General features: G+C 38.3%; 2 protein-coding genes across 3 annotated transcripts; one reads left to right on the top strand and one right to left on the bottom strand.

Annotated features, from left to right (window-relative positions):
- Nucleotides 1–24,100: 24,100 nt before the first annotated feature.
- LOC146001693 (sodium channel protein Nach-like) lies at nucleotides 24,101–155,762 on the bottom strand. Its single transcript, XM_083139347.1, has 10 exons — nucleotides 155,617–155,762; nucleotides 134,808–135,005; nucleotides 89,866–90,016; nucleotides 88,053–88,183; nucleotides 77,045–77,138; nucleotides 70,002–70,290; nucleotides 45,740–45,793; nucleotides 26,444–26,558; nucleotides 25,022–25,128; nucleotides 24,101–24,427 (listed from the first exon to the last, which is right to left on the bottom strand). Exons 1-10 carry the CDS (start codon nucleotides 155,718–155,720, stop codon nucleotides 24,153–24,155), a joined length of 1,518 nt encoding a protein of 505 aa, XP_082995473.1. The 5' UTR covers nucleotides 155,721–155,762; the 3' UTR covers nucleotides 24,101–24,152.
- Nucleotides 155,763–171,443: 15,681 nt separating this feature from the next.
- On the top strand, nucleotides 171,444–201,899 carry LOC146001694 (1-acyl-sn-glycerol-3-phosphate acyltransferase alpha-like). 2 transcript variants are annotated; one of them, XM_083139349.1, is made up of 6 exons: nucleotides 171,444–171,576; nucleotides 185,254–185,475; nucleotides 188,868–189,004; nucleotides 195,239–195,420; nucleotides 199,463–199,634; nucleotides 201,739–201,899. In XM_083139349.1, the coding sequence occupies exons 2-6, from the start codon at nucleotides 185,288–185,290 to the stop codon at nucleotides 201,870–201,872; spliced, it is 813 nt and encodes a 270-aa protein (XP_082995475.1). In that variant the 5' UTR covers nucleotides 171,444–171,576; nucleotides 185,254–185,287; the 3' UTR covers nucleotides 201,873–201,899. The 2 variants fall into 2 exon arrangements, with proteins under 2 accessions (XP_082995475.1, XP_082995474.1); XM_083139348.1 differs by lacking the exon at nucleotides 171,444–171,576 and adding an exon at nucleotides 176,992–177,047.
- The last annotated feature ends 8,488 nt before the right edge of the window (nucleotides 201,900–210,387 follow it).

The following is a 210,387-nucleotide window of genomic DNA, read 5'->3' as shown; positions in this document are numbered from 1 at the left end:
TAACCACTTTCCGACATGTCTCAGAGCTTATTTTATTCCACTCGGCTTGCACAGGAGTTTTCAACTCTTGTTTGTACTTGACGCCTGCTTTATGGACTCGCCTCTTCAAAATTGCCCATAAATGCTCAATGGGATTCAATCTGGACTTTGAGCTGGTGTTTGTAGTAGTTTGGGCACATTCCATATTAGCCAATTCATGTTAACTCAAGCCTTATGCTTACTGTCATCGTCTTGTTGGAATCTGTAGATAGGCTGCATGTCCATTTTTTGGGCACTCTGCTTTACATTGTTCTTCAATATGTCCAAATAGACATATGCATCCATGATACCATCAATAAACTGAATGGTACCAACACCTTTGGACGACACACAGCCCCAAATCATTAATGGCCCACCACCGTGTTTAACTGTTGGATCTGTGTTAATGTGATCATTGTCTTTATTTGATTTTCTCCAGACCCTATTTATCCCATCTCACCCGTATATATTAATCTTGAACTCGTCTGACCATATGACACTATCCCAAAATTCCTGGTCCTTGGGTATGTGCTCTTTCGCGAATGAAAATCTATTCTTGCGATTCACCTTATTTACATACGTCCTCTTTCGTGGTATTCTGCCATGATATCCATGCTTCCACAAGACACGTCGGACAGTTTGATCGGACATCGTCTTGCCAGCAACATTTTCTACTAACGGTCGTAACTGAGGAACACTTAGTTGGGGGTTTTCTCGCACTCTTTTTAAAATAAAGCGTTCATCACGTTTATTCAACCGTCTCTCTTTTGGTTTTCTCGGCACATTCTGTGTTGAACCTTCCTCTCTAAATTTATTTACTATGTATTGAATTGTGGAGTGTGATTTATTGACTGTTTGTCCAATTTTTCTTAACGAATAACCTCTAAGGGCCAAACTTATAATAACATCCTTCAGATCGGAACTAAGTTCCTTCACCTTGCCCATTTCGTACACACTGATAGATAGACGATAGGCCTACAACAATACCTACGCCAGCATTCCGACGGGGAGCGCGCCTACATGTTCAAACTTGTTACGAAGTTGCAAACTGTACGAAATCACCCGAATAGCGGTGGTGCTTTATGCGAGGAAGATTGAAACTCTTGCCTGTACGAATAACAATGTTGCATGAAACAGCGTGTTTTTCTCTTTTCACACAAATTATATGCTCTGTTTATACACTTTGAACATGTATTTTTATTGACATTTGTTGGTGAAACCTTCATTAACATTAATTTCCAGGTACATATGAAAATGATTATATTTACTAGTAGATATGACATTTTTCCTCGGATATTCTGTGTGTACGAATAACAATGTTACATACTGTATATAGGGTGCTTGGTAATTCGACCTATTCCAGGAAAGGGGTAATACTAGAGCACAATTGTAACAAATTTGATCCTATGCACCGGGGGTTGGAAATGAATGGGTTTCGAGTTATTGCAGTTTGTAAATTTTCGTGAAATATTCCGACTTGCGACCAAAAAACTACTAATTGTGAAAAAACTACTGCTCCCTGAGCACTTAATCGACATGTTGCTAACAGCTGACGAATGAGTGACTACTGGGAAAAAAGTCATGCCCAAAATTCCCATACCCACAGAAAGAAACAGTCATTGGAGCACACATCATGAAGAAATTTGGAAATTATCGTTTAAATCGAAGAGGATTACTAAAAAAATGGTAACACACTTAGCGTAAAAATTACGGAAAAAACTTCCTCGTTCCATAAGCTCTACAAAAAGATACAAATGTTGTAAACTGGAACGTCCAGTTCAACCTCACGGAGCACAATATCCGATGAGTTGTCTACGTTCAGCTTCAACCATCTCAATACTGATGCGCTCAGTCATCATTCCACACTGGTTACTTCTACACAACACATTTTGGAGCAGCAATTCAGTTCGGATAGCTTCATAATAAATCTCCAAATCAATAAGTGTATTCAGGCCCCTTGCACCGGCGGCAAAGAGCCGAACAAGGTAAATTTCAGAATCCATTTGTCTGTGCATGAACGAAGTCGCCACCAGTCGGCGCGACCATCGATGCCAAATCCTAATTTTCTCATTAAAAATTTAGTTTAAGTCTCTATTAATCAATAATAATCAATTGAACGTGATTTTGTATTTTATTAAATGCTTTTTCCTTTTTAAACATGTATAAGAAAAATCGTACTTTTAAAGTCACTACTTCTACATGACGAAACCTGTGACGTAACATCGTTCCATATGATCTGTGATGGACGTGCACTAACTAACTATAAGGATAGAACAACAAGAAAATAAATAAAACAACATAGCTTATTGTGCAGATTTTTATTGTACAAACTGTCAGAAGAGGAACCCAGAGCTGTCTTTTTTTGGTGTTCCGTCAGTTCCTGAGAGATTATTTATTTATGTATTCTGCTCTCTCTTTATATAAAAATTATTTCCATAAAGTTAGACATGCCTCCTAGCATGTCTTCGTATTCTGTATTTTGCTTCGTTTAAGTAAAAGGGCATATGTTAAATAAATCATCTCAAAGGGAAAAGGTTCGATTTTGTAACTTAATGCTATTTATAAGTTACACAGAAGGATAGGAAGCCAACGAGAATATTGAGAATGATTATTGAAGTTTGTTTGAAGTTCAGAAAACTCATTTGTGTATGTTATAATACAGAAAGTTGCAAGTTATCGCGCTCCTAATCGCTATTGCATGAAGTTTATTTCATTTAGCATACAAAACTTTGTCAACATGTACAGGAGATGAAAAAAAGCGTGTAAATATTGTTACGTTCCCCGGATTATTCTCAATGGATCAACTTACGTTTATTCCTCAACGGCGAGTCTGAGACTTATCAGCCTACTTTGAAGCCCTCAGGTAGTGGGAAATCAAATAAGGATATGTTAACGTAAACCTTGCTAACTCTCGCACACCAAAAACACATTTAGATGTCAGTTAATGTTAATATATTACACTTGCACTCGCAATTAAACTCCTTATTAGAAACAAAATTGTATTAAGATCATAATACTTCTTCACTACACAAATTAACACATTCACATTTCCAAATTCTTCTTCTTCTTCTTTTTTTGTCCCTGTCAGCATTATCTTGTCGACTTTGGACATCGTTATTGTTTTTTTTTTATTTCTTTTAATGTTTTCTTCTAAAGTTGGCAGTTAGTCTCACAAATTAATCGGAATCACAAATATATAACAATTATTATAAATAATTCACTTTTTTTGTCCATTTTGCTGTTTCTTAAAAATCACTTTATATTTCAAGTCTACATTTTCGAGAATATGCATACAGCATCCATATTAATGAAGGGGATAAATCTGTTAAAATGGATGATAGTGATATTGGAAATGGAATTTTTAAACGTTGAAAACCTTTGTAGAGTATGATTTGTTGATCTGAATAGATTGGACATTCTAGAATTAAATGTTGAGCATCAGGATTATTATTGCCACATTTACAATTTTCTTGAGTTTTAATTTTTATTTTTGCTAAATGTGCTGGTGTACGTACGTGTCCTGTTCTTAATCTATTAATAAAAACTATGACTTGCCGTGGGAGTGTGTATGAATTGAACCAAGGGACTTTAGATTTAAATTCTGCAATCCATCTATATGTGTTGCCCACAAACTTAAATTGATCTTTGCACCATTCATTCCATTGTTCCATAAGTTTGATTTTTACTCGTGGTAATAAATCAGTATACATTAACCTATTGAAACTTATGAGTTGTAAATCTCTGGCCTGTTTAGCGTATATGTCCACTCTATCATTTCCTACATTAATATCATGTGCTTTGACATAACTGAATTGTATGTCAATGTTTCTTTTGAAAGCAAGTTGAATTTGTTGAATAATTAAAATAATAAGATATGATTGGTGACATAATTTGGGATAGGATGTAGATAATGCTTGAAGAACACTCAGCGAATCTGTAAGGAGAAGAATTTTTTTAAAGTCTTCCGCTATTCCATATTGTAAGGCTTTGTATAGGGCGTAACTTTCCGCAGTAAAAATATATGAATCTATAGGTAATCTAAATTGTTGATAAATGTTTTTCTCTGGGATGTAATAGGCACATCCTACACTATTGTTATTCTTAGAACCATCGGTGTAAATCATTACATGCATTGGCCATTTTTCTCTGTACAATGCATGTAAACCTAGATCTCTGAAGTGGATTGAACATTGAGTATATAATGGAATATCTAGTTGATAGATCAAAGGATGTAAGAGAGTGAAAGTATTAGATCGAAGTTCTGGAAATAAGTAATGACAGTATACAAGGAAATATGAGGTGGTATGAGGATTTATTACATCGGCTTCAGCCCATTGTTTTTGTATTTCAAACAATTTATTAAATGGATGAGGATGATTTTCCCATGATTTAAGGAGGAATTTTATTGTTAATTGAATCCGCCTGTGACTCAAAGAAGTCTCTTTACTCTCCATATAAACACTTACATTGGGGCTTGATTGCATAAGACCTAGACAAATTCTCAATGCTTTTCTTTGTAATATATCTATTTTGTCGAGTAGATTGGATTTTGCTCCCCCGTAGCTGAAAGCTGCATAGTCGAAAAATGAGCGAAAGCAATTTCTATAAAAGAGAAGTAAAATTTTTGGGTGGCCTCCCCATTTTGTTGTTGTCATGCTACGAATTATGTTTAAAAACTTTTGACCTTTGTTTAATAAATATAAAATGTGTATATTCCATGTAAAACGTCTATCAAAATGTACACCTAAATATTTGTGAGAATCTGTCACTGGGATGTCAGAAATTTGTAAAATATTATTGGGATAACTATCTGTGCGTTTGTTATTAAAGCAAATGATTTTGGATTTATTTTCACTAAGGGTTAATCCTGCATTATGAAACCATTCTCTAATGGTGTTAATTAATCTCTGTGTTTTAATTATACCTTGGGTTGCATCATCTGTATTACAGTAAAAACAGAAATCATCTGCGTATTGTACTAACTGGAACGGATAAAGAGGTAAGGAGTGAATTTCATTTGTGTAAATATTAAATAATAAAGGACTTAAAGGTGCACCTTGAGGAATTCCTATGCTAGTGAAACGAGGGTCACTAATTGTTTCTGAGAACCATCCATATATCTTTCTATTGGAATATAGGTTCCATATGATTAACGATAATTGAGGATGAATGAAAAGATTTTCTAATTTGTTACAAAGCATATGTAAATTGATAGAATCATATGCTTTTTCCACATCTATAAAAAGACTATAACAGTGTGAACGACTAATTTTGCTATTTTGAATTGCAGTGCTTAGGATAGCTATTGCATCTTGACTGCCATAATTGATTCTAAAGCCAAGTTGAGTAGGATAAAAGAAACGTTGACGTTCTAGTGTCCAGGTAATTCTGAGGTATATCGTTCGTTCGAATATTTTTTCCAAAACTGAAATTAACATTATGGGTCTGTAAGATGTAGCACAATGTGGTGATTTATTTGCTTTTAAAACTGGGAGAACTATATAATCTTTCCACTCCCTCGGTACTATACCGGTACGGAATATGTTATTGTAAAAAGATACAAGAATATCTAAACCTGCTTTAGGTAGATATTTTATGGCTTGGTATGGTATTCCATCTAAACCTGGTGCAGTGGGTTTAATATTATTAATTATGTTTTTTAATTCCTCTGTAGAAATGGGAGGGAATTCAAGTGAAAAGTTAGAAATATTTTCCTCTATTTTTTTATATGGAAGGTGTACTGATGGTGGAGCCAAAAGCATTAAAAATTGGTCTTGCCAACTATTATCTATAGGTTTTCTACGAGGTGGGCATGGTTTACGTAAGGAATTAAATTTATGCCACACATTTCGGGATGATTCCTGCATGTCTATTGAATTGCAATATTTAATCCACGCTTCACGTTTTGCTTGTAGAAATATTTTTTTTCTTTGTGCTATTGATTTTTTCCATAATATTCGATTTTCAAGGGTAGGATATGAAGCAAAATGCTTCTCACTCCTTTTTCGGTTGGCTTTTGCTGTCTCACATTCCGAAGTCCACCAATGAATTTTTGGAAAAATTAGTCGTGAAAAATTTACTCTTTTTCGTGAACTGAGAATGTCTAAAACTTCTGTGATATATTGGAGTAGTGTATAGTATGAAACCGATTGAGAGGAATTTATTTGTTCTTTAAGTATATAAGAATCTATTAAAATTGTATATGATTCCCATGATATATTATTAATTTTCCAGCGATTTATGGGAAATATGATATGTTGAATTGGTTGTGAGGATATAAAATGTGAATGAATATAAATGGGATAATGATCACTACCATACATTTCTTCCGCTGTGGTCCACTGAAATTTTGGTAATAATGATTCTGATATTATAGTGAGGTCTATTGATGAGGGATTATTTCCGTTGCGTGGGACGTGGGTGGGCGATCCATCATTCGAACAATAAATGAGTTGTTTTCTATCCAGTCGGCAATGCTGGACCCAAGTCTGTCTGATGATTGTGAGCCCCAAATGTTATGATGACCATTAAAATCTCCAACAATGATGTATGGGCTAGGGGTATTTTTTGTCAATGCTTCTAAATCTGACGGTTTTATATTCTGAGAATTGTAATTTGATGGGATATAAATATTGATTATTGTTATTTTTTTCCCCTCTATGAAGATTTGGATAGATAGCACGTGCTTCTACTTTATAATCGCGGAAGAGTTTATGGTGTTTGGATATCTGAATTTCCTGATATGATATTGATTCGTGGACATATATGCTAATACCTCGTTCATTTTCAGAATAGGGTGGGCCTAAACAATTATAATGAACAATTTTGTATGTTTCGTACTGTCTACCCTTAGTTTCCTGTAAGCAAAGAATTAAAGGATGACATTCCGTTATTAATTTCATTAAGTCCAATTTTCGTGTAGAAAAGCTAATAATATTCCATTGAATGAGAAACATCTTCTGCTATGTGTATCCTACTTGTTCTGTTTGAAAGTAAGGTTTTGTAACACATTTAATAGATTTATGGATAGTTCATTGATATGTTGTAAAAGCTGTTTTTGTTGATGTAACTCTTTGAGTTCAACTAGAGTTGACCATAGGAGTGGTATTGTTTTGAGAAGTGAGGTGTAGACTTCGTGAATATTATCGATAGATGGGGGAGGTTGATCAATGTTTTTTGTCGACCATTCAGAACGCCGACTGTTCGTAGAATTAGCAGAAGGGAAGATATTTTTCCCTATAGATGAGGAAGGAGTAATATCAGACTCCGTTGAGGAGCTTTCTGCTTTTGATGTTATGTGATCTGGATTATTGGGAACCATATGTCTCGCCTTGTTATGATATTTTCTTTTGTGCTTTGTAGGTTCATTGTTTTTTTTGTGTGCAATATTAGGTATCTCAACTATGTCTGGATGTGGAATTACTTTTGGGTCCACTGTGTCGTGTTCCAAAGAAAATTGTTGTCTTCCTATATTATTGAAAATGGGCTCCACAGTTGTAATGGTTTTTGTGTTAGTAGATGATTGTTCTTGTGAGCTTTTATTTTTTAAGTCAGTGGGTGGTGATCTGGAATATTGTTGAATAGGTGGAAACTCTTTAAAATTAATTGTGGGCTTCAAAATTTCCTCTATGCTAGGTTGTGGAATATAAGTCCCTTCTATCATTTGTTTAGCTTCACGGTATGATAAATTATTTAGAGCCATACGTTCCTGGATTTGACGCTCTTTGTGCTACATTGGGCAATTTTTATCAAGGGCTGAATGGGACCCCTGGCAATTCGAACACTTGGCAGGGAGATTACATGAATCTCCGTGTTTAATTGCTCCACAGGTAGCGCATTTAGACTGTGAACGACATTGGTTGGCCGTGTGAGCTAATCTGAAACAGTTTCTACATTGAATGACTGTTTTCTGTCGGGGTGTTACTTCATATATGCTGCTATTTATGGCTACTTTTTCTGGGAGATGTCTACCTTGGAATGTCAAACACACTAGTTTAGTATTTCGTAGCTGAAACGATCCATCACTTTTCCAAATCTTTTTCTTCATTCGTTTTGCACTAATGATAGGAATGTATGATTGACTGCCATCCACTACGTCTTCCTCACTGACGTCGAATTCTATACCATATATTAAACCTTCTCGTTGAATTAAGGATTGGGGTATGCGAGCCTTAATAGAAAGATGAGATTGAAATTCTTCGTTTTTAACAAAGTTATTCGCCTCCCGAGCAGTGTTGAAATATACTCTTACCCTATTACGACCACCTTGGTCTATATATTAAACTGGAATTTCTGCTTTTCGAAATTTGTTACCTAGGCTCCCGCCCGCAATTTCCAAAATCACTTACATTATCCAGCAACATTCATAATAATATATCTCACCTCACAACCCACAATCAAATGTTTTAAGGTTAGTCCATAACCATAACAGACTACCCAATTGAACAAAACAAATTACGTCATAATAGACAATTAACATATTAAACATATCAAACACTTAAAATGATACAATAAGTGGGTGCGTATCATGGCATCCTCCCACAAACAAAAAGAAAATTAACAAAATGAAAATGGAGTAAATTTTCTTTTTAGTTCTTAATTACAGTCATTCTTCCACCTTCGCAACAATTCTTCCCTTCTGGAATCAGAGCAGCTAATCTTCTTTAGGTTATCATAGTTCTCTCGTCCAACCACTTCCTTAGTCCAGGGATCCATCAGAGTTGCAACGTTGTTTTTCGTTTCAGATACTAGAAACGGTCCCACAAAATACTCGAAAAATTTAGCTATAACATTATTTTTGGCGGAGCTGAGTTTACGATTCCGCTTGAGAACGAGGTCACCAGAATGCAGGGAATAAGCATTGCCCTTATTTTTGAACTTATGCTTATACTTTTTCCTCCTGTTACTCTCCTGGGCTCTAAACAGTTTGGTTTCCCAAGCAATTGATTCATTTTGCTCGTTAAGGGGCCACTCTAGTTGTTTTAACAAATTAGCTGGAACTGGTTTTTTGTAAAATAATTCCACAGGCGCGTATCCTGTTTCCTCTGATACCGAAAAGTTCAGCATCCAACACACTTTATTTACGTATTTGTGCCAGTCTCCGTGCCTTTTGCTGCAGAATGTTCTAAGTAATCTAACAATTTCTTGATTGTATCGCTCTACCAAGTTACTGGCAGGGTGGTAAGGAGATGTAAGCAATGGCGATATGGAATGGCCTTCTAAAAACTTCTTCCATCTATCCGAAGTGAACTGACTTCCTCGATCTGTCACGATGTAGTTTGGTTTCAGAAAATGTGTTAGGTATCCCAGCTCCAATTTATTGATAACTTCTTCTGTGCTGGCAGTCCGCAGTGGGTAGGCAATCAGGAACCTACTGCTGACATCCACCATGGCGAGCAGATAAAGATATCGACTGGATCTAGGTAACCTTCCGATTAGGTCCACGGACAGAACTTCGTGCGGAACCGTTTGAGTGGTTGTTAGTTTCTCCTTCACGATACCCAATCTGTCGGGCTTATTCTTCGAACAAACTAAACATTCCCTTACATATTCAGATACATTTCTTTTCATATTTCCCCAGAAGTATCTGGACTTTATTTTATTATAGGTTTTAGTGAATCCAAAATGTCCAGTTCCGTCGTGCTCGGAAGCATGCAAAACTTCTTGAATAAGAGATTCTGGGACTACAATTTGATGAAATTGCTGGGAGTTTTTGTTCCTTCGGAACAATAAATCCTGATGCTCCAGATATTTTTCCTTATCCTTAGTACTTTCCCTTAGATTCTTCCGTACTTTTTGACAACAGGAGTCATTATTCTGCCTTTCCCTCCACTTGTCCAGTTCAACTTCATTCAAGTTATTAGGCATTATATGCCAGACATTAAACACTAGGGTGGATTCATCAAGGAGCTTCTCCTCAGGAGCGCTAGGAGGATAACGGCTTAGAATATCAGCGAGTTGATTTTGTTTGCCTTGGATGTAAAGGATTCGATAATCGAACTGCTGCAGTTATAAGGCCCACCTAGTAATTCTGGCATTCCAATTTCTGCTGTTTTCCAGCCACACAAGATTCTTATGGTCTGTATAAATGAGGAACTTTGTGCCATATAAATACACCTTGAAGTGTTCAATACCAAACATAACAGCAAGACACACTAATTCTTGAACAGTATAATTCTTTTCCGAAGTTTTTAATTTTCTACTGGCGTACTGCACGATAGCAATTTCTTCTAATTTGGCAGCGACAGACAGAACTCCTTGGAAGAGTATGGCTCCCAGACCTATGAGAGAAGCATCACACATAATGCAGAAAGGTTTTGAGAAATCTGGCTGGGTCAAAGCAGGAATTTGTATCAGGCTCCCTTTTCAACTTTCGGAAGCTTAACTCATGTTCATTGTTCCACTCCCAATTTTTGTTTTTACTCAGTAGTTCCTCTAACTTAGCAGTCTTTTGAGCAAGATCTCGCACAAATCTCCGCCTCCAATTTACGAGACCCAAAAATTGTTGTAAATGCTTTTTGTTCTTTGGCCTTGGAAACTTCGTAATGGCTACATCCTTCCGCGGATCTATTCGTATATATTGTCCAGAAACAAGATGTCCTAAATATTTAAATTCTACCTTTACCAAGGAACATTTCTTCAATTTTACAGTAAAGCCTTCCTCTTGCAACTTCCGCAAAACAAAATCAACATGTTCAAAATGGGATTGAATGGAATCATCAAAGATTACGATGTCATCAATATATACAGTGAGAAAGTCTTCTGTATCTGGACCGAATAAATTATGCGTTGCATGCATGAAAACAGCAACTGCATTGGCTAAACCAAAAGGCATACGGGAAAAACACCACGACCTACCATTGTAGTTGAAAGCAGTGTAGATTTGATGCTCGGTCTGAATGGGAATCTGTAAATATCCTGACGCTAAATCTAAACAAGTGAAATATTTTTTCCTCTAAATTTTTGTAACGTTTCTTGCAACAGAGGTACTGTGCTCCTGGGGGAAATGATAAGTCTATTTAACTTCCGAAAATTAATGCAGGGCCTGACGGACCCATCTGGCTTGTCTACAACCAACATATGATTTAAATAAGGTGAGTTACACGGACGTATCACTCCCCAGGCTTTCCATTTGGTCAATTCCTCTTCCAACTTCGCCCTCTTCGCCATAGGTATCGGATAAGGATGCATATAGACAGGTTCGCCAGATCCTAACACAATTTTACATTCGTAATGTTTTGAAAGTCCAAGCCTATCCGAGAAAATATGACGATAACTCAAGAGTAATTCGAACAACCTTTCCTTCTCTTCTTGCCTTAAGATTTCGGGTTCATAGGCCTTCATTCTTAAAGCCTCCTCAGAAGCTATGCAATAATCGTCCACTGTATTTTTCTCACAATGTATACTATTGACCACTTTAAGTCCTTTCTCCGTCAAATCAGATTCTGAAGTGCTCTTTGGAATAAGGTCCTCTTAAACAACTTGTCCATTTATAGTAAGATATAATTTATCACATCCCGCATCTAAATTAGCTTTATATATTTTTTTTTTAAATATGGGTATCCGAAAAGTAACTCAGCCTCTAAATTCCTGATGACATAGACTAAATCTTCAAAGGTAACTCCAGCTATTTGAAAGTGAATCCTTCAACAACCCACAACTCAGGATCTCTCAATTCCGGCAAAGTCTCTCAACTTAACTCCTGGACACTTTTGAAGTCTCAAACCTGGGATCTTTTCTCTTAATTTTAGCCACATTCGATAACTCATAACGGTACACTCGCTGCCGGTGTCTAAAATACAGTTAATTTTAATCCCCAAAACGTCAGCCATAATTTCAGGTTTCTTATTATAATAATAATCAAATTCTTCCAAAGCTGTCAATCGAACAAAGTGCCAGTCACTAGGAGCAGCATCAATTTCTAAAAACAAAACCTCTAAAATTTCTTCTGTAAATAACCTATTCTCGCTCCCATAAACTCCACTATCTTCATGGGTTACCGTTGTGAATGAGAGAGCTTCATTCACAACGGACGAGGGTTTAAACTCATTTTACTACTTGAAGGAACGTCCCATGGGGATGCTCTCGCCTTAAGCTCACTGGGCGTTGCTTCTTGAACAACATCAGTCTTAATTCCAAATTCCTTGGTAACAGTATTACTTCTATCAACAGTCCATCCTCTTTGATAAAACGGGTTCTTTCTTCGATTCCAAAATGTTCTCCCTCCTCTCTGAGCGTTTCTGTACTGTAGTTTCCTATTAAAGTGGTCTTTAGTAGAACTATCATTAGGTTCAGGCATTCCCTGAGAGCGGGACTGGTCTCTCGAATACTTCAATTGCTGGACCCTAGCTTGTTGTGGTCTCCTGTTCTCTAACCTGGGATTGTCTGCTCTCCAGCCTTCCAGTTGCTCCGAGGCTTCATATCTCCCCAAGAAATTAGTGAGCTGGTCGAAGTTTTGTGGATCACGTGTAAGTACCAACTGACGCACTCGCTGTGGTAGTTGACTAATAACCAAATTCAGCGCCTCTGTTTGGTCAACGTTATCAACAAGATTACAATACGAGCCATATGTGTCCCAGCAATATTCTTCAAGTGAGAGGTCACAGCTCCTCGAATACCTTTTGTTTCTCAGCGTCTGCATTTCCCTTTGCTTGGCATCAGCAGAGGCATATTGTTTTCTAAAGGCAGCACAAAAATGTTCAAAAGTCTTCCACTTCTTCTCATTTGCAACAAACCACGCCTTAGCCTTTCTTACCATAAGAGAGGGCAATAACTTCAATCTAAAAATCATAGGGACATTCATTAGATCCAGGTATGTTATTAGCTCTTTTAAATACCTCTCAGCAGAGACAGTATTAATCTCTCCAGTAAACTTTGAAAGAGCGTTAACATCAGACATGCGAAAATATTTGTAGGAACTATTCTTATAGGTATTGTCACGAGATATCTCATCCTGTCCCCATCTCTCAGACTTTCCATTATTATGTCTCTTCCTGGGCTTTGTAATTTTCTTAGTTTCAGTTTCCTCAGAACTAGAGGAAACTGTAGAGCAAGAACTTGACGAGTAACGATTCCTTTTCCTCATCTTCCCTTGGAATCACCTCTCGTTGTTGAACCGTTCATTCGCGGTTGAAATACAGCTTCACCATTTTGAGAAGGTTCTAGAATCCGACAGCCTGCCATTAACATCTGTAGTTGATCGACCTGCCTATCTACAGATGCGACTTTCTCCGTAACTTCTTCAAGTTTCTTTTCTTGCCTTCTCTGATTTAGCTCTAAATTATCAAGTAATTCTGAAGAATCCTGTGTTGCTTCTGGCCTTGCAATTATTTCAACACTCTCTATTCGTCCCCTCAATTTCTCAATTTCATTTTCCATTTCCTTTTCTTTAGCTTCTCTAGATGTTTTCTCCTGTGTCAAGTCTAAGTTCCACTTTTCATAATCCTCCTTTTGTTTTTCTTCCAGCTTTAGTATTAATTCAGCTACTTGCTGCCTCTCAGACGCAATTTCCTTCCTCAGAGTCTCCTTAATTTCTCTACATTCCTTTCGCCCCTCTTCTATTCTAAATAATAATTCCTCCTTATCTTGGCTGAGCAGCTTCATCAATTCTCCTCTTTCTTCATTCCTTTTTCTTTCTTGTTCATTTCTTATCCTTTCCTGTTCCTCTTTATCTTCTCTTCTGATTCTTTCCTGTTCCTCTTTATCTTCATTTCTTTTTCTTTCTTGTTTATTTCTTATCCTTTCCTGTTCCTCTTTATCTTCTTTTCTTATCCTTTCCTGTTCCTCTTTATCTTCTCTTCTTATCCTTTCCTGTTCCTCTTTATCTTCTCTTCTGATTCTTTCTTGTTAATTTCTTATCCTTTCCTGTTCCTCTTTATCTTCTTTTCTTCCCATTTCCATTTTCTCCATCAGGGTTTGAAACACTGTTCAAAACAAGGACTTCCTTTGTTACCCTTCTCTTTACAAATAAGACATTTCAATTCTTCCCCTTTATACTGCGATTTTGGCAAAGGATAACCAGCACAACGTAAGTGGAAGCTTCTTTTACAATCGTTGCACTCGACCTCTTCATCATTAGCTTTCCCTTTATCGGAACAGCAACTTAAAGTATCCATTTTTAACTTACGACGATCACTTCTTAAATTACGCTTCTGCATACCCTACTCAAACACATTTATCGAGTCCGCGTTGCGGCGCCAAAAAGTTTACACCTGTTACGTTCCCCGGATTATTCTCAATGGATCAACTTACGTTTATTCCTCAACGGCGAGCCTGAGACTTATCAGCCTACTTTGAAGCCCTCAGGTAGTGGGAAATCAAATAAGGATATGTTAACGTAAACCTTGCTAACTCTCGCACACCAAAAATATATTTAGATGTCAGTTAATGTTAATATATTACACTTGCACTCGCAATTAAACTCCTTATTAGAAACAAAATTGTATTAAGATCATAATACTTCTTCATTACACAAATTAACACATTCACATTTCCAAAATCACTTACATTATCCAGCAACATTCATAATAATATATCTCACCTCACAACCCACAATCAAATGTTTTAAGGTTAGTCCATAACCATAACAGACTACCCAATTGAACAAAACAAATTACGTCATAATAGACAATTAACATATTAAACATATCAAACACTTAAAATGATACAATAAGTGGGTGCGCATCAATATTAAAGCGATGAAACCTAAGTTAACTGTTCCGATCGTTCTATGACTTTTTTAAAAAAATTATCCTAGCAGGAAGACTAACTATCGTAGAGTTTTAGCAATCATTGTCACACGAAATTGGAACTTTCCTTAAAGTAATTAGCACTCTTTTGATTTTTAAAAAATAAGTTATTTATGTTTAAAAAACAACTTAAAAATTACCTTATGCAATCATAATGTATGTTCTGTAGACAAGTGGCTGTAAGTATCGTAGACTATTGGTAATTAATGTAGAAGTAAATCGGGACCTTAGTAGAATGAATTTAGGAACCTGGCCTGCCTAACCTAACTTCGAAAGCATCTTAAGTAATCACTAAAACTTCGCAGTATGTGTTAACAGAAGTAAATCGAAATCGAACCATGTTAAAATTGCATTCGTAGCATAATGAAATTGCAATAAAACAAAAGGGACTTGGGCCAACCCTGACATACTTAAAACTTACAGATTGGTACACATAAGGATGAAAGTGTGATGAAACTAAAGTTCTGCAAATAAAACAAGGTAGTCAGAAAACTTTACCAATATGTACTTATAGACATGAGAATCCAATTAATGTTGGAATATTGGAATTTCACAATCAGTACCTTTCTCCCTGATTGAGGTATGAAGTAGCCGTGAAAGTAAATTCACACCTTTCCTGGAATCTTCTTCAGAAATATGTTGTGTCGTAACTTTTTTCTTGATAGCACTCCCGGGAGTAGATTCCATGATCCATTCAATGACAAAAATTGCATTGTTAGCCAGTTGTTAGGTTAGGCAGTAAGGTTCAGTGACTTTCTAAAAAATAATGTGGTAAAACTTTGCTTCATATGTTAGAATGTTTAGTGCAATATCTATAATATTTTTTGTATTTGTATTGCCACACACTGTATGGTGCCATAAGAATTAGTTACGATGAGAAATAATGTGAAAATTGAGTAAAAATCAATCAATTGAATGGTGACAAGCTCATAAGATTTTCCGCAATAGTTGAAGGAGCTATCATAGAATGGACCCTTATACATTTGACACTACTTTATTCAACAAATACAGATAGTGATCTAATGCATATTCATTTTCAGTAACTTTTCTTTGTGATGACATGCTTTGACCTTAGCTCACAAACAGTGGCGTGCCCAGGATTATCGAAAGGGAGGGGTTACGTATACTTTTTCTTGGTAGTCAGCCCTCATTTTGTCATATTTTCCTACCTTTGACGTTCTTTTTTAGGAATATTGGGCCAAAGGGGGGGGTTATAACCCCCATCAACCCCCCCTTGTGCACGCCACTGCTCACAAACAACTCTTGAATCATGGAATTTATCTTCTTTGAGTGACATAAAATGCAGAATGCTTTGTCTTGCATAGTTATATGTTTCTAAAATAATTTTTCATCTTTTATTTTTCTCGTAGAGCTGAGATATGGTTGGAGAAAATATGGCGAAAGGACCTGAGGCACAAAACATACAAAAGTTACAGAGTTTGTGGAGACAATTTTTCAGAGAAAATGTTTATGAATTTTAATAGAAATAAGGTAGTGCATGATGCATACCCAGATATAGAACCAAGTAAGTATATTGCACTTCTTATGGAATAACATTGTCATCAGTTATGTCTCATGCATAAGAAATTTTATTTTCCCTTTTCTGCATTAAAAAAATATATGCTTTAGAGATAAATTTTGCTTAAAGTAGATAACACCTAACAACACAATACATTGCTTGAGGATGTTAAAAAAATGTATTTAATGTTTCACTAAATATTCCAAGCAGGGTGGATAAAAAAGATAGGATTTTCAGCTAAACAGTCCTGTAAAATATTTGAACAGTTTGATTAAAGGAAATAAAATGCACACATTTTTCTGCTTGAGACTGTACATATGTGAACCTACTATGCAAATGTTTGTTGAGTGTGTTAATGATGCTTTAATCATTTCAGTAACTTTTATTCCAGTGAAAGTCTGTAGAACCTCAAAGAGATAATCATACCTTATGTAAAAGATATTAATTACTAGTGATTCAATAAATATATATATATACCTGAATAACAATGTGTTTGTTTATTTTCCCTTACATTTGTTATTAGCAATAGAATATAATCTTTTACATTTTCACAGTATGAGTACTAAATCATTACTTACTCTAAAACTGTTCTCTTCTTCTGGAGTATTTCAACATGTAAATTCATTCTTGGTGAAGTACAACATGTCACCACAGTGAGTGTCCGACCAAGAAACCTATCAGTATGACTATCAATGGTTTGTCTAATGGAATTTCATTAACAATATTATGATAATATTCAATACAGTGGAAATTAATTGATGTAGGGTTTTAAGGATTTCTTATAGTATTTTACTCTATATTCCATATGTTTTATGCTAACAATATGGTTTATATATGTAATTGGAAGTAAGATACTTGAAATAAATTTTGGGGCTTGTAAGCATATATGACCATATTGGGCCATTCAATGTATGTGAGAAAGAATCCTCTTATCTAATATCCGTACTTGAGTTTGAACTGTTCTTTTAGGTCTACTTTATGCACAGAAAGGCTAATTGGGTTGAACCTACAGTTTAAAGTGGTATCCGACACACTATGGGTCTCCACCGGGTATCGAACCCATACCTGAGTTAAAAATGGGTGTGAAGAGCCCCTTGAGAAAGGTTGAAAGTGAAATGTTATAAAGACTTGCAAAGGACATACACAAAACTACGAATTTCCTCAGAGACAGTATAAGAGACCCGCTCTTCCCATAAAGGTAATGACATTTGTTAAAGTGCTGTCTTTATCTTCCAACCTGGTCAATAATTGGTAAGATCAAAAGTTTGAGGAACGTATAATCTACACATTAGGTAGGAATAAGCCAATCACTTAACATTTAGACATGACACATTGGATGGTCTAGCCCTTGCAGCAAATCATCATGAGTGAGACACCTATGTTCAATACGAAGCCAAGTTAAATTTACTTTTTGATGGAAGGGATGGTATGAGAAACATCATGCACCAATGATCGACCTGATAGTGTGAAGATTGAAAGAATGATTATTTATTAATTCTTTATGTTCACTTTCTTTTAGTGAAACATGTGTGACATTATTTAGAAGCTGACAATGAGTAGCAGGGATTTTGTCAATATGTCATCCACTATGGGTGAAACGTTGCTGTTCATTGGTTCATCTCCAAGTGACATGTGTCACATGTCACTTTGGTATGAAATCTCTCTACTGTTGGTTTCTTTGTCATCAACTGGAAATTTGCACATTTCTTTTGATTTTCAGTTAACTTTAAAATTCATGTGCAATATTTATTCTGAATGCATGGATTGCATCATCTTCAGTACTGTGTTAAGTATATGGATATATAAAATACATGTCTGTGCAGGATAAGATCTTTCAGTGGTGTATTTATAATTCCATTGTGTGTGTGTTTAGGAGTGGGGTCTGGGAGTGTGCTTATCTAGCTTGATACTACTTACTCCATGACTGCTTTGTTTTGTATTCTAAGACATTCATATTTCGAGTCCACATTTTTGTTACTATGAAATATGTAATGCCATATGATGAAATTGTAGTCAATATGTAGAGTGGTTCCAGTAAGTAACTTCAGGGCCTCCCCGATGGCGCAGTGGTAGCGTCGTCGCCTTGTAATCAAGGGGTTCCGGGTTCGATACCCGGTGGAGGCACAAGTGGTTCGGATCCCACTTTAAACTGTAGGTCTAGTCCCAATTAGCCTTACTGTGCATAAAGTGGACTTAAAACAACAAATCAACCAACCAACCAGTAAGTAACTTCGAACAAAACTCGCTACTTTCGCCATCAACTCAACAGTTTGGGTTCAATCGCCTAAACACGGTACTCCGAATTACATCCCAGGAGTTGTTATTCGTCGTATTGGGTATAGCATCCTCTACGAAATCATGCTAGAAGATGGAATCAAACGAGTGGTACATCCCAGGTGGTTGAAGAGACATGTTTCACGTGACACTGCAGATGGCGACGACTTCAACGTTACAATACCAAATAGAAATTCAGCCAACCCCGGTGGAACAGTACCAAAACCTACCCCAGGCAGAGCCGGATACCCAGGACCGGGTCCTAACATACTCACTCATCTCCGAGAAGCAGGCACGTATCCAGGAATTCCTTTCGGGGGGGCTCAACACCATTTTTTTAAGGGGTATAGTAAGAACCTCACAATTGTATGTTCAAGACCAGTGGTGGCAATTGGGTTCCAAAAAGGGGGGGTGCGAAGGGGGGTGCAAGGAAAGTTTACTTTCTCTTGGCAGACAAGGCTTAACATTAAGAGGCCATAATGTTGAGGCAAGAAAATAAAAAATGGGGAGCAACTATCCCTTAAATCGTCGCCACTCTAAGGCTGTCATTTTAATCAGAACGTGAAATCGGAACATTTTTACCACTCGACTCCTCTGTTTCCATGCATTAACATTATGTGCCGGAACCATCTCGGTATGTGTGTTTGTCCATTTCTTCTCATCTGGCATAAAAACATCTATGGTGTCTTTGAGAGTTTTTACGAAGCTGTTACACATGCACGGGATGGACAATCCACTCGACAACGCGAGATTCAAACTGTGGGTTGCGAACTGGACGCAGACAGTTCTCGAGTATTTCTCTCTGATTCGAGCCTGAACACCACTAACTTGTCTTTTCCTCCCATGTTTGCAGCTTGTATAAAAGCCAAAACCCACCAAATTGTTTAGATTCAGGCCTTAGCACTCACAAGTGTTCAAAAATGCCTGTCACAGCTTCCGCTGTCTTGTCATATAATATATCGGCACGAAACAAAGGAAGTCTACTCGAATACAGGTGGATCACGAAACAATTAATGCACAGTGAAAACACTTCCGTTCCCAACACATCTAATGTTTCGTTTCTCAGTATGATCACATGCTTACTCATTTATCTCCAGTGACGTGCCCAAGGGAGGGTTGGTGAGGTCACAACCCCATTTGACCCAGTATTCCTTTTTTTTTTTTTAAAAAAAAAAAAAAAAGAGGAACGTCAAAGACAGGAAAAAATGGGAAAATCAGGACTGACCACCAAAAATAGTATGCCTAACCCCTCTCCCTTCCGAAAATCCTGGGCACGCCTCTCTTTATCTCGGACACATTTTTTTAAAATCAACTCACCAGAAGTTTTTATCATTCCGTATTGGAGATTGAAGTAAGATGCGTTCTTCCTGCAGGTTTGGATATGATCCTTTAGGCTGCTGTCGTCTGCCTGCCTTCACGCCTAACCTTAACAAGGCCCTAATTTTCCATTCTTGTGACTTGGATTTTCAAGACTTAGGAAGGTTTCAGACTGAAGGGACACGCAATACATGTCAATTGGAATGGGCCAATCAAGAGCAACGTTTCACACCGTAGCGACACAAAAGGCCGTATAAACCTAATTTCGACTTGTGAAATCCTCAGGCGACACGGTGTGAAATCTCCCTTATTAGGCCACTGTCATTGTCACCTCGAAGTAGTAGCTCTTGTTGACCACAGAATAAAATTCTCATCAACCGGTGGGAATGCACCTCAGTTTTCTTCTCTCTCTCCTATATTTTCTGTGCTTGTTCACTATACAGGCAACACCTTACGATTTGATATACACAGGACATGTACTGTACTATGTAGACATTTTAACGAAAAATCGGTTGAAGTCAAGGATGGCTAGGTGGCTCAGTTGGTAGAGCCCTGATTTGGGTCCTGGTAGAGCCTGCAATTTCCGCCTAAAATGTCTACATATGCAACATCTTCCTTTCTCTTCTCGACATTCATAAAATTTTCTGTCTCTTTATGGTAGTTAAGTGTTTGAATGTGTTTCGAACCCAGTAGGCTTAAACAAAAGTTGATTTTTTTTACCATGAAATTCTCGGACTGCATATACGAAATTTAGTTCTGGAAAAACTAAATCATCACTCAAAACTTTGATTTTCAGTTGATCTATGCAGTTTTTTCTGTTTTAATAAAACACTCAAATATATGGTACTGCTGAAATATTCACTTTAGAGAGAGAGAGGCCTTGATCTCTTCGGCCCTCGAACCGAGCTAGCACTACTCTGAGGCCCCGGAAGTTCTGCTGTCGTCAATGTCTTCATTTTCGAATCACTATATATCTCATAAAGCTACCAGAGGACGCTGACTGATATGATCACCAATCGACTGTATGAATTGTCTTACCTCTGAAATCTCATTAACCGATTCTTTGTGCAGATCAACCGAAAAATTGAATCCGCGTATTTATATCCTCGTTATATTCTAGAACGTTCCACAGATAAAACGATTCGTTAATATTGCCAGTAGTTGACTCCTTCTCTCATTCAAGAACGTACCCTCTCCAGCCTTCCAGAGATTAGAAATTACAACGAATCGCCCTACGTGTGGCGCTACCTTTGTTGTGCAGCTTCCAAATGCTGACAAGTCTCTACATAGTCCTCAAGTGCGCTGCGACAACACCGAAAGCGTAAGAAAAGTTTACGTGCAATATTATCAACAACAGGGTTATAGAACATTCTCCGTCTTGCCTCGATAATTTTCTATCTCCTTAAATCATCGTCACATTATTCAAAAAGCCAAAAACCTAATTTTATCTAGTGTAAAATATAAAATTTCCTGGGGGGGGGGGCTCGAGTAACCTCAACCCCACCTTGGATACGTGCTATTAACAATAACAGGGTTATATAACATTCTCCATCTTGTCTCGATAATTATTTCTCCCAAATTATCATCACATTATTCAAGAAGCCAAAATCCTAATTTTATCTAGTGTAAACAGAAAAAATTCCAGAAGGGGGCTCGAGCCTCCTGATTTCCACCTTGGATACGTGCTATTGACAATAATAAGGTTATGGAACGCTCTCCGTCTTGTCTCGATAATTATTTCTCTCAGATTTATAAATTTATTATCTTTACATTATTCAAGACGCCAAAAATCTAATTTTATCTAGTGTAAATTGAAAAAAAATCCTGAGAGGGGCCTCGAGCCACTTCATCCCCACCTTGGATACGTGCTATTAACAATAACAGGGGTGTAAACATGCTCCGTCTTGCCTCGATAATTATTTCTCTCCTTACATTATTTTCACATTAATCAAGAAGCCAAAAACCTAATTTTATCTAATGTAAACTGAAAAATTTCCTGGGGAGAGGGTCGAGCCCCCTGTGCTCCATCTTGGATACGTGCTATTATAAATAACATGGTTACGGAACATTCTCCGTCTTGCCTCGATAATTATTTATGTCCTTAAATTATTGTCACATTATTTTATTTCACACCACAAGAAACCAAAAACCTCATTTTATCTAGTGTAAACCTAAAACTTTCGGGGGGGCTCGAGCCCCCTAAGCCCCCCCTCTGCATACGTGCCTGCCGAGAAGGTCTACCAGGATTTGCCACCCACCAGATCGATACGGTTATCAGCATACCTGTTGTTGTTTTTTTTTTGTTTTTTTTAATGGGACACCTGGAGGGATGACACGGTCCAGGTATTAAGCGTATGGCTACAAGGCTTGTTCTTCACGGCCAGGAAAAGAGAAATCATAAGAAGATATATTCTGTGTGAATTCTTGCTGTGTCATGATTCAATGTACAGTACTTGAATGTTTCGGACATAACGTCCAGTTTCTATTAAATATGTTAATTGTTCACCGTCTGGTTTTTATCTTGTGCAACTTATATTAATCTACATTACCATGTCCTTCACTCCGAACCTATCATAGTGTGCATACATTTCTTGGAATAGCCTGTGAGTAGTAACATTAACTACCAAAAAAACCAACACAATTTTTCTTTCAATTTCTTCCGCCCGCCACTGACAAATACAGATCTATATACCACAGTATATAAGACATTGAATACAGTGGCGTACGCAAGGGGGGTTATGGGGTTTAACTCCCCCCCTTTAAGCTTGTGAAATTTTATGAAAAATGCTGTGGAAATAAATTAAAGGGCCAATTTTTCAGTCAAAGATCTGGAACAATAATATTACTATTACTACTACTACTACTACTACTAATAATAATAATAATTTGAATTATTATTTCCATGGAGCATGGAGAAAAGCACAGCATTCCAAACACACGCGTCTTTCAGAGTGATGCCTTGAAAATAAACACGAGTTTATGAGGTTAGGTTAGGGTAACTATATTTAAAAGAGAAAAAAGTTGTTTTGTATCTCAGTTGCAACAATATTCAATACACTGTCGTACGCAGGATTTTTTTTTTCGGGAGGGGCTGGAATAGTAAATGTGGGTAGCACATGGCTTCGTTTTGGAAGACAGGATGCATAATAAAATATTTCGTATTTTTGGAGCATTTCAGTCTATTAAAATTGTATTCAAAGACAAAAATGGTAATCGGGATTCACTTTAAAAGAGGTTTCGCATTTACACATTTTGATCTTTTAAAGTTCTTAAAGGATTTTTATTTGAAAATTCTGATTTTCTTAAAATTTCGGTAGGGGCTGGAACACCATCGGCCATCCCTCTACGTACGCCAGTGTTCAACGAACATGTATTTTTTTTTGTGTGTGAACAATGAGAATTAACTAAATAAAGTTATTGGTACGTTGTAAGAGGATAATGGATAGACAAAGGCTAGGCGGACAAGAACAGTCACCAGTCCGCCTTCCCATTGTTTACCGCAGCATGTTTGAATGTCTCCCTTTTAAAATGTCTCACCTTGTTGACTAGACAATTATTCAAACGACAATAAGCTTAACTATTGTAAAATGTTTTGTTGGCAAGAACAGAGAGACAATCCAGATGTGAATTATCGGGGACATTTATGAGGAGAAGAAGCCGGAAATATTCCAACCAATTCCGGGAATCGAACCCGGATCTCCCGCGTGGTTGTCAGACGCTCTACCAACCAGACTACCGCAGCTCCTTGGATGAGTTCCATACTTTGATTATTTTAATATATTTTCTTGTTTTTATGGATTTTCTTCACACTTAAAATGTCTCACCTCGTTGACCAGACAATTATTTCGTAACAAAGAAACAAAAAAATGCTCCCAGAATTTGATAAAAATCGAATGACTAGAAAGTGATATTGTTCTATTGCTTTCGTAAATACTATATTTATGTAGATCTCTAGTACTTAATAGTAGTAGTGGTATTAGTAGTATTATTAGTAGTAATTCAGCTAATTAATTAATTATAAGTATTATTAATTAATTGTGATTATTATTATTTAATTAAAGTATAATAAAACAATGGTAATGTGAATTTGGAAAAAGTTTTAGAAATAACACCCCCCCCCCCTTGATGAAATCCTGCGTACGCTACTGATTGAATACATTGTCATTTCACTGTTTTCTTGAAAGAGGATAAAACAGCAATAGTTAAGCTCTCCTAACGCTAAGAACAAAGTCAGATTTACAACAGGAGTGAAAATTCACTTAGAAAGTTATTACTTATTAGTATCTTTGAATTCCATTATCAATCATTCGAATCCTTCTACTACTCCGCCTCCTACTACCATAAATTTCTCTTCGTACTCCGAAGTGATCTGCAGAGTTGTCCTTTCCTTCGACTTTGGTTTTCCTTTTCACCAGTGTTGGCTTCACCTCTTTGCTAGTGTTCTGTGTGTCGCTTCCAATGAAGAAAGGTCTTACTATCAAATAATAGATCAGCTCGACAATGCTTAAGAGACTCCCTCCAAGGAAAAGTCCTACGATGCCTCCCATTGACACTGCAAAAAGAAATATATAACCTAAAATTCTTCTATTAAAACATTGCATGCCCGAGAATTATTCTACTTTGAATTTGCTGTTCTCGTGGGCGAGGGAGGGCGGCGTCATGGATGTCACCAGACACTTTTGTAGGTCAGGATCATGCCATTGTCAAAACTTCAATAATAGAAGTAATAACAATAATATTGATTCGGAATTCGCATCAATACTGTCTTTGAATCGTTCATTGCAATACATTTAGCGAATGTAGATTCGACTATGAACTCATGATTTCCGATCGATAATAGACGTCTGTGATTTCATTCAATACAATATATTTTTTTCTTTAAGATTACTAAAGATGGAATTTAAAGCGGATGAGATCGTGCAGACTATTCAACGAATAAGATTGGATGGCGTCACGTGTTACATCCATTTTAAGAGTTCCATGCCGTTAATATACTCTTCGAAAGTCTGAATTTGAAATAGTGTTAAGAACTGTGCAATTGTGCAAGGTCCTCAAATCTACATTACACAAAAAAGTCCTAAACACACACACAAAAAAAGTTCTCGACAGACCCATAGCTGTTCAACTTTGACCATTAGTTACTTACCAACAAGGTCCATCTTTCCTCGCACAACATTCCTCCTGAACTTCTCGACTGGCAAAGATTCCATTTTCACTGCAGCAGTTATAATCTCATCGTTCTTGTGTCTCCAACTGCAAAAATAATAATATTAGCCATTCTCTCAAAAGTATAGAATCTTTCGCTTAAAAATAATCAACATCTGTATTGAATAACAATTGAATGAAATAAGTTTTCTCCTCAAGAACACTCTAACACAAAACGAGAAACATACGCATCAGATAACTCATCAAAATTCTAATTATCTCCTATTGCTCTAAACCTCTCAACCTCTGGACCCCTCCCCGAAAGACTTATCAAATACTAAATTAAATAATGAAAAATATATTCGTTTAGCCTTTGTTGTATAATTTCCTCTGAACTTATTGGAAAACAAGGATTATATTGGAATCATACGGCTTTAAAGAACAAGAAGGATGTATTTAGGGGGTCCGTATCCCCTCCCCCCTCCTCTCCTCTCCACCCAAAACATTTTTCAGTACGAAAATTAAATAATGTAAATATACTCGTTTAGCATTTGTTGTATAATTTCCTCTGAACTTTTTAGAAGGCAAGGATTATATTGGGATCATACAACTTTGAATCACGTTACAAAGAATACTTATGTACACTACTTCGCAAAATAATACGCATATAATATTTATAAGAAATTTACTTTTCTCCAACTACATATAACATCATTTTTGTTATTCGATAAATATTCAATTATTCTATTTGACAGTAAATTCATTGCCAGGGCACTTGTTTTTATGTAAATTATTCCGATCTTAACTGCAGGTAAGCTACGCAATGAATATGCGCTGTTATATATCTATTCTTACAGTCTTTTCACCTATTCGTGTAATAATAATATAATATTAATTTATGTATTGTAATTAGTATTAATTTGATTTAATATAATTATCTTAATTTAAAAATTATTATTATTATTACTATTATTATTATTCCTGACACACTTGGTTCGGACACCGCCCCCCCCCCCCCGAAACGTATTTCTAGATACGTGCCTGACCTCTTGGTATACAGTGGGATGCACAAATATTACTCGGCAAATTACTTTCATTAATTTTTCTCTTTCATCCTACATATCTTTAAGGAATAGAATTTTAAGTATGCTGATGGAGAGGCTTTGAGCAGTTTGTTTGGCATTTTGTTTCAATTCTTGAATCTCTCATTACAAGGGGTCCCGGGCTCGATACCTGGTGGGGGCACATTTTGGTTCGGATCCCAGTCCCGATTAGCCTTACTGTGCATAAAGTGGACTTAGGACACCAAATCAATTGAATCTCTCATTGGGCAAAAGAGAGCGCATGAACATGGTGATGGACAATTTGCTTGGTAATACTTATGCATCACACAGTACACATAATTAACACCATATTCACTTACTCTAGTGTGGTAGAGTAGACAATTGTGAAGGAACTCTCCTCACAACTAGCCATACAGTCACAGACTAACTTATTAACTTCAGGACACCAGTCAGTTCTCAGAGTCTCCAACAGTCCTATAGAAAGAAAGAATGTTTTCAGTTATACTTTATTTTTCATTTCAAACAAGGATGATTAAATATTTCTAGTAAAAGAAATTCTTGTGCTATCAAATAATACTTTGCAGCTCAGAGAAAAGAGTGTGTGTTTGAGTGTGTGTGTGTGTGTAAGGGTTGTTTATAAGTGTGGAAAGCCTCTTCTAAAACAAAGATAAGGGTAACAAGAATCAGATATTCCTACACATGATATAAAGTACGAAGTATGATTTTTGATCTTTAAGTCCACTTTATACAGAGTTAGGCTAATCGAGACAGAACATACAGTTTAATGTGGGCCTCGTTAGTCTGCAAAATGCAGTCCAGGGTGTAGTGTACTACATGGAAGGGTGGTTACCGAAATTTCGGTGTTGACCCAGCATCGTGAGGAATAGGCGTGCGCAGATTTTTTCAACGGAGGGACAAGCAAGGTATTTTTCTATGGGGTATATTACCCCGGATAATAGTGTTGCCCCCTCAAAAAACAACAATTGAACTTGAAATTATTGCATTATTGTAAATTACAATGACTGAAATCACATTATACGTGCGAAACATATACTTTTAGCTTGACATTCGATTTCTAAGGGGGACGTGTGGCCATTCTTGCTCCCCCTTCCAGACGTCCATGTCCCTATATTATTATACTTTCACCTAGAAATTTAGTGTAGAGGAATCTTATCACTGTTATTAAACGATATTATACTCTTAAAGAAAATGAAGTATTTTCAAGGCGATTAAAGTTCAAAGCAACTACGGTGAAGGGGGTGCAGTGGCGCAAACACAGTGGGGGCAATGAGCATTCCACATCCCCAACCTTGTACGGAAATCAATTCTAGGGAGGCAAACATTGAGGTAACAGAAAGGAAGACTAGTAGAATCTAAGAGTAGCAGGACAAAGGGATATTCAAGATGGAATTAGTTTTCACGTCTTTCTTGCATTATTTCTTCCAGACGACCACTCGATATCAAATTTTATGCAAATAAAAATACATTTCGTAAAATTTTCTTGTTCGCTTCGCTCTCAGTTTCTCCTTATACAGCCTTCTCAAGTTCAGAGCTGTAGATAAGGGGCAGCGGGAGTTGGCTCTGGGTGCCGAACGATCTAAATTAAGAAAATTGTAATAGAGAATGCCATATCACCCCGTGAAAGTATTTGTGCCATATTAGATCAATATTGCTTTCAGTTTGCAAAAATTTGGACCTAAAAATGTTCTTGCTCGCTTCGCTCGCAGCTTTCTTGTTTTCTGTAATGCATTGTAAATTGCCGGAGAGAGAAGTTATAACTACTAAGTACTTCAGACCAGGCCCGTAGCCAGGCAGGGGCCAGAGGGGGCTCAACCCCCCTGGCATCATCGTCAGCCCCCCCTGGCATCATCGTCAGCTTCCCCTGGCATCGTCGTCAGTCCCCCTTGCATTGTCGTTAGCACCCTGTCATTAGGTAAAACTTGTATAATTTGTTTTAGTGACAAGTGAAAATGTAGACAGCGGATAATATGTGGTCATAACTTGATGAAAGGACAAATTCACAGAACGAAGATCAGCTATCACATTCCTTCATCTTGATTATAAACTGAAGTCTAAGTAGCGGAAAGTACAGGGTGTCTACAAATGATTGATAGCGGTTTCATGATGTTACTGTACATGTGTTATTAAATGTATCACGAAGTAACTTTGCAGTTTTGTAGAGAAACTGAACAAGTTTTGTGACACAAGTTATGGGAGTTTTCTGTTCACCGTGGCCCCGTTGAGTATATTCGTGACTTTCTGGAACTCAATGCTTTTTGTGCAGTCTCAAAATTTAAAGTTTACGGCCGCTTCTTCTTCAGCGAACAACCATTACAGAATACGAGTATCTTGACATGTTAGAAAATTGGCTCATGCCACAGTTGGAGACAGACATGGAGAACTTTATCCACCAGTTGGATGGTGCTTCGCCCCAGTTCCATCACGATGTCCACAAAATCTTAACGACCAGAGTATCAAACCGATGGGTCGGTCGTTGTGGAAATGATGATGAACAACTGCTGTCATTTCCTCACGGTGACTTTTTTGTGTGGGGTTAGGTGAAGGATCTAGTGTTTGTGTCTCCATTACCGAGTGATCTAGTAGATCTGGGGGCTCGTATCATCAGTGCTTTTGATCAAATTGATACATGCTTCATCGCGTTTGGGATGAACTTGATTATAAAGTTTACGTCTGCAGAATCACAAAGAGGGAGCATATCGAACACTTGTAATGTGTCACAAAACTTGATGAGTTTCTCTACAAAACTGTAAAGTTACTTCACAATGTGTTCAATAATACACGTACAGTAACATCGTGAAACTGCTTCAATCATTTGTAGACACCCTGTATTTAGTAGGTTGTATAGAGTTTAGAAGTTCTTGTTTTTTGGTTTTGAGTTGGTGTTTTAAGTCCACTTTATGCACAGTAAGGCTAATCGGGACTGGACCTACGGTTTAAAGTGCGATCCGAACCACTGTGGCATGTGCCTCCACCGGGTATCGAACCCGGGACCCCTTGACTACAAGGCGACGACGCTACCACTGCGCCATCGGGGAGGCCCTAGAAGTTCTTGTATAGTAGGGCCGTAGATAGGCTGAGCTCCCCCTTGACATTAGGTAAAACTATTTTGTATAATTTGTTTGCAGTGAAAAGTGAAAATGTAGACAGCAGATATTATTTTGCTCACAACTTGGTGAAGGATAAATTCACAGAACATAAACTTCATTTTGTTTATGAGCTGAAGTCGAAGTAGCGGCAAGTATTTAGAAGATTCTCTAGACTATAGAATGTTCTTTCACAGATGAGCTTCTTTATCCGTACAATTTGCTGCCCCTGTTGTGGTCTCCCGTTTAGAAAGAAATCTGTGACTTTGACGTCATCATCCACATTCCTTCCATATCTGCATCAAAGGTCAACAGTTTCTAAGTTTTGGGAACGAAGGGAAGTTTTATTCCTTCAGCTGGGGGTGGAATGTACGGTAGGCACTATGATTGAATATTGTGCATTTTTTTGTATGATATAAATATCTATACCATCAAAAGTAGTGTGTAGTGTGTAAAAAGAGATGATGTCAATAGCAATTAACACTTCAAAAGATGTATTAGAAGATACCTATAGAAAAATGTACTTTTCAGTGACGTGCGGTGACGTCGACACTTGGGTTAGCAATGAGTGGCGTGCCCAACAGGTCATAACGCCCCCCCCCCCTTTAGGGCCCAGTATTCCTAAAAGAAGAACGTGAAATACAGGAAAAATTGCAAAGTTAGGAATGACTACAAAAAATTGTATACATAACTTCCACCCACTTTCGAAAATCAAAAACGATTTGATTTGACTACTGAGCCAGAGATGCCGGGTTTGAATCTCGGCTTGGCAATGGGTGATCTTTGTGTGTCCCTTGTCCTTCATCAATTTTATCATATCGTCTTCGCGATTATCCGAAAATGGCGGAAAGCGAAGTAAAATAAACCAAATCAAACAATCAATCAATGAATTATTTTATTAGATTCGCTTTTTTATACATTTGGTTAATCGCGAAGATGATACGACAAAATTAATGAACGGACAAACACAAAGAACACCCATGTCCAGGTAGGGGTTCGAACCAGGAACTCCTGGTGTTGTAGCGCGCTGTGGTAACCACTCCCCCACGGTTGGTTGATTTGACGTTTTAAGTCCACTTTATACACAGAAAGGCTAATCGTGACTAGACCTATAGTTTAATGTGGGATCCGAACCACTATATACCTCTATCGGGTACAGATCCGGGACCACTTCCACTCCCCACGGAGGTCGGCCGACAACAAACATGTGAGGAAGGCGCTAACCATTCGGATACGTGGGTATCGGTAAAGCAAACTGCATTTCTCCTGAGTAGTAATTTTCAATTGAATTTTTGAAATATCATCTTTATATATGATTAACGTTTTTTCAAAAATTTTGCATTGCTTGATTTCCATAATTTCCCCATCTCACGATCTCGTTACTGAAGGATCCGGGCTCGAGTCCTGGCCTTTGCAACCACTCTTCACCCGTTTAATTTAATCAACGTTCATCGTCATGGCAGAAATTAGGTAAAGCGATGGAAGAGAGAAGAAAATACAAATAATTTCCACCAGTGCATCTGCAGGGCACTGTGAAATCAGTAGCCTAGAATTCTCTGTTTATGATTGTCCCTCACGACTTTCCATCTCTTAGCTACTTATCAGCGGCGTATACTCTGGGTCACCTAGGTAATCAGAGATGACCCGACTATAATTTTTTAAAAAAGTTGTTTTTTATTCTTCGCAATATTCTTCGGAACCAATCTTTGATTCGCATATTTCTTTACTTCCAGCGCGCGAATGTTTTTCAAACGTTTGCCGTTGAATGTCCGAGAGGCTTTCAGCCACTTTCTCCAGCTGGTGGAATCTGGTGACGTCAGGGTGAGATTCCACCGGCTCCCTTTAAATCCCTTGACGGGAGGGGAAGGAAACACTGCTTCTCAGGCGCGGTTATTCCGTGGCAAGGGTAAGCTCCTTCTGGAGAGAGTCCATCGGTTGCACTCTCCACCCCAGAGCCTTTGACGTTCCCTCGGCTGGCACCCTCTTCTGCCATTCTTCCACGGTGGCCTTTGTATCGTAGGAGCTGTGTTGTTTACGACAGGGAAATTTCTCAGGAAACAGAATTCTGGGTTCGCAAATTACGTACTGAAAAGGAAAGTAGAAAAAAAATACATCTGAAAGTGCGCGAGAAACAGGGAAATGTGAATATTTGCGAACCAATTCTATGTTAATTCTCATTTTACATTTGCTTCTGTCTTCCTCTGCTATTTCAACATTTCTTTCATAGGAAAAAAAAAAGCTTTAATATTGAAGATGACGGTAATTAAATAAATTAAAATTTTAACTAGAAATTCAAGAAATTACACCGACCTCTGTGGCGGAGTGGTTGCCACAGCTCCCTACGACGTCAGAGCTCCAAGGTTCGAATACCGGGCTGGGCATGGGTGCTCTTTGTAAATGTCCCTTCATCAATTTCATATCATCACTCGTAGTGATTAGCCAAAAGTGGCAGAAAAACGACGTCAAATAACAATTTAATAAATCGATTAATGAAGTAATTAAACTATTTATATGCTTACTTTTATTCATTTTTGTATTTTAAAATGCGTGATTACTTTCTTTGTAGCCTTCAAAACCAGTGAGAGTATTTCTTTCACAGAAATGAATAAGTTTTAAAAGGGAAAGCTATCAGAAATAAATTATATATATACGTACACATATATTAGGTAATTTAAGTTGCTTCTCCCCCCCGCTCTCTAGATTAATAATGATAAAAGATGTTTGAATGTGAAATATATAAACAAAAAACGCAATGATTCCAACATACAGAACCTCGCGCATCGCAGGGAATATGGAGTCTGTGTCAAGCAGTAAGGAACCACAATAGAACGATTGGCGCAGGGAATTGAATGCGTGTTGTAGCGATTCGAGAATTTAATATTTGTTTAGCTGTTAGTGGTTTAGTATTCGTGCTAGTGCTGTGTTTAAAGTTAAAGGCAATATTATATTAATATTTTCGTGTGAAAATATTTGGAACGGGATCTTTTCCGGAGAAATTGCAAATAGTTAATGTAGGTAGGTCAGTAGAATCTCTTGTACCACAGGTCTTGAACTCAAACTTCCGTGTATAAAAACAAAAATCAGAAATGCACGAGTAACTGGGTACTGGGGTAACTTGAATTTTACACTTCAATTAATATTGAGGGTTTTTATTTCACTACCGAATTCCTTTCATATTCTTTGTTACAGGTTTTTTCTTATAGAGTTATTATATTATCTTGTTTTATTGTTTGAAATTCTAAACGTAGATTAACTGCAAGTGCAATCACAACAATTATTCGACAATGGTCGCAACAATAAGGTAACATTTTTCACACATACATTCGTAAATCCTGTATGAATGTTGAGGTAAATTTGCAGGAGACTTCAGGAGTGGGTGGATGAATCAAGTGTCTGAGATTACCCACTAGTTAAAACCAGCATACGCCACTGCTACTTATTCCGATTAAATCTATACAGCTAGAAAAAGCGATGGGTAACAAAACACAACTTTAAACAAACCATTTTTCTACTTTCTTCAATGATATTCATTTGGCTTTTTGAGTTCTGGGATACCTTTTTCATTTCTAATTTGCTCATTATTCACTGCAGGTAGAGTATAACACATAAGAACAAGAATGCACGCTCGTCACGAATCCCGGCCTGAATTGTTCTTTGCGAGGTCCCTTCATCAGTTTCATCATATCATCATTCATCCTCATTTTCGCGATAACCAAATGTGGCAGAAAAGCGAAGTAAAATAAACCAAACCAACAACAAGAATTAGAACGCGCGTTCTCTTGCCAAAATAAGTACATCCGTATTTGTGATTCTTTAGCTTATCGATTTTTTTTTTTGGAGGCCAAGAGATTAGTATATTTAAATAAAACACTACTAAAACGAGAGCAAGAGAGAGCGTGAGCAAATATTTGTTATTTAATCATTATATATTCCATATTTTTAAAAAAACATAAAATTTTGTCTGCACATAAGACGTTCCAATTGCATAAATGATAAAAGTACGTCCCATATTATACATACATATCGTACAACGTGTAAAAAGTAGTGTAAATACAGAGGACAGAAGTACTGCAGAAAAATTTCTCCTTAGTTCTTTAGAGGATTTACAAAGGAAGCGAAGGGAATCCAATCCCCTATCTGTCCTATAGGAGATAGACTGGAGGACCTGAAAGCACAGGCTTTCAACCATTGCAGCGGTAGCGAGGGGGCAAGGGAGGTAGAGGCAGAAATCTTCCCTCTCCCTTCGAAAACCCGTTTCTACCTGGAACTGTGAGGCGGAGAAAGAGCGAGCTAGGCCAGCTTCGCCCTGCTGAACGCACCAAGGGAAGAGAAGCGCGTGAAAAAAAGTGTTGCATATGAACTGTGGCTTCAACAAAACAATAAATATTGTGATTTGAAAATAATTAGAGATTTGAGATTGATTGATCTATCTCTGCTAGACTAGCTACTCCTCAGTGCACGTCACTGGTACTTTTTGTGTGATAGAACACACTCACACACACACACACACACACACACACACAAATAATTTACTTTCATTTAACACGGCTAGACTTTTGAAAAATTGACTTGGTTTACAAAGCCCCCCCCCCGATAACCCGTGAGCCCCCCCTGGAGATCAATTCTAGCTTCGGGCCTGCTTCAGACTCTTGCTGCCAAACAGTTTTGTCTTAAATGCATGAACATAATTAATTGGAGGAAACGAAGCGCGACATATTTCACAGACAATTTATTTATTCGTTATGGTGCCTGTATGTTGCTGTATTATATATATATATATATATATATATATATATATATATATATATATATATATATATATACACACACACACACACCGCGTGAGGCACCTCAAAGTACCACCTGAAATAGCGAAGAAACCAGAAACAGTAGCGATGTGAGGTTTGCGGGAAACAATAATATCAAATGGGGCTCGTAAATCGGAGGTATGGGTTGGGTAGAAAAATATCGACAAATGGGGCATCTGGAGCAAAGTCATATTTTTTTAAAATGGAACGATATACAATAACATGCATAATATAAAAGAGCACACGCAGAGAAACACAACGCCGTTGGTCTCATGCATCTACTGCACATAGGAACGAAGATATGGCCATGTGAAAATATGTAAACAAACTAACAAGTGGCCCACTTGACCGTCAGTACCACGGCATGTACAAGTATGAGATGTCGGAAGCCATTGGACAAGATGAAGACAGAACGTGTTAAAGGAAGAAAAAATACAGTAGACATCGTCAGCACCATGTATTTGACAGTGTTACATGACTATGACAGTATGTCGAAGAACTACTGCGTAAGAAGCGAAAACCTGTCAAAGTGTGTGTTCAAATTGGTGGCCGTCAGCTGCGATACAGGCAACGAGGCGCCCACGCAAAGATCGTTGCACAGAATGTAGCATCTCGTAGGAAATGTCCCTACAGGCCGCAGTAATGCGGTGTTGCATATCCTCTGGAGTTGTTGGCACATCCCGGTTGACAATGTCCTTCAGCTTTCCCCACAGGAAAAAGTCTAACGGTGACAAATCTGGGGAACGAGCCGGCCATTTGATAGGCCCTCCACGTTCAATCCAACGATTTGGAAATGTATTTTCCACACATGCTGTAGCGCGTCTTGTACTGTGAGCTGGGCACCCGTCATGTTGGTACCACATTTCCCTCCTTGTCTGAAGTGGTATGTCCTCCAATAGTACAGGCAGTTCATGTTGTAAAAACTGTATGTATCGGTCAGCATTCAGCGTCTCTTGTATAAAAAAAGGGCCAATGAGATGTTCACCCACTATACACACTCCATGGGCGCTGGCGTTCCACTTGGCGAAGCCAATGTGGATTTGTCACCGACCAATAGTGCATGTTCCTTAGGTTGACATTTCCATGATTGGTAAAAGTTGCCTCCTCAGTGAAGAGGATACGTGACAAATCGGGTGTGTCGTGTCGTAACATCCATGTGCAAAACCGAACACGGTCCACAAAATCATTCCCGTGAAGTTCCTGATGGAGGGAGATATGATATGGGTGAAACTTGTGTGTGTGCAGAATGCGCAATACACTTTGCTGACTCATCCCAGCATCCCTGGCAATTTCACGGGAGCTAACGTGCGGATTCACAGCAACAGCGGCGAGAACATTTGTTGCACCTGCCTCACCTGTAGTTGGCTTGTTCCGCACACGTGCTCGTGGTGTTGCACTTCCGGTGTCTCTTAATTTAATAAATAACTTACCAAACAGACGTCGAGATGGCTGTCGTCTGTCCGGATATCTCTCTGTGTACACACGGTAGGCTTCTGAGGCATTCTTTCGGCATTCCCCATAAATCAGGATCATGTCCGCTTTTTCTATGTTTGTGAACACCATAATCTTCGCTCTTACCACTACGACTGCTTGCTATGAACTAACACGATCTCGTGGACCTGCTATCAAAACTTGCTCTGCGTAAAGGCAGTTCTGTCAGGCACCTGAGAAGTCTTACATGCCGTGGTACTGACGGTCAAGTGGGCCACTTGTTAGTTTGTTTACATATTTTCACATGGCCATATCTTCGTTCCTATGTGCAGTAGATGCACGAGACCAACGGCGTTGTGTTTCTCTGCGTGTGCTCTTTTATATTATGCATGTTATTGTATATCGTTCCATTTAAAAAATATATGACTTTGCTCCAGATGCCCCATTTGTCGATATTTTTCGACCCACCCCATACCTCCGATTTACGAGCCCCATATGATATAATTGTTTCCCGCAAACCTCACATCGCTACTGAAGAATCAATCTTTGAAGCAAATCTAAAACTATTGATCCAATTCTGTGCAGTATCGACGCATAATATATTCTGAAAAATAAAATATTCAGCAGTTATTTTCACTAGTAAAAATGCCCAGTGCAAGAGTTCCAACTATAGGGTGTTTGAAAAAGAACACCCTAGTTTTAAGTATAAATTTAATAGGGAAAGTAATGAAAACTTACATCAATGAGTACATATCATGAAAGAGGATTCCTTCAAGTTTTGTTCAATGTTAGTACACCTCAACGTGGGATCCATTTGTTGCCCTGCACACGTCGAGACGATATTCCACTTCTCGCCACGTATTCACCAACATTTCAGGTGTAACTGTCCCAACCGCAGCGACGATTCTTTCCCGTAAATGATTGATGTCTCTGATCCTAGCACTGTACAGACGGGATCGAATGAAATGTACTTCCCTTTTCCTACCAACTCAGAAGCGAGTTGGAAACTCTTCATTGCTCCTGTATAGATAAGAAAGTGGGGTAGGGCAGTAGCAGACAAGGCCATCACGCAAACTTGTTTCCGACAAGCTTTCTGTTGGAGTTTTGGCAGTTTGTGGAAGGATTTTGTGTTCCTAACCCCCCCGCTTCTCTCTCTGTCCCTCCCCTTGTGTTTGTGTGTGTATGCGTGAGTGCGCGCGCGCGCCAACACCTGTTTCACTTTAAGTTTGACGTATTTTATTGCATTGACTAATTGCTGTTGTGACTGGGTATGAACCAGGTTATCAATGGAGACATAATGAAGGATCGAAAATACAAAAATTCATGGCATGAGTAGTTAGTAGTAGTGAAGGTAAGGTAAAGTTCGTCGTCCGTATAGAACCGTGCCATGAAGGCACATTTAGGGGATGCGGCAGTAGGACGCCGCATATTCTCGAGTTCGGCCATTTTGGAAGTCAATGATCAGCATCACGCTCCATCCGTTTTTACTCCCCAGGGATGTAATAGAAACGAGAAAATAAAAATGTTTTACATTTCGCGTATGTGACAGTATTCTTTGGATATTGTCTTGGAAGTGTGTTAACATCCTAACCCGCAATTTTGTTTAAGGATAAAACTGGCTGAAGGCCGTGAGTGTTCCTGAGAAGTAATGAGCATATCACATGTTTCGCTCGCGTTTTTCGAAAAATAAATTTAAAAATAATAATAATAATAAAAATATACAAATCAATTCTACGAATGCTTACGTCATTGTGACCATTGAGTGCATTTTGCACACTAACAAGGATCTGGCGTCTAGACATAAGGTCAGCATAATGGTCTGTGGGGTTTTGGGCTGCGTCCTATCCATCTACGTTTGTAGTTGTCCTTTCACAACTTGCATCTTAACACACTTTTCATTACCCAAAAGTGGAAGAAAAGCGAAATAAAATAAATAAATAAATCGGTTATTGTGTCCCTGCGTTTTTCAATTTATCACCATGACCGAAAATTGTTTCACTGATGTAATGCATCACCATAATCATGTGAATTATTTTCCGTCATCATTGTGTGCTTAATCATTCCTTAAAGCATAGAATCTAACGCTGTTGTCCTTAGTGTAAACAATCTTACCTGTGTGGAAGTTTGAGGTAGGCAAAAGAATGGTTAAGAATAAATCTCAATTGATTGTTCGAAATTTAAAATATAATAACTAAGGAGGTGACGCATATTAACTGTTCTTAGTTCGCTGTCAAAGAACGATTTTTCTTATACATTGAAAAGGATTCCGGTCTCCGTGGTAGAGTGGTTAGCACAGCTTACTTAATGACCGGCCTTGGCATTGTGTTCATTCGGTGTTCATTGTGAGTGTCGCTTCATTAATTTCATCATTTCATCGACCATCCTCATCGTCGCGTTTAGCCAAAAGTGGCACCAGAAGCGAATTAAAATAAAGCAAATCAATCAATCAATAGAACATAGGGTCTCCGGTTTCATAGAGCAGCATGCAAAGCACTCAGTCATGGAGGCCCTCAAAATTGAAATAACAATTGCAACAGAAAACCTGATATTAGAGTATTTTAAGAGTTTAGGCATATTAAATATTCACGTCAACCAACAACAATTTCACCTGCCCTAACAATTGATTGATTGATTTGCTTTTATTTCACTTCGCTTTTTGTGTCACTTTTGGCTAATTTGCGAAGATGGAGAAGAGTGATGATATAATGAAATTGATGAATGGACACTCAGAAACATCCATGCCCAGGCCGGGATTCAAACCCGGGACACCTGGTCTTGTGCATGGAACCGGTGGACATCCACCGTCATGAGGAAATTGGGGAGCTGCAATCGAGTAGCGTGACGCGGTCACGGAAACCTACAACGACTGAAGACTTGTCTTGCTGACCACACGTCACCCCATAATTCCCACCTCGGCAGGTGGAAGTGAGGCCGCCAGTCGGTGGGTAGGACCTGGCCCTCACGGACTATTGCCAGTGTTGCCACAATCTGTAAGCACAATTTCCCTTTCCAAGGGGTAAAATTTCCCTTTTTCGCCCATTTTTTCCCTTCACCTACAGAATTATTATTATTATTATTAATAATAATAATTAAATATTATCGTTGACCCATGTTCGTATGTATGTATAAAATGTTAATCAATTTAACTTGTAAATGCTTCGATGCCAGGGGTACCGGGTTCGAATCCCGGCCTGGGCATGGCTGCTTGTGAGTGTCCATTCATAAATTTCATCATATCAATACTCATCCCCATCTTTGCAATCAGCCAAAAGTGGCAGAAAAGCGAAGTAAAATAAACCAAATCAATAAACAATAACTTGTAAATGTTTTTTGGAAGATTTAGATTTTATTTCTAAACCAAGCTATTTTTTTTTTGTTTTGTTTTGTTTTGAGATGAAAGCTAAAACTATGTTATAGTTGGCAACTGAAGATTTTCATCAGTAAAAAGCAAAACAAACAAACAGAGATTTGGATTTAAGGAAGAAGAAAATTAAAAATATTCTACACAAAATGTTGTTCTAGTAAGGTGCACATATGAAGAGTTTGTGTGGAAAATCACATTTTTGCCTCCCCATAAAAATGTTAAGTTCGGCGCATCGATATACGCGTTTTATTAAAAAAGATATCTAGTACATACCTGATCAAATGTTCTATTCTGGTAAATTTCACATATTAGGTGGAAACTTCTAAAACACAGCAAGTTTTTTATTAAAATTTAATCCATTGTTGGTCACTTCTTGCCACTCTGCTCGGAATTTTTTAACTTGTTTCCGCGGTGTTTTTTCATCTTCCGATAATTCTCCACGACGTTTTCTAATATATTCTGGAGTTGCAGATCGTTCCCTTTGGTTCCCTTGTTCTCCCGTCGTCCAAGACGGGCACAGCCTTCCACCAAACACTCGCACACGACGAATAACCCACCCAGTGTCCATTTGAAGTAAAGATAGGTTTGCGACAAAGATTACTTTATGGTTTGCACGTGTAGTGTTTCAGGAAAAAATTCAGAGAACCGGGGAAAGCTTAAATAAACAATACCCTCGGACTCCCACTCCCATCCACCTTTCCTCTCAGAACAAAGTATACGACAAAATAAAAAAAATAATAAGTTCTCATTTTCAAAACTGGAATCTTTTAGAATGTTTAATATAATTAATGTTTAGTCTTTCTTAAAATTTCCCTGAAAATTCGCTATTTTTAATCGAATTTCCCTTTTCCCTTAAAATTAGCTCCAAATTTCCCTTCAAAAAGGGAAATTTCCCTTCATGTGGCAACACTGACTATTGCGCCACGGGTTATTATTATTACCATCTTCAAATAAAGCTTTATCGTTGTATATTACCGTATTTCATCGCATAATCGTCGCACCCTGTTTTTCAATCCAGAGTGAGAGAGAGAGAGAGAGAGAGAGAGAGAGAGAGAGAGAGGGGGGGGGGGGGTAGGAACACAAAATCCTTCCACAAACTGCCAAGACTCCAACAGAAAGCTTGCTGGAAACAAGTTTGAGTGATGGCCTTGTCTGCTACTGCCCTCCTGCCCTCCCCCACTTTCTTATCTATACAGAAGCAATGAAGAGTTTCCAACTCCCTTCTGAGTTGGTAGGAAAAGGGAAGTACATTTCATTTGATCCCGTCTGTACACAACATTTTTTATGTGGCCCCAAAAGAAAAAGTCCAGTGGGGTTAAGTCTGGGCTTCGTGGTGGCCAAGGTATTGGGCCAGCCCTGCCTATCCACCTTCCTGGAAAGCGAGTGTTAAGAACCGCACGCACCTGTTTAGTGTAATGAGGTGGGGCGCCATCTTGTTGGAAAAACACAAGCCCCTTTTCCGCCTCAATATCGTCCATTTGGGGAAAGACGTACTCTGTCAACATGTCATGGTAAACGTCCCCGTTTATTGTTTTTTCTACAAAAATGAAAGGACCAACCACACGATCTTCCATCAAACCGCACCAGACTTAAGTTTGGGAGAGTCCCGTTGATGCTGAATAACTTCATGTGGATGCTCTGCCCCCCCCCCCCCCCAAATTCTACAATTATGACGATTCACTGTTCCACTGACATGAAATGTAGCCTCGTCAGAAAAGAGAATGTTTGGTAAAAAATTGTCATCATCATCAATTCTGTGTAGAAAGTCAACAGCAAACTCATACCTTTGGATTTTATCAGTAGGTTTCACTTCATGTAACAGTTGCAATTTGTAGGCGCGCAACTTTAGTCATTTACGAACAACATCATATACTGTACCTTTAGGCACTCCTAATTGTAGACTTCTTCGGGCTCCAAACACACGAAACACGGATCTGTTCAACAACATCTTCGGAAGTTCTCGGTCTACCTGGTGATTTACTTTTTAAAACACTACCGGTTTCCTTGAAAGACTTTAGCCAATGACGGATAGTTTTTGCTGTAGGTGGTTCACCACCATACTGACGTCTAAAATTACGTTGCACTGTTATAACTGACTCAGTTTTCACAAACCAAATAATACACTGCGCTTTCTGTTGCGGAGTACACATTGTTGCTGAGTTGCTCTGCACTACACGAACGCCGGAACTGAACTGAGGGAACAAAGGAAAAAACACAGCACTGGTGCCGTCTCAAGGTCAAGCAGACCTACCAACTGAAAGGGTGCCAAACTTGGAGAGTTGATGAATCAAACACCACAAACTAGAATACTGTATGCCACTTTGTACAGATTCTAGGACACATTAAAACTAGGGAGTTCTTTTTCAAACACGCTGTATATTCATTGCTTTTATGTCAATGTATTTGTCTCGTAGTTGAAGTGATTTGAAATAAAAAAAAAGTCTTGTTCCTTGTGAGTGGCACCTTCTATGTGGACGGCATTTCGGCATCCTCCACATTTTTAGCCCTAAGTTCTCAACAAAAAAAAGTAAGATATTTAATCATGCCAGAGAAAATGGCATCATTAACATACTTTCTATTCAAGGGTGGTTTGTTTATTTGATGCCTACTTTATTAAGTTAGTGCCGCTTTTCTGATGCACGATAAGCTACAATATTTCGCTGCTCCCTACTGTTATAATTTGAACAGTTTAGAGTTATAGCACACTGAGTCAGAAAGGAACTCAAAATAAAGACCCTTCAGCAGCTGCTTGGAATGGTTGAAATATTTAAAATTGCCTTTTACGAACTTTATAAGCTTTGTGTTATTGAAATGTGCATACACCCATCAATGGCTGCTTACGGCAAATCAAGTGTTGCCTTCGTAATCGAAATGATAATGAGAGGTTGAATGCTATATCTATTCTGTCCTTTGAGAAAGAGCTTGCAAAATCTTTGGATTTAAACAGAGTAGTAGCTGCTCATAAAAACAGACGTACCATATCGTAGTTTCTTGCTGTGGTTACTTTCTATTTGAACAAGAAGTACTCACATTCTTTATATAGAAATAGTGTTACGTGTAGTATTTATACATATATCTAGCGAGTTGATAATGAGTGTATTTTTTATGGTGTATTTTGTTTACTGTTCATGTGAATAGTAGCTATGTGATACTATTTCTCTCGATAATGGCTTAGGAAAAGAAAACAATACAATCATTGCATTTTATTTGACATAAAAGATTCGTGCCTGTGGGACAAAATGCAACATAACACCTCAGTGATTTATTTTTGGATCTGACTGTAAAGTATGCCACTGGTAAAATTATACCGTAGTAAAGTATTATGTAATTACCTTTTAGCCGATATTAGTTAGCCTCCAGAGAACTTGACTCCGAAATCTGTAGCCCCCCCGCTTATTTTCGGCTGGCGCCGTCACTGGTGGGAAGGGGGGCGAACTTTTATTTCTTGGCCATTTAGACTTATTAAAAGTTTAATGTTTTATTTTAAACGTCATGTTCAGTGCTGATGGCTTAGTTTTAGACCTCAGAGAAAGGTAACACCGTTCATTCTTACGTTCACGCTTGATGATTTATTTTTAGTTTGGGAGGTTAGTTTTAGGTGGCAAGGTCGAGGCATGATCGATATTTTAGACTTCTCGGGGTTGGGGGTAGTGGGGGGTGGACGCCTTCAGTCTTAGGTTCTTCTCTCAAATCTGAAACATCTAAGAGGGGCCATTGATATGAAAAGACATGTAAAGCTCAGACTGATTTAATTGAAACGCAACGCCAAGTACCTATCTGCTACGATAATTACAGATCAAAATATCTAATTTTAAAGCTGTTGGCGTAGCGTGGCGACTTGCCCTATATTTGACACCTCGGCCCTCTCCAACCATGCACTATATTTGAAAGCCTTCGTTGCAAAAATTTAGCCTAGAAATACTCTAAAATTACTGATAGTTTCATTTCTTAATCTTAATCTCTGAATAGCAGTCTGGGATTGAAAATATCAGTAAAAGGTGAAACAATCGTTTTGTTACGCCATTTTAGAATCAGAAGTGTTTTATATGTTGAAATATGAAAAATATAGCGCTTACCAAATAAAATATGCCATATTGTCCCAATCTCATCGACTGCCTTTGCGATCAGCCAAAAATGGTAGAAAAGTGAAGTAAAATAAACTCAATCTATAATAAAATTATTTCCTTTTAACTCTTTCATTCATGTAATTCTTCTTTAGTATGCGACGTTTTTGTTAAAATTATACTAACATTTATAAAATGATGAAATGGTAAATGAGAACACGGCCACGGGCAAATTTCTTTTTAACACACCGATCAGAAAGCTTCAGGAACATGGATTTTCTCAATACGTTTGCATACTTCGCACCCTTTTAAAAGTAGTTCGTTTTCAGTTATGTTACTAATCATTAAAGGAATGCCTCAATACCATCATGCTTCACTGCATGCGAAGATCGAGTACCAGGCAGGGTTGGAAATTTGCGGTAATTATCGTAAGACATAAAATTTCAGTTTTCATGTATTAAGCGCCGTTTAATGGAATTATAAGTAATAAAATATTCCGTAATAGAGGTCTCTGGGCCTTCTCTTATCTCTTATGAGGCTTCACCACTGTGGATATTCATATATTCATGAGGGGATGAGATTGTAAAAACTGGTTGTTAGATTTGAAAACCTGCCCCCCCTCCAAAATAAGTTCCGACGTCCCTGACTAATCTGTGAGACAAAATGGGGGTTTTCTTTCCCTACTGAACTTTCATCAAGGCTTTTGCCCCCCTCCCCTAACCAGAGGGTCTGCGCACGCCTATGTCGTGAGGACAATTTGGGAGCTATTTGGGAGCTCGGGTTTGGAAAGTTAGAAAGCAGCGGCGACTCCATGCACTGACCACGCGTCACCCAATGAAAAACCACTTGGCTGGCCCTGGTCCTTAGAGGAATGTTGTGCTACGAAGTTTTACATGACCACCGTATTCGTATTTCTAAAAATGAAGTTGAGTGCAAGATGGCGGACTTCACACACGGACTTCGTAACACATTCTAAGAAGTTTTCCTCCTTCCTTATATCATGCATAGGGGCATTCCTTATCCGTATTTGTTTTAGAGGGGTGTTTCCATACTTATGGACCATCCTATGTACACGTGTGTGTGTGTGTCTAAAAGGAATTCTTAATGTACCTCCTGTGGTTTCCTGTTCTTCTTGACAACGTTTCCGAACTGCTGACAAGTATGCTTTTCTCAAGTCTTCGATTTATATCAGAGATCTATTTTAGAATTGATAAACCGTAATAATATAATCACTCATATACAGGTGCGCTCACTTTAAACCGGGTATACTAAAAGGGGATACTTCTACCACCACCTGAAGGCACAAAAGGTACGTAAGAATCCTTTCATGTGTATAGTACAATGTGGCTACGTGAATAACCAGCAAAAACTTTACACTTACGCACACATACGCGCGCGCGCGCGCGGTAAGTATAACGGTAAACTATTCGCAAATACAGTACAGTGACATTTCACTCAACAATATTGATGATAAGAAAATTGTTATAAATTAATTCGGAAGTTTTAATACCTAGTCTAGCCATAAATACTGTTACACACTATTTTGTGAATAAATTTAATATGGTTTCAGATTTTTAAATGTTCTTTTAGTATGTTACACTTACATATATTACACACAAATAGCACCAATCAGTTTTCAAAATGCCCACTTTTTGCAATCACACAGGCTCGAAGTTTCCCTGGCCAGGCATCTATTGCACCACGGATGGTCTTGATGTGAAAGTCCGCCCCTGCTGCTATCAAGGAGCACTTTTAACTTTCAATTATAGGGTGTCTCTTCTTGCAGTCAATCTCCTCTAGCTCTGGGCACAGTTTGTAGTTCAAGGAACTGAGATCATGGCTATCAGATGGCCAATCAAAAGTGGAGATGAAATCGAGTACACTGGTCTCCAGTCACCGTCGCGTCATCCTTGCCTTATGAGCTGGTGCAAAATATTTCTTGAACATCCAGGATTGATTGTGAAACATTGTTTGGTTCAACAATGTCACGAGAGGGTCCAGGACACTTTTCACATACACTTTCGCACGGCTTTTAAAACCTTTTCTCAAAAATGAGGCCTGGTGGAACTCTCATAGCTCACCCCCCACCAAACCATGACTGAGGAGGGCTGGTGGCATCTCTGATTTTTGGGAAGTCTCTCACAAACTTCTCGAGAGTTTGAAGCATACACCCTTTCATTTTGGCGGATAAAACTTTATTCAGTAGTGAACAATTTCTTATCAGTGAAGAGAATCCTCCAATATCCATTGGCAACGTACCGCTGCAGGAGCCGTCTCGATTTCAGTACCTTCTGCTTCAACAGCCACCACTGCTTCAACAGCCGCCGCTGTGTGAAGTCGACCAACTCTTGGGCGATCTTTTATGCTACCAGTCTCAGTGAATCTCTGGATTCTCTGATACACAAACCCTTTTGCTGGTCTTCTGGATTTTTAGGGGCTGGAAAATCTCAGTGAGTGACTTCCCAACCATATACAGAGCAATTACGGCTACTCTGTTTTCATATTCGCTCCACTCCATGCTAAGCACAAGAAGATACACGCTTGCTCTTTCACAGCTGAATACACAATGGTCAGGAGTGAACTTCAGCACAAGCATGGTTCATGAGCCTCACTACCAAATGTACAGTCCAAACCGAAAGTTTGTAACAGTATGTATGGCCAGACTAGGTATATAACAAAAGTTCTATATTTGCATAGGCACAAAAGTCTACATTCAATAAAATACAGTTGAAATGTATCTAACATTATTGACAGAACAAGTTACACTCGCAACTGTTCGTATTTTGTTCGGTAATATTCTGGTTAATGAACAGATTTTTTTTTTTTAAGAAATATGTTCTTACAATGAAATGAAAGTTTTTTTATGCAGCAGTTTATTTCATACCTCTCTTTTGCGATAAGCATTCCAGTCCATTCATGTCACAGTGAGTTCTGGGATCTGCAACACGAAATAATATAATTATTATTATTGCAAAGTAAACATTTAAAATTAGGGACATCTACGCTTAAGCTCGAACTTCCGGGACTAGGGGAGCAACACACATTTTGTTCCCGTCATAAATTTGTCAAGAGAGGCGAAATACTCTCCAATTCCTATCGAAATATCTGAGCGTCAGCTACCCAGTGGCGTACCAAGGAAGGAGGCTGGAGGTAGTTACACCCTTGCCCTTTGGTCCTGATTTTCTTAAAGAAAAATACAACATTGTTCGTTCTTTCAGGCATAACCCGCACATTAAACAGGGTGCTTCATAAATACTTGAGGGGTTACAAAAATGTATTGCAAGTAAAGTATTGAATATCCGTTAATGAAACCAGTCCAGAACGATCGAGAAACTCAAACAGTTTATTTCCCCCCACACCTACAAATGTTCAATGTGTGCACCACGGGTGACACGTCACACACAGACACGATAGTCTACTTCTTGCCACACTCGCATCAACATTGGCCTGTCGATAGTGTCTCTGGCTGCGATGATACGCTCCCTTAGGGCTATGAGACGAATACCCTGTCTTTCATGAAACCCCACAAAAAGAAGTCACACAGTGTAAGGTCCGGTGATATTGGGGGCCCAAACATTGCACAAAACACTATGATGTGGCTGATTTGAGTGTTGCCTAGCGACAGGGATGTGAACTCTCAGCTTAACAAAACATACACGCACAAACTGTTCGCGTTTCTCGATCGTTCTGGACTGGAGTAGAATAAGTTGATTGTTTCTACGGACGACCTCGTTTGATACCATAGCCTATTTGGACTAAAATTAAGCCATATTTTCATATCTTTTGGTGGATTTAGCTAATTCATAGGTGTAGCAAATTATCTAATCATGCTACGAAGTCTAAATCCTCGTACTATGATGATTAACATTCTTGAATGTCTGGCTTGGGTATATTCTACCCCCAGGATCGTGTGACACTCTGTTGATTGGTTAAGAGTGTTCTTGGGGTTATGTTCCAAGCAGGTGGCTAGTCTTGTTGGAGAATAGTGCCAAGGTAGTTTCTTAGATATAAGAAAAACTACTGACTACTTGATTACTAGTTATTTTTGAGACACCCTGCTTTACTTATAAATTTTATATGTACTTTGACTATTTAGTAGTAAGAAAAGTGGATATTATTTTAATGTATCCTGTAGTATTGTTAGAATTGAGATAAAAGTTCAGATCAGACAGTAGTATGTGGTCTAGTAAATAAAAAGATTTTTTAGCAACTAAAATTGCTCTGTGACTCTCTCATTCTTTACATCATAAACAAAAGTTTTCTCTGCAATAAGAATAACACTACATAAAGTGTTGTCAGGCAGAGGTTCATAGAATTCACATACAATTTTGATATTTGTTCTATCATTGACTAACACTTGTTTTCTTTTTGATGTGTTGATGACGAACATAGGTCGGTGTACCTTGAATTCGCTGGGAGTATACGTAGTATACATCTATGTTTCCCTCAGTCACTCTTTTGTAATCAGTATATGCTTCATATAAATTGAGATAGTCATCTTGTGCTATGTCCAGATTATAATTTTCACGTGGGAAAATGTAATTATGTCCATTTTTTAGATAAATATTTTTAATCTTGCAATTATCAAATTTGCTAGAATCTTATTCTTGACTGTTCTCTCTCCCAGTCTGGAACAGTACAATTACAAAATCTGGCATATCATACTGTATACCACTGAATTGATTAGTGGCATCAAATTCGTAATGTCCACCATTTGCTGGTTTTTGGACACACTGGTAAGTGTAAAATCCAATAGGAACTTGTGGATTTTTCAGAATATTTGCTTTGTATTTGAGAACATAATTAGTTTCGTATTCCATTACTGGTATCCTCAGCTCCATGGTCTTGATAATACACTTGGCTGCTTCAGGTAGGGTGTTGGGAAGTGTTGTACCATCTGCATTCAAGGTACTGTAACGCATAAGAGCATCATTATAATTGGCTGCCCTGCGAAAAGTGACCCTCAAACCACCTTTCCATATGATGTCCTTGTAGTCTGAGTAGAAACCTGGCAGCAGACGCATGGGGAACAGTACTGTGTGGCTTTTTCTCAGGATTTTGGTTCCTGATTCAAATCCCCTTGCCTGGTAATAGGTTGCATCTAGTTTGGAAAATGTCAGTGTTCCTATGACAGTAGAAGTTATACCTGGATAGTCTACTCTATCCATCACAGTACCATGGTTTCTGATGAGAACAAGTGTGGCACAAAATTATCTACTAGTTTTATATTTGCACCAGAGGGAAATGTCTCACCATTCTCATTTTTCACTACTTCAAATTTGATATACAAATCAGCCCTGTGAGGGTGTACAAAACTGTCCCCGATTTCCAAATCTATCTCAATCTCACGGTTTGGTTCATTGAGATTAGCAAAAGTACGACGATTGGAAGGGAAAGACTGCAATTCATAACATTCAATATTCTCCATGTTGATGGTTATTTTATATATTAATTTCTATGATTGCTGTTGTAGAAGCACTTGCAAAATCTACTACTTCTCTTTTTTCGTTGGTTACTACTAACTCTATGTGGTCTATACGATTGTGGGATACTGGAAAATAAATTGGTGAGGAGGGGGTGTAGATAATTGGCTCCATAAACTCAGAATTTGGTTTAAAAGTTGCTATGATTCCAGTTTGTTTGTGACTGCTTATGTTGCCATCAGAATTAGTAATCATTCCTTCTGCTACATTACAATGAATATTCAAAGTCTCTATGGCCAAGAATTTAGGAATATTGTCACCTATGTGTTTGATGGCAGGCTCAAGTTTTGTGTTATTCTCAAAACCCAGTAGGTTACCAAGTGTGCCCAGATCAACTGTTTCAGTTGCAGAAACTAATTCCACTCTCTGTGTAACAGAGTTTTGTGATAGTAACATACCTCTAGGCAGATGAGCTTGTAATGCTGATAGATTATACTGACCAGGAGTAATAATATTTTTTTTCATTTCCTACTGCAACCCTATTATTGTGTTTTGTGATATTGTGAATAAGATACACACTGTAGAAAGCACGAAGAGCTATAGATTTAGGATAGATAATATCATTTTTTAAGCTGAGTTTCAATACTGAAGTCTCACTGGTAAGATGAACAGGTAAGATGATGCTTTAGACGCCACAATGCTTTCTGAAAATCTTCAATTGATGGTTTATTTATTTGAGATAAGAAGGCCAGCATTGAAACACATAGGTGGCCACAATTTACATCCTGAAAATCCTGGATACGCTCGTCACTATAATAGAGATTGAGTATTGAGATAACTAACTAAATCTGATGGTGGAATACCACCAAAAGAATAAAAAACAAAAGCAATATTAGCTTGTTTGTAATAACAGATCCAGTGAGTCCCTTGAATTTTGAAACTATCCAAATTGACTACTCCGCACTCTTTTTTATATGGTCCCTTAATAGGTAGAGAATCTGACATGAAAACACCTCTGAAGTGTTTGATTCCCAGTAATTCAATTAAAATTTCAATATCAAAGTTGGAGAACATGAAAACACCTCTGAAGTGTTTGATTCCCAGTAATTCAATTAAATTTTCAATATCAAAGTCGGAGAGTGTTACTATTTTTTTATATTTTCTCAAAGCATTAATACACTTGCCTTTCTTCTCCATTCGCAGATTATGACGTTTTTGCTCTTCTAGTTCAGCTTTGTTCTTCTTTGCGTCAATAACTGTTTTTGCTATAGTAGCACTACCCCCTGCTAGACTTTCCACAGCACCTAGAGCTGCGAAAATATCTGCAATACTGAATATGAAACCACCAGTGTGATTTCTTTTCTGGAACTGTGTAATCTTTTCAACTGAGGTGTACTAAGAGTTAATTTAATTCCATGACCCTTACTCAAACAAGATTTTTTCTTCTCCTGTTGTTTCTTTTTGGTGAGGAGACTGTCTAAGGATCCTAGAGATTTTAGATCTGAATATGATACTTGGAAGACAATACCTTTAGGTTTCATAATGATAGGTATATATATATACCGCGTGAGGCACCTAAAAGAACCACCTGAAATAGCGAAGAAACCAGAAACAGTAGCGATGTGAGGTTTGCGGGAAACAATAATATCAAATGGGGCTCGTAAATCGGAGGTACGGGGTGGGTCGAAAAATATCGACAAATGGGGCATCTGGAGCAAAGTCATATTTTTTTAAATGGAACGATATACAATAACATGCATAATATAAAAGAGCACACGCAGAGAAACACAACGCCGTTGGTCTCGTGCATCTACTGCACATAGGAACGAAGATATGGCCATGTGAAAATATGTAAACAAACTAACAAGTGGCCCACTTGACCGTCAGTACCACGGCATGTAAGACTTCTCAGGTGCCTGACAGAACTGCCTTTACGCAGAGCAAGTTTTGATAGCAGGTCCACGAGATCGTGTTAGTTCATAGCAAGCAGTCTTAGTGGTAAGAGCGAAGATTATGGTGTTCACAAACATAGAAAAAGCGGACATGATCCTGATTTATGGGGAATGCCGAAAGAATGCCTCAGAAGCCTACCGTGTGTACACAGAGAGATATCCGGACAGACGACAGCCATCTCGACGTCTGTTTGGTAAGTATATTTATTAAATTAAGAGACACCGGAAGTGTAACACCACGAGCACGTGTGTGGAACAAGCCAACTTCAGGTGAGGGAGGCAGGTGCAACAAATATTCTCGCCGCTGTTGCTGTGAATTCGCACGTTAGCTCCCGTGAAATTGCCAGGGATGCTGGGATGAGTCAGCGAAGTGTATTGCGCATTCTGCACACACACAAGTTTTACCCATATCATATCTCCCTCCATCAGGAACTTCACGGGAATGATTTTGTGGACCGTGTTTGGTTTTGCACATGGATGTTACGACACGACACACCCGATTTGTCACGTATCCTCTTCACTGACGAGGCAACTTTTACCAATCATGGAAATGTCAACCTAAGGAACATGCACTATTGGTCGGTGACAAATCCACATTGGCTTCGCCAAGTGGAACGCCAGCGCCCATGGAGTGTGTATAGTGGGTGAACATCTCATTGGCCCTTTTTTTATACAAGGGACACTGAATGCTGACCGATACATACAGTTTTTACAACATGAACTGCCTGTACTATTGGAGGACATACCACTTCAGACAAGGAGGGAAATGTGGTACCAACATGACGGGTGCCCAGCTCACAGTGCAAGACGCGCTACAGCATGTGTGGAAAATACATTTCCAAATCCTTGGATTGGACGTGGAGGGCCTGTCAAATGGCCGGCTCGTTCCCCAGATTTGTCACCGTTAGACTTTTTCCTGTGGGGAAAGCTGAAGGACATTGTCCACCGGGATGTGACAACAACTCCAGAGGATATGAAACACCGCATTACTGCGGCCTGTAGGGACATTCCTTACGAGATGCTACATTCTGTGCAACGATCTTTGCGTGGGCGCCTCGTTGCCTGTATCGCAGCTGACGGCCACCACTTTGAACACACACTTTGACAGGTTTTCGCTTCTTACGCAGTGGTTCTTCGACATACTGTCATGGTCATTTTCATTATGCTGTAACACTGTCAAATACATGGTGCTGACGATGTCTACTGTATTTTTTCTTCCTTTAACACGTTCTGTCTTCATCTTGTCCAATGGCTTCCGACATCTCATACTTGTACATGCCGTGGTACTGACGGTCAAGTGGGCCACTTGTTTGTTTGTTTACATATTTTAACATGGCCATATCTTCGTTCCTATGTGCAGTAGATGCATGAGACTAACGGCGTTGTGTTTGCTCCAGATGCCCCATTTGTCGATATTTTTCGACCCACCCCATACCTCCGATTTACGAGCCCCATTTGATATTATTGTTTCCCGCAAACCTCACATCGCTACTATTTCTAGTTTCTTCGCTATTTCAGGTGGTACTTTTAGGTGTTCACGCGGTATATATTGTAACGGTATATTTTGTGCTTTTAAGCTGATTCTCAGCAACATACACAATATACACTACCATACATTTTTGAATCCTTGTCCCGAGGTTCAAAACTTGCAGTACCTGAAGTTCTGTGGATGCTAGTTTAGGCAATAGACACGTACCTCTTCGAATTACAACTTAACGCCCATTTCCTTTTAGATATATATAGGGATATTCATATTATATTTACAGAAGTTAATTCTTGGCAGTTATTCACAACATTACATTCCGGTGTACCCTGTCCCCCCTTCCCGAAGAGAGTGTGTAGACTCGCGTAGGCACTGGCTCCACGAGTAAAAAAAAAATATATCCCTCAGTACCAAAAAAGGTGGCTGAAGGTATGTGTGTTGTGTACCCGGTTTCCCACATGAAATAAACTATTGGAATAATGTGAAAACAGGAAGTGTGTGTACTAAAAGAAAGAGAGAAAGTTAAAGTATCCGCCTATTCATATTATCAAGAAAAGTCCTCGTTTCGCCCCATAGAGAAGAGACACATCTTTACCTCGCCGTATCGCACCAAAACATCTGAGGCCGACTGCTGCCTTCCCTTCCTTTTATAGGCCCCGCTAATGACCTAAACCGTTACTGGAAATTTACCGCTCCCCAACGGCCAAGAACTCAAACGTACAGGACATAGACATAGGCATACACAATTTATAACATAAAAAAGGATCCAGTAATGATCGTATCATTACAATATATATATATAGGATTATAGTCCCCACCCTAATTTTTGTTTTGTATTCATTACAATGGTTGTACCTAATGCCGCTATTTTTTCACCTAATGAAGAATCTTTGCTGATTAGTCTTCCAAATGCTGCTTGCTTCAATTTTTGATCAGCCTCATGACGAGCACTAAGATTAGTATGTGTATTGTAGGCAATGTCATGGTCTTTACAAGCTGTAACCAAAGGATTAATTCCTCTGTATCCTTTCTCCAGTCGTTGTTCTAGTTTAGTCCCTGGACCACAGTATTGGTAACCAGGTAAGTGCATTTCGAAAGGAAGTTTGTTAATAATGTCAGTAACTAAACCCTGACCCTTCCAGAATTTAGGAGGGAGAGTATTAATAATTTTAATGAAGTATCCTATGCGTGTACTGTCATTTACAATAAAATAGGCTAGTTTAGCACTAATCATATCTACAATACCTATTTCTTCATTATGGAAATTATTGTTGCCAGCATTTTCTTCTCCTGCTATGACCAACATTCTATCTATGAGTTTTCTCACATCATACACCCACACAAACTCTTTGGTTATAGTATTGTTATTTAATGCCACTACCAGTTTGGAGTTGGTTCCATATAGGTTTAATCAGATTCTTGTATTTATCCCCACTGCTAGATTTAACTCTTGTTCTGACTAGCATCATTGTTTTGGTAAGAGCATCAGACAGTATCAAAATTTCTGAGTAACTCTGGTAATCTTCATCTGTATAATCTTTTGGGTGTTTCTTAGTGATGAGCTCCCACAGTCCCACAGTGCCAGGATATCTGGACCAGCTATTTGCCCTACCCAAATTGATTTTCACATCATCCCTTGAAATGTGACTCTAGGTTTTCCAATTTTCCAGACTACTCCCTCGTTAGGCTCCATGGTTGGATACAATCCAAACATTTCATCTTTGTCAAATTTCGTAGTACTCAGGTAACCTCTTGCCAAGGGACCTAACTCATTTTTTTATGATTCTCCTATGGCCTTAGTAGGTGGTTGTTGGAATACTAGAGGAGTATGAATACTGGATAGTGGAGTAGGAGGAAAATCTGCATAATTTCTATCAGCAAGAGGCACTAGCTCATTCATGAGATTCTTATTTTGTTCTGTAACACCCTTAATTTCTCTACCAAGACCACTGATAGCATCAATAATTGGTTGATCCTGACGTTTGTATTGTTCATAGTATCCTGTAATTTCGTATTTCCAGCCTTTAAATTTTTTGGCCAGATAGTCACGTAAATTCAAATTGTCTTCAATTTTATGTTTTGTCATTTTTGTTTAGGGGTTATTTATAACGTCACAACGTATCTTATAATGACTCAACATTTATAAAATTGTTAATTTTGTTTCTATATTTTCCATTGTTTGTTTTTGGGTCATATCAATTGTAGCAAATCTAAAATCATCTTTGTTCCAAAAGAAAGAGCAAAATTTTGAAAATTGAGTGTAGTTTAAATCTCCTCCTACATAGTCAATATACAGGGTGACTGGTAATTAGATGTATTCCCTGAAAGGGGTTAAAGTAGAGACAATTTGCAATAAATTTGACCATATGATACCCCGTCCGAAAATTAGTAGTTTTCGAGATAATCGAGTTTCTATTGTTTTTTCTAAAAATGACAATTTTCCACATAAAAAGATGAATTGAGAAAAAACTGATAATTGTAGGGAACTTATTTAAGCGTTTTCTTATAGCTATCAAACAAGTGGTTCGTTTAGAAAAAAGTTTTTTCCAAATAACAATCACATGTAAGTACCGGGTGGGTCTAAACTTACAAGTGATGATAAAAAAATGCACTCTTAGTTTACTTGGCAACGTATTAATAACAAAAATGGTATGACACGAACCGTACAAATTACTTAAATTACTTCCTTGAGTCATCAGCTATCCAACAAGGTACAAATGTTGCTAACATTTACATTTGTGTACAAGAAATAATACTTCATTCATCTTCATGTGTATGGAATCAATGAACAATACAATTAAAGAACATTACACGTCTTGCTCAAAGTGGGCACCTCCGTTACGAATGCAGGCACGCAGGTTTTTACGGCTAATTTGGTCTCTTAACTCGTGATGTGATGGTGGCTTTGACGTGTTGACCAGCTGTTAAGATCCTCTCCCTGAGCTCTTCTTGCAAGTTTACCGGTGCCTTGTCATGTGGCTCCAAATGTAAAAGTCGCAAGGCGTCAAATCGGGGGATCGAGCCGGCCAGGGAATCGGTCCGCCTCGGCCAATCCATTTCTTTGGGTACTTTTCATCCAGCCACTGTCGCACGCCCAGACAGAAGTATGGATGGGCGTAATCAACAATCATTTCATCGAGCCATTTTTCCTGCCCCAAATCTTAAATGGCATCACTTATGAACATTTTTTGCGGAACGGGATGGCAATGTTGTTGGAGGATGTGCCTCTAGCTACAAGACGTGACATGATTTATCAGCATGATGACTGCCCAGCTCGATCCCCCGATCGATTTGACGCCTTGCGACTTTTACATTTGGAGCCACATGACAAGGCACCGGTAAACTCGCAAGAAGAGCTCAGGGAGAGGATCTTAACAGCTGGTCAACACGTCAAGGCCACCATCACATCACGAGTTAAGAGACCAAATTACCCGTAAAAACTTACGTGCCTGCATTCGTAACGGAGGTGCCCACTTTGAGCAAGACGTGTAATGTTCTTTAATTGTATTGTTCATTGATTCCATACACATGAAGATGAATGAAGTATTATTTCTTGTACACAAATGTAAATGTTAGCAACATTTGTACCTTGTTGGATAGCTGATGACTCAAGGAAGTAATTTAAGTAATTTGTACGGTTCGTGTCATACCATTTTTGTTATTAATACGTTGCCAAGTAAACTAAGAGTGCATTTTTTTATCATCACTTGTAAGTTTAGACCCACCCGGTACTTACATGTGATTGTTATTTGGAAAAAACTTTTTTCTAAACGAACCACTTGTTTGTTAGCTATAGAAAACGCTTAAATAAGTTCCCTACAATTATCAGTTTTTTCTCAATTCATCTTTTTATGTGGAAAATTGTCATTTCTAGAAAAAACAATAGAAACTCGATTATCTCGAAAACTACTAATTTTCGGACGGGGTATCATATGGTCAAATTTATTGCAAATTGTCTCTACTTTAACCCCTTTCAGGGAATACATCTAATTACCAGTCACCCTGTATACATGTTTCAGATTAGTGTGGTCCTGACGAAACAGAGAAACTAGATTTGTATTATCACGAAGTAACTGTTTCGGAATCTTAGAATAAGTCTGAGCAAGATAAAAACAGTCTATTCCCCTGTGACGACCCTGAGTAAAAAAATTACGAATTTCATTTTGATTTTCTAAAATTACATTATCAAAGACTACAACTGAGTTTTCATAACAATTGTCAAGTGGTTTTATTTCTGATTTAAAAGTAGCTATGCCCAGTCCCTCATACAGTTTCATAAGCTGCTGGTATTTGGGTTGCTCCAAAATTTTTGAAAATATATACAGGTGTCTGTTCTTCCAGTCTAACCAATTGGGAGCAAGCAGAAAATTATCTACAAGTAGTGTAGTTTTTCCAGAACCAGATGGATCTACAGTGAGGCATCTGAGATTGTCTGGGAGCAGCTCACCATTTTTCTTTCTATTTTCTAGTAAATCAGGCAAACGTCTTACCACATTCCATGTTGTTGTAATAGAATTACTTGGTCTGTGGTAATCCAACATTTTTCTGGAAGTCCCAGCCATTTCACTAATAACCTTTTGTTTTTTCTACGTAATACTTTCTCAATAAGATATGGACGGGTTAAAGTTACAGTGGTGTAAGTCAGTTTCTTAAAAAGAAAAATAAGTCTGACTCACAGCACTTTGCTGATCAACACAATAGTTGTTTCCTTTATCACTAGACTTATACTGTCATCTCTTGACAGTTGAAAGCATCTCTGATTTACTTCACGTTTACTGTTAGCAGATTGACTTATAAAGATCTGGTTTCTGTGTCTAAGTCATTTTTTTACAAAAGTGACTTACACCACTGTAAGTTTAACCCGTCCATATGTATGTGCGTATTTAGTTTTTCTAAGTTCCTCTTCATAAAATTTTCCTTTCAATATTTCATTGCAATTGTCTTTTATTATATACGTATACCTGTTCCCTGGTAAGACTTCAACCACAGTGAACAACTCTGTACTCAAATTTTTAGTAAAACCCTTTTCAAAATAGTGTTTCAATTTACAAACTCTTACTTGATCTCCTATTTTGTACTTAGGTTTCTTGGTTGTATGTTGATATTTGGGACAGTAAACAGTGGAAATTAATTGTACCTCATCAGATTTAGTTAACTCAGCAGGCTTCATACAAGATCAGATAAAATTGTTTCCACATATGATTTTTTTAGTGTTCTGTTGAATCTTTCAATTATACTAGCTTTCAAATCACTGTATGTGTAATAATGCTGAATATTATGCTGGTTCATTAATTTGGTAAACATAGAATTGTAAAATTCTTTTCCCCTGTCTGTCTGTAAATAATGGGGTATTCTGCCTTGCTCGAAAATAGACTTAAAGGCCTCAGTAACACAAGCTCCTGTTTTAGATTTCAGAGTAACAGCCCAAGCATATTTACTGAAAGTATCTATTACAGTAAGCAAGTACTTAAAACCATGATTTAGTTTATGTAGATTTTTCAAATTTCCTGTGCTCATTTCAACCAGATCTGCTTCCCATAGATCAGTACCACAGATAGTCGTTTATAGTTACGACAAGCTGGTCTGCGTAGTTCATTGACTATATCTTGTCTAGACATTGAGTCTTGTAAGAGAAGATTACTTAAAAGTGATTATCCTCAGGATACAATTGTTTGACTAAAAATAATAATTGGTCACCAGTTTCAACATAAAAAACAGACAATTGTTTATCTTCATGTATTTTATAGTTATTTGTTATTGGTATTTGAAGTGCTCTGAACACACCATCTTTTCTTTGTATGGTGAAGAGTGCCACCTCAAATTGTTTTCCGTTTCTCAAATATCCAAACTTTATAAATTGAATAGTACCATTGAGGAAAAATTCATGAGTTTGTGTATAGGCATATAATTTGTAAATATTACCAGCCTTAACATCTGTCCAGTGCCCTTGTGTATTTGGAATACTGTGAAGTCTGACAATCTCAACAGAGAATAACTGACCAGATTGTACTTCATCCAATCTGCTCAGCAGTGGTTCCAAGTGTTCCCCTATAGTACGACCAACCTCATCATGGCCAGGTTTGATTCTTATATCCACATAGAGTTGTTTATATTGCTCTTTCAAATCATGGAGCTAGGTGGTAAAACTTCATAAGGCTGATTCTTGATTTGCTTCTATGGTCCCAATTTGAAGCTTGATGTTTGAGATAATCTGCTGTAAGCTCTCCACAAGCTTCAATTTAGAGCTCTGGCTAGAGAGATCATATACTTGGCTTCTAATTTCCATAAACAATGAGCGAAGTTCACTGACAATTTGGTTCGTGGGCAAAGTGGTAATAGTTTCTTGAATTTGTGCAATTTCCACCTGAATATTTTTGATATCCTCAGATTTACTGCTCTTTTCACAACTCTGAGTTCCTGAGAAGTAGGTAAGCTAGCTACAGTATTCTGGAGTGTCGTCAGAGCTTCTTTCACAGCATCTAATTCAGTGGCATTAGCTACAGTGCTTAAGGCATCTTGGAGTTGTGTTATGTCATTTTGTGTAGGTGTTGATTGCTGAAGTGTTTCTAATTTTTTTTGTATGTCATCTATCAAATGATGGAAATGGGATAATTCAGATTCAGTGTTCAGATTTTCCAGCTTAGTAATTTGTTGTTAGACTATACTCAGAGTTTCAGTAATGCCAGGTAATTTTGATTCCAGTAATTCCTGGAATTTTTCATAGTTGCCAAAGTATCCTCAATGTGGGCTATGGTACTTTGAATTTACCCAAAATCCTCGTAAGTCTCAAGCTGGAGCTTGATGCTAGTTACATTACGAGCAATGGCATTAAGTTCACTGGAGGAGGGTAGATTATTTATAAAGTCTTCCAATATTTGAAGTCTGGCTTGGACTTCAGTTATAGCAGTGTGCAGCTCATCTGTTTGTAGTTCAATTTTTATATTTTCTAATGTAGGAATCTCAAAGGATTGAAACAGCTCACGCAAATCAGCAATTATACTATCATAATCTTCTTGAGTTTTGATACTCTGGATGATTATTTGTAGTTCTGTAGGAATACTGTTTGTTTGATCATTTAATTGTTGTTTCAGTTGTTCAGCATTGGTAGTCTGGGCTTGTGAAAATCTCTCAAGCTCATTTTTTAATTTGCCTACACTCTCCTCTAAGTTTACAAGATTGTCCATGAGACCAAATTAGTATATTTTTTGCAGTAAGGATTTGAGTTCAGCATCAATTTTGAAAATAGGATCCAGACACTGAGACTAGAGGCTAGCTATCTCAGATTGCCGACTAGAGTTAAGAGTTTCCTGTAATGTTCGTAGATCAGTATGTAATTTTTTGACTCTAATATCAAGCACAAGAATCTCATCACTGTGTTCATTGTGTTTTGTATGACGAAAAAGATCATTAGGCATTTTGGTAATGGTTATTTATTATAGGATAAGTGATTTTCAACTCCAAAAATAAAGGTATAAGTTTGTCGTAATCTCCCAGCAACGCTATATACAGAAACTCATTTGCAGATATATCATATGTGGTGATAGTATTCATCTTATCATATTTAATACGATAGATATTACTCCCAGTAAATATTTTTATCTTACCTTGTTCTAAGGATTTATAGTGAATTGTAGTTTCCCACCAATGCGGAGTTTATAATAATTTATATTGTTATTAAAAATATAAAATATTTTACCAGTATCATCATTGTATTCTGTTAGGATACTGTACAAGTGAATAATTAGTAGTCCATTTAGTTTAGACAAGATATTAGTGAGATTTGGTGAGGCTATCTGAACAGGCACTTCCATAGCTTGTTTTCTAAACCCAAACAGATTCATGGTTATTTTATTGGCAAATATTACATTGGTTGCTATCTCTCATGTGATAGTGACCCCATGGTAATGTGTGTATCTCACATGAGAGAATCTGTCTCTTGTCATCCTCTGAATCCAGGGCAATTTTCTTATTTTGTTTGTGTTTAATATATGTTCAACACTTTGGATTCTCTTCTCCTCCCTCAGTTTGGGAGACTTAGTTTTGAGACAGTTGTAATAATCATCAAAGGGGAGTTTATTCTCTATTATAGTTCTACCTACTCCCTTGGCTTTTTTGATAGTGTCTCTCTCTAATCTAATTGCATACATCTTTGCTCGTAATCCAATAAACTCTTTAAAAATGTCATTAGTTTTTTCATCTTCTAGTTTGCCAGGTATTTTTTTATTGTTGGAAGGAATATCAAAACTAGGAGGGTATGAAGATGTATCAAAATAATCAAACAACGTAGGGTGTTTCATGTCTTCATACAGATTAGGTGTTTTGATATGATATATAAAAACTATCTGTATCCATATACAGAAGACAGATCATCTTTATAAAAAGGTTTCATTGTATCATAGTGAAGCTGCAGCATGTGTAGCTTGAACATATCCAGAACTGTAGCTCCCACGTAGATAGGTTTGTTAAATTTGATCCATGGCTTCTCCATTTCAAAGAGTGACAAATCTTCATGATATATTGTTTTCAATTTAAGTTTTGGATCTGTGACCAACTTATTACACTTTTCTGTATCAGAGACTAGTCTTACATCTACATGCTTCCCAATATTCTTCATGATCTTACCAGAGACAGCATTATTCATCAATTTTAAAAAATCCTTATCTAAACCTGAAGTAGCTTCTGTTCTGTATCTTGTGTTAGTTTCAATATAAGGCCTCAACCACTCTGAATGCTTGAATCTAAGAACTCTTCGAATTTGCACTACATGAACCTTTCTCTCCATTAAATATTTGAGATTCTTATAGTGAATAATATATCTTTTTTGATTCAAGGGTCATCAGAAGCTTGTTGTTTTGATTCAGATGGACACTTAAACTCAGAAGCTAGTGACAAATCAGAAAATAGATTATGCACCTCATAAGGAAAATCAAGATCCACCTCAGCAAAGAAACCATACTTACTATCATCAAAATTTTGTATGTCTATTGATGTAGGATCTATCCACTCAAAATCACCATAGGGGAGTTCTGCATCATTGAATAACCATACAAATTATTTATATCAACATAGATATGTAGCTAGAAGGCTCATTTGGATTATATACTTTTGTCATATGTGCATTGTTGGCTCTTGCATACCTTTGTGTGCATTGTACCATGCCCCCACGTATAGCTTTCTCTATAAAAAGAAACATGTCCACGTCTGAAATCAGCTCCAGTTCAAGTTTTGTTTTGAGCAACATAGCTGACCAAGCTAACCCTGGGAGACTGTAAACATGTGCAGGGTGCAATTCATAGATATCCATAGACAATTTTCTAAAAGCTTGGAATACATCAGCAAGAATTGTAACATCCAACTTTAGATAAGCATCATGGTAATCTCCCAGTGTTCTACACCGTAATTTATTCCACATCAGTTGTGCATGATAGTAATCTTTATCAGTAATATTATTTTCTCTGAGTTGGCTGTAGAACTCCCTTTGTGGAGGAACAGATTCATCATTAAACTTATTATAGTCAGTTACATATTCATATGGATAGACCAATTTCTGTCTAATATGTTCTATGCCTAAGCCAGGAAAAATATTAGTTGTAATTTGGAATTTGTCATTAGTTTGCTGGCAAGAGCATCCAGGCCAGCAGAGAGAAATTGCATGGAGTCCAAAAATCACATCTTAATAGTACTGTTCTCAGAAATCATGACTGTTTTGCTAAGACTAATGTATCTCCCTTGATTTTCTACTAGATCATATATGTGCTCTGTATCATAACTTAGATGCCTAATTAAATAGTGGATATCATAACCACTGCCATTATGAAAGAATATGGGAATAAATTTCTCTTTGTATTTTGAGATTACAGCTGTTGCACAAAATCCCCAAATTTTCTCCCGTGAAATGACATTGGTGATAAATTATCATGTGTAAAATATGAATTACACTGTGGGCAGATATCAGCTGTATAATATAATTGTTCTTCAGCAGCAGATAATGGTATTCTTGGTTTTGACACAGACAATACTTTACCAATAATCCTTACTTCTTCTTTCATTTTTTGGAAAAAAATGTTTGACAGCATTAGGTCCTCTGTATACATAAGGCTCATTAGGTTTTAATGAATTACGCCATAACTACAGACCTCATGGTGCTAATAAGTAGGGCTCGGATTTTTAGGTAAATAAATATATTTTCTGCGAGTAGATATGACCTCGTAAGTGAGTTACAAATTCCGATCATAGTAACTGGATGGCGCCTATATATCAAATTTTATTTCACATAAAAAAACATATTTTCCAATTTTTTTTATGTAAATACATATTTCTTAATATTCGCTCATAAATGCATAAAATGAATGTTTTGTCCCAAAAATTTCACATAAAATTTCGTATCTACTTAAATTTTCTTATCTTTTTAAGATTTACCAGAAAAAAATCAAAAGGTTTTTTTTTATATAGTCGCTGTATTTATTTTCTCATCTTAGAGAGGGAAAATTTTCTGCAAGACCTGGCAACAGTATCCAGTCTGGATGTAACGAATTGTCCATACTGAGAGGTAAAACGTAAGCTCAACGTTCAGTAGTGGACAGATTGTTCCACAGTATTTGCTTGGCGTGGTATTGCGTGGGAGAAGCACTAGTGTGTTTCGTTCGAAAGGTGCGAGTTTTCTGTAAGTGTGTGCGTGTTTGAAAATGCCGAAAGTGAAATCTGCACCAAGTTATCGTTTGCAGCAATATGTTGCAGAATTCAAGAATACATTTACCACTGATGGAAAGCTACTCTTTTGTCAGCCCTGTGGAAAAGCCATAACAGCAGAACAACGATCTCAGGTAACCCAACATGTGAATGGCAGTAAACATATTGCTGCAGCTGTGCGTGTGAAAAGCAAACAATCCCTTATTAGTGACCCCATCCCAAGTTCGTCCCAAGAACCATCCAAGTTTTCTCGTTATTGTGCGGATTTGTGTATGGCTTTTGTTTCTGCTGACATACCGCTTTATAAGGTGAATCATCCTCAGCTGCGAAATTTCTTAGGCAAATACACAAACATCGACACCCCAGATGAGTCTACTTTAAGGAAATGTTACCTCCCAAAGAACTACGAAGAAACGATGCAGAAAATTCGTGATATCTGTGAGAATGAAAAAATCTGGGTCAGCATAGATGAAAGTACGGACTCAAGTGGTAGGAAAGTGGGAAATGTAGTTGTTGGGTTATTGAAAAATGATGTAACAATTTCAAGTAAATCTTTTCTTTTAACGTGCGAAAAACTGTGTGCCACAAATGATGTTATAATTGCTAGATTGTTCAATGAAGCCATGCAGATATTGTGGCCAAGTGGGGTGAAGTTCGACAATGTTTTACTTTTGCTCACAGATGCTGCAGCATATATGAAGAAAGCAGCAGAAGGTCTTACAGTCAGTTATCCTAAAATGACTCATGTTACGTGCATTGTTTATGGATTGCATAGGGTATGTGAAGAAATTAGAAATGTATATCCTAATGTAGATAAATTGGTTTCGAATGGAAAAAAGGTGTTTGTGAAATCGCCAAGAAGAATTGAAATCTTCAAAAAGGAAAATCCCCAAACACCGTTGCCACCCACACCTGTAGTTACGCGGTGGGGAACATGGCTTAATGCTGTTGCATACTATGCAGAAAATTTTGAAGAATTTTCATGTGTTGTTAATGGACTGAATAAAGATGATGCTTCTTCAATTGAAATTCTTCAAGGTATGTTGAGTGACTCTACATTAAGAAATGACCTGGCTTATATTTCTGCAAATTTGAGTTTCCTATGTAATACGATCAAAAAACTAGAAGCAACGGACATTCCTTTGTCAGAAGCAGTTAAAGAAGTTCGTGAAGTGGAGAGCAAGCTCAACAAACTTAATGGACCAAAGGCACAATTGCTTCGCAGAAAACTCCAAGATGTCATGGCAAAAAATTCCGGCTTTAAAATGATGTGTAACATTTCGAATGTATTGGACGGTGAACAGGAAGACAATATTGGATATTTAAGTGTGAGTGAAATATCATGCCTTAAGTATGCGAGGTTGACTTCATGTGATGTAGAACGAACATTTTCGCAGTATAAGACACTGTTTCGAGACAGTCCTTTGTAATGGGCAATTTGAAGATTACAGTTGTGGTGTATTGTAATTCACCATTTTTCAACAAAACATGCTAATTTCATCTGGTGAGTAGAGCTGTTTTAAGCAGAAATTTTCAACATTTTTAGCACATAAAAATGCATATTTTCCATGTTTAAGTACGTAAAGTGTAAATATTTTCCATATTTTGAGCACATAAAAAAAAATATTTTTCTGATTTTTAGCACCTAAAAATCCGAGCCCTACTAATAAGGTGTAGTAGAAGAGATTTCAGGATCAGGGTCTGAATAGTTGAATGGTTTGAGAAATGCCTCAAAATCTGCTATTATTATAGCTGGATGCTCCAACAGGGCCTTGTGTTGTTTACATTTCTCAACCTCTTTTGGTTTGGGCATAATCATACGCACAGGCTTGTTCTCACCACAGTATTGTTAGTGCTCTTCAAGTTTCTTGTTAGCAATTTCTGGATTATTAAATTTGACATACTTCTGTTGAGACAAATCTTGATTTCCCTGGGATATTTAGTTATTTGGCTTCTAATCAGACGAGAGAGATTGCGAATAAGATAGTAATGGAAATTCTTGTCATCTGAAATAAGTAACAAATTGATGACATCAGCATCATCATCATTGAGAGTACTTATTCTAAGAGGATATACAAAATTATTCTTTGTATAAGCATACACATTGATTGCCAAGGATTCTTCTACATAGTTTTCAAATTTTGTTATATCAAATATAGCAACAGGATATTGGATACCTGACATAGCATGCTGTATATAATGATGAACTAGCTCTGGATTGTCTTTCCCAGGAACTGGGTAAAGTTGTGCCAAGACACACCACAGAAAACACTTGTTATCTTTATTTTTATATTGACCACTGCTTTCTTATTTTGAATATTCACTGGAAGAGGGACACAAGTAGAAGCAGAGAGAGGTGAAATTTGACTTATTTTCAGTTTCAGTTTGTGTGGACTCCCACATAATTTCCAACTAGATCCTTTAGCCTCAAATTCCTCATGTTTTCTGAGTAATGTGTCCATAAGCTGGGCATAGATTTGTTCCAAATTATCTATATCACTCAAATATAGAGTCTGAGTCTTTGAACAATGGTGATGTATATGACATATTTCATCAGGTTTCTCATATTCACAGGATAGGATAATATAGAACTTAATAGATTTATTTTTAAGTTTATTTTTCAGGAGTTCTATTATTGAAGATTTTATGTTCTTCAAGAAATTGTTGATATGACAATGTGGCTCTGATTCAAAAGGGTAATCATTAAGACGACCACCAAAAGCTGTTGCCCTAGGTGTGGACGAAAATCTACTTTGTTTTGGTTCAGGACCATCAGTTGGAGATATATCTGCTTCTCTTTTTCTAGGATTAGTCTGGCTAGTTGATGGTTGAGATTCACAACTCTTCATATGTCTGTTTAGATTAGGTATGCTAATAACATTTCCACAATAGGGACAGGGTTGGGTTGGTAATGTAGGATCTTTTGGTTGACCAGTACATATTGCCAAGTGTTTTGACAAATTTGTTTTAGATATGAATTTACCACAAAATGTAGCATTCAGTTTTACAAGTAGGATTTACCATTGTTTTTTATTTGGTATTTATATATATATATTTTTCTGGATATATCACAACTCTAGAGAGTGTCAATATTTCAATCTTATTGGGAGATAATATATTTAGCACAAACACTTTAGGAAAATTGAATAGAAACTAGTTCTTCGCTTAAGTATATCAAAAATAGTAAAATATTTTGGGTATTGGTTATTATATATAGATTTTGCTAGAGAAACTAGTCTATGCTTAAGTATATCAAAATTAGTAAAATATTTTGGGTATTGGTTATTATATATAGATTTTGCTAGAGAAACTAGTCTATGCTTAAGTATGTCAAAAATAGTAAAATATTTTGGGTATTGGTTATTATATATAGATTTTGCTAGAGGCACTAGTCTATGCTTAAGTATATCGAAAATAGTAAAATATTTTGGGTATTGGTTATTATATATAGATTTAGCTGGAGAAACTAGTCTATGTTTAAGTATATCAAAAATAGTAAAATATTTTGGGTATTGGTATTTATATATATATATATATAAATATACCATACAGACCAATCTTGGTAATACTGGCATAACCGGAAGGTGGCAAAACCGGAAGTATGTAAAACCGGAAGTAGGTAAAACTGGAAATGGGCATGGTCAGAAAATTCATGATCTCACAAAATCTACAAGTGTAGAGGAGAGGAGAAGGAAGAAGTATAGTAATATATATACACACACCCAACTAATCAACAGAGTCACGTGACCCTGAGAATAGAATATTCCCAAGCCAGACATTCAAGAATGTTAATCATCATAGTACGAGGATTTAGAATTCGTAGCATGATTAGACGATTTGCTACACCTATGAATTAGCTAAATCCACCAGAAGATATGAAAATATAGCTTAATTTTAGTCCAAATAGGCTATTGTATCAAACGAGGTTGTCCGTAGAAACAATCAACTTATTCTACTGACTGGTTTCATTAACGTAAATTCAATACTTTACTTGCAATAAATTTTTGTAACCCCTCAAGAACTTACGAAATACCCGGTAGAGTTCCTGGATACACTGATACAACTGCCGTTGTAAGGCCGGCTTTAGACAGAAGCATTTCCTTTAAAATTTTTGCTACCATAAATTTTTAATTTAATTGTTGTAAGCTGTGATGGATATTATTATTGTCATTATTATTTCTACCATTCTAGTGGTATCAATAGCCTGATACCACCCCCTTCACACACAAATTTCTGGCGACACCTGTCGGCGCATCATAGTACAGTGGGATCCATGAGTATTACCGTGCAAATTGTCCATCACCATGTTCGTGCACTTTATTTGACACAAAAAGAGCTTTAAGAATTACAAGAAAACTCAAAACTTGTGCACCAGCATACATATAAATCCATCGCTTAAAAACACATAGGATGGAAGAAAAAAATATGAAAATAGTCATGGACAATTGAGTACTAAAAGTGGTAAACGTTGTAAGTGCCAAAATCGAAATTGTTGGGAAATCGCATCGTTCAGCACATCAGCCCGTAAGAACGTTCACACTAGTGACTCTTTACACGCCCTTTGAACTCCTTAGAGGGCTACCGGCCACTTTTCACGTTTACCACATTATAAAGCATGGCACATTGCACAGTTTTACGTGGAAAACGGTGTTTGAATTATTGTTGCACTTGCAGCGTTTACCAATTTTAGTCTTCAATTTGTACGGTAATACTCTTATCCCACTGCACATACCGTTAGTTTAATGTGTGCTAGTATTAGCCACCAGAGTAAAATTCTTCTCGCTTATTACAGCTCTCACCACTCCCAAAACAAAAATACTCGTACAGTGCATCCATTTCCTTGCGAGGCCGAGAGATCGGGAGAAGTTGGCGGGCAGTCCTAGCGGCGATGCCGACATTTTCGACCAGGAACGTCTCGTTTATTTTTATAAACATATCTTTAGCACGCAGATATTTCTATTAACATTGCAAAACGAGCACTAACCTGTGTTATAAGAGTTGTTCAAAGTGACGTCCACCTACATTCACACATTCCTAGCATCGTTTGATGAAATTTTGATTCACACGCAAAAGTTCTTCCTCTGCCCCAATTTCGTTGAGTTTTTGCTTAGTGGTTCTAAAATTTAACGATCCAGTTTCTCGTAATTTGAGGACAAGACGTCTAACCGTCTCTACCTGCAGGTGTAACGCCAGGGAATTTCTCTGCAAAATGTCAACAGACGTCTCGACACGAGTCTGTTTTCACGTAAGTGTGATACATAAAAACTCTTTGTTCTAACGTGAACTTTGCGGCTGGCATGTACAGTAAGAAATTAACACGCTCTTGGTTGGTTCAAGGTCTGTTCCTCACTCCATTCGCAGCTCTGTGCAGGGCACCTGTAGTCGCGAAGGAAAGAACAACTCAAGCTCGGAGCTTTCAGATTGAAAACAATGCTCACTAAAACCATTGACTTTTAGCGGTTTAGTATGCAACGTAATCTTGATACAGTGTTGCACATTCGAAACCTCCAAACGATTCCGAAGCAAAACGGTTTCGAGGGTAAACTTAAGCGGGACGTTACTGGTCGAAAATGTCGGCATCTCCGCTAGCGCCACCCGCCACACTTCTTCTGATCTCTCGGCCTCGCAAGGAAATGGACGCACGGTATATCTACATACGCCTCTGGAGCACTTTAGTAAGGCTTTATTGTCCGAAAGGTCCAAAATGCAGGCTTGAAGTACTGTCTTGTCGGAAATGAAACAGGATGCAAGACGCGATAAAACAGTCTTGTTTTCTAGACTTCTGCACTATTCGTTGTTCACTTATTTCAAATCGTGGAAGTCGAAAGTCAGCCAGATGTTTTGTACAGTGCTCAAAAAAAAGTTTTGCATATTCAGGGTTTGTGATCATTTTATTGTACTAGATACATGGAATCATATTCAAGAGTACAGGGGAGACATACAAACAGAAAGAAAACAGTGCAGTCATGCAGAAGAAACAAAATCACACCAGAAACACAAAATTGAAAATGTGGTATGCAAAACACAAAAGAAAGCCAGTGCAATATCGTGTACCTACGGCTCGCAGGCATGCTTGGGATCAACAAATGTAAGTTCAGTACTGTGTATAGCCACCTCGAACCCGAAAGCATGCTTGAACACAACGGGGTATGATAAGGATAAGAGCATTCAACTTTTCCTGAGGAAGACTGTCCCCCTCTTGAATGGCAGCCTCCTGCAATGGCACCTTGTTCACAGGAGGATTTTCGTGGCTGACAATTGCTTGCTTCAGGTGTTCCCATGCATGTTCCACACAGTTCATGTCTGGAGAATACGCTCTCCACACCATGCATTGAATGCCATGCATATCAAGGAACTCTTGAATCACTCTGGCTTGATGTTGTCGAGCGTTATCATCCACCAGTTTGAAGCCATCCCCCACAGTTGTAGAGAAACCTGCTACCACGGGTTCGAGAATAGCGTTTCTGTACACCAGACCAGTCACGTGACCCTGGAGAGGAATTAGGGGCGTACGTCGACCAAACATGATTCCACCCAAAAACATGATGGAGCCCCCCTGCTGTTCGTGACGTTCCTGGATGAAGGGCACGTTCAATCTCTCATCTGATTGTTTCCAAACCCTTATGCTTTTGCTTAACGGGTGCAAAGTGATGGTGACCTCGTCTGTAAAGAGCGTGTGCTCCCACTGTTCCTTACTCCATTCGCTGTGCATTGTTGCTCACCTTACACGGTCTCTCTTATGGTGTGGTTTCAGAGGAACCTTGGGTATGGGTCTTCTTGACGTCAATCCTTCCTCATGAAGTCGATTCCGCACTGTCTGATTGGAAACATTCGCTCCTGAGGCCCTCCGCAGATCCTCGCACAAACTGGTAGCAGTTGCAGTGGGTCTACGATGGGCCGAAATCACCATGTACCAATCTTTCCTGCGTGTTGTTTTTTTTCGTCCTTGGTCGATCAGCAACTGATTGTGTCTCCCTGAACTTTTTCCACACTCGAGAGACATCACTTTGGCTCACTCCAACATGGACAGCTACGTCCACTTGGCGATATCCCTCTTGCAGCAGCGTTACAATTCTAATGCGGTCCGTAGGAGAAATGGTTCCTCTAGGCATGTTGCCCTTCGTTTTCCACCCGCTCTCTGTGCAGTTTCCAACTCACAAGTGCGGATAAGACATGGACAATGCCTCCCATCGGGCTGCTTTCAAATCTGCTCAGGGATCATGTGGAAACTACTGCCCTCTATCTGCTGAATACCAAACTCACTTGGGGCATTATGTCAGTTTCTATCTCGGGCATTGCTCACATAATAAAAATTGTATACCTTTTGGGGATATCGCAACTCAAACCCCATGCAATCATAATATGCAAAACTTTTTTTGAGCACTGTAGTTCTTCTAATGTGTGAAAAAATATAAGAACCTGTTTAAAATCTATGTGATTTCTATGGTGAAAAGCAAGTTTTTAAAACGCGGGGAAAACAATGTGTTCTTAGTTTTATCTACTGATCGTATTTGGCGCTGCAGTCGAAGTGCAATTCGAAAGATTTCCGCTTCCTCGAGACTGAACAGCGAGACACCATTCGCAAAGTCTAATGCTTACCAACGTTCGGGCCGAGGTGATGCGTGCAGTTGCATAGCTCTAACTGACGATTGATGCGGCATTCGGTCACGCATGCGGAGTAGCTATATGCAGGAAATAGCTTCAAGTTGTTCTCATTGGAAAACCTGCAGCCTCTCTTGGCGATAGGCACGGCAGGAACGTCGTGGTCGTTCTGGATTTCATTCACCCTGAATCTCAGCTCGTGGTACCTTCCCCAAGATTCCAGGTCAAAGGTATCGGCGCCACGATGGTTGAGGGTGGGTATCTCCAATGGGGAATGAAGGAAAACCTAGAAAGAAATGCAGTCAACTATCGATTCTACGACATTACACGATTCTTAGAAAAGGGTCGTTATTGGACTTTATACCTATTTTGATCCACCCCCATCAGTCACGCATCTAGAAACATATTTCGGGGGGGGGGGATCTGAACCAAGTGCCTCAGCTATAATAAATAATTTTAATAATAATGATATATAAAAATATTTATTTAAGTGATGAGCACAGCAGCATGACTACCAAGTACAATCACTATGTCAAGATAGGAAATACAAAATTAATAATAATATTGATTGATTTGGTTTATTTTACTCCGCTTTTCTGCCAAATTTTGGCTAATCGTGAAGATAAGGATGGGTGATAATATGAGGAAACTGATGAAGGAACACTCACAAAGAACGTCCATGCCCAGGCCGGGATTCAAATCCGGGAGCCCTGGCATCGTAGCACATTGTGCTAACGACTCCACCACGGAGCTAACCACTCCAACAACAAAGTAAACTGATAACATATAATATAAATGTTTACATCAATACTTTAATATAATCTGTAGGTCTATTGATGATATGTAAATTAATTAATATTTTATTTATTAGTATTATTACATGAAAAGGTAAGAAGACGGTATAAGAATAGAGATATAACAGCACCAGTGGCGTCTCGTCCCTTGGGGCTTCCGGGGCTTAGCCCCTAAAGAAAAACGGACGTATTGACGTAATTCTCAATCACCATAACGCATAACTATCACACAGTCTTTTAAAAGGCGATTTTTACCCACGTTAATTCATCGTCTGCTGCGATGGATACGACAGCGCTCCTAGCGGCATTGACGTCAATTTCGGTCTGCGGGGCACGTCGCAAAGGAAGGCGTGGCCTACACCCACCTAAGCTACAGTGAAGGTCACATGCTAGCAGAGAGGGAAGGGGATACTGCAATGGCTTTGAGTGCTGATTCGGGGCTAGCTCCGTTGCGTCGCGTTCGATCTAGCGCGTTGTTCTGTAGTGTTTTGGTGGCTTTCATTCGCTATGTTTGAGTGAGTTTGGCAGGGTTGATGTTCGAACACAAATTGATGAAGGACATAGGCTGTCAATTACAAGACACAATGAATTTGTCCGGAAAAATAGGCATATATCAAATAGAATTATCGATTGCTTAAAATTCTGTGGTCGACATGAACTTGCTTTACGAGGACATAATGAAAGAGAACAATCTTTAAACAGAGGCATCTTCCCACATTTATTATCCCTTCATAGAAGAGGGAAAACTAAAGAGGGAACTTCGTGTTCTTTATTGTAGTGAAGAGTTGAAAAACATAAACTCTATCAGTAGATTGCATTCATTTTTTATTTAAAATTATTTAGAGGGTACCTTTTCAGAAGTTTTAATAACTCCAGTGGCAACAGCTGAATCTGAACGATGTTTCAGCACATTGAAGCGTATTAAAACCTGCTTAAGAAATGCAATGGGACGAGACAGACCAAATGCCTTGGCACTTGCTTACAATAGAGAAAGAATACATTTCAAACATAGAGGGCTTCAACGAAAAAGTAATAACAAAATTTGCTGAGCAGAAGAACAGGAGTCAACGTTCGTAGAAAGGTATGTTTCACAACAATACCTGTTTCTTTTGTAATCATGAATCATGTGGATTCTCATTATATTTTAAATTCTTTAAAAAAATAAGTCTAGTTTTCTAGTTTAGAAGAAGATAAATACCAGTTTTTTTTGTAATTCTTGTAATTTGTCATTACATTTTAAATTATTTCAAAAAAGTAAGTCCAGTAGTCTATAAGAAAAAAATACCTATTTTTTGTAATTCATGTGAATTGTCATTATATTTCAAATTCTTTAAAAAATAAGCCCCGGCCAAATTTGAGGCCACGAGACGCCACTGGACAGCACGTAGTCATTTCCTAGCTTACATGTAATTAAGAGCGCCAAATTTGTATAAAAATAACTGTCCTAGCAAGGAAATTAATGTCAACGAAGATAATGAATTGAATATTTATTGAATAAAAAAAGAATATTAGATCCAGTTGATGAAAAGTAAAGTTCCTGATTAATATTGTATTCATATTATTATAATTAGTAGTGTGCATAAATATTATTTGGTACTGTCATTCGAAATAAATAAACCTCGATTGATTGATTGATTTGCTTTATTTTACTTCGCTTCTTGTGCCACTTTTGGATAAGTTGCTAATGAGTCATGATATGATGAAATTGATGAATGGATACTCACAAACATCCATGCCCAGGCCAGGATTCGAACCCGAGACCCCTGGCGTCGTAGCGCGATGTACTTTGTATATCTTCCTAAATCCCTTGACCTGAATACATTTAACAAGGATAAATGAAAGGGAGGTAACATTTTGTGACGTAATGTCAGGGATATTACAGTAAATACTTCCATTTACTGTAGATGTACGTACCATGCGCATTCTCCCCTACCCCATTAAAATGCTCTTCATGGACTATTGCGGCCCGAGTGTCTAAATTCGATCTTTATATTTTCAAGAAATTCAAATTGGTCGTTGCCTATTGTCAACAGTTTGGTAATGAACCACCATCATTATAATATTGAGACAACTATTCCTCGCATTTGTTTAACACTTACTGGATCATAAAAAATATGAACACTTAGAAAGCATTACATAGAGTAGCTGTACTTTCAATACCCTTGAACATAAACTGACTTGGTTGATATTAAAGCTACAATGATTTGATATGAGGAGTTTATACAGAGTGTTTCAAAGTCGCGCAACCCAAACTTTGATATCACGAAAACCGTAAGAGATATTTACATCGGGTTTGCAGCATTATAAAGCCTCATCCTTTGAGATATGTTTAATGCTTAACATTATCAATTTATTCCATACAGAAAATTAAATAAATTAATAACTGGCGGAAGCCAGAGTTAAATTTTTCCAGAAGTGCACTTTTGAGTGAGAAAACTATATCGGAGAGTCACAATTAGACGTCTGATGACTGACCCCATGTCAATCTGTCATTTGCGATCAATAATGACCATGTGCAGCATTTGATTGATTTCTGACTGGCGATTTTATGGGTTGAGTGAAAAGTGCCATATTTGGGACATATCTCCGTAGCTGGCAACACTAGCAGTTTGAAAATTTGTCAACAAACGCAAGCAATATGTTCTTAAATATTGGCCCTACATTTGCATAAAAAATCAAAATCATAATTTTGCACCGAAATTTGACTTTTAAGTGTAAATTTCTACGCACCTGGCAACCCTGCCATTCTAACACAGCTTGTTACGAAATGGTAAGGGCGAGTCATAAGTGCGGCTACTACACGTCCGGATTTCGTCGAAGCTTTTTTGTGTTTGTGTCTACTTTTTATTATTATTATTTTTACAATTTGGACATTAAGTGTTCCGATTAAATCACTAAACTAATCATGTAGGCTATCACTGGGTAAATAAATTTGTTACCATTTATCCAAACAAAAACAGTTACAAATATTTGATAAACATTGTTAATTTGCTGAAAACATCCGGGAATTGATCTTCAACTGTAAATAACAACTCTTAACAATTTGTGGGGTCATTTGTTGGTGTTGATATTGTTGATTGTTGTCAAGTCGGAAAAGAGAAACAGTCTGACAACAATAGCAAACGTGTCACTTTTACAGGAGATGCTCAAAGCGCGTGCTCTTCTCATGGATACATGCTCACACTCTTCTAAGCATGTTGGTTGGAACTCGGTGAAGTGTTTCCTCCTTAATGTTCAAAACTGCAGTTCCAATGTTGGTCTTTAATTATTGGAGGTTGCAGTGGCGGCCGGCGGCAACTATGATGGGTAATGCCAACGTGATCAAGAAATCGAAAAAAAAACCACCGCAATGCCCCCCCCCCCACCCGCCCCCTCCTTGAGGTTGCTCCAGTGGCCAAGATGTTTATCCTCGTTTGGTAACGTGGAAAACAACGTGTGTTTAAATAATAACGTACTAATCCGATTCATCTTCACTCACTAATCTATCTTTATACACTACAGGACACTTCCCTAAAAATACAACAATTACAAGAGGTAAGGAAAAACAAATCCTTTTCCTCCTCCATGCACACGTATTCTAACTGGATGTCGAAAATATCTTTGTTATGAAAAGAAATTGTCTAAATGCCAAAGGAAACTCGCATCATCATAGGATTTTTTACTTTTATATTTTTAAAAAAGTCTGGATGGCCCTCTTGGTGCATCTATTATCAAAAATGTTCATTTAACTTTGGAAAAATACTAGGTTCGTTTCTCCAAAAGTTGGCAGAAATTACTTCCCCAACGAGCCTTACAAATCAGTCGTATTTAGCGACTTTTCGCTGAAGGTGGCAACTGTGTCAACACTGAGAAAATTCCCTCGCCGCACCAGGCGAAGACGGGCACGGTTTCTTATGGCTAACCCCGCCCTCTGCCACTTTGTTCTCGGCTCATGGTGGAAATGTTCCTCGCTGAGGCTTCTTCAATCCTCTGCACGTGTGTCAACTTGGTTAGGTCCATGGGTTAGGCCAGCTCTTCGGTGGCACGGACTGTTGCCTCGCGAGGGTACGAACGAAACAGCTGGCGATGCAGTGAGGAGGTTGGGGTGGTCGTCACGTCACCTTGATCGATTGCAAGATTCGAATCTCCTTGTCTGTAAACTATCAATGTATTTATTTGACAATGCTTGGCGAGGTATGCGTTTCTTCTGAGGGTAGTGCCATGGCACGGCGGCTCTACCCTTTGAGCCGCCGCTGGGAGGGTGGTTGGATGTGTCCTGTAAAATACTCCTTTGAGGTAACCCCAAAGATAGAAATCTAGAGAGGATAAATTTGGTGATCTGGGGGCCACAAATTTTTGGAAATAATCCTTTCATGAAATAACTCGCGCAAAATGCAATAGTTTCGTTGGAGGTATGGCAAGTAGCGCCATCTTGCTGAAACCATTAATCGCGTTCATCCTCTTCAAGCAGGGAAATAAACTGAGTGATGATATCTCGGTACACAATACCATCCACTGTTCACTGAAATAAAATGGGACACAATACGTCGTCGGGATACGGCGCACCATTCTCCAAGTTTTTGTGGATGGAGCGGTACCTCGTGGAACGCATGAGGATTTTCAGAAGACCATTTTCTGCTGTTTTGGCTGTTGACATAACCATTCAAATGGAACCAAGCTTCAACAGTGAAAAGCAAGGAATTAATAATGATGCCATTTTTTCGATCAGATATCAAGACAACCTGCAGTATTTCAAGCGTGTATCCTTATCAAGGTGTCGCAGTTCTTGAACAGCGCGAACGCGATATGGTAGCATTCTTCACGGCCTTATGAGCACTGGAACGTGACAAGTCCGCTAAGACGCAAGTTTCCTCAGGTTTTTGGTTTGAGATTGTTCCAGGCGCGTACGCACATCGGTTAAAAACGATGGCGACCATTTCTTGTTTTGTCCCATACACTTCCGGTTTCTCGAAATCGACGCACTAGTTGTAAAACAGTTGCTTTGTGAGGTACAGCAGAAGCAGGGTATTTATCTTGAAAGACTTCTTGCACATGAGTGTAAGAATGAGTAGTAAAATACTCTTCAACAATGCACATGCGCTTCTCCAATGAATACGTCATGCTGAATCAACCCAGAATCAACCGGCACTGTAGTGGCGAAGCGTGAACGAAGAAAATTCAGGGTAGCCAGGGGCAGACTAGGATTCTCTCAAGAGTCCAATTTCGCTACAAAATCATGATTTATGATTTTTCACGTAAATGTATGGACAATACTTAGGCACATATTGCGTGGGTCTGAGGACAAAATTTCAACCTGCTAGTGTTGCCAGTTACGGATATATTTTCGAAAAATGGCACTTTTCCACTCAATCCATAAAATCACCAGTCAGAAATCAATCAAATGCTGCACATGATTATTATTGATCGCAAATGATAGATTGACATGGGATCAGTCATCAGACGTCTAATTATGACTCTCCGATAATTTCTTATATAGTTCTCACTCAAAAGTGAAATTCTGGAAAAAATTCAATTGCCAGTTTTTAATTTATTTAATTTTCTGTATGGAATAAATTGATAATGTTAAGCATTAAAAAATATCTCAAAGGATGATACTTTATAATGCAGCAAACCCGATGTAAATATATCTTACGGTTTACGTGATATAAATTTTCAAATTTGGGTTGCGCGCCTTTTGAAACACTCTGTAGTTGCGGCAGGCATGGTCATATAGGGAACGGATTTTTATAGCTGTTATCATACCGATCGTTTGAGATATGTATTTTTGGACATGAAATCAAGTAAAATGAACACACTTCGTTGCACTTTTCGTGAGATTAGCACCCTTTTAGACCCTCTTTGATGCTTCAGCACCTTTTCCCTTCCTTTCCTGTTAAAAAAAATGAACAGAAAAATAAATGAATTTCACTCTTCTTGAGCAGCTACATAAAATCCTATAGTCTCATTTTGTAGAGCAGAACGAGGGCTATAAAATGGTATAATATAATCATTGCAGCCCCAATAGTATCCCAAGATAATGTAGAATAACCCGCGGGAGAAAAAACAAACTTCAACAAAACCTATTCGGCAGAACCACAGTTCTCTCTGCGGTCCGCGCGCATTTTATATAGATGGCGCAGAAAGAGAGCATTGCATAAAGGCATTTTATCAGCACCTTTTTGAAAACATTTTCAGAACCCATTTTTTTCCCTTTCCCGACCATAATTTTCCACCTTAAAATCCTTTCCCTCACTAGTCATAACTTACTGATACGAAGTCGTCCAACACCACCTCAAGATTTCCAGCCCCAGTCGTCACGTTTGAAATAAACTTGGCTTTGGATTCCACTCCAGTTTGTAACCTAAAGAGAAAAAATAATAGATGTGACTGAATAGCTTCTTTTGGTCAGTGTTCCCAAATAGGGGTGTCGTTTACACACTAACACACACATAGAGAAGCCGCTCGAGGTTAACGGGAACTTTATATGCATCAATTTACGCAGTGATTATGCTGAGAGAGGCACTGTGGTTATGTGTTGTAGGGAGCGGAAGTTGATGACCTAAAAAATATAGGTATATGACCTATAGAATGTCCTAAAAATGGAAAAAATGATCATTAAATTTGTTAGTTTCAGGTTAAAAATTGAAATGAAAAGGAAATTAAACAAAATTCAATCTTGCCTTTAAAAAAAAGGTAGGGTAGATCGGGGCAAGTTGAGACGGAGGCAAGTTGATACATTGCCATTTACGAGGTAACGCGCAAGCGCTGGGTAAAGTCCATTAAACAGAAGACGCCATTCAGCAGTCCCTATTGTCTGAGCGCATGCATGGCTAACGAACAATTTTGCGCGCGAAGTTATCCGACCAAGTGTATTTTTCAGGGTGTAGAGTAACTTTTTTGGATGTTGTTTGAAGTCTCCTGGTGGGCTTACATGAACTGTGAATTATTTTGTCTTGGTGGATGTGTGTTGTGCCAATAAGGGGTAAGAAAACTCCATTATTGTTGTTTGTTTTTCTGTTGTCTGTAGTACGTTATAGTTCGTTAATCGAAATGGCGCCGGTTGGAGAAAGTAGATACGGCTGAATTTGGGCGTGTTGATACGGTGTATCAACTTACCCCAGCTGCTTCTAACTATTTTTTTGTTTGTTTGTTTACAGAAAATGGTCCGGGATTACGTCAAAAAGACCAGTCGAGGAGAAATACCAGTTGAAACATTTAAGAAATCTTACGCCGATGTCAAGAATGGTACCTTGTCACTAAGAGAAGCCGCAAAGACATATGGAATCGAAAAAAATTACTCTTATGAGATATAAAAAGAAAAAAGAAGTAAACCAAAGTGAGGATACCAAAATGCGAATGGGTTACTCCAAACATCGTCAGGTCTTCAGTGAAGGTTTAGAACTGCAACTAAAGGAATACATTGTCCACTGTTCAAGTATCTACTATGGTTTGACGCCTAAAAACATCAGAGTTTTCGCATATGAATTAGCAGTAGCTAACAAGGTGAAAATTTCTGACACTTGGATAAATAATAAAATTGCCTCGAAAGAATGGTTTACTGCATACATGAAAAGGCATCCTAGACTGTCTCCTGAGAGCCTGAAGGCACAAGTCTAAGCCGTGGTACTAGCTTTAACCGACACAACGTAGGCATATTTTTCAATAACTTAAAAGCTGTTCTGGAGAAGTACAAATTTGAGAGCAAAGATATTTGGAACACCGATGATACAGGTATTCACACTGTTCAACGCCCTGGGAAAATCGTTGCAGAAAAGGGTGCACGTCAAATAGCCAAGGCAACGTCAGCAGAAAGGGGCACAATTGTAACACTTGCTTCTGCCGCAAATGCGATTGGAAACTCCGTTCCCCCAATGTTCATATTTCCAAGGGTCTATTTTAAAGATCACTTTATTGAGAGCGGACCCCGTGGTTGTATTGGCACTTTATATCTCACAGGATGGATGACAGCGTTTTCATTTTTGCTATTTATGAAACACTTTCAGAGCCACGTGAAGGCAAGTAAAGATCACCCATGTCTATTGATACTGGACAATCATGATTCTCATTTGTCGATTGAAGTGTTGAATTTCTGCAAGGACAACGGGATCATTATGTTGTAATTTCCGCCTCATACTTCCCACAAACTCCAACCCCTGGACAGATCGGTTTATGGACCTTTTAAGAAGTTTTATTTTGCAGCAATTGACAGTTGGATGACCAGCAATCCAGGGAAGACCTTTACTATATACGACATACCAGGAGTCGTTAGTAGTTCACTACCCAATGCTCTGACACCAAAAAATATTATATCAGGCTTTCAAGCAACGGGAATCATGCCATTCAATCCACATATTTTTACTGAAGAAGATTATTTATCATGTTCCGTAACTCATCGACCAATGACCGAAGAAACCAACGTCTTGGGATTAGAAGCCACCCCTTCCACCAGCAGTGACAATCAAGAATTGAATGGTGTGTCAGTAAGCCCAGAAGAGTTACGTCCGTACCCTAAGGCTGGAGAACGAAAAGCAAATCGAAAAGGGAAACAACGAATGATATCGTCAATTCTTACAGACACATCAGTGAAGAACAGATTAGAAAATGAAGCTCGAACAAGAGTTAACAATAAATTATTGAGATCAGAAAGAGTTAAAAAAGATTGTGCCATTCTTTGAAAAAAGGTAAAAGGGAGTTAGCAAATAATAGTAGTAAGACAATAAATAATGGACCGACCGAGAGAGAAACTCAAGGTCAAAAGAAGAAATACCAAACAGGAAATATTTGAAGAATAATAATTCAGAGTCAGAAGATGAAGACAGCTTGTGTCTAATGTGCCTGGAACCATTTTCAGCTTCTAAGCCTGGTGAAAAATGGATACAATGCATTTCCTGCAGTAGATGGGCTCACTTGAAATTCGGATACAATAGTTCTATGTACACCTGTGTTCACTGTAAATCAGATATGTGCATAACAGAAAGTGATAGTGACTGACTGCATGTAGGCTATCCATCATGATATAATATTTTGTTCATGTTTGTATGCTTTTCCTGAATACTAAACTTTTATTCAAAATTACTTTCTTGTATTTTGTCTTATTTAATCAAACTATGTCACATCGTTATGAATCTACTTCAAATTATTATTAACTTGCCCCATACCAGTATCAACAGTATCAACGACGGGGCAAGTTGAGACGTTGCGTCCTGCGTTACTAATTAGGTTCTCGTCAGCTTACAAATTATATCTGTGAAATTTTTATGTGCTTTTTATAAAGGTAAAGAGTTAATCTATCGAGTACTAACATGTTTTATTTTTTTGCTAGCAACATAAAAAAGGAAAAATCAAACTCTCAAATTGTACTAACTTGCCCCGCTCTCCCCTACCAAATGATACCACATGCACATTCAATTATAGTTAAGCTATCGAGTACTAACATGTTTTATTTTTTTGCTAGCAACATAAAAAAGGAAAAATCAAACTCTCAAATTGTATCAACTTGCCCCGCTCTCCCCTACCAAATGATACCACATGCACATTCAATAATAATAGTATGCAACGAAGATTTCCAATGCAAACAACCGAATAATCTTAAAACAATTTAATGAATACACTGAATGATTTGGTGTAAAATGCATTAATTTCTCAGTTTGAATGAATTGGTGTAATATTATTAATTTCCCATTTTGCACCAGACGGACACTTGGTGGTTTCTCCCGACACAACAAAGACTGTCACCATTTCAGCATTTCTTTTACTCGTAAATTGCAATCCTGCGAGATATGTATAGGCCTATGTTCTCCTTGGTGAAAATACTTAACAATATTACCAAAATGAAAGAAGTGACAAAATGTGATGAAACAATACACCGAATATTGCAAAAAATGACGGGAAAATGTCGAAAATCGGAGAAATTGATCTAAAACCTGAAAATTGGCGAAAAATGAAAAAAAAATGCACTTTAAAATTACCTTTTTTGGGGTTCTAGACGAAGTGTAATATTGTGAATATTTAATGGGCATCGTGTCCGAGATGTCAGATAAAAGATGACATTTCATCAACTTCCGCTCCCTCTTGTGTGTTTCCTAATCTAGGGCGATAACCCTAGCACAATAGCAATTTTTCAATAGCAAGTTATGCTAACACCAAAGAGTTAGGCAACCCACATAACGTATTGCGGTGAAGCCAGTGTTTCAGGATATAGGTGTCCCATTTTTTGCCGGTGACTGTACATAATAAATGTATAACTTTTTTTTTACCATGTCTCCGGAGGTTGATTTCCGGTTACCCCTTGTATCAATGGCGGCGATTACGGGGGCCGCGTGGGGGGCAGTGGCCTCCACGTTTTGCCACTTTTGCCCCCGCACTATGCTAAACCTTATGTATCAAGGGAAAGTAAACTGCTCTGCTCCCCCCTAGTTTTGGAAGCCAATCGCCGCCACTGCTTTATATTATATATAGTAATATTAATTAAATATATGAATGATACCATGGTATGAAATGGTAAGATTACTGTACGTTCCAAATAATATTAATTTACTCCTAGATTTTTCGCATAAAAATAAATGTCACTTTAACAAATGAGAATGTAATAGTACACGTCAGGCAATAATAAATAATTTACTGATTAAGAATTTTTAGACTGTTAACAATAAATTTATAAGAAACCCGTCTAAGAAACTTACTATCGGAATAAAAATTATAGATACTCGAGTCTGGACTCCAATTAAAAATTAACCAGTAGACCTACATCAAAACGGGTTACATCAAAATTTTGCTTATTCAATTCTGCGTTAATCTATGCTAGCCATTTTTTGTTCGAGTATGCCTTCACAAAAAGGGCCGTTTTCTTTTTTTAGTTTTGCAAAGAATCACTATGTTTGAAATTCTGCAAGTCAAAAACGGGTTGTACAGTCACGGACACTGCCGGCTAATAACGCTTCCATTGAAAGTCAATGTATTCATTACAAGCCGGCAGTGTCCGTGACTGTACGATCGTTATGAAATTTTAGTACAAATACAATATTGGTCTTGTTTTGAAGGTCTTTGCATCTGTTTTTAAAATGCATTACCATTGTCAATTCACATTCCAAAACCGATTTTATGCAGATTTTTATTCAGCAGGGTAAAGCTGTTCGTGCAACTTGGCTTCTTGTTCTTCTTCTTCTTCTTCATGCCCCTCACCGCTTGTATGGCAGCAGTCATGGGCAACGGTCTGAAAACGTTGATGGCTTGAAAATTCGCGCACTAGTATGAACATCACAATATTTTGTTACACTTCACTTCACTGACACTATAACACTGCAATGGTGAGGGATGATATCAAAAGCGAAGGTCACACTGTCGAGCGAAACCATTGAGGATCCACATAGTAGAGGGGGAAGGTGATGAAAGTAAAGAGGGTAAGGAGAGAGGAAAAGGAACCTTTTGTCGACGGAGTCTGTGAAAGAGTGTTTGACGTTGTGTATTCCATAGCGGACTTCGAAAAAATAAATGGGTGGGGGTTTGTTGATGTTCTCCGCAGGTACAATTGGGAGAGGGAGTTTGGTGAATTCTTGCCAGATGATCGTTTGTCGTCACTTGTCCCGTTCTAGCGTAGGATGCAAGTGATCACTTCACGAGGTATTTTAAGGTGATGAAACCAGGGTCGTATAGGGAGTTTATCGATGAACCATTTATAAGTAGTGGTTTTTGCCACTACGGCATGAACCCAATTTTCCCACTGGGAATGATTTTTTTTTTTTGATCCGAGGTAAAAGATCAGTATATGCAAGTCGGATAGGACTTTGCAATTGTTCCATTAACAGCAGATCTTTTATTTTACCTTTAAAATATAATGGGTTGTTTACACTAGTGATATTTGCAGGCAATGCATTCCATGCTTTGGGAGCCGAAAAGGAGAAAGATGATTTGTAGGCCGTGGTAGAGTGATGGGGTAAATCGAAGTTGTTCCGCTTACGGGTAACATACTGATGGATTTCCCTACGGGAATGCATCTTCTCAAACAGGTACTGCGGTTTACCTTCTGTCAGTATGCGACGTATAAAACAGAGATAGTGCAACTTCCTTCTGTTTGCCATGGTAAGAACCTGATTATTATTTAAGAATGGAAGAATATGATCGGATCTTTTTGCTTGAAAAATGTATCGGAAGCAGGCATTTTGCACCATTTGTATTTTTTTACTGAGCTTTTGCGAGAGTTGAGGGCCGTAAACATTATCACAATAGTCGAACAATGGGTAGATTAATGCTTGGATGAGTCTTAGCTTGCATTCCGCAGGGAGGAAGTCACGGAAACGATTCGGATTCCTAAGTGTTCCATAAATAAGAAAAGTCGAGGGCGAAAGCGATCGAGGGTTAAAGTTTCGGTCAGTTGTCTTTGAATGACGAATACGGTATTGAAGGGGTGAGGGTGTCGTTCCCATGTTTTCAATATGTATTTCATGGTAGAATATTGACATCTGATTGAGAGAGGCGGTTCAGTACTCTCTCCATAAACGCTAACATTGGGACTAGATGCCATTAAGCCGAGACAAAGACGGAGTGCCTGACGTTGTAAGATATCCATTTTTTGTAGCCATCGATCAGACATCCCGCCCGATTCGGGAGCCGAATAATCAAAAAGTGAACGAAAACAATTCTTATAAAACAATAACATAATGAAGGGGTGACCACCCCATTTGGTATTGGCAAGCCCTTTCAAAATGTTTAACAATTTTTTTCCCCTCTTGTGAACAAATATGTAAGATGTGGTTGCCGAGTTAATTTACGGTCAAAATGAATTCCTAAGTATTTAAAAAAAAAGTAAAAAAAAGTAAAGTGTTCCCCTGTGCATAGCACCACGCCATGATGGCGTATAGGGGGTGCGGGGGTAACGCCCCACACTTTCTTGATCCGGTCGTGAGTGGGGGTGATGTGATCAGCATCACGCCCCTGACCGCCTTTACCCCCCAGGGTTTCCCCCATGTTATTCGACGCTGGGTAGGCGCCGGGGCCGCTTCCACCGTTAGAAAAGTTCCCGGATTTGAACCGGCCGGGGATCGAACCCGGGACCTTGAGCATGGTAGTCAGACGCGTTACCGACTGAGCCACCGCGGCCACTTTTACTTTTCCTAAGTATTTACAGGTTTGAACCACCGGAATTTGATGTAAATGAGTTAAATTGTTTGGATAACGAGTAAGCATATACGGATTGAAAATAATGATCTGAGATTTCTCCGGGGAAAATGATAAACCGCGTAGCGATAATTGATCTCGTAATTGAAGGATAAAGTTGCGTAAGTTTAAGATGCCTCGAGTGGCATCTGATGTACAATTATAGAAACAAAAATCGTCTGCATATTGAATGATATGATGATTAGAATTTAGTGTTTGATGTAAGTATTGTGTATATATATTAAAAAGAAGTGGACTGAGTGGGGAACCTTGTGGGACAACACTCCGGATTAATCGCGATCCCGTGACATTATGGGGAAACCAAAAAAACAGTATTCGTTCTTGATATAAATGCCACATTAATTGTGCTACCACCGGATGAATATGAAGAGTATCAAGAATGCGGTATAATATTGGTATTTGAACCGAATCATAGGCGGGAGCAACGTCTATAAATAAACTAAAGCAAGTGGCAATACTTGGCTATTCTGAAGTACCACTGTAAGGGTACAGATAGCATCTTGACTGCCAAGCCCGGTGCGGAAACCCATTTGGCATGGAGGAAAAAAATTACGTTTTTCTAAATTCCAAGATATTCGGTGTTGTAATGTTCTTTCAAAAAGTTTAGCCATAACTGGCATGAGAACAATAGGGCGGTAAGATGTAGCATGTATAGCTGATTTATTCGGTTTTAATATCGGGATAACAACATGTTGCGTCCAACCTCTCGGGATTTTACCCCTACGATAAACAGAGTTAAATATCGCAGTGAGAATATTGAGTCCTTGTTCTGGTAAATGTTTGAGGATGTCATAAGTGATACCATCATATCCTGGAGCAGTAGATGGGATGTTTTCGAGAATATGTTGAAGTTCCGGTATTGTAATAGCAGGGAAATCTGCTGTAAATGTGATGTTTGGCTGGTCTATAAAGGGGGGAGGTAAGGTGACTGTAGGAGGTGTGAGGAGATCCATAAATTCAACTTCGTGGAACTTGGCAATACGGATGAATGTGAATTGACATTGGTAATGCATTTTAAAAACAGATGCAAAGAGCTTCAATACAAGAGCAATATTGTATTTGTAGGCCTACCCAATACAAAGAAAAGGTTGTTTGGCAAAATAAAAAATAACGGGTTTTTGAGAAATTTTGAAAACCTGAAAATTAATAATTGTGTTTTAATTTTTTTCTGCCTGCACCCTACTAAAATTTCATAATGATCATACAATCCTTTTTTACTTACAGAATTTCAAAAATAGCGATCGTTTGCAAAATTTTAAAAAAGGTCCTCTTCTTTTGTTCTCACGACAAGAAATAATAAAAGGTATACTCGTAAAAAAATGACTAGCATAGACTAACGCAGAATTGGATAAGCTAAATTTTGATGTATTTATACATCGTTCTTATGTAGGTATACTGGTTAATTTTTAATTGTAGTCCAAACTCAAGTACCTATAATTTTTAATCCGATAGTACTATAGGTTTCAATTGAAGACTAAAATTGGTAAACGCTGTAAGTGCCACAATAATTCAAACACCGTTTTCCACGTTAAACTGTGCATGGGTGCCCATTCCTTCCAAGGCCAATGGCGTAATCCCCCCAAAATCATGTCATGCGTTCCCCCCAATTATATTATTTGCGCACTCAAACCATATAGTAAACCCCACAAAGTAAAGCTCAGGACGATAATATAATACGGTTCGTTTTTCAAAGAACCTCCCATCCCCGTTTTCATGTGGTACTAGTAAATATATTTTTTTCTGTGGCGTGAAGTTAAAAATGCGGATTAGATATATTTTTGTTCCAAATGATGCACCTGCTTTAAATTAAGCAGTATACCAACATTAAGCATTAAGTGATGTTATTAATTAATATCGAGAATATCGCTTATGTCTTGTAATGCGCCTATAGTATAAAAGTTCACATTCACCTCATCAAAGCGCCAAAGAAACACGCATTCTTGCAACACAATATTGCTCGCGCGTTGTTTTCCAAGACCATGACAATGTTGAAGATGACAATTTTAACTATGTTTGCCTAACTAACCTTGCCGTGCATGCTTCGTGAGGCTATTTATGAATGGTTCGTGGAGCTATTTATGAATGGTTCGTGGGGTTTTCAAACCTGAAAAAAATACAAAATAAGTAACACAAAAGTAGGTACTTTTCGATGAAGAAGATTGCAACACTGCATAACCGCTGATCATGGACAACGCTAGTCAACATTTCCCCGCCATATTGCGTGTAACGCAAGCGAAAATGAACAAACAAGAATTACTCGATATGTCGAAAATTGAGATTATTTGCGTCAAAAAAATCGAAATGGCATATTCAAGAATCCTTACGAATGCAGAATACGTAAGTACCAATGTGAAAAAGAAGAAAGGAATTTCAGACGTTTGGCGGATACTGAAATGTTAATCATGTTTATATCCATCTCTTTGCAGGCTTTCAAGAATATTGGTTTAATGGGGTACTTTCTTAGGATTCCGAGATAATTAATTAGTCTTTTCCAGCTTCTATTTTGGCACGTTCGGAGTCTAAACGTCGATAATACAGTCCTCAAAATTTAATGTTCGAACTCTCTGCACTACAGAAATTCCTTGACAACCTAAGATTTAACACTTTATCAAAAGCTTCCTATCTCCCCCTCTAAATTGAATACTCAATCCTACCCCAATATATCCAAGCCAATTTTAGACTTAGTGTTGATATTGAAGAGTGGATATTACCTCCTTCCAAAAATTAATTCTCAGTCTCCACACAAGCATTTCGCAACAGTCTAAGACAATAGTAATACCCAAGAATTGGATACCCCCTCAATTTAATGCTCTATCCCCTTTTTAACTAAATACCCGCCATAATCTAAGACCTAGAGTTGGATACTGTCCCCCCCCCCCAACGTTTAATTCAGAACCCCCCCCCGAATCCATGTGTAAAATGAGGCCTAATATTTTGGAGGTGGATATTTCTCCCCCCCCCTTCCATAACATCCTTAAACACTTTATTTTCTTCATCTAATGGATTAAATTTGGTGCATTTAAGGTGTAAAATTTTTACATATGTTTTGGAAAATATATAAAAGTTGAATTTTATATTATTTGAAAGGAAAATATTCCCCCAAAAAAATTCGATGGCGCAATCTGCGTCGTAATCCCCCCTTGTGGGCACCCCTGAAACTGTGAAATGTGCCATGCTTTATAATGTTGTAAACGTCAAATGTGGCTGGTAGCCAGGCGCGTCGCGTGATAATGTTCACATGAGCACGTGAGCACTCATGTATATGTCTTAAATTACGTACATATTACACACACACACACACACACACACACACACACACATACATACATATATTTATTCGAAAAAATACTGTTTGATGTGCGAGTATATACACACAATTTACTCTGACTTCTATCACGTCTGATTACTTTTTTAGATAGTTGGTAACACTGACTCCTACAGTGTTCCATGGAGGACGTTGAACACAGTTGCTGTGCGTGTTGTATAGAGCTGACAGCTAAGGGGCTGTTGGCCACAATACCCCGAAGATGTTCACTTCGCTGTGCGAACACTCAAGCGACAATACTTATTTTATTCGGCACCAGAGTGCCGCATATACAAGGCATGTCTAGGGGGACTCAAAAAAGTCTGCGCTACATAGTTGCAAACTTTAGCGACAATTCGCTAAACCTGGCGGATTTTAAGAGGGACAGGGACACTTTCCCCTAAGTCCTTCTTGTATTACTTCAAATATAGCATGATTTTGGGGGAAAATTGTTGAAAATAAATTGAACTGTTATTCTCACTTTTTCAATTGAATATAAAGTTAACAAGGGAGATGAGTAAATCTGCATTCAGTACAAAAACATTATTGTGAACACTCGTATGCGAACCACACGCGACGCCACTGCTGGTAGCCCTCTAAGTAGTTCAAAAGGCGTGTAAAGAGGTCACTAATGTGCACGTTCTTACGGGCTGATGTTCGGAACGATGCGATTTCCCAACACTTTCGCTTTTGGCACTTACAACGTTTACCACTTTCAGTCCTCAATTTTTTCCCACGCGGCTGTCTAATTTGCGGTGTCGTATCTGTTAAAAATAAGAGACGGAAGATTATACTTACTGCACCATCTTTGAATTCATTGACAAGCAGTTGCCATATTCCGTATTCAGAGGCAGGAAATTTTCGCAACAGTTGAAGGGTTTACTGTTCCAGGAGCAGCTTTTGAAAAGTCGTTGGCAAGGAAACTTTATCTACAAAAGAGGGACAACGATATAACATCATTTCTAGACCAGACTGGGTGCGGAATCATTGAAGACTAATAGAGAAGATCTTAATTTACACACACACATGTAGACACACAATATACAGGGTGATTCTCTCGCTGCAAGATGCTGGAAATGCGAATATTTTTATGTACAAATAAATTATTGTATGGTGTACTCATTGCATTACAAATAAAAGTAAAGAAGAAATACTAAGCAGATGTAAATTTTCAGATTTTGGATTATCATAACAGTTTTTCGAAACTAGAGAAAATTTCGAAAACGGCTTATTTTGCGTCGGCCAAGGGTACAGTGAAAATCAAACAACCGCCGACGGATTCATTTCAGAATAAACAGTCTACCTCAAAACCTTATCGGTATCATATTGTGTTCTTGTTTGTTATAACTAGAGCCCGGAAGTTTGGCAAAATGCCTCTTTTTATCTACTGTATATATTGATAATTTTTTTATGGATATACGTTTCTTATGTTGTTTCGAATGTTTTGGAAGCCTTTTCATTTTGCCTATTATGCCTATTTGGGACCCCACTGCCTATTTTTAATTATAATGCCTTTTTTTGCCTTTTTCAATGAAATATGACAATTTTTTTTAAAAAATATGAATATAAATTATTTTTCTCCCAAAAAATGTTGTTGGCATTTATTTTTCTTCCGTTTATTATGTGAATAATTTTCGCCTTATTTAAGTAATATTGAACTCACGCATGTTTCAACATTGCTGAAGGAGAAAAGTGTGAGAAAAAAGTATTTCATGCTGAGTCAGGATATTGCCTTTCGGTTAACATTTCTTGTGCATGATTGACTGCTGCAGTGGAAAGGTTGATTTCGAACACAAAGAAGATATTTCTGAAATCTCCCTTTCAAACCCGAAAATTTCAGGAAGTTGCGATTGAGCTTAGTTTACCTCCACAACCAGTCTTGACGAGATGGGCAGCTATATATTATGCTAACAATCTTCAAAAAATCAGTGAGGTGATCGATGCTCTTCCAGAAAATGAAGCGGCTTCAATTCGTAAAAGACAATTTTCTATTATGAAAAACATTCTCTCTGACAGACGACTAGCAATGAATGTTGAGAACTTAAAAAGCACCTTGTAGTTATGTGCAATCAAGACGGGGAAAAATGAAATGCTCTTCCAATTTTGATTTTAACATTTTGCCAGAAATTATGGATAAAAGTAAGCGACTTCCAAATGTGCCTTTTTTCGGTTTATTTTGCCATTTTTTCATTTTTAGTGCCTATTTTCCACATTATAAATGCCTTTTTGCCTGCCTATTTTAACGAAAATAAATGCCTGAACTTCCGGGCTCTAGTTATAACTTTCAAGTATAGTCAAATACTATCAACAAGTAGTTACTCCAAATCCGCGTAATGCACCTGGTGGTATGCTGTCTTTATCAATAATAATAATAATAATAATAATAGAAAACTACTTAGTATTGCTGTTGTTTGTACAGGATATAAACTCGCAGTGTTTGTTGCGCTGAAACAAAGTTTGTAACAAATCTGTTTTCATTATTACAAAACACTGCTTGTTCTATTAGTTGCAATTCGAGATCATTTAGTGAACATTAAAAAAAAAAAGAACAAGTTCATTTTTTATGAAAGTTATCCGTGATTTACCACCATTCAATAGTGCATAGCCTTACCGCTTCTGCAACTTGTGTGAAGTTGGTTGGGCAGCCATTTCTCATTCTCTTGCAGGATCTTTGGCATCTCTTGCATACAAGTGGTGTAAAGGCCAGTTGAGTTGCCACTTCGATGAGATTTACGTTTTCCGAAGTGCCTGGGCCAAATATACTGAAAAAAGAAAAAAAGAGAGGGCAGGTTTGGTTGGCGAACTAAGTGGGATAAAAAGAGTTTATAATAGCTCCGTTACCCCCTTCCCCGACCATCGCCGAATCAGTCGAGACTTTGCGTGCCATATGTGCTCCATATGTGCGTTTATGTGCGCGAAAAATTTCCATTTGTGCGCTCTTAATAAGAACGCAATACAATAAGATGTCAAAATCCGTGGATCAGGGTAACGCCTCTCCCCGACTTTCAGATAATGGTCTCAAACGTCGTCCCCCATATGTGCTCCTTATGTGCGTTTACGTGCGCGAAGAATTTCCATTTGTGCGCGCTTAATAAGAATTCAATAAGAACACAAAGTAGCTTCGCGGAACAGGGTAGCGCTCTCCGCGACTTTCAGATAATGGTCTCAAACTTCGTCCCCCATATGTGCTCCTTATGTGCGTTTATGTGCGCGAAAAATTTCCATTTGTGGGCGCTTAATAAAAACGCAATAAGATGTCAAAATCCGGGGAGCAGGGTAACGCCTCTCGCAGACTTTCATAAAATGAGCTCAAACGTCGTCCCCCATATGTGCTCCTTATGTACGCGAAAAATTTCCATTTGTGCGCGCTTAAGAACGCAATAAGAACACAGTAGCTTCGCGAAACACGGTAACGCTCTCCGCGACTTTCAGATAATGGTCTCAAACTTCGTCCCCAATATGTGCTCCTTACCATTTGTGCGCGCTTAATAACAATGCAATAAGAACACAAAGTAGCTTCGCGGAGCAGGGTAACGCCTCTCCACGAGCTTCAGATCTCAACCTTCGTCTTCAATATATGTGCTCCTTATGTGCGTTTATGTGCGCGAAAAATTTCCATTTGTGCGCGCTTAATAAGAACGCAATAAGATGTCAAAATACACGCTTCTTGTCACGTGCCTAGTCGGCCGAACACAATCACTATATGGAATACTTCATGGAAGCGACGACAGAACGGGAAACAAAGCTGATTGTTGAAATTAGAATATGAGAAGGATGATTATATGTATTAAAGCAAATGGGAAATAAGTTAATGCAGATTATAAAAATGTGTATATAGAAAATATAACATAATGTAAATAGAAGATTATGATAATTAAGTAAGCGAACGTAAGTAAATGGCGAGATATGCCTAACAGATAAGTTTTCGGGCGTTATTTTCCAAGATGGGTGCTGTATCATAACTTTATATTTCGGGATCGTGTACGTGTACGTTTGAAATCAAGAGCAGTGAGGCACACAAAATTTTATTTGTCCATTTTTGTTAATTCAATGCAGATTTAATCAACATAAGCATTGTACAGTATAGACTTTCTCACATAGAGAACTTTGTCCTCAGAGCAAACTAAACAGTACCATGATTCGACATCTTCGTTAGGCGATATTTATTCGAATTCAATTATTTTTCTTACTTTGGATCCTGTTGGTTTTGAGCAGTTTCCAGTATAAGTTGATGAAGATGCTCTACTAATCCTATCGGAATAATTCTATGGGAATATATATGCCGTTAGAATTGTGGCAAGACAATCGATATCTTCATGCATCTATTTAGGCTTGCAGTATGTAAATTTTGTTTTTTGTATGTTCTTGGCATCTAAAATGTTAAAACAATACTGATTTCAGGTCCCCATGTATTATTTTAATTACGAGCCCGTTATTGATCATATTCACGATCATTTGGTATTTAACGATAATACATCATATATACACAATAATATGTGTGCAATGTAATTGACAGACATTTACATTATAGTCTCGCATACAACGGTCTTATCTTGGCTATTTTACAACTCACCGGAAATCAACAGTCTTCTGCACACCATACTTAAATACTGGCACCACAAACAATATTTCAGTTTCTTGCTTTCATAAGCTTCAGTCAAAGTACTGGTATAGTCATCTCTAGTATTTCTTCCCAACTGCGCTTTTTACGAGCACTTGGCGTTATTACCCCAAGCGACCTTAGTATTTACGATTGGTTGGTTGGTTGGTTGATTAAGTGTTTTAAGTACACTTTATGCACAGTAAGGCTAATCGTGACTGGACCTACAGTTTAATGTGGGATCCGAACCAACATGTGCCTCCACCGGATATCGAACCCGGGGCCCGTAAGTACAAGGCGACGACGCTACCACTGCACCATCGGGGAGGCACTTTAGTATTTACGAATAGCGGTAATTATGTAGTAAATGAATCAAGTCGACGCACAAGCTTTTTTTATTTTTTATTTTTGTAAAACTTTGACGACCGATGCAATTATTACTGCACAAATGTTTGTGTATCTTTAAACCCTTCAGGAGGAAAAGGAAGAAACAGACTACGACGACCAGGTGGAAATACGTGTTTTTTTAACAATAATTTAATGGTTAAAAGGCAAATAGCTGTATGAGCAATAAACCATCCTTTTAACAAGTAATTGTGAGTGTTGAAAATTGGTTGAGCATGTATAGGAGAAGCTAGGAATAATTAGTAGGAAACGGAGTAGTCAGACAATGAGAAGCGGTTTTAACCTCCTGGGAATAATATTTGACCATTCCCTTTCATTGCCTTGATTTCACTTACCTTTTCACACAAAGCTAATATTCCTTCCATTATTTACCACCCCCTTTTTTTTTTGTTATATGTCGTCCTACCTATCGACCTAATGCCATCCTCCGTGGTACCTTATTTAGAAATATCTAGTGAGCAGTGACCTAGCATTAGAAACTATCACCATATTTCATAGCAACGTTCAAGGTTTGATATCAAAAGCGTCAGAGATAGATATATTTTTCGAGGAACAAAAAGAAAACAACAATGAAATTACTATTTTTTGTTGCACTGAACACTGGTTAGCGAAAGATGAAACAAAGTTTAATTATATTGATAATTTATGTATTGCATCTAGTTACAGTAGGCAAAATATAATAAGAGGCGGGTCTTTAATTTTCACTCAGAATGAACTTAAAAGTAACGTAGTTGAAATAAAACAAGCTGTTGAGTTCTCTGTAGAACAAGACTTCGAATGCACAGCAATTGAAATAGCTATTTACAACTTATGCATAATATCAATATATAGAACGCCTAGTGGAAACATGGATGTCTTCTTAAATAAGTTAACATTATTACTAAATCTCGTAACAAAAAGCTCCAAAAAGAATATTGTTGTTTGTGGAGATTTTAACATTGATGTAGCTAAAGACACTGCAGAAAAAAATAGTTTTCTGGATGTAATGAACTCTTTTGGTCTGTTTCATACAATTACAACTCCAACTAGAATCACCAAAAAAACAAAAAGTACAATAGACAATATTTTTACCAATATAAACGTTAATAAATATTCAGTAGAAACTTGCATAGGTTTTTCTGACCATGATTCTCAGCTTATTAAGGTAAACGTAATAGAAGACAAGCGAAATCATAAACCACGCGCAAAATTCAGATTTGTCAGACCCACAAACAATGATGAGAACATTTCAAAATTCAGAAAAGCGCTTAAATCAGAAACATGGGATTTTATAAACAATATGGCCGTACACGTAAACGAGAAATTCGAAAAATTTCTTGATACTGTAAGATACCATTTTAATAAATGTTTTCCCATAAAAAAAGCACGAGTTCACAACAAAAACAATTGCCTATGGATAACCAAGGAAATTAAAAATCTTAGCAAATTAAAACGATCATTGCATAAACAGAGTAAATATGCAAACAGCCCTACCCTTAAAGATCATTACAAACAGTTCAACAAAAATTACAAGAAAACATTAAAACATTGCAAACAATTATATGTTGATAAAAAGTTGAATAATTCAGAAAACAAAACTGCAGAACTATGGAAAATAGTTCATCATATTACAGGTAAAAAAACGAACACGAATCAAGATATCATATTAGAAACAGGTAATGTAATAGAGACAGATCCGCAAAAAATAGCTAATACTTTTAATAATTATTTTGTTAATGTAGCACTTAACCTGCAACGTAACATCAGCGTAACGGACACATACAAAGAAAAGTTAAATAACGTCAAAAGATCTTTCACGCATTCTTTTTATATGACCCCTACTACAGACGAAGAAATTTCCAACATAATTCGAAATATGAAAAACAAAAAGTCAACAGGGCTAGATTCAATGCCCATTAACGTGATCAAAGAGGTTTGCACGTACATTAAGGAGCCCTTGGCTAAATTAATTAACGAGTGTATGGAAAATGGCAGCTTCCCAGATTGTCTAAAAATATCAAAAGTAATACCCTTGTATAAGAAAGGAAATAAAACAAAAATTGAAAACTACAGACCAATTTCCTTATTGTCAATTTTTTCAAAAATTTTCGAAAAATTAATCTATAATAGGATAATAAAGTATGCAGAAGATAAAAAGATACTCATAAAGCAACAAAATGGGTTTGTGAAATCGAAAACAACAAAAAATGCCATTTTTGATGTAATTGATAATATTCTTTCCGCCATAAACAAAACGTATTCTGTTGTTGCAATTTTTTGTGATTTATCAAAAGCGTTTGACTGTGTGAATCATCACTTGCTACTAGAGAAATTAAAATACTACGGAATCCGCGGTGTATCAAACAAATTAATAGAATCCTATTTATCGAATAGAAAACAGAGCGTTGCAATAAATAGCATATCCAATAATGGGACGCAAACAACATATTACTCCGAATTGAAAGATGTGGTTATTGGAATCCCCCAAGGATCGATACTAGGACCCCTGTTGTTTTTATTGTTCATAAATGACCTTCCAGCAAATGTTGATACCGCCCAAATTACTCTTTTCGCTGATGATACTACGGCTTTGGTAGATTCTGTTAACGATGTAACATTAATTCAAAAAACGGAAGAAGCTCTTACTGAACTACAAAGCTGGTTTTCAGCAAACAAACTTTCTATGAACAACGAAAAAACTAATATAATAAAATTTGGTGTATCTAGAGCCAAAAACTCTTCTATTAAGCAATATAATTTCACAGTAGGGCATGCCGTTATAACAGCTACTAACAATACAAAATTTCTTGGAATATTTATAGACGAGTGTCTAAACTGGAAAGTTCACATAGATCATTTATGCAAGAGGCTAAACACCGTATGTTACCAATTAAGAACCTTAAAAAATAGTTTCAATACAGTATGTTTGCTAAATATCTATTTCTCAAACTTCGAAAGTATTTTGAGGTACGGTATCCAATTTTGGGGAAACTCGGCTCAATCGCAGAGGATTTTTAAAATTCAAAAAAGAGCATTGCGTATTTTGGCAAATGCACATAAAACTGATACATGTAAACCGCTTTTCAAAAAATTACGTATATTAACACTTCCAAGTCTGTACATACTTGAAACACTTACTTTCATACACGAAACAAAATCGAACTATCCAAGGAACATAGACACTCACGATTACAATACCAGACAAAAAGATAACTTCCACATTCCCAAAGTGCGGCTAACTGCATTCCAAACGGGACCTTTTTACTCAGGCATCCAGTTATACAATATATTACCAAAAAGTTACAAAAATTTTGAGAGAACCACAATCTTTAAAAGTAAAGTGAAAAAATTGTTATTGGAATACACATTATATTCAGTTCAAGAATTTCAAGAATTAACTAACTTTATAAAATAAATTTAGATTGTATACACTATATAACATGTACTTTTACAGCACTAGTTCACTTCAACAAATAATTTGTCATTGTGTGTTTTACTATTATATTATGTTATATTATTATTAAAAAAATTGCCAAATTGATGTATAGATATATATATGTGCGATGTCAACATGTCTTTTGTAATGTACATGCACCAATGCCCCCAGGGGTATTATCGGTGTGAAAATTGCTCAATAAACTCAATAAACTCAATAAACTCAGGCTGTAAAAGCATTAATTGACTGCATAGAATGAGATTCTGCTATAATTGTAATTTTACCATTAATGGAGATAGTTTGTGTTGTTGTAAAACTCAGGGACGTGCCGTGACATTTGGGATTAGGCAAGCGACTAAATATGATTCCATTTCAACAATAATACGAATAACCATAGCCACCATTATGATATTACAATACATACCTAGGTATGCAAGTTCGAACCTGCTTTTCAAAGTAGCCTGGTTGAAATCATTAACGACTCTTACGATTATGTAGTGGTTATTATTGGTCTCTCTAACCCTACCAACTACACAGGGACTCAGTCAGAAATTTTGGATCGGGTGCGCAGAAGCTGTGTACAGTACTGATAAATTAGGGTGGGCATGTATAAAAATGAGTTTTACAAGTTATATTTCACTACTCCTGCCCATCGTTCACTCTCGATTTTCTTCTTGCATCTTTCCCCTTCTTCTTTCTTCTTTTCCTCTTTACTCCTTTATGATTCCTTATTTTTCTCTAATTTTCATCTTGTGTTACCTCTCTCTCTCACACACACTCATTGAATTCTTGAAATCTTTCTCTTACTGACTACCTTGTCCACATACATCTCTATTTCTCTATCGTTTTCTCTTCCTTCCATAATCTATCTCCGATCTTTGTTTTACTTTCCTTCGCTTTGTCTCCGATGGACCGTACTTGAAAGAAAGAGTTATGTAATAGTAAACACACTATTAACAAGGCACATACTGTATTTTGTATATTCGGTGACAGTAATAGAAAGTGGGGTTCAGACCGTAACGAAGAATTAAATTATTTTGTTCATAATTCAATTGCATGCACTTTAATATACGTATAGTCCCCATCATGAGTTTTAAACTCAAGGAAGTGCTGATTACTGGCTGAGGGTTAATGAACACTTTTGTTGGCTTACAAGTTCTTTGCAACTGACATATGACTGGATTATATGTATATGAGACGCCATTTTTTCTACAGCGTAATTTGTCATGATCCCCAATTGGGGAACATGGGCATTACCATGTAAAAAAAAGAAACTTTTCTGTGGATGTAAATTACCCTTTTGTGTAACAAAGAGTTTGGTCTTTTATTTCAATAAAAAACTACTTAGCAAACATGAACATTCCTCCCCACAGTAGGCATAACGGACTCTCATAAAATCATCTATACACTGTCCCGTATATCATTGGAGCAAGGCCGAGAAGAGGGGGGAAAACCTAGTGGGCGAAACAAAGGTTACGAAGGCTGGTAACTGCAGTCGCTTTCCTCCCCTCCACGCACTCCCATTCCCTTTCACGTCTTCCTTGGTGAAGCAATCTTACGTCAATACTTGCACAGAGACTTGTTTTCGTTCGCTTGCTCCAGAGACAGACATAGAATTGCGCCATCACACTTGAAGTCAACAAATGCAACAATGGTGTTTCTTGGTTGAATCGTGTTAGATGCAACAATGAGTCTGCATACGTGTCTGGTCTCTTTTGGAAGACCCCGACTTTGATGTTAGAGTCGACGAGCCTTATGAAAGCGGCTGACCTTGACAAGTCCGCGCAGAGAGAGAGGGAGATACATTTCCGCTGTTGCCACCTACTCACCGTTCAAGGTTCTCGCCATTCTTTCAAAATAAAAAAACAATGGCTTACATTCGAACAATTGTAAATTGCCGCTGCACGGCTATTATTGCAACAATCGATACCAATCCAGCACGAGTATTACCAGAAAGATTTAGACAATCGTATTGTGTTGTAAATTAAATGTGTAGAATCTTGAAAGTAAGTGAAAGAAATTAAATATTTTATTGACCATTATTGTATAGAGAAAAAGTTCTCTTGCGAGCCGATTTTTATTAAATTAGATTTGAAATAACTTCCAGTGAGAAAGTTACAAAGAAAACTCCAAATTTTAAGTTCGTATAATATTTACAGCGATATGTTATTTGGTTACTGAGAAAACGAGAGAAGAACTTGATTCATTCTTTCGCGGCGCGGCAAAGGCAACTTCGTTTGCCGCAGATACCAGGCGCCGGTCTTGTGCCACTCGCAATAACAAAACAACTGTCTGGCATGCATAACATGAACTGAAAATAAAAAATAAAATGCCATTTACTTACATAACTCTCATTCCGTACTGCTGTCAATCTCGTCACTTGATTCAAGTTCTTCGGAATCCGTGTCTTGCAAATTTATAATGACCTTCTCGATGACATTCTCTGACTATTTCACGCTGGAAGTCATCTTCTTGTATTTTTTCTGCGTGAGCCACACAATCTGCCCACTCGGAAACACCTATTCTGTCTATTGCTTCGTGAGTCAGTTTCTGTACGTCGGCAATTTTGAAAGACTTGTTCTTGTCAGCTACGTACCCCTTCACCTGGGCCCAAATCATTTCAATCGGGTTGTACTGACAATGATAAGGTGGGAGACGAACAACTCTGTGACCATATTCTCTTGCTATTATATCGATTTCGTAACTTTTGTGAGTTGGTGTATGATGTTTCACCAACTGCAACAATTCTGCTCGGGTTTGCGTGCTTGTGTGGGGAATGTTCTTGTTACAGAGCCATGCCATAATATCTGCCTTGCTTGTATTCGAACAAGGCGTTTTATCCACTTGCAAGGAATGTATGCTCGCGTTGTCCATTACAATCACGGATTCGGGAGCGTGAAACGGCAAGAACTGCTCGCAAAACCACTTTCGAAACACGGCAGACGTCATTTCTGAATGATAGTCAGTACTGTTTGTTTTGGAGCGGAAAACCAATTTACTTTGGGGCACAAAGCCTGTAGCAGCTGAACCAGCATGACACACTATAAGACGAGCACCTTTTCCTAATGGCACCTTTAACCCACCAGAACCATCACTCATTCTCCAGCAGCTCGTCTTCGTGTGATTCTGGTTGACCCAGGTTTCATCTAAATAGTATATATTTGCAGTACCAGCTTTCCTGATTTCGTTCATGGTTCTGAGGAAGATCACTCTCGCAGCTACAACATCACCCCTCTCCATTAAAAATTTTCTCCCGTCGTTGCCTTTCCTATATCTGAACCCCATGTTTTTCAAAATTTTTAACACTGACCACGTACTGCCTGCAAACCCGATAGCTTCCTTCAATTTAGCCCTAAGTTTCACTGCAGTAGGAAATTCGCCATTTGCGTACATATCAAATATAATATTACGCAATACCCCTTTATCAAAATCGTCCAAGTGCGTAACATTCTTTCGCCGATTACGACGTTTGCCAGGCGAGCGAAAAGAAACCGACCCTGTATCGCCGATCGACGACCTGGCTTCCTTCGCAATCGTCTGAACTGTACGCAGACCCATCCCACATGCAGCCGCTGTACGCTCCTGACATTTGGCAACACCGCTCCCTGACGAACACGAGGCACTGTCTTCACTGCGAGATTCACTTTGGAAGAACTGATACACTTTGTACACCATATCTCGTGCTTGTTTGTGTAGAATACGACGCTTAGGTGTTTCTGTAGCCATCTTGCACACGTATATTGACAAATTTTTGTGATCACACTGAAGAAACACGAACAGTCACAACGAAAACCAAACCGATTCTTGCCGCTCGTAAAACAAAAGAACGACATCGCGCGTTTTGCACGGCAGTCTCCACCACCTCCTTTTGCTACTGCGCATCGAGGCTTGTTCAAGGTCAGCCGCTTTCATATGGCTCGTCGACTTTTTTTTTTTCTAGTGTTCATATGGAGCCATATGAAAGCGGCTGACCTTGAACAAGCCTCGATGCGCAGTAGCAAAAGGAGGTGGTGGAGACTGCCGTGCAAAACGCGCGATGTCGTTCTTTTGTTTTACGAGCGGCAAGAATCGGTTTGGTTTTCGTTGTGACTGTTCGTGTTTCTTCAGTGTGATCACAAAAATTTGTCAATATACGTGTGCAAGATGGCTACAGAAACACCTACGCGTCGTATTCTACACAAACAAGCGCGAGATATGGTGTACAAAGTGTATCAGTTCTTCCAAAGAGAATCTCGCAGTGCAGACAGTGCCTCGTGTTCGTCAGGGAGCAGTGTTGCCAAATGTCAGGAGCGTACAGCGGCTGCATGTGGGATGGGTCTGCGTACAGTTCAGACGATTGCGAAGGAAGCCAGGTCGTCGATCGGCGATACAGGGTCGGTTTCTTTTCGCTCGCCTGGCAAACGTCGTAATCGGCGAAAGAATGTTACGCACTTGGACGATTTTGATAAAGGGGTATTGCGTAATATTATATTTGATATGTACGCAAATGTCGAATTTCCTACTGCAGTGAAACTTAGGGCTAAATTGAAGGAAGCTATCGGGTTTGCAGGCAGTACGTGGTCAGTGTTAAAAGTTTTGAAAAACATGGGGTTCAGATATAGGAAAGGCAACGACGGGAGGAAATTTTTAATGGAGAGGGGTGATGTTGTAGCTGCGAGAGTGATCTTCCTCAGAACCATGCACGAAATCAGGAAAGCTGGTACTGCAAATATATACTATTTAGATGAAACCTGGGTCAACCAGAATCACACGAAGACGAGCTGCTGGAGAATGAGTGATGGTTCTGGTGGGTTAAAGGTGCCATTAGGAAAAGGTGCTCGTCTTATAGTGTGTCATGCTGGTTCAGCTGCTACAGGCTTTGTGCCCCAAAGTAAATTGGTTTTCCGCTCCAAAACAAACAGTACTGACTATCATTCAGAAATGACGTCTGCCGTGTTTCGAAAGTGCTTTTGCGAGCAGTTCTTGCCGTTTCTCGCTCCCGAATCCGTGATTGTAATGGACAACGCGAGCATACATTCCTTGCAAGTGGATAAAACGCCTTGTTCGAATACAAGGAAGGCGGATATTATGGCATGGCTCTGTAACAAGAACATTCCCCACACAAGCACGCAAACCCGAGCAGAATTGTTGCAGTTGGCGAAACATCATACACCAACTCACAAAAGTTACGAAGTCGATATAATAGCAAGAGAATATGGTCACAGAGTTGTTCGTCTCCCACCTTATCATTGTCAGTACAACCCGATTGAAATGATTTGGGCCCAGGTGAAGGGGTACGTAGCTGACAAGAACAAGACTTTCAAAATTGCCGACGTACAGAAACTGACTCATGAAGCAATAGACAGAATAGGTGTTTCCGAGTGGGCCGATTGTGTGGCTCACGCGGAAAAAATACAAGAAGATGACTTCCAGCGTGCAATAGTCAGAGATGATGTCATCGAGAAGGTCATTATAAATTTGCAAGACACGGATTCCGAAGAACTTGAATCAAGTGACGAGGTTGACAGCAGTACGGAATGAGCGTTATGTAAGTAAATGGCATTTTATTTTTATTTTCAGTTCATGTTATGCATGCCAGACAGTTATTTTGTTATTGCGAGTGGCACAAGACTGGCGCATGATATCTGCGGCAAACGAAGTTGCCTTTGCCGCGCCGCGAAAGAATGAATCAAGTTCTTCTCTCGTTTTCTCAGTAACCAAATAACATATCGCTGTAAATATTATACGAACTTAAAATTTGGAGTTTTCTTTGTAACTTTCTCACTGGAAGTTATTTCAAATCTAATTTAATAAAAATCGGCTCGCAAGAGAACTTTTTCTCTATATAATCATGGTCAATAAAATATTTAATTTCTTTCACTTACTTTCAAGATTCTACACATTTAATTTACAACACAATACGATTGTCTAAATCTTTCTGGTAATACTCGTGCAGGATTGGTATCGATTGTTGCAATAATAGCCGTGCAGCGGCAATTTAGAATTGTTCGAATGTAAGCCATTGTTTTTTTTTTATTTTGAAAGAATGGCGAGAACCTCGAACGGTGAGTAGGTGGCAACAGCGGAAATGTATCTCCCTCTCTCTCTGCGCGGACTTGTCAAGGTCAGCCGCTTTCATATCGCTCGTCGACTCTAGTGGCAGTGATTCAGATGAAGAACATAGTGGTATACAATAGATATTGTGGAAATTCCGCCAGAAGACGTGAACATTATTTCAACGGAAACAATTGGGAATTTGTGCTACAGGAACTGTTCGCATAAATTGAAGGAGTAAGTTGTCAGTAAAAAACAGGCAAAACACTTAAGAAAGAACCTTGTGGTACACATGATTTTAGATTTGACATTAGTAATGAGGTCCTTGCTATCACATGGAAAGGCAACAACATAGTGAAAGTGATGTCAAATCATCAGACACTGCATTCATTTCCGCAAGTGAAAAAATGAAAGAAATATGTGGCCATTCCCCAACCAAAAGCAATTTCTAAATATAACAAGCATATGGACGGAGTCGATCCTGCTTGATTATTAGTTCAAGGCAAAATGCCACTTCTCACCATCCGTCGGATGATTGCTCGAGCATCATCGAGCTGACCTCTTTAACTGACATCAAAATACCAGGGAGGCCATCTTATCCTAAGGGAGCAAAATGTGTTCTGCAGAATATCGAAAAGATCTATTGGGACACTTCAAACAAATGGACTGAAGAGGAAAAGAAAAGGTGGAGTTTGCAAGAAAAATGTTGGCAAGAAGTGCAAGAAATGCTATGTTGGTTTGCAAGTCGGTGTCTCAGAAATAGATATTTTAGTCGAAAACATAGCATGTTGATTGTTTTAACGTGTGGAACAAATAAACAATTCTGTAATTCCAACATTACTGCGTGTTCATAATAATACTTCTGTGTTGTATATCATTGTCAGTGGCGTCGATTTGGTTCAAAAACTGGGGCCGTTTACTTTCCGTTGGTAGATAATGTTTAGCATAGTGCGGGGATAATATTGACAAAAACTGATGGTGCAACTGCCCCCCATGCCCCTCTAATCACTGCCACGGAATGTTGTTATACATCTATGTTATATATATCTATGTATTCATGTATGTTAAATGTAAGACGAGATCGGGAATTAGTTGTATAAATGGAAATTGAGATATGTTACTAATTCACACGCTATTGCCCATCATCCCCAAATGGGGATCGGCCAAAAAAATGCTTTTATGAACAAACTATGACATTTTTCGTTCTCTCATAATAACATTCACACTCAGATGGCCAAATGCAAACTTTTTTTTTTAAAAAAAACGAGAAAAAAAATTGGGCGTTAATGGGTTAATGTATTGTTAGGAAAGTTTTCAATACATATGGAACAGCAAATTATTTGTTCATTCCGCACAAAGTTTTCCTTTCCTAGTAAAATAACTTTGTCAAAATAACAACGAGAAGTAATGAAAAATTAACATTGAAACGAATAAGGAATCCCCGTATGAGAGAAACACATGGTTCCTTGGAAAATGCAAAGTGATTGAGTTGGTTAGAGTTTATAGAAAGCGATGTGGACACAAGAATTTCATAAAAGCCGATCATCTTGTTTCTCTATAATTTGTATTTTTTCAACTTACGATGTGCGGGTGACCTTTTCGGAACACACCCAAAATTCAGTATCTCTCTCGTGCGCAAGGCAACGAGTCTCTGGTGCCTGGAACCATAGTCAAGATTATGTTCTGTCTAGTTTGTGTGATTCTGGAAGTATTTTGAATGCTGATCACGAAAAGTACATCCATTTTTTCCCATCATGTCAGAATTTTTCGCAATTTCACAATCAAAATTATCATATTTGCCATTCCATAAAATTTACTTAAAGGAAATTTCGAATGTTTACAAACCAATAGGTGATTCTGCAAGTATTTTGAATACTGATAACGGATATGACACAAATTTATTCCCCTCGCGTCAGGATTTTTCCCTAGATCAAAATTTTTCTCCACGTCATTAAGTTCAATCAACCCACTACATTATAACATTGAGTTTTGGACATTTTGTGAAGGAATTTTTATGAGCGATTTCGAAAATGGAATTTACGTAATCAAAGTTTACAATTTTCATATCAATATGTCTTGTGAAGATAGAAGATGGATTAAATGCTTTCTGCTCTATGTGCATTTATAGTTCAAAATTGGAGGATTTGTATTTTAGAAAATCAATATTTTATCATCATCTAAGCAGAGCCATCTGTTCAGATAATCATGGAACTACACATTTTATTGTGAAATAACGACACTTAATATATTGCTATTTTCTGACAAAAACTACACGTGATGGGTAACAACGGATTTCATTTTTGGAATCAGGATAGTAAAGTTATTTAGGGACAACAGTCATCTGTGAGTCATCCAAACCCATGCAGGCCTGTGATCATTTCCACCTGCTTCCTGAGATTATGTGCTTCGGAGCTCGAACAATGAAATCGTATGCAACACAAAATCCTTTTTTCCTTCTGCTTTCGACCAAACCTTTCTTGCAGTTATGTCATACGTGCAAGAAACATTCAGTATCTACTGTATTACTAAGCGCAGTCGGCTTCTATTTTGACCGGGAGGACACGAGCCAAATGGTGATAAATTAGCTTTGGCAGGTATAAAGTTTACGAGTATCACAAACACGTATTTACTCGCCTTCTCCCGAACTCCTTTGTATTGCTGTTGTGCGTCAAGTCTCCCTTATCACACAACACGAGGACAACTTTGTGTTCTGACGTCACCGGGGAGTCTTTTCATTGTTAGGCTAAATGCCTAAGTTGTTGGGTTAGGCTTGTTAAGTTTAGTTCTCTTAGCATAAATAATACATTTAGAGTGTATTTATGCTAAGACAATCAAACATAACTGACTTAAAGTCGCGGAGTGGCGTTACCGTGCTCCGCGAAGCTACTTTGTGTTCTTATTGCATTCTTATTAAGCGCGCACATAAACGCACATATGGCACGCAAAGTCTCGACTGATTCGGCGATGGTCGGGGAGGGGGGGTAACGGAGCTGTTCGAAATGAGGATTAGATAACAATAATATATTCAATTCACAACATACAAACTGATGCATCAATTCTACATACACGATGATACACTGATTCTGCTGTAATACTGTTATACTTATAAATGCATCGTAACCCTTTATGGATTATAATAAAAGCTCAAATTATAAACGACAGACCTACACCTATTTCGTACAGTGGTATCCATGAGTAATACCCTGCAAATTGGCCATCAATTGCACTTCATTTGACCCATTAAGAACTTCAAGAATTAAAAGAAAATTCAAAACAAGTTTTTGACAACTTCTGCACCAGCTTACGTAAAAATACATCGCTTAAAAACGCATAGGACGTAAGAGAAAAAATTATGAAAATAGTCATGGACAATTTGCACGGACTCATGCATCCTACTGTACGTACATGGACGAAATCTGCAATCAAATTTTAGCTAACACGCAAAAATGACTCGTCGTGTCGTACACCTGCTGGCCAGCAATTAGCCCCTACGTGAAATGACAGTGGCAAAAGAGCGCTTTTGTCTGTGGTTTCCGAGTGTTACTCCAGCAATGTATAATGTATACAGCATGAAAAGCGCGTTGAGTTAAGCCCCTATCACACGGAACTGGATTTCTAGTACGAATGCCCTAGCTGGCGCTGAACTAACTTTCTAGGTAGCAATCATGGCCGCCTAGCTGACTGGTTTGGAGGAATAGGACATGTTCTAATTGCTACTTGCTTTCCTCGACTTCATTCTGTGGAACAGCCAATCAGAGCAAAGTTTCGCCATGTGAAGATAATCTGTGAGTGTGCAAAGGAGCGCTTTTGTCTGTGGTTTCCGAGTGTTACTCCAGCAATGTATGCATGGAAGGCGTGTTGAGTTACACCATCTATGCTGAGTGCCGGTGTTTACATTTGAAACAACTAAAGTATTCTTTCATACGTGTACAGTAAACATTGTAAAGTATGTATTTAAGCAGCGCCATTGTTTTGTACCTAATAACGTTTTACACGAAACGTTATTCCTCTCGGTTGAATAGTTATCGGCTTTTAAAAATGTGAAGTGATACATTGTTTACATCTCACGCGGCCGCCATTACAACTTCACTCGTGACCTCTAGATGGGAACAAAAGTCTATCGACAAGTACGGTGGTAAGTATTGTGAGAGGCGAAAACTAGCAAATTGATAGCAAGTCCAGCGCCAACTAGGGCATACCTACTGGAAATCCAGTTCCGTGTGATGCGGGCTAAACACACAATAAAGCACTAGCACTGAATAGCACACTAACTCAATAACACACTATAAACAATACGCGTACTGATAAACGCAAACAGAGGTGAACATGAGCCTAGACTCACTACGTCTGGTAGCCGACAGTGTTGCTAACCATTTTCCGGCAATGTCCCTACACACGTAGAGAAAATCTCCCCCTACAACTGACCAAATGTCCCTCCGCCAAGTAAAGCGACTAAAAAAAACAACACCTCATGAGCATGCAAAACAGAAGATAAAATATACACATTTACTTACCAAATCTTTCAGCTCGGTGCTTCCACAATTAATGAAGGAGCGAATTTACAATACAGGACCCCTCCCTGATTTTTGTAATATTTCGCATTCTCACTAATTGAGGCCTTCTAATCACGAATTTGAAGTTGTTAAAATTTGGGGGACACCTGTATAAATTGCAAAATAAATTAAATTGAGTGGTCCGCGACCGGAACGATTGCTCATAATTTACCGGAAGATTTTGTGTTTCCAATACTTAGAAAGCGAAACATACATTCCTGATATTACTAAGACCCCAAATTGTAAGTATGTTTGCCTATCCTAACCTAACCTTACCGTGAATGGTTCGTGGGGCTATCCGTCAATTGTTTATGGGGCTACCCGTGCATGGTTTTTCGACCCCAAATGTTAATTATGTTTGCCTTGCGTAACCTAACTTAACCTAACCTTACCGAGAATGGTCAGTGTAGCTATCCGTGAATAGTTTTGCGTTAATTGTGATTACGAACCGATAAAAAAATCTTATTTTCGTAGCACTTTAACGGCAAACGTTCATCAACGAAGACGCCATTTTCGTATCCTGCAATTGCACTGTTGCCAAACTTACCTGTAATCAAATCAGACCACATTCCACATGTTCTTCTACATCGTGATTGTCACTGTCACATGTAAGCACCTTCTTTGGGCAATATACAGAAATCCATAAGTTTATTAATTATCCCATGGCAATCCTCCTGCACACTCCACCTAAAAATCTGTACAACATTAACAACTTTTTTACTGTTCCAGGTTCCTTTCCGCCTTGATTACACGATCCATGCTCTCCAAGTATGAAATCAACAGTGTGGCAACGCTGTAGACAGCGTAACTAATTGCCAAAATCAATTGTTCATATCGACAAATATGGCTACCATACTTGCATACGGAGAATCATTGCGAGAATTGAAAAGCTTATTTTATTTTACAACTTCTACAAGTTAATGAACATTTTTTTCACCTCACCCCAACATGTTAACTTGAGATAAATCATCACGACTAATTATTTCGTGAGTATAAAAAGTAACATAGAAATTACAGAATGTTCCGATATTGTAAATTCTTGCCTTAATGAATAATAGGGGTGTGCAGGACAGAATTTTTTGGATCGGGACGGGAAAAAATTTCAATTTCCAGACATTTTCGGTACGGGAAATGTTCGAAATTTCCCGAAGCTCTGGAAATCTCGAACTCTACACGTCATTTTCACTTTAAGTGATTGTTTTTGCATTTGTAGAATAAAAACTCACAATTTCCGATAAGTTCCACAAACTTACAATGCAGAAAACGTCGAGAATTAACGACTTTTAATGTGACCATTCGGTATTTCCCGACTTCTCGGGATCCCGAAAAGTCGGGAAGTAAGATCGGGACGGTAAATATTTTTCCCGATCCCGGTCTCGACTTTTCGGGTTCCCGCACACCTCTAATGAATAACGTTGAGTCGTTTACTGTTGATTATGTCATTCGAAGTCATACATACTGCTGCTGTGAAGAGATACATGTTGGTTGGTGATCCTGTATTTCCTGCAGTCTTGAACAATTCTGGTCCAATTTTATTTCTCTTTTTTGTTTTTGTATCACTTAACATTGAAAATATTATTTCCATTTCCGCGTTAGAATGTGGCAGTTTTAGCACTAAATGTTTTCAAAAAATAACTTGCCTTGAAAGTTCTTGGTAACCGATAACATGTTCCAAAATTCTGATGGAGATTTGTTAGTTAAACTAAGCGTCAGGTTAACCTTGCAGCAGGTTTTATGTATCAATCCGCGCGAGAACTGAGCTCAGAATCTTCCGTGCCAGTCTTTCCTCAACCGCCGAGCTGCTTACATCGGAGACACTGAGAAAATCTACAGTATTGCCAACCGCACAACACATCAAAACCCGCATGCATGTCAAGTGGATTGTATTTTTGCTTCTCTTTGTCTCCTGAAACATAACATTTTAAAAGTACTTTCTGCGCATATATTATTTAATAAATGTGTCATTAATATAAGAGCGAAACAACTTCTAAACATGAGAGCATGTGTGTATATTTCGAGCACGCAAAAATAAAAATAAACAAAGATAAAAGTAAACAACGATAGGCTCCTCTTGAATTTAATGACAAATTATTGTTTTTGGTTTAGAAAGAAATAGATTTATGAAAAACTTGGTTGCTTCGTTCGCAATACATCCGTTACTGTAAGACACACGCACTTCAAGTTGTACCACCAAAAAAGCATGATTTGTTATTGGTGCTATATACAATCAGGTGCATTGTCTGTCGCTATTACTCTGGTTTCAATTTATGAATCACTTCACTAAACCAGGATTCAAATCTTGGTCTGTCCATTTCTTGCTGATAATCACCCTTCCCTTTCTTTGCGCGGAACAGTAAATATGCGCCTTCAACAAAGCTTTCATTGCCGCCAGTGGGTGAAACAATAAGCCTCCCCCTTCCCCTCATCGTCGGTTTCTTCAGCCCTGGCGGTGGTTTTGCATGGTGGTATCCTTCCATGTTTTATTACCCCTTCCCCCACCCACCGAGTTGAAGGACGTCTCGTCCAAATAATAAACATGTTTCTTCTCACTGCGATATATTTTAATACCGCGGAGATTCTTTTGTCGTCAAACAACAAACAATCGTTTCCTCTTGCTAAACTCAAACCGCAAATCATTCAACACCCGTGATACAATTCGTGTGCACATTGACGGCAAATCACCTCACGCCCTGTTTTACTTTGATCTTGTTGCCGCAAGGAGGATTATGCATTTAAAACAACTTGCTTGACTTTGAAGAACATTTCCTTTCGGATGAAGCCCAAAATAACATTCGGGTAAAACCGCGCGCTGAACAGGAGATTCAGCCATTCTCGCCGCTCTACAATAAACATAGGGTTAAAATAGTGGAAGGTGCAACACTGGTATCAGCGATTTCACGCGCTCTGCAACGCATTCAGTCTCGCTCGACTCGCTCTAAAGTTTCAATGTCTCTTCAACGCATTACAGATTCGAGTTGGCGAATCTGCGGTTCTAAGTTCGTCTGCACAGTGATTGCAACCAATTAAGTCCATACCTGCTAATCAATGTATTATTTTGTCTGTATATTACAAATTAAATAACTGTTTTCTTGCAAGTATGCAGTTGTGTCGGAATAGAACCCGTCTCAGTGGAACTATATTCTTGCGCGCACGTTTGGATCTACATATGCTAAAACCTGCTGCAAGGTTGACCTGACGCAGGGCTTAGTTCTTTTTCCTCCTCCTCGCTAAAGTATCCAGATAAACTAATCCAGTCACTTCAAACCGAGCACGAAGAAAGTGCAACTGACTGGCGAGTAAGCTTTGCACCTTTGCACAATAAAATGTTATTTTCCAAGATTGAAAAAAGTCCCCACGTTTTCCCTCATTTGGCAAATCTGTCCCTACGCGGGCGAAATATAGTGAAAAGTCCCTATGCGTAGGGACATGTCCCTACGGTTGGCATCACTGCCGACAGGTGTCGCATTCGTGGTATGTAAAAAAACATTTTGAGTTAACATACTTGTAGAAGCAAACCACCAATAAATATCTCCATTACTTCTCAAGTTATTAATTTTTCTTCTATTATACTTTTAAGCCGGACACCCTGTATTATATTAAAGGTATAGCATGTGATTTTATGTAAAAACCATTATGAGTTAATCCTTATATATTACTCTTTGTGACATAGTGCTGTATGATGTTTTTGTAACTGTTCTCAGTACTTTAAATAAATTGTATTATTATTATTTTGGTGGTTATTATTATTACTATTAATAATATTACGACTACTCCTACTACAATATATGTTTTCTTTAATTACAGTGCGCTCTCTTTCATTCGAATTATTGGATAATTCGAACAAAAGCACATTTCCCTTGAAACCCCTATCTAAAACAATGTTACAAATAACTACTTAATTCGAATTTTGAAGGATAAATTTGGATAATTCGAACAAAAGCACATTCCCATTGAAACCCTTATCAAAAACAATGTTACAAATGACTACTTAATTCGAATTTTGAAGGTTAAATTAGCATAATTCGAACAAAAGCACATTCCCCTTGAAACCCCTATCTAGAACAATGTTACAAATGGCTACTTAATTCGAATTTTGAAGGTTAAATTTGCATAATTCGAACAAAAGCACATTCCCTTGAAACCCCTATCTAGAACAATGTTACAAATGACTACTTAATTCGAATTTTGAAGGTTGAATTTGGATAATTCGAACAAAAGCACATTCCCTTCAATCTTCTATCTAAAACAATGTTACAAATGACTACTTAATTCGAATTTTGAAGGTTAAATTAGGATAATTCGAACAAAAGCACATTCCCCTTGAAACCCTATCTAAAACAATGTTACAAATGACTACTTAATTCGAATTTTGAAGGTTAAATTTGTATAATTCGAACAAAAGCACATTCCCCTTGAAACCCCTATCTAGAACAATGTTACAAATGACTACTTAATTCGAATTTTGAAGGTTAAATTTGGATAATTCGAACAAAAGCACATTCCCTTCAATCTTCTATCTAAAACAATGTTACAAATGACTACTTAATTCGAATTTTGAAGGTTAAATTTGGATAATTCGAACAAAAGCACATTCCCCTTGACACCCCTATCTAAAACAATGTTACAAATGACTACTTAATTCGAATTTTGAAGGTTAAATTTGGATAATTCGAACAAAAGCACATTCCCCTTGAAACCCCTATCTAGAACAATGTTACAAATGACTACTTAATTCGAATTTTGAAGGTTAAATTTGGATAATTCGAACAAAAGCACATTCACCTTGAAACCCCTATGTAAAACAATGTTACAAATGACTACTTAATTCGAATTTTGAAGGTTAAATTTTTATAATTCGAACAAAAGCACATTCCCCTTGAAACCCCTATCTAGAACAATGTTACAAATGACTACTTAATTCGAATTTTGAAGGTTAAATTTGGATAATTCGAACAAAAGCACATTCCCTTGAATCTTCTATCTAAAACAATGTTACAAATGACTACTTAATTCGAATTTTGAAGGTTAAATTTGGATAATTCGAACAAAAGCACATTCCCCTTGAAACCCCTATCTAAAACAATGTTACAAATGACTACTTAATTCGAATTTTGAAGGTTAAATTTGGATAATTCGAACAAAAGCACATTCCCCTTGAAACCCCTATCTAGAACAATGTTACAAATGACTACTTAATTCGAATTTTGAAGGTTAAATTTGGATAATTCGAACAAAAGCACATTCCCTTGAATCTTCTATCTAAAACAATGTTACAAATGACTACTTAATTCGAATTTTGAAGGTTAAATTTGGATAATTCGAACAAAAGCACATTCCCCTTGAAACCCCTATCTAGAACAATGTTACAAATGACTACTTAATTCGAATTTTGAAGGTTAAATTTGGATAATTCGAACAAAAGCACATTCCCTTGAATCTTCTATCTAAAACAATATTACAAATGACTACTTAATTCGAATTTTGAAGGTTTAAATTTTTATAATTCGAACAAAAGCACATTCCCCTTGAAACCCCTATCTAGAACAATGTTACAAATGACTACTTAATTCGAATTTTGAAGGTTGAATTTGGACAATTCGAACAAAAGCACATTCTCTTCAATCTTCTATCTAAAACAATGTTACAAATGACTACTTAATTCGAATTTTGAAGGTTAAATTTGGATAATTCGAACAAAAGCACATTCCCTTCAATCTTCTATCTAAAACAATGTTACAAATGACTACTTAATTCGAATTTTGAAGGTTAAATTTGTATAATTCGAACAAAAGCACATTCCCCTTGAAACCCCTATCTAGAACAATGTTACAAATGACTACTTAATTCGAATTTTGAAGGTTAAATTTGGATAATTCGAACAAAAGCACATTCCCTTGAATCTTCTATCTAAAACAATGTTACAAATGACTACTTAATTCGAATTTTGAAGATTAAATTGGGATAATTCGAAGTTAGGTTTCCAATAATTTAACATAAATCTTTCCAAGAAAGACCAAAGTGGTTGCTACATAAGAATTTGCAACAGATGATTTTATGTTTCATATGAAATACAGCACGTGTGTTGTTAACTTAGCTGCAATTAGCCTATGTTACATTTTATTTAGTTAATACAGCGTAGTGTAGTGTAATGTAGTGTAGTGTACTGTTCCTGGGTAGAGATATGGATAATACATAGCAGTTGTAAGGTAAGGTGTAAGACGTACTATTTGCGTAGGCTATTAATGCAGTTTTATGTTTAATACAGTGTGTTCTTTTGGTGTTTTTTTTATTATATTCTGTTTAATTCGAATTTTGGATAATTCGATTCTCTTTCGTAGCCCCTTGGAGTTCGAATTAAAAAGAGTTCACTGTAGATACATTTGTAATTTCTATATTCTATGAGTTTACGTGGGTTATTTTTTAAGTAAGATCCGTTTTGCAATAAAAACGAAGTAAGTAAATGTTTTTCAAAAAAACATTTATTTTCTGAATTTACATAAGTAGTGTAAGTTAGGCGTTTCAACGCAGTACTTAGTAGGTATCCTCTTTTTTTATCAATTGAAAATCAGTTTTTGACATATTTTGACAATTTTTTGTCGATGTTTTAGCGTTTAGCGATGTTTTTAGTACAAATTTTCACTGCAAATTTTTTTTCCCACTCGTACTTCGTAGGTATATCACGATCTTACGTGATACAACTTAACCTATCTTTTTTTCTTACGATTTTTTAATTTTTTTACGATCCTAAGTGATATAACTTAACCTATCATTTTTTTTATTTACGCACTGAACTAACCTACAAGGGACTCTGTTTGTTTTAATATTTCAGTATTTTAAGGTTTTCACAAATTTTATATAACCTAAAATGTGTTGGATGTTGATTTTTTTTTTTTAGTATGTGGCAATTTTTTTATGAATTTTAAAACTGTTCCGTCACCCTCTCGTTCTTCACGTCGTACACGAAGGACTTCTCTGCAATCAGGATGACGCTGCACACGGTATCCTCGGGCAATGGACTGTTGAACTCGCAAACGATCTTGATGTTGGTTCGATCGTTGATAGGAGTAAAAAGACAGTTCTACGCCAGAAAATGATGCGTTTTTTGCAACCTTAACGGAAAAATATCGTAAAGGCAAACGCGAAAGTGATAAGATAACTCTGTTTCCGGTCGCCATTTTGGATTTCCGAACATAGGTTCTATTCATATTTTACTCACGTATAGGTGTACGTGATGAATCCGCAAACAGATTTTTCCTAAGTCTTACCGTTTCCAAGATAACCCCACTTCCGGTCGCCATTTTGGATTTCCGAACATAGGTTCTATTCATATTTTACTCACGTATAGGTGTACATGATGTATCCCCAAACAGATTTTTCCTAAGTCTTACCGTTTCCAAGATAACCTCACTTCCGGTCGCCATTTTGGATTTCCGAGCATAGGTTCTATTCATATTTTACTCACGTATAGGCGTACATGACGAATCCGCAAACAGATTCTTGCTAAGTCTTACCGTTTCCAAGATAACCTCACTTCCGGTCGCCATTTTGGATTTCCGAGCATAGGTTCTATTCATATTTTACTCACGTATAGGTGTACATGATGAATCCTCAAACAGATTTTTCCTAAGTCTTACCGTTTCCAAGATAACCCCACTTCCGGTCGCCATTTTGGACTTCCGAACATATGTTCTATTCATACTTTTTGTCACGTATAGGTGTACATGATGAATCCACAAATAGATTTGTCCTAAGTCTTATCGTTTCCAAGATAACCCCACTTCCGGTCGCCATTTTGGATTTCCGAACATAGGTTCTATTCATATTTTTTCTCACGTATAGGTGTACATGATGAATCACCAAACAGATTTTTCCTAAGTCTTACCGTTTCCAAGATAATCCCACTTCCGGTCGCCATTTTGGATTTCCGAACATAGGTTCTATTCATACTTTTTCTCACGTATAGGCGTACATGACGAATCCGCAAACAGATTTTTTCTAAGTCTTACCGTTTCCAAGATAACCCCACTTCCGGTCGCTATTTTCGATTTCCGAACATAGGTTAGTAGATAGTATTTGTATGTCCCACAACAACCCTGATTTTTCGACCCCTCAGAAAATCGCATCGAAACCTCAAAATCTCACTTTCTCTCCACGTTCCGCGCCTCATTTATTGCGCTGACGATGTTTCACAGCGTAGAAAAGCCGTGATGAGTGAATTCACTTTCTCATCCTTCAAGGATGAGTGCACCTTATCGTAATTTTTTTCCAAGTCCCGGGGACCAAAATGTTTATATATATCGTGACCTTTGTAAACCTCTCTCTCTTGGGGGGGAAACGATGTGCCACACACACGCACACGCGCGTATGCCTCTCATTATTTTTTCCGTATTGTGACGCAAACCAAACAAATAATAATAATTGTTTTTTTTTTTTTTTTAGGATCCCCTGGCCCCTATATAACCTCGCCAGGGGTGCGTGGTGCCCAACCAAAAAAAAGTAAAAGGTTCTCTAACGGCTGCGGTTATAGATTACCACACCTCTATAGAGTTTCACGTGTTTTATTTTCTCAAAGGTCCTATGGGACACCTCTGTTTGTCAAAAATTCGAGATATTTGCAATTTAACGCAGGACTTAGAAAATTTTCGATTGATGAAAAAAAATTGGTTCTATGACGACCTATGTTTATTTTGGTATGGGTAGACAGAGGACACCGAGACTCGACCGACACACTAAACCCAACCTCTCTACGCGTACTCTACGTCACCAAAAAAGGTTAAAGGTTCCAAATAACAATAGTTAGAGTTTCGCCAATCTAGTAAAGTGGATTGGTTGAAATCTCCAAGACGTATTTTGCATTTTTTTTTCAAATATGAACACGTTAAAACTGAACTGTCTCGGATTTTTGAGTTTTGTATTCGCCCTGAGAAAATTCTATATAAAATAACATACCTGAAAATTATATTCACAGTAGATTGATTTTTTTTTGAGTTTTGTAATCACCTGAAGAAATTCTATATAAAATAACATACCTGAAAATTGTATTCACAGTAGATTGAATTCTTGAGTTTTTGTATTCGCACACAAGAAATTCTATATAAATAACATACCTGAAATTCTATTTACAGTAGATTGAATTTTTGAGTTTTGTAATCACTCCAAGAAATTCTATATAAAATAACATACCTGAAAATTGTATCGCTATATACTAGACTTTTTGATTTCTGTGATTTTGGAGAAAGCAACGGCATCCACTACCAGTTTCAATCGTAAAAATGATAAAACTGAATGTGTTACTTGTGGGAAGCTAATCTCAAGGAACAATTTATCGGTACACAGGGCAAGATGTAGCGAAACAGGTTCTAGAATTAATCGTTTGTTACCTTCTAAGTCTTGTGCTCGATGTGGAAAGATGATTAGCATTACAAATTTAAGTAAACACCTCAAAATTTGCAAACCATCGACCGGACAAGCATCGAAAAGGAAAATCGATAATGCAGATACGGAAGCTTCCACTTCCAAGCAAATTAAATTATCCAATGAACCCAAACCAATTAGATCTGCATTCAACAACCAACTCCAGGATTTTTCAATTAAGTCAGAACCAGGCCGTGACATCCTTAGTTTCTTGGATGAAACGAAAACACCTGTACTAAATATTTTAAAAGATAAACTTGAAAACAACTCTATAAAAGTATACGTTGTTCTGTTTTCTGAATACGAGAAAGTTGATGGCACAACGAGTATTTTTTATCATCGTACAAAAAACCAGACTCTTCATTTTGCTGACGTCGAAAATTTGGACAACTTCTATTATAAAGTTTCCAACGAGCTGGTTAAGAAACATGACGGTTTCGAGGCTAAAGGGTCGGGATGGTCTCTGTGTGGAAGTCCTCACACGTTAACCGTTTACGTGAACCGATTCTCACCTCTTCGCGCTTCCAGCTACGTTCCTCTTCCACCGAACATTCAACACAAGAGGGCCGTGTTAAATATACAGAACAGCGATAAAAAGTGTTTCCTTTGGTGTATATTGGCTGCACTGCATCCTGTTCATTGGTCAAATCATCCAGAACAGGTTTCTAATTACAAACAATACGAGACCGACTTTCAAAGTGTAATGTCTGGCATCGAATACCCGGTGACATTGTCGGATATAACAAAGTTCGAAAATCGTGCAGGAAAACGCATCGCTATTAATGTATATTCCTTCACGTCAGATAAATATCTCGTGCATCCCGTCAGGATAAGCGATATCGACGATGACGATGCTCGTGTAATAAATCTTCTTCTAATTTCAAACGAGGATGTTCATCACTACACGCTAATTCGTTCTCTATCACGTTTGGTCAAAAGTCAAACTACCAAGCATGAACATTGCATCGAAGTTTGTCCGAGATGCCTAACCACGTTCGACGATCAAAAACAACTCGATTATCGAAAATACACCGGACGTCAAATTGCTATCGAGAAACTTGCCGAACATAAAATTTACTGCGGCAACAACAGACCGGCTAGAATGTTGATGCCCGAAACGAACGAAGTCGAAGAATTCAAAATGCACAAGGCATTGTTGGAACATCCCGCAATCATCGTCGCAGATTTCGAGTCTTTCCTGAAACCACTCTCCTACTGCGAACCGGATCCTGAAATTTCCTCCACAACGCCGTACCAGCTTCATCAACCTAATAGTTTCGGCTATGTTGTTGTGCGACGTGATAAAATAAATGAAGCATATATATACCGCGGGCCAAATGTAATCGAACACTTCCTGGAAAAAATGGTGGAGGAGGTTGAGGTAATTGGTAGCGTACTGCTTACATCAAAACCGATGACACCTTTAACTGAAAATGAACTTCAAAATTACAATTCCACTGAGGTGTGTCCGGTATGTGATCAAAGTTTCACTGATGAGAACAAAAAAATATTCCACCACGATCATTTCAGCGGAAACTACGTAGGTGGAATTTGCAACACGTGCAATCTAAAAATCCAGAAACCTAAATTCATCCCCATATTCTTTCACAACGGAAGCGGATATGATTTTCACCACCTGGTGAGACATCTTGGCTACGATCCGAAACGTATAGGTGTCTTGGCCGAGAATGAAGAACGCTACATTAGTCTCAGCAAGCAAGTGTCGATTCCGGGAACGAAAACAACAATCGAGATGCGCTTCCTGGATTCGTATAGATTTCTCTCTGCAAGTCTGGATGCTTTAGCGAACAAACTCACCGAACGATCAATTTAAAATAACTAGAGCTAGTTTTCCCAACGTAGACGTAGAACTCGTTAGACGTAAAGGGATTTATCCTTACGAATATGTCAGTGATGGTTCTAAATTTAACGACGACGCTCTTCCACTTCCAAGAGAATTTTACAGCAGACTCAGAGAGAAAGGAATCACGGACGAAGAATACCAACACGCGCAACTCATGTGGGAGAAATTAGAATGTAGGACACTCGGAGACTACCACGATGCCTACTTAAAATTAGACGTGACGATACTCGCGGATGTTTTTCAAGCGTTCAGGAAAACGGCAACGAATATTTATAAATTAGATCCAGCGTATTTCTACAGTCTACCGGGATTAGCGTGGTCGGCAATGTTATTCCAGACAAAGGTCAAGCTGGAACTGATATCGGACGTTGACATGTTGCTATTTATCGAAAGAGGGATACGAGGTGGAATGGTGCAATGCGTACAGAGACATGCAAAAGCTAATAACGTACACATGAAAGAAGATTACGATTCAAATCGAGCATCGAATTACATCTTCTACGCCGACGTTAATAATCTCTACGGACATGCCATGGTTCAGAAACTTCCTTACGGGGGATTCGAATGGTTAGATCCCACTTCGATAGACATTATTCATTTCGACGATAGCGAGTGTGGTTTCTTCGCAGAGGTAGATCTCCAATTCTCCGATCACCTGCACGACACGTTTTCGGATTTGCCTCCGACTCCCGAAATCAAATGTCCACCCGACTCGGTTCAAGACAAGCTTTTGTTAACATTGGACCCTAAACAGAGATACGTCGTCCACTACAAGAATCTCCGGTTTTTGATTGGGAAGGGTGTTCAGATAGTAAATGTTAGAAGAATACTAAAGTTTAAACATTCCACGTGGTTAAGACCTTACATAGAAACTAACACACAACATAGAACAGCTGCCACTTCCGATTTAGACAAGGACTTCTTTAAATTAATGAACAATGCGGTGTACGGAAAGACCATGGAGAATGTTAGAAAGCACGTAGACGTGAAATTAATTTCCGATAAGAATAAATGTCGGAAGTGGATAGCCGATCCTAGATTCAAATCGAGAAAAATTTACAACGAGAATTTGGCACTTTTCAATCTAGATATAAAATTGATGAAATTCAGAAAACCAATTTACGTTGGCGCAACGGTTCTCGACTTGTCGAAACTTTACATGTTCGAATTTCATTACGACGTGATGAAACCCTTCTACAATGATAAAATATCACTTTTGTACACGGACACCGACAGCTTCATTTACAGCATACAAACACCTAACCTATACGAAGACATAAAAAATCCTTCCATGCTTGAGTATTTCGATACTTCTGCGTATCCTCAACCCAACAGATTTGGAATTCCATCTCGTAACAAAAAAGTCCTAGGTAAACTGAAAGATGAATGTAACGGTGATATTATTGTCGAGTTCGCGGGTTTGCGTTCGAAGATGTATGCCATGAGAACAGAGAGTAGCGTCACGAAGAAAGCAAAAGGTGTGGGCAAAAATACGGTGGAGAACAAACTCACCTTCCACGATTACATCGATTGCCTTTACTCACAATCGACGATACTAAGTATAGAACAAAGAATACAAAGTGTAGACCACGTGATTACAACAAACAAAGTTAGGAAGGTAGCATTAGATCCGCATGACGATAAAAGATGTATTTTGTCTTGTGGAATCCACACGTTGCCTTGGGGACACTATCGTTTTGAAATTAGTAAAAATTGTAGGCAATGCAAATGAAAAAAATGAACTTAAATAATTATAACTAAAATAAAAAAACTTTAACTATCTCACATACACAATAAATAACTAGCAAGGACAATGAATCACTTTGGTTTCCGAAAGCAAACAATGGAGACTGTACACCGCACGGCAGATCATGAATTTCTACCTTCCATGTTATCTAAACTCAACGGCCTGATTCATTGTCCTTGCTAGTTATTTATTGTGTATGTGAGATAGTTAAAGTTTTTTTATTTTAGTTATAGTTATTTAAGTTCATTTTTTTTCATTTGCATTGCCTACAATTTTTACTAATTTCAAAACGATAGTGTCCCCAAGGCAACGTGTGGATTCCACAAGACAAAATACATCTTTTATCGTCATGCGGATCTAATGCTACCTTCCTAACTTTGTTTGTTGTAATCACGTGGTCTACACTTTGGATTCTTTGTTCTATACTTAGTATCGTCGATTGTGAGTAAAGGCAATCGATGTAATCGTGGAAGGTGAGTTTGTTCTCCACCGTATTTTTGCCCACACCTTTTGCTTTCTTCGTGACGCTACTCTCTGTTCTCATGGCATACATCTTCGAACGCAAACCCGCGAACTCGACAATAATATCACCGTTACATTCATCTTTCAGTTTACCTAGGACTTTTTTGTTACGAGATGGAATTCCAAATCTGTTGGGTTGAGGATACGCAGAAGTATCGAAATACTCAAGCATGGAAGGATTTTTTATGTCTTCGTATAGGTTAGGTGTTTGTATGCTGTAAATGAAGCTGTCGGTGTCCGTGTACAAAAGTGATATTTTATCATTGTAGAAGGGTTTCATCACGTCGTAATGAAATTCGAACATGTAAAGTTTCGACAAGTCGAGAACCGTTGCGCCAACGTAAATTGGTTTTCTGAATTTCATCAATTTTATATCTAGATTGAAAAGTGCCAAATTCTCGTTGTAAATTTTTCTCGATTTGAATCTAGGATCGGCTATCCACTTCCGACATTTATTCTTATCGGAAATTAATTTCACGTCTACGTGCTTTCTAACATTCTCCATGGTCTTTCCGTACACCGCATTGTTCATTAATTTAAAGAAGTCCTTGTCTAAATCGGAAGTGGCAGCTGTTCTATGTTGTGTGTTAGTTTCTATGTAAGGTCTTAACCACGTGGAATGTTTAAACTTTAGTATTCTTCTAACATTTACTATCTGAACACCCTTCCCAATCAAAAACCGGAGATTCTTGTAGTGGACGACGTATCTCTGTTTAGGGTCCAATGTTAACAAAAGCTTGTCTTGAACCGAGTCGGGTGGACATTTGATTTCGGGAGTCGGAGGCAAATCCGAAAACGTGTCGTGCAGGTGATCGGAGAATTGGAGATCTACCTCTGCGAAGAAACCACACTCGCTATCGTCGAAATGAATAATGTCTATCGAAGTGGGATCTAACCATTCGAATCCCCCGTAAGGAAGTTTCTGAACCATGGCATGTCCGTAGAGATTATTAACGTCGGCGTAGAAGATGTAATTCGATGCTCGATTTGAATCGTAATCTTCTTTCATGTGTACGTTATTAGCTTTTGCATGTCTCTGTACGCATTGCACCATTCCACCTCGTATCCCTCTTTCGATAAATAGCAACATGTCAACGTCCGATATCAGTTCCAGCTTGACCTTTGTCTGGAATAACATTGCCGACCACGCTAATCCCGGTAGACTGTAGAAATACGCTGGATCTAATTTATAAATATTCGTTGCCGTTTTCCTGAACGCTTGAAAAACATCCGCGAGTATCGTCACGTCTAATTTTAAGTAGGCATCGTGGTAGTCTCCGAGTGTCCTACATTCTAATTTCTCCCACATGAGTTGCGCGTGTTGGTATTCTTCGTCCGTGATTCCTTTCTCTCTGAGTCTGCTGTAAAATTCTCTTGGAAGTGGAAGAGCGTCGTCGTTAAATTTAGAACCATCACTGACATATTCGTAAGGATAAATCCCTTTACGTCTAACGAGTTCTACGTCTACGTTGGGAAAACTAGCTCTAGTTATTTTAAATTGATCGTTCGGTGAGTTTGTTCGCTAAAGCATCCAGACTTGCAGAGAGAAATCTATACGAATCCAGGAAGCGCATCTCGATTGTTGTTTTCGTTCCCGGAATCGACACTTGCTTGCTGAGACTAATGTAGCGTTCTTCATTCTCGGCCAAGACACCTATACGTTTCGGATCGTAGCCAAGATGTCTCACCAGGTGGTGAAAATCATATCCGCTTCCGTTGTGAAAGAATATGGGGATGAATTAAGGTTTCTGGATTTTTAGATTGCACGTGTTGCAAATTCCACCTATGTAGTTTCCGCTGAAATGATCGTGGTGGAATATTTTTTTGTTCTCATCAGTGAAACTTTGATCACATACCGGACACACCTCAGTGGAATTGTAATTTTGAAGTTCATTTTCAGTTAAAGGTGTCATCGGTTTTGATGTAAGCAGTACGCTACCAATTACCTCAACCTCCTCTACCATTTTTTCCAGGAAGTGTTCGATTACATTTGGCCCGCGGTATATATATGCTTCATTTATTTTATCACGTCGCACAACAACATAGCCGAAACTATTAGGTTGATGAAGCTGGTACGGCGTTGTGGAGGAAATTTCAGGATCCGGTTCGCAGTAGGAGAGTGGTTTCAGGAAAGACTCGAAATCTGCGACGATGATTGCGGGATGTTCCAACAATGCCTTGTGCATTTTGAATTCTTCGACTTCGTTCGTTTCGGGCATCAACATTCTAGCCGGTCTGTTGTTGCCGCAGTAAATTTTATGTTCGGCAAGTTTCTCGATAGCAATTTGACGTCCGGTGTATTTTCGATAATCGAGTTGTTTTTGATCGTCGAACGTGGTTAGGCATCTCGGACAAACTTCGATGCAATGTTCATGCTTGGTAGTTTGACTTTTGACCAAACGTGATAGAGAACGAATTAGCGTGTAGTGATGAACATCCTCGTTTGAAATTAGAAGAAGATTTATTACACGAGCATCGTCATCGTCGATATCGCTTATCCTGACGGGATGCACGAGATATTTATCTGACGTGAAGGAATATACATTAATAGCGATGCGTTTTCCTGCACGATTTTCGAACTTTGTTATATCCGACAATGTCACCGGGTATTCGATGCCAGACATTACACTTTGAAAGTCGGTCTCGTATTGTTTGTAATTAGAAACCTGTTCTGGATAATTTGACCAATGAACAGGATGCAGTGCAGCCAATATACACCAAAGGAAACACTTTTTATCGCTGTTCTGTATATTTAACACGGCCCTCTTGTGTTGAATGTTCGGTGGAAGAGGAACGTAGCTGGAAGCGCGAAGAGGTGAGAATCGGTTCACGTAAACGGTTAACGTGTGAGGACTTCCACACAGAGACCATCCCGACCCTTTAGCCTCGAAACCGTCATGTTTCTTAACCAGCTCGTTGGAAACTTTATAATAGAAGTTGTCCAAATTTTCGACGTCAGCAAAATGAAGAGTCTGGTTTTTTGTACGATGATAAAAAATACTCGTTGTGCCATCAACTTTCTCGTATTCAGAAAACAGAACAACGTATACTTTTATAGAGTTGTTTTCAAGTTTATCTTTTAAAATATTTAGTACAGGTGTTTTCGTTTCATCCAAGAAACTAAGGATGTCACGGCCTGGTTCTGACTTAATTGAAAAATCCTGGAGTTGGTTGTTGAATGCAGATCTAATTGGTTTGGGTTCATTGGATAATTTAATTTGCTTGGAAGTGGAAGCTTCCGTATCTGCATTATCGATTTTCCTTTTCGATGCTTGTCCGGTCGATGGTTTGCAAATTTTGAGGTGTTTACTTAAATTTGTAATGCTAATCATCTTTCCACATCGAGCACAAGACTTAGAAGGTAACAAACGATTAATTCTAGAACCTGTTTCGCTACATCTTGCCCTGTGTACCGATAAATTGTTCCTTGAGATTAGCTTCCCACAAGTAACACATTCAGTTTTATCATTTTTACGATTGAAACTGGTAGTGGATGCCGTTGCTTTCTCCAAAATCACAGAAATCAAAAAGTCTAGTATATAGCGATACAATTTTCAGGTATGTTATTTTATATAGAATTTCTTGGAGTGATTACAAAACTCAAAAATTCAATCTACTGTAAATAGAATTTCAGGTATGTTATTTATATAGAATTTCTTGTGTGCGAATACAAAAACTCAAGAATTCAATCTACTGTGAATACAATTTTCAGGTATGTTATTTTATATAGAATTTCTTCAGGTGATTACAAAACTCAAAAAAAAATCAATCTACTGTGAATATAATTTTCAGGTATGTTATTTTATATAGAATTTTCTCAGGGCGAATACAAAACTCAAAAATCCGAGACAGTTCAGTTTTAACGTGTTCATATTTGAAAAAAAAATGCAAAATACGTCTTGGAGATTTCAACCAATCCACTTTACTAGATTGGCGAAACTCTAACTATTGTTATTTGGAACCTTTAACCTTTTTTGGTGACGTAGAGTACGCGTAGAGAGGTTGGGTTTAGTGTGTCGGTCGAGTCTCGGTGTCCTCTGTCTACCCATACCAAAATAAACATAGGTCGTCATAGAACCAATTTTTTTTCATCAATCGAAAATTTTCTAAGTCCTGCGTTAAATTGCAAATATCTCGAATTTTTGACAAACAGAGGTGTCCCATAGGACCTTTGAGAAAATAAAACACGTGAAACTCTATAGAGGTGTGGTAATCTATAACCGCAGCCGTTAGAGAACCTTTTACTTTTTTTTGGTTGGGCACCACGCACCCCTGGCGAGGTTATATAGGGGCCAGGGGATCCTAAAAAAAAAAAAAAAACAATTATTATTATTTGTTTGGTTTGCGTCACAATACGGAAAAAATAATGAGAGGCATACGCGCGTGTGCGTGTGTGGCACATCGTTTCCCCCCCAAGAGAGAGAGGTTTACAAAGGTCACGATATATATAAACATTTTGGTCCCCGGGACTTGGAAAAAAATTACGATAAGGTGCACTCATCCTTGAAGGATGAGAAAGTGAATTCACTCATCACGGCTTTTCTACGCTGTGAAACATCGTCAGCGCAATAAATGAGGCGCGGAACGTGGAGAGAAAGTGAGATTTTGAGGTTTCGATGCGATTTTCTGAGGGGTCGAAAAATCAGGGTTGTTGTGGGACATACAAATACTATCTACTAACCTATGTTCGGAAATCGAAAATAGCGACCGGAAGTGGGGTTATCTTGGAAACGGTAAGACTTAGAAAAAATCTGTTTGCGGATTCGTCACGTACGCCTATATGTAAGTAAAATATCAATAGAACCTATGTTCGGAAATCCAAAATGGCGACCGGAAGTGGGGTTATCTTGGAAACGGTAAGACTTAGGAAAAATCTGTTTGGTGATTCATCATGTACACCTATACGTGACAAAAAGTATGAATAGAACATATGTTCGGAAGTCCAAAATGGCGACCGGAAGTGGGGTTATCTTGGAAACGGTAAGACTTAGGAAAAATCTGTTTGAGGATTCATCATGTACACCTATACGTGAGTAAAATATGAATAGAACCTATGCTCGGAAATCCAAAATGGCGACCGGAAGTGAGGTTATCTTGGAAACGGTAAGACTTAGCAAGAATCTGTTTGCGGATTCGTCATGTACGCCTATACGTGAGTAAAATATGAATAGAACCTATGCTCGGAAATCCAAAATGGCGACCGGAAGTGAGGTTGTCTTGGAAACGGTAACACTTAGGAAAAATCTGTTTGGGGATACATCATGTACACCTATACGTGAGTAAAATATGAATAGAACCTATGTTCGGAAATCCAAAATGGCGACCGGAAGTGGGGTTATCTTGGAAACGGTAAGACTTAGGAAAAATCTGTTTGCGGATTCATCACGTACACCTATACGTGAGTAAAATATGAATAGAACCTATGTTCGGAAATCCAAAATGGCGACCGGAAACAGAGTTATCTTATCACTTTCGCGTTTGCCTTTACGATATTTTTCCGTTAAGGTTGCAAAAAACGCATCATTTTCTGGCGTAGAACTGTCTTTTTACTCCTATCAACGATCGAACCAACATCAAGATCGTTTGCGAGTTCAACAGTCCATTGCCCGAGGATACCGTGTGCAGCGTCATCCTGATTGCAGAGAAGTCCTTCGTGTACGACGTGAAGAACGAGAGGGTGACGGAACAGTTTTAAAATTCATAAAAAAATTGCCACATACTAAAAAAAAAAATCAACATCCAACACATTTTAGGTTATATAAAATTTGTGAAAACCTTAAAATACTGAAATATTAAAACAAACAGAGTCCCTTGTAGGTTAGTTCAGTGCGTAAATAAAAAAAATGATAGGTTAAGTTATATCACTTAGGATCGTAAAAAAATTAAAAAATCGTAAGAAAAAAAGATAGGTTAAGTTGTATCACGTAAGATCGTGATATACCTACGAAGTACGAGTGGGAAAAAAAATTTGTAGTGAAAATTTGTACTAAAAACATCGCTAAACGTTAAAACATCGACAAAAAATTGTCAAAATATGTCAAAAACTGATTTTCAATTGATAAAAAAAGAGGATACCTACTAAGTACTGCGTTGAAACGCCTAACTTACACTACTTACATACACTTCTCTATTTTTCTACATAATCTCCTTGCCAGTTTAAACATTAATTGTAACAAACTATGAGTTTTTGGAAACCCTCCTCATAGAACTTTGCCGCCTGTGATGATAGCCAGTTAGTAATCGCTAGGCAAAAGGTCGGTTTGTGAATGCGGTTTGAAATTGCGCGTGGGAATGAATGCGCGCGCAGGTTCCCGGCATTCGTTGAGCAGCATCCGACGTCATTTGCATTCAGGGCGTCTGTCTGTACGCTTCGTAATGTTTAAGAAAATCGAGCGCCCTGCCAACTGTGAAATACGGTCAGTCATCCGATTCTTAACAGCAAGAAACATGACACCTGCGGATATTCATCGCCAGATATGTGACGTTTACGGAGACAATGCAATGAGTGACAGTAAAGTGCGAAAATGGGTTAGATTGTTCGAGTAAGGTCGGGAAAACGTCCATGACGAATCGCGCGCTGGTCGGCCATCTGTAATCACTGACGAGTTGGTTCAAGCAGTTGACACCCACATTCACACAGACAGGAAGGAGATTCAAAATTTCCAAGATTCGGAATTCCCACGAATGTCAAGGTCAGTTTTGTTTAAAATTGTGTCTGAGAACTTACAGTTCAAGAAATTGTGCTGTCGATGGGTTCCTAAACTGCTGAGTGAGGAACACAAAAAGAAAATATTGACAAGTGCTTTAACATTTTTGACCCTCTACAACGAGGAAGGTGATGAATTTTTTAGTCATATCGTCACAGGAGATGAGACATGGGTGGCCTACGTGAATCCTGAGTCGACAACAATCGATGGAGTGGCGACACACATCATAGCCGGTCAAAGTGAAAGCAAAACAGACACAGAACAGAGGCAGGGTGTTTTATTAGTGGACTTTTTGCCGCAAGGAACAACAATTAACTCAGCTTCCTACTGTGAGACCCTAAGAAAACTTCGTCGAGCAATCTAGAACAAACGGCGTGGAATGCTGTCAGCCGGAGTCGTACTGATTCATGACAATGCAAGGCCACATTCTGCGGTTCACACTCAAGATCTGATCGAATCTTTTGGCTGGGAGGTATTCGATCATCCGCCATACAGTCCAGACCTGGCGCCTAGCGACTACTGTTCAGCAAAGAAGATAAAACCCCCGGAAAATATGCGAACTAAAATCCCCTCCCACTTGTTTCTGTCCCGGTGAACGGCAGCAGACGAGAATTGGGGGGAAATCCTTCTTTTCCTCTGCTCTCAAATGGTACGCTGTTGCCACATTGCCTCACAGCTGTTCTCTGACAGATGGAATTCTGAGGGACCTACCGCAAAACGCGACGTTCAGGGTGGCGCGGTCATGGTTGAATAATTAATAACAATAAAATATATTGTCATGGTTGTGATTCTTACTATGCGATAGTAAATATTACCATCTAAGAAACAGATTTTATATTCAATTTTATTATTAATTATAATTATATCCTTAGAGACAGTGGTGGCGATTGGATGTCAAATAGATGAATAATTGAATACTTATAGAATAACAAAAATGATGTTACATGCAGTTGGAGAAAAGTAAGTTTCTGATTAATATCTTATGCATATTATTTTGAGTAGTATTGCACATAAATCTTCCTTGTAATGTGCTTCAAAGCCGTATGATCCCAATATAATCCTTGTCTTCCAACAAGTTCAGAGGAAATTATACAACAAATGCTAAACGAGTATTTTCATTATTTAATTTTCGTACTTAATAAGTCATCCGGGTGTGTGTGGGGAGCGAGGGGGGTCCGGACCCCCTAAACACGTCCTTCCTGTCCTTTGAAGCCGTATGATCCCAATACAAATCCTTGTCTTCCAATAAGTTCAGAGGAAATTATACAACAAATGCTAAACGAGTATATTATCATTATTTAATTTTCATATTTAACAAGTCTTTCGGGTGGGGAGGGGGGGTCCGGTCTCCCTAAATACATCCTTTCCGTTCTTCAAAGCCGTATGATCCCAATATAATCCTTGTCTTACAATAAGTTCAGAGGAAATTATATAACAACGCCTAAACGAATACATTTTTCATTATTTAATTTTAATACTTGATAAATCTTTCGGGGGTGGGGTCCGGACCCCCTGGATACCCCTCCCTAAATACGTCCTTGCCCTTTCTAATTTTGTTTATGAAAGTGTCCGACATTCGAACTGCAGCAGCCGCACGCTTTGTAGCTTGATTGACCGGAAACGTGTAACATCCTTCTCTGGCTTCGTTCTCAAAAAATTTAACAACATTCGAAATCACCTCTCGGCTCTCACCATGTACGGTCTTGCCCTTCATTTCGGTACAAACAACATACACAACAGACGCACTCGAACTCAATGACCTTTCGTCCATGTAAGTTTGGCAACATTGAAAGGGTGTCAGAAATCGAGCAGTCCTTGCTACCCCCCACCTCCCACCCGACCCCACCCTCGAACAAATAAGTTGCTCACAGGACAGCAGCGCCAGAGAGACTTTCTCATCTTTGCTGAGCAGTACCACCTCTTCCGCCATCTGAAGACCTTCCTGGTCGGCAAGCCTTTAGACACTGATGAAGTGAAAACGACCGTGAGGCGTTACAGGCGGCAGAGTTCTATGAGGAGGGTATCCAAAAACTCGTTGTTCGTTACGATAAATTTTCAAACCGGCAAGAAAATTATATAGAAAATTAGAGAAGTGTATGTAAATTCAGAAAATAAAATGTTTTTTTTAATAAAAAAAAAGTTACTTACTTCGTTGTTATTGCATAAAGGACCTTACTCAGGCCCGTAGCCAGGAATTCTTTGCAGGGGGGGCAAAGTCAATCCTAGAGGGGGCAAATTTTTAATACATTGCGTCACATTGGCAAATATAGCAGGGTACACAGAGGCATTTGCCCCGTCCCCAAAAGAGATAAGTAACAGAAAAGGGATGATATTTTGAAACTCAACGAATATAAAAAAAATCTTCGATCAACATTAAATAGCAATATTTCGATATGACCTTTCCAGACTGCTAAAGAATATAACGTTTAACATAAATAGGCTAATAGGGACTGTAACAGTTGGGCTGAAAAGTTCAGAGGCTAACATAGTTTTTTTGACAAAATTCGATTTTATTATTCAATATAGTTGCTTTCGAGGGCGATACAACGATTATAGCGGTCATACAATTTTTCGATGCCATTTTTATAGTACGATTTCTCTTTAGCCTCAAAATAGGCCTCAGTTTCGGCGATTACCTCTTCATCAGTGCTAAATTTCTTTTCAGCGAGCATTCTTTTAAGGTCTGCAAACAGGAAAAAGTCACTGGGGGCCAGATCTGGAGAATATGGTGGATGGGGAAGCAATTCGTAGTCTAATTCATATAATTTTGCCATCGTTTTCATTGATTTGTGACACGGTGCATTGTCTTGATGAAACAGCACTTTTTTCTTCTTCAAATGGGGCCGTTTTTTCGTGATTTCATCCTTTAAACGCTCCAACAACGCTATGTAATAATCGCTGTTGATGGTCTGGCCCTTTTTGAGGTAATCGATGAATATAATACCATGCGCATCCCAGAATACTGATGCCATAACCTTGCCAGCCGACTGTTGCGTCTTTCCACGCTTTGGATTCGGTTCATCACGTGCAGTCCACTCGGCTGACTGTCGATTGGACTCTGGAGTGTAGTTATGGAGCCATGTTTCATCCATTGTAATATATCGACGGAAAAATTCGTGTTTATTACGGTTGAATATCGCTAAACATTGTTCCGAATCATCAAAACGTTGTTGCTTTTGATCGATTGTGAGCACGCGCGGCACCCATTTTGCACACAGCTTTCGCATGTTCAAATATTCATGCACAATATGTCCAACACGTTCCTTTGATATTTTTAAAGTCTCAGATATCTCGATCAACTTCACTTTACGATCATTTAAAATTATTTTGTGGACTTTTTTGATGTTTTCGTCGGTAACAGCCTCTTTGGGGCGTCCACTGCGTGCATCGTCTTCGATGCTCATTTCGCCTCGTTTAAATTTAGCAAACCACTTCTCAACGGTTGATTTTCCTGGTGCAGAGTCCGAATAATATTTATCAAGCCAAGCCTTGGCTTCAACAGTATTTTTTTTCGCCAAAAAGCAATGTTTTATTAACACACAAAATTATTTTTTATCCATTTTTTCACAATAACAAAAGCTGTTTCACTCACAATGCTATATCTCACGAACTAATTATCCGGCAGCTGTGAAATTTATACACGTATCTTTTGAAGGTTAGTACTAAGTAAAAATCACATGGATTTAATTGTCGTAACGCCATCTATGAGTCAGCCTATGAACTTTTCAGCCCAACTGTTATGTACAGTGGGATCCACTAGTTTTGCTCGGCAAATTGTCCATGACTATTTTCATTAATTATTCTCAGACATCCTATGCGTTTTTAAGCGATGGATTTTTATGTATGCTGATGCAGAAGTTGTCGACACCTTGTTTAGAGTTTTATTTCTAATTATTGAAGCTTTTATTGGGTCAAATAAAGTGCACGAACATGGTGATGGACAATTTGCACGGTAATACTCATGGATCCCACTGTACTTGATATTTACAGGTCAATAATGTTAATGTTTGAGCCTGTCTGCAGAACTGATTAAGGGAGCCCTTCATAAATCATGCTTCATAATGAAATGATTCCCTCTAGTTTCCAGTATGAATGATTTTTACGCACAAGGGAATCTAACGAGAATCCAACAATTTGTTGTAAAAATTTGTAATATAGTTTTTTGTACTTGCTAAAACATGAAAACGTGGGTCCCTTAGTCCACCACGGAATCTATTTCCTTCAAAGGGGAGACTCTTGTATCACTACAGACAATGTTTGCCTACTGGTTACGTTAACCATTTTGCAAAATATTGTGTGAATTGTATTACATCATAGTTGAAATGCATGTTTTGCAATCCCTTGATTGATCAATGAGTTCTTGGATTACAGTGTCATCATTAATATTTCATTCATAAGTTTCATAGAAAGAAATTGTTTTAATAGGGCGCAAATAACTTTACAGGATGCCATGGCATAGATCGTTTGTCTCTCAGGGCCGACTCTCGCCGCCTCATAGCTATGGCTCTGAGCTTGGACTGTAAGAACAAAAGGGAATGCGAGCGAAGCGAGCAAGAAAATTTTACGAAATGTATTTTTTTTTGTATAAAATGTGAAATCGAGGGGGGGGGCAATTGCCCCTCTGTCCCCCTTGCAAGTGCCCTTTGCCGTCTGGAAGAAAAATGCAAGAAACACGTAAAAACTAATTCCATCATGAGTATCCAATTGTCCTGCTATTCTTATATTCTCCTAGTCTTGTTATTTTACTTCAATGTTTGCTTCCCCTAGAATGGATTTCCGTCCAAGGTGGGGGGGGGGGGCATTGCCCCCTGTGGTTGCGGCACTGTTTATGAGTGTATCTTCATCAATTTCACGTCATCACTCATTCTTACGATTAGCTACATGGCAGAAAAGCAAAGGAAAGTAACAAAAATCAAATATCCACTCCCTCCTCTCTCTACCACATGAATCACTATTATCAAAAGGTAGACTTGGGAAACAAAAAAATTAAGCAGTTCCAAGTTCATAACGACACATCCAAGAAAAACTTTCGAACACATTAGGCGCTTTTAATATAAGACTACTCAAAATGTCACAACTGTTCTAGATACTGGAAATTGCGAAATCATTTCCCGAAGTTTGAATCTGGAAGGGAATTTTCCCCCCAATCCTGGTACGACATTATAGGGAATCCCATACACCCTAATAATGATTGATTGATTGATTGATTTGGTGTTTTAAGTCCACTTTATGCACAGTAAGGCTAATCGGGACTGGACCTTCAGTTTAAAGTGGGATCCGAACCACTATGTGCCTCCACTGGGTATCGAACCCGGGACCCCTTGATTACAAGGCGACAACGCTACCACTATGCCATCGGGAAGGCCTATATACACCCTAATAAATCACAAAATCAATAAGTGTCTTTACGTTGCTGGAGTAACACATGATATAATTGTAAAGATTAGTGAGAATTCTAGGTTGGAATGTGTACTGCACTTTTCACAGGGGGGGCAAGGCAGGCTCTCAGGGGGGGCAACTGCCCCCCCTGCCCCCCCTCTAGCTACGGGCCTGACCTTACTTAAAAAATAACCCTAATATATAGAATTTGCATAACTGGATATTTAATATATTAATTCATGTAGGACAAGAAGCTGTTTCATATAGTTAGATAATAAGTGTAAAATAGACTGTAAGGTTAAACGTAACCCTACTTCAATGATAATAATAATAATAATACTTAATAGTTGCTGTAACTTACTTCCTGTAAGTCACAGAAAACAATAGTTTTTGTTGCAAAATATTGCTACATTATTTCACCATTCGAATTTCAATAACTTTCCAGAAATTGAAATGGAATGGGGTTTCTCTGGCCCCGCCCTTGATTCTGCAACTGACAACCTCACCGAGCCGAGACAACAGCAGGCTGTCTTCCACTAAAGATTTAATGACCTTGGTCCGTGGCTTTTTTGGGTGTGTAGGAAGAAATTATGGTAAATTGAGAAAGGTTTAGGAAATTGTGTACGATGGCTCAACAAACGAGATAGGTTCAGTAAAAAAAAAACTATTTCCTGCCATAAATTTCCTCACGAACAAAATCTGGAAGGATAAATAAAAGATAGAGGATGGATCGTGGCATGGTTGTAAAAAGCTTGTCGCTGTGTAACCATACTCCCTTTTATTTTAAACATTTCCGCTGGTGAAGTAAAAATAAGATTTGGACCTAATTTTGCTTCTATTTCCTGAAAACATATCCCTTTGAATTAATTTCCCTATCCCAGAGACTCACGTTTGCAGATTATGCTATATTTACCATCATGCCAAAAGCAGGGTGCTAGGTGCCAACAATGATCAAATTGTGCTAGGTTTAGTACCATGTTGCTGGGGTTTGCATCACTGATTGAGGAAACCCTCGATGCTTCTTCGCTGGATGCTTTAAAACCGCAACCTTCAACCTGCCCCTTTTCCACTTCCCACCCATTTGTTTGTAGCGATACCAGCGAGGTTCCTCAGGCGGGGCAGCAAAGCCTGTGTGTCCATCGTCTTTGGGCTGCGGCTGGAGCGAGCGAAAGCAGTCAACTCTTGACTATCTAACTTACTCTACAGGGTGGCTCAATAAGTCACTTAACACCCTCAGTACAAGGCCACTGCGGCATGGAATGTGAAAATGGCGATGACCAATCATTGCCTGGCCAAGGGGGAACCACATTGACGCCACCCACACGGTCGGCGGCCATCTTGAATTCAACTTCAGAATTTTAAATGGGAAGGGGGTAGTGCGACATATCAAAAATCAAAATGGGCTAGAATTTCACGATAAATGCAATGGTGAAGGGTTTTTCGACGTATCTTTAACCAGTAAAAAGTTATGACTGAATTCTTGTACCAATTTGCTACTTTTCGAGGTGTTAGAAAAATGCCTTAAAATTTGTTTAGCGCATCGGTAATGCATCGAGATCAAAGTGACGTCTATGGAGAGACGTTCGCATGCCATTGCACACGATTTTAATCGGATACATCCATGAAGAGCTGCGCATTATGAATGGTTGTCGCGAACAATTTACAGTGTGACGCTTCCATTGAATTAAAATTCCTTCACAGTGAAAAGGCTAATGTTTATGTTCATAAGGAAGTTTATAAACATAATATGTGACCCTTGTCATATGATAACTAACTTTGGACAAAAACTGGTTCATAACGTTCCCATAAGTGTTCTGGTGTTCTTCCCTATTGAAAAAACTCTGTAAAAAGTACCTTCTTCCATAAGCAAGGATGAAAAAAACTGTTTATTTAACAAATCCAAGTAGCCCTAAGCATTTAAGGTTCCGTTGATGGAAAATTGACTAACCAATCGTGTTCCACACAGCACGCCACACCATTAACTTACCAACACTAACCATTCAGCTTTGATCTGTCGAAAATGGGTTATCAGATAAAAAGCATCGAATATTCTGTTTATGAACTTCCTTATGAACATAAACATTAGCCTTGTCACTGTGAAGGACTTTTAATTCAATGGAAGCGTCACACTGTAAATTGTTTGCGACAACCATTCATAATGCGCAGCTCTTCATGGATGTATCCGATTAAAATCGTGTGCAATGGCATGCGAACGTCTCTCCATAGACGTCACTTTTATCTCGATGCATTACCGATGCGCTAAACAAATTTTAAGGCATTTTTCTAACACCTCGAAAAGTAGCAAATTGGTACAAGAATTCAGTCATAACTTTTTACTGGTTAAAGATACGTCGAAAAACCCTTCACCATTGCATTTATCGTGAAATTCTAGCCCATTTTGATTTTTGATATGTCGCACTACCCCCTTCCCATTTAAAATTCTGAAGTTGAATTCAAGATGGCGGACATCAAGATGGCCGCCGACCGTGTGGGTGGCGTCAATGTGGTTCCCCCTTGGCCAGGCAATGATTGGTCATCGCCATTTTCACATTCCATGCCGCAGTGGCCTTGTACTGAGGGTGTTAAGTGACTTATTGAGCCACCCTGTATTGTACGTACATTGAGCTCATAATTTTATAACGCGCATTATTATTAAACTCCTAAAAAGTAGAGAACTGGAAGCAAGTAGAAATGAACTGTAGGAAGTTCCTCACTTCCTACATGGAGGAATCGTCCCTGCCTTTGTTAGAATCAATATTCTAAGGTTCCGATACTTAAAATCGCAAGGCAATAGTTTAATTTACTGACTGACTGGTAACATATACAAATGTGCATCCCAAGAGCCACTGAGCCCGGCCTTTGCTGCCCACCCCCTTAATCAGAGGGTCTATGGTATTGTGATAATGGTACTCACGAGTCCATATTCTCTGACACGGAGTCTTCAGATCCTCTCTGGCAGATGGTGACTGAGGGGAAGTTGGTGTCCCATTGCAAGTAATCGTCGGTGTCCACGGTGAAACTGATGGCGTTGTTCTGGAAGTTGTCCCAGGTGCCAAGGAAAAGTTTGTACGTCGCGAAGAAGCAAAAGGCAGAACACCCGATCCAATACAACCTGCAAGAAAAATCCTCAATTACGGTTCTGCGCAATCATAATTCAACTTCGGTAGAAAGCCGAAAATAAAATGATTTGCAACCAGTAATAACCTATGGTTGATAGCGATGATGATGTTAGAGGCATTTCTTTCTAAGATACCACGTAAATAGTGATGAAGTTATAGTACAGATACGTTGATCTGTGGTTATGTTTTTTTTAAGTCCACTTTATGCACAGAAAGGCTAATCGGAACTGGACCTACGGATTAAAGTAATATCCGAATCACCATGTGCCTCCAGTAGATATCGAACCCGGGACTCCTTGATTACAAGGTGACGACGGGATGAAGTTGAAAATCCCATTGAAAATCATGGGTGAGTGATGACTTACATACAGAACAATTGTACGTATGAAAGAATCTAACATGTTTCTTCATCAGGCTCTGAATGTGCTAAACTAAAGTTAAAAATAGCCTATTATTATTATTATTAGTAGTAGTAGTATTACACTATTACGGTCTAGTATTTTTTCAGTAAGAGTCGACGTCAGAAAGAAGGAGGAAGCAGAGTGAAAGATGGGGACCCATAATAATTCTCTCGTTGCTTGGTTATGAAATAATATAATGGTCACGTCATCACCAAGGCTATTTCCACTGTACCACCGCAAGACCCTTAACAAATCAAACAAACAAAACAGAATTAGTTTAGATTAGTTAATTAAAAGAATAAATAATTTGACTAATTTATATCTTATGAGAAATTATTCATTGACATTGGTAGTGATTTTTTACTTATACACAACTAGGAAAATAATATTTGTCGCAAGTGTGCCGAATTCGTTGCAATGGCGCCAATTAAAATCTATTGCCGTCCCAGAGACGGGTCTGTGATTCAGTAACTAAAAACTAACCAGAACAAGCAGTGGCGCAGCCACATGGGGGGCCAGAGGACATTGTTCCCATAACATTGGACGGAATTCTATTCTAGGGGGGCAAACATTGACATTCGAAGTAAAATAAAGCAAGACGAGATATCTCGCCTTCTAATTGACTGGTCCCACATGCACAGTGCTTTGAATTCCACTTTAAACTGTAGATCCAGTCCCGATTAGCCTATCTCAGCATGAAGTGAATCTAGAAAAAGTTTTAAACTTCTGATCCGAAACCGAGACAAGAATAAGCACAAACAAGAACGAGAAGGACCTCACCACACAGGAGACGATATGAGGCTGTAACAATTCTCGACTCGTCTCATCGCAATATCATTCCTAGGTGAAATGAAATGTTTCCTAGTCATTAAAACATAGTGCGATTTGTGATTTTATCAGAGAGAGGAGAACTTATTTTTACCTATGTGTTAGGTATACTTATAATTAATACACTAATTGCTTAAAATCTAATTGGATATCGAATGAAACAAAAACACAACGCCATGAATTTTTTAAATATATTTTTTATATGTAGGCATGGGACTTAAAATTAAAATGAACTAAACTGAAGTGGAACTCCTATATGTATGATATATTCAATGATATGGTTTCTATATCCAGTAGGTGGGAGATGATTATTCCTGGTTGGGATGGCTCAAGATAGAGGGGTGGGGTGGGAATCCTTCTCACACCCTTTAAATTGGAACATGCATTAAAATGAATATAGATGTATCTTTGTTCGCAATTTTCACATTTCGAACTCCTGATTTTCCATTCTATTAAATTCAAAATTAGCCCAGAACAAAACTGAAACTGCTTTATTGTTTTTCGAAGTATTCTCCTTTATGGTCAATACACTTTTGTATTCGTTCGAACCATTTGTCAAAGCAGTTTTTCCAATCTTCTTGAGACACCTCCATAATATGGTTTTTGAACGAATCAACGGCGTCTTCCGCCGACGAAAATCGTTGTCCACGCAATTTATTCTTGACATCCGGGAACAAGAAGAAGTCATTGGGTGCCAAATCAGGACTGTACGGCGGATGACCCATCAATTCGATTTTTTGACTGTTCATAGAGTCGGTTGTTAGACGAGATGTGTGACAGCTGGCATTGTCTTGATGAAGAATGATCCGACGTTGTTTGTTTGTTTTCCGTATTTGACCGAAGACCTCTGGCAAACAAATTGTTGTGTGCCATTCAGAGTTGACCGTTCTACGTTCCTCTAAAGGCACAGTTGCCACAGGCGACCATTTGTTTCGATGTGCTTCGAGCTCGAACAACTTTTGTTGGATTGGGTTCATCTTGAAACACCCATACAGTCGACTGCTGTTTACGTTCCAGCTCATATGCACATATCTATGATTCGTCACCTGTTACAATCTTATATAAGTCTTTTGAAGCACCACGATTGTATTTATTGAGCATGTGTTTGCACCAATTGACGCGAGCGTCTTTTTGATTTGTTGTCAAATTGTGTGGGATCCAACGAGAACATACCTTTCTCACAGCTAAATGATCATGGTGGAACTAATGCCTATGGTTGCCTCAATCTCACAGTATGTCACATGACGATCTTGCAGTATTAGGTTTTGCACAGCATCAATGTTTTCTTGAACAACAACTGATTTTGGACGACCTTCGCGAATCTCGTCGGTGAACGAATGGCGGCCACGATTAAATTCGTTATACCAGCGTTTCACATTGGCAAAGGATGGGGCTTCATCGCCAAATGTGGAAGTAAGTTGACCGATGCACTCTTGTCTTGATAATCCACGTCGAAAATCGTAAAAAATCATCGCACGAAAATGTTCACGAGTTAATTCCATTTTATTGTTGTCGCGCAATCTCCAAGGCAACATAAACAACACAAATGAAGCTATTGACAAAACATTTGAAGTACGTTATGGTCAATAATGCCAGACGATTCCGTGCAAACGTCAAATCGCGCCTAACTTCAATCAGTGTTGCCAAGGCTCAAAATATAAATAATGACCCTCGTATAATATGGGAGGCTGGATTTTGTACCTCCGAAATGAAAAACGTTCCTGCGCCACTGCTTCTCTTCATTGATTTTGTCTTAAATGCATGAACAATTGTTTGGAGGGAAGGGAGCACACACATTTGAGACACAATTTATATAATTTTTGCTATTGGTTTATTATGAGGTGTATGAATTGATTATGTAATATATTTAAGGCCGTACTAAAGGCAATTTTGTGGTAATTTTTCGATAACAGATGGCAGCACCGTTTGCCATGGCAACCGAGGGCCATGTTGCCAGATCTCCGACAACAATTTATCAGCAATGCAAGATAGTAATAGTCGTAATAGTAATATAAAATCCCTTGTATTGTATTATGTATTTATTTTAATATTTCGAAAGCAGAAGAGAACATACAAAGATAGCTGTAGTTAATTCAAACACGAAATGCATAAAGTAAGAAGAGTTATTGAAATAATTGAAAACATTTTGCAATTACGTTTGAAGCGAATGCTGCATTGACTGTAGAATTCACTTTATATGACAGTACTTGAACATATTTATATCTTTTATCGGTGACGTTAGCAGATTTTCTTCATAAATTTGCAGAATTTCAGTGAACATCTTGTAAATATTTATAAATATTAGCGGTCTCTAACGATCCTCAATCTTTTATCCTTCAAGTGAATAAACATGTAATTCTGCACCCTTATTTTTACTGAGTTTTAATATCGCGATTTTGAAAGAAAAATGTCAGAATAATCCTGGATACACAATAGAAGACATATTTGTTATTTTTATAATAGTTCAATATTAAATACAGTTTTGTAGCGCATCTAATTTATTTGCATGTCATGTCAGCACACGATGTCCTGTTTCATAATTCTTTACGGATTTGGTCTATTCTGGCTTTTAGTTCTGCAGCTGATGTAGAATCTTTGGAAGTATCAGTAACATTTTCAAGTAACAGTAACTGTGAACTACTTACGTTATGAAATTAGTAATTGTAACTCAGTTATTTTTCCACCTAACTAGTAAGTTGTACAATTACTTTACTGCATGGAAAGAAATATTAATTTAAACCAAATGTTCTCCTCAAAGAATGGGTAAATTGACGATTATTAAAGCCGGCCCCCGTGGCGGAGTGGTTAGCACATCGCGCTATGACGCCAGGGGTCCCAAATTCGAATCCTGGCCTGAGCATGGATGTTCGTGAGTGTCCATTCATCAATTTCATCATATCCACTCATCTCCATCATCGTAAACTAGTCGAAAGTGGCACAAAAAACGAAGTAAAATAAAGCAAATCAATCAATCAATCGATGATTATTAAAATCTCGAGACCATGAGGACAATTTTGTATTTTTTTTCGTCAAGAGCCAGGATGTATCCCAAGTTTATTTGTATTAGAACACTTACCATATAAGATTACATACATAATCTCCAACAATTCTCATGGACACACAGTAATTTTATAGTTCAACAAAAATTCTAAAAAATATTTGGTTTGCTCAACAAAATGAAATGAAATGTTAATCGTCATTGCTTTGAAACAGACGTTTACTGTGAATTTTATTGCCTCAATGTTTGTACATGAAATGTAAGAAATAAGTTATAATTTCATGAAACTTAATGCTAAGCATTTGGTGGTCATCGGTGGCGAAAAGGACATCGCGCTTGCAACTCATGATCCGAAAAACGTCTTACGAGATGAAGCAAATGTAGAGTAAAGTAACTGTAATAATAACTATGTCAAGTACTTTCTAAAGAACAGTAATTATATGCGAATTACTTTCTCAAGTGATTAACTCGGAGTTACTTTTAAAGAGTAACTATTCAAACACTGCTGATATATCATCGAGTTCAGCAACATATTGGTATGAATTGAGAGGAAAGTTGAGCCTCCCCCTTGGCAAAGTGGTAACGTAATCGCCTTGTAATACAGGAGTCCCAGGTTCGATAGACGGTGAGTGTACAGTGATCGTCAATAAAAATGGGACAACTAGATCCTGAAAGTCTCCCTTCTCTGCAATGCGTCTTGTGTGTTGTCTAAATCTACGGCGATGAGTGAATTGTAACAGCAAATTTTCAATGGCAAGTTCTGTCACTGCCGTTGAGTTAGGCAACACACATAACGCATTGCAGGGATGCGGGTATTTCAGGATATAGGTGTCCCATTTTTATTGCCGGTGACTGTATATAGTGGTTTGGATCCCAATTTAAACTGTAGGTCCAGTCCCAATTAGCCTTTCTGTGTATAAAGAAGATTTAAAAATCGTATTTCGAGGGAAGATACAATACAGTAATGAATACCATTAGAATAGAAGTTCAATAGCTTACAAAATAATTGTTTACAGGGACTACTAAAACTAGATTTTCGGGATATATAAAACCATATTTACGTTGTTGTTTCAATACATATTTATTATTTTTCTTTATCGTACCCTGCAAAACATTATTGCGTTCTCTGAGAGCAGTGTTGTCGATTGGGTTCCAAAACTGGAAGGGGGCAAGGACACTTTAATTTCAATTGGTAGATGAGGTTTTGTATAGTATTGCGGTAAAAGTGGGGGCCATCTGCCCCTCCCCCTAATTGCCGCCACTGTCTGAGAGATATGGTTTTTGCAAATCATCATCGTATTCAGGAAGAAATCTATTTTCTTAGGATTTTTGAAAATAGCTCTAAAAATTTAAACTTGCAAGAATATAAATGAATGCGTACCAATGCTTGACAGACAACACAAGTAAGTCACACCCCTGGTACTGTTTTTTTTTCTCCTGTTTCCCCTAATATACAATTTACAATTGATGACCACTTGCTATAAGATATTATTAAGGCTTGAAACATAATTTCTTGAGCATATTTTGGACTCTTGATTTCTAGTAAATCATCACCATTCAATCAACTGTCTACGCTAGCAAGCAAAAATGTATGTACTCTTCCATGTAAAGTTCAAACAGTCCACTTTGTTGATTTACAGTACATTCCGTAGAAGCTTATACACCAACTGCCATGGTACGCAACTGCCATTGTCGGTCAAACCTATTGTCCTCTTGTACAAATTCCAATAGTGCTCTTTACTAAATGGACAGAAGACACTTCAATTAGTTTCTCAAATCCTCATCTGCAAAAGGAACAAATAAAAATAGTGTTAACATCGTATATGAGACTATGAACTTACAAAACATGTTTAAAAAATATTGATATTACATTGTTACAACCTTAGACAAGTTGAGTTAATAATGGAACTTACAGATGTTGAATAAATGGATTTGAAAATAATAGATCCAATTGGCACTATAATGCTTAACGATATCGTCATGTTATTAAAGGGCAGTTTGGTTCACGATATGAGCTCACTTCAATGATCTAACTTTATAATGTATGTTAAATATGATGAGCCTAAAACAGAAATTGGCAAAATAATTGTTAGAAATATTTTCATAGTAGAGTGATGATTGCAACGCTATATGGAGTGAGGTTCCTCTAGGTTCGAATCCTGGTTTCATGTATGTATTTAATCATTATCTTTGTTCCAATCATCCATTTTATCAAATCATTATTCATCATCATTGTTCCAAGGAGCAGAAGTTGGAGGTAAAATAACAGAAATACATTATGAAATGGAAATTCAGTTCCTACTATATTTTTATTTGAATTATTATAGTAGACCAGCCAAGAAGCAAAAAAGCTTAAAAAAAACTTTTATCTGCATGGAATGTTAATAATAGGCATCCATGCAAAATTAATCAGTCATAGGTCTGAGAGAGAAACTAGTCAAGCTTCAAACTCGCTGGTATTCGAAGTAAACTATTTAGTACAAACGGCTACTGAAATCCAATCTGGTATTGAACCAAATATACGTAGCATAATCAGGACAAATTATGATTTCTATGAAGCTCTGTGTCATCCACAATTAAATTATTGCCCTTGTACAGTCTTAGAAAAAAATACCTGGGCCACGGGACGTAGAATTTCGTAACGTCTTAAAGCCTGTTGTTTATGCAACCCAAATAACAAAATATTCGCTTAAGTTTGCCTGGTGATTCTGAGTTCTCGGGAAGGATTGAGCTTTGATAGCATGAGTCACATGACTCGTGCCCCAGCCACAACAAACAGCTGGGTGCTACGATGCCTCCAGAAGAAAATTTCAGGAACTGGTTTCTTGACAAGACCTACTCGTAAAGAAATACTATTCTTTCAAGTGATATTAGAGTCATTGTCAAGAGGTTCGCTGAAATGATGGTTCTCATCACAGACCACATGCCACACGTTAATTGTTTAAGTCCAGTTCATGCACTGGACCTACAGATTAAAATGGGATCCGAACCAAATGCCTCTCTATTTGGTATTGAATTCGGAAGCCTTTCATTACATGGCGAAGACGTTACCACTACGACATCAGAGAGGCAATGGAACCCCTTGAGAAAGAGATAAGCGAAAATTGCTACGTGACAAACCATATTTGCCCGTAAATTTTAAAAATAAGACAATATTTTGTACTGACAGTTTCGAACCGTGGGAGAGGCATATATTTTTTTGTACCATCGTCCATTTCACGAGTTTATAATTCTTCCTCACCGACACGAGTAACGCGAGTGGTAGAAGAAAAGCGAAGTAAAATAACTGAAACAGAAATAAAAGGAAAAAGCGAAATAAATTTTATTCATAATATTCTGCAGTCACTTGAGTTGTATTCACGGGATGCTATCTTTAAAGAAAGCCGTGGTCTCTTCCTTGTCTTTTTTGCTTTCTTTGTGCTCTTGCTTCCCCCGTCACGATTGGTCTAAAACTAATTAATGCGACGTTAATTAAACAATCCAAACAACGAAACAATGCACAATCAACTGCACAAAACAACATTCCAAATGTTTTCGAATCGGAAAACAATTGAGATGCTGTAAAATGACTTAAGATGCAGTAATAAAGTGGGAATTCGGTACCGTATAGAATTAAATCGGTAGAGATGTTCGATTTGATTGGATGTTTGTTATTTAGATTTGCTATTCTTTCACTTTTGGCAAATAGCGACGATGAAGATGAGTGATGCTATGATGAAATTGATGAAGGGACACTTACCAAGGACACCCACGCCCAAGTCGAGATTCTAACCAGGGACCCATGGCATCGTAGCGCGCTGTGCTAACCACTCCTCCATGGAGTGGACATTATAGCATATTTTGTGTGCTCAATTGGGATCAATCAATGGAATGAATAGGCATATTATATGATTAATAAATTCATATCATAATACCACGTCATATTATTCGGCACGAAGTAACATCAGAGACATTCAATCTTGCATTTTTGCCTTTCAACTAATTCTTTGAATTCAGGTTAATCACAACAATAAGATAAATTATGAAGCAAATGATAGTGAATGTGGGATATTATTACGAATTACCTGACAGAAACAACATTAAGCAGGCTCGGTGGTCAAGCTCATTAAGTGATTGACATTCGATATCGTCCCCAAAGTTGCCGGGTTTGAGTACCGTCCTTGTCGCGGGTGTTTGACTATTTCGTCATCAATTTCATGTAATGGTCACTCGTCCTTATCGTCGCGATCATCGAACAGGGAATAAAAATTATAAAAATAAATACGATGGAAGAGTACTTATTTCATCTCTCACGAAATCTCCTACAAAACCGGAATATATAAAATACATGTATATTCATTCACATACATTTTCGATTTCTATATTTAACTAATCGAGACCGAGAACGGGAGAGCAATTTTCAATTCGACAAACCGAGAGGCGGAGAAACTGTCAAGTCTCGTTTCTTCTTGGCATCTCCGTAATCGAGTTGTTCTGTTCGTCATTGGCTTTGTATTGGCAATTATTGTCATAATTCTTCCCCTGCAGGTAAACCATAACGATGAATTATGATGAAATGAAGCAGATAAAAGGGCAAGAAAAAGAAAGTCATGCCTGTTCGGGACTCCAACCCAGAACCTTATGTAACGAGATTTGAAATTCTGGAGAAGGCGTCCGTGTTTCGCTTGGTTTTCTCTTTCCTCTACTTCCCTTATATTATCATACATGTATAATAAAAATGGATCTGATACGATATGTTGCGATTCATAATTGTGCTGGTTAGATGCTACAGATGTGAACTCCAAACTGCAATATATTATTCCCTTGTGTTTCGTATGTGGTTGAACATGAAATTTTTTTACACTGTGACAATTTCTTTCTTAGTTTTGGTTTGGTGCACAGATATGCTAATCTGGACTCGACCTTCAGTTTAAAGTGGGATACTAACCACTATGTGCATCCACCGTGTATCAAACCCGGGATCCACTGATTACAAGGCGACGACGTTATCACTACGCCATCGAGGAGGCCCCATGACAAAATGTTATTCACTCGATCTCTACCATAATTTATTTCAGCATTTACATTTTCGATTTCTTCTTCTTTTTTCCTTTTGTTAACTACTCTTATACAACTCTTTTTGCGTCTTCGAATTTCTTCTTGTTTCAGGAAAAAATAATACATGCAGGCTGTATAAGAATCCCCCGTTCAAATAGATAAAACGTTCACTCTCGAGAACTAATTTACATGTTTATCACTAACGTAACCATTAGGAAGGAAACTATTGAAATGTTAACTGATATAACTGCAGATGAAACAATACTTACAGCCACTATCGAAATATCTATTCTTGTGTAGCCTCACAGACAACAAGTATATGGTGAGTCATTCACTCTTTCTGACTACGGGCGAAGGTCACTGAACTAAAGGGTGGTGGCAAGCAAGCAGGCTTCTGCTCTACCAAAGACGAGGTCACGTGTTCCAGTTATCAATGGCGTACGAAATAAGGAGGAACACAGCTATCTGCCGTATGTTTTGGTCCCGTCATTGCACTTTATCGTCGTGGCCTTGAAGTTCCCTCAGGGCACTCCTACGTAAAGGCTTCTCAGCTAGAAGGATATCTTCCCCATTGAGTGGAGGAAAAGTGGGTGCGTATAGAGGTCCTTCAACTTTCGTATTCTTTTTCATTTCAGAACCCGTGCTGTATCGTCGACTTAATCCAATCTATCCTATGTAGGTTTTAGGTTCTGTTTCTGTTCGGTTATTTCACGTTGTCTTCCTGCTTATGTTATTCGTGACGAAGGTTCTGGATTCGATAATCTGGACAATAACGGGATTGTGTTAGTTGCTTGATTTGGTGTCTTAAGTCCACTTTATGTCCTGCTAGGCTAATCGTGAATGGACCTATAATTTAAAGGGGGATCCGAACCACTATGTTCCTCCACCGAGTATCGAACCCGGGATCCCTTAATTACAAGGCGCCCACGATCCCACTGCGCCATCGGGGATTGTGTTCGAAACGAATGAATCAAATTTGAGTGATATGATATGCAACCATTGGAAGACTATTGAAAGAAAAGCTATGGGAACCTGCCAGTTTTTCTACTGCAGACAGGAAACCATAAACATGGAAGAGAAGCTTATATTCTATGAAACCTGACGCTATGTGCTCGAATACTGGCTAAATATAATCCATAGAGGCATAGCAACGTTAAACAACCTCTTATATGATACATATAGGTTTAAAAAGGTCAAAATACAAAGATTGTGTGCGCCTCACTGATGGCGTAGTGGTAAGGCCTTGTAATCAAGGGGTCTGGGGGTACGATACCAGGTGATCGCACATAGTGGTTCGGATCCCACTTTAAACTGTATGCACTTCAGATTAGTCTATCTGTGCCGGTGACTCAGTCGGTAACGCGTCTGACTACCATGCTATAGGTCCCGGGTTCGATTCCCGGCCGGTTCAAGCCCGGGAACTTTTCTAACGTTGGAAGCGGCCCCAGCGCCCACCCAGCGTCGAATGACATGGGTACCTGGGGGAAACCCTGGTGGTAAAGGCGGTCAGGGGCGTGATGCTGATCACATCACCCCCACTCACGAACGAATCAAGAAAGTGTGGGGCGGCGTGATGCTGATCACATCACCCCCACTCACGAACGAATCAAGAAAGTGTGGGGCGTTACCCCCACACCCCCTATACGCCTTCATGGCGTAGCGCCAAGCACAGGTGAGAACTTTACCTTTTTTTTTTTTGCATACAGTGGACTTACAACAAAATTCCAACTTGCGATAAAGATTATGATAAGGTATTAAAGAATTGGGTCTAACACATTTTTTTATTGTTTACCAATTACATTATTAACTAACATTCTTAATTTCAGTTTCAAGATGAAATCGGCTACGAAATAAAAGGAGTGGGTTCATATTTCTGTTACGAAATTCCACTTTTGTAGTAGACCTGTGCCACACTAAGTTGTGACAATAAACAAATCTGAGACACTTTCAAAGTATTAAATTTCTATCTACGTATTTGTGAAAAATCTTTCAATATAATACTTTTTTTGGACGCGTCAAATCATAGTATTTAATTCCTGTTTTAGCAGCTTTAAGAAACCTGATTTTTTTTGGGGGGGGGTTACAAATGCCCTTTCTGCTCCCGTCAAGTTACGCCTATGACAAACAGGAATTCAAAGTAAAAGACTGTCCCGACTAAATCGGGAGACACGTCTGATAGATTTACAATTGGGAAAATCATAATTAAGCGTGTAGTTGAAAACAACCTATTTTCATATATTGCATGCAGCTCTACTTTTTCTGCAATGTGGATCAAGAACTGGGGACGTGGAGAAGCACAACACTCCACATAACCAATAGTCACGTGACCCTCTTTGCTTTCCTGTCATGTTGACCTTCGCGTGGAACACATTTCTCGGTGTTAAGACAGGCAAAATCACCCGATCATCGAAGGGTGCAATATGTGTTGCCTACCCTCCTGCATTACTTGCTCCTATTAAAGCCTTATGGGGAAGAACTTTTTTCCATGACTGTACTTCCAAGTATGGGAACATTTATCTATACCGGTACTCATTTTGAAATTCTCAGTAAACATACAGACTTGTGTTCGATAGACGGTAAAATTTTAGTCTCATAACTGTTAGGGTGTACTTTTACACTTTAAATATATACAGCATCAAGTTATTGGACGAAATGCACTCTCATTATGAACCGTCCTAAATTATAAAAGGACAAGAAAACAGAAGAGCTTCATACAGTTTACAAAACTGATTTTCTGACGTTTTTCTGTAAAGGAAGATAACATAACTGTGTCCGAAACTTGCAAACATTCAGGGATCTCACATTACATCTATTCGAATCAAACCTAACTCAGCCTGACCTACATAATACATATGAATATTTGCGAGCTGCTTCAAAAATAAAAAGAGAAAAACTCTTGTAGAAAATAGGTCAGCAAGTACTCGTTTCAACCATGTACAAGAGCAAAGTACAAAACATTTAAACAAACTACTGATTTGTAATAAACATTCCGATGTTGTACATGTGAATAGCCGAGTTTCCTAGGTTTGGAAATTAACTTACAGGAATGAAAATAGAGCATTTTATGCATTATTGATTTAATGATATCAGATATAATCTATATTAAGCTACGTATACTTTATGCTATAGAAATGCCTAACGTAAAATATAACATTCTTTCTGATTTTACATTTACAAAGAATTATCAACTTCGTTTGGAAGTTAAAAAAGTCATGCAGTGTCAAGCGATATTCTCACCGATATTACATCAGAAGATATTTCTTCAACATGTAAATAAATTATACATTTTGCCTATATTTCAAACATTTTGCCTTTGATGGATAATATTAAGCAACAAGCAATTAAATATTAAGACTTACCTTCGAGCTTGTTCAGATTTTTAACATCCTCCGTGGAATATTTGTTCCCTTGTTCTCGTATCTGTACGGAATTCGATATCCTCTGGTAGCTTGGTTTGATTTTCACTCTTTCAAGAACTTGCATTGATCATATCGTTAGAAAGCACGGAGTGAAATCTCGGCAACAGTGTTGGCTAAAATCTGCACCACGGAGTATATTGCGACGAAACGACACTTCAAAAGTTTTAATGATAAGCACTACTCTCTGAAGGTACGAAATGTTTTCATTTTTTCACATAGTATTTCAGATGCTTGCGGGAAGAACATGTGATCCTTGTTTCACCACGAAATCTTCCATAGTAGTCATAAAAGAAAGAAAATGCACCGGTATTAACGAAACTACCACTTCAGCGCCATCTGTACGCAGCAGTTTGAACATGACGCAGACCTTATATTTTCTGTTATTTACTTAAATCCCTTCAATCGTAACAAAATTATAAGGTTCACATGTTCTAGTGAATAAAACAATCTTTTATATCGGAAAATTTCTTCCTTACCGAATCTATATTAGTTGTACGGTTACCCTTAGAAATTTGGGTCTATGCTTTAGCATGGCTTTAGAACCCCCTTAACGCCCAACCCTGCCTGTTGTTGACCTGCGACTGCTAGGGGTGGAAAGACCACTCCCTCAAAATTTCGAGAAACAACGAAGTTCTAGGTTCCTACACTGACATTCACTATAGCTAGAACCAGGAAAACGAGAAAGAAATGTGGTTTTGGGTTCGTGCCACTCAAATTAAGAACAGCGTTTCTAACTGAAAGGAAAAATTACTGCAAAACTATTTTGCAATATTTGTCATGAAAGTAAAATTTTCAGCAAATGTAGAACAGTTTGCCGGGGCCACGTGAACGTTTCGGGGGGGCCAGTGCCCCCCCGGCCCCCCCCCCCTAACGACGTCCCTGAAAAGAACGAACCAAAAGATTGCTTCAAAATATCTTACATCGCACAATTACACACACTGTTCAGATAGGATGAACCCGCCACCTCGGAACTCGGAGCAAGCTCCATTCCGCTTGTTAATTAATTGACAATGCCCGAAAACAACATAAAGACGAAAGACACCACTCACAAAACTCGCATTGCACAGTCCCTCCCGCAAACCGTTGTTTACTTTTGTAACACGTGAAGCACCCTCCTTGCCCCCTCCCCTCTCAGCATCGGCGCTTCCCCAATATTTCCTTCGGAACCTGCAAGAAGTCCAGTTCTACTACTGTTGCCGTCTTAGTTATTTTGAAACCAGATTTGCCCAAATGGCGAAACTTTTTGTTTCAAATAAGACAAGTAGAGTAGATGTAGTCTTCATCTGTTTCCTAACTACTCTCACTCCCATGTTTCGCTAAATCCACAGAAATCTCATTTCTGACACAACTACTATTTCGTATATTTTACGTCCCTTGCTACCTTTAAGGCTTTCGCTTTATAGGATAATCGTGACGATGAGGATGCATGGTGAATTATTGAAATAAAATTATTATTTCTTTGTGTATGTAATTATTAATTTTTATAATTATGTAAGTAACATAATAACAACGAACATTGAAATAACCATTTCTTGCCAAGGATTGGAACCTGCGACACCTGACACTTCAGAGCGTGCTAAGATAACAATCGAGAAATTATGATTGCAAGTAATGTTTTCACCCAAAAACAGTTCTTCCACCTCAAAAACATTGCTTCAATCCGAAATTATCGCATTCCTGCGACAACGTATGTCAATCTCAATCGGCCCTTTCAACAATTATCACAAATTCCTGTAACCGAAATAATATGATGTGTGTGAAATATAGAATTTTAGGTTGACATTTTTAGAAGGACAGCGGACCCCTTGACCATACCCATCCCTCTCCTCTCCTTCTCGCCCATGATGTCGAAGAAGGACAAAGAGGACTTTCGTAATCGCTGATATTTAGAGTAAATACAAAATATCACTTGGTATTTTGCTTTTCCCCCAGTGTGATTTTATTTTTTAAAATTTGGTTTGGCGATTTAAGTCCACTCATGCACAGTAATGTTAATCGGGACAGTTTAAAGTGGGATCCGAACCACTTGTGCCTCCACCGGGTATCGAACCCGGGATCCCTTGATTACAAGGCGGTGACGCTACCACTGCGCCATCGTTCCCCAGTGTGACTGGACACCTTCAGAGTAAGATAGATCCGATTAGGCGACTGAGCTCTTTTCTGTCATTTGAATATGGCAACACTGATCTGTATTCGGTAAGGATCACCGGCAACTGCGGCGGCTAAACAGTCATGTCATTAACCCGCCTCCTCCTCCCGCCGTAACAGTCTTTGCTGCGACGGAAAGTCTTCCTTGGGTGGGCTCAGGACCCTTTCCTCATGTTGCCTGTGGAGGGTACCGGTACCTCTTCGCTTTTGCCGGTGTCAGAAAAAATGTCAGTCTGCAATGTTTACTTTACGGCAATATTACCAGTTTATGTACGTAATAATATTTTAAGACAGGTTCTTCAATTCTTTATATTTTGGTGTTACCTGCGCTAACAGCGCCTACTGCACGCCACGCCTCTGCTATATATATATATACGAGATATGTATATTAGTAGGTAACAATTTGCCTGCTATTATCTAGCCAATAAAGTACTGCCAACGCTGTTGCCTTGTTTTCAAGGTGCGCGGGCTTCTAAGCCGGGTAAAGTCACATAGAACAATTTTTCAGAATCCACCTTAACGTGTAATATCCCCCCCCCCCATTAACTCTTTGAGCATAAAATGTGCTTAAACGTTTGACGCATGTAAACGGGTTTTGTCAGTACTTACAAATTACAATATTGGCGCATGTACAAGTATGCATAATTCACATATGCTCAGAGGGGATATTCGAAACTGAACTTGGATCTTCGAGTAGTTTTATTTTTGAGCTAACGGAAGTAGATCAAAATAGAATATAACTCCGGCGTTGTTGCTATATTTTTCATTGCCTGTAAAATTGCGTAATGGCTATTTCTTCCAGTTAAATGATTTCGTTGAAACTGGTACTGTTAAAACTCTTTAGATTTAAACTTTATTTGACCATTTAAGAACCAAATGGAAGAATAATGCTCCGTTTACAGGAGGAATTTCGTGCAATTTCTTGTACACCAAAATGAAATTCGAAGAGGATTCTAGACGTCAATGATGTCAAGAAACTCAAACTACAGCATTGAAAATGGCGTCGTTTGTTTGATTGTTTGATTTGTTGTTTTATGATTGATTGATTGATTTAGTTTATTTTACTTCGCGTTTTGTGCCTCTTGGCTAATTTGCGAAGATGGGGATGAGTGATGAAATGATGAAATTGATGAATGGACATTCACAAACAACCAAGCCCGACCGGGATTCGAACCCGGGACCCTTGGCGTCGCAGCGCGATGTGCTAACCACTCGGCCACAGGGTCGGGCGATTTGTTGTTTTAATTCCACTTTATGAAAAGAAGGCTAATCGGGACTGGGCCTACAGTTTAAAGTGGGATCTGAAACTCTAGGTGCCTCCACCGGGTGTTGAACCAGGGACCCGTTGATTACAAGGCAATAGTCTTACCACTACGCAGTAAGGGAAGCCCTGACCATAGTGTTGTAAGTAAGTAGGTAATGATATGATGAAACTGAACACACATGCCCATTTGTGTTGTTCGTGGGACAGACAAGGCAAGAGAAGAAGGAGTCGCGTCTCTCGAGAGGAGACATGCCAAAGTCTCGTACAGTGCCCTGTGGGACTAAACAAGAAAACAATATTTTCCGGGATGATACAGATCAAAATCTCGTTTCACCAGCAACACTGGCATATTAAATAGAAGCGTGAAATCTGGAATTAAATTTCAGAGTCCATATCATGGAGACCCCTTTTTCGAATTCGCCTATCCTGCACCACGGTAACAAGCACATATGTTTTTGTTTTAGTTCGGGGGGCACAGCTCTTCCTCGAGAACTCGTTTCCGTTTCGCGGAGCAATTATATTATATATTATTTATATTATTTGCTTAATTTTACTTCGCTTCTTGTGTCACTTTTGCCTAATTTGCGAAGATTGGGATGAGTGATGAAATGTTCAAAATTGATGAATAGACATTCACAAACATCCATGGCCAGGCCAGGATTCGAACCCGGGACCCCTGGTGTCGTAGCGCGATGTGCTAACCATTCCGCCAGGAGGCCGGCTCGCGGTGCAATTACAGTCGGGACGCGCTAGCAACCGGCGTGAAACCATCCACTCTAGTAGCGACGCGCTATTGCCGGATTGACCTCCTTCAGAAATTTCGCGAGCCCATAGAAACACGTGTAGGATTAAACATCTGGTTAAACAGTCAACAACGGGACACTTCCATTGTTCTCATTCCGACTCTGTTCATATTTGAAGAAACAACGTTAATATGCGGAGAGCTTTTGGCTGAATGAAGCTAGTTTTTCTTAATATTCAGTCCGATTTCTGTATTGAATACTTTTGTGCGTGAGCGGGCGTTCGTGTGTGTGTTTGTAAGAGTTGTTTGGAGAAATTGTACTGCAATGTCGGAAAGAAGAAAGAAAGTAATTGGTACACAGGATCCCACTTACAACTGTAGGTCCATCCCAGATTAGCCGTAGTGTGCATAAAGTGGACTTTAGAACACCAACTCAATCAATCAATCAATTCACACACAATTGATTTGTTCTTGATAAATTCTTCTCCGTAATACAGTAACTCACTTCTCTGAAATTCTGTTTCAGAGGTAAATTTTTGTGGTTCCGCAAAATATAATTTAAAAACTTGTTAACGAAACCAAGTTGTACGAAATTTGTTTATACGTAATTTCCAAGAAATACATACGTTCTGAAGCTTAAACAATGTCACAGAAGAATAAATTCCATGTTGTTACATATCAAAGGGTGAGTTTCGTATACAAAAACAATATGCTGGCATAGCTGCGGTCGGTATCGAGTTGCGAAACGTCGCGGTGTGACAAAGGCAAAGAGAGGCGGCATGAAATCAAAATAGAACAATTTGCCACAGTTGTTCGTAACACAAGATGCATTTTATTTTGTAGGTAATTGTGATACGATACAACACAAGTAAAAAGATGCCGGTAGCTCATGCTTGCAATGTACCATAATAAAAACACAACAAAGGTTCTTTCAGTGAAGGTTTTCGGTTGCTGTGTCGAGCAGGAAGTTTCATGCTTGCCAGAAAGTAAAATTCACACGGGAAGTTAACGTTAACCTACAAGAAACTTAAAATTCAAACTTCTAGATTCGTTAATTTATCACTTAACGACGGAAATAACATATATTAGCATACTGATACGTACTCGTACGTGCTTAATTTCGCGTGATGTTTTATTTTTATTCCCGAGCTTGCCAACAGCTGATTAACCTGTCTGCCTGTTTGTGCGAACGTGGCAACGCAGACAACCCCCAGCCACATGGCAGCCAACGAGGAGACAGAATTTGGTCACGTTCTGCCGTTCTGCGTTCTGATTGCACACCGCTTGTTATCGCGGCCCGACTGTAGAGAGTGACAAGTCATAAACCTTTGGTTGCCAGGACACGAATCCTACATTGACACTTCTCAGACATTTCCTTAGCCTTTCTGCCGAAATCCAGATCCGCGGATCCGAAAATTCCTGATCCATGGATGCGGATCCATTGATCCGGATCCAGAACCGAAAATTACGGAATCACGGATCCGGATCTGGCCATCCCTAGTCTGTTCGTGGTTTTTGATAATTGCCTATAGCTTTAATGTGAGTTATGTTTTTTCCTTATTGTATTGTTGGTAAACGGTTTATTTTCTGTCTACTTGTTCTTCCTTACACTGGAGCAAAAATGTCAGCTGCCTTTAAGGTCGTGCTCGGGAAATTATTTAATGCGAGTTGTAACATGAAGGGTAGTTTTAATTTCAGTCAGTTAATCAGTAGCGGCTATTAGGGGTGCAGTTGCCCCCCGCGTTTTGCTATTTTTGCCCCCGCACTATGCTAAACCTTATCTACCAAGGGAAAGTAACTTGTCCTTGCCCCCCCCCCCCCCCCCGCCGTTTGGCACCTTGCGCCCGCAGTTTGAAAGATTGCATGCGTGTTTCGTTTCAGAATCGCACCCCCTCAGCACCCCTAGATGAATAATCCGCTTGCTGGGTTGTAACGTTTCCATTGAAAGTCAATGTATTTATTACAACCCTACAGTGTCCGTGACTGTACATATATGTAATAAAGAAGTTTTGAATACGTACACAATCAGTGTAAACAAATTACACATGTATTTTCTTATTTTACGTCGCTCCATGTTGCATATGTGTAAAACACATGTTGTACGTGCAAGTTATACATCTTTTGTGTATAATATACTGCTGCACAAAAAAAAACCGGACACCTTAATATTTGAAATCTGAATTATGAATTTCGCTTTCAGTTTGATTGTTTTCTGTAATTTTCGTTTTCGTTCTAATTTAACTTATTAATGTATGTAGAACATCCTCAAAGTTTGTTTTCTGTTGAATATATATCCAATAATTTAGTTAGCCTTCGAATCAGAATCCATGCATTAAAACAAAAAATGCAAGTGTCCGGTTTTTCTTGTCCAGCAGTATATATACAATAATTTTATTTGGAATACATTTTCTGTCTTCCAAAAATACAGTTTGTGTGCTTGTTTTTCAATATTAATGTGAAATTGAACGTTTTGAAAATAAAATTAAAATCGTTTGTGCCAACACTTATTCTACAAGCTAGTTGCTCTTCTTAGGCATGTCAAAAATGCAGAGTCAAGTGTAAAGAGACTTCCTTGGGTGCTGGTGTAGCAAGTTGCTCACAGGTAAACAGGTTGTAATTTTGCTAAGATATAGAAAGTCAAAACTTGTCGAAGGAAGTCTCCACTTGTAAAGGAATAGAGAACAGAGGTAGAAGGATCACTTTTTGGATTGGATTGGAATGGTGAACAGCGCTCTTCAGTTTTGGTCTGCGAAGAAAGTCAGTGTTACTGACTTAGCCTGAGAAACAAGTTTGCAGTACAGGCTTACACTTCGTTCTATAACTTCAGCTCGACTTCATCATCAGAATTCACGTTACACAGGTAATTAGCCTACCCTACCATGTATGATTCAGGTTCAAAGGTTTATTATTTATATATACGTATATATACGTATATATATATATATATATATATATATATATATATATATATATATATAAACAACTATCATACCCTTCTTGGCAATCTAGCTCACTAATCATCATTCATCCTAGATGGTACAGCAACTTGCTGCTCATAGTGAGCTCGATGGTAAAGAGCAAAAGATACTTAAATAAATGGTACACTAAATGGACAACTAGAAGTAACACTAGAAATGGCAAACAGTTAACTCTTCAATTTTAAAACCTTTGAACCTGAATCATGCATGGTAGGGTGTAAGCCTGTACTGCAAGCTTGTTTGTCAGGCTAAGTCAGTAACACTGATTTTCTTCGCAGACCAAAACTAAAGAGTGCTGTTCACTATTCCAATCCAATCCTTCCACCTTTCTCCTCTATTCCTTTACCAGTGGAGACTTTCTTCACGCCGATTCGTCAAGTTTTGACTTCCTATATCTTAGCAAAATTGCAACCGGTTTACCTGTGAGCAGCTTGCTACACCAGCACCCCAGGAAGTCTCTTACACTTGACTCTGCATTATTGACATGCCTAAGAAGAGCAACTGGCTGGTAGAATAAGTGAACGAACCTTGGTCAGATTGTAGCTTTTAGAAAATGTACAGACTTACGCTTTGTTACGTTAGCACAGACTTCTACCACAGATAAGTTATTTCCCCTACTGCTACTACTACTACTATAATAATAATAATAATGTTATTATTATTATCGGTACGTTTATCCTGGTACTAGCCTCCCCCGACAAACATTCGTGGTTGTGCCTCTGAGAACAATTGTATTGAGTATTTTTTCGTGTATTAAGCCATGCACAAATGACATTAAAGGGTTCATACCTCTCAATGATATTCCTCCTAGGTTCTGTGATGTATTTAAAGCCATGTATGGTGCTGGAATCCAAATACTCCTTCAGCAATCTTATACCCATATTAGGCGGCATTTTTTTTTAAATCTTGTAATCAACCTAATTCTTGAACAATAACTCTGCAGTGCAGGTACACTTTGTGGAATGAAGGAAAACCTTTGCAACAAATCGATATCCGAAGAAACAATCTGTTAGGTTTTATAGCGATGCTTGACTGCGTAATACGTCCATTTAGATCGCAGGAAGAGATAGCTTGCGCTAAGTGCTTCGTGTGGGTTCTACGTCACATTACTGGTATTTATTGGAAAAGTTAGTGATCTAAATGCACCGTGTAAAGCCTGTTAAGTAAAATCAAAATCGATGTTGTTGGAGAAAAGAAGGGGTGAAATTGTTTCTTTGCGTTTGTGTTTTGTTTGCATGTATAGTAAGCAGGCACGGCGCCAGAGGCTCGCCCCAATATCATCTGCCCACCCGAATATATTCAAGAAATAAATATTTACAGGGTGTCAATAAATAATTTCCCTGATATAAAAATTCAATATGCTGACCAAGGCAGTAATTTAATTTTATTATAAAACATAAACTAAACGTAACGTTTCAACCTTATAGCAAGGTCTTGTTCAGACTCTGTATCAAGTACAAATGTAACAAGATACAAAAACAGGACGATTTATATACACAAACATTATTCCCCTCCAGACTATTAGAAAGTTGTTCTGGAACATTCTAGCAGGTGGGAGGTAGAAGCATCTTAAGAATAGCGAAGAATGCAAACAAGAAAAAGGAAAACAGAGAAGAGGAAGTGGAAGGGAATATCTAAGAAGTGAAATGTAAAGAATGTCAGAGTGTGTACATAGAAGAAACAAAAAAAAAAGGCTGAAAGACAGGTTGAAACAACATAAGGATGATGTACGACTTAAGAGAGAGAGAAATGCGATATTTAAACACAGGAGAGAAACAGGACATGACATAGAGTGAGATGAGGCTAAGCAGATAGGAAGGGAGAAGAGAATACTAGTGAGAAAATGGAAGGAGGCCAAGGAAATAGAGAAGAAAGGTGAAGAAGACACAATGAACTGGAATGGGGGACTGAAGTTAAACAAAGAATGGAAGAATGTGTTAGAAAGAGTGGAAAGGACAAGAGAGAAAGAGGAGAGAAGAAGGAAGAAGAATGAAGGAAAAAGAGCGTGAGATAAAGGAGTCAAACCACATTCTATATGGAAGTTAATATGTTTAGCCTTTTAGGTGAAAGTAGAGTTGACAAGGGAAAGCCACCTGCTAGAATGTTCCAGAACAACTTTCTAATAGTCTGGAGGGGAGTAATGTTTGTGTATATATATCGTCCTGTTTTTGTATCTTGTTACATTTGTACTTGGTGCAGAGTCTGAAGAAGACCTTGCTATAAGGTTGAAACGTTACGTTTAGTTTATGTTTTATAATAAAATTTAATTACTGCCTTGGTCAACATATTGAATTTTTATGTCATGGAAACAAGGTTTCAGAAAATATAATATTTTGCCTATCTAACTTGCTGAGGAATTTATATTGCACACAAACTTGGACAGTCATAAAATTTCTCTGCTGGTGTTCTGTATACCACGTTTGTCACTAGAAACGCCGTCCATTTCCTTCAGTGCAATAAAATGATCATCAATGTGTCGTGCGGCTTACAGAAACAATATCTCTGATTACGGTGAAAGGTGTGATTTACGAAACAGCAGTTACAAATATTGTGACAGGCCATAACACAAGCAATTGCAGGAGTCACACCACAAAAGTTGAAGAATGTGTGGTGTAAGTTGATCATCTCCTTGATAATAAAATATTGTGTGTTGATGTGCTAATTTTAAGATTTGTTTAATTGAAAGTGTTCATTAAAGATTTATAACATTTTACAATCAGAGAAATTATTTATGAACAACCTGCACTACTTATGGGAACAAATTGATCCCACCAACAGCGAACACTGTAATGTAGAAATGAATTCCTGCGAACGATTACCTCAAGCGAGTAGTAATAGAAGTTCAAAGCCTATATATCATAGCAGCTGAATCTATAAAGCATCATCTGGCAGGATATGCAGTACTTAACGTGTGACTTTACGCATGTTCGAGATATTAAGGTGACAAATAGGCAAACAAAAACTTAATTTGCAGTTAGCTGCAAACTTGCACGATGCCGTCAAAATTATTTGCGAATTCTAAACACATTCGATCTTTTATAGTACCATGTGCAGTGTGCAACATTTGTACACCCAACGGCGAAAGAAACAGTAGGCGAATTATCCACCACCATTTTAATTCGGTCTGTATTACACATTGTGATGACAATGAATTGAAATAATGACGTCAATTAGCAGAGAACAATGCCTGCTTCGAACCAACATAGTTTCATTCCTTAAAACAACACAAGATGTAGAATAAAAAGGTAATTTAAAAAAATAAAATAAAATGCCTACCATTATCTTTGCCGTTGACTGTACATGTGTGTCATTGCAACAAACAAATATAATTGACGACATTTACTTCCAGTAGTGTCAATGAATTATGTATATCTAGCAGTAATAGGACTTTTATTTTTTGTTTGCCAAGTGCAACCTAATTACAAGAAGTGAAAAGTTAAAGCTCTGTTCTAATACAAATCTTGCAGAATCGATAGGTGGGAAATATATACCACAGGCGACTCACATAAAATAGATTATAAAATTAATGCATTTATAGGAACTAAAAAGGGAATGCTAGTTATATATGTCGGTACGTTTGTACAGTCACAATACAAAGTGAGTTGAGATAAGAAACAAACTATGACTGTGATGGAACTCAATCCCTATAGGTAGACAACTCTCAATACACAATGAATTGGAATATTGACGAAGGAGGAGATAAAAAAGGAAATAAAGTTGAGTAGGTGGACAGATGACGACGTACAAACTACAAGAGATTGTAGTCATATTACACTTTTGAAACTTCTAATTCAGTATGAAGCAAGCCTTTTACTTGAACTTCAACGAAGCATCCTAGTATTCACTTTACGAAATAGCAATTAGGATTTTTTTTTTATATAAAATATTTATTGGTTGTGGACAAAATCCATGCACCAGTTAACAATTTATCAATTGGTATTATATACATGTATGCACATAATATTTACTCACAATTATTCCTTTCATAATAAATACTTTCCAAATTTCATTACACTTTTACAGAATTATATTAGACTTATTAAGATAATTTGTAAGAATATAAATTACCGAGGATGAAGGTGAAGTCAGTAAACAAGGCAGTGTCAGTGGCGCTTGATGTCCACTCCTGTACAATTCCTGTAAAAATGGTTCTCTGTAAGTTTCATAAAGTTTGCATTGAAATATAATGTGGTTTGGAGTTGCAGTATATTCATTGCACAAACAAACTGGTGAAGTCACTAAATTCTTCTTGTAAAGGTGAGCTGCGGCGATAGTGTGATTTAACCTGCAGCGCATTATAGTTGTGAGGGAACTCCGGGAGAGTTGAATCTGTTTAAACCAACATTCCTTTGGAATTCTTTCTTGTATAGCATAGTAGGCCTTACCGCATTGAGTGCCAGTATTTGTCCACAAGCTTTGCCAGTCAGTAAATAGTATTTTTCTAGTGTGTGATTCCAAAACTACGGACGGAATCTTTATTGAAAGCGGCCGTTGGATTGTTTGATTCGCTGCATATTTTGCCAAAGTATCTGCTATATTGTTCCCTTCTATTAAAGAATGTCCAGGTGTCCAAATAAAGTTGATATCATATCCCCATCTCGTTAATTTCAGTGTGAGTATTCTTATGTTAACAATGTACCATTCCGTATGACATGACCATGATGCAAACTGTAAAGAATTTAGCACAGAGGCTGAATCGGTTGCAATTAGAACTGAATTTAACTTCTTATTTTGTACATAAAGCAATGCCTGTCGTATTGCAAAAGCTTCTGCAGTGTAAATGGACAGATACGATGGCAAAGGAAAAATTTTGAATTCTGCAGAATTATCACAGTAAAATGCTGCTCCTGTTTTTCCAGACGTTGATTTTGAAGCATCTGCATATATGTGATATTCACATTGTAATTTTGAATGTATGTAATCTTGATATATATATTATTTGAAATTGTAGGGATTGTCTTCCTGAAAACTCTACTTGGGTAGGCAGGAAAATGAATCCTCATGGGAGATATCATATTAAAGTAGTCTGTCATGAAGCATGGTGCATTAGGTAAACGAATAACATTAGCTTGAAATTTATTAATGTCCTTATAAGCATAATATAGTATAGGTAATCTGGATTTATATTTTGCTGTACGTCTGTTGAGCATCAAAGAGTCTAACAATTGGAGTTTTGGTATGATCGGAGATGTCGTGTTGGCAATTTTCTTAAGTAAAAATTTGCTCGCAAGATATTTAACTCTAAGTTTGTATGGTGGATCTCCCACTTCTACGAAAGTTGCTTGTTTTGGAGTTCCTTTCCAAAGGCCATAAATCCTGGATAAACTGCTATATTGGATAGAAGATAGCGTGTTAAAAGCCCAACTTAAATTATCATTGTACATAAAGGAACCATACTCTAGTCTTGAGTTTAGCATCTGTTTATGGATCTGATGTAATAATTTAGGATCAGCACCCCACTTTTTCTTAACTGTCAACATTTTTATTATGTTAAACACTTGAGATCCCTTACATTGTGCCAGTTCTACTTGTCACTTCCATTTAAGTTTTTCATCTAATATAAGTCCCAAAAATTTATGACTTCTTTGTTGACTAATAGGTTTTCCGTTTATATTTATTGATATGCATGAATGAGATCTCTTCTTATTAAAAACTACCACCGAAGACTTATCTGGATTTACTTCAATTCCATTGATATCACACCATGATGATAATTCATCCAGAGATTTTTGAATTTTTTGAGCCCCTTCTTGAATATTTTTACTACTAGTGTATATAACAATATCATCTGCATATTGTAATAGACGAGTGTGTTGAAGAATTTTTGAGCCTAAATCTGCCGTGTACATATTAAATAGCATGGGACTCAGCACTGCGCCTTGTGGTAGACCTTTATGTGTATAACGTGCGGTGGATAACTGTCCTCCATATCGAATGTACAACTTACGTGCCAATAATAATCCAAGAATACTTTTTATAAAATTACGTGGAACGTTCATTTTCTCCAATTTTTGTAACAGTAAATTTGGAAGGACAGAATCATAGGCGCTACTTAGATCGAGAAAAACTACGATACAAAATTCCCGCCGTATAAAGATAGCCATATATCTAAAATTAGTGTTGCTAATACATCTACTGTTCCAGTTCCTTTCCTAAATCCCATCTGATGTTTCGGTAATTTCTGATTATATTCGACCCACCATGTGAGTCTGTTCAGTATTAAATGTTCATATAATTTAGCAAGGCATGATGACATTGCAATAGGTCTATAGTTCGTATGTATTCCTGATTGTTTACCTGGTTTTAATATGGGTATTATCACCACTTCTTTCCACTGTGATGGAATTTCTCCACTATTCCATATTGAATTGTATGTATTTAGTAAAATTCCATATCCATTCAAAGGCCAGTGTTGAATACATTCGTATGTAATACCATCTAAACCCGGAGACGTTTTCTTTCGTTTGTGAACAACATATTCTAATTCCTCCATAGTGAATAGCGATTCTAACGTGGATGTTTCTGGATATTTCATAGAGTTTAACAATTGACAAAGATTAGTTTCAACCGTATCTGGTGTCAACTTGCGGTGAAATTCTTTTATCCAGGCTGAATTGATATCTCCTCCAAAATAATGACAAGTATTATTATTGGACATACTTCTTATTATTTTCCAAGTCACTGAAATAGAAGAATCTTTAGTTAATGTAGAGCAAAATGACTTCCAAAAGTATGATTTTGATTTCTTTAGGAACCTCTGAGTTTTTGCTGCAATTACTTTATATCTATTAAAATGATTGATGGTAGGATTCTCCTTATAATTTATGTATGCTTTTTGTCGTTCGTTTACCCATTTCTGGCAATACGTTGTCCACCACGGAGTCACTTTTCTTCTAGATCCAAAATTAGATACTGTTCCATTTATTTGTTCTTGTCGAATGAGAGACACCAATGTGTCATACCATACTTCTTGTTTCAGCAATTCATTCTTTATTGCATTGTTTACATTTCCGGAGAATTTCTGCCATTCAACCCTTCTTGATATATATTGACTATTGTTTTGTTCAGAGCGCATAGTAAACCACGTTATATTTTTATTATGTTGAAAGCTTATCATAATTGGCATGTGATTACTGTTGTAACACTTCTCTAATACACTCCAATGGATTTTTGAAGCTATATCATTTGAGGTAATAGTTATGTCTGGAGCACTCGGCTGTTCATTAGGTCTTGAGATTATTGTAGGTGTTCCGTCGTTGAGTAATACAGCTGAGGAATCTTGCAAGTAATTATACAAATCTTTACCTGATCGATCAGTTAGAGAACAGCCCCACATAGGGTGGTGTGCATTAATGTCCCCTGCCAGCACAAATGAAGTGTTTGGTGGAAGCTGCCCAACGATATTCTGCCACACTGTAACAGGGAGGTGCACTGTGGGAGGGCAGTAAATTGATACATAAGACGTATCAGCAATCCGAACACCTGTAATCTGAATTTGACTGTTTATATTTTGAAACAAAATAATGTCATACTGTATATTTCTTTTAACACCTATAGCTGAACCACCGTATCCATCTAAACGATCATCTCTTATCCAATTGTAACCTTTAAACTTCAATGTTGAGTCAGTTTTCAACCACGTTTCTTGTATAAGAAGGACATCTGCAGAAAAAGAAGATAAAATGTTTTGTAAATTATGTCTATTAGGAATTAAACTTCGTATATTCCATTGTAATATTTTCAAGACTTTGTCTGGCATGCTGGTTGTTGAAATAAGTATTGTAAAATACTTGTAGCAATGCAAGTCCAGTCCTGGTTAACGTTCAATGTCGAAGTCCCTGCTAGGCTACATAATTGTTCTATAAATAATGAAAAATTATTTAGGAATTTTGTAGAATTTTGTTCTTGTGCCCGATTTGGCTGGATAGCTTGAGCCGCCTCTGCAAGAACAAATAATTTATTTTGTTGGCATGTTGTCGACAAATCCGGAGCATTGTCTTTTCGAGATCCTGACAAAGAATAATCATGGTTTGTCATTCTCTTTTTATATTCATTTTGTCCAAATGGTTTCAATGTTTGAGAAGATTTCTGGCGTTTTCCTTGAGAAGACTCAGTCTCTTCCAAATATTTTCCAGCTTTCTTTGAACTGTACAATGGCCTTTTATTAGATACACTGTATTGATCTTGTGTTATATTATTATGATATGAGGTGCTACTCGAATTGTTAGATATCGAAGCATATGTAAATGGCATTACTGTCTTTTCTATTTCCTGAACATGGCCAGTAGATATCTGTTCATATCCATACATATAGTTAATTTTTGGGACTTTCTCCATAGCTTCGTTAAACGTAACATTCTGAACTGTCATAATTTTGATTATTTCCTTTTGGCGTTGTTTTTCAGGACAGGCTTTGTCAATTGCAGTGTGCTCCTGATTACAATGGAAACACTTGATCTTATTTGTGCAAGAGGACGATTCGTGATTCTCACCACAGCGTTTGCATTTTAATTTACTTTTGCAATTAGCCCTGAACTGCCCATAACAAAAACAATTAGTGCACTGTTTAATCAAGGGAATGTACCTATCAATATCAAACTTTTTGTAAAACAGTGTGACATATTGTGGTAAGGATTGCGAGTCGAATGTTACAATTACCGTTCGAGTTGGAACAGCAACGCGAGTACCCTCCTCGTACTTATACTTCACAATGCGTTTTACCTTTATTACTTTGGCTGTTGATGAATTTATATTTTGCAATATTTCATCTTCACTTATTGACTGATGTACATCTTTCATAATTCCCATTCTTCGTACTCGGTGTGATGGAACAAAACCTTCCCAATTATTCTGTAACAGTAATGGATTCGAAAGGAAATCATTTGCATAATTAGATGTCGTAAATGTAAGTCTAGCTAGATTTTTCCCAAGGCTATCTATCTCTTTCAAACCTCTAATATTTTCTTTGCTGACTATTTGGCCTAATTTTAAAATGTGAAGTTGACCAATGTTTCCTTTGCCATTTCCACCTGAGGCATCCTGATGTTTAGATTTCACAAATATTTCATACGGACCTAAATGATTACTTCTGTACTTCAATACCTGTTGCTCATAAACTTTTTTGGAACTTGATTTACTTATTTGTTGGGTGTAATCTATATTATTACACTGAGAATTCAACTTATTAACTTCTTCTACAGAAGTTATGATTTCCACGTTGCTGGAAAGTTCCATGACACTAATGTCCGTGTCCATGTTGGATTCAGCTGGTTTTGTACCAGCAAATTTGGCTTTACGGCCTTTAGATTTTTTCATGAATTAATGTTCACATTGTCGCACATATATTTAGAACCACACTAATATTCAAACAGTAAACTATAAAGTCTCAAATTCTAACTTAGAACACAAAATTATCTTTGCAACAAATCACTTACACAATCACATCTGTAACCACAGACTCAATCGTTTCCCAAGCTTCAGTGTATAGAACCCAATTAGGATTTTGATAACTTCAATGAAACTCGGACGTCATTATTTAAAATTCCCATATATTTTTTCACATATTGATCTACTGTGTTTTGTTTCTTTTTCGTTGCTATGGTCAAAAATGTATATAGAAATGTATACATCGTAATTTTACATTATCAAGAATGTGATAATAATTAATTATACATCATATCAATGCAACAACGTTTTCCAAAATATAACAAAACAGAAATTGATAACATAGATATATCATCGTGCGTATTAAACACAAAATTAAACAAAACGTAATAAATGAAATAAATAAACATCTTTGGATCAGTCACAAGTATAACTGCATAAATGAAATTCCACATCTTTTAATTATTAATACAAAAGTATGAAAATACATTTTAAAGAAATATTTCAAAATATCCATAGGAAGCGTTGTGCCTTCCTATTGGCAGATACTTGTTAACTCGAGGGTGCAAATTTCCTTGTTGGGAATGAGATGGAAGATCTTGGTTTTTATTGTTCCTTGTATCCGTTCCACATTGTGCGCCATGTGACAATTTACGCGTTCATCCCTCAGTGTGTGATTCGCTTTGAATCCCCCGTCACACGGGGCTTCAGAGGACGCCGCCGCTTTCCCAGAGTTGAGGGAACTTTCTTCGACGGAGGAAGCCTTTGCAGAACGTGTGACGCTACGTGATCTCTTTTCCATCAGTTGGCCTCTCTCTCTCTCTCTCTCTCTCTCTCTCTCTCTCTCTCTCTATATATATATATATATATATATATATATATATATATATATATATATATATCCCTCTCTCTCTGTCTCTTCTGTCGCTTTTGGAGTCTCGTCCGTGATGAGTTTGTAATGACCGCCATGTTAGGTAGATTTCAGTCCTACGTATATTGGCATTTATCTTATTCGTATACTTTCAAGTTAAGAACTTGGATTAAATTATTTATACTTAATTGTTTTTATAATTCATTTATATATTTAAGTTTTATTTTATGTTATTATATTATTCGCGTATTTTTGCAACATTTATTCAGAATTTATAGGCTAATAATTATCCCAAATAATATATGCAACGTTTTCATTATTTTGCAAATCCAAAATGGCTAGGCTTATTACTATCTTTCACGCAAATTTTGTTGTTTAAGCACAAGTTAAATAAATTTCTTCTTAATATCGATTTTTGTTTTGTACAAGATTGAAGTAATTTGTCTTCGTTATAAACTTAATCTTTATTTAATCATTTTTATGTGCAAGGGCAAATATGAATTATTTGATAAAATCAGTTTAGTTATTTCTATATAGTTTAATATTGTAATATTATAGCAAGGTATTCTCCCTCGTTTTCAATAAAATGTCGTTTTCCTATTGGCTGTTTATGTTAGGAGTGGGGCAACCAGGCTACGTGTTCTTGGCGATGTAAAAACTTCCACGTTGGCATTTTTAATTGTTGCCAACCTGAACTTTAGCTTACTATCGCTAATCAACATTGAAGTGTTATATAAATTATCAGTTTTTCTTGTGTTATTTTATGTTATGAGTTTGTATTATTGTAAGATAGAACCAGGCACGTATCCAAGGGGGGCTTAGGGGGCTCGAGCCCCCCCCGAAAGTTTTCGGTTTACACTAGATAAAATGAGGTTTTTTGTTTCTTGTGGTGTGAAATAAGATAATGTGACGATAATTTAAAGAGGAAAATAATTATCGAGGCAAGACGGAGAATGTTCTGTAACCCTGTTGTTGATAATAGCAATCCAGGTGTGGTACAGGGGGGCTTAAGCCTCCCTCCGTCCAGGATTTTTTTCAGTCTACATCAGATAAAATTAGGTTTTCGGCTTCTTGAATAATGTGACTAATAATTTAAGGAGAGGAATAATTATGGAGGCAAGACGGAGAATGTTCTATAACCTTGTTAATGTTAATAACACGTAACCAAGGTGGAAATCAGGGGGCTCGAGCCCTCCTCTCACTTTCAAGAAAATTTTCTGTTTACACTAGATAAAATTAGTTTTTTGTCTTCTTGAATAATGTGACGATAATTTAAGGAGAGAAATACTTATCAAGGAAAGATTGAGAATGTTCTTTAACTCTGTTGTTGATAATTGATAATATTGCATGTAAACTTTTATTGAGCTTTCAGTGTTGTCGCAGCGAACTTGAGCACTATGTAGAGACTTGTCAGCATTTGGGAGCTGCACAACAAAGGACACGTAGGACGATTCGTTGTAATTTCTAATGTCTGGAAGGCGCGAGGGGGGATGTTCTTGAATAAGAGGAGTCGAACTACTGGCAATATTTATGAATCGTTTATCTGCAGAACGTTCTAGAATATAATGAGGATATAAATACGCGTTAATTAGTACCATTCCTAAATAGATATTCTTTGACCGAACCTTGGATCCAATTAGAAAAATGGCGTTGTCTCTGACGTCATTTCCTTTTAAGTGTTCAATTCAAGGACTTGTTCATGATTTAATTGTTCGTGTACAAGGTGCTTTACTTCAGCCTCCAATACGAAATGATAAAAACTTCTGGTGACTTGATTTAAAAAAAAATGTATACGAGATATAGAGTGGCATTCCCAGGATTCTCGGAAGGAACAGGAGTTACGCATCATTTTGCCATCTTTTCCTGTCTTTGACATTCTTTTTTTAAGGAATACTGGGTCAAATGGGGTTATGACCCCACCAACTCTCCCTTGAGCACGTCACTGGAGATACATGAGTAAGCATTTAATCATTGGTTTGGTTTGATTTGGTGTTTTAAGTCCACTTTTTACACAGTAAGGCTAATCGGGACTGGACCTACAGTTTATAGTGGGATCCGAAACACTATGTGCCTCCACCGGGTATCGAACGCATTTAATCATATTGGGAGACGAAACATTAGATGTGTTGGGAACGGAAGGTATTTCACTGTGCATTAATTGTTTTGCGATCCAGCTGTATTCTAGAAGACTTCCTTTAATTGCTTCGTGCTGATGTGAGACAAGACTGCGGAAGCTATGACAGACAATTTTGAACACTTGCTAGATGCTTAGGCCTGAATGAATAATTTGGTGGGTTTCGGCTTTTATAAGAGCTGCAAACAGGGGAGGACAAGACACATTAGTGGTGTTCAGGCTCGATTGAGAGAAATATTCGAGAAATGTCTGCGTCCACCTCTCGGACCACAGTTTGAATCTCGCATTGTCGAGTGGGTTGTCCATCCCCGTACATGTGTAGCAGCTTCGTAAAAACACTTCTGGTACACAGATGGTTTGATGCCTGATGAGAAGAAATGGACAAACACACATGCTGAGATGGTTCTGGCAAACAATGTTAATGCATGGAAACAGAGGAGTCGAGTGGTAAAAAATGTCCGGATTTCACGTTCTGATTAAAATGGCAGCCTTAAACAGTGGCGACGATTTAGGGGATAGTTGCTCCCCATTTTTTTGCCTCCACACTATGGCCTCTTGTCTACCAAGAGAAAGTAAACTTTCCTTGTAACCCCCTCCCCCCCCCCCGTTTTGAAACCAAATTGCCACACTGGCCTTGAACATACAATTGTGAGGTTCTTATCTATACCCCTTTAAAAAAAGGTGTTCAGCCCCCCCCCCCCACCCAAAGGAATTCCTGGATACGTGCCTGGATAGAACAATCTGTTATGCTGCGCCTCGCGCTTGAGGTAGACAGTTGAGGTCTTGCTATTAACTGTGAAGGCGGTGCGCGAACTCCAGTGTTAAATAAGTTGCTTATCACTGCCTACGAACGTGCATGGCCCAACAAAATATAATTTTAACTTGTGCAAATCGGTATGTACGCGCGCGATTCGTGATTAAAGATTTTGGACATATTAATTATAAAGTATTTGAATGTTATTTACTGTCACTTGTCGCACTTCGGTGGTTTCATTCCTGGAGGAATGGGGATCGTCTTAATCCCGATCCCTGGGTGCTCCCAACTGACCAGCTGGAGCAAGGAGCGGTGTGTTGCCAATTGGGATCTCCATACCCTGGAGTTACGAGTGGTGGCACATTGCAAGTTCGTTTCGCTGAAGAAACAGAGAGAGAGAGAAAAGGGGGGAAGGAGGGGACAGAGCTTATAACTAACTACACCCTCATTCTAACTTTCTTGAGAGTCGTGTGTTGACAAACAGGTCTCCTTAGGAATAGGGTGACCAGACGTCCTCTTTTATCCGGACATGTCCTCCTTTTTAGGTGTCTGTCCGGCGTCCGGGCGGATTTTTTAGAAATCGGTAAATGTCCTTTTTTAGAAAGAGTATAGCATCTACCGTAGCAATGTTCTGCATAGAGAATGCTTCCACACATAATGATATTCATATCACTTGGGGCGCGTTAAATATGATAGCAATGCTCACCTAGCATCTGGGAGCTGAACATGATCACTTTCCTGAGTCAATAGTAGGGGTGTGCGGGATCCAGAAAAGTCGGTTAAAAAAATTCCCGTCCCGATCCCGACTTCAGGAAATGATTTCCAGACATTTCGAGATCCCGAGCAGTTCTAAACTTCCAAATGGTCGTTTTAAAAACTGGTAAATTCTTGATGTTTTCTGCATTATAAGTGTCTTGACACTTCTCTGAAATTGTTAGCTTTTATTTCAGAAATCGAAAGAAAGGGAAATGACGTCAAATTCGCGATTTCCACACCGTCGGGAATGTTTTATCATTACCCGTTCCTAAAGATTTCTCGGGAAATTGAGGATTTTACCCGTCCGAAACGTCGTCATTTAAAAAAAATTCCCCGTCCCGACCAAAAAATGTTCTGTTCCGCACACCCCTAGTCATTAGTATGTATTATTGTAACTCGTTGCTTCGCAATCTGAGACTTGTGAAACACATGTAATTTGAGCAGTTCATTTTTGATTGACTGATATGGTTTCTTTTAATTCCCTTTTCTGCCACTTTTGCTAATCGCGAAGATGAGGATGACCGATGATTTTGATGAAGGGGGACTCACAAAGAACACCCATGCCCAGGCTGGAATTCAAACCCGGGACCTCTGGAGTTGCGGTGCGGTGTGCTAACCACTCCGCCACAGAGGTCGGCCAGTTCATTTTAGAGTCAAATATACGCGATACAGAAACGCGTAGTGAGAATTTTGATTATTAAGTCATATTTACTTTTATAAAATAACGAAGCGAAAGTGTAAATTCATCAATGATCTTGAAAAAAAATATCCAGCTTTTAGAGGATGGAAGAAACGAATATGATGTAAAGTGTAAGGTGGCTGTCACTTTCCCCTCCTGTTGAAAGAGTGCAAAAAGTTCGTGGCAATGAAATCATATTTCCTGACACAATCTAAACTACTTAAAATTTAAGTTCTGTTCTTGGAAATAAGTTAAAGTGAAGCTTACTTGTCAGATTTGCATTCACTTATGGTAATATTGCATTCTAATATCCAAGAATTGTAAAAAGAGTAAAATTCTGTGCTTCAAACTATAGAAATTCTTAATTATGATTGTCCTGTGCTAAATAATACGATTAGGAGATTCCTTTCGTTGCTTAAAGGTAATAGGAAATTAATTAAAACATCATCAGATTTATATTGATTAAATTATGAGTAGGGACGTGAAGTTTTCGTTTTAAGGAGGCAAGTTTTGGGTGTTTCGGAATCGCGAAATAACTGGAATTATCCCATTTTACACTTTAACACGAAAAACGTCGCGAAATATGCAATATAAACTAGGGATAACACTTCTTTTGTTCAATAGTACTACCTGAAGTGCTATTTGATCTGTCGTTTCTAGTCTAGCTGGTGAAAGTTCGATTAAATCGAAATTGTCACGCTTCATTATTGCAGTTTGGCACAGATATGACTGACAGTACGCTATTTAACCTCTTCCTGAAATAGAATTTACTCGGGGGGGGGGGGGATCTTCACAGAAGGGAAATTGATTAGGAACGGAAAAATTTTCAGGGAGAAGCACCTTTTGTGTTTCGGGAGAGGGGAAGGGGTTGTGTATGCGAATGTGCGTACACAAAACGCCTAATTTGAGGTCGCAGAGGGATTTTCCTGGCATTGTTGGAGAAAGTTATATGTATGACTATTTTCAAAGATTTGGGTGATATCATTCAATTAACATTTCATATTTACTGGCTGATGAGACGAAATAGTTTTCCAAATGGAAGAAATTTGGTAATTCCTAAAAAAGGTAAGCCTTAAATATTTTTTTTTTCTCATTAAAACTGAAAAAATTGCCTCAATTTTCCAGAACTAATGTGAAAATCTTAATCATAGAAGGAACAGTAAAAATGCATGTAAAAATAACCGATTTTAAATTAATAACACCGAATTTTGCCCTAAACCGCGAAAAATAACACCGAATTGCAGTAAAAAATAACATCGAAATTCAGTTGAAAATAAAACGAAAACTTCACGTCCCTAATTATGAGTAATGGCAAATGGGTTGCCATTTTTTGCGGTGTCCTCTTTTTAATGACTTTGTCTTCCTTTTCCACCATGCTCTGTCCTCTTTTTTTACATGTATGTGTCTGGTCACCCTACTTAGGAAGCGTGCCACAAGATCTCTTCTCCATAGAGAGAGAAAGGGGGAGGTGAGGAATGAGCACGTCCCAAACACGCACGCTCACAATCACACGTGCCCAGCATGGAGCTTTTGAACCCTACTTCGCAAAGACTTCGCCTTGACCTACGAAGGTTACAACGTGATGCCGTCGATATTTAAGGCAAACACAAACATTATGAAGTAGGTCCCAGAATTTAGCAATTATAGTTCTTGGGAACATTACATTAAGCAAGAAGGTGTTCGGAAAGTTACGACACAATGCAATTATGCTTTGTTTTTTTAAAAAATAGGCCTAATTATTCTTGTTTAAAGAGAGAGAAAGAATAGTTCAAATTGGTGGAAGTGTGGCTTATAAAACCCAATCCAAAGAAGCAAAAAACACTCTTAATTGTTGTTAATTCTTGTACTGTTGTGCAAGAATAAAGCAATACTCTCATAAAACAAATTTCTGTTCCGCCAACAAGTATCTCGTGGGAAATGTTCGTATGATATGGGTAATTAAATTAGCAAAGGACGTTTGTCTGGAAAAGCAAACAAGGGAATCAGGTCTTCCTCACATTCTGTTCACTCTTCATATTCTTGCCTGATCGGCTGAAGGTGTTTGCCTACTGGGTGAATTTCCCAACTTATTTGCCGTAAAGCTAGCGACTTCAAGAAAATCCGAAACACCAGGAAGGGAAGTGGATTGGCTATAGTGTGTGCCCACAAATAGCAGCCGTGATTAAAAACAGGTATAATTTTCCTATATTATGTATTAAAATATGTATCCTGCGATTTATGCTACTCCCCTCGTCCATAAGGTTATATTGGATCTGCAGGGTATGTAGATCAGAGGGGCGTTTTCCATTGACATTATTTTTTTGGGGAAGATTACGACTCTACTGGTTGCACTCCTGGACGAGCTTCATTCAGAAAATACACGATCCGCTAAGAGATCAGTAAAAGGGGCTGTTTCTTCTCCTATACTTTATCTCAGGATTCTCTGGAGCAACACCGCGCATAACGGCAGAGAGGGGGAGAAAGCGGCTGGGCGGAGCGAAGCAGTACATGCTGCTGCGAAGGCTGTTAGGTGCAGTCGAACTTCCCCCTCCACTCAATCTCGTTCCCTCGCATATATTCATTGGTCAAGCCCTCTCGAGTCACCAAACTCACCATTTGCGCAGAGACTTGCTTTCGTTCGCTCGCTCCAAAGATTCCCTGGACAGAGCATAGAGAAAGAGAATTCCACATGTTATTTTTGTGTGTTCAGTGCATGTACTGTACATATTTGTTTCACTGTACTGCTCTACTGCATAGTCTGGTTTGTATAGAATCGTTCAATAAGACGACAGGGATTTCTACGTATTATGTACTGTCCCTTCCTTCCACTTCAGAGTTATCGAAACAGCAATTTTTGAAGACAGAAGCATTCTAAATCACATGCATAATAAGTACGGAAAGGATTTTGAGGTGCACAATTATGATCGGAAGAGGGAAAAAAAGGTTTTAAAAATGATTTTAAAAAGGTGCAGAAAAAAATATGCTATCCTTTTCTGGGCCTTCTGTATATAATTCGCGCGGACCGCATAGAGAACTATGGTTATGCCGAATAGGTTTTGTTGAAGTTCGTGCTTTCTCTCGCGGGTTTTGCTACATTAACTTGGTTGGTTAATTTGATGTTTTAAGTCCACTTTATACACAGTAAGGCTAATCGGGAGTGGATTCGGTATGACGTATGCGACAAACAACACGCGACAGGCGAAAAGCGTCGCTTGCGAACGAACCAACAGTAATAAATGCAATCTTTCGTGCCGACGCGCCGCGACAAGCAGGAGAGGATAACGATCACCCAGGGAAGTTATGCCACAAATTGATTACATTTTCTCGCAGAATTCACGTGTTCTCCTGCTCCATTTTTAGTTTCCGTGTCTTCCCGAATCCCGTTTCGCCCAATTACCCAGAGGCGCATTATATCATATTTCCCATACAAGTAAAAATTTCGGTGATAGGGGAATTCCCGTTTCTCCGAATATTTTGAAGGGAGGGAATTTTCCCTCCGCTGGGAAATTTTATGTTTAAACAGACAGAATGCTTACTAAAAAGTTATATGGGGAAAGATACCTAGAGAAAAGGATTACTGAACGTGAGGGGGTTTGGATGGGGATATATTACAAACAGCAAGGGAGGTTACATGTCAAAAATCACTTTCTTCCATGAGAAGATTACAAAAATTGCTTTGGGTCCGTTCCTTAGATGGCACGATTTATGTGGAATATTCCTTATTCCTTGTCTATGACAACTATTGTATGTCTCACTTAACTGTATAGTTTACGCGTTATAGCAGCAGTTTTTACTTTAAAGGCGTTAAATATATTTAACCTGTTTCAAGGATAAATAAATAATAAATTTCGTTACTATGGTAAAGCAAACAAAGCCCGCAATTTTCGTAATTTTCGTAAGGTTTACAATATTTTTCATAAATTTTCCATTCAAAGAAATTATCGAGAATAGTTCTCTCACACAATATTTTTACAGATAGATATCTGAATCGGTATTTTAGCAAAGTACTTCTATCTGGAGTACTATTTCAACATAAAATTACTAAGCTTGAATACATTGAAAAATGGAAGTAATACTGGATTTCGGAAGAGTATAAAAACTAAATAAGATAGCCATTTTTATGTAATAGACGCTGATTTGGGTTTCCAAAGAAAATACTTTATTCCGAGTAAATAAATATTCGCAACTGATTAATTATTTTGTTTGTATTTTTTTCGAGACGAAACGAGACTTTTCAAGAGCCGTCTCGTCCCGTCCCGTGTCTCGTCTCGTCTCGTCTCGAATTTTGAAAAGCTTGTCCAGTCTCGTGGGCAACACTAGACTTCAAGAAAAGCCGAAACCAGGGTTTGCAAGGTAATTTACTGGTTACGTTTTTTACATAAATTACGCGTAATTTACTTTGCATAGAAAACCATTTTTTTGCGCAGTTGTAAAAAGCGTATGTTCTTACGAAGTAAGTTAGTAATATAAAAGCTAGTTTCAATGTACGTATTACATTTTAAACTTTAATTTTCTTGCATATTTCAGCACAAAGTCATTATCTTTTGAAGATTGTTTATACAGCCACCTCACGCCCTCACTAAGAAATTTTTAAAAATATAACTGTTCTTTCTCATATTTTTGAAAATTGAGAAACTTATTGGTATATAGCTACGTCTTGCACTCGTACTTGTATTTAAAACATAACATAACGACAATTTATTTGGATTGGATTTCAAAGTTTTAGTAACAGCTTCAAATTCCATTTTCATGCGTATTATACGAGGGTCACTATTTATATTTTGAGCCTAACAATGAAAAAACAGGAATTTGGCATTGAAAACAGCTTTATTGTTTTTCGAAGTATTCTCCTTTATGGTCAATACACTTTTGCATTCGTTCGAACCATTTGTCAAAGCAGTTTTTCCAATCTTCTTGAGACACCTCCATAACATGGTTTTTGAACGCATCAACGGCGTCTTCCGCCGACGAAAAGCGTTGTCCACGCAATTTATTCTTGACATTCGGGAACAAGAAGTCATTTTGTGCCAAATCAGGACTGTACGGCGGATGACCCATCAATTCGATTTTTTGACTGTTCATAAAGTCGGTTGTTAGACGAGATGTGTGACAGCTGGCATTGTCTTGATGAAGAATGATCCGACGGCGTTTGTTTGTTTTCCGTATTTCACCGAAGACCTCTGGCAAACAAATTGTTGTGTACCATTCAGAGTTGACCGTTCTACGTTCCTCTAAAGGCACAGTTGCCACATGAACAGTTTTCCCGAAAAAACAGGCGACCATTTGTTTCGATGTGCTTCGAGCGCGAACAACTTTTGTTGGATTCGGTTCATCTTGAAACACCCATACAGTCGACTGCTGTTTACGTTCCGGCTCATATGCATATATCCATGATTCGTCACCTATTACAATCTTATGTACGTCTTTTGAAGCACCACGATTGTATTTATTGAGCATTTGTTTGCACCAATTGACGCGAGCGTCTTTTTGAGTTTTTGTCAAATTGTGTGGGATCCAACGAGAACATACCTTTCTCACAGCTAAATGATCATGTAATATTTTATATATGCTGATGCTGGTGGAACTAATGCCTATGGTTACCTCAATCTCACAGTATGTCACATGACGATCTTGAAGTATTAGGTTTTGCACAGCATCAACAACTGATTTTGGAAGACCTTCGCGAATCTCGTCGGTGAGCGAATGGCGGCCACGATTAAATTCGTTATACCAGCGTTTCACAGTGGCAAAGGATGGGGCTTCATCGCCAAATGTGGAAGTAACTTGATCGATGCATTCTTGTCTTGATAATCCACGTCGAAAATCGTAAAAAAATCATCGCACGAAAATGTTCACGAGTTAATTCCATTTTATTGTTGTCGCGCAATCTCCAAGGCAACATAAACAACACAAATGAAGCTATTGAGAAAACATTTGAAGTACGTTATGGTCAATAATGCCAGACGATTCCGTGCAAACGTCAAATCGCGCCTAACTTCAATCAGTGTTGCCAAGGCTCAAAATATAAATAGTGCCCCTCGTATTATATGCCAGTTTCATATCTATAAATCTTATCTGTTACTTCTTATTTGTACTCCTTTGAATATAACCCTAATGTCTGTTTATATTTATATTTTGTTCATTTTACGTCGCTTTTCTACATCTTCGGTTAATAGCGACGACGAGGATAAATGATGAACTTATGAGATGGACGATGGAAGAAACACAACTGTACAAGTATGCTTGATCACAGAGGCGCAACAACGAATTTGAGTCGGGGGGGGGGGGCAAGTAGGCCTACCAGGAGGATGAACTTGCCAACAACAACAATAATAATGGCATTATTATATTTGGCATTTTTTCCTGGTATTTTTTCAATATGTTCAATTTTACATTAGCTAATAATGGAGAACAAGCACACAAACTGTATTTTTGAAAGACAAAAATGATTAATACAATTTTGTTTGTACATATGACATGTGTAACTTTCATGTAGAACATATGTTTTACACATATTCAACATGGAGCGAAGTAAAATAAGAAAATACATATGCTGGCAACATGTTAAGAATAAATTGCGCACGTATTCAATGTTTCATTAATTCGTATGTATATTATTTAAATACATTAATTCATCCAGCTCATAACAAACCAACAGCAAAAATGATACAAATTGTCTCTCACGTTTACGAAACGTATTTATATTTGCATAAAATTTGAAATCGAGAGGGCAATTGTTCCTCTGTGCCCCCCCCCCCCTTTCCAGGTGCTCTTGGCCGTCTGTAAGAAAAATGCAAGAAATATATGAAAACTAATTCCATGTTGAGTATAATTTTGTTGTGCCACTCTTAGATTCTGCTAGTCTTGCTTCAATGTTTGGCCCCCTTGAATTGATTTCCTTCCATAGTTGTGGGCGATGCCCTCTGGCCCCCATCCCTGTAGTTGCGCCACTGCTTGACCAGGTTTCGAACTTGGACATCTTGTTCGGTAGAAAAAAAGTTGGAAATAAGCATGTATATAATGAATTTGTTTAACATTTTTCACATATACGAATGTGGACCAATGAAAGCACTATTGCTATTATTAGAATTAATTACTGTTTATTATTATTATTATTATTATTATTATTATTATTATTAGTCGACTTATTATTGCTATTCTTATGTGATTTCTTTTGATGAAGATAAAAATTGGGCAAAAAATGGAATTTTTGTCACTTGCAAAAGGAAATTGTACCCTTAGCTTGGGGCAACACTTGTGTTGTGTAGTCTGATTTGTTGAGAATCTCTCAATAAGACAAAAGGGATTCCTCTTATGTATTGTCCCTTCTTTCCACTTCACAGTTATCGAAACAGCAAAACAGAAGCCTTATAAATCACATGCATAATAAGTCAGTCTAATCGCTGATATTGTTGCGCAACCTTTCTTACAGAAAAGACATTTGAGCTGTCGTTTCGGCTAAATTAAAAATAGCAAAAGAAGCTATCTTTGAAAATGACTTCTTTTGACGACTATATGTACGTGACTTGCCTTCGGAAATAGTCTCAACGAATAAGAAATGCTTTGTCATAATGCAAAGCATATTTGCTTCATCATTCATTACACGTCGAATAGGAGGATAACACAGCGATCGGAGATCCTCAGTTACACAGACTATACGCACGTGAGTATTTTTCTCTACATTAATATATTGTATATTTCCAGGCGCGTGCCCAGGATTTTCGTAAGGGGGGGGTTATGAATCTAACACATTTTCCAGTTCACAGGTCAAATTTCTTGTAATAAATTAGATAATTAATATACTTGGATTTTACCCCAATGAACGCAATCAATGTATTTGCTATGGATGCTTCATGTTTTTATTGCATCATATAAAAGCACCTGCTTGAATATTTCCAAATTATTAATATTTTATATTTAATTGCTCAAATATAATTTTTAAACAAAAAGTATGTGCACTCAACATTGTAACAACATTAAAGAGATTAAGACTACTTGATGTCTTAAAGACACTAATAAATAAGGTACCACAGTTCAACAATTTAAATTCTGAAATTTAGGCATCGAGGTTTCTGTGTGAGTTCTGACAGTATGTCGTCACAAGTAACTTTTATATCACGGTGAATGTTCAGAGCAGCTAACCCATTTAATCTTTCTTCGCAAATGGTATTTCGAAGATAGGTCTTCAAGTGCCTCAAAGTTGAGAATGATTTCTCATTTGATGTTGTTGTTACCGGGATTGTACATAATATGAGCAAACGTGTGTTTACCCAGGGAAATATTACTTCACTGCACATATCAATTGCTTCAAGAGCATTTACTAGACGTCTTTGCATTGCTGCTAGATGACTATACCACAGTTTCATTTCAGTGTGAGCGTCGTCGCCTTGTAATCAAGGTGTCCCGGGTTCAATACCCGGTGGAGGCTAATAGTGGTTCGGATCTCACTTTAAACTTTAGGCCCAGTCCCGATTAGCCTTACTGTGCATAAAGTGGATTTAAAACATCAATTCAATCAACATTGTACTTGTTGTGGAGATGGTTTTGCTAAATATTGTGTACATTTTTGGCATTGTATTATTATATTATTGGTCAAAACATTTGTTTGACAGTCGACAAACAAATACGAACCGCTTCAGTAATTAACATTTTCTACTACAGTGTCATTAATGTGTCATATTCATTTTCATATTAGGTCTATGGAGAGGAATTTTGTATAATGTTAACGTTATGGAACTGCGAAACCAACTGTTGAAGGGGCCACTCCCCCCTTCCGCTCCGAAGCCCAGTACCGCACCACAGGATCTGTCACTGAGCCCGACAAAATCTTGCCAGACAGTGCTCGAAATGCAAATTCGTAGCCGAAAAGGGAGGGGATGTTTGATCGATTTTGGAAATACGAGGGGGTACATCCTTGTATGGATCAACATGGAGACAATACAGTAGGTGGAGGATGCTCAATATGAAAATTATTCTAATTGGGGGTATGATTTGTGAAACTTTCTTAACTGAAGGCAGCATCCCCTACTTCGACCACTGATGCCAGAAAAGATGCTTTCAGAAAATGAATTTATTACTGCACACGTATATTACTTATTGTATTTGTTGCGTTTGTACAAGAGAAATATTCAGAAGATTTGTAAGGAATATTTACAGTTAATAGGATGCCTATCTAGTCTATCCCGTGTCGAAATACAAACTTTATCCCTTTCCTACAAAATAATAAAACTGTCCATGCCAACCGTGATTTTATAATGTGGTTGCATACATAATGTGGTTGCATAACGCGACATTAGTGCCACTGCTCCGACGCCAGGGTTTCAAATACCTTGGTGGATCTATAAGATAGGTAATATCGTTTTTCGAGGGTTCGTGAACAAAACAAAAAGTAAATGATTTTAAAGTCCATTTTATATTCAGATACGTTAATCGGGACTGGTCTTAAAGTTTAAATCGGGATACGTACCACTGTGCAATGCACCTTCACAGGGGATCAAACCCAGGACCTCTTTGATTACACCACCATCGGTGAGGCCCCTGAAATCATTGAGGAAACTTGTTCATCATAATGTTCTCTCGCCCTGCGAAAGTTTATTGGTGATATAGGGTGACATCCTACACACGTCTTCCAGACATACACACGCGGGCACACCCCTCCCCTGCACACACACGATTGTATGCTTACAGCACATGCTGTGCCCTCCCAGAAAAACAATTCTAAATCCGCCTATGGATATATCTGCTATCAAATAATGAACGTCACTTACCTCGACAGTTCCTTGACATAATTTTGCAACAAGGTTTGCAATATCTTCTGTTATGCCTTCTTGTTGAATATCAAGAGTCTGAAAGTTCGCACGTTTCACTCTCGCAATTCGGATGGAATTCCTCTGAACTTAAATCGACCTTTTCTGACGTTCTATTTGTGGAAGGTGAAGCTTCAACTTCCATTTTTTGTTTCTTTTTGAAATAATCTAATAATGTATTTCTCCTCTTTTTTCTATCCATCTTTAGTTCCACGTCAAAAATCTATTACACATGCAGAAACGTAACACACAACACGACCACTTCGACTTGCTACCTTGCAGACTGCAACTCGCTACAACCCCAGTGAACACCAGGACTTGGGAGAAAGATACCGGGCGGTCGAATGTCTGAACCATGCATCCAGCTTGGTCCAGCTCAAATTACGTCACCAGTGTTGACAGCAACCAGTAGTGTCAGTGTCAGTAGTGTTGGCAACTGCTAAATTATTTACGCACAAATTCAAGCGAGATCTTTCACACATGTTACAGGAAAATTCAATAAACTGAAGGCTGGAAATTGGTTGCGAAAAAAATATCTAATTTGTAAAGAGCACAAGAGTAAAACGTATAATATTTTGGCATATTAATTGCTTTTATTTTGTTTATGAAACTGACTGGGCCAGTTGCGCTATATAACGCATCCCTCCCTTCCTCCCGGCATGCTATTGTACAAAACATCGATTGCCTACTTCGTAAAACCATGCCTCGCTACTGCCTGCAACAATTATTATTATTATTATAATTATTGATATTTTGAAATAAATATGCATCCAGGTGCGAAATAAGATTTTGACTTACTTTGCTACTAATTGTAGTGATTCAAATCTCACAGAACTTTGCTCTGCTGGCATAAATGGTATAAGAAGGGGGAACTAAAGAAAAGGGAAGTTAGCAGCACTGTCGTAACAGGAAAGGGAGGGTCATCGTGGGTGAAAGAAAGGGGAGGAGGGATTCCTTCAGTTCGCATTCCAAGGGTTACGGCTCTTTTCTTGACCATACTGGGAAGGAAATTCTCCTTCCTTTTCAGTGACTAAGGAATGAATGAATGCCTGTGCATTGCTGTAACTCAACTCCAGTATTATCAAAAGTAATTGAAGAAGCAATACATTTCTCATTGCCAAATGTAAACATTTTACAATATTGGCAGTTTATGAAATAAAATGTATTTCTGCTTTGATTTTTTTTAAATGACGAAACCAATGGGGGGGTTTTAACCCCCACCAACCCCCCCCCCCTGGGCACGCCACTGTATATTTCCCTCCATTAGATATCCACCTCTTGCAAAATCACACCAATTTCTGGACACGTAAATATCTTAAGCTTGATTCACATCTACGCTCTAGTAACGCTCGGATCAGCCTCCGGTCAAATATTGTTGAATGTTTTTTTTTAAAAAGAATCATTCACACCTGGCGCTCCGATTAAGGTTCGTTCAATCGCGTTCAGCTCGGGGGCGGAGCTTGACTTTGCGAAGCTGGATCGTTGATGTGAACGCCTGATAAAGTTCAGTATCATCCAGTCTTCAGCCCCGTTGCAGAGGATATGTAACCCAGTTTTGTGCGTAGAAGATGAGCCGTCAGAAGGCAAAGACCTATTGAAACACAAAAAGGCGAGTAATGATAAAATTTACATTGACCAAAAAAAAATCCCACAATATTTTCCTCCCACTTCTATTTGTAAAACATCGGTCAAAATATGAGATTTCATGAACCCGATTAAAAGAAATTTAAGGGGGAAAAAAACTGACTGAAACAACCAAATTACAATTAGCAAATGAAAAAAAAATAAATTAACCACAAATATGATCCATAAACACTAGTTGTAACGACCTTTTTCCAACCCGTTGCATCAATTAAAATCCTTAAATCGAAAAGCTAACCTATTGGCGGTCATAATTTCCCGGACAACCATATTGTCATTTTTGTGTGTGCAAAGGGAAAGGAGGTGGTGGTCGACCCTCTGCCAAGGCAAAAATCATTCTTGACATCTAGCCCCAAATCAACATTAAACAACGAACTTGTTCTTCGTTTACAGAACACAATACAAAATTACTACCTATTTTTTCTTTTTAAGTCTACAGAGGTAACGTTCCACACGACGTGCGTAACAATCGGGTCCTTGAAACTATGCTTACAACCTGATGTATATTTGTCACCTGTTGTATCGGAAACTTTCTAATAAAAGAAATGATCAACAATGTCGATATCAAACAATGAGCTCGAAACTCATGTTAAACCTAAACCGACAAATTAGTGTTACCATTGTTGACATTTACAGTTTTGCACATTGTAGTTGCAAATAAACGTTTGCCGCTTTCAAACCAAAAGTATAACATCAATAAACAACATTATACCTAGGTACCGTGCGTTCATTTCGATCTTCAGCCGAGAGAAGCGTGGCGGGTGGCGCTGACGGAGATGCCGAAATTTGCGACCTGTAATGCCCGCTTACTTTTATGGACATATGCAGACATTTATATAAATATTTCAAAACGAGCACTAACCTGTGTTATAAGAGTACGGTTTTAATTTTAGTAGCTTAGTGGCTGTATGTGTTGATGATTTTGACACGCCCATCTACTGTGAAACACGGCGTAGAGGTTTGTTTGGAGAACGTTCTAACGCTGCACCAATTTCATCGAGTTTTGCTCGTTTTGTATATACATGAGATACTGGGAAATGTGTGCCGACCTCCTGTCCGAGTGGTTAGCACAGCGAGCTACGACGCCAGGTTCGAATTTCGGCCTGGGCATGGATGTTCATTGTGATGTTCCTTCATCAATTTAATCATATTACCACCATAGGCGTGCGCAGACCCTCTGATTAGGGGGCAAATAGGGGCGTATATGTATAGTATCAGGTGGTTATAATTAAAGTGACGGTGTTCAGAGTGGTACAGCACGGGCTGTAATGAGAGTAGCAGTCTGAAACTTCGTAGATATGCTAATGAAGCAATGCGCTCGCGAATTAAGAAAAAAAAAATAGTTCGAATTCTCGCCACCAGGGTAAAAATGGCGCTGTAAGCAGTCAAAACTTGGTATAGTTACAGGAAAAACACTATAAATCGCAGAAAACAATACTCTTTGTAATAAAATATCGCTACAATTTCACTATTCGAATTACATGAACATTACTAAAGGAAAAAGCAACAAGCGTCACCAACAACAACCAGGGAGCTCACACAATGGTTAGGCAATTTCACCGACTTTGACGTCAGAGTTATGGAAAATTCCACGTTTTGACTGCTTACAGCGCCGTTTCTTACCCTGGTGGCGAGAATTGGAACTATTTTTTTTTGGCATAATTCGCAAGCGCATTGCTTCATTAGCATATCTACGAAGTTTCAGACTGCTACTCTCATTACAGCCCGTGCTGTACCACTCTGAACACCGTCACTTTAATTATAACCACCTGGTATGTGTCCGGACTAATCGAAAATCCCCTTAGTGTAATTATGTAATGTAATTAAATGCAGCAACATAGAAACAGCATGACTGACGAATAACAAGAAATTTGCCAGAGAACGAAGAGGGATAGTCCAATTACTTAGAAAATAATGCACCCCCCCCCTCCCAGTTGCTCTGAATTTCATCTATCGTTTAATACCGGCGATAAGATTCCTCTCCACTAAATTTCTAGGTTAAAGTATAATAATATAGGGGCATGGACGTCTGGAAAGGAGGGGGGCAAGGATGGCCACACCTCCCCTTTAGAAAACTAATGTCAACCTAAAAGTATATATTTCTCACGTGTAATTTGATTTCAGTCAGTAATTTACATTAATTATTATAACGGGGATGAAGAAACGCGATAATTATACAAATTCAAGTGGTATTTTTTGAGAAGGCAACACAATTATTAGGATAATATGCCTCGTTTATCTTGCTTGCCCCTCTGTGAAAAAAATCTGCAGACGTCCATGATTAGGAGGGCAATAATAATAATAAAATTTTATTGTCATTAGGCCAAGTACAGCAATAGACAAAGTCAATAGTTAAGATACGCACATAATAGTGTGAAACCTATACGCTATGCAAAGCCAATTAAAATATGTACCAAAACTAAATCATATATCTACTAGACATTCGAAAAACTCATTAATATCATAAAATGGGTGTAAAACTAATCAGTTGTACAATTTGTTTTTAAAACCCTGTAACGATTCATTATGCAAGTAGAATGGAATTTTGTTGAAAAGTTTTTGGCCAATTACTTTATAACTATTTAATGACTTAGACAATCTATGATGAGATAAGTAATGTTCTCTGTTATACCTTGTATTGTAATTATGTACGTTTTGTTTATATTTCAATTCAGGCAACCTATTTTTAGTATAAATCAAAACAGAGTAAATATATAAATTTATTAGTCATTATTTTGTAATGAATAAACAAAGGTCTACAATGTTCTTTATAAGAACAACTTGAAATATCCCTGATGGCTTTTTTTTGGCAATAGCAAAACGTCATTGACCTGACAGGAATTCCCCCAAAGGATTATTCCATAAAGTATAATGCTCCCCCTCTTGATCCCCCGTGCGCACGCCACTCATTCTCATCCTCAAGATTAGTCAAAATGGTCATAAAAGCGAAGTAAATCAACCAAGTCAATGAATCCACGCTTTCGCAATTATTTTTCTTCTTTATCATTTTCTTCTAATTAACGCCAGTGCTGCAACATCAAAGTCCGTCGTTTAAAATCTCTTAAACATTGTAGTTAGCACAATCGGCAAGCTTTTTATACAGAAAAATCGGTGTACTCTACTCTGTGAAGAAATCAACACAAGACTCACGTTGATCGTATCTTCACCGATGCGAAGCTTGACCGCTAATGTGGATACCCCCTGACCGTGAGCGTAGATGTCAATCAAGCCTTATTCTCCTTGAGCGATCTACAGTACAATCGGGGAAAATTGCCAGTTGCTTATTTCGTTCCTTTTTCTTTTACATCCTATATTTTTAAAAGAATCAACTTGTACTTACACAGTAGACGTTCTCATCGGTTGATTGGAATCTTTGTTTCAAATCTTCAACTTCTGGACTTTAGTTTTTAAACATTTCACTTCTACCACAAAGTAACTGTACACGAGAGCAGCACAATTTCACAAAACCTTGATGTAAAGGGGTCGTTGAAATGAGTAGCACTGAGTATCACAGGAGAGGGGTAGGCAAAGGTGAGCGTTGCCAGTGCAATTTCTTGCTGTCATCTACATACATTTCAGTCACGTAATCAATGGGTGTGTGAACTATGAACTATTCGGCTTATAAAAGATTTTTACTAATGTTGTGATTCAGTTTCAACTTTTCTAGTAATTAACATTTTCTGTTTGCCGCGATAAAAGTTCTATAGTTTCTCGTTGTAAAATCTTTTATGAAATAATATTGACCCTGATACTAGGATTTTAAAAAAGGTAGCAACAAAACTGAGTCACGACCTCTACGCCACCGAGACTTGTGCGTCCCCTCCCCACCACGGAGGTGTTATTTAACCAAATAAACACCTTTTTAATTCAGTCTTCATTTGAATGTTTTAAATGAAATAACTTACCTTAAAAGGGCCTTGTTGAAAGCGTTGCCAGCACAGCAATCCAGTGTGTTTCTCCCACTTCATATTATATATTATTTTTCTATCTTTTCCTGCCTCCAACCCCCCCCCCCCTTTTAGGGTCAATCGATCACCCCCTCCGGATATTTGTCATTCCTCCACATGGCATTGGCTATACTCAGTGGCATGCCCAGGGTTTCCAAACGTAGGGGGGAAGGGAGGGCTACACATTCGAACAATGAATAAATATATATCTATCTGTGGCCAAGTGTTGGTTATATCTTTCTTTTTAATAGTCAGTCCTGAATTTTGTCATCTTTTCCAGCATTTGACATTATTATTTTAAATGAATACCAGGCCATAAGAAAAGAGGAAGGGGTATTACCACTTCCTTGAGTTGAGATCGCCACTAGTTACATTTCAGCTGAGATAGGTAAAGTGATGATAATTTAATACAATCTCCCAAGACCTTCAAAGCAGCGTCACCCAATTAATATATATTTTAATTTCATTCTTTCAGGGACACAATTAATTATCACTTAGCCGAGGCCAAAATGGTGCTATATTATTGGTGTGTCTACATAGGAAGCATAGTCATCCTGCTCTCTGGATTAAATATGTTGAGTAGAAGAATTCGTTTTGTATTACGAAGCATCCTCTTTGCAATCGGCTTTGTTTTTGTCATCCCACTATTATTGATACCATTAATGATAGCAAAACCAGGAGATGTTAGAAATGCAAGGTAAGTGTACATTTTCTTTCGCGCCCCCTTTTCAAAACCTCTGTTCAACCGAAGACACTACTAACTCTTACAGTGTTAATATTATGCCATGTCGTCATATTGAGCGGAAGTGAGGCCACTGTTATTGTATAAAACAGGCATTCATTGATTCTACTCTGAAAGATAAGCCGCATTTTAACATTTGATTAACTGAATCTTGTGCTTCCATTGGTTGTATTGCAAAGGCTCAAAAAAATGTATTCGTATTTGTATTTCACTACATAATTCAATAAGACTGTAACGTGCGTGTGAATTTTACGGCCACTTTCTTGGAATGTAAGACGTAATAGCTATATGTCGTCATGGACGTCCAGAAGGGGTGGGAAGAATGGGCCACGGACTCCCCTGGAAAATGGATGTCAAGCTAGAAAATTCTAAATATTTTTCACACATATAATTTGATTTCTGTCACAGAAAAATAACTGAAGAAAAATATGCCTTCTTTGCCCCCCCCCCCTCCTCGATGAAGGAAGCGCACAACAGTTTCCGTAATTATTTTAAAGAATGATTTACTTACCAGATTTATAATAGGAGGCGATATGTATTAACGCAATCGGCACGTGAAGTTCAAACAAAAGTTTCCCGGGTGGAAATGTTCCACGTCGTAAATATAAATTGTCTCTATGATAGGCTTACCATATGTCCGGGATTAGCCCGGACAGTCCTGTTTTTCAGTGCCGTCCGGGGTTGCAAAATGTCCGGGGTTTTGAGAATCTGAACATGAAAATAGCTACAGGTATTGAATATTCACGACCAATTTTTAAGCTGTTTTAAAAGACTGATATTTCATGTACGAACATTTCTAAAATGGTTGAGTTTGCTATGTCTTTGCCTGGAACATCTGCTCCAGTTGAGAGAGTCTTTTCAATTATGGGGAATATTTGGTCTGCAGAAAGAGGTATACTTCTAGTATCCACTGTTAAACATCTGCTGAATGTTAAACTTAATTCAGAAGTTTCATGTTGTGAATTTTATGATGTTATTAAAACAAACTAGCCATTTCTGAAATAAGTCATGTCTAGTGAAACTGAGTCAACCTAGAACAAAGAGGTTTCCTAAAGATCAGAAAATGTATTATTCAATTAAATATTTGAAAATTAATTGATTGATTTTAGAAAATAATGTTAATATTTTATCTTGTACAATTTATAGTTTGATGTTCCAATAAAATGTTAAGGCTTTTAAGTAACTTCAATTATTTTTGTAAAAAAAAAATACTGAATTCAGCAGTAACGAGTTCATCGCGAATATGTCCTGGGTTGGACTCCAAAAAATATGGTAAGCCTACTCTATGAGCATATTCATTTTCATTCCAGTGCATTCATTTTAACAATCAAGGTAAAGCGTTTAACCTTTTCAAGCCGGCCTCTTTGGCGGAGTGATTGTTACGCCGTGCTACGACGCCAGAAGTTCCGGATTCGAAACGCGGTCTGGACATTGGTGTTCTGTGTGTGTCGCTTCATCATATCATTCATCCTCATGTTCGCGTTTAGCCAAGAGTCGTATAAATGCAAAGTAAAATAAACCAAGTTAATCGATTGATTGGGTTTATTTTACTTCGCTTTTCTGCCACTTATGGCTAATCGCGAAGATGAGGATGAGATGATGAAATTGATGAAGGAATACTCACAACCACTCATGCCGAGGCTGGGATTCGAACCCGGGACCCATGTTGTCGTAGCGTGCTGTGCTAACCACTCCGCCACGGAGGCCGGTAAATTAATCAATCCATCAAGCTTTTCAACATCGCTGGAAGTGGAAATTATGAGATAGGGTGTTTGGTCGAGGCTTACAGCTTGCTGAGCTATGCTCCCATGGTTTAACGTTGTGACAATGATTTTGATTCATAGATTGATTTGCTTTTATTTTACTTACATTTTTGTGCCACTTTTCACTAATTTACGAAGATGGGGATGAGTGATATGATGAAATTTATGAAAGGAAACACAAACATCCATGCCCAGGCCAGGATTCGAACCCATGACCCCTGACGTCATAGCGCTATGTTGTGACAATGAGACAAAGGGGGCGGGGGTGATGCTTTTCGGAAGTGTTGTAATAAACGCATCCGCAACCTCCGAGAGATAGACGTTTATCCGCCACTGAAGTGTACCCATATATATTAGGTAGGTTTCTGCGGCTGAAAAAATAATATTTGCCTAAATATGAATGGGTATAAAATAATTACATTGCCCTATTTTCTTCAACAAAATGAAGTCCAAAGTGGGCACTTTGTGCCCTCCTGTGATGGTAACTACAGGATTTCAAGAGAAATAGTTCGCGACTTATTAACTACTCATAAATATACAAATAAAATAATGCAGAGTATGTATGACCTTTCACAAATATTTTCCATTTTTAAATTTCTCCATGGCTTGGGGGATATGTCTGTGATTTCTATTTGATCCAAGTAATGGAGTGGTTTGCACAGAGCACTATAATGCCAAGGATCCATGGTTTGAATCAGGGAATGGGCATGGGTGTTCTTTGTGTTTCCCATCTTCAATTTCATCATATCATCACTCATCATAATCTTCGTGATTAGCTAAAAGTGGTAGAAAAGCGAAGTAACATTAAACAAATCAACCAATCAATCTATTTGATCCAAATGGACATTCACATACATTGTGGCATGCCCAGGATTGTCATAATATGTATTAAGATATTACCACACTGGGTCATCTTTTATCTAGCAGTATATTTTGCCATTTATCATGCATTTGACATTTTTTTTACGAATGATGGACCAAAATGGAGGGGGGGGGGTTATGACCTCCCACCCATGAGCATGCCATTGCACATATGCAGGGTATGGACAAAAATATGGAAACCCCACGACATCAAAACTGGTGAAATCAATGCAATTTTTCCACTTGAAATCGGACAAGGTGCGACATTATTTTGTTTTGTGCCGTGAGATAGGACTGGTAGGAGTCCACAGTGTTTCAAAGAGGGTAAATTGTTGGTGTCTGCCTTGTAGGCACCTCTGTTTCCAAAGTAGCCATGTTATTTGGCATATCGAGAGGGACTCTATCCAAGATCATGATGACATAATAATGTGTCCGGAAAGACATCATCAGATAAACATCTGCATGGATGAAAATGTACACTGAGGGACAGAAGGACACTGAGGAGGATTGTGACCATGTCTTGCATGAACAATGGTGCAAGATCCCATTATCCACCATCCAGGACATGTATTTGTCCATTCCTCGGAGACTGCAGGCCGTTTTGAAAGCTAAACGTGGTCCTGCACCTTATTAGCTACAGCATTCTGGCTTTTCTTCACAGGTGTTTCCATATTTTTGTCCATCCCCTGTATGTATGCATTAATTTATGTTTCTTATTCACAGATTCACTAAACAGCCATATGCAATCTTATCAAGGTTGCTTGGCATTAACTGGGATGTGAGAGGTAAAGAGAATATACCAGATGATAATCATGTGTGTATCATATTGTGCAATCACCAAGCAGGCTTGGATATTTTGCGTGAGTAATCATATCATTCCTTTCAGGATTAAAACATTCATATTGATATTAATACACTAAAAGCCAATACAAGCCTCTTGAATATTATGTACAAACAGAACTTACAGGTGATACTTTTAGTGAGTATCCAGGGGCCGAATACTTTTAATGGTTAATAATAGTAATAAATATTATTTAATATTATTTTATTTAATTAAATAAATTATATTTGTAAAAGAGTTACCAATTATTGTTATCATAATCATTAAACAGTTACAATTAGTCAATAAAATATTTCCTTATTAACTCTCTTATTTTGAATATATCAATGTGCACATATTAACAATAATGTTTATTGTAGAAGACTATGTGACCATTCACAACAAATAAACCATAAATACATTTTCAAGTTTCTACAAGCAATATAATGAAATGATTGTTGAATTGTGTAATTGCAAAATTTTTACTAAACGAGCGCAACAGGGGGAAATCAGACCTGTTAAACCCTCCCCTTATATATGGAGAGGAGCCGTAGTATGGTGCTGATCACATTACTTGTACAAATGGCCAAAATCGTGGAAGTGTGGGACCTTATCTCCATATCTGCCATATGCTTCCATGGTAATAATGGCCACATATCCCTCAAGCTTCTATGAAAGCCCACTTTATGTACAGAAAGGCTAATCAGGACTGGATCTACAGTTGAAAGTAAGATCCGAACCATTGTCTCTCCACCAGGTATCAAACCTGGGATCCCTTGATTAGAAGGCAACGATGTTACGACAACTTAAATCGCAGAGGCAACAGTATTTTGTCTCTCTCTCCAGGCATTACGTAACCAGAGGCCTGCACAAGACCCGGAGAAAACCCGTCTGCGAGGAGGCGCGCCTACAATAATATGCAACACGCACATCAAGCCCAGGTGTTCGACATCGCGCAAGCGAGCTTCACGTCACAGTGTTGCACAGGCTTCGATGCCTGCCAGGTTTTTCTATTACCCGGGTCTTAAGAAGACCCGTGAGACTCGATGTAGTTCTTGCAGGTAGACGGCGAGCACTACTGTCAGTGTTGCCAACGGCCATTATATTTCACTACGCATGGAAATATTTGAATTTCTGCTAGGCGCAGGTGCCTTGAGGTTGTAGAATCATTGGCGTAGCAAGGGGTGAGCGAAGTGGGCGACCACCCTGGGCCTCGCGCATATAGGGGCCTCGCGTCCTATGAGGTTGATACGAAAAACGTAATAAATGAAAGTGAGAAAGATAGAAAAGGCTAATTTTTGTGGGCAATAAAATTAAGACATTTTTAACTGGCTTTATATTCTAGTTTAACGTTATAATTTGAATGAATACGTCAAATCAGAGGCGGGCGGGAGCTCTAAGCCTAAGGGGCCCCGAAAAAGTCAAAATAATTCTAATTTCTCATGTGAAACATCAACGCAAAAATTGCTTGGACAATTTTATCCATTTTTCTTCTGTGTCGTGACCTTGCATAGCCTACCCGATTTTAATATGTTAATGGTAAAGTACCTCAAACTGCCACGGAGCAAAGTACGGGGCATTTAAATACTTCTGGTGTTTTAAACTGAAGAAGGGTATGGATAATATTAGCAGTTCTTCCTTCGTTCCTACAACTTCAGACGCAGCTATTGCCCTCTGTAACGGGCACGAAGATGATTTATCTTCCGAATTTCCTGATCAAGTTCTATGTTTCAGGAATGTGCTTAAATCTGAAATCAAGTGCTTTAGGAAAGTTTCTTCTCCTTGATAGCTCTACACTAACTTCCAGTGTTCTCTGTATCCTGTACCACCTTCTGTTTGGGGGAAGGGATAAGTAAGTATTTGTATTTTCTTCTTTTGAATACATAAATGTCAAAGAAAGATATGTTGTAATATGTGAAAATTCAGAGTTAGAGCATCGATTTGTATAGTTATTAATGTAAGTGCAGCCACAACCAGCCATTCTAAGTAATTACGTAAATTTCCTGGAAGAAGCTGACTGTACTTGAGGGACCCAAGTTTATTTCTTGCGGACGCGTACTTTACGATTTTATTACGCCACTGCGTCAAATATTTAATATTACAAGAACATTAAGACGTAACAACAAAATGAGATTCACAGTTATTATTATCATCTAAGTCCTAAAATTCAAAGTTAACTGGTACAATTTATGTGCAACAAAGTCAAAATTGCTAATTAAAAAAAGTCAAAATTGCTAATTTAAAAAAAAGGTCAAATTAGCTGTATCAGTTGATTACACCAAACATTTCACATTTATTGTGCAAATGACTATCGTTTTAAGATTTGCTGATGTTGACACCGATTGTGTAGAAGAGCTTGTAGGTAGATACATTGGGCCCCTGGACAGGATTGTGATTTAGCGCACTCCCTTCCCCCCGCTCTATCAAGCACTGACATTTTATGTGCGTCCTTCCATATTTTCTACTTAAGCCATGGTTTGTGACATTTACATCCTACAAACTTCGAAATGAGGAAACAAAGAATGACTCATTAAATAATATATAGGTTATATTTCAAGATTCTTACTTTGTATTTCTGATTTTTTTTAAAAAAAAGTTTAGCACACTTAAGGATATTTCAGTTATCTTACTGCCTAAAGAACATCTTAAAAAACGTACTATTACTACTACTTTGGTTAATGAAAATTCCAGCAGCGTGTTACTGTAGCTCTGCCAAGTGTAAATTTCTCTGTCGCGTACTATCAAATATAATTTTCGTCAGAAATTAATTATTATTGTAGGCTATTATATAAATATGATAATTTGCTGACGTTTCCTTGATGACTGTGCATCGATTTACATTGATATTTCAAACTTAAAGAACGATGGGGCCTTGCATTCAAATCTCGCCCAGGACCTCGCGATATGTTGCTAAGCCACTGCACCTAAGATTTTGTAACTTCTCAAATTAGTGTCATTATTATGTCAAACCAACTACCACATATTTTCTAAATTTGTTTCGATGGTCTTGAAATAGGTTTGTGTGTCTTGTTCATTTTATGTCACCTTTCTGGTCTTGAAATCGTAAATCTTCTGTCGGTTTCATTTTTACGTTGTTTGTTTGTTGAAATGTGTAAATAGCATTGCCTGTTATTTGCACCCGTGTGAAAATACAAGCTAACAATTATATTTTGTATCGTATTACTATCAATGCGGTCTGAGAACAAGATAACTAGCAACAACACTAGCGAACGACGATGTGTTGAAAGAGATGACAATATTCAAAAACCTTTTATAATGCAAATTCTGATTTCATGTTCCATTTTATGGACCATCGTGCCTTAGTGTTCAGGGGGGGGGGATCTTGAGCAACTAATTCGGATATTGAATTGGCAAAATTGCACCAGAGAGAAAATCTGTTTGATTGATTGATTCATTTATTTGGTCAATTTATGCACAATAAGGCTAATCGGGACTGGACCTATAGTTTAAAGTGGGATCTGAACCATCATGTGCTTCCACCGGGTATCGAACCTGGTACCCTTTGATTACAAGGCGACGACACTACCACTGCGCCATAGGGGAGCACCCCCAAAAAAGTATAATGTAGAACAACCACCAGTCACACAAAGTTCCAAAGTATTTACGATGGCACTTTTTGCGAAACTTGGTTCGTACTCCTGTACAGGTGTCAGCAGTGGCAGCAATTAGGGGCGGGGCCGAGAGAGTGCAGTTGCCCCCCCCCTCCCCACTTTTTGCTACTTTTGCACCACGCTAACCTCATGTACCAAGGCAAATTAATTATCCTTGCCCCCCCCCCGTACATTTGCACTTTGGCCCTCTAGTTTTGGAACCCAATCGCCGCCACTGGGTGTGAGCGATACAAATGTTTTCTAGCAAGGAATAAATGTCTGCAATTTCAAATTGATAAAAGTGATGAACATTTTAAGTGCTCCTAGAACAGTTTAGAATCTAAAAGTTGGCAACGGTGACTGCGTGACTCATGTATCTGGAGACGGTGCAAAACCGGAATGAGCGTTCGCTGAAGATAAGCGAGCTTCGTTTTGCAAGGCCTTCCAGTTACCCGTGGGCTTTCGATGCTTGACGGGTCAAAACCCAGGTATATAGTTTTACTCGCCCGCCCGACCAACCAGGCGGGCCTAGTAAGCGATTCTGGCCGTTGTGCAGCCCTCTGTACGTAACTACTGGAATCTGGCTGAATCTTGCAAAAATTCATAACTGTTAATTGGGCAAAGTTGAGGCAACACACATGATTTCTGTTTGCATGTCTGGAATCAGTGGCCTCAAATTATGCAAAAATCAGTTCAGCAGAATTTTTATTCACATGTAGACCAGCATTATTTAATTGAGTTTTTTATAAAAATTCCACTTTATCACAAAGGCTAATCAAGATTGGGCCTACAGTTCAAAGTGGAATTAGAACCACTATGTTGCACTAGCAGGTATCAACCCTGCGAACCCTTGTTTACAAGGTGATGATCAGTGGCGAAGCGTGCTGTCTCTGGAAGGGTAGGCACAGGACGGAGCAGGGTTTGGGAGGAGGGGAAGATGGGATTTTTTTTAACAGTAGTATGTTAAAATATAGCCCCTAGAAAATAAAAGATAACATATCGCCCGAATCTCGTCTACTTAAGTCGGGATAGTGATTGTAAAGGATAATGTAGTGATTAACGCTCTCGCCTTATAATCAAGAAGTAGAAGGTTCGATTCCTCCTGGAGGCATTGGTTCAGATTCTACTTTAATCTAGTCTCGATTAGATATCTGAGAATAAAGGCGCTCCTGTCTCGAAGGTCAGAAAACAGTGACAATGAGACTCGATGTTCTGACCCCGCGTCACCCAATGAAAAAGCCGTTCTGTCAGGCCCTAGCCGTCTTACATTTGTTAGATTAAAGCTGCTCGTAAAAATTATTTGCTACTTCAATAACAGTATTGTAAATGTTTCTCGCATTACAGAAATGGTTGGTTCACTTGATCGTCACTTAGCGTTTATTTCTTTTTAAAGCTGACCTCCGCTGCAGATTGGTTATAACAGCATGCTACGACAAGGGTCTCAGGTTCGAATTCCCACCTGGGCATTCACATCTTCCCAATTAGCCAAAAATGGCAGAAAGCCAAGTAAAATAAACTAAATCTATCAATCAATTATTTCTTTTTAACATTTTTATGGATATAATTCTTCTTCAACAGGCGACTTTTTTTAAAAAATATAATATGATTTAGAAAATGATGAAATGCTAAATGAGAACACGGACAGTGTAACACACCGACCAAAAAATTTCAGTAACATGGATTTTCTCTATATGTTTGTATTGCACGTACTTTGCCCCATTTTAAAAGTAGCACGTTTTCAGTTGTCACTAATCATGAAAGGAAATTTCGTCTCAATATCCCTTTCCTCAAAGAAATAAAATACTTTCCCTTTCTGAATCGAGATTGGTGTGGGGCACATCCAGCAGCTAACACTTCGCGAAAAGCAGTTCCTCAAAAGGGTTGAAAGCACCAAACTTAACACTGGTAACCAACTTGCATGCATTATTTGCAATTAGAATTCGAATAATGCCTGCTTTGATAGGTTAGGAGGCCAGGCTTCGAGGTGTTAGCAACACATTTTCGCTACATGTTAGCAGCTGGGTGTGCTCTGCTCCCGGCACAGCTCTGAATCTTCCATGGAAACACTGCTTCAACAAGCTCTGTACGTCCACTGCCTGCTTCGTCACGCGATCGTACACGATCGGCACTCTTCGGAAGTCAGGGAGAGAGGGTGAGAGAGAGAAAAGAGGCTGGCCTCTCAGGTTACATTACAGGCGAACGCACCCCTGAAATTATGCTTTCCTGCACGAATCACATAGGTTGTTATGGGACCAGCTGAGGCAGTCTCGGGCGGGCTTCCCTGAATGCTCAGATACGGTTCCAGGCAGGGTTGCAAACTTGCGGTAATTATCGGAAGACCAAGAATTTCAGTTTTCTTTGTTGTTTAATGAAATTTATAAGTAATAAAATAATCCGTTATAGACAAATATATTAGGGTAGGCCCGGCCTCCGGGCCTCATAGGACGCTTCGCCACTGGTGATGATACCTTCCTGCACACTCAGGGAATTACAACAAATTGTGTGTGATTTTTACAAAGAAGGTTATAGTGGTACACCTGACTTGAAATGTAGTATAGAATTCTCTGCTTGTACTTATAACATTCTGATGAATTCACTCTCGTAGATGTCAATGTGTACCTTAAGATGATGTTATTTACTTCACAATAACCTCTTATTTTCAGCTTTCCATATACTTCTGTACATCATTGAAAGAATGGGTTTTGTTGCAAAAAGAGAATTATTTTACGTTTGGCCTCTAGGATTAATGTTGTGGCTCATTGGTACTACATTCCTAGATAGGTGGAACCCATCTGAAGGACATGCAACTATAAATAAAGCTGCTAGTTATGCACTGAAGACAAAGGCAAGTAGCTATGATTATTAAAAATAATCTCCAATGTGATCCAAACACGCTGAAATCAATTTCTGTCAAAAGCATATACATTTCTGTAAAAGATAAAACTAGGCACTTATGCAAAAATGCACCTTCTAACTTATCACGTCTCTTTGGTGTTTCCATGAGATGTAAATATTTGAAGCTGCTTTTTATACATACAGTATGTAACATTGTTACTCGTACACATAGAATTTCCGAGGAAAAAATGTCATATCTACTAGTAAATATAATCATAACCTGGAAATGAATGTTAATGAAGGTTTCACCAACAAATGTCAATAAAAATGTATGTTCAAAGTGTATAAACAGAGCATATAATTTGTGCGAAAAGAGAAAAACAAGAAGTTTCATGCAACATTGTTATTCGTACAGGCAAGAGTTTCAATCTTCCTAGCATACAGAGCCACCGCTATTCGGGCAATTTCGTGCAGTTTGCAACTTTGTAACAAGTTTGAACATGCAGGTGCACTCCCCGTCAAGCGGAATGCTGGCGTAGGTGGTATTGCAGGACTACCGTCTATCTATCAGCATGTTCGAAATGGGCAAAGTGAAGGAACTTAGTTCCGATCTGAAGGATGTTATTATAAATTTGACCCTTAGAGGTTATTTGTTAAGAAAAATTGGACAAACAGTCAATAAATCACACTCCACAGTTCAATACAAAGTAAACAAATTTAGAGAGGAAGGTTCAACACAGAATCTGTCGAGAAAACCAAAAGAGAGACTGTTGAATAAACGTGATGAACGTGAGAAAACCCCGGACTAAGTGTTCCTCAGTTACGACTGTTAGTAGAAAATGTTGCTGGCAAGATGATGTCCGATCAAACTGTCCGACGTGCCTTGTGGAAGCATGGATATCATGGCAGAACACCACAAAAGAGGCCGTATGTAAATAAGGCGAATCACAGGAATAGACTTTCATTCGCGAAAGAGTACATCCACAAGGACCAGGAAGTTTGGGATAGTGTCATATGGTCAGACAAATCCAAGATTAATATATATGGGTCAGATGGGATAAATAGGGTCTGGAGAAAATCAAATAAAGACAATGGTCACATTAACACAGTTCCAACAGTTAAACACGGTGGTGGGTCATTAATGATTTGGGGCTGTATGTCATCCTTGGAGATATTGAAGAACAATGTAAAGCAGAGTGCCCAAAAAATGGACATGTTGCCTATCTACAGATTCCAACAAGACAATGACAGTAAGCATAAGGTGCGAGTTAACATGAATTGGCTAATATGGAATGTGCCCAAACTACTACAAACACCAGCTCAAAGTCCACACTTAAATCCGATTGATCATTTAGGGGCAATTTTGAAGAGGTGAGTCCATAAAGCAGGCATCGAGTCCAAACAAGAGTTTAAAACTGTTGTACGAGGGTCACTATTTATATTTTGAGCCTAACAATGAAAAAACAGGAAATTAGCATTGAAAACTGCTTTATTGTTTTTCAAAGTATTCTCCTTTATGGTCAATACACTTTTGCATTCGTTCGAACCATTTGTCAAAGCAGTTTTTCCAATCTTCTTGAGACACCTCCATAATATGGTTTTTGAACGCATCACTGTACGGCGGATGACCCATCAATTCGATTTTTTGACTGTTCATAAAGTCGGTTGTTAGACGAAATGTGTGACAGATGGCATTGTCTTGATGAAGAATGATCCGACGGCGTTTGTTTGTTTTCCGTATTTGACCGAAGACCTCTGGCAAACAAATTGTTGTGTACCATTCAGAGTTGACCGTTCTACGTTCCTCTAAAGGCACAGTTGCCACATGACCAGTTTTCCCGAAAAAACAGGCGACCATTTCTTTCGATGTGCTTCGAGCGCAAACAACTTTTGTTGGATTGGGTTCATCTTGAAACACCCATACAGTCGACTGCTGTTTACGTTCCTGCTCATATGCATATATCCATGATTCGTCACCTGTTACAATCTTATATACATCTTTTGAAGCACCACGATTGTATTTATTGAGCATTTGTTTGCACCAATTGACACGAGCATCTTTTTGAGTTTTTGTCAAATTGTGTGGGATCCAACGAGAACATACCTTTCTCACAGCTAAATGATCATGTAATATTTTATATATGCTGATGCTGGTGGAACTAATGCCTATGGTTGCCTCAATCTCACAGTACGTCACATGACGATCTTGCAGTATTAGGTTTTGCACAGCATCAATGTTAGCATCAATGTTTTCTTGAACAACAACTGATTTTGGACAACCTTCGCGAATCTCGTCGGTGAGCGAATGGCGGCCACGATTAAATTCGTTATACCAGCGTTTCACAGTGGCAAAGGATGGGGCTTCATCGCCAAATGTGGAAGTAAGTTGATCGATGCACTCTCGTCTTGATAATCCACGTCGAAAATCGCAAAAAATCATCGCACGAGTTAATTCCATTTTATTGCTGTCACGCAATCTCCAAGGCAACATAAACAACACAAATGAAGCTATTGACAAAACATTTGAAGTACGTTATGGTCAATAATGCCAGACGATTCAGTGCAAACGTCAAAACGTGCCTAATTTCATTCAGTGTTGCCAAGGCTCAAAATATAAATAGTGGCCCTCGTACAAGCAGAGTGGAATAAAATAAGCTCCGAAACATGTCGGAAAGTGGTTAATTCTATGAAGAACAGGTGTCAAGCAGTAATTAAAGCCAAAGGATACGCATCAAAGTATTAGAACTGTCAGTCAATTTGGTCTGAATATACTTTTTTCTTTTATATTATCGAGTGTACGAATAGAAAAGTTGTACAAAAAATGGCATGTTTCTCTTTGTTTCATTTAATTTATTATTGTCATTGGTAATATAGAATTTGGGTAAGATTTTATGTTCCTAATGATATTAGTTATTGAACTGTAAAGAAACAATTTCAAAATAATGTATTTCCTTTCAGATATTAAAGCATTTTCTTTGAAAATCTGTGTGTACGAATAAGAATGTTACATACTGTATATCTTCAGTTTTGAGATTTAGCACACATCATTAATTTAATTAGTTGGAAGTCCATTAATACATTAACTGCACGATCAGTGCATTCTATCAAATTAATTTTGATATGTATTCTGAGCATTTGAATTTTGCATATGGCATTGCATAACTTGTTCAACATAAGTTGTGAATGCAATGCAAATAATTGTGGAGGTGATATTGTGAAACAGAGGGAGAAATTCTACAAATCTTGATACAGCAAGTGAAGCTTGCAAATCTGTTCAGAAATAATTAATACAACTGTGAAATACTAGATACAAATATAAAGCAATGTGGACAAGTCAACATTAAAGGCTAAATATATTGTTTGGAGCCAGAAGTGGGAACCATTTCTTCAGAATCTACAACTGAAAGTCTGCATGTTTCTATCATCCTTGAGAAGTCTAACAAAAATGTATTTCCAAACATTCATAATCTCCTAAAAGTACTAGCTGTATTGTCAGTACAGTGGGCTGCATTAAGTTTTACCAAGCAAATTGTTAATCACCACGTTCATGTTCTTTTGTTTTATCCAATGACAGATTCAAGAATTGAAACAAAACACCAAACAAGATGCTTCAGTCTCTGACCCAACACTCTTAAAAGTCCATTTCTTAAAGATACCTACGATGCAAGAGAAAAATTAACAAAAATGGTCATGGAAAATTTGCCGTGCAATAACTGTGCATCCCACTGTACCAACAGCAAGGATTGGAAATCATTTTTTAAAACAACATTCCTCTTTTACCTTATTCCAACAATGGACGGCATTCCCTCAAAACACTGTATAAACATACACAAAAAAGTTGTGCATCCATTAATATTTTTTGACGATTGAAAAGATAAAGATTGCAATCAAGTTTCAATTTTTATATACACTTTTAATATACATAATGTGAGTATGTATGTATACGCCTTGAAAATGAGGAAGTATACATAAACAACATCAGTCCAAATTTTACTTTGCCTTGCACCCTTGCACATTGGTAGAGTACTTGTAATTTTTCTCCTACATTTCAGACAAAACTACTCATATTCCCAGAAGGTACAAGAGGAGGCAGTGCAAGGAAGACTTTAATGCCATTTAAAAAGGGAGCATTTCACATTGCCATAGAAAACAAAATTCCAATACTCCCTATGGTTATTGCTCCATACACATTCTTAGAAAATGGAAGGTGGACCAAGTATACAGGTACTATTCACAGTAGTGTTGTCAACTTTGTGAGGGAACGACTTGGTAAATTCTTTTTCTAAAAAGTCAAGCCCTGATTCCAACAATTTTACTTCATAAATCAATTAACATGCAACTCTAATTGAAATATTAATTAATAAATTATGGTACAATCATAATTCAATTGTTTCTAGGCTTGTAAACAAACATAAAATCAGGTTTTAATTACTTGTCAACCAATGGATCAAATGAAACTTTGTAGTTTCTTCAAGTCAATATAATCAAATTAATTTTGATAAGTAGACTTTCATAGGTATGTTGCATTTTTAAAACTGAAATATTTGTTAATGAAAATGGTTGCACAAACTAAAATGACAAATTTCAGAATCTCTCACACCTAGGTATAATTGTTGTCAGGTCCGGCAGTAACATTGGTTTACAGAATTTACTTATTTAAGTACTTGTGTGAGTACAATGAACGAATAGTGATTAGGTGAAATTGATGAATGGCCACTTACAAAGAAACACGAATGCCCAAGCCCAAACTTAAACTTGGGACTGTCAGTAGCAAGATCAAAAGTACAGCACACAATTTTGCTAGCAAGGCAACAGGTTGAGTGACAATTTTCAGTATTTTTTTTTATGCATTACATAATATACGTATGCTCCATGAGCTATTTTAGTTATTTCCATTTAGCATTGTACTCTGGCTTAGCTGAATGGTTAGCACTCTCACCTATGGTGCAAATACTACCAGTAATAATAAATAACAACCACCTGTGGAGCAACAACCCATGACGGCCAGAGCAGAGCCTGCCTACCGACTGCCGGCCTCACTCCCACCTGCCGAAGTGGGAGATCCTTTCACCAGTTATGGGTTGTTGTTGTCAGCACGATGAACCCCTGGTCGTTGTTGTAGGTTTCCGCAACCGATTTACACTATTCATTTATAGCTCCCCAATTTCCTCACGATGGTGGGTGGCCATACAGGCCGAAATCTCAGGACAAAAGTTGTTATGCTTCCTCCAAGAGACTCTAACCTGCACGCGCACACATCCCGTACCAAGAGCCCAAAGCATGATGCCTTAGACAGCATGTCCACAATGCAGAACGTGAGTACTACCAGTGGGAACTCCAAAATCTCAAGACTTGACAGAGCATTGTCAGGATAATTAGGGAGCTACTTAAGGTAACAGTAATGGTGTCTGATCTCGAAAGACATGTCATCAAATGCATATCCACAGAAGGCTATTCCATGATGAATTCAGTTCAAAACACCTGCCATTCAGGGAGATAATGAACGTTGCACATGCACACTCACAGCAATTCTTGCTTTCTATTTGCCACGTAGATGGACAGAGTGAGTGAAAATAATCCTACTGCACTTTTGACAAAGTACTTACCCAGAGGAACAACATGTTGAATGCAGTGTTTATGCATATAATTATAATAATAAATCAATTACATCTTGTCCATGACATTACTGGACTGTTCCAAAATTCAATCCCTTGAGCCAGGACTAGTGGCAGCTCAGTGGATGAGTGAGTTCAGTGGTCAACTTTCGATCTTGCCAATGAAGTTCCCAGGTTTGAGTCCTGGCATGGCCATGGTTGTTTTTTGTGAGTGTCCCTTCAATAATTTCAATTGTCATGATTAGCCAGTGACAGAAAAACAACGTAAAATAACAAAAATACAAATAAAAATACTAAAAACAATTTTAATGAACTCTTCATCTGCACTTGTAAAGCATGGCCTAGAAAATGAGATTGATACTTCTATCATATGGATTTTGGAAAATTAAACAACATATGATTTCATTGTAATATTGTGGGCTGATTTTAAACAAGTTTAGTAGGAGTTTTGCAACTGAATTTTACGGGACGGTAATACGTGATATATCAAAAATTTTGAATGAGCCACTTAATATGATGTGGTTGATTTTGAATTATTTTTTAAGTCCACTTTATGCACAGATAGGTCATTAGACAACTGACTAGCATGACTTCGACGATTACATTACCACTATGCCATCAGGGAGGTATGTGTGGTTGATAATTTTATTTTTGTTATTCCTCTATGTAGCAAATAGTACATTTTATAATGCATGCATTCAATGTATTTTTAGTCAAAGTTCCAGTACAACTGCTGCCACCTATACCAACTGCACATCTCAAGTTAGAGGACTTGAATAACTTGCTCAACTTAACACAAGATAAAATGGAAAGTACATATCAACAACTGAGGAAAGAAGTTACATGACGCATGTAATTCATATTTACTCATTGTAATATACAGGGTGATTCTAAAGGTATAGTACAAACGAAAACCACAGATACCTCCCATGAAATAGAGACGAAAGTTCTCCTTCCACTTTGCCGAGAGATGCCTCCGTGAGGAGCTAGACAATGCCGAAAACGTGTGAAAATGAACTTCACACCTCTGTACAGCCAGTACCAGTGAAGATAGATAGGCGGAACAAACGAAGTCAAAAGGAACACCAAAGTCGCCCATCCGAAAAACACTAGGCGGCAGCTGCGCAACACATGCGCATGGGGTTCCACAAAGGAAATAGGAGTGTCCCGCAAGACAAGTGAAGGGAAAGGGTAGCGATCGACAATGGTAGGGACAAAAGAAGCAATGAAGCATGAAGTAACAATTGCACAGCGGGAAACAAACACATGCAGTGCATGGGGAGTCCCCAAACACAGTGGGGAGACATCGCAGCAAGAACAAAGCACGGTTCAACAAAAGAGAAAGAGGACCGGACGGGGAATGGTACCTGTCAAGGAGACAACAAATGCGGGACGAGGGATTCCCCGTAGCAGCACCAAGGGGATGTCACACAGAGGTCGTGCGCCAGCAGGACAAACACAGCAACTACGGGCACAGGAGGTTTATTGCCACACAAAGGTGCACTTACAGATAGGAATAGTACGTAGTCGTACCCCGGACTGACGTTGTTACAAAAGTTGCTCAAATTGACGACCACCACATTCAATGCAGGCATTGCAGCGTCGCAGGAAATTCTGGCGAACCCTATCAAAAATCCCTGGCATGGTACACACCTCGGCCGATGCTGCAAGTATCCGCGCTACCAATGTTTCCTTGTCAGGCACCAGGGTCTCGTAGACGAGTGTTTTCACATGGCCCCACAAAAAGAAATCCATTGGTGTGAGGTCAGGCGAACGGGCGGGCCAGGGGATGGGGCCCTCTCTGCCGATCCAGCGCTGTGGGTAGGTATGGTGCAAAAGGGTTCGCACTGTGCCATCAAAATGTGCAGGCGCTCCATCCAATTGAAACCACATACAATGTCGCACGTGGAGGGGTACATCTTCTAGCAGCTCTGGAAGGACTGATGCAAGAAAGGTGCGATAGAGGCGGCCATTTAAACGTGGTGGCAGCAGGTATGGACCGATAATCTGTTCATCGATGATACCTGCCCAGATATTCACTGCAAACTGGGTCTGATGGTGCACCTCGACTGCTGCATGTGGATTTTCATAATCCCACACATGGCTGTTTCGGCAATTGAAGATGCCCTCAGGGGTGAATGTTGCCTCGTCCGTGAAAAGCACATGGCGCAAAAAAATGGGATCGTCGGTACAAAACTGCAACAGTCGTTGACAGAATTCCACACGTCGTGGGTAATCCCCAGCCTGCAACGCGTGGACTCGCTGTGGATGATAGGGATACAGCAGATCATCATGAAGGACACGCCACACTGTCGACTATGATACTCCCAGTGCACGTGCAATGCTACGGGTGCTAGTGGACGGTGTGTCGTACACGCGAGCAAGTACGTCCTCCTCGACCGCCATGGTGCGCACATGTCTTGGGTGACCGACATGATGGCCTGCACGTAACACACCCGATTCACCAAGGGTACGGTGCACGTTCGAAAACAACCTGCTGTTGGGTTGTCGCCTCTCCGGATACCGTCCGCGATAAAGGCGTGCAGCTGCTCGGCCATTGCCATCTGCAAGGCCGTAGACAAAATGCATGTCCCTCAGTTCTACAAATGTGTAGCGTTCCATGGTACGGTGAGGATAGTGCCAATTATGGAATACTGTACTGCAGTGCACAGGTGGCACACACACACACACACTGGTCACAACGGCTTCGAAACAACGTACTCAATTGTCGTACGTCAAGCACACCACCACTGCACCGGCTCTTTCACTGACACGCTCCCTGAAGCTGCACTTCCAATCAGCCCACACGTCCGCACAGCGCTGTGGTACAATCAGCTGACGTTCCTGAGCCCCCGTGCCTGTGCTCTTCACTACCTGACCACTGCCGTCAGGTGGGGCCATGTACTCTGGGGCCTTGTCATCGTGGAACACATGTAGCGTCCTTCATTCTTGCCCCATTCACCCACAACACGTACTTCGTCCGTCTTGCTCGAGCCGACGGGGAGCACTACGTACGATCGTGTGGTGTTTGTGTACACCAATGTGGGGTAACCCAGCAGTTGAACAGACGTGCATACCCCCACATAGCTTCATTACACGATTGTCCCACGCAGTTTATCTGTCCAGCCTTGCTCGGCCCGGTCTCACACCCACGCGGCAGTGTGCGGCTGTGGTGGTGTGAGGCCACGCTTGGTTTCAAAGCGGAAGGCTGTGGCCGAGGAGGGACTCGAGTGGTTCAGCTGGGGTTGCGCTCGGAAGCAAGCAGCCGCGTCAGGTCTGGGAACGGTGGACCTGGTGATCGGGATGGAAACATTCCGACCTCGTCCATTAGTGTCGTCCACCGTACGGAGTGGTGGGGTCTGTACGACACTCCAGCAGCCTTTCGCCCACTCCCACCCAGCGAGGTGCCTCCGGCTTCATTTCTAAGAGGCTGATTGGGCCCCATCACGACGTTTGTTACAACGTCAGTACGGGGTACGTGGTCCTATCTGTACGTGCACCTTTCATTAGCAATAACCTCCTGTGCCCGTAGTTGCTGTATTTGTCCTGCTGGCGCACGACCTCTGTGTGACATCCCCTCGGTGCTGCTACGGGGAATCCCTCGTCCCGCATTTGTTGTCTCCTTGGCAGGTACCATTCCCCGTCTGGTCCCCTTTCTCTTTTGTTGCACCGTGCTTTGTTCTTGCTGCGGTGTCTCCCCACTGTGTTTTGGGGACTCCCCTTGCGCTGCACCGCCAGCGCCGCCATTTCTGCCCCGAACCATGTACGCGTCTGTTGCCTGTCGAGTGTCACAGACCACTTTGCTTGCATTCTCGGTGTGTTTTTACATCCTACGTCGTCCTCCCGTGGTTCTGCAACCCCGCACTACTTTTCTCGACTGCACTGCTTCAGTCATGGTGTTTGTTTCCAGCTGTGCAATTGTTACTTCATGCTTCATAGCTTCTTTTCTCCCTACCGTTGTCGATCGCTACCCTTTCCCTTCACTTGTCTTGCGGGACACTCCTATTTCCTTTGTGGAACCCCATGCGCATGCGTTGCACAGCTGCCGCCTAGTGTTTTTTGGATGGGCGACTTTGGTGTTCCTTTTGACTTCGTTTGTTCCGCCTTTCTATCTTCACTGGTACTGGCTGTACAGAGGTGTGAAGTTCATTTTCACACGTTTTCGGCGTTGTCTAGCTCCTCACGGAGGCATCTCTCGGCAAAGTGGAAGGGGAACTTTCGTCTATTTCATGGGAGGTATCTGTGGTTTTCGTTTGTACTATACCTCTAGAATCACCCTGTATATGTATTGTGTATGTTGAAAATTTTTATTCACATAACTTGCACATTTGTTAAGCTGTTATGCACATTCTTTATTTGTTGTTTGAAAGTAGTTGTTGAAACAGTATGTATAGTTGAAGTTTTTACATTTTAGTCTCATTATCTTTCACGACTAGGGTTGGTCAGAAACATTTTTTTATTTGTTCACTCATAATAAAAGATTCACAAGAAAAAGCTTGTTTTTCTCATTATTAGATCTCGGATTTTAGGTTTTAACCTATTTTTTTCCTTTGTAGGTGTCATCGTTACATTAAAAAAAACTAATGGTGTATTGTAGTGCCTAAAATAACCTATTTTGCTTGTTAGAACACATTTTAGGTACCAGGTGTGCCGGTTAATAATTCTTAATTGATCCGAAAGAAAACAAGTGTATCTGGGGGGAAAGGTAACAAATGCTTTATTCAAAGTAAGCGCCATCGCTAGCTATACATTGTGCCCATCTGTCCGTCAAATTGTGGGTGCCCTTCCAGAAAAATCGTTCACATTTTGAGGTGATCCAGTCAGCAAGCCATTGTTCGACATCTTCGTAATTGTTGAAGTGTTGCTGGGAAAGTGAGTGAGACATCGATGAAAACAAGTGGTAGTCCGAAGGGGCAAAGTCTGGTGAGTATGGCAGGTGGGGCAAGAATTCCCAGTCAGTGCAGAAGTGGTGTCTCTGATGCTTGGTTGGTTGATTTGGTGTTTTAAGTCCACTTTATGCACAGTAAGGCTAATCGGGACTGGCCTACAGTTCAAAGTGGGATCCGAACCACTTGTGCCTCCGCCGGGTATCGAACCCGGAACGCCTTGATTACAAGGCGAAGAAGCTACCACTGCGCCATCGGGGGTGTCTCTGATGCCTTTCGCTGTGTGTGATGAGGTGTTGTCATGCTGCAAAATCACTTTTCCGTGTCTTGTCGCCCAATCTGGGCATTTTTCGATCAATGATTGGTTCAAATTGATGACTTGTTGACGGTAGCGAACGGCATTCACTGTTTTACCTGGTTTCAGAAGCTCATGGTACACCACACCCTTCCGATCCCACCAAATGCACAGCATTGTCTTCCTTCCGAAGCGATTCGGTTTTGCAGTCGATGTTAACGGTTGTCCTGGGTCAACCCATGACTTTTTGCATTTTGGGTTCTCGAAGTAGATCCATTTTTTGCCCCCAGTCACTATCCGATGCAAGAAAGACTTTCTTTCATGTCGAGAAAGCAACACTTCACACACAGTTTTTCGCTTTCCATTTGTCTGTCGTTCAGATGATGTGGGACCCATTTTCCTGCCTTCTGGATATTTCCCATGGCATGAAGACGATCAGATATGGTATGGTTTGGCGACCAACATTTAACTTCTCTGCCAGTTGTTGTTGTGTTTGCATATCGTCTTCGTCCAACAGTGATTGCAATTCGGCGTCTTCGAATTTTTTCATCATTTTGAATCATTGAAACCAAAGCACACACGCGTCTTGCATTAGGACATTGTCACCGTACGTTTCCACAAGGATACGATGGCTTTCGCTCGCATTTTTCTTTTGATTGAACAAGAAAAGCAGAACGTGTCGCACATGCTCCTTATTTGGTTTGAAGGTCAACATGTTTCTCACACAAACACAATATCATGATCACTCGCACTCGGTGGCACATCCACGGCGTTTTGACAGGTACTGTCATGGCAACACACTGACGTAACAGTTGAGACTGTGCACCAACCCTTGCTTCCAGCGCTATCCAGCGATGAAATTAAGAATTATTAACCGGCACACCTGGTATATGCACCTAAATCAAACCTTTTTTTAGGTCTTTATATATTTAACAGTTATTAAAGTTTTTTATATCACACAAAGGTATTTGCTCTGTTTGGTGTTGAAAAAATTTAATGACTAATGCATTTTAAACATACTCTCTGTCCATTTCCCACCTCCAAGTCCATGATGATCAGGAAGATTGGGATGCGGTCACCGGGAACAAGCTTCACGCTATTAAGGCCACCACAGATGCTTGGCATTCCTCGGTCCCATCCCTCTCATAGAGATAGATGTTCTTCTCACCAGGATGTGAATTGGACACAGTAATCTAACCCATAGTCACTTGCTGCAAGGGCAGGTTATATGTATTTGGTGTGGGAGGGGTCCGGTGCAGGTGGCATCTCTACGACGTCCGCGCTCCCAGTCTACTATCGCTAACTAGGCTGGGTCTACTTCTAGTCCTGTGTCCCTGTTGAGGTTTTCCTTTTCTCCGTGTATGGCTATTGCTTCTTTGATGATACGGTCCCAGTAATTGGATGCCTTGTTGATTGTGAAGTCAATTCTATGGCCCTCCTGGATGGAAATGTTCTGCTTGATTTCGAAGTCTGGTTCTGAAATCTGACTGGTGGCGATTTGTGGATTGTCTTAATGTTCTGCTTTGAAAGGATGCGACTGACTTCTTAATTTTGTGCTTTGAAAGAATGTGACTGATGACTGCGGAGAGGTTTTCAGCATTTCGGATGATAGCTATCTTCTTCTCTTCTTGGTTATCAGGGGGATCTAGGTTTGTTTGTTGGTTGTTCTTGTGCATTGCTCACTCTAGTGTCTTGTTGATGCCTTCACTGTATCCAGTCTGTCTGAAAGCTGTGCACAGATGTCTTATTTCATCTTGAAGTGCTCCGTGTTGCTGATGGAAATTGAAATTGAATTTAAAATTATGGGTGCATCAGCACTAAGGCCATTTTGCACCTGTCACGCTATACGGGGTCGAGCCCCACCATAACAAATAACATAGTTGTAACGTTGCATAATTAAAATCTTAAAACATTCTGACTTAGGTTAAAAGCTGAGGCAGTAAAGGGGCACTCAGCACACACAAGGACAAAAGACAGGACAACACACACAATTATACTGGCCATAGGGCCAGTCGCCAGAGCCTCATTAGTCTGCACAAAGCAGTCCAGGGTGTACTATGTGGAAGTGAGGCTGACAATTGGGTGTACTATGTGGAAGTGAGGCTGACAATTGGGTGTACTATGTGGAAGTCGCCCCTTACACCCCTGTGTCACTGATGGAGATGGTCTGGTGAAACAATGTAGAGAGTTCGGTTGATCACTGTGATGGATGGTGAAAACTCTTGGCGTTAAGGTATAGGTCTGTGTGTGGGTAGATTTCCTGTATAAGTTGTGTCCTAAGGTCCCGTCTGGTTTGCGTGTGATGAGGATGTCCAGGAACAGAAGGCTACCGTTGGTCTCTGTCTCCAAGGTGAATTTCATGTTTGGGTGGTGGTTGTTGGGATGATCCAGGAACGTTTGTAGCGCTGCTTCATAGTGCGGCCAGATGACAAAGGTGTCTACGTATCTGTAAAAAGCAGGAGGTTTCTGTGAAGCTGAACTGAGTGCCTCATGTTCGAAATTTTCCATGAAGAAATTGGCTATTGCAGGCAAGAGTGGAGATCCCACTGCCACTCCGTGAGTCTGTCCGTAGCACCTTCCCTTGTAGCTGAAGTAGGTTGAAGTCAGGGTATGTTTGAAGAGGCACTCTGGTGAAGAGCGATACTACGTCGAAACTAACAAGAAGGTCACCGGGAGAAGTTCTGCAGAGTCTTGATGAAGTCCGATGGTTCACTGAGTGAATACCTTTATTGGCTAAACTAATTGTATTAGTTTTGAACATTTTTATTGTATTTCAAAATTGATAAAAATGAGAAAAAAAGAACGTTTTCATACCAAACTGAAACGCAGGAGCACATGTATGGTGAAATTTACCCAGGCAGTGTTTCTACGGCACTGTCAGAGGAAGTAACGGAGCCCAATAGCTGATTCAAGGACATGCATGCATGACATTCTGAAGGGGTCACTGGAAAGGTACTGACAAGGGTTGCCTCAGGCACTCATTTGGCAAAGATTATAAAATATTTCAAAATTGCTTAGATCATTTGTACCCATTCACGTGTCCTTAGGGGTTAATGATGGTTGTGGTGGATCAATACACAAAACATTCTTCATGAAAAATTTTATGAAGATAGGAATGATCAAATTAAGCATTTGTTTCACTTGTGTTAGATTCTATAAAGACAATATCGCTCAAGATTGTGTTAAGAACATTAGTGTTGTTGTGTTTAAGAATAAGAAAATTGCCGCCGATTAGAAGATAAATAACTGAAAAATAATTTCACTTGGCTTTTAAAAAAATTGAGCGTTTGTAGTTGCTTTTTCTTCTATTCTACGCACATTTAAAAGCATATTGTCAATTTTGAAGAAAGTAGTGACAGAAATAAAAAGCGATAACTGAAGAACTTTGGCGGGAAAATATGTCTAAGGAACTTACATTTGCAACCAAAGCACATTTAAAGGAGGAAGGATAAGGAAAGGTATTGGAACTAGTGTATAAATATTATTTAATGCCTTAAAATACATTATTTTTTCTTGAAAGTTATTTGATAGGAAGTCCGTTTTCCTGGCGTTAAAAATATATTGTGCATAAATTGATTTTAACAATAAGTTTGAAAATTATTATTACTATAGTTATCATTATTATTATGATTATTTAATCTATTTCTGGGAATGTATTTCAGTCTTCCAAGTGTATTGTTAGCATTACTGTGGTCCCAAGTGTGTGTATTGAAATAGGACAAAGTTATACTTATAATCTAAATAATCAATCTCATGTGAATTATGTGCACCAAAATTCTTCTCCTTAAAAATGTCAATCTTACACATTTGTATGGATTTAGGGATAAAATAGCAAGTTCCTGATTTTTCTATTTTTTTGGGGGGAGCATTCTGGATCACTGTGGATTGTAGCGAATCGGTATTTTTCAGGAATTTTGAACCATTTTAAGTTTTTTGGAACCTACTTATGGATTTTTGGAGGCTATTATAGGAACCTAAAAGCATACTTTTTAGAACAAAAAAATCCGAGGTCTACTCGTTATATCTTGGAAGTGTTAAGAGATATAATGGTTGCAATTGTACAAAGACACTTAACTGATGTTATGAGCTAGCTTACAATGAAGAAGTGGTAGAACAATGAAAGAAAAGTGGTTAAGTGAGTGGAAGCTTCCATGGTCTTCTTTGTTTGTACCATGCATCTG

The sequence above is a fragment of the Lepisma saccharinum genome, chromosome 17 (genome assembly GCF_977018435.1).
Source record: "Lepisma saccharinum chromosome 17, izLepSacc3.1, whole genome shotgun sequence".
NCBI lineage: Eukaryota > Metazoa > Arthropoda > Insecta > Zygentoma > Lepismatidae > Lepisma > Lepisma saccharinum.
This window is presented reverse-complemented; position numbering and strand designations above follow the sequence as displayed.

Bases quoted from the DNA above. Each gene is read 5' to 3' on its own strand.
- LOC146001693 (XM_083139347.1), bottom strand. From the start codon at position 155,720: ATGCCGCCTAATATGGGTATAAGATTGCTGAAGGAGTATTTGGATTCC. The intron at 45,794-70,001 runs GTAAGCATTAGA...TTCGTGTTGCAG, and splicing joins TCACCTCGGCCCGAACGTTG to ATCCCAGAACTCACTGTGAC. The intron at 25,129-26,443 runs GTAAGTGAATAT...TTATTTTTGCAG, and splicing joins GTCTACTCTACCACACTAGA to TTGGAGACACAAGAACGATG.
- LOC146001694 (XM_083139349.1), top strand. From the start codon at position 185,288: ATGGTGCTATATTATTGGTGTGTCTACATAGGAAGCATAGTCATCCTG. The intron at 189,005-195,238 runs GTGAGTAATCAT...TCTTATTTTCAG, and splicing joins AGCAGGCTTGGATATTTTGC to CTTTCCATATACTTCTGTAC. The intron at 195,421-199,462 runs GCAAGTAGCTAT...CCTACATTTCAG, and splicing joins GTTATGCACTGAAGACAAAG to ACAAAACTACTCATATTCCC.